The sequence below is a fragment of the Myripristis murdjan genome, chromosome 6, assembly GCF_902150065.1.
Source record: "Myripristis murdjan chromosome 6, fMyrMur1.1, whole genome shotgun sequence".
In the NCBI taxonomy this organism is placed as follows: Eukaryota; Metazoa; Chordata; class Actinopteri; order Holocentriformes; family Holocentridae; genus Myripristis; species Myripristis murdjan.
Window position 1 is genome coordinate 14,060,237 of NC_043985.1, and position 277,537 is coordinate 14,337,773.

At 41.7% G+C, this 277,537-nt stretch overlaps 9 protein-coding genes across 14 annotated transcripts; 3 read left to right on the plus strand and 6 right to left on the minus strand.

Annotated features, from left to right (window-relative positions):
- Positions 1–14,817: 14,817 nt before the first annotated feature.
- irak4 (interleukin-1 receptor-associated kinase 4) lies at positions 14,818–22,158 on the plus strand. Of its 3 annotated transcripts, none has more exons than XM_030054738.1 (11): positions 14,818–15,302; positions 15,407–15,552; positions 16,246–16,449; positions 17,113–17,273; positions 17,366–17,430; positions 17,914–18,028; positions 18,577–18,686; positions 18,791–18,977; positions 19,534–19,596; positions 21,145–21,336; positions 21,375–21,742. In XM_030054738.1, the coding sequence occupies exons 1-10, from the start codon at positions 15,142–15,144 to the stop codon at positions 21,316–21,318; spliced, it is 1,386 nt and encodes a 461-aa protein (XP_029910598.1). In that variant the 5' UTR covers positions 14,818–15,141; the 3' UTR covers positions 21,319–21,336; positions 21,375–21,742. The 3 variants fall into 3 exon arrangements, with proteins under 3 accessions (XP_029910598.1, XP_029910596.1, XP_029910597.1); XM_030054736.1 differs by lacking the exon at positions 21,375–21,742 and adding an exon at positions 21,963–22,158 and having other exon boundaries at positions 14,819–15,302; positions 21,145–21,309; XM_030054737.1 differs by lacking the exon at positions 21,375–21,742 and adding an exon at positions 21,963–22,158 and having other exon boundaries at positions 14,821–15,302; positions 16,246–16,416; positions 21,145–21,309.
- Positions 22,159–22,423: 265 nt separating this feature from the next.
- On the minus strand, positions 22,424–33,313 carry twf1a (twinfilin actin-binding protein 1a). The gene is made up of 9 exons (XM_030054142.1): positions 33,181–33,313; positions 31,033–31,113; positions 30,686–30,864; positions 29,569–29,664; positions 29,300–29,404; positions 27,158–27,283; positions 26,480–26,630; positions 26,222–26,343; positions 22,424–23,656 (listed from the first exon to the last, which is right to left on the minus strand). Exons 1-9 carry the CDS (start codon positions 33,203–33,205, stop codon positions 23,489–23,491), a joined length of 1,053 nt encoding a protein of 350 aa, XP_029910002.1. The 5' UTR covers positions 33,206–33,313; the 3' UTR covers positions 22,424–23,488.
- A 1,437-nt stretch (positions 33,314–34,750) lies between these two features.
- On the plus strand, positions 34,751–79,852 carry tmem117 (transmembrane protein 117). The gene is made up of 8 exons (XM_030054186.1): positions 34,751–35,035; positions 36,450–36,756; positions 52,727–52,859; positions 61,723–61,822; positions 65,181–65,278; positions 67,927–68,086; positions 73,808–73,937; positions 75,602–79,852. The coding sequence occupies exons 2-8, from the start codon at positions 36,477–36,479 to the stop codon at positions 76,273–76,275; spliced, it is 1,575 nt and encodes a 524-aa protein (XP_029910046.1). The 5' UTR covers positions 34,751–35,035; positions 36,450–36,476; the 3' UTR covers positions 76,276–79,852.
- Positions 79,853–83,845: 3,993 nt separating this feature from the next.
- Positions 83,846–155,396, minus strand: nell2a (neural EGFL like 2a). The gene is made up of 20 exons (XM_030054184.1): positions 155,078–155,396; positions 154,644–154,772; positions 144,426–144,576; positions 142,602–142,775; positions 140,222–140,318; positions 137,427–137,499; positions 134,669–134,751; positions 134,142–134,270; positions 132,654–132,756; positions 130,288–130,379; positions 128,508–128,613; positions 127,601–127,729; positions 115,533–115,658; positions 104,862–104,984; positions 104,135–104,230; positions 92,991–93,131; positions 91,393–91,586; positions 89,618–89,794; positions 86,207–86,431; positions 83,846–84,585 (listed from the first exon to the last, which is right to left on the minus strand). The coding sequence occupies exons 1-20, from the start codon at positions 155,127–155,129 to the stop codon at positions 84,544–84,546; spliced, it is 2,442 nt and encodes an 813-aa protein (XP_029910044.1). The 5' UTR covers positions 155,130–155,396; the 3' UTR covers positions 83,846–84,543.
- A 12,559-nt stretch (positions 155,397–167,955) lies between these two features.
- LOC115360488 (prolactin-like) lies at positions 167,956–169,358 on the minus strand. The gene is made up of 5 exons (XM_030053419.1): positions 169,355–169,358; positions 169,089–169,264; positions 168,884–168,985; positions 168,512–168,697; positions 167,956–168,168 (listed from the first exon to the last, which is right to left on the minus strand). The coding sequence occupies exons 1-5, from the start codon at positions 169,356–169,358 to the stop codon at positions 167,956–167,958; spliced, it is 681 nt and encodes a 226-aa protein (XP_029909279.1).
- Positions 169,359–170,796: 1,438 nt separating this feature from the next.
- szl (sizzled) lies at positions 170,797–172,415 on the minus strand. Its single transcript, XM_030054172.1, has 4 exons — positions 172,135–172,415; positions 171,800–171,966; positions 171,563–171,655; positions 170,797–171,440 (listed from the first exon to the last, which is right to left on the minus strand). The coding sequence occupies exons 1-4, from the start codon at positions 172,413–172,415 to the stop codon at positions 171,130–171,132; spliced, it is 852 nt and encodes a 283-aa protein (XP_029910032.1). The 3' UTR covers positions 170,797–171,129.
- A 3,751-nt stretch (positions 172,416–176,166) lies between these two features.
- On the minus strand, positions 176,167–194,133 carry mov10l1 (Mov10 like RNA helicase 1). Of its 4 annotated transcripts, none has more exons than XM_030052741.1 (26): positions 194,031–194,133; positions 193,543–193,669; positions 193,267–193,454; positions 191,937–192,096; positions 191,640–191,752; positions 190,538–190,725; positions 190,264–190,404; positions 189,696–190,001; positions 189,196–189,402; positions 188,847–188,961; positions 188,120–188,297; positions 187,944–188,014; positions 187,760–187,851; positions 187,567–187,622; positions 186,859–186,950; positions 186,701–186,776; positions 186,409–186,590; positions 184,935–185,081; positions 182,569–182,690; positions 182,370–182,469; positions 181,953–182,099; positions 181,033–181,206; positions 179,456–179,605; positions 178,175–178,282; positions 176,936–177,052; positions 176,167–176,837 (listed from the first exon to the last, which is right to left on the minus strand). In XM_030052741.1, exons 2-26 carry the CDS (start codon positions 193,637–193,639, stop codon positions 176,712–176,714), a joined length of 3,453 nt encoding a protein of 1,150 aa, XP_029908601.1. In that variant the 5' UTR covers positions 193,640–193,669; positions 194,031–194,133; the 3' UTR covers positions 176,167–176,711. The 4 variants fall into 4 exon arrangements, with proteins under 4 accessions (XP_029908601.1, XP_029908597.1, XP_029908599.1 ...); XM_030052737.1 differs by having other exon boundaries at positions 176,936–177,076; XM_030052739.1 differs by having other exon boundaries at positions 176,936–177,072; positions 178,171–178,282.
- A 6,417-nt stretch (positions 194,134–200,550) lies between these two features.
- nuak1b (NUAK family, SNF1-like kinase, 1b) lies at positions 200,551–217,062 on the plus strand. Its single transcript, XM_030054160.1, has 7 exons — positions 200,551–201,799; positions 206,924–207,044; positions 210,662–210,813; positions 211,998–212,063; positions 212,183–212,302; positions 213,985–214,117; positions 214,249–217,062. Exons 1-7 carry the CDS (start codon positions 201,512–201,514, stop codon positions 215,340–215,342), a joined length of 1,974 nt encoding a protein of 657 aa, XP_029910020.1. The 5' UTR covers positions 200,551–201,511; the 3' UTR covers positions 215,343–217,062.
- A 49,032-nt stretch (positions 217,063–266,094) lies between these two features.
- Positions 266,095–275,836, minus strand: c25h12orf75 (chromosome 25 C12orf75 homolog). The gene is made up of 6 exons (XM_030054062.1): positions 275,604–275,836; positions 272,434–272,458; positions 270,168–270,203; positions 269,278–269,357; positions 268,247–268,279; positions 266,095–267,646 (listed from the first exon to the last, which is right to left on the minus strand). The coding sequence occupies exons 1-5, from the start codon at positions 275,644–275,646 to the stop codon at positions 268,275–268,277; spliced, it is 189 nt and encodes a 62-aa protein (XP_029909922.1). The 5' UTR covers positions 275,647–275,836; the 3' UTR covers positions 266,095–267,646; positions 268,247–268,274.
- Positions 275,837–277,537: the final 1,701 nt, after the last annotated feature.

The following is a 277,537-nucleotide window of genomic DNA, read 5'->3' on the forward strand; positions in this document are numbered from 1 at the left end:
AATTCATGTCTTAAATATTGCTATTTTAGCTGACCTTGATTATTTTCATGTCACACACCCTCAATCAAAGTGGAGAGGGATAAGCTGCATTAGTGTTCTATGGAAAAGATTTGGGGAAGGAAAAGTCTCTCCTTTCACAGGATGTGGACAGACCAAGGGTGAAAAGGGTGACCGAGATCTTATCAGAAATAACCAACAGGAAGGAACAAAGCCTTGTCGACAAACATTTGCCATTAGATTGAACACATGCAGTCACAGTCATACAGTACGTGCACTCAAAAACACACATAAACACACCCTGTATAGTGCATGTACATATCACACAGACAGATTAACACTCTTATGCAGTGTGAAAACGGGACATCCAAGTTGCAGCAGGAAAGATATCGCATAACAACTGAGACGTGTCAGCATTACTTTTTTCAACCTCTGAGTCAGCGAGTGAGTGTGAATTTAAGTTCTTTTGGTATCTTTAAACTTAAGGGAAACTATATGCCCAGCACAGCAGGAATATCTTGTTCTAAAACAGTCTGTCTCACTCCAGGAGAGACTCTCAACACGGTCCCCCTCCCTACTCCTTGAGTTTGACGGGGCCCAGGGAAGGAGCCCCCAGAATGCTGATAAGTCCCCCCACCATTCACCGGCACTCTGGTTCATATTTTTGTGGAGGTCCATTGACTTTCTCCTTTTCAGGCTCCCTTTAATCCCTGGGTCTGTGTCCTCGGTGGCTCTCCACAGAAGGGCTATTATTCAGGGCCTTATTACTGCGCCCCTCGCGGCTTATCTCCTTCCTGGTGACAGTCTTTTCAAGCCTCTCCCTAATGACCTGGGGAAGCTCACATGCTCAACTTCCCAGGGCTGCAGGGCCCCGCTGATGTCAGAGGGGGCGGCCCCCATGCAGGGGCTCCTGGTCCAGCTGAAGAAAGGAGAGAGGCATGAAAAGGTCCTCCTGTGGCCACCAACACATCACACATTCACACTTTCCACGCAACCTCTTCCTCTGTCTCCTCCTCGTGCAGGTATAGAAAACTGAGACTAGATGCAGCATGCAGGACAACACCAGGTGACTAGGGCTCCAGGAAACTCAGCCCACTCTGATTCAAATGAGCTCAGAGGGTCCTCTCGTCAAAAGTGATGACTGAGATGTCATAGAATGGATGGGAGGTATCTTTGTGATTTTGTTTGTCACTTCAAGTTGAAGGATAGAGAAATCCTTGGAAAGTTTGCTGACTGTAAAACAGTCCCTGCAGTGTCTTTGCACAATTCAGACACAAGTCAAATGGTGCACTTTCATTAGTTAAAAGTTCCAGATCTCTTATTGATAGTCAGAAGTGCTTTGCTGGCCCGCGACATGATACATTCTGTATTCCTAAGCCTTGATTGAAAGTGGCTTGATTAAAAGTCCTCTATAGCCAACCATTCATCTTTGTCAAGGAGAGTAAGGGGATTGGATTGCATTTATATGAGTGAATGCTTTCCATTCTACTTACATGGAATTCCTTGTAAATCAAAAGAATGGATCCCCAGACAGGACCTCTTCCTGCTATTCAATACATAGAGCATACTAGATTACCTCCACAGGGTACAAAACCTTGCATAACAATATACAGCAAATATCATGCTTGGAGTTTATTGAAACACAGACACCTCAAGCTGCTTGTAGCCTGGCCTGTCCATTCAGATGCGATTTCAAATCACATGGATGGTACAGGAATGGGTGAGGGGGAATGAAAACTCTTTTTTGTGACTCTGAGTGAACACGGGCTCCTACTGGTGCACCTTCTAATTGTCATCAAGTCTTCCTGCTTAACCCCACACGGGCCTTCAGGAGGTTCAAACAGGACATGGCTGTCCATTATGTGTTCACTCTGGAGAACCAATATTTAATCAACATAAGAGACATGCCACTATCTCTCTTATACAGAGATCATGGGAAATGTGACACAGGTGTCTCCCTACTTCCTCACATGGCATGCAGACCTTTGGCCCTTAGGGCGAGGGGAAACAGCAGTTCTTAGTGTTTGTGTCTCTGAATCGTAAACTACTTAAGACCTTGGGAAAACATCTTGGATTGGTCCAGTTAAGAAACTAATGACTTTAGTGAAGCTATTTACAGCACAAAAGGCTGGAGACATGCAAGGCAAGCCCTGAAGGAGGTAAGGTAGGCTTCTGCTGAGAGCTGCCTGCATCCTCCTCCTAATTCTTATCCGCCCATCTGGTTCATCTTTAGAACTGTGAGAAAAATTGCATTGCCCTACTGTAGTGTTTTGTGAGTGCTCTATAAAACATGGGGAGGGTTAATGAAAGATTATAATTATCTCTGAAAACAAGTAAATAAAATGTGGAAATAACCAACAACAGCTCCTTCAGAGAAATGGTTTGCGTGAATTGAAAGAAAGTAATTTGGAAATGAGTCGATGAAAATGCATAGCTTCATCTGAAATTTAGTGAGGGTTATGTGCATTGTTTGACCAGTTTTTTCGGTTTATCCCAAACCACAGAATGACCACCATCGCCACTATACTTTTACCTATCATTTCAGCCACTGAAAGTTTCCTGTCAGCAGAACTTGTGGAATTTGTAAAGCCTTTTGGAGTGGACCCACCGATGGCCTTTAACCCTTCGCTTTGAGTTGTCGTTGGTGCTTTTAGCCATGCCTAAACCCGCTTTTAATTGCCTCAAAACACTTCCCCCCTTCCTCCATCAACAAGGTTGCTGAGGGGACAAAAGAATGCACAAGCACAAAAGTGAGGTAACACAGCAAATGCACCAAAATCGGCTCAGTGAAAGAACAGCCCATCGCCTGAAACCCAATCAACGGCAGCTCAAACCACACACCCAAAACTTCAACAAAGGATCTCAGCATTGGTTAAAAGAGAGGGATTATGCTCAAAGTACTAAACGGGCTGACAAATTTGGTGCCAATGCATTAACTGATGGGAATCATTGTAGCCTTATACAAACGAAGCATCTTCCGTTTAGACTAAGTGCCACATTTGTAAGTGCTATTAGTTCAGTTATATGCATCAGTGGTTGCATTTACAAGATGCACAAGACAGTAAAAAGCTTTAATGCTGAATGACACCTCCAATGCCTAAAGGTATTTTCCACCACAATGGTAGTTACATAAATACACAGTAAATAATGCTGTGTTATTATTACAGTAAGAGTGTTAAAAACTATAATCCCTTGAGGAAGACATACATAGATTAATACACCACATAGAATGCATATTAATTGACATAAACTTTGTGTTTTTTAAGTTCCTTAAAGTGGTTTTCAGTTTCTAAATTTATTCTTAATGTATACTACCACAAAAAAAAACATCCTCATCATCTTGTCTTTCATTTATTTTTAATTCATTTTCATGGCATGAAAAGGCCAATGTGGTGTACAAGTGTGGTTTGTTTTCTGTAAACAAATGCACCCTGAAGAAAATTATTACGAATGAAACTTGCATATTGTGTTACCTTAATCTTGCCAAGTCAGCAGTATATGCTGAGATCACAGACACATTCAGTATGTCCCCTGGGATGGACTTAACTGTTGTGGTTATGAATCCTGACATGTTAGGCTGAGCTAACAAAGACCTAGAGACTGTCCCTGCACTGTAACAACCGGCATCAAAGACAAGGGGGAAAAGGGGTGTTGAGAATAATGGAAAGTGTTTTGACATCCAGGTTTAAGTAATTATTGGATTTAGATAAGAGGGGAATTCCATCCAATGTGAGGTAAAACAAACAAAACAGGAGATTGCATTTTATTCCTCCGACAGCAGAAGTCCCCCTCTAGCCAGGGGTGGGTGTTGCTGCTCGCATTACATCATGGATGTAATCACACAGGGAATAATGGAAAAAATGCACGTTGGTACAGTGCTGGAGAACCTTACAGCCTTCCTGTAAGGTCAGCATCAGGGCACAAGCCCTTCACTGCAGAATAAAAAGGTACCATTCAAAAAAATGGTTAAATTTTAGGAAAATCTAATGGTGCAAATCTAGACTGAAACAGTAATTTTTAATAAAACTAGAGCAGAGTAAAGCAGAGTAAATAGCAGAGTAAATAGACCAGTGTATTGTAAGCGAATGAATGTGAAGCCACAGAATGCTCTTTTCCTGACACCAAACCAACTGTGACTCAACTTGTTCCATATCCTCTGTGTCTGAGTGTGCTCTAATTACAAATCTTAAGACAATATGTACCATGTAATCATGGCCTGGGAGACACTGGTCTATTTTTTCCAGAGGCAGGTGGAAACAAATACAAATGCTGGTTGGTTTGAGCATGCAGATGTGCAAACTGCATGCATACAAATTATCAGACATGAATGTTGTACGGTGTGAATTATTTAGTAATGTCTAACAGCGTGGACATTTGTGTTTGGCTTCATGTTTGACACTCGTTCAGCTCGTTTTGCCAGACAGAAAGATGTGGGATACATGCCTTGGTTGGAACAAGCCAAACATGGATCAACAAGTAAAGACACTCAAATGGAAACAAGAAAGCAGAATAAAATGTACCCAAGTGGTTATGACATTTGTGTACATGACATTTCAAACTCTATGTTCTGTCCTTGGAAAAAGGGTAAGAGCTGAATTTCTTGGACAAGCATAGCAAACACTTCTACCTCCGCTCTCTCTTTAACACTGTGTTGTCTTCCTCTGTTTAAACGGTCCAAACAATGTCTATCCTCCTCCAGTCGCCCAACTGTCTTTCTTCTCTTCTAGCAATACATCAGTCTATATCTCCAGTCTGGAGCAGATGGAGACAACAAAGTGTACTCTGTGCCCTTTGACCCTCTCCTTACCGTCTGAGAGGACATCAGAGGTAATGGCCTAATAGCACCTCTCCAGACATCACAAGAAATCACTGCTCTGTTACCCACAGACATTTTCCCTCACATACCAAGCAACCCTCAAACTCTTTCCCCCTCCATCCCACCTACAAAAACACAAGCCAACGTGCAAACCCCCGCTTTCCATCACACTCAAAATATATGACCCATAAATGCTCTGGTGAGTATCTCTCTCCTCATCGGTTAACTCAGCATTGATGGCATCTGTCTGAAACACCTCAATTTGTCTTCCTTAGCCCTGAGGACTTGTGTTATGGTTATGTGTTAATGGACAGAATATAGTTTTACAACTGCCTATGAGCGTCCCCTGGATTATTTATGTCACCTCTTGTCCTTTTGCATGTCAATCCATTGCCATGATTTACTGCGTGACTCTGTTGCACCAGTATCCTAGGATAGCTCCTAATTTTGATGGTACACACGCTCCACAGTGGCGTCAGATGTTTCTTTTTACATGTGTCAGCGGTCCAGAAGGTCTGGTTGAAACACTGTGTTATCTGGGGCCCAGATCTGTCTCTTATTCCCTCCCTCCCTCTCTCCCTCTTCTTTTGGCTGACTGGCTATAATGGTCTCAGAGAAAAGAAGGTGTTCAGTGCACAACAGACAGCAAACACAGTCTTATCCAGTCGCCTGCAGACCTGGAGGCATGTATCCCCCTGATAGCATCTGTACATTATCAATGACAGACGGGGTGTGGCAAATCCAGGGGTTTGGGATGTGTGTGTGTCTGTGTGTGTGTGTGTGTGCATGTGTGTGTGTGTCTGTGTGTGTGTGTGCTTGCCTGCATGTGTGTTTATATATGGGTGGGTGTCTTGGGGGGATAGGGGACTGCTGGACACTCAAGGTGATCTGTCAGGAATGCGATGGAAATGGCTGTTCATAACCTCAGTTCACCTACACCTTGGAATTTTTGTGAATGGAACCAGTGACGCTTCCTGGGAGAGCATGTTGAAACATCTGCCAACGCCTGTAGCATTGCTTTTAGAATGTTATCACTGCCTTAGAGGTGATTTAGGGATATTTATACATTGTAACTTCTCAATACCTCTCAAATAGTCCTAATATTTGATTAGTTTATTTGATCTTAGCAATGAGCCTGAAAAAGACTTTGGCTGAGACGTTTGTGCTTTGTAGCCTGTGCTGTAATTGAAGAAGCAGAAGAATATGCTTAAAAAAAGTGTGTGAGGTCCTTTTTCTTTCCACTGGATCATTTTAGTTTATCATTTTAGTTTGGTCTGGGTTCAAACTGTGTAATGTACACATAGTGTGGCTAAAGTTTAAAGTTTCAAACACACCTTGTAATAGCAACAAACTGCATCTTATTTGACATTATTTGACAAGCATCACTAAATCCATAATGTTCCACAGCATTGTGAAACATTGTGGATTTAGTGATGCTTGTCAAATAGTTTGGTAGGCTTAGCATCTCCATTGATAGGCTGTCTGAACGGTAAGAAAATAGTGTGGGTACATTTTTTCTTCCAGATCAGAGCACAGTGCTCTCTATGTTACTTATCTTTCTCTATTTTTTATTGTTTGCAAGTGGCCATTGCATTATTATATTATAAACAACATGAAATATAGTAACATTAATTTCAGCTGTCAACAATGAAATTATGAAAAAAAAAAAATTACATAATGCAAATGTAATGTATCTCACCAGACTGAGATTATTATGGACTCCAAGCTGTGCATATTGTTAAACTCATCTGTAGATCAGTCCACTCAGAGCAGGATTTGCTTCTCATCCAGTGACTATATAATGATAATCCCAGGCCTATAATCTGGAGGGCTCTGTTTCCCAACAGTGCCACGGTCTGTACTTGCAGCTCTGTCTGTGGACTGGGCCTGACACTTCTGCTGCAAGCACTTCTGCCTCAGCTTTTGATCTACTCTTCAATTACACCATGTAGCAATCACCTCCACATCCCAAAAGATGGTGATTGAAGTTAAAAGGACTCACACTGATAATTTAGCAACATGCTTGACTATCTTAGAGAGCTACGCTTAAGGGCATTAACTTTTGAGGGAATTTACATGTGTTATTTCTTGATTCTTTTATGTAATCTATCATTTTAGACCTTTAATTCTTCCTGTTACTTTCCCCTGCCAATAAACTCGAGCTACGTTGAGCTTCATACAAAGTAACATGCAATCACATTATGCCTTGTAACAGATGGGGCTACAGCTGAACAGTGTGTGCGTTGCTTTATGATGACACCCGTGGATTTACATGACAGCTAAGTATTGGAAAATGGGGCCCCTGTTCTGAACATCCACAAGCCTCCCTTTATGTGCTAGCTTTTCCAGAGGTGCAAAGGTGAAGCATGAGTGACTTAAAGCCTATTGAAAGACTCATATTTTTTTTTCTTGAGGGAAACCTTACATTGGTTTAACATACAGACATAGAAAACGTGACTGGGTTAGCACATTTCTGAGTATTGCATAAGAATGATGAAATATGTCAACTTGTCAGGGATCCTCATGTTCAGTTTCACAACATATTTAAATGTGATGTTGGACTGTCACGTTACACTGGTTGTGCTGTTTTGATCCAACAGGAAGAATAGACTCCCCATATGGGCACACTGGGGTGTCAAAAGCAACCTATTTAATGCCATGCTGCTTACACATGAACACACATAACCACCCTGTTGACCATTGTTGGGCTGTTTAATCCATAGACTTGGTCTGTGGTGGATATGCTCAATCCTCCATATCATCCACAGCCACCATTATTATCAGCTGTTCTTATTTATAGTCCACTACACATTGCCACCAGCACAGTTTTCTCTGTGGATAAAGGATAAATCTGTGGGATTAAGATGACTCTCCATTTGAGGTGTGCTTATGAGAGCTTTGTGGGCGTTAACCCCAAGTGCTAATAATACACAAGAAAAGGCTTTGCTGTTGGGGATTGGGAAGGATGAATCGCGTGATAAACACTCACAGTCCTCTCCGTGGTGAATAGAAACTCAATGTGTGTGCGTGTGAGGATCAATTATATGAGTTCTAACTTGCATGGCCAGCAGAGAAAACACACTCCTACTTTGTTGGGGAGCTGCAGCCTGTTTTTAAGATTATTTTTTGGGCATTTCTGCTTTACTTGACAGTCACAGTAGAGAGACAGGAAAGGTAGGGGAGAGAGAGAGAGAGAGAGAGAGGGGGGATGACATGCAGCAAATGGCCTGGGGTTGGATTCAAACTCAGGAGGCTGCGATCAGGACTCAGCCTTAACAACTGATATGCACTCTTATCCGGTGAGCCACTAGCCTGCAGCCCAATACTAATATAACCTGTACATTTATTCTTTAATTCAAGGTAATGTTTTAGTCATGGCCATAAATCTACAACTACTGAGAGTACTATGGATAAATCTGAATTAAAGGGATTTTTTTCACCACAGGAAGTATTTGTTCATACAGATGTTTCTGTATCTGTAATATTTCTGGATCATGTCATGATCACTACATTTATTTTACTGTAGCAGACAGACATAGGCAGATAGGCCGCATGCAGTTAAAATCAATCAGTATCATCAAAGAAATACATATATCACCGTATTCTACTGTATGTGCTGTGGAAATTCATTGCATATAATTTCAGCCACCCCAAGGCATATAGGCAAACCATAGCCAAAAAGTAACAGTGTACGTCATTGTGTCAAGGCCTTTAGTAATCTCCTTTACCCTTCCTTTGTTTAGGCCTAAACCTAATCCATCAACATGCTCTTGCAGGTCCTCAAGAAAAAGGGAGGAACAAATAAGGTGGAGCATTGTTTTATAGTTTGAAGAATAAAGCACCTGTGGGTGTCTTTTGTCATTTGTGAGCCAAGCATATTCTCAAGCCCTCAGAGCTGGCTTCTTAGATCTGCTTTGAAGTTTGAGAGAAGCTTATTATGAATGATTGGAGTAACCACTCCAATTCACCTTGGGTTATTTATCCAGCCAAAGACAGGCATCTTTTCAGAGTATTATAAGATGACAATGTAAGGTACAGGGAAAGGGAAAAAACTAGAAAAGAGAAAGATGATAAAGCCTCGAATCAATTAGACATCTGTGAACCCTTAAGACAAAAACAACTTTTTTGTGTGTCTACTTTGTATTGGTACTGCATTTATAATTCCAGCAGCTTAGAAGTCTTGCCCACCTGGGTTTGAAACCTCCTCTACATCCTGAAATGTAACAGCAAAAGTTCCTCTCAAATATCTTGCTTTTTCTGAGACCTCATGGAAACTTTCATTCCACAACCAGTAAGAATGAAAGGGAGAGACCAACTCAAATGTCAGTGACTTGACCCTTGACCTTTTACTTGCCATGGACAGCCAATCAGAGTCTAGCATTGCCATTGAGGAAAACTAAAACTATTCTTCTCAAACTGTCAAATGAAAAGATGAATTAACTAACAAACCTGCTTGCAGTGTCCCCTACATTGTGTCTTGAGGCGTTTGTTGAGGTACCCATGCGCTTGTTAATGTCAAGGGAATGTTAGTGATTGCAGCACATGTGTTGCTGGTCTTTTTGGTGGTTGTGAAGCCGTGGATTAGCACTGACGAGCGTTGGATTACAGGGTCCCTGCTGGGATGTCAAAGGGCCACACTGGCTCCTTTCACCTCCACCCTCAGTGGACCAAAGCATCAGTGGCAGGGGTTACCTACCATCAATGATTTGCTTAAAGAAGATCAGAAGGCTTTTCAACATTCAAGGGTCATGATTGACCTGCACCACCCCCCTATCCCCATGAATTACACCCCAGTTTTAATATCTCGGCGAACCCACCGAAAAGAGCCCCCATAGAAACCTCACACCAAACAGGTTACAGACTCAACAAGAGCAACAATGCATCTCTCTAGAGCTCTGACCCTTAGGAAGTGAGGCATTATGCACATACAGAAGAAAGTGGCAACTCCCATTATAAAACACATGCATGTTTGCACCAGTGAGACAAAAATGAGGCCACACTGACTTTAAAATAAATCCACCAAACAGGGTTACTTTGGACTAGTGTGTGGTGCATCCTGCCATTCAGGTGTTTCCTCACATTTCTGATCTCCTGGCTCCTGGATATCCAAGAGTACACCAGGGTAACAAGTTGTGTTGGAGATAGCTGGGAGGGTGTGCTTTTTTTCATGTTGGTGCGCTTGGCTGGACGGATAATTTGGGATTGTGGCCAGAGATTTCTGAGGAAATATGAGAGGGCAACCTCCTGCAATCAGGCAGTGTCGGTGACCACTCGAGTGCAACGCAACAGCGAGCTGCCACTCAAGATGCTGCCAGATTATTCCTTGGAGGAGGACTCCTGATGAGCTGTGTGTGTGTGTGTGTGTGTGTGTGTGTGTTTGAGAGTGTATAAGTGTTGCATATGCAGAGGAGAGAAGCCCATGTACCAAAACAGCTGCTCCAGATGTTTTCCCAGACTTGCTACAATCTACAAAAGAGGAAAGGGGAGCTAGTTATTCTTCACTGTTCAAAACCTGCTCCAGTTAGCATTTTGCAACACACACGTAAACCTAATTTCTGGTTGTGTTGAGTTGTAACGCCTCACCCTACATGGACTGCAAGGCATGCACAACCTTGCATATGTTTTCAAGAAATGTTTATCACCATTTCACATGTTTGTTTGTTGTTGTTATTTTCTTTGTGTTGTAAGCTACTTTCATCATTAACCCATATCCAGTTTTCATCATGTTAAAGCATAGGCGCTAATCTTGACCACTCTGCTGAATGAGAATTGTTGCAGACTACTACTGCCCTCTATGTGTACCACTGGCAACTACACTTCACTGATGCAGTTTCAGTTGAACAAGATGTGCATTACTAAAGCTTGGTACAGTGTGGCAGGCTTCTTAAAAGTGTGAAAAAAAAAAAAAAAATCATTCTGAGATCATACCAATAAACACATTCCAAAAAAACAAAACAAATAAAAATCAGTATAATCACCATGTCTGGGTCTGTACACTCCCAGGGTTTTGATGTTGGAGTTTTTTCCATGAAGAAACTACATTCTCGTAGCCAAACAGTGTTCTAGTTTGAGTGGAGAACCCCTGCAGCGCCAGTGAACTCTCAATGTCCATCAGTGCCACACTGCCAAGGGCCTTGTATGGACAGACAGTGGGCATACAGGCTTACACTGAAGCTCCTCTTTTAGAGCCCGATGCTGTGCCCTTACCCCCTGTGGCTCCTCTCTCTAACCCGAGCGGGTCCTCTCATTCATTTGGCTCATTTGAATTCCAACATTGGAGACCTCTGACGAGCCAGGCGAACTGTTACACTACATGACAAGACTTCTAATTAATCACAAGAACTGTACACTAATGGCTCCTTGGGGTTGACTCTTGAATATTAAAAAAGTGAAGCGGACGCACCTGTACAAGGCCAGTTGCCCCTCAAAGTGCTGCATTATGGGATGTTCCTCTTTATTATTTTTTGGTGCATACTTACATCCCCGCGGCAAAGTTATATCATCAGGAAACAGAGGAAAACAGTGACATATTCTGTATTATGTCATGGCTGTTTTGACATTTGCAGATGTTTTATCTCACCAGTGTGGCGAGTACCGCCTCTCATCTGTCCCTCTTGTTTACCACAGCGGTGCCCTGAACATCACATGACTCCCTCTGATCATTTCCTCCACCTGCAGAGCTCCTCCCTGGTGATTTAAGCCACTCTGGCACTTCTCCCCCTCCCACCCTTGTTCCCAAACGGCAGGGGATCTTCCATTCTGCTCTGTCTCACTGCCGTCCTCCCTCCTTCGCCGCTTTCCTCCCTCCTGGAACCTCTTGCCCTCCCTGTTCCTTCTCACTCATGTTTACTGTGTGTGTCCTTGTTTTAATTCCTCCAATTTGGCGCCCGCCTCTCCTGCCTTGCTCCCTCATTTTCTTACTCTCCCCACCTGTCTGGCTGCATCAATCCAGCTCTCTGTCTCTCCTTTGCCCACGTCCACATCAGTGTACGCCAACTCTCTGTGTGCACCGCACTGAACCCAGAGCTGGCCTTGCTCCCTGTCTCTGCATGTGAACAGTGTGTGTGATGATCGGATCCTTCCATTAAGGTTAGGGGAGGCATGCAGGAGATGATTAGGTACTTCAAAGAGCCCCCTGTGTGCAGGTGTGAGGGCTGTCCCACGTTGGTGCGTGCAATGAAACACACACACAAACACACACACACACACACACACACACACACACACACACACACACACACACACACACACTCAGACTCAAACACATGCACAACTAGGCAGCTTCTCAGCTGTATTCCCCTGTCAAAATGTGGAGCTCCTTTGAAGGTCTCTTAGGCACCATGCAATATCTTTACATGACAAACATCACACCAAGCTGCACACACACCTCAGGCTTGTGCTGACACACAGACAAAGCACACACACACACACACACACACACACACACACACACATACACAAAGGGCAGGCGCATACAAAAATAGAAATGCAGACACTCTTTGCTGCTTAGCAAGCACACAAAGTCACTTTCAGAAACTAACATAGATGCTCACAGTGTGTGTTTATGTGTGTATGTGTGTTTATCATTGAACACACAGAGATGCCCTTTTTCATGAGAAACCCCTGGTGAGCGCTTAGCAAGCTCATAAATTCAGCGTGTGTGTTTGTGAAAGCCTGCATCAAACATCATGAATAAAGGGGATACACACTTTTGGTCACCGCAACCACACTAATGGCTCTAATTATACAGTTCCATGCGAAATGACTTAATTGCAGTTTGTTTACACATGTGGAGAAGCCTCCTTTTCATGTGATTTGGACCATGTGTACACACTGTTAGAAGACATAAAAAGTCCATTAGGGAAAAATGCAGGCACTCTTGGTTTATGACTCACTAAGGCTTTACAAATGTGTGTGTATTATGAGGAGTGTCGTGCCTCGTGTCATCCACCTTGCCTAGAAACATAACAAACAGGCTGTGTGTGACACTTGACTCTCTTGGGTTAGATCAGCCGTCCTACGCCCTTTGCATCAGCACGAATTAAAGAGACATTCAGCTGTCAAAAATCATAAAAAATGTTGTGTTATTACCAGGACTTTAATGATTTTCATTAAATCTAAACTGAAAAAAAAAAAAAAGAAAGAAAAAAAAAAAGATTGTTTTGGTGTGTGTGTCATGGGTGTGTTTTGTTTCTGAACGGCCATGTGTATGCAGCGATTTCACACTTCAGTCTGCTGGCCATAATTTCCCATATTCACACACACACACACACACACATACACACATACACACACACACACACACACACACACAGATCAATCCCATCACTTTTCATATTTATCAAATCAGTTACTTTAACAATAACATTTGCCATGTTTAGTTTGGTCTTCATTTTAATAAAAGTACAACTTTAGTTTTGATTTAATTTTCATATAATTATTATTGTTTTATTGTTTTTAATTTGACCTCACAGGTATAGTTTGTCAATGGTCACGGCTATATTGACTGTGGCAGCTGTTTGTGTGCACTGGACACAGACAGAGGACTGTCTTTGGAGCTGCACTGTAGGCATCATTGTGTTGATAACATATTGATCATCGATCAGGTCCTGTTCATGATGACAAGGTTTCTTCTCCATTTGACTCCCAGTGAGGTGACGGCAAAGCTAACGTGACTAAATCTCAGAAGAAATGTATTGTTTTTTATTGTATTTCAGTTGATTCTGCAGCCAGACTTTTTAGTTTCTGTTAGCTTCAGGTTTTTATGTAAATCAGGTGCATTTATTTATGAGTTCACATAAATGTTTTTCATGCCTAGCAGTTTCAGCTAACAACAACAGAGGTGTTGCATGCGCACACACTCACACACCCATCCAACTAGACAGCCAGGCCAACCAAGCCACATGGAACTGATTACATTCCCACTAACACATCATAAACAGATCAAATATTGCTAATAAAGACAAAAAGTTTATACTCCGAGCCGCTTCAAAGTAATGCTTACACCCATTTGCCAGTGACACAGGCATGATTTGATGAGATTATTTGTTCCATTAAGGGAGAGAACCACAGGCTGACCTGGCTCTCCAGAGACTAAAGACTGTGCACCCACTGCACCCAGCAGCAGGTGAAGACCAAGCTGCACTTTCTAACCACCTGCCAGCTGTACCAGGACATCAGAGATATACCCACAGATCACAGCCACCATGAAAGACTTTTGAAAACATGGCTAATAACAAGAAGCTGCCATATCTGCTGGGTAAAATACAACAATGTGTAAACACAGCAGCTGGAAAAGTGACCGGAAAAGGATGTCCAAAGGAAGATAACCACCATGAAGACCATCAGTCACCTGTGTATTATACCTGCGCTGACCATTTGCAATGATCTCTGTATATAGACACATTTATCGCACATACATACAGAACAAATATCTTTAAACACATTCATTTAAAAAAAAAAAAAAAAGGTTGCAGTGTTTGCATAGGTCCCACTTATGTATATTAATATACATTTTTATTCATTATTTAAATTGTGAGAGCAAATTTTTACATTTCCTTTTATTTATTTATTTATTTATTTTACTTCTCTGTCTATATCTGCATCTGTATATAGAATTCTAATGGCATTTCCAGTGTTTAATGTACACAACACACTTGCTTTGGCAATCTAAACATTGTTTCTCATGCCAGTAGCCTAAAGCTCCTTGAGAGAGAGAGAGAGAGAGAGAGAGAGAGAGAGAGAGAGAGAGAGAGAGAGAGAGAGAGAGAGACTTGTTTAAGGCTCTGTAGATCCTCTGTAGTTTCATTTTGGCTACAAAATTAAAATTGTAGATATCCCTTCCCTATCCCTTTTGTGTCCACTAGAGGGCATTGCAACGCTATATAAGCAAAGGCAGAAGGATCTCTCTCTCTCTCTCTCTCTCTCTCTCTCTCTCTCTCTCTCTCTCTCTCTCTCTCTCTCTCTCTCTCTCTCTCTCTCTCTCTCTCTCGCTTCAAACTAGGGCACAACACCACATCTTTTGTATTCTTGCTTGTACTTTAATTCACTGGACTGGGGTGCACCCTGTACAGGTTCAGTGGAGTTTATTTCCGCATTGTAGGTGGGCAGGTCAGTGGGACGTCAGTAGGATGCAGTGTTACGTTTGGGGAAGTTGCTCAATATCGGAAAAAAACATATTGCAAGAGACTTCTCTGCAAATGCCGGGCTTTTAAACTACATGTTACACCCAGGAGATGGTAAAAACACGACTGACGGCGCAGTTATAGTCATAGTATAATGTCTACATAGCTGTCTGAGGTTTTGTCAGTATTTCTGATATTAAAAAAATGAATAATGCGGTAACTTCCGCTACTTACATTCGCAATCTTAATTGTAGTACACGTCGCAAGTTAGCGGACTTTTTGGACCCTCAAGACAGGTGGAAAGATGTTATTGTGTCGATATACAAGGCTAGTGGGGAGCCACGGTACTCCCAGCATCATGTGAGGTAGGTGTTAAAATGGTGCCTGGCTGCTTGCATGTTTTCACTGATCAGTATAATGAAAATCATTCAATGCAATTGTGCCCCCCTCTCTGATGACCCCCACCCAGGAGATTTGAAGCCCTTGTTGCACAGGGAAGAAGTCCCACAGTTGAGTTGTTGAATGACTGGGGGACAACCAACAGCACTGTGGGTGAACTAGTGGACATTTTGAAGAGCCAAAAGTTACTGGCTGCTGCTCATGTGCTGTTACCTGGTATGTTCCAAACTCACATTTAAAGTAGTGATCGGTGGCATTTTGTTATTGGTAAACAGCTGTTTTGCTGGTTGATGAAGTATAGTGATTTGATCTGCACCCAGTTTCTGTAATCATCACATTTACATTGCTATTCCAAGCCAAAGCATTTGGTTGTCTTCTTTGAATAAATCATCTGCACACGGGAAGTAATTTGATTTATGTTTCTGGCAGCAGCAGCAACAATAGTTTTTTTTTTTTTTTTTTTTTTTTTAAAGAAAAAGAAGAATAACTGTGTTTTTAACATTGGCACGCACAAACTGCATCACTCAACAGACAAAAAGAAGGCCAGCACCTACAGGAGCTCAAACTCCATCAGTGCAAAAAATCCAAGGAAATAAACATCACAGTAGGCCTCTGGCTTCACTGATTGGCTAGGGAGTGATTGCTTGGAGGTGCAATACAAAAACACCTCACCACTCTACATAGCACCAAAGATAAATAAAAAATAAATTGCAGCAAAGAAAACAAAATAGAAATCCAAGCAATCAGCACCTCAAGAATTCAGATCAGCCTGTTTATGTGTATTTTTATTATGCCATGGCTTGTGACCTCTGGGTTCATGACTGTGCCATGAAAATATTATTGTGAAATGTTTTGGTTATTTCAATCGCATGTTGTTTTTTCTTTTCTTCTTCTTTTTTTCAAATCCAGACATAGAGAAAGAACCCATCCCTGCAAAGCTACAGCAGGCCTCTCCGGTAGTGGAAGTAGATGGGACAAGCCCGACCAGGGTGCTGGGAGAGACAGAGGCACAGCCAACACCAGTCAGCCCTATTCTGCAACCACAGCTTCCTTCGGAAGAGAGTGAACCAGACAGTACAGGTGGCTGCACTCTTACTGAGGGATCTAGCGGAGGTTAAACTCATCCTCACTCATTTTACACACCATTTAATCCATTTTGTGAAATGGGTTTTAGGCACATTTTAATCTGATCTTTATGATATGCATTACTGTATAAAGTCATAATGAGTAGTAGCCATACATGAATATACATGAACATCAGTGTAACATGAACTGAATGAAAAGGGTGTATTTTCAAGATAGATATCTAGGTTGATAGATAGACAGATAGATTAATCTTCCAAATATTATTTTTGATCATCATGCACATTTTCATACTTAATCCACCTTTGTGCATCTTTTAAAGCTTTGTTAGTGCTCTTTTCTTTTAGTCCTAATTCATAATGTTCTGTGCATGAAGGGGTTCAAAAAATATAGTGTGACAGAAAATCTCAATTTATACAATGGAAAAGTAATGCACACCAAAGGTAATTTTAAGGTGTTGATCACCAGAAATAGACTTGAAAATAACAAAGGGGAAAAAAGTTGCACACTCCTGGTCCATATGTATTACTCTTTATAGTGTCTGACAAACAGTAATACTCGTGGAGCAGGGGAAAATCTCAATTGACGCTGTCTTCAAACTTGTATTAGGCACTTGTGTGGCCAGTAGGTGGCAGCATTGGGGTCATGGAATTAACCCTGTATGTCACTTTATCCTTTGTCCATGGTGATTAGGTTTTTCTAGTTTCTTTTACCATGAGCTGATGAAGATCACAGGCAACTTTGATGATCGTCCCATGTCCGATGGTGGGAGCAGACTGGGAGAGGGAGGCTTTGGGACCGTATACAAAGGTCTCATCAATGAAAAACCTGTTGCGGTGAAAAGGCTCAATCCAGTGAGAGAAAATCTTCTTTTTTTTGTCATGTAGGATACATCTCAGAAAGAATAAATCCATTGTAATCTGACCAAACAATATTCTCCTTTTAGATGGAGGACATCCCGCTGGAGGAGCTGCGAGTTCAGTTCAACCAAGAGATCCAAACTCTGCTGGTGTAAGTTTCTTTCCTGTCTGCCACCTGTCCTGCAGGTTGTCCTCTCTGCCCTCTGGATTTCATAACCATTACACATCTATTTCATTTGCCAGGGCGCAGGTCCGTGAGTCTCTTCCTAAGCAGGCATCTAAATCAAAGTAATGGAAATGTAGAGACTGATAACAGCAACTGATTCTGGGAGGAGTACCTCAATGAAAAAAGCACTGACCGATACCTCTCTGCATTTTGAGTAGGAATGTTTGATACAGACTTTAGCCAAACCTTATACGTAAATCTCATGGTTTCATTTTGCTTATTTATATGTGACATGGCTGTGGGCTTCACAGGGAAGCACTGAACATGGGAGTCAAATTAGCATTTGAACTGCCTTCATGTCGTAAACCCTGTCAATCTGGTACTCTAAGCAGGCTGAAAAAGTGCTAGGAATTATTCGCAAATGCTAATTAACACAGGCGTGGTTTGAGAACATGATTTCCTCTGCAGGCTGAAACATGAGAACTTGGTGGACATGGTTGGATTTTCCTGTGATGGACAGCATCCCTGTCTGGTATACGCCTATATGGCTAATGGGTCCTTGTTAGACCGACTGGCTTGTTTGGTAAGCACTATTTATACTTCTCTGTCTTCTGGTAGCTGCATTCTTATGCAAACATGTAAGTAACTAAGGCACACTTACTCAGCTACAATTTTGATGCACTGGCACTTTACATAAGTATTTCCATTTTGTGAGATGTTATACTTTAACTGCACTACATTCATGAGATGCCTGTATGATGACTAAATCCTTAACATGAAGATGTAATTTATGATGCCTTGTTATAGTGAAACTTGCCAGAAGTATATAAAGCAATTAAACCTACAATATTAAAATACTTTTTACAGGTTAATGCATCCATAATTTAACACTCTTAAAGCAACCTCACAGTGACCTCTTTTACTAATCATACTTAATGGCACGCTGTAAAATTGCCAAGGTTTGATTTAAGTGAGGACCCTTTTAATTCAGCAGGCAAAAAACATGTAATAAGCATGTCATGTGGAGTCTAAGTGATGAGAGCCACATACACTTACAGACGATCAAATTATGTGCTCCATGTTTTTATTGTACCATGTATTTCAGTTCTAAGTGTTTCCTTGTCCTCATAGGATGAAAGCCCCCCACTGTCTTGGAAACGGAGATGTCTGATAGCTGTTGGGACCGCAAGAGGCTTGGAATATCTGCACAACAACCATCATGTGCACAGAGATGTTAAAAGGTATATCATGTGCTTCCAGATTGCTGTGTTTATTTCCTTTACCACAAACAGAGAGAATCCGATATGCCAGTCAGATCACACATGGCGATTTTCTTTTCCGCCAGTGCAAATATTCTGTTAGATGAAGCGTTCGTGCCAAAGATCTCAGACTTCGGGCTGACGAGGGCTTCGGCCAAGCGGTCATCAACAACTATGATGACAGAGAGGATTGTGGGTACTCGTGCATACATGGCACCTGAGGCGCTACGGGGCGAGATCACACCAAGATCTGACATCTTCAGCTTTGGAGTGGTAGGCTGATCTGCAGACATACTCACACCCGCATGCCCACACACAGATGGGAATACAGTGGTCTATTTAAAGGGCTGAGAAACTGCAACTGCAATATAAAACACAGAGCACAACTCAGCAATTTACTTCTGTGCAGGACTCTCCTGAAACTACTGACACATACATAATTACACGACACACAACAAAATATACACCTCTGCGAAAATAGAGGTCTTTTTTGAGTATCGTCTTTCGTTATTTCCCTTTAAAATTTCAGAATTGAATATCAGTTTATGGTAGCAGCTTTACTCTGCTGAAAAGCTGAGTGTTATAATCCAAATCAAAGATGTCATCGCTGTATGACACCAGTCCAATATAATGATATGAGATCAGCTCCTTATATTAAACTGGCTGACCCCATATACGGTACAGCACAGCTAGTATGTCTTATGGTTCTTGTTATGACAGCTGTGGGAACACTACAGTTTCTGTGAAGCCGGTCGGTGCGTGGTGGTGTAATAATGGTTTGCTGTTGTCCAGAGCCATGTGATTAACCCCGTCTCTCTGTCATGTACAGGTGTTGTTAGAAATATTATCTGGACTCGCGCCAGCTGATGAAAACCGCGAGCAGCAGTTCCTGGTAAGCAGCACAATAGGGGCTTTCACTGTACATCTACAGTTTACCATTCTAGCATAGAAATTAGACACTGCTTTTTATTTGGTGTTTTACAAAATAATCACCAGTGGTGTAAAAAGTAAAAAGTAGCAATGCCATACTTGAAAAATATTTCATCCAATCAAAATTGTACACAAGCAAAAACATCGAAATGTTAGCAGTAAGAAAATATACATAGGTATGAAAAGTAAAAGCAGTCATTTTGAAGAACAGCTCCTTTCAGATTGTAATATCATTTAGATGATAACCTAGGAGAAGCATTTTTATTTGAATTTCTTTGTTCAGCATTTTGTGTATAATAAGCAAAATATCATATCATGTCTATATCATTTGAAACGGGTGCCCAGGTCTTTCTGAATTGTATTGCACAGCTGTTTAGAGAGAATCTGCTCTTTTCAAGTTTTAAACATTGCAAAGCCTCCCCAGTCCATCTGGAGCAAGTAGGAGGAGAAGCCTGCTTCCATTTGAGAAGAATAAGATGCCAAACTACAGTGTGGTGAGGGCAGTCACTCTCTGTATAGTAGTGGAAACAGACCTCAGTGAGAGTTTGACAAAAAATGGGAGCATCCCATCATTATAAAGATTGTGCATGAACCAGACACAAAGGAGGAGGAGCCAAGTGAGATGGTTCAAACCAGGATGAATGGTCTATGTATGCCAAAGTGCTTTTTAAATTGGGTCCATATTTTGATGGAATGGGTAACCACTGGATTTGCGCTGGTATTTGTGGTGGTGAGGAGCATGACAGGGAGCGCATGGCAAGATGACCCCTCACCCACCCAATTAAAAGGATGCGGATTATTACAAGCCCAGTGGCACTGGATAAAGTTGGGTGCTAGGCCACCTCTGTTCTTGGAAAGCTGGAGAACTGTGCTGTTAATGCAGGCTGCTTTGATAACTCCATAAAAAATGAGGACATCATTTACCTAATTTTAGTGCAAAAGCTTTTCCTTATCAACACTGGAGATGTTGAAAAGGGTACAAGAATTTAGGTAACAACCGTCTTGATTAAGGTGGGCGAGGTGGTGCTGGTTTAACTACTCCATATACTGTTGGGTCATTTAAACTCTAACAGTGCATACTAACTACATTTTACATACTAAAAATGTTAGTATGCAAAACCTTATTCTGCCAAGACACAGTCATCAGATAAATGTAATGGAATAAAATTCTAAAGTTTCAGCAAATGGAAATTCTCAAGTGAAGCACCTGTAAACTCTACTTAAATACAGTACTTAAGTAAATGGCCTTACTTACTGTCCACCTTGGGTTATGACCAAATGATGATCAAAAAGCAAATGATTTCAACTTCTTAATATATATTTTTAAATATATTTAATATGTTTAAATCAACAGTTGTTTGGATGGGGTTACTCCAAGTAATATTTTTGAATATTAGGGATGCAAAGGAGATGCACTTTCCAAAAAATGACTCTTGCCCACCATGGTGGCATAAAAAGCTGTTCATCGTTGCCTACGGTCACCTGTGGTGTGATTTTTGGCTCCTCCCAGATGGAGCTGAGGTACGACATTGACGATGAGGATGACGACCTGACCCTTGAGGATTTCCTGGACACAAAGATGAGGGACTGGGAGCTGGCCCAGGTGGAGAGTGTCTACTCCTTGGCCTGCAGTTGTCTCAATGAGAGGAAGATCAGACGGCCTGCTATCAAACAGGTACAGTAAGGACTTTGGAAATTATAGGTAGAAAATAGGGTGTTCATTTTTTTGTACAGCATGAGACATGCTTTATGCTGAGAGAGAAAAATGTATTTTTAGGGGTAGCAGTGTAGTGTATTGAGTGGAGAGAGTGTCTTTTTACTGGAGCGGTGTGTCATACAGCATCTGCCTTACTCAAGGGGACTTCTTCAAGAAAGGATTCTTTTGCTGACACTTGGAAATGGAATTTCCGTGTGAGGATCAATAAAGTCAAATGATTGCTATCATTAATCTTTAAGTTGTCAAGCACAGAGGCCTATGCACATTCAACAGGACTAAAATCACAAAGGAAATGCCTGTAAAAAAGACTTGTGTGCTCTTTTTGACCCTTCAGCTCAAAGGCGGGGCCATATAGATAGTGAGAGCAAAGGAAAGTAAACACCCTAGCTTTGATGTGGAGCAAACAGACAGAGAAATAAACCCTAAAGCAATGAAGTCAAACTCTGAATAAAATGTGGGCTTTCCTGTAGCTTTGATCAGCTTCCTGTATTTCCAGTGTCTGAACCTTCTTTTTTGCATGCAAGAAATCTCATCTGTATGCAAAAGATGAGATAAAAAGGCTCACATGGTGTCAATGGTAGTCTCTCTGTTTCATTTATCTGTTTTCACAGGTCCTGTCGGAACTTGAAGAAGTTGTCAAAAGCATTTCACTCAAGGCACAGGTACAGCAGTGATGGACAGCATAAGAAGACAGGATTTCTGGGCCTGTCCTGATATAGCACTGCGCCTTCAACCAAAGTTTCCTTCACAACAAGGCTTTTGATAAAACAATTTGTTTGTAAACTGTGACCAGTACAAAAAAAGTATTTTTTCTGCATTTTTGTAATAATAAATATATATATATATTTATCATCTTTGTTTGAGTATTACATGGAAGAAGCACCCTTCTCCCCACTGTTGTAATAAAAAAAACCTATATTGAAATAGAACTGAACATTTTAATAGTGTAACATTTTAAAAGGGCTACAACAGTTAATATACACATGTTGCAGAAAGTATGCTTTTGAAGCCATAGTCAGAATGTGGCTTTCATGTGGTAAGACAGTTATGGAAAAAAGAAAACCAGGGCAGATGCATGATTTAAATATTTTATTTTTCTTCTTTAAAAAGAAAGATTTATAAGAAAACAATTAAGACCAAACACCACTTTTTTCTTTTACAATGACACTATGAATGTAAAGGGATTTTCCCTTTGAAAATGAGGTGAGCTAAGTAGTTTGCCTAATATTCATCAGTAGACAAGTGGATGTGGCATACATTTTGATCAGGGTACTAATATTCCCTTTCCTATCCAGTTGCCAGGACTTCCACCTTGAATGGAAGCCAGCACAATAACAGTAGCTTCCTCTTATTGAAATCTGAGATGTATTGATGTAATATTTCTGGAAGCCCCTGTTCTTTCAACTGACAGTGAAGATCACCAGAACAGAAAAAAAACCTTTTTAAATCACAGAGCATCACACAGCTACAGTATGTACATATACAGCACTTGCATAGAAAAATAAGTTTCTCAGCAGATGTTTTCATTTTCATGTAAACCACAGTTATATCAAAAAAGAAGTCAATTTTCCAATATAAAATGCACTGTTAAAATAAGTGAGTGATGAGTGGGATAATTTTAAATCATTTCTGATTTGGAGCACCTCAGTCGTGCACACAACAGTTGGAGACAAACGTCTTGATACAGACATGGAAACATAAATCGACACTGATTTAAGGAATGCAAGTTAAGAATTCAAGCATGTGAACTCATGATGTTTTTGTTTAAATCACATTGGCACAAATTCATATTAGTCGCACTAATGTTTCTTTTTTAATCTTGGAGTCGGCAACAACGATGTAAAAGCCTCTTTTTGCGTTTATTTGAGCCTCTTTGAATTATCATAAGATAGCTTGTGAATGCAGTTACATACATATACTCATACATCTTCCATTTGGCAAGCTACAAATGGAAATTTTAAAGTGTGTGTCATTGCTCAGTTGTCCTTGGTGTGCATAGTTCGGTCTTGGAGTGAACTTAGTGGGAAATTGAGGATGTTGTCTTATTCTTCTAAACAAAGGTGTCAAATATGATTTGCCCCATCACTCGGAATGTTCCACTGTGGAACGGATGTGGGAGGGGGTTGCTGAGGTCTGTTTAGTCTTCCTCTTCGCCTTCTGCAGGTGGTCTGGTGATGCGGCGGCCACCCCTCTTCCCAGCAGGGCCTTTGGGTTTGGCAAAGGCCTGTTTGTGTGCATGCTGCTTGGGATGGACCTCCTCATACAGGAAGTCACTGGTCAGTTCATCCCCGTTGTCAATCTCCAACTGGAAAAATAAAGGGAAAAAAAATTAGATGAAATGCAGCACTGAAGCAACTTTACAAAAGCCTGAAGGTACATTGCAAATTTTGGGACAAATTTGCTTCACTCAGAAACAGACAAGAAGATAAACCAGCAGTTTCATTCTTGTCTGTCAGTACAAATGTTGCACTCATGAGAAGTAGGAACTGGGAAGTTTCCAACTTTCGACTTCCTCCTTCCCACCTCAGAGCATTCAAGTGGTTGAGGTTGAAACAAAATGGATACTGGAAGTAAAGCTGGGTTTGTTTAGCTGCTTTCACAATAGCAGGAGCTTTGGAATACAGTGAACACACAAAAAACCCAGGTAGAAGAGAATATATAAAGGTTATTATTTGTTACTTTATTATGTATATAGGCTGTTTCTCTACCTGTGTACTCCTCTGGCTGTGTATACACCATTGTAATTCATGTAACTGTCCTACAAACATCGCCATGTAGTAATATGATGTCTCAAAACTACATTTTGGATAAATGGGAGCACTGACAAAGCCCCAGGTTTCTGACTAGGAAGTCTAGTTTGAGATCTGCTCATATGGATTTTTCCTATTTGGAAATTGGATACGTCCCAGTTCCCACTTCTCAGGAATGCAGCAAAAGATAGCGATGGGCTGCATGCTGAGTTCGCTAAATGCATGACTGCAGGGGGAAGCCACTGGTTTAGTAACGGAGAAGTGAGGAAAGACACCTTTCAAAATCTCCAAGGCTGAGATATTTATAGCACCGTTATTTAAGCGATACATCTTATGTCTTTCTGGCAAATATAACAAAAAGAGACAAGATCTACCTTTGACAAAGAGCCATTTATCTGTCCACTGGGTGCAGTGATTATTAGTTCAAGTGTGAGTTGGTGTTTGCCATGTGTGAACTTCACAAACACATGCAGGAACATTACCATTGACAAAACCCAGCTGACTGAAGCCGTGTTGTTTACACTGTTGGCGACGGCCCAATCTCAGTGTTGACAGGATGGCCAAGGCACTGAACGCTCACAGACTTGTCACCTGCATGCTCAACATGAACGTGTGACTTACAGAGGATGCAAGGACTTGAAAAAATGTAAATGTGAGGAATAGGACAACACTGCTGTAGCTGGTTATAAAATAGGAGCCTTATGTTCACCAGAGCCTGATCTATACCCATCTGATGACAATATATTGGCCACATCATGTACATCCCTTTGTAGGAAGGAATCCACACAGTTGCTAATCAAACAGTTGTAATAATGATATGCACTAGAAACTTAATATCTTACAACTGAACAATAAACTTCTTAAATTCTTAACACAATCCACACCACAATCTGCTCAGCTGTGATACATTGTTCTCTGCCTACTCAGTTATTATGCAAAGTAACATAAACAATGGAATCAGTTGAGTTAACTATTTTATTACACTAAACTGTCTTAAGTGCTTTTTACTGCAATATGCATTGTCTTTAATTGCATTTACGTATACAGCAATACTGATGTATCTGTGATTAGCCAATATCAATAATAATATCACCAGCCAATATCGGTTGGGGTTCTCTGAATCACATCAACTGAAAACAGATTGGAAACCAACAGTGGCAAAAAATGAAAAACTATTGTACAAACAAGTGCCAGCTATAAATCACAACTAGTGAGCTACATGTTTATAATGACTTAGTTATGTTTGTTTTTCAAATCACAAGCACCATAAACTGTGGGTAATTCCCTCAGGCAAAATCTACACAAAAGGCTTCAAAGTCCAGCCTCCATACACTTGCTGATTTTACAGTGGGAGCCCTTGTAGAGCTATCAGGAACGTGCCTCAAACTCCATAGAGCTGTGCGTGCTGTTATGGCAATGGGGCTGAACTAGCTGTCACTGACTGTGAGCTTGACTTACCAGGTAGAAATAGTTTCCACCAAATCCGAGACCACTGTACATATAGAAAACACCACAGCAGCCATTGCCCTCCTCCTTACCTGGCAAGCTTCCAGCACCACCAACACATTGATGTGTGTATGCACAACTGCACTGCAGCTAATAATCACTGACAGTCCCAAATGTAGTTGCATTTGAAACAACTAAGATCTGATTTTTGTTTTTATTTTTACCTGTCATGAAGACACAAGGTGTTTAGCTTAAATATCTTGGCTTTAGGGATGCTGGAAGGTATTTCCTTCACTTCACAGGAGGTAAAACCAGTGGCTTCCCCCCCTGCAGACATGTATTGAGCTAACTCAGATGGCAAGCAGCCCACTGCTATCTTTTCTCTGGATGTAACAGGGTGAAACTAGTATTGATCTTGTCTGACTCTAGGTAAAAGACAAAAAGCAAATTTCCCCAAAACTTAGCATGTTCTTCTAAAGGAACAAGCCTACTCTTTGTACAACCTGATGTTATGCAATAAGAAATAGCAGTTTTGACTCTGTTTCCGGAACATTAATTTGATCAATCTGATTTTTTGTTAAACAACAAGTGTATTGCTTCAAGGTTGCAGAGAAACACACCACAGTTTGTTTGCCACTAGCCACAATCTGTCAGTGTGACAGACTGCTCCTTACCTTTTTCTCGATCTCAATCTGGAGCTTACTTTCCACCATGTCGACCAAGGGATTTTTGCAGCTGGAGTAGAGCATCCTCTCTCGGATGCTGCACTTGTACCCAGGCATGGAATAAATGAAGACTGCAATGGAAAGAGGAAGGCCATGACAAGACCAGACACAAAGATTTATTTAGAACAACACACACACTGAGCACCAGGTGTCCAAAAAGAATTGCATGCATCAATAGGCCATCAAGGCGAGTGTGGATTTATTCACCTGTGGACTCCAAGTAGTCGCCTTCGTGGGAATGTTTGTAGAGGAAGAAGTGGTAACGTGCAGCGTCCTTGGGGATTCTCATGGGCAGGTCTTTCACCTCTGTTGCTTCAGAGTTACACAACCTGATCACCTCCTTTTCAAAGTCTATTTCCTGTCAATAAAGGAAGTGAAAAGTTATCCTCAAGGTTGGAGAAGTGTGCTTGTGACTGAATACCAAACCAACTAGGAAAATCTGACTTGGCACAGTAAATAAGAAACAATCTCAGCTTCCTGGCTGCGGTGACTCAGCATTTAACCTTCCCTAGATAAATAAAAGAAATATTTATTTTTTGTGCCATTTAATGAATAGCTCTCACATGACTGAACAATTAGGGCTGTTTAAAAGGGTACAAAGACAAAGCTGCATCAGACCCAAGTGCCACAATTATTCCTTTGTACTAAAATCTGATCTTGTGACATGAACCCTTTGAATTTCAATGAGCAGAAATAACACAATGGCACTTTGGACAGAAAGAGTAATTCATTGTGTCAGTTTGTAAACAAGTCCTGACCAAAAAACCCCTTTATCTCCCCAAACTCTACCTGATGAAAGACAGAATTGATTTGCTTACTCATATTATTGACCGAGTAAAGGTTAGCACCCAATGATGCACTCAAGATTTGCACCTAAGGACTCACAAGTTGAACATAGTTGAGTTTCTTGTCCCTAAAACGTTCGAGTGCGTTGACTGCGTCTCCATGCAAGGGGAAGGCCACTCCCGCCAGAGTCTGCTGCTTGGTGTCCACACTGATGTCCGTCTGCACCTGAACACACACACATACACACACACAAAAAAACAGACACTTGAGCCGCCAAATATCTTGCCCTAATCACCATGATGCATGCGTTCTTTAGTAAAAATTTCTATGTCAGTACAAACAATATATCTGTTATTTTCATGAATGCCGTTAATAAAAATATAAAGGAATAAGGAGTGATAGTTTAAAAAAAAAAAAAAAATGCAAATTAATGCATTATGGGTACACCAAAATGTAATCAGATCATCTACTTTATAGGGCTAAGCTGTGGTGTAAATTCAAGTTCTAGCATGCATTGTTCTTGATTTATTTTTCATTTACACTCAAGTGTGTATACACAGATGCCAGCATGATGACATAACTGTTCCCAATACCGTGATCCCTGGTAGCAGGGAATTAAAAGTCGCGGACCAACCACGTGTTCAACATCTTTCTACTGAACTGTTTTTTTACTGTTGAATATTCCATCCAATGACTGCCCGTAGTGATCCTACTATTCAAATGACTCCTGGAGAATCAAAGTACAATATATGACCTATATAACCATGTTAGTGATACTATCAAAAAGGTTTACAACTGCTGCAGACAGCTTGAATGCTGGAGCACGATGATGACAGATTAGGTGCTTGTATCTGAAGTGACAAGGCGCCTCCACAAAATCACATAGAAAACTGGAAATGCTGGGGGGATTACACTGATGGATTGCATCTATTTTTAGAGCCCTGTTCCCACAAAATGCCGTGCAAACATGATTGAGCCTCTGATGTAGCTACCTCGCATACCAAAAAGGATTGTGGGTCTTTTATCCATCTGCTTAGTAAAAGGCAGCAGTCTCCAAGGCATGGCAATGATAAATATTTCAGAAGCCTCTTTTTCATCCAAGCAGTACAGATTAATGGTATATTATCTTCCTTCAACAGCTGGTCAAGTGGGAGGAACGCAACCCTGACTTCCCGTTTTGGCTGCTGCCTTTAATTGACTATAGTTTGGACAGGGACGCTACTCCTCAAAGCACTTCCTTATATGGTATGGAAGACAGTTCTTGTTTATGTGGCAGGCTGGGAGAGCAGCAATTGGAGTAGGTTGGTTCTTGAATAGAAGAGTTTGTTAGGGTTAGTTTATAGGGATGGCCTCTCAGAATCTCAAGAGTGAAACACCAAAAGCTATTTTCTCAACTTCTTATCTCATAGGCTGCATATCGCCCCAAGCGAAACACCCATCACTTTCACAGTACAGCATTTCCTATACTTACCACTGAAATTAAGCACAGACAAAACACAATTATTCAGTGCTTTGCACAGATTCTGCAAACAGTGCAAAGTACAGGCCAATTATTGAGCATCAGCTTTTACATTTGGAGGAGCTAGCTCACTGTACTCCTTAAAAGCACTTCTTTGAACCTCCTTGGTGCTTGGGTTGAATGGGATTTTAGATTGTAAACCACTTTCATAAAGCTATGGGTGAAGGCTGTACAAGCCTAATAGATTCATCTCTGCCAACATCCTGCTGTTCTAGTACATCAGCATCTTTGAGCTGTGTTATTAGTGCCGGACAAGCATATGCACTCTTGCACTGCTGCTGACCTTGTGCTGCTTGAGAGGATGCATCACTGGCCTTCATTGATACACAACACTGTTTCTGTGGGATTTTACAACACGTACACAGGAGATGCAGTTAGAATGAATTTGGCTGTGAGCTGATGTAAGCTACTTTTTTCACCTACTTAAACTTGGATTGTCAGGGCAATTCGTCTGTGTGCCTTTTCAGAGCAACCCTAATCTCCACCCATTGAAACACACCTAATGTTTAAACCTGCCTGAGAGACAAAACACAAAGAAACTGTGCCACTTCCAAATAGTACTATTTATAAGACATCTTATCAACAGGGAGTGGCACCTGTGTGCATGAGTATCCTACAACGCATTATTTCCTGTAATTTGAGCACGAATGGAAATGATGTTTAGAGGAGGAAACTTAAGCGACTGTCTGTGTGTGTGTGTGTGTGTGTGTGTGTGAATATACCTCACTAAGTTTAATCTGTCTCAGTTCCTCCTCTGCAGCGGTGAGAGGCAGGGGAGCAGCCTGAGAGGTCAGATATTTCTTATAGCCACTGAGACTCAAATCATCCTGGGGCAAGAAAACAACAGAAACATGCATAGCAGATGAGTCATGCAGTAACATAACACAGCTCCAGTCATATCAGTTGTCATAAACTTGTATCACATAAACTTAAGTCTGTTTCTTGAGGGTATAACCCATGCATTGACTGTTGTCTCGTCAATCTGACCAACCTTTACGGTGCCGAAAATCTCATCCTTGATGTGCCCACCTCCAAACTCTTTCTTCAGCGTGGCTCTGGTAGCAGCATATAACATTTTGTGTCGCACCTGTCGGAAAATGTTGGAGAATAAATCAATCAATTAGATGCTTCAGGGACTTTTATGGTACAGATATAACAGCTTTATATTATTTCATCACTAATATGTTGAATAATTCTACAATTGAGTATTTCCTTGCACGCTTCATTTAATGTTTATCCAAAAGTGAGACCAGATGAGCGAGTACAACAGAAAAATACACAAGCCCAATCTGATGTGCAATAGCTTTCAAGCCTCTGCAACTTCCAGACAAGCCTGAACCTGAAGCACTCTGCTTTCAGCGGCAGACAGGAATGTTGAGCTGAGCCATGTGTTGTGTGAAAGCATTTTGCACTCAATTCCAATATGGATTAGACTGTTAGATTGCAACATTCCTTGTTCCACAGTCACAGGAGCAAAGCTTCTCCAGCTATCTGTCACACCAATTGTGAATCGCCATGACAAATCCTAGTACAAGTGGTTCATCAAGTTTCTGTGATGATTGAGTCCCTTATGTGACACTGAATGACATACCATAATGCCAAAACAAAGGGACATCTGCCAACTAAGAAACAATTCAGTGAGGTGTGCCTACTTCAATGAAACACACCCAGGGGGGGGATTTGCATACAGAGATGAGACATGTTGGCTAAGTGTTAAGTTATTGGGAAAGCATGGTCCTTTGCCCAACAATCTCTATAGTTCCCTATTTTTCAAGCAATGTTTTCTTTGAGCATGGCTAGACCATACCTGTGTAAATATGTATTTGGTCTGTTTACCCTACTTAGGTGTCAGATTCCTGTTTCAGACATGAGACAATATGAGGGCATGTTCAGACACGTAAAAGAAAACTAGTTTACAGTCCATTTCAACTATTTTTCGGGACTGGCTGCTTCTATAACACCACCTGAAACTGCTGTTCTCCTTAACCAGAAAAAAACAAGCTCCTGTAGTCTCACTGTTATAAACTCTGTTGTATCCAGGTGAGGTTTTGGTCCTCCGCAATTGTCAAGCATGTTAAACTACCCCAGTCTGGGTATGAGTTTCTTACAGCAGAGTGGTCAGGTGACCAGGCCAAGAAGATCCACTCATAGCCCTGGTTGTTAGAGGTGTCAAGCCGGTACAGAATGTAGCAAGGCAGGTCATCCTCCAGGAGCGGCAGCACTAGGGAGTCATACTCTTGGTCCCACTTCTTTGATGCTTGCCTGGTGCCACCCAGTGTCAACTGCTCTGGAAAGCAGGTGTGTCAAGGACAAACATGTCAGAGGTGCACCGTGTTCAATATGGATCTGTTACTCAAGGTGACACTCTAAGCTCAGCCTTAGCAGATTTAAGAGGTTGGTTGGCAGAGGAGCTATAACTGTAAACATATTCAATGACCTCTGGGGTAGTACTTACCATCCTCAATCACTATCTTTAAAAGTCGATATTGGTCTCCACTCTTGGCGTTGGCAAAGACGTCCTTCACATCGTTACCCGCTGAGCAAAGACACAGAGTGGGTCACCCTCTTATGGTTCATAAGCAGACTTAACACAGCACAGACTTAGAAACGTGATCAGTCAAGCCAAGGATTTTAAGTTTCAACCTAAATGCTTTCATGAGTCATAACAGGCCTTTTAAAAATCACATAAACTAACATGGAACCTACAATTATATTCTCATATTCAACACACACACACACACACACACACACATATATATATATATATATAATATCCGTCACTGCTGCATTTGGGTTGATACTGATTGAAGCGGACTGTTTGGGAAGCTCATCCAGTATGTTACTTTTATTTACACAGCTGCCTAGATTTTTCTATGAAGGACAGCAGCACAGGCTAATGAAATCATTGTTATAGAGCTGGTTGATTGCCATATCTTTGACTGAATACCTTGATATCAATATTGTGACAATATTGTAGAGACGATTACTGGCACTTACAATATTTACACACAATAGATTTTTGATAAACAGTTGCTAGTAATGTGGATATGATGACCAAGCAAATCAAAACATATAATAAATCAGTTAGAGCTGTGTGAAAAATTCAGAAAACTGCATCCCTTTACTGTGATGCAGCCTTCAAAAGCGGGAAGAGACGGCACTTATGCCATATCTACAATATCTACCAGTACATAATATCAGTATAATATTGATGTATCACCCAGGCCTCCAAATGTGATACAGCAGCAGTTGCAAATGGGCATCTGTAGAGGTCATAGTGTTGTGTTCAAGAACACCTAAGCTGGGCAGGTGCTTCCTCACACAGTTTGAGCCTGGGTGATGGTTGCTCTCTCCTCTTTTCTTTAAATTCTATTTTTTTTTTTTATATATATAAACACACACACACACACACACACACACACACACACACACACATATATATATATATATATATATATATATATATATATATATATATATAAGGTGGTTACAGACTGGGTGTTGACACAAGAACACAGATGTAACAACAAAAACAACAACAAAGACTGATGGATGGTAAGAGTGGTGTGTGGTGCGTGGGGTTATGGGAATTGGGTAAGAAAGTAGTGAGGTAATGTATACAGGCATAATCGTGGCTATATTTAAGTTAGTAAATGATAATAGATAAATAAATGAATAAACAATTAAACAAAATAAAGGCTGGACCTCCCACAGCCCCAAGAAGCTAGATCCCTCGGGAGGAGGCAGAGAATAGGTTCGCTCTCTCCTACACCAACCACAACACTGGCGCCCTAACACAGGTCTCCTCTGAGCCAGATTTGAGCCAGCGACCTAAAGCTTTCAGATGTGCCAGCTCTCCACAGTCCTCCGCTCTAATTTACCACCACCCAGGGACACCACCCTATCATTTCGAAATTCCATGCCACAAGATGAGCCATAAACGCCACACACTCGGCTACAATCTCGCAGACTTCTCACAGCTTAACTTAGCTAGCTATTACTACAGTGTTGTTACCATAAATGGTGTCGGTTTCACATCTGGGGTAGCTGCATTAAGAGTAACATTACACACTGGGAACAATTGAGCGGTCGGTGATGCTAAAAAGTAACGTTAGGCCATAACATTACGTCCTTCTCAAGTCCATTTCTGTGAGAAGATAGTCCCCTGTAGGTAGTGCTAAGGTTCATGGTGAATTATTACACCGGTTAACAATTTTACCAGCCCAGCGGTTTGTTTAAATGAAGGCGTTGCCCAACCATTCAGAAGGCTCACCCCAAAGTGCGGGCTAAAACGCTTTTGAAACACCGTAAAAATCAAAAGTATAGCCAAAGCTACGGCGTCTCGTAAGCCGGATAACGATGCAATGGATAATGTCACACGGCCAAATCAAACACAGCCACAGTCGAGACAGGCTATCGCTGACCACACAGATCACGTTAGCTCAAGCTAGCTAGGAGTGGCTAGCTAACTTAACGAAAACCGATAGCTTTTCGGTGCAGTGAATTGCTGCACGTCTTTAAAAGTTGGCCGGGAATCACACACCCGCACAGACAAAGCAACGCAGAAAAGCGACAATGAAGAAAAGGCGAGAAATGCATCTACCTTGAATGCCCGTTTGATGTGACATTATGCCTTTTGTAGGATGAGGGACTGCTGTAGCTGATCAAGCAAACCAGGGCGAAGAAGCAGGAAGTGGACTACAGTAACATGATCCGCCCCAAACGTGTCGTCATCAACATCTCCATCACATGCTCAAACATAAGAATCGCAAGAAATAACCATGAGTCATTCATTAAAAAATCTTAGCCATACACAGTCGAAAGTACAATTTACTCGATTGGCTGCGCAATGTTTAATTCTCACGCCAAATTCGCAGTCAGTGTAATCAGATAATCTGTGACTTCCAGTCGGCGATCATGAAGCATCAGTATCATCAGTATCAACAAACATCTATCTCCATATAACCTGCATCAGTTGGCACTACTTTTGCATACAGTGAATGTAAGTCATGTGGATTTATGGCAGCCAGGAAGTCTGTGTGCAAAACTCTGTGTGCAAAATATGGCTGTTTTTTGGCTTTCCATGGGCCTAGTTCTCGGACAGCTGCTAAGGATTAATTTTAACTTGGTCAGTATAGTGATGGATTTGATTACAACAATAACATATTTTTGCTGCTTTGTTGTATGGCATTTAAACTGGATTCTACCTTTTGGGAACACCGAGATGTCAGTACTACTCAATACTTTACTTTAATAATAGTAACGATATATCTAAGGCATTGTTATAGTCATCCTATAATAAAAATGTGCTGTAAATGAATATAGTTCTTTCTTTGTCACATGTGAATTGTCTTTGTGGCTATGTCACCCGATTAGACCAAGGCCCTAGATGTAGGCATAATGTGATTTGGAGATATTTCGCTTTTCCTATTTGGCGTGAAATCCTGCAACATCTGGAGGCCACCGGGTTTAATTTTTCTCTAATGCCTCCTCTCTGCTGTCTGGCCCTGCTCTCCTCAAAATAAATAAATAACTGAAAAGATTTTGTAGCAGCACAATCATCCTGCATTCAATTGGGAACCTCGGATCGGCATCAAGTCAGCCACAGATAACTAGAATCACACCGGAAGCGAGGGGGTTTTGCCTTCAGAATAAAAGTGTAAAAATAAATAAATAAAAGGAGACTAGAAAGAACTGTAACTGGAGCTCCGCCTCGCTAAATGGGGATTTCAAAGTAAGCATCCTTCAAAGTTGTCTGGTATAGACTGGCAATATATTTTGTGACTGCTGGCAGCCCGTATGACATCTACTTGTCTCATGAAATGTGAAATGTCGAAAATGAAAACTTTATTTATTATTATTACTATTTTAATTTCAGATTGAAGGTCGTATTAGTAAATATGTCCACATGCATGGTTTAAAGATAGATAGATAGATAGATAGATAGATAGATAGATAGATAGATGTTTTTGTTTTTTTTTAATCAACGAGGGCTTTGCTTTGAATGACATAACCGGAAGTTCATTTTGAAAAGTCGGTCCGACTTGACAATGGTGAGGCTCAGTGTGTTGGATACATTGCAGAGCACTGATGGTATGCGTGCTGTGGGGATCCGGCGCTCTCCATCATCAGCCCAGCGCATCTTCAGTAGGAGCAACAGCAGCATCCCAGAACCTGCTCAGGCCAGGGGGATCCCGCTGACGAAGCAGCGCCTGGCTGACCTATAGCCCGCCGGTGCCTGGCCACCCAGCACAATGGCAGAGGATTTGGGGGTGCCTCTGTCGTATAGCAACAACAGGTCGCATGGATAATCCCTCCACAGCCCTCCCATATCATCTCGTCTTTGGGATGATTAGAGCGCCACCGTCGGCTTGATGTGGCAGGAGAGCCGTGCGGGAGCGGGGCTTCTCGTCCTGGCTGTCGATTGAGAGGGAAAACGCAAAAACGGCGTGGAGCAGGTGCGTGTGTTTGCAGCCAAAATACAGCGGCGAGGTATTTGCATGAAAACCCCGCATGCCAGATCCCACTGATTGTGCACAAGTTGTGTAATCAGATAATTCCAGTGAAGCTTGTGTTATTTCCGAGATACAGTGTATGGGCTGGATTTGCTGTGACATTTGGAGGCATCGCTGAGGTGACATTTGAGGGATGCGCGTGTTCACTTATGTTCTTATAAGCTGGCTGATTCAGAAATTGCCAGAACTGACACGGACAGGGGAGACTTGAAAATTGACAGTGCCTGCTCAGAGTATTTCCTGTAGTAGTTTGACACCCGTCTTTCTTATTGGCCACTGCATGACCAAATATATTTTTTAAGGTGGTCCAGGGAAAAACAAGGGGGCTAAGAGGAACCTGAAAACAAAAGGTGATTATTACAAGCATGATGCGTTCATGGCTACATGTGCATGTACTTTTCCTCCCTCTAAATGCATTTCTTCATCCCAGAGTCACTTCACACAGGTATTGACATACTACACTATGCCATATCAACAGCGCCCAGGGTGGCATATAATGACAAGACAAAACATGATGCCTGCGAAATCTAATAGCCACATGGAGGTTCCAGCTTGGCAAATCTATTTCTGTGGCCATTACACCATTCACAATTCCCACTGTGGGGTATTTTAGGAACTGGTGGTGTCAGCTGCAGGGGGCTGGTTTGGGAGGTCCTGCACAGGGAAGTCAGCCCAGTCATGGGGGAGGAGTGAGGGAACAAGGAGTTCATGGGTGAATAACAGCTGCTGGGGTTTAAAAATACAGCGGGCTGACTGCTGGTAAGTGACCCAAACACTGCCTTGCAGGAATTCCCTACCAAAGCAACAACCTAACACTGCCAGAGTTTTGAGGGGAACATAGAGCAGGCAGGCTGAGTGCATAAGCCTTTTCAAAGATGCTGCTTTATAGTTAAGTGCGTCAAGATTCTACCTGATCCAGGTATGGCATTTTACTTGTTCTTCTGACTGATGAAATGGTTTGGCGTTGAGGAACATTTGCTTCAGTCCTTACCTTTGAAGAACGGTCGCTTGTTAAAATACGATGTTAAACCATCAGAAACGTCATATGATCTTTTAACCAGTTCAACAACAAACATGTTTTCATGCTGCTGCTGCTTTGCTATGCTGGCACAATAACTAACTGGTAGGATCAGGAACTCTCTCTCTCATGTTTGGGTGATAATCCAAGCAATGATAAACAACCTGTCCCAGTGTTAAGAAAGTGTAGCATAATCAGAATCTGGGCCAAGCCATGGTGATATTCCCACCAGTAATCTCCCTCTGAGGGATGTTTTCACTCTAATCTGCCCTGTAGATTTGAGTGTAATGTAATCTGACTGAAAGAAACCCTCTCTCTCTCTGTCTCTCTCACTCTCAGGTGTTCTGTGGCCAGGGGCTCAGCAGGATGGAAATAGATGCCTGTTTTCGCTACTATTTCCAACACCCGTGGTCGCGTTTGATTGTGGCTTACCTAGTCACCTTCTTTAATTTCCTCATTTTTGCTGAGGACCCTGTCTCTCACAGTCAGACGGAGGCTCATATGATTGTGGTGGGTAACTGCTTCTCCTTCCTGTTCAACAAGTACCCCGGCGGAGGATGGAACGTCCTGAAAGTAATGTGCTGGATACTGGCCATTATCACAGGCCTGTTAGCTGGGAAGTTTATATTCCACCGCCGGCTCTTTGGTAAGTCATGCGCAGAATAATGCTGTGGAATGTGCAGAGTAATGGTTCTACTGAGGGGACTTTCCTTGTGAGTTGTTTTGGTTGTGGCTGTGCATCAGTACAAAGCACCTTACGCTCATGCTCTCCTCATTTAACTCTTTTTGTGTGTGAGGCTGTACTTCAGTATCATTATTATTTGTCCACACACTTATTTCTTCCATCTCACACTTTTTCTACCTGTTTTCCTCATGTGTCACCAGTTCAAAGTCAAATATTTGCAATACATTTTTAGCATGTGTTGACAAATGAAAGCAGGGAGTTTTATACAAAAGACAGTGCGCATGCACTATGCATAAGGCATCTATAACCTGCTGTGTGGTACATATTTGAAAGTCATATACATTCTTTTAATTAACAACAAGCAGACAATCTACTCTGCATTCCAAAAAGGTTAAAATAAACGCTGACAAGTTTTGCAGATGCTATTTGAATCAAGTCAGCTTGACGCTCCCATGCCACTTTGGTCCCTCCCCTCCCCTCCATGCTGCATTTCCACTTGCTTGCCATCTTTCTCATCTCTTCCTGCCACCTCATCTCTTCTCCTTTGTCACTCTCTTGCCAGCTCACTTAGCTCATCTCACCCTCCTCTCACAAGGCTGTGGCTCCAATCTCATGAGCCCTTCATTTGTTTAAATTGTGCAAGAGTTCAGAGTGCTTCCTTTGCAACTCAGACATTTCATTTCCTACTCACTTCCCGACTCACTTAGGGCCAGATATTATTGGCCACCCTGGCTTATCTTTCTGGGATGAGGCATTAATGACCGTAATTAGTATGTGTGTGCATGTGTGTGCGTGCATGTGTGTGTGTGTGTGTGTGTGTGTGTGTGTAGGGAGGAGTCATTGTGTGAAAGATCTTTTTGCAGTCTCTTGAGTGGCGCACTGTTTCCTCTAAGCATAAATAGAAGGCAAAGAGAGTGCATGATGACATGATACTTTTAATATGCTCTTTGCAAATACAGAATCCTCATTCAGAAAGGAAATGGAAAATGGCTTTTAGGACCATGCTTTTTCTGTCCAGAGTGGCCAGTTAGCGGATCTAATTCCAGCTGCTCTTCTCAAGTTGCAATCTTATGATTCGATTAAGTGTTTCCTTATTTAGGATCTGTAATATCAATACACACAATCTGTCTTTTTATGGTATTTAATCACTGAAAAAAGCTGTATTGTGGCTAGAGCTCATTCATGTCACAGTCAGCAAAACATAGCATTTGTAAATATTGCACAACCTTCAAAAAACTCAATGTCTATGAGTTCACCGGCATTTTCCTTTTGCTCAGGAGCGGAGTTGCACACCTTCTGTAATAGTAAGGTAGGTGCTTTATCATTATGAGCCTCAGTCAGTTCCCAGTGAGGCTTTACTCTAAGAGCCAGTGAATCCAGGTCAGGGCTCTACAGTGGCAAAGGCCTGAGGGCAGAGAGAGAGAGAGAGGGAGAGGGAGACAGAAAGAGAGAGAGCACAGAGAGAGCAGCATGCAGCTCATCCTGGAGCCAGGTAGGACTAATGCAATGCACTTCAGCAAACCTCACAGATGGTGTGTGTGGGTGTGTGTGTGTGTGTGGGAGGGGGCGTGTGAGGTTGTGAGAGAGATGTGTGCATGCGTGTTTTTCTGTGAAGTATATGTGCATAAGTACATGTGTGAGTGGACAGGTCTATGTGAGTGTGCTTTAACAATTGAGCGTGCAAGAAAGGCCAGATGAACAGAAAACAGCGAGAGAGAGAGAGAGAGAGAGAGGGGGAGCAAGGGCTGGATGTTGAGATTCGAGAGGGGATATGTGTTCTGCAAAACATTTTACTGAAGCTGTTATGCAATCGTAAAGTCAGGCAGTGCATAAGAGCTGCACCATGGAACCAACCAGGCCTGCTGTAAGATCTATCATGCATTATAAATCTTCCACATAGGAAGAGGCCCATATGGACAACCTAAAACACAACACGGAGCCTGTAGGACATCACTGCCGAGCGCTCTCCACTGTCTTAACTGTACTTAACTTTCTGGCATGTAAACAGGCAGCTGGAACACATCAGTATAGCATAGCAAGAGAACGTATGTTTCCATAGGTGCAGAGCTGAAAAAATGAAAAAAGTACTTCGGAAATTACTATCGTTTTTAAAAATGCTCTCTGCAGTCATTGCCATGCAGAGCCAAGTGCTTTTCGAATTCCATTTTATAAATGTAATACCTTGCCTAACATGGTGGTGCAGTCATGCAGTTGTACAAGTTCCTGCTATTTGCAATCATGCTCAACTTCTTATCAATTTGTCACAAAATTGGAACCAGACTTTTTTTTTTTTTTTTTTTTAAAGCTGACACATTCCCTTCATCATTTATCATTTATGATGACCTAGAAAATCTGAACATTTTTTTTTTTACAGTGAATTACACCTCCACCTCCCTCTGGCAGTGTAGTTCTTTTCTTTTTTCACTTCATGCAATATTTGGTTTACCCCCACATTAGCACACTTAAACATAAGTCTGTTTGCAACAAAGTAGTTTGTTTGCAGTCCATGTATTCCATTTTTAAAATTAAGACTTAAATTCAAAGGTGCTTTGTTGGCATGAAAAGAAAAAAAAAAGTTAATTGCTTTTTGCCCAGGTAAAGTCACCAATTTCAAATGATGGTAGGACCAAACGATATGGTTAAAAAAAAAAAAAAAAAAAAAAAAAAAAAAAAAACAATCATCTTATGATTGGTCTTACAGATATTGCAATTGCAATGTAATTTTTACTGGAAAAGCTATGAAATGATCATGGTGTGAGTTTTGCTGGAGTCTGTGCCAAGTCTGAGTTTGTTCATACATTTGGAAAGCACAATTTGTAGGCCAGGGCACCTCTGTCCCACAGTAATACTGTGTTTATGCCAGTGTTTTTTTTACACATTTTACCCTTATCAAACAAACAAACAAACAAACAAACAAACAAAACCTGCAGCTCTTGCGATTTGGATATTGCATTTGGTCATACTGCGATTTTGATAATATTTTGAATAATAGTCCAGCCCTAAATGAGTTGATAGTTGATATGTTTGCACATTAGATAATCAACGTCATACCGTCTTCACCTAAATACACACATTTATCACCCTAAAATGGTGTTGCACGTCTTTCTCTTTTGTGCGTTGTTATGGTTCTCTGGGCTGAAACTATGCCATGCCAGGGCACACTCCTGTTTTTCATGTTTTGAATCAAGCCGCTATCCAGGGCAACGGGCAGAGGTACCCTGTATTGTTGTGCATTTGCTTCGGTGATGGCATAACGGGTAGAACAAAGTCAAGATGATGAATGGCTTCTGACAGATTATGTGGTTTAAGACTATGTTGGAGGTTCAAGGAACAACCTATGTTGTCCCGTTCAGCCACTCAAGGCTATGTGTGCTCTCTAATCGAGTGGGCGGTAGCCAGTGACTTCTGGTCATTCAGTGGGAGCCTGGCTGTCATTATGCATTTGTATTAAAACTTAGGTCACGCAGGGTTTGTGAGCTGTCTATTTTAGTTTCCATGTGGTTTGTTTGCATTTACCCATGGATCAGATTAAGGCACCTTTTCAGTTTTTGTTACAACAATCTAGGATAATCTTCAGATAATCTTCAGGCCAAATGGAGAATTCACTGTAGAATATTGATATTTTTCCGTTACCATTTGGGCATCATTTTCAGTTTTACTTTGTGTTTTTCACTCCGTTGCCATGTAAATGCAAAGCCTTGGGTTCCTTTAGAAATAAAGATTAGCAGACATTGTGGTTATGACTCCAGGTCTTTCTAGGCCACCCAGCAATTCCAGAGATGTTGCCAAATCACACTTAATAACACAGGTAGGGCCTACAGCTTAACATAATAAAGGAGAGTTTATCAAATCAAGTTTTTTCTTTTTCCAAAATTTTCTTTCACAACAACCAAGTGCTGTACAGAAGTTAAAAAAGCACTGCAGTCTGCAGACCAGCGACTCAAAACAGAAAAAAACTGAAATCACGTCCACATCCATGTCCATAAACAGATGGGTTTTGAGACAGTTTAAATTAGTCAACGGAATTGTTTTGTTTTTGTTTGTTTGTTTGTTTTTATCTTATCTTGGCAACATCTTTGGTCATTAGTAGTTATTGGTGCTCAGAGATCACTTGGCAATCAGTGTGGCCAGTACTTTGTCATGCTTTATCTCAGATTTTGTTATAATGGAGTTTTCTTTAGGCCAATCTGTTTTCTTTGTCTGTTCAGCCATGGTGGCTCTTCCCAGTTCTCCCTCTGTTTATCCAAAACAACATATCACTTCCTGTGCACCTGACCATTTTGCACAGGAAAAACCTGTTCAGTACCAGGTGCTTAGAACAGCAAAACTTTGAAGAGATGACCACAGGTTGAATCAATATTGTGTCGTATCAGCCGATGATGCAGATTAGCAATATAAGCATTTATTCATATAAAAATGCAGATTATTATTTTAAAACCTTGATTCTAAATCATTCTGCAAACCAGTTAGGAGAAGCCAGTGAAAGGGTGATGTGTTTCATCTTGATGCCAGTTTCAGGCCTGACAGCAGTGATCTGAGCTATTTGCAGGCAGAACATGGACGACTGGCACATATTTATGTTACAGTAATTCTTATGGGAGCAGATAAAGTCATAACAGAGTTTTGGAGAAAGTTCTAATCAGAAAAAAGCTGGCTTCCACTTCTGAACTGAATAGATAATCAAAATTAAGTGCCACATCTAAGCTCACACCAGGATGTCTGGCATAACTTTCTACACAAGTGGGTAAGTGGCCCAAGCTAATTTTGATGCAATCAAGCGGTCCAAATGAAACAGCTTAACATTTACTCTCAGTGGGCTGTAGAAGTCTTTAGCTCTAATGTAAAACATCCACTTTCTTTTAGCCTTTTCCCCTCTTCAGTGATACAGCACCACAACAAAAGCCTACCTTCATTGTAAATGACTGATTCTTTTGTGCCGATTCAGTACCTAGATTAATGTAATACACCAACCCATCTCTGTCCAAGGCTGTGTGAATTTTAAAAAGGTAAATGGATGGATAATTTTGACTTGCGGAAGGCAATCCAAACAAGATTACTGATTACTTTCATTGAGGCAAACACTGAAGCAAACATCCAATTTTACTTTATTCAACAGAGGCTGCAAAATAATGTGAACAGCACAAGAGAAGATGACTGTAACGTGAGATCCTGTTTGCTTTGATCACAGAGATGAGACGTTAACATCAGCAGCCCTCCTGCTGAGCTCTGTGTGTGTGCATGTCATGTGTATGTGTGCGTGTGTGTGTGTGTGAGGGAGAGAGTGTGAGTTGTCAGACGTGTCTTTGGTTGTCCTGTTGTTGGAGTGCCTCTCTTTGCTTTTCCCTGATCCTGATGATTGTAGCCTGGAGGTTGCCATCTGGGTTCTGTCATATGTTGTTACTGTGCTGCATGAAGGCTGGAATGCCTTATATATGGCACAGTGTGGCTGTGGGTTAAAGTTGACTGAGTGTGTGTGTGTGTGTGTGTGTGTGTGTGCGCGTGTGTGTGTGTGTGTGGGTGGGTGGGTGGATTTGGAGGCTGTCTGCATGTGTGTTTCTGCTTGTATGTGTGTGGGTGGCTCTGGCTCTGTGTTTCTGTTATGTGTGTGTGAGACAGAGAGAATACGCAGCGTTTAACAGTGTGATAACCACTGTGCATCCTTACGTCGGTGTGTATGGTCCTTGGCTTTTTTCTGTGTGTGTGTGTGTGTGTGTGTGTGTGTGTGTGTGCGTGTTTGCGTGCGTGTGTGTCTGTGTGTGTTTTGTATGATGATAAAACAGTTTGAGAGGGAGGCACAAATATCTCATGACTCAGTAATACGTAAGTCAGACACCACATGTTTTTGAAACAGTTTCACAAGTAAAAGCAGAGGTTTTTCCATCTGTTATCTTTGGAAATAAATGTTAAGTGAATGAAAAATATCTTCCAGTATTTGTGAATTTTTTTTTTCTTTAACTATATATGTACAATGGGCAAATACATTTTGAATGATTTGTATCTATAAAAAATGACTTGTAAATATGTAAAAACACTTAAGAATGAATGTTTTTCAGTTGTCAGTTATGTATCATGATTTGGACATAAACAGTTAAATTTTTAAATATGTATTTTAGCATTTTCACACAAACATGTACATTTCCAAATAGCTATATTCACAGCCCTAAAACACATTTGTGAATTGGCAAATTTGCATTTTGGAGTCAAATATATTTTTCGTTCCCTGTGTATTTGTGTGGGTACCGTTCTTGCACTATTACGGTATGTCATGAGTCGACAAACGCCAGCTTCAGTTGGGCTGATCTCCAAGTATCTGCATAGTCATCTGCCTCATGCACTGGATGAGGTTCAGCCGTCTACAACATATGGCACCCCGCAGAGTAGTATGTTCTCTGCTGTCGAACAGGTTAGACCTCTCCCCAGTAGTTGGCCTCAGAAGTTGCCCCCTGCTCCATAAATAACAGATGATTGGTCCAATGCCAGAGCACAGTTTCGCCCCCGACAGTGCTGTCTCACTACATGAAGCTGCTGTATCGTGGATGCTGATATTTTTAATACAGTGTTAATGTGTGTTTATGCATGCAGTTCTGTTGCTGTTCAAGAATCCATGCCACTATCCAGCACTCATCCCACGTGTGCAAAATGCTGTTGTGAGTGGGTGTGTATTTTGCTGTTAAATGGTTTTGCCCCAACAGCAGTTTAGTTCAAGAGAACTGAAACTGCAGATTTGTGAGTGCCGTTGTCCTCTGCAGTCTCCACTTCAACACCTTTCCTTACAGAGATCCAAGCATTACTCTGGCTTGACCAAATTAATAACATTCATAATTTCAACTAAAAACGTGTATTCATTAGTATTCATAGTGTATTCATTTTAAAAAAAAAAAAAAAAAAAAAAAAAACCTCACTATGGGTTATCTCTTCCTTCATTTGTCTCAACGTCATGAGATGTCATTTTGTTCTCATTGAATGAACTCATTGCCCTGTCTGTCTGCTTGCAATAAGAGATAAAACACGCACAGCACACATAGAGCAGAGAGGGAGACAAAGACACAGAGCAATAAATATGAGGGTTGGCAAACAGAGGAAAACAACCAAAAGGAAATTGCTTATTTATTCAAAATGCGTGACTCCAAAACCAAGGCACAAATAACAAAAGGAAGTAATTCAACAAGCCGCTGCCAGGTACAGTGGTTTGGTCCAGCAGCCAGCTCTCTGTGTCTGAGCTTTAAGTAATGCAGTCTCCCTGTGGAGGGAGAGCTGTTGTCCCTCCCCGCCTCTGATTTATTATCCAGACACCGAGTTATGGGGGCTGCAGCTCTGGGGACCTTAGTGATGGTCGTCAAGGCTATTCCCAAGCCCACAGTGACACTGTAACCCGGCAACACGGCCGGGTCTGTGATGGATGGGGTTGCGCATGTGTAAATGTTAAGTTTCAGCCTAAGCCATAGCTCAGGCTCAGGCACTGGGCTTTGTTTTCTAAGAACTTTCATTAGGATCCTGACAGAGCGCAGGAGTTTTGTTCTTACACTGAAAATCAAAACAGGATACAGTAGACCTTCATATTGGACCCTAAAATAGATGCTGTAATACAAGAGGGATTGACTGGGATCAAAAGACCATGTCATCTGTGGTTCAAGAATCAATACAGATATTATGATCAAACATGAGCCATGTTTTGTTTTTCACAGCCCAGTGTTTACTTCTGTTATTGTGACTGATTCATTTTGGTCACCTTTTCCATGTTCAGTATCCGGTTCGCTGCAGCACAGGCAAAATATTTGATCAGGGGGTGTTTGTAGGGTATTTGCAGGCTGCAGTGATAAGACTGTATCAGGTATTTTATCCCAGTGCATTTAAAAATGAATAAAAGGACATTTTTGTGTTTCACCTGTTTTTTCTCTTATACTGTTGGAGAGATCATATTAAAAGTCAAATGTATGTGCAGAGACCATGAGAAATAAGTACACCCAGTGACTTATACTCTCCATCCCTCTTCATCCTGATATACATATACAGAAATTTATCTCCATCAGAAGATTTTACTGTTTGCAGCTGTGAAAGCAGGAAAGTCGATGAGATCATTGCACATTTGTACCACTGTGGCTTTAGTGATTACTAAGTGCTAAGTTAAGAATATCTAAACATTTTTTTTTTTTACACACACACACACACACACACACACACACAGATATATATATATATATATATATAGAGAGAGAGAGAGAGAGAGAGAGAGAGAGAGAGAGAGAGAGAGATTTTTTTTTTTTCTTACAGTAATACTAATTGCAAGTGTCTTTTTGGTTAAAATAACATATGACACTAACATTTTACACTGGCCAATGCATAGCAATGACACAGTTAACAACTGAAACTTTGTTTCAGTGAAGCTTGAAGTCACAAAAAAAGTTAAAATCTAAGTTTATAACTTCACAACATAACATTTAATCATTCCTAAAACCAGCCAGAAACCGTTTTATAAAGGCATTCAGTAATAAAACGGTTCCAATGATAAATACATACATGAGCTAAAATACAATAAAAAGAAATTGAATTAAAAAATTTAAAATATATGTTACATAAAAACAGAAACAATATGGGTAAAATAAATTATTGCACAGTAAGTAAAAAAAAAAAAAAAAAAAAACTCCCTCATGTGCACAATAATGTACTTTAAGAGAGTTGAGGAATCTAATGGCTGAGGGTTAAGTGCTGTGATGATGATGTTTCTCATTTCATGCTTTGCAGCCTTTTTCCTGAAAGGAGCAGTTTAAATAGAGACTGTGCTGGGTGAGAACTATCTTTGTAGGTTTTCTTTGCCTTCATAGAGGCAGTAGATGAATGTTCACAGCCAGTAATTTTGGATGCAGTACACAAGTTTCTCATGTGCTGCTGTGTTTCCACCACACAGTTATGGAAAAGGTCAACACAGCTCTGTAGAACTGTAACACAGCCTCCCTAGTCTCAACACACTTCCATAACTGTCTTACAAAGAAAAGCTTATGGTTAGCTTTCCTCAATATAATTCTGGTGTTGTCCATCCGCTTACAAGAATTGTTAATGGTTTTCTGTAAAACTTAAAAGAGTCAATGCTCTAAGGTAGCACTGATTGAAAATCATGCATCAGGTCTACTGAATCACCTAATTACTCCTACCCTGTTGCTAGCTCTACAGCACAGTCTCCTGTATTGGTCTCTTCTCAAGGCCAGCAATCTCCTTTGAAACTTCTCACTGGCCAGAATATATAACAGTGGGTCCAGGCAGCTGCTCACGCTGCACATCGCCTCAAAGAACTCATAAGAGGCGTAGAGGACGCTGGTGTTAGCTGGGGTGACCTGGTTGCGAATCCTCATGAACACCAGGGTGATGACCATGACGTGGTAGGGCACAAAGGAGACCACGAAGACAAGCAGGGCGGCAGTGATGAGCCGCATAGGCTTCCCTCCCACCCGCTGATCTCTTCTGAGCCTTCGACTCCGCGGGAGACGCCTTAACACACGCACCGTCATCACGTAAAAACCCAGCATGATGCTGAAGGGCAGAACAAAACCCACTAACGTTCTAATAATGGTGATTGTCTTGACGTAGATGAAGGGGCCCTGGATGTGGTCCATGCACACAGTGGCATTTCCCGGGCGCCGGATGGCGAAGGTTACAAAGAAGTCCGGAATGGAGCCCAGAGCCAGGATGACCCATGCACAGGCTGAGCATAACTTGGCTTTACTCACGTCCCACCACTGGAGAGAGGTGATAGGGTGAACCGTCCCAGCGTACCGGTCAAAACTGATGAGAGTGAGAAAGAGGATGCTGCCATATATGTTGATGTTAAAGAAGATCTTCTTGAACTGGCAGAAGATCTGGATGTCTTTGAGGTAGGGCCTCTGGAGGCTGAAGTAGATGGTGAAGGGGAGGGTGAGAATCCAGGCTGAGTCGCACAAGGCCAAGTTCAGCAGGAAAACATTGCTGGTGCTCGCAGTTTTCCTGAAGCAAATGTAGTTGATTAGTGCTGCGATGTTTCCCAGGATGCCCACAGGCACAGCAAAGGTGAAGAGCACCAGCAGGATATAGCAGTACCACTGGCCATTCTTAAACTGGCTGCAGAATGCTGTTGACTGGTTCAGGTACTCTAGAAATGGCTCTGTGGTTTAGAAGAAATGAGACAGAACCAATTATGCCATTACTCTCGTTAAGAGGTTTTGAGAGCTGAAAATCTAGTCTGTTTGACAGTTGCCATCCAAATCTGCATCAGATATCACTTGCTAATAGCTCTTAGTGTTTGTTTTATTTTGCCAGTGCCAGTTGGTGTTTTACAGTACAACATGTTAGGTAATTTGTATGTCAGAGAACACTGCAATAAATTGACTTTCAAACATTTTTCCTGAGTTTTTGAACCTTCTGGCATTTAGTAGAGTGTCCTATGTGGCAGGAATAGAAAAATTTTGAAATAGGGTTGGGCAACCATATATCCATATCCAATACCATATATCCATATTATATCAATATCATAACATGAAAGTAGTTGTATATGGCATAACAAGTGTTGACTTTTCCTGGTTTTAAAGGCTGAACCTATTAGACTTTTCTCTGTCTCCTCAGTAATCACATCCACATTACTAATGACTGTCAAAAATCTCTTGTGTGTCAAAATGAAAACACCAACACCCATTCCTAAAATATTTGTCATAATATCAATATTGTGGTTTTTGGTTGACGATATGAGGATATTTGTTTTTGTCCATATCACTCAGCCCTGTTTTCAAATACTTTGTGTCCCAGTTTTCTTACCATCAGCAGACTGATGTCCTGCGTGATGGATTGAAGTAAATGATCATCACAATAAGCACACTAATTCTAAGCAGCTTGTGCACACTATTAGGCTTTTACAGTGTTATACCTACACCCTGTGATTTTTTTGATTCAAACACTTTGGATCTTTGGTATTATATTTAACATAAAAGATACACTATCTATAATAAACTTGTGGTTTCCAGTATTTAAATAACTTGATTAGAATGAATGATTTGTAGGCTTTTTTTTTGAGTCTGCCAGGAAGCCTTGCTTTCATGACGAGTAATCTGAGTTCTGTTCGCCCACTCTTTTTCCCAGAGCCGTCTATATTGACAATACACCCTGAGCCAAGCTGTCTCCGTAGTCTCCAAGCATCACCGGTGTTTCCAGGAAATGAATGCTTGAATGTCTGCTGCGAACAATGAGAGCTGGGACTGTTGATCTATTGCCTTCAATAAGGAAGCCTCTGTTTGCACTTAATCAGAGAAGGTACATTCATTTTGCCCAGCTGTGCCGAGGGTAACATTTACTTTGATCACATTTCGACATACACCGTCTGTCTTTCTGTCTCCCCGCCTGCCTGCCTGCCTGTCTGCCTTTTTGCCTCTTTCACCAGTAAAAGAGAGAAAAAATGGGAAAATTTGTGATCACAGCATTTATTCTGTGTGAATTAACGTTATGTTGGATCAATATGCAACATCTTAGAAATGTGAAAGGCTTTCTTAATTTTAACATACTCAAGAATGTTCTTGGTACAGCTATACTGTAAGTAATCATAGTAGACAGTGAGGACAGTATTTTACTTTGGTGTGATATTGATGCTGCAGTTTGATGTTATACAGTAGTCACACAACATAATTTCCAAACAATTTTAGTTTTTATGCATTTTTATAAATATTTGATGAATCATACCCTGTTTAGAGTATTGTTATTATATGATCCCTTTATGTTAAATTAGAGCAAGATAAACTCTACTTACCGTCGTTGGTCATGTCAGAGAAGTTGAGGTGGTGTATCATGACAAGTGAGACAGCGACCACGTCTCAGGCCTCCTTCACTCCACCTCCACCAGCCGTGTGCTTCTCATCTGTGTAGAGCTGCCGGTGCACTGCCTTAACTGTGACTGACATGTGTGTGAGTGTGTGAGTGTGTGTGTGTGTGTGCGCACGCCTATGAATGTGCACAATACACTAAACAGACAGTAAGGCAAAACTAGTGTCGCAACATGTCCATGTGCCTGTGTTTGTATTCTATTCCTGTCTGTGTCTGGGTCCCTCTGAATGTTTGACCAATGGCCTGTGCTAGTTTTTACCAAGGTGTGTTTGTATTTCAGCTGTCTGACACCAAGGCTCCCGTGTGTCAGTGGAGTGGATTACTGCTATAAATCTGCAAGATACCGCAGTGACTTTATAGTGTCAGAGTTCCCAGAATCTTATTATCTCATTATTGGTCAGAGAGGCACTTTGAATCCCTGGATCTCCTGGGAAAAAATGGGTCGAAGAGGGAATTTGAAGATAAACTCATTGCCATTTGTTTTCTTACTTTTAGAATTCTTTTATTGCTTTACGTTATTCGCATGGTTTTAAAGATGCATTTTTTAAGAAAATGGTTATAATTATGGCTATGGCTAATATTTCCAAACTGCATGCCCTCTCACAGAACAATGCACTATTCAACCATTTGAATTTTTTGTTTTGATCACCATTTATCATATCATTGGGTTCATCGTATTCATGGAATTCATTGATTAATGTAGGATGGTTTTGAAGACATTGTGAATTGGGAATTAAGTAAAGGCTATAATCATGCAATGCAAGATGAATTTCAGTTCTTCTGACAATGAACTATAATTGAATCTATTATCTATAGACTAAACTACATTCACAGCCATAGAAATGTGTTTTTCCAGACATGAAAATATCAGTGATGAATTGTGCTAAATGCATGCAAATATGTGACACGGCAGTGAGGGCTGGGCAATACAAACAAAAGCAAATATCTTGGACTGAATACCTCGATGTTGATGTTGTGACGATACTGTGGGGATGACTCTTGGTGCTGTCATGAGATATTTACGCATTAGAGAGTTTTGATTGATTGATATATTCAGTAGTAATATAGAAATGATGACAAGGCAGATAGAGGCAAATAACAGAACATCTAGAACAGTTTAATAAGCTCAGATAATTGCATCCCTTTACTGTGATTTAAAACCAGGAAAAGACAACACTTATGTCATGTCACGATGTCCTAATTCCCAGAGGATATCTAGTCTCATATGACAATATTAAGATAATATCAGAATATTCTCCAAAGGTTCACATTACATAGGAAAACACAGAGAGATGAACAGGACGGCACACAAAGGTCACAGGACAAGACAGTAGCCATTTAATACAAAACCCGCATTATACAGGGCAAGACAGTGCACATAAGAGAACACAGCATTATTTAACACTCCCTTAAAGAACAGGCTTGGGTTGGACAGTTCCCAGGTGTGAATGTGTACAGCTGTTGGAATCTGAAGCAGGGTGGTGCAGAAAAGGAGCATGTTTGCTGAGCAGAACCTTTCCCTGGATAAAAACACCTTATACGAAAACTTCAATTCAGGGGGTGTTTTATCAGTTTGCAGAAGCTGTAATGCAAAGGCCACAGTGTATTGGCAGTAAAGGCTAAAGTGCTTATCGATGAAACTACATCATGCTCCGTGTGTTTGCTTCTGCTGCATTTCCTGCTGGTCAAGCCCTGTAGTCGATGTCATTGTACCACCACTAGATGGAGACAAGGTTACATGTTTGAGTTGTCAGTCAGAAAAGCGTGTAGGAAAGTGGATGGTTTGAGGGCAGAACAGAAAATGAGAGAAGATCAATTTTGGAAGAACAATTATTGTCAACATTAAAATCTCAAATAAACGTGTGTTCATCTGCGGAATACGCATACACTGCTTTGTGAATGTGCGCGGGTGAATGTGGTGGGCTGGTGAGTGAAAGTAAGAGAGACAGAGATGTACAGAAGGGAGTCTGTGTGCCTGCATGACTAGTGTATAGGCTATTCTGTCGTGTATGTGTGTGACTGTGTGTGTTTGTGGTTGCCTGTGTGTATTGTTGTCCTCTGCTGGGCCGAGCCTCGAAATAGAGAGTGCTCATGAATCACTCCTTATCGGGGTGCTCTACAGTGGGGAGGTGCAATGACTCAAATGGCTTGGCTGAATAGTCTTGAATCACCCCCTAGTTAAATCCTACCCATATGGGCTGTGAGAGGGCTGCCGTGCTCACTGGCGCAGCTAGCCGCTTTAAAAGTCAGATCTGCCGATACACACTCTGCACCTATACCCAAGCTGGGGCTCATTGGCACTGGAGGCAATTAAGTTCACCCATGCAAGTCAATTCAATTATGCAGCCGTGATGAGCCCTGAAATACCACAGAGCAAGACGTATGGTATGGCCTCACACTAGGCATGCATACTTGGTGTTGCTACAACCTCAAAAACACTGGGGTTGAATAGTGTTACTGAGGACATATTCAAGTGTATTTGCTGCACAGTGAAGTTCTCAGCAAATAAATGACTGTAGTTCAAACATCTTTGGCATATCTGTTGGTTTCTACTGTGTTAAAGATGCTATATATATGATACAGTGTGTAGCCATGCTTGAACAGGAGGGTGGTAGTCATTATGATGGCAAATTAACACACCAAAGCACTTCGTCTCCATAGGAATCTCAACATCTCTGCTTTTATATGCACAGCAGAAAGACTAAAGTGAGCAAGCTGAGACTGAACAGCATGTAAAGCTATTGGAGAGTAAACCGGCTAGGCTGTAATGGGAAAATAAATGGAGCATTCTGCTTTGCTGTCTCTCTGGCTGTGTGGATGTGGACACAAACACAAAGCGCTCTCCCAGGGACTGTAACTCAAAGGGAGGCTGACTGAGCTGGAGGAGAGGAAAAACAAAGACTTGTTCCTAGGAAGATGTTCGCTTCTGGCGCTGGATCAGGGCTCGCAGAGTTGAAACAGAGGGAGAGCCTTGAAGTATATCATCTGTGCACAACGTATAACGTAGTGGAAGCGGGAGTGTAGTCGTAGCTGACCTTGGTCAAAGAGGATTTCTTGACATCTGGAACACCAAGAAGGCTAGGACGGATATCAAAAAAGTATTTGCAAATTCTAGTTGACCCAGGTTGACCCTGAATAATGATGGTATTACTCTGGGTGCAGACAGGAGATTTGCAAAGAGGTCCAGCATCATTTGGTAGATTGTTTCTGTTACAAAAGCAGTGTGGGAGGTAGCTCAAGGACTCTGGCAGCTGTTATGTAATTACATTATGCATACCTAATTGGATCACACATGTTATTTTTCACATCTGTCAGTGATTTATACTCCTGTAATGCCTTTTCATCTCATTTTGAATGCATCATAAAAGGTGCAAAGCCTTGAGTTACAGGTATGAAGTTTTTCTGCTTGTCACTATGAACAGCCAAATCAAATTTACAGCGAGCCACTGAAGACTCATTCACCTACTGCAGTGTTTCCAAGGTCTAAACAGCTGACAACTGTATCATAGAACTAGTTGTCTGCTGAATGGCGCCACCAGAGGACAAGTTTGTATGATTATGCATTCTGTGCAGAAGGCCAGGTATCTGAATCAATCTCATGCTCTGCCAGAGAGATATTTCCCCATAATTTGATTCTGAGCTAGGAGAGTATAAAAAAACACCACAGGTCACAAATGTTTGAATAATCGCTCTAATCATGCTCAACTCACCTCATGAAACACAAGCAAGCGTCATTGCAGGGACGGCGCTTCCACGACATCCTTGGAAATAAGCATGTCTGGAATATTCTCTTTTGGGATTCAAGACTTAAGGGCATTAAAATAGCGGCTGTTAGTATATCAAGCAAAGGCCCTATGGAAATTGGTCAGGAAAAGAAAATTACCTCAGGGTAGGGAAGTGACACTTCAAAATGGTCTTTAATCATCATTTCATTGCCTGAAGGGTACATGTCTGACAGAATAGGACATTTTTAATGTGTGTGACTAAGTCATAGCCTTTTATCTTCATTTTGTGGCCATACGTATTGGAAGGTGGACTCTGCACATGCTTTTTGAACAGTCACTCAGCAGGTTTGTCCTTGTCATTTTCCCTACAGGTCGATACCTGCGCCTGAAAATGTTCCGCGAGGATCACGGCTCCTGGATGACCATGTTCTTCAGCACTATCCTCTTCCTCTTCCTCTTCTCACACATTTACAACCTGTTCCTGCTGATGGCTGGGAGCATGGGGTAAGCCACTCAATCTCTTCTTTTCCCTTTTCCTCATTCTCTGCTTCCGCTTACCAGAGCCACTGCACACTCCCATTTGGCTGGCATGATTGATCCAAACGTCTCGCCTGAGTAGGGACTCAATACCTGTCTGATCAGTCAACCCAGACTTTAAATTACAGGCAGGGCAGGCCAGGGGAGGGTGGTTAATCCTGAAGGATCACCTTCACCACCTGCACTTACTCTCCCATGATCTTGATTTTTTTTTTTTTTTTTTTTTTTTTTTTTGACAGCTCATGCCAACAATCAAGATGGTTTGCTATGTCTCTCTGTTTTTGTCCTCCCTTTCCTCCCTGTTGCCCTGGCCTACCTACAGAGAAACAACTGTGCAGAGCAGAGCGTGACACCCACACATCAAGCCAGTGACAGGAATCCGTTTACACATTTGCAATGTGTCCATCTGGGGGAAAGAAAACATGCCCTTGATTCAACCAGCCAGCTAGCAGGTCGCCAGGGGGTGATTTACCGTTTTGTTTGTTTGGGCTGTAAAAAAAACCAATGTGGCAGGTGTCTGTTTGAGTGAAAGCTGTCAAAAAGGAGACCAGGGTTGTGATGGGTTCTATCCATGTAATTTTTTTTTCTTCCATATTAACGTTGAGCTTCCACTATCCATAAGGTGGAGGCAGATGAAGGCTATTAGCTAGCAGGCAAGGTGTTGTGTTTTTCTACGGCCAGAGGGATGAGTTTGTATAATCAGCCCATCCGTCACTCTGGCCAGCACTGTGACACTGGCATCCATCTTGTCTGCAGTCGCTGTTTGGCCGAGAAAGGGAAGCGCATGGCTGAGCAGAGGGGCAGGTCCGCCGAGACGATAAATGTTGCTCACTCAGGAAAAAGTTGCATTTGCAGTCCCACTGAGTGTGTCTGTCACACGGAGGATTCCTTTTTACTGCCTCTCATTTCAGCCTTGAAATGTCAAGAAAGGGGCCCTTTTTATATCTCTCACTGCATTTTTAAACTGTCAAGAATATGCCACCATATGACATCCAGATATTATTAAGAAGAAAATAATGAGTTATTCTGTCACTTTGAGGGATGCACCATATAATTTATATGCTTCTAAAATGCATGAGTCATGCATTCGCTATTCATATTAGCTGCTTCAGTTGTCCAGATATAACAAGTCACATCCATAACAACCTATTAAACAATCAACTAGGCTGACATAACAATAAACCCCATCCATGAAAATTTGCTCTCTATGTGTGATGTGCAATGACATCAGTTATTTGACACTGTAAAGCTCTTCTTGCAAAGACAGATGGTGCTGTTGTAAAGCGAGTGAACCCACCTGCCAAGAGACCTGGTAGTTGTTCCACACTCATTGCCCCTCTTTTCCCCCATCCCTATTCCCCCTTGTTTTCTTTCTGCTCCAGTAGTGTGTCTGCTGAGGACCTGGGCCCTGCCAAAAACCATTAGTGTTCACATCTCTGTTGAAGGCCGACATGTAAAAGCAATGTTCACACTCTGCCAGGACGGCCCCAAGAAGATGGGCTCCAGGCTGGAATAGCATGAATGCAGCAGAGTTAGCAAAAAGGTGACAGAGGGGGAGAGAGAAGGGGAGAGAAAGGGGTTGGGAGAGAGTTAGGATTGAGAATGGAAGTGCTCCATCTCTGATGATGCAGTGAAACTTAAGTCTTTTGATCTGTGTCCAAGCCCTTTTTGCATCCCCCCTTCTCTCTTGCCCATTCCTTCACCCCACTGTGAGCGTGTTGTACTTTTCTTTGTGCCACAGCACAAAGAAAAGTACAATATCCCTTTGTGGCAGGAGCTGCCCCTCTGTGGGAATGAATGGTATTTTTTCCTTTTCATCTGCACTGAAAGGACAAGCCATTGTGAGGTGTTATTAGTGCCAATGCTTTTTAAAGGGTAGGTATTTTGGCATGGGTTGGCTGAATTTGACATCAAGCCGTGATGGTGCACTGCAGGGGAGACCGTTCTGGTGGCTGGTGTGGGTGTCCCAAACACACAACCGCATATTGTTCATGTCTCACACCCATCTCAAGTTAGATGTGCGGACATTTATGGGTGTGTGTTTGCGTGGGAGACGAGATTGTGTGGGGCTTTTGTGTCTGTGAGTGGGAGAGAGAGTGTATGTGAGGGTGTGAGTTGGAGAGAAAAAGTGTGTGTGATTGAGAGAGAGTTATTGTGTGGGTGGGTGTGGCAGAGGTGGGGGGCTATTGGGCTGTGGCATCTGTCTCCCTGCTGTCTCCCTGACCTGATGCTGTATGCTGCCTGTGCCCTTTGCTCATTAATATGCTTTCATTTTCTCTGACCTTTCAGTTGGTACTGCACTTGATTTAATTAAAGCTAGCAATATATCTGCAAGCAGAGAAGATAAACTACGCCATTCATTATCTAGTCATGACAGTATTGTGGTAAACGATCATTGATAAGAGATTCAACATGTGCAGCTTTTTTCATGACATATTTATAAATGATTTCTCATAGAAAATGTGTTCTTTAATGCCGTTATCTCTCAGCTGAAATAGACTATGTACCCGGACTATGTAATCTTACACATGTCCACGATGCATAAACTAATATTTAAACAGGTGCTTCTAGGTCAACAGCTATCAACTCATTCGCTACCTAGCTTATGTCATATCATGGAAAAAACCTGTCCATTGTGGCTCCCCAGGGGCGGTAATCCACACTTGTTACTGAGCCTTCACATCTGGGCTATTTGCATTTTAATGTAACTGTCAGATTAGGGGGCTGTTTGTGTGAAACCAGGGGAGTGTGACCGCCCAGGGAGTTTGACGGCCCTCTCCGACATTCTGTCATGCCATGCAATCCCATTCCAACGTCTTACAGCACCATTACCTGCAGAAATCAGCACCTAATTACATGGTGTTATTTAATTAAGATGGCCCGATGTGAGGTGTACCCATTAATCATGCCTAATTTAGAGAAAGGGGGTGGCAGAGTATGTGAAGTTGGGTGGAAGGGGAGCGGTTACTGGACAGGTATCTCTGAGCTTTGAGGAGAGGGATGGGTGGATGTAGCAGTTGACTTCAGAGATACCCCCAAGCAGGATTAGAGCACATCTAAGCGAATTGTCTTTGTTTACCATGTTCCCTCTGTGCCGTGTGCATACTAGTCCCCCTTGTCTGTCTGTTTGCATGTCTGGCATTGAGCTGGGGTAACACCATGGACAAGTGGATTTAAAAGGCTGAATAAATAGCCTGTTGTGGTATTTAAATTCCTCCTGTTGCATGGATTCAGAGATGGGACACCCTGCTGCTTTGAGCTGCATATTTCTAACCATGACCAGCGAGGTCAAGGATCTGCCACTGCATAGTATTGACAGCCTAATATATTACGCTGCTCTTTAGTGGATGTTGTGATCATGTTATGCACTTTGATGAGATGGTTCATTCAATATGATTTATTTTTCCATATAATTTTGAGGGCAGAGGATATGTAGGATAATAGGATAATGTTAGGGATTTGCTTTGTTTGAATCCGCTGATATGCCCCTAATTTTTCAGCCCAGGTATTCATTACAACAACTTAACTGTCAACAGCTTTATACTTAAGAAAAAACATGAAAACTGTTGCATTTGGAAAACTGCAGTATATATGATGTCATTGCAGTGTTGATCTGGATTAATTGATCTATCTCTGTCTCTCTTTGTCTGCATCTCTCTCACACACACACACCCACAGACATTTTCTAAGCATATCTCCTTGTCCTTCACACTCCTACACACACACAAACATTCACACACATTCAGTTGTAATTTCAAAAATGACTCATAATTGATGATTGTAAGTGTGAAGTTAGAGTTAAGCTTACTCTCTTAACTCGTTTTTGCCACCCAGAAGTCTCCAGAAACAGTCACTGTGTGCTGTCAGAGTCAGTGAGGTCAGTCAGTTTCTCTTAGATCACCTTGTCCTGCTGTTTTCTGGGACAGGGGGTAGTGGTCCCGCCCCTCCTCATGCTGTAGGTCATCTTTACATAGACATAGGCAATTGCAAACAGCAAACATCATAACCTTGACAGCTGCATGAGTCCACTGGGAATCATGTATATAAATAAATATTGCATGTGTATAAAGATGGGTTTCAAAGAAGGTGGATTGCGATCGTGTGTGTGCAGCAGCTGACATGGATACCTTGTGAATATACAGTGTGTGAGTGTGCATGTTTTTGTGAACCTTTTCACACTCATTTCATTCAATCTTGCCAGCTCTTCATTATGTTTCACATCAGCCATTACTCTGTTTGATAACATTTTAATACCATTGTTTAAAAGCCAAGTGTTGTGCATGTCGCCTTGCCTTGCTGCATAAACTCTGAGTGCTGTTCTGCAGCCAATTTTCCATTAAAACTGATTCATAAAACTTGTTCTGACATTTCTAAATACCACATGCAGTGCAGAACAAATTTTATTTCCAGCCCCCTCTCAAAAAAAGCAGTGTTTGTGTGTCAGTGTGTGTGCATATGTGTGTAAATGAAAATGGATAAGCAAATTTATGAGGTTGTTGGATTAGGAGACTTCATTTTGGACCTTGGTGTTTTAATGGACAGCTGATAGACGGGATAGGGGGCCTGATACTGTGTTGTCCAGGATGCTGCCTGATGGTTATTCACTCCCACTCGTGAGCCCGAGGAATGATAAGGGCTAAAGGACTCAATCTCCAGCCGGTTTAATACAATATGTGGGATGATTCAGTTGCGAGTGATGAATTGAGATTGAGGTTCTAAGTTGCCTTGGGAGATGGTATAGCGATAGTGAAGAGGGTCTGTATTGACAGCTTTATGCTCTCTGGTAACTGCTGCTGCTCAGTGCTGTATACTGTAAATACGTTATTAGGCACTGTAGTGCACAGGGAAGAGACAGCTGATGCATTTCAATGTGGAGGCAGCCAAGGACCCAATATAATGTTCTGAACGCATTCAGCCTTCCTTTATGGGGCAGGAGAGGTCACCCAATAGCCACTGTCACTAAATCACTGGCCGTCTGACAGAGAAAACAAGCTTATAAAACCCAGTATGGAGGCATATACTTCCAAGTGGACAGTGGAAACATGAGAAGGAATGAGGGTTAGAGGTATTTGATGACTAAGGAGTGAAAACTCTCTCAGCTTGCTGTTTTAAAACCCTAATTATAAGGGCTCACAAGGGCTTTGGAAATCCTTGAAAGTTGCAGCTTTGTTTTAAAAATAAATAAATAAATAAATAAAAAAAACTGAGCCACAAAAGTTTTAAAAATTGATCAAAGTATGGAGGTGTAGAGAGCGCATGGCTTATGGCAAAGAATGATATTGCAAAAAGTGTTAATAGGCACTCTGTTGCAGTGTGCATTATTGATGAAGTTGGAGGCTCAAAACTTCAGGGGGGGGAAGATGGTTTTTACACGTGCTTCAGTAAATGTAGGAAGCTTCCTGACAGTCCCATCCATGCAGTCTTAGCCCATTCCAGCACTATACAGTACTGAGAGCCCTCTTGCATTGCACAGCTTTATTTTGATTTAGCATCAGTGGCTTAACATTTAAATAATCAGACTTGGCAGAGATGTGCATAACGCCGTTATACCATGGCCACTTGCCAACATTTAAAAAAAAAAAAGTGTTAAAATTAATTACATTAACAAGTGATATGTTCTGAAAATAAAAGCTTTTTCTATCCACAATATGGGTCAGGTTAATATCTGGAGCAGCCTAACAATAGAAACGCTACCAGCTGATTTGGCTACTCAGCTTGAGGCATTGCATCGTAGATATCTAGGATTTACCAAAATGAATCAAGTATGGCACATATGTACACAAATGTCTTGGTCAATGTTGATATCAAATGTTGCAGCAATGTGTATGACATTAATCACAGTAGTTAAGGGAAGCACAATAGTTTTGAAGCAATTAAGAGTTTGTAAACAAGGCAGAATGTGGTAGTTAGCTTATCATAACCCAGCTATTTAGTGTAGCTGTTTATTTATATTTTATTATTGTTATGGTTAGTTACAGTAAGTTTAATTTCAGTTGAATGAATTAGTGAACATTAATATAGAACAGTGGATGAAACTGTTAAACTGTTGTTTTCACTGACACCCTCTGGCTACTCACATTCAAGTATTCATGGTTCAGTATTCATAATGCCAATTAATACAAGACAATAGTGATTCTATCTATCAATCATAAACGCTTTTAGATTTGCTGTTCTAAACACCAGACATTGGTCAGGTCTTCCCAGCAAAAAAATTATCAAGTGAAGTTTACACTACTGGAACCAGCAACAATGGATTATGTGGAATAAATAAGAGGTCAGTGTAGTCAGCATTAGCAGAGAAAGCCACCATGGCTGAACAGAGAAAGAAAAGGCCACCAACAGAAAGCCAGACTTCATCGACAGAAACACCAAAAAAAATAAATAAATAAATAAATAAATAGACATCATAGGACCAGATTCAAAGTTTTATTACAAAGTGATCTCTGGAAAATGCAGTGAAACAAACACCACAGCAATGACTTTGCATCACTGTCATAAAACCAAGGATTTTTCTGATTACCGCTTTAATGCAACACTTAAAATGACCTTTATATATTGGTTTATGTTATTCAACGTAGCATCTGAATTTCAAAACTCCAAATTGTTGTTTAAATTGACAGAATAAGACTTTGAAGGGCATTGTAATGTCCTTGAATATTCTGACTGAACGAGTGTGGGAAACCTGATAACATTCCACAGAGGGTCAAAGCTGGCTGAGCTGCCACTTCTGGCATTGACACTGTGACTGGCTCTATGCTTGAGCCACAGGAGCCATTTTGGGGCTGATTATTCATGGTGCTACTGTACTGATGTTCCACTGCACTGAAACCTCTCATTAGGTCATCCGGCTCTAAAGGCCATTAAATTTTCAGTCAGCATGAATAAGTCAGAGAGTGCTGCCTCTGATCATGCAGTGCAAAGAGTCCCCAAACTCATCATAGGTGCTCTGTGGAAAGAAAAAAAAAATACAAAAGCCCTCCCTCTTAGTACAGGGGTAGCATTTGCTCAATTAAATATGTGAGGAGAGCCGGTGTTGGCGGCAGTTTTTTTTTTTTTTTTCCTTCAGATTTAAAGCCTTGCATGTGGTGCCAGACAGCATTTCCAGAAGTATCGATTAGAATTTCGCTGCGGGTAAACGACTCCCGATGGGATCTCCTTGGTAACTGGAGCAGTGCCAAGCCTCTGAATGCCTAACTGACTTAATGTAGATATAAATCGCCATTCCAATCAAGGCCATTTTATTTGCGGGCTTGAGCGAGGCAATACGTCACCTGTGGTACTGCACGTTTTCATCAATAAAGTCCCGTCAAAGCCGTTAAATACATGCTGCATTGATGAAATATGATTTATTGTCTTCCCTTCTGGGGAAGGGTATTTCGCTCAAGTATTTCTCTCACATTACAGTACACAGGCACTTGAAGACTGTGGCATTTTGGGTCACTGACTTGCCACAGCCGATTGTGCTTTTTCCTGGACTGCCTATGAACATGTTTTATGCTTTTCTATTCTGAACTAAATGAAGTTAATGTGAAAAAGGAGGAGCAATTAGTATTAATTAAAGATGAATACCTATTAAAGCTGCCTAAGTTATTTAATAGTATAATAGGATTATCCTCTACTGGTTTTCAGCAGATTGTTTCATCTTGTCTGACAAAGTCTCATTTCCAAAGTGAGCAGCCCACAGAATTGAACTCTTAATGCATACCACTATCAGCTAAAAGATAAAATAAAAACCTTCCAGGGGAAATATAGAAAATAAACTATACATCGATAAGGTTGAAGGTGTGATTTTCCAGGGCCCTCTGTGCAATAGAAAACATTTTTATTGGCGTTTGCTGGCGGCCAGAAAATGACCGGGGAAAACAAAGACGAATGGAGCCATTGACTTCAAATACGACCCCTTGAAAGCCCAGCCAGAGCCCTATCCATCGCCATCTATTATATTCATGAGTGTGACCTGTGGGGGGTAAAGGGGGAGGGTTGGTGCAGGGAGGTGATGGGTGCCCACCTGCTCCACTCAGCCTCTAAGATGTTGGCTGCCAGGAGATCAAACAGGCCTTCTCTCTCCCCTTTCTCCTCCTCCTCTCTCCCCGGCACTAGTCCCATATAGGAGGCGACTGACCCACTTTTCCTCCCTCCCTGTGCTATTACCTGGAGAAAATGGAGTGATGTGGTGTGTGTGAGTGTGTGTGTTTGGGGGGCGTGGACGCTGAACAAAAGCCTCTCATCTTCACCCACTCTAAAGAGACCAGCGCATAACTAGGACTCCAAAGAAAGCATGTCATTTTTTATCAAATACTACTGCATGCGAGATTGCTTCACTAATGGCGTGTCTTTGTCTGGTCTAGGTTTTGCTTGACACAGCTGCGGTTTTGCTAAGTGAGCTCACCCAGGCCTACTGCATTAAAGGGAGACGTATTGTTATTGTGGTAATGCTGATTTGAAATCACCTTGACATGAGACAAATTTGGCAAACAAATGAGAAATTTGCCAAACATTAGGGAGACAAATAAGGGCTGAACAAGAACAACGTTGTTGTGTAAATTCTATGGCATTGGTGTAAATTGTTTACAATTCTCAGGGCTTTATGGCAGGTAGAGCCATTGCACACTGTTTTCACAGGATCAGATTGATATTGATTGACTCTGACAGCTAGCATCATGACACTTAGCAGCGGTGACCGTTTTCTCTTTCGCCCTCCACTGACTCTCTCCCTCTGTTGACTCTTTCTGTCAGTCTTCTTGCCTTCTTGCTTTTCTACTGTCCACTGCACTCATAACACAGATGCACTCCGTGTCCTTTCCTCCCTCACTCTCGCTCTCTCTTGCAGGCCTCACATGGTGACAGAGTACATGGGCATCAGGAATGAGAGTTTTATGAAGATTGCTGCAGTGGGGACATGGATGGGAGACTTTGTCACTGCTTGGATGGTGAGAGTCCAGCTGTTTTGTCTGTCCCCTCAATTGCTTTTTTTGATGCGTCCATTGATATAAATAGGCACTGGATTACTGTCACATACTGCATGTTATCAAGAAGGCAGACTCTGTTTTACATCGCTGAACTCAAAAATCTGAATTCATATCCTGCATTAAGTCCCAATGAGTATTTACCTCAATCTATCTCTAATTCAGTTCATTTTGATTGCATAGTGTAATGCAGAAAAATGAGATGATCGTGGTGAAAATGGGTTTATTTTAAGGGTTGGTTTCTCTGTTTATTCTGTCTCCTGGGTGCAGGCCTCAGCAAAAAGAGGAAGAGGGCTGCGTCATTCTTGTTGTTTTGGTACAGACAAGTACAGATGCACAGCTGTCCAGTTCTATGGCATGTAGTGGCTATTAGAGCTGCACAATATATCGTTTCAGCATCGGCATTGCGATGTGCGCATGTGCAATAGTCACATTGCAGGACAAGAGGTGTCACGTAAGGCAAATTAACTCAAACACGTCATGCTACAACTTTTTTGCTGTTTGATACAAATGGAAAACTTGCAAGGTTCTCATTTTCCATGACTAATCAACAAAAAAGTGTGTCTGATCATAACATAATTTGGTCCAATTTATGGGTTCTTCTTGGATACTTCTTAGATAGTTTGTTGCTACACTGGCTCTGCATACACAGCGATCAGTTCACTATGTGCTCTGGTGAAGGGGAGGGCGCTTGATCAGTTCATTAAACAACCAAAGGCCCACTACTCACCAACCACAACCTGGAGCTGAGCGCTGCCTATTTTGGTTGTTTGATAAACTGATCAAGTCTATCTGATTACTTCTGGCAGGACGTCTAGCAGCTATGCCAGGTAAGTTATATTACATCAGATGTTTTCTATACAAGAATGAAATAGACTCACAGGTATCAGCATGAGCAGAGCTATAACGGTCAGCTGGACCACACACACCATTTTAAGCCAATTCCATCAGCCCCCAACATCATGAAGCAGTCTTTCAAAATTTCCAGCAGTGCAGTCTCTTGTTACAGTCAATACAGTCTCACTTGCAGTCTCTCACAGAAAGCTTTTTTTTTCTCAGTTGATTCAATTGACTGGATTTCTCTGAAATTATCATGACATGAGGAACATGTCATAAGCAATCTTCTCAAAAAGCTGTTTTTGCAGTCTTCCAAGACATTGCTTACACTGACTGCCATTCAAACAAAAGATCCTGTGGTCTCCCTGCTCGCACCGTACAGCGTTTTGTGTTTTAGAGCACTGATTGTTGTCTCCCCTTGGGATAAGCTCTCTGGTTACGATACGACCAGAGAGAAGTTTTTGTCGTGCCGCACAGTCTTATAGAATATTTGTCGCAGCTTAACGAACCACTTGATTTTACCGTTTGCTAAATCGAGGAACCTAACTAGGATTTTTCCCCCCTGGTGTAATGAGATAGTCCTGGGCCACTGTATTTCCTAAAACTGTACCTAACTGTGGAGGCTTCCTTCTAAATGAGGCAGAGTCCAAATCTGTTAGCAAAGTTTTTTTTATTTTTATTTATTTATTTATTTATTTATTTATTTATTGTTATAAACAGTATTAGTGCCTATTAGTGGATGAGCAAGCATCACTCAATATGGGGTGAGGAAGCAGTTTGACTGACTGACTGAATTTAGCTCCTGCTAAACATGTCTTCTGCTGTGGGAGAATCATCTCACCTCTTCACACAACTTCATTCCACTGCCATCATTTAGTTGTCATTAAAACTTATTTCACATTCTCGCCTGTATACATATTCCTTTTAAGGAAAAGTTAAAATATCACCACAAAGAGAAAAGTTAAAATATCACCACAAAGGGACTCACAATGTCACCAAAGTCATCAAGTTTCAAGTTTTACTAGTAATAGTGTTAAAACCACATGAAAATAAGCAAATGAAGAATTTCTTTTCAGACCTCAAGTCTTCATTTTAATTGGAATGACAAAATGACCTATCCCAGATGGATTTGTGGAGCTCCTGTGCACCCTGATCATTATCTGATTTTGCCTGATTTTCTTCTATCATGGCAAGGCAAAGAGAAATAGCCATGTTGCTACCAAATCCTTTGGATAACACATACAGTGGTGAGCTAAAGGGGGTCATAGGAAACAATGGATTTACAGTGAGGTTTGGTGGAGGTAGATTGGATGGGAAACCTAGCTCCTCTCCTGCCCATGCTTGTTCATTTGTCAACATAGAGGAGGAGAGCTCCAGTGGGAGTGGACTACCACTGGTGGGAGGGTTTGGGCTTTGACACCAGCATGCACACAGCGGAGACAACCTGACAAGATCCCTCACCATTCACATTAGTATTCTACTGTACATACTGCAGAGAAAAGGTGGGAGGGAAGAAAGGAGAGGGGAGGAGAGAGGTAACGAGTAAGAAACAGAGGTGAAGGGGAAAGGGAAATGTAAAGGTGTGAGGGAGAGAAGGGAGAGGGGAAAGGGGGAGAGCGAGAAGGTGATTCAGGGAGACAGAGATGGAGAGAGAGGGAGAGTTAGGCCAGGCAAGCCAAAGTGCTGATTCCAGAAATTACTCACAGCATTTTTTACATTCGATTAATTCAACAAGGCACTTTGAAGACGACCTCTGTGTCTCCTCTGCATAGCAGATTTGCAATGTGTCTTCGGAAGATGAGCGGACAGGAAGTGTCTGTTTTTGCAAAACTGCAATGCCAGAAAAAATTTCACCAATTGCCTGATTCAAATCCTTTATCCAACATGAGCCACAGTATCTGCAGCGAGGCATCTTATTGATGAATTGACCTTGCCTCTGAGGCGGATCCTCTCCAATAGGCAAGGAGTTTCAGAGCCATGAGTTTAATTCCCCTGTGTTACAGGTCAGTGTCCATCAAAGAAAATCTACTCTTGATTATTTTAATGATCAGCAGAATCCTGCAAGGTCAACAACATGAAAGAATTATCAACAACTGATTCTGCCATTCAGTTACTTTTAGCCATAGGCAATGACCAGACAGGTGCTGTTGCAACATCAATAATAACACACAAGCCAATATTTCTGGAGGGTAATCACAGACTGATTTCTGTTTAATCACTGATGATGCATATTCTAACATTCAACATTGAATCATGTCGTGCCATCATCATCATTATCACATCATCATCATAAAAATATTTTTTCTTTAAACATCCTATTTTCACATAGATTATCAGTCTGATACTATCAACTGTAATGTATAGTATGAATTAATATCATGAGGAGTTACTGTATATCAGTTTAAAAAGGGGTGCAAACTTTTTAGGGTTTATTTTCCATCATGTCCTCTTGTGTGTCATATGTGTTGACCTGTGTCTCCTGCAGGTGACAGACATGATGCTCCAGGATCAGCACTACCCATACTGGGGCAAAGCTGCCAGAAGGTTCTGGAAACAAGGCAACAACAGGATCGTCCTCTTCTGGTATGCTGTCTTAACCATTGCAGCTTATTGTGAGATAAATAAACTGCGACAGTGAATGTATATATGAAAGTAACATTTCAATCTCTGCATCGGTGTATCAATTACAAATTCTGACGATTCAACTGTTTCAGTCTGCTAAAACAAATGAATCACTCTCACTTTGGCTTGAAATAATATGAAATGTTTTGTATTGATTTATATACAATTCTTAAAAAAACTAGCATTGTGATCTAACAGAATACTATAAAGTACAACTTTTTCTTGTAAATAGTGTTTTTTTTTTTTTAGAATAAATAATGTTTAAGTCATTCTTTTGTCTGTTTTTTGTTTCACGTTTTATAAGAACAATTTTTACATTATTGCATACGTTCCTGGGCACTCACACAGATATCATGTGGGTTGATTAAACTTATACTCATGCTCTGTTCATGTGGTGTTGGTTTTATCATACGAATATATGATAAAAAAAATTTCCAGCAGGTCGAGCACACAACACACCATTCCAAGTCAGACAATCAAGTCACATAAATTCAGGATTCTAGGTGTAACACGATTAAATTGTGCCAGATGATTTTCAAAGTGGCTGCCCACAGCCCAGAGTTTTCTGTCAATGAAAACAAATTTGATCTGAAGATACGTCAGTCAGCAGAAATTTTGAAATGTAAAATTATGTTTGATACATGTAGCTGCTTCCTGCTTGCTTTCCTCTGTTTTTGTAAGACAGTGCCTTAACAGGTGCAACAAAACTGTGATAGGTGAGCCACTGAAATGTCAATGCAGTTGCAGTCCTGAGCAGAGCCAACATAACTGAAAACACCTGTGTGGGTATCCAGGGACTTTTGGATTTAAATTTTGACTAAAAGTACTGAAACAAATTATGTTTTACAAACTCAAATCCAATTGAATCTTTTGAGGAAAAAAAAAAAAAGAAAGAAAGAAAAATAGTTCCTAAAGCGTATTGCCAACTCGTGAATTTTGAATTCAAGTCAGTTGCTGTTAGCCAAAAATTGAATGTGTCTGCTTTTGCGTGTATATTTAGCTGTACACAGATATGTGTGTGTGTGTGTGTGTCAGCATGTATATTTGCATCTGTCTGAGATTTCAGTGCAACTACTTGAAGTCCCAGCTTGCGGTATTATATATTATGATATATTCCTACAAGGAATATGTGTGTGTGCATGTGTGTGGGTTATGTGTTCTCTCCAGCCCTTTGCAGGGTTACACACAGTCAATAGCTGTGTTAATCTTCCCTCACTCAGTGTCAGCACCTTTAATTAGGAGAACAGGGGGGAGAAATCAATAGACACAGCAAGGTCGCGGGGCTTGCCATAGTGCTGCCTTCTGCTTCACATATCACACGCCATGACCCTAAAATAACTGCTAAACAAATGCTGAAGCAAACAATGTCTGATACGCCCATTATTAAACAGACATGTAGAAGTGTTGCTTGTTGAGATGTAATGCACGACTAATGCGTGGTCCCTGCGGTGTACCGTCACTGAAGTGGTTCAGTGCCTCTCCAGTGGTTCATTTTAGGGTCACAGTGGAATGTGAAGGACATGTGATGCAGTGGATGTGGTTGAACAGTTTGACATCTGTTTGATATGTACACATCTCCAACTTCAAAGAGTTTGGCCTTTGTGTTTAGCGTTTCCTTTCACAGAATTGATCCACCTTCTATTAGAATGCATGCAGAGGAGTGGCACTGTGACTTTTTCTGCAATCCTTTGTCTTATTGATGGATGCCCCAGCACACACTGTCACAATCAATGTTGGGTTTTGACGAGCCATCATCTGAAATTCAGCGGCTGAAATGTGATTGATGAATACGTTGTTGGATATATCTTGTCAATATGCGCCAAAGAGTCCCGGCATATTGCGAGCGACAGTGCCAAAAGTCAGCCATGTTGAGGAAAAGAATCCCAGGGTGGAATATTAAAAACGCTCAAAACTTATCTCCTAACAGTTGAAATGGGATATGAGTTGGCATTTGCTATCTGCAATGCAGCCAGCCGTTGTGGGGTGTGAGAAAGCACACAACAGCACAGTAATCAGTGGGTGACATTGACACAAATACACAGCGGAGAAAAATACTAGCCTTTGTCATTGCGCTTCTCTTCAGATGGCAGAGGAATTTTCCAGTAAACAGAGTGAAGGCGGAATTACAGCATTGTGAGATGAACAAAATGCGAAGATAACGTGAGAGAATGGAGAAAAATTACTGCAATCATTGCATGCAGGAAAATCGAGTTATTTGGTTCAACTTACATAGCTTATATATATAAACACATGAAAATAGGTATGTAGCAGGGTTTGTCATCATATTTTGTCCATATACATTCACAGCTCCACAGTTTTCTTCAGTGCACATTCATCTTCCGGAGAGCCATTTAAATTGCCATTTTTCAAGCCCAGGTAAAATTGTTGTTCAATACATTATTGAGTCAGCTACTTGAAAGAATTTGTACAAAGCTTGAAATGGGGCTGTTTGTCTTCCAAGGCAAATTAAGTGGACCTCCGCTAGCTAGATTTGAAATTATATTCAAATCTGTTTTTCCCCTGTTATTTTGAGGAAACCCTAATATGTGTCATTCACAGTTGTCACTTCCTGTTCACTCCTCTCCCTCCTCTCCTCTCTTCCCCTGTAGGACAGTGCTGATCTCTCTGACGTCGGTGGTGGTTCTGGTCATCAGCACTGACTGGATCAGCTGGGACAACCTAAACCGAGGCTTCTTGCCTAGCGACGAGGTCTCCAGAGCCTTCCTGGCCTCCTTCATCTTGGTCTTCGACCTTCTCATTGTCATGCAGGTAGCCCGCTCCCCCGTGGCCAATTAAAAAAGGGAGCTGGGACGTCTCTTGGCGTACTTTACTACCCAGCTTGCCAGTTCCCTCCCTCCCTCTTCATCAATGGGCCACTGCGGCACAGAGCAGAGAGAGTGTGTTTGATCACTCTCAGTTGGCATGGACCCACACACGCATACAAGCACATATACACACATGCAAACTGTTGTTTACTGTTTTACATCTCCTATCCTTCTATCCTTCCGTGCCTTCACCTCAGCCATCAGCTCACCCTCTCCTCCTACTCCCCTGCAAACCTAGTTTATTTTATTTATTTTTTTTAATGATGACTCATAAGATTGGAGTTTTTCTCACTTTCTCTTTCCCCCTTTTTTCCCACCCAATGTCCTCCCTCCCACAGGAGGCTATACATCAATAAAGCCTGTTTCAGTGGCTCATGAATATGTAAATGTGTTAGTCTGGGCAAAAAACACATAACTGTGTATCAAGGAGAGAGGGGGGGGGGAGTTAATAGGGAAATGGGGTGAAAAAGAGGGAGGGAGAGTCTTTCAAGCCTCTAGCCAGGAGCCAGAACCGCAGGCCAATCACGAATGTGGTTTGAATGTGAGCCTAATTCAACACAGCTCCTCCAAATGCTTAATGAACATATTTCATTAGGCCTTGTTGGTGGGTATTAGAGGACACGTTGCAAGGCTAATATTTAGTATCCCCTAAATTTACGTTTCTACTCTGTTGATTATGCTAATTACTCAGAATCTGCTATTGCGTGGAAGCGCAGCTTCTAGTGTAACAAATGCACCACTCCACAGAGGCCTGGCAAGGACACCCTTATAAGTCCCGTGGTAATATGTCGTGATAGAACAACTGTGCTGCTAAAATAGATTTCTGGACTTATTTATTGAAACAATTCATTATTTTAGGGAAGTTCTCTGTGGCTGCTCCAGCCAGTAATTACTTCACATTAAGGCATTTCTCCCATTCATTCACCCAGTAATTGTGATTATTCAGATATACGCAGAAAGAGCTCAGCCTATTTTAAGCTTTTTCTCAGAGAAATCCCAGTGACTGGCTGAGACTGGCTCATTCAGTTTCCTGTCTGCATCACCTCCCATCTGCAGCCACAGAGCTGATGTGACATGAAGTGCACGCTCCATATTTTGACATCTCCGTTTGACTTCCTGGGCCAGTCTGGACCCACGACTCGCTCTCTCTTTAGCTCAGCGATATATATATATATATATATATACAGTACAGGCCAAAAGTTTGGACACACCTTCTCATTCAATGCGTTTTCTTTATTTTCATGACTATTTACATTGTAGATTCTCACTGAAGGAATCAAAACTATGAATGAACACATGTGGAGTTATGTACTTAACAAAAAAAGGTGAAATAACTGAAAACATGTTTTATATTCTAGTTTCTTCAAAATAGCCACCCTTTGCTCTGATTACTGCTTTGCACACTCTTGGCATTCTCTCGATGAGCTTCAAGAGGTAGTCACCTGAAATGGTTTTCACTTCACAGGTGTGCCTTATCAGGGTTAATTAGTGGAATTTCTTGCTTTATCAATGGGGTTGGGACCATCAGTTGTGTTGTGCAGAAGTCAGGTTACTTCACAGCCGACAGCCCTATTGGACAACTGTTAAAATTCATATTATGGCAAGAACCAATCAGCTAACTAAAGAAAAACGAGTGGCCATCATTACTTTAAGAAATGAAGGTCAGTCAGTCCAGAAAATTGCAAAAACTTTAAATGTGGAGTCGCAAAAACCATCAAGCGCTACAACGAAACTGGCACACAAGAGGACCGACCCAGGAAAGGAAGACCAAGGGTCACCTCTGCTTCTGAGGACAAGTTCATCCGAGTCACCAGCCTCAGAAATCGCAAGTTAACAGCAGCTCAGATCAGAGACCAGATAAATGCCACACAGAGTTCTAGCAGCAGACCCATCTCTAGAACAACTGTTAAGAGGAGACTGCGCCAATCAGGCCTTCATGGTCAAATAGCTGCTAGGAAACCACTGCTAAGGAGAGGCAACAAGCAGAAGAGATTTGTTTGGGCCAAGAAACACAAGGAATGGACATTAGACCAGTGGAAATCTGTGCTTTGGTCTGATGAGTCCAAATTTGAGATCTTTGGTTCCAATCGCCGTGTCTTTGTGAGACGCAGAAAAGGTGAACGGATGGATTCCACATGCCTGGTTCCCACTGTGAAGCATGGAGGAGGAGGTGTGATGGTGTGGGGGTGTTTTGCTGGTGACACTGTTGGGGATTTATTCAAAATTGAAGGCACACTGAACCAGCATGGCTACCACAGCATCCTGCAGCGACATGCCTTCCCATCCGGTTTGCGTTTAGTTGGACGATCATTTATTTTTCAACAGGACAATGACCCCAAACACACCTCCAGGCTGTGTAAGGGCTATTTGACCAAGAAGGAGAGTGATGGAGTGCCGCGGCAGATGACCTGGCCTCCACAGTCACCGGACCTGAACCCAATCGAGATGGTTTGGGGTGAGCTGGACCGCAGAGTGAAGGCAAAGGGGCCAACAAGTGCTAAACACCTCTGGGAACTCCTTCAAGACTGTTGGAAAACCATTTCAGGTGACTACCTCTTGAAGCTCATCGAGAGAATGCCAAGAGTGTGCAAAGCAGTAATCAGAGCAAAGGGTGGCTATTTTGAAGAAACTAGAATATAAAACATGTTTTCAGTTATTTCACCTTTTTTTGTTAAGTACATAACTCCACATGTGTTTATTCCTTCAGTTAGAATCCACAATGTAAATAGTCATGAAAATAAAGAAAACGCATTGAATGAGAAGGTGTGTCCAAACTTTTGGCCTGTACTGTATGTATGTGTATATATATATATATATATATTTATATATATATATATATATATATATATGCATCTACATTCAGAAAGTATTCAGACCCCCTTCACTTTTTTTATTTTTGTTATGTTGCAGTTCATTTTTTCTGTCATTAATCTGCACTCAGTACCCCATAATGTCAAAGTGAAAATAGAATTTTAGAAATTTTTGCAAATTTATTAAAAAGGAAAAACTGAAATACACATAAGTATTCAGACCCTTTGCAACAACACTTTAAATTTAGCTCAATTGCCTCCCATTTCTCTTGATTGTTACTGAGATGTTTCTACACCTTGAGTCCACCTGTGGTAAATTAAATTGATTGGACATAATTTGCACATGCCTCTCTATAGAAGGTCTCACAGCTGGCAATGCATATCAGAGCAAAAACCAAGCCATGAGGTCAAAGGAACTGCCTGCAGAGCTCAGAGACAGGATTGCTGCAAGGCATGGATCTGGGGAAGGCTCCAAAATAAATAAATAAAGAAAGAAAATAAATAAATATCAGTTCCCACTCACATGGATTTCTTTACGATGGGCTCTTCTCATTTTCTACGCAGTGTACAGCAAGCATGTTTACTACTGTTATTTATGAGATGAGTTAGGCTGTGCCGTTCTGGCGCCCGTGCAGTGGCGGCCGTCAAAACACTCCACCAGAGTAAGTCAATAAAAAGTCTGCGACAGCTTTCCGAACAGCTTCATTCACCTCCACCTATAGGAGCTCTGGGTGCCACTGTTAATCTCTTACCTCCATGAGAAAAGACGGGTGTTTTTGTTCTCAAACTAATTAATGCCCCAATTAGTGACCTGGCTGGATTTACCTCCCAGCTGTAGAGTTTTTTTCATAGTTTTGTGCATTAGTGTGCTTTATCTCAGCATTTGCCAAAGAGATTTTCATTATAAGCTCAATTTAATTCCAGATTTCTAGGTCCCGTGTGAATCCCTGTGTGTCTGAGTTTGTGCTTTCACATTTAAATATGTGGACGGTACACTTGTATGGACATATATGCATATCCCTACTGTTTACTATCCATATATGTTGTGGAGACTCATTATTTTGTAGAGGGTTGCACATGGTGTAAATGTCAGGCCTGTTAGTGCTATAGTAACAGACTACTGCGGAGGAGTGGAGGACTTAATTAATATCAAGGGGGCGATCCCCTTTCTGTAATGCAGTCCGTGGATACTGACATAGGAAGTTTTGTATCACATGAGGATATATTGAATTCAGACATATGGTAATTTCATGCAGTAATGGTGGTGGTGTGCAAATAACAGGAACCAAGGGGAATCCTAGCTTAACTGAAAAAGCAGAAATTATGTGTATCTGGGTTATCTTAAGTAATATAGAGGGCCAAAGCCAATTTGCAAGATGATTAAGTCCGCTCAGTATAAAAAAACACTTTTTGTGAATGCTTGAGTAGATTTTTTTTAGTTGTGCTTGAGTACTTAAAAAATAGGACTTTTACTTCTAAGTAAGTGAGGAGAATTATATCTTTAAATCCAACACGTAGACTAAAATATATTAATCCTTGTGTTTATCGCCAGTGAAAGACATTATGGAAATGCCCTTAACTATGCCCACTCATAACCCATTGCATTATTTGCATGGCACATGTGAAAAGACAAACTACAATAAGTCAGATAATATTCGGGTGGTGCAATTTTAGAAAATGCACAGTGTTCTTCACTATCACACACTTGAAATGAAGTACCAGTATCTATAAATATACAGTATCAGTATTTTTGTCACCACTATGTATCTTTATCTTGTTGTTGCTGTTTTTCTGATTGTGGATCTCAGGAAGAGTAGTGGCTGCTTTTTGCAGAAGTCAGTAGGCACCAGATATAACAACATGCTGGCAAAAAGATAAAAGTCACACCATGGGCAGCTTCTAAATGTCAGTTTGGGGTGCCTGTTGATGTGTTTTGACGCGTTGAAATCCCAGTGTGCACTACTACATTCCACAAGCCTGTAAACATACTCTGTACCGTGGCCACAGCTCCTAACACCTCGTTTGACCTCCAGATAGTCTATGAGAACTCCATAGAGACAAAATATGGGTTTATATGCGAAAGCTCTGTCTTTACACCACTGTACTCAGCATCCAGCTGAGCATGTGGCCGTGATTCAGCGCGTTTATTTTAATGCATTTAATTTTGCATATGTATGTGCATGGAGTGTTTCTTGTTTCTTTATTATGCAATCAAACAGAACAGATTTGCAGTCAAAAAATGCATCTGAGAGCAAAACTATCGACACTGCAATCAAAAAGTGCTTTACTGCAAGCTTTATTATAAAATAAATTTGTGAGTAAAATGCAAATCTAAAGGTTTTGCTTGCTGTTGAGTTGAATCTTATGGGCGGAACCCATGCTGAAAGATGCACGTCTCTATTATCCAGTCTTGACTGGAGTGACAGCTCAGCAACACCCACAGTTATAAAGTAAATAGTATTACTGCCACCCTGTATGGAAGTGTACAGTAGATCAGAGCGGCTTCTATATTATTACACTATAACTCTAGGCCTATAGAGATGTCTGACATCTTTCAGCGTAGGTCCCACCCATGAGATTCAGCTCCACAGCAAGCAAAACCTTTAGATTCACCAACAAAACTTTGTGGATTTGCGAAGAAAATTTTGGATTTGCATGTTAATCCCAAATTTATTTTAATTACAATAAAACAGTTTAATTTGCAGTGTTGATAGTTTTGTTCTCATATCTATTTTTTGATTCCAAACCTAGTCTGTTTGAGTGCGTAATAAAGAAACAAAAAATACTTCATATATGTGGTGGTGGTGTGTGTGTGTGTGTGTGTGTGTGTGTGTGTGTGTGTGGCTGCTTTTCAGGACTGGGAGTTCCCTCACTTCATGGGAGACCTGGATATGAACCTGCCAGGACTGTCAACCACACACGTGAAGGTCAAGCTTCCTGTCTGCAAGCGCATCTTTAAAGAGGAATACCACATTCACATTACAGGTATGGGAAGATCCAAGCACAGCTGCTGCATACCAAGTGTAGGGTCATTTCACTGCTGCAGAGGTTCACCTGGTCCATAGCAGCAGCTCCTCAGACTTTAATTTTTGCTCTTTAACAGAGTAAACTAAACACTAAAACATAACCTGATCAATCAAGTAACAGAGAGAAATGAGAATACCCTTGATGGCAGCATAACTTGGGTCTACATCTGACTGTATTCTGAAAATCTGGTATGCCACAGATATACCCTGGTTTCCCTATTTTCTGTCTATGTTTATTTGGGGAGTTTGATGGATGCACCACAGCAAGCATGTATAATATATTTGTAGCAGATGGGGCACACACGGGTCTTCACTGCTGTGACTGTTCTTCCAGTTCCTCATATTCTCCAAGCACCTCTGTTGTGCGAGACACATCTCCACGTCTCGGTGTCTATAAACATATTCTCAGCGAGAGTCTATTTCCCATTTAAAACCATCCTCCTGGTTTCTCCATTTCGTTCTGCAGCATGCACACAGCCAGTCACAACCATCAAGGGGAAGCGGGGAAAAAAAAAAAAAAAAAAACTAATGTTCCTGTGCTAAATGTTAAGCTGTTCAAACGTTCACTGATTCGCACAAGGTTGTTAACCCTAATGCATTGCATATCCATTAAGCATTATGGAAATGGCTCCAGCGCAACGTGATTGGTTTAACTAAAAGCTTATTAACAGCATATCGCAGGGAGAGGATGGGAGCAGTGTCACATATACCCAGGAAGCCATCTGCCCTGCTATCAGTCAACCTGGGGAGATGGCTGTCTCACAGTAATGTAGTGATCTTGTTAGGAGATACTGTGGAGGAACTAGCACCTGCAAATCAGTCTCACTACATGACCCATACAGAGACTGAGAGGAATGCCTGCTGAATTAATGTGACTGAATATTTATCCAGCTGCCCTCTTGAGTTTTGGATTGTGCCTTGTAGGCTTGGAATTTGTACCTAGCCAAGTGGCCAATTGAGTTGTGTACTTCCGGAAACTAGCCAAAATGTATAAGTAGGTGTGAAGTGTTCATAGGTTTTGTCAGCAGATGTCAGGACACACTTGGCTAAAGGAGGATGTTTCCAGTGGCAGCAGTCACTGGTGTTTATGATATTAGAGGGACCAAAAGTGGATACTTAAATTACTAAATACTAAATTAAATATCAATTAGCATTTAACAATCCAAACATCAACTTACAGAGGCGGCCAAAGTCATAAGCAAATCAGGGTCTAAGTAAATAAGATAAAATAATAATTAAATAATAATTAGATCACACTAACCTAAATTATGTTGGTCATACTGCCCAATAATACGGGCTACAGAAACCTATTATAACCTTTCTTGCCCATCATCTTAATTGCCACACTGTCCTTTCTGCATAAAAACTCCACTCTGCCACACAAGTAGTAGGGTAAGGTTTCATTAAGTGTTGATTAAGTGTACCTGCATTTGGGCATGTCCAGACATGGGGCAGTCTTCCGCACTTACTGTATTCAGTGTCATGTGGATGCACACTCAGGACCACAAATGTGGGTACTGGGACAAAGCCATTGTCTTCCATTGTCTTTTCCTTGTCTGCTAATCTATCATGGACAGTCTACTTTGATCTGTAATCTAATGGCTGTCATGCATCTCCATATAGGTAAGTGGTTCAACTACGGTATCATCTTCCTGGTGCTGATATTGGACCTGAACATGTGGAAGAACCAGATCTTCTACAAACCCTACGAGTATGGTCAGTATGTGGGGCCTGGCGAGAAGATTTACACAGTGGAGGAGCCAGACACGCTCAGGGACTTCAACCGCAGCACCCTCACCTATGAGTGGCGCTCCACCAACATAGATCCCAGCAGCAACCTGACTTACGTGGAACGGGACATGTTCTTACACAGCCGCTACATAGGAGCCAGCCTGGATGTCAAGTGCCTGGCTTTCATCCCGAGCTTGGCGGCATTCGTTTTGTTTGGGTTCTTTATCTGGTTGTTTGGGCGTTTCCAGGATAGTGAGACCTTCCCGGAAAGTCAAGACAAGACCTACGAGAGGATCAAAAGGAAGTCACCATCGGAGTACAGCAAAGAGATGGGTGTGACACCAGAAGACATGCATGCATGTATAACTATGAGTGATACTCTGAAAAGATCAGGCACGCCCATGCTCCTCTCAGTAGACGGACCACACTTTGGAACAACACCCTCTACTAACTCAACCTCACCTGTGTCCACAGGAACCCAAGAGACACATCCCAGTATTGTGATTGACAATGCAGCACAGGGGGAACCAGCAGTCTCTTTTGATGTCCACAAACCATCTCCGTGACCTTACAACCCTGGAGGCTATGAACTATATGACTGTGGAAAGGTTGAAAATGAGGCTGTATCATGTAAGGGCCTTGGAGGGCTCATCTTTTACAGATATCAAGGCAGTATGTTATGCGCATTAAGATATTGAATTATTGTTTTCTACTGAAAAGGTAGCGATGGTGGGTCATGCTGTGATGCTAGTGCCCTCAGCCCTCTAGACAGGACAGATGCTGAACTGGTTTGGGGTTTCAAGAGAATATCATGAACAAAGAAATGGGAAATTATCACCCATGATGACCACCAAGGAAGTCTTGATGGCTTGTATTCATTTGCAGTTTTTGAAGTATATTTTTGTAAAACAGTCTTTTTCAAGGTCTCTAAAATTGCACCAGTTCCAAAAAGCAGATCTTTTAAAACAGAATGCAAACTCAGACAGCAACGTAACTGACATGGTGCTCGCTAGATTTTGTGTTTTCATAATTCAATTTTCTTGTACTAAAGTATTTTGGTGCCTATATGAGAGGAGTATTTCTACAGTTGTGGGTTTTATTGTATTACAACAGTATTACACCTGCAGTAGTGCCTTGATATTTCATACGTTCAGATATGGACAAACATTTCCAGCAGCCTATACTACTAAAGGCAGCAAACTGGAAGATATCCCAGTTTGTTCTGCTTTAATTACATGTTATATATGCTTTTGTATCACATGGACAGTTGTTACTTTGTCAGATCCTCAGTCTTATTTTCTCAGTTTAATTTATTCTCTTGTGATGTCTCCCCTACTTTTTTCATGTGCATCATTCTTGTTTAAATGACATGATTATGAACATCAATGAATGTTGATGACCTATTCATTTCCCCACTCATATTATTCGTTTGAAAGATAATAAATGTAATCAGCCGAGAACAAATAGCAAACCAACAAGTCACCTCATGATTGCTTATGTGGCTGGTGACACTGGATTGAATACCAATGAGATCAGAAAGGTAGTTTTGCCCTTGGCATAAAGTTGTCATTGATGTACAGGGGAGAGTTGTGCAGCCAAGCCCGGGGCTTCTGTATGCTCAGAAAACCTAAGAAGTAGTTTTTAACTTATGGTAAACACAAAGATGATACTCTCCTGGAACATTCTCCTGCTGTACCAATTATGTCTCCAAATTATTCAAAGTCTGTTTAAACATCTTTGTGTGGCTCTAAATAACATTCACTTTCTTTTTCTTTTTGTGCCACAAAATTTGTTCAAAAAACATATTTGGGATTTTTGGTCGAAAATCTGTTTCTTCGATAGTTATGTTAGAGAAGAGAAATGCACTGGCAGTGTACCCTCTTTCTATAAGAAAATATATAATTGGAATCAAATGCCACCCATAAGACACCAGTCCTCACCTCTGTGCTCCAGTGCTCTGGAGTAGAAAACACCCAACATGTTCAAATTTCATCAAAAAGTGTTTAAAGGACTTGGGATGACGCTTGTTGCAAGAACAGTTAACACCAAAGGAATTTTGAAAAGAGGATATATATTCAGAAAGCTTTTCTTGTGACTAAAAATGAATAATGAATAATGCATTTTATAAAATGTTTTGCCACCGAGACAATGTAGAACAAGTGAATAAATGGTTGAATATTAACTAAATTTATAAAGTAAAGTCTCTTGAATTTTCGCTCTAATGGAAAGAGTATTTTACATAGATTTTAGCCCAAAAATTGCAAATGTTATTCTGAACTGATTGTGTAGGAGAATAAAATGTGTTAAAAAAAAAAAAAAAAAAGAGTCAAAGGAGTTGAATACTTAATAGCCACAGTGTGATGGAGTGAGCTGCCACATCACTGCCTTCCACGTTTTTTCTCGATTCAGCAAATTTCTCTGAACGTGCTCTCAAAACAGTCCCCATAACCCTCGAAACCATCGACCGTCATTATAAAAAAAAGGCCAAGTCCATCTCAAAATGAAGTGCAAATGTCTCTTCAAATTATATTTCAATAGAAACCAAATCAAAAACATCAAAGCTAGACATAACATCTATTGACTAGATGCTATATTCAGCTCTATCCGCACAGAAATACCAAAAATATTGTTTCTCAAAAGCTACCACAATCCTTTATAATTTGGTGATGAAATGTATTCTTTCACATTTTGGGGTTTTTTTCCTCAAAATTTGGAAATAGTACAATATTTCAGTTTAACAGTACACAATAGATGATCAGTTTTGGTAATGCTTTGTTTGGGCATTATACAGAGAGGCTGTATCGATCAACATGTAAAATTTACAATTTGCTTTTCACATATTAGCCTTGTAAACAATGATTTCCTCATCATTTCTTTAATTAACATCAGGCCAGAGTATTCAGAGAAAATATAGTTTTATGATTTGCGTGATTACAGTGAAAAGACATTAACAGACTATGGGTTTTAGGTAGTATTGCTTTTAAAATGATAAAGAGTTTAGACTGCTGTGCAAAGTATTTTTTACAGGCTCTTATATGTGTATAGCATGGTATGTGTAGTTCAGTACTTGGCAATGAAAATGACTGGTTTTGTGAAATTATAAGGGTTTTAGATTGCTATGTTATGATGGCTATGGCTGTTTTGAGAGCATGAAATATGTCAGAACAACTCAGAAAAACTAATACAGGTATTGTCTGAGAAAATGATTTCCCTAAAACAATGGGAATATTGAAAAAAAAAAAAAAAGCAACTTGTTAGCCATTCCCCTGAAGCCTGACACACATGCAATATCAGGGTCACCGTTTGAGGAGGCAAAATGGAGAATAAGGGACTATTTGCATGAAACTGACAAGTAAAATACTAGAGAGTGGGAGTTTTGTATTTTGTTCAACATATTGTGACATTTGCTTTCAACCGAAACTGTGCTATGTCATTGTAATTTTTTCCAATAACAGAGTCTGCGGTGGTCACCCAACTGTGCAGGATTTCCTTGTGTGTTTGTGTGTTTGTGTGTGCGCTTCTGACTGGGGGTGTGCTTGTGAGTGTTTGCACGCATGTTGTGTGTTAGATATGACTGTGTGAGAGTGTGTGTGTGTGTGTGTGTGTGTGTTTCAAAGGATGTTTTATACTGTATAGTGCATGTTTGCGCGTGTGCACATGCTTTTACTCATGCACACACAGATGCACGTGTGCGTATGTCTGTTTATGTGCATTTGAACCTTGTTTTGTGTGTAGATCCTCACAGCTTCATTTGGTTTGCATAAGTGGTTTGCAACTATTGGTTCTGTAATCACCTTTTTATACATTACAGCTCTGAGAAGTCATTTCCGCTCAACTTTTTGTCAGTTTTTGGAGATATTGGCTGAGCTAAACCTGCAGTTGTTTCACCAAAGGGCATAACCTCTCTGGACTGAAGGAGCTCTAACAACATCTTTTCAATGTATCATTTGCAGGTCAAAAATAAATGTTTATCTTTATGCTGTTTATGTTGTTTTACACTGTATCTTGTTGCATTACTGACAGACTTTTGTCAGTTTGTGTGTTTGTGTTTCTTTCAAATCAATGGTTAAGTCCTTCCAATGTTTGCTCAATACTCTGTTGAATCTTGTTACCAGTGAATTAATACATTTGTTATATGCAAAACTGTTTTGTTTTGACTACTTTGTGCAACTGAATGCCATTAAGATAGTTTAAAAGGAGGTTGCTGATCTCCTTATATAATTCCCAGTGAGAAAAGTTCTAGTTTACATTTTTCTATATGCTAGGCACATGGTTGCCAAGCAACAGCACAGGTCAAAATCTTGCAGCTGCTGACCCAATTAATATGGGCAATATGAGAGATAATGATACTGTCTTCACAAGGACACTTGAATATGTTGCCTGCATACACATGACGCCAGGCTCAGATTAGAATGCCTGTTTGATTTATGCCAGTAAGAAACAATTTCAACCATTTTTTTTCTCTACAGGCAGCCTTTGTTTACTGAACATGTACACAGGCGAATGGGTTACAGATTGGATGAAAAATATGTAATGGCTGAAAAGTGGACAGTTTTAACGGCAGAGCTAGCTTGCAGAAAATGTGCACACATGAGTGAGCTGAGACAGAAGGGGTCCAGTGGGTGGCAGGATGCAGACTGTCCTGTAACCACAATACCGCTGGTTTGATCCCTGCAATAGTCTGGTGTCCATCAGCAGCCCAATCTTCAGTGTCATTCACTGCAAATCACCCGTAATGAGAGCTCCAACTAAATGTCTTACTCTATATGTAAAGCTAAGATCTGGAATATCTGCTGTTTGAAAGCTGAGCAGCTATGTGAACGCCTGGGTTTGTATTGTGGCACGTTGCTTGTATGGGAAAATATATCTCATCGCCAGAGAGTATTAGGTGTTCGACTGAGGCCTCTTCCAGGCCTGCCATTGGGCTGAGAAATGAGATATTGATTTTTGGAGGACCATGCAGTAATTGGGGGAGCACATCAAAGCCTGAGTTTCAATAATGTTTGGGGTGTTGGAGCCTGGCGCCCACGTTGTGTTACCAGCGTATTGACTACTTCCTAAATGCAATGGGAGCATTTGTGTTGGTAGCATTTGTGGTCAATTATATTCTGCTTTAAATCAAAATTTTAAACCCTTCTTTTTTCATGCCATTGGAATCAAGCTTTCCAAAGGTATTTTGAAATATTTCACATTATCCACATTTCATTATATTTATAAAAGATCTGCTGCCACCAAAATCAGAAATGACATCAGACTGATTGAAATAAATAAAGTCAAATATCACTGCTAGGGTTGTGGTTAAATATAAACCAGAAAACTCCCCCAAAGGAGGCAAGCCACTTGTCCACTGTCTTTGAGCTATCTTCCAATTAGATCAGCGTATCATGTCCTGGCATGGCCCATCATTCTGTGCTGACAGCTCTGTGACCCTGGGAGACCCTGTGAAATTTATCAGTGCAGTCTGTCCTAGCCAGCTAGCAGGTCTCCCTCAGTCCCCAGACTGAACCAGAGATGGTTTCTATCCCCAGCAGCCACATGGGAATCAGGATTCATCTTTAATTCCTGCTGAATGTTTCTGATACCTTACAGAGGAGAAGGTGAGTAGGACAAATCCCTCAGCACATCCCAACAACTCACTTGGAAGACCAGCTCCCCAGACAAGGGTTTTTAATAATTACTTGCTTTCCTGTTCCTCTATAGGGGAAGGGCATCCATTTATTCTAACTGGTCATCACAAGTGAAGGAGTACTAAGTAGTGTAGTGGTGAATATCTATGATTAATGGCATTGTTGAGGTGCTTTGCAGCAGCGTTACGCACCGCTGGCACCTTCTATGGTCTGCCAGTGGTAGGTGCTTCTAACTTAACAGCCAGTGACCCGTTGCATGACACCTGCTGGGGGAGAATCCAATAGCAGTGAATACAGCGTGAGTGGCTTCATCAAAAAAAAAAAAAAAAAAAAAAAAAAAAAAAACACCTGCCCATCAAGGGGTTCCTTAAACTACACATGTACACGCTATTCTCCTGAATATATGGTAGTTGGAGGATTTACCTTATATTACCTAATCAGCATTCTAGTAGATTTACATATAAACAGTTTACTTTATTCATGAATACTTCATGAATAAGTAAAAGCTCCAGCCGCTGCTATGCAGCCTCTGCTGTCTTTGACGTCGAGAAAATATTAACCACAGAGATCCTTTTAATATCAGAGAAACTTTCTGCAGACCATTTAGAGCCTTTTGAAAAAACTGAAGATCACCGAAAGCCCAAGAACATGTTATAAAACAAACGCATTGCATGCCAAGGCAATTGATCAGTGTAAGATCTCTAAAGTAAAACTGATTCAAGTCTGCTGCCTCAGACTCACAATGATATGTGTGGCCATTAACAATGAATATAGGACAGGCAGTAAAGTGGACTCCCTGTGGGTCCAGGCATCTGTTGCCGAGGGTTCAGCACTGCCATGGAAAATTGGACATTTAGGAGCCAGCTGGAGGACCACTCTGCCCCGCTGTGCCACCACTACTCAGGTGCCCACTGGCTCCGCGCCACCACCGGCTAGAATCTAGTGGACCAAGGCAGTCCAGATGGTGCCCTTGCCAACCCACCAGCAGCCACTGCGGACTGCCCACTCCGTCACGTCCCTGCTCTCTCATTCAAGTCAGGCATGAGTTTAGAGTCATGATAACCTGAGGTAAAGTTTTTAGCCAGATAGATGCAGAAAAAACTCAAGCGAGAGAGAGAGTGTGTTGGAATATAAATGGGGCCGATTACGTTATGTGTTTGTTAATGTAAGCAGCTGCGAGGTAGAGCCAGGGAATAAGTTGGTAGGAGTGAGACTGCTCCACAGGGAAATAAAGCCATCTCCAGGCTTAACTCATTTCTCTGTTGCTGTGAACTGGTAGTGAGTATGATAATTATATTAGGAGCTCTAAATGCTCTACTATGATCCAAGTATTACTACTACCTCTAGAGAGGCTTAGGACAAAATAGGAAGGAATGGAATCTGGGCATCCCAACTGGGACAGCCTTTATTTTGCATCTAAGCATGCAAATGTTGAGATGTAGGCCTGGTTTCAAATCCAAATGATAATATTTGCTATTAGAATCAGAATCTGTGAAAACCACGCATTTTAATGATCTAAATCTCAGCATCAGCTAATTAGAGCAGTTATTATCTGACAGCTTGGTGGGAGACAGAACCTTTAATCTGTAATAGGTGTCTACAAATATGCATAATCCTCATAATAAATTGCACATTTGAACTAGAAACAAACTATTATATACAGATTAAATCATAAACTGTGACCTATTAAGCTATTCAGCAAAATGATCAATCCATGCATCATAAACAAAAACTTCCTGACTTCATTCATGTCTGTGTATCTACTGACCAGTTCACTGAGCACATTTAATCACATACACACTGAAAGCCCAGTGGGGCTAAAAAGGCTGTAGCCTCCAGTCCTGGTCATCGACTCTTTCTCTGACCAGACAGATACATCAGTTTAATCCCTTTGGTTTTAGCATCATTTACCCAAGGTACTCAGCATACACACACACATACACACACACCCTGCCTGTAGGAGTAACACGAGAGGTCAGATGTAATGAGTATGATGAGTGGACTGCTAATAGGCTGTGAGTGTTGGAACTGATCTCAATGTGCTATCACATCTCTGTCGTTACATGACCTTACTATCACCTCCTTCCTCACTTACACAGACTGGTGTGACAAAAAAAAAAAAAAAAAAAATGAAGAAAGAAGATTGAAATAACATATATCCATTAGTTAACAAAGCTGACACATGTTGCCACTAAAGTAAAAGAACAGTAAAAGAAAATGTCATTTTCTTAAAGAATACTTAGCCCTTGGTTGTGATAAGCTGGATACTTTATATTTCAGGGATAATGAAAAAACACATTTTCTCCTTTATGTAAGCATTTTGGGAATTTATTCTCTACATGCACAGAGATGAATGAAGGGGTTTTGATAATATGTGAATGGTTCATTTTATAGGTCTGGGATTTTTAAACCAAATATTCAGATAATGACATAATTGTCTACAGGCATAATGAATATGGGTAAATAATACTGGAGCACCAAACCCAAAGACAGACTACAACATGTATTTAATGTAAATGGAAATACTTTATTTCACCATTACACAATAACAAGCTTGGAAATAAATTACAGAAAAGAGAATTGGAACAAAATGCTACAAAGCACCACATAATATAGACGACTCTTGTAAATGTGGCAACGGAAACTTATGCTAACGGCCTTACTCTATCTAGGGTATCATCATTAAGAGATTAGAAATCAGCAAAAATGTTTGGACATCAAGCACAGTCATGCCAGTAATAGTAATATCTTACAGATTCATGTAGCAATGATTTGGAGTGGGGAACGGTGATCCTTAAAGGTTCACTCTGATTGGTGAAGCTGAACAAAGAGTGGGTTTGTGGAAACTGTAGTCCATGGTCTGTTTGGTATATGTTCGCATTTGGTATAAAGAGGAGTTGAGGAGGCAGACATGAGTCACAGTATTTGCAAATAACTCTTAGTGCTTGTTTTAGCCTGCTTGGGGTAACAGATGGGTGGGGTTGACCACACAGGACACACGATTTTTCTGTGATTGACAATGTGACACTGTTTGAATTATCCTGATGAGTAATCCCCATCCATCTGGTACTCATAGCAGACTATAACAAATGCTAAAAATGCTAATACTATTTGACCCCAGTCTGTGAGGAGGACAGTGAAAAGACGTAGAGTGGTGTTATTTTTTACATGGAGAACACTGTACAGGTGCCTTCAGATCTGCCGGGACTAAAGGCACATGGGGTCCACTGAGCAACAGATGTGTCCATTCTGGAATTGAGAGGGAAGAAAAAAAAAAAAAAAACAGAAAAAAGTATGAATGGATCGTTGTCACATTTCAACCTCAGGCAAACTTTTTGAGGCTCTTCAGATGTTAGTTAAATGTTTTGGTGCAGTGTAGCACAGACTCAGTTTGACATTTAGAATCACATCAGGCATCATTTTGGTACCAACTGATCCAAGACCATAATCTACTGAGAATACAAATTGTAATGTCTGCAGCGTAACTTTGGTTTCAGACTTGACGGGCGGATAAACATGCCCAGATTCACTAAAGACTTGCAGGGGAAGAGCAGGTCTTAGATCATCAGAATGACCAAATCACAACACCATGCTTTTCACTGACTGTGTGGTGAGTGGTGAGTGAGCATGTCTAATAGCGCTGGTCCAAAGACAAAGGTTCTTTTGTCATGTTCATGAATATGTAAATGACATGTAGGTGTGGCAATACAAAGATTCAGAGTGGCTCATTTCTTAAAGCTCTGGACATTATTGTCAAGTGAGGCATGAAAGGGAGAGGTCTGAGTTTCCTCCTAGAAAGTCAGACCAGATCAAAGAATGATCCAATTATAAAGGGCACTTTAGGGTGCAAGGGTGATTAGTCCTAAAGCTGAAGTATGCAATTTACACTTGCAATTGGTAATGAAGGGGCTATTTGCTTGCTCACTGTCCTTTTCAAGGGATTCCTTTGTGCCACAACTTCTTATAAATTTCTTAGTGAATAAGATGAAAACTCTTTTGCACTCCTAAATGTTTAATAAATACAGTCTTAAAAGGCGTGCTATTTACTACCATGTGCACAAAATTAGGGAGTGCAGCTTTCTCCAGTGTAGTGCCTGATTTATTAACCCACTTATGCAAACTAAGTTAGTTGCAATTTTCCACTTAGAACACCTGAGGCACAACATAAGCACTTACTGTGCATATTATCTACAGTACCAGGTGGAACACGAATGGCAAGTCATTCTAATAACGTGCTGGGAAAGAGCAGACTGTGATATCTTCACTGTAGCAGAGCCAAGGGCCAAAAGAATAGCATGACTCCTCAAAGCCAAGGTTACACTTCATTTTTTTTTAGTTTATTACAGTGTTAAAATGATTATTTCTAATAAAAAATGAATATGACATGGCAATCAATAACAGTCTTTTTTTCACTTTCATTCTTTCTCTTATGTACTATTCTCTCTCTGCCTGTGGTGCCTTGGAACAAAAAACACAGAAGTTATGGCTTTCTCAGGGTGAGAACTTAGGATGCGCTTCCTCTAGGCTTTTAATACTGTGTTGGTTCCAGCAAATCAATGGGAGTGATACTAATTTGGTTAAACACAGTTAATGTCTCCTGCCAGGTGTCTACCCCATTTCCCCTTGTGCACACAAGTTAGTTGATCTGAATCAGCACTTTTAGGCTTCCAACTGCAATAAAGCCACTGCAAACACTTAGGAAATATGGTCCTGAGGCATGACAAATGTGACAATAGCCCTTGCAAAGCACTCTGGACCTCAGTGTACTGTCTATGACTTACTAAAGCACAAAGCACTCAATGTTCAACCACTTTTTTCAAGAGAATTAGAACTTGGTGCTCCTATGATGCCGGCAGGGTCGATGCCTTACCTTGCACTGGCACAGGGTGCACTCGGTGCCATGTTTAACCCAGGAGGAGCCGCTAAAGCGGGGGATGCTGTGCTCGTCCGTGCACGTCTTGGTGATATCGTTGCGGATGGTGTCAGCTTGGCAGGGGTCAGTGACACAGTGGGCACAGCACTCGCCCTCCGGCACCACCGTAAACTCACAGTCCACAGGCGGGCAGGACAGAGGCCAGCAGTCCACCTGCCCTTGCTGCATGGAGAGAGGGAGAGAGAGAGAGAGAGACAGAGAGACAGAGAGAGAGAGAGAGAGGAAGGAGAATAGATAGACAGACATATAGATAGATAGATAGATAGATAGATAGATAGATAGATAGATAGACAAAGAAAGAAAATGTCACCTTCAAAACAATAACCTGGCATCCCTGCAAATGCACAGTTGCATTTTCCATTCTTTAGTTATTCAGGCAAAAACACATATTTCTCTTGACGCTGTGAATTTGCATGCTAGAGGGATTGTCTCATCACCACTTGATGAAAAAAAAGGTACCTAGGAAATATAGATGAGCAGAGCATTCTTGCACCTCAGTCAGCATTTTTTTTCCAGTTGTAGAGGTAAATGTTCCAGCTTCTTAATTGACTTGTTCTAGTCTCCCTCTCTCATTGTTGTTCCCATATTAATCTCACAGCAAAACTTTCAGCAGAGAAAGCCCTATTGGATTTCTCCTGCTGCCATTTTCAATTGGCTTGAGAAAACGGGTCATATATTTTGGCCAACTTTATAGATCCTGGCTGGGCTGTGCCATTCTGCCTGACCCATTTCTGCTTACATTTTCACCCCTCAGCTTCTCTGCTTTGGACCCTCTTTGGAAATGAAATGTGAGCTTGTGCATACACACATACTACATGTGGACACTCACAAGCAGATACACACACGCACACACACACGCACACACACACAAACATACAAAACCTTGCAAGAATACGGCTTGATGCAAGTCTCCCACTGGGAATATTCAATATCACTGAAAATTGTCTGGCTCAGCATTTCTGAAAAGTTGTAGTAAATTAGGCAGGCTATAAAATACAGGCTCATGCCGTGCTAATGCCCACTCCCTGCCTTTGCGTAGTGTGTAAACATTTGAAGTGGGAAATCCCCAGAGTGGCACTCTTTGCCCATAGCCAGAGGGAGGGATTGAATGTAGCCTCGGGTATCTGTACCATACAGCAATAAGGCACGCTGTCATCTTTGACACCCTATGCAGATGTGGGTTATGATCACAAAAGAGAATGTGGTTTACAACAATCTTTGACTTCCAGTCTACACAGAAAAGTGTGGTACTGAAACTTGATCAAACTTCTAAAATCGCCGCTCTTTCATTTCTTTGTATCTGGCTTTGCATCCAGTTTTCAATGTCTCTGAGCGATGTTTAATCTCTCTGCTACTGCATATCAGGCTGAGGCTTGTGTAAGGCATCTGTGTATTAGTTTCAAAATGCCCACAAGGGATTAAAACGAGCGATATTCATTCACCTCATCTTTGCTGGAAAATTAGCCTGTGACATAGCCAGCCTCCAGTTCAAACAGCCATGTTCCTTATTCTAAACTGTATACCAAGACTTAAAGAAAAGCCTGAGGCTAAGGAAGGCACCGCTCCTTTGATCCAATGGAGATTTAACAAGATGTCATATCACAAGTGGCCCATGTGTGCAAATTCTGCAAAGGCCAGATTCTTGATTTCAAATGATTGCATCTGCAGCTGAGAATGATTCCCATCTCGGTCCTGAGAGAGCGTTTTGCCCCTTCGTCGCCTGTCACTGTGTATTTTAAGGCCCCCACTGAGCCTGTACAGCCGTGGCTCTGCTAAGTGTAGAAGCATTCAAGGTTCATTTCACGTCCCTGTCACGCTACCGGAGCCCCTGTACGGTATCGCACAGCACCATTCTCCCCCGCCCTTTCAAGCGCTGCTCTTTGTACTGTTTGGCTGTTGGCCGTTTGCGAGTGTGTATGTGTGTGTTCATCTTAGTGCGCTCATGTGTGTGGATGTAAAAATGATACTACAATGAAAGGGGAGCTTACATTCTCAAACTCTGAGTACATACACACATAATGCACATGTGCCTACATGTGTATGCATATACGCGAATGTGTGTGCGCCTGCGTGCATGCCTTGCTGCTGTGACAAGCATGTCTTTCTTCTCCAATGTGTTTGTGTCAACGTAGACTGTATAAGTGCTTACAGGGAGTACAGCCTCAGCAAGAGTGAAGCAGAGCAAGGCCATTTTCAGTCAACTGCGCTTCCCTGCTGCCTCTCAGCCAAACAGTGATTTTCCAGCCGTCCTGTAATGGCCTGCTGTAAGAATCCAAAAAACAGCCCTCAGGTTCAGGCTTCAGGGCGCATAATACTAGTGGGGTGGGGGATGGCCTTGCTCCTGCTTCTCAGACCGTGGATCTGTGAGATGGAAGCCAACTTATATTGGCTACAAGTATGCCTGTTGTACATGAAAAAAATGTACTACCCCTCCACCCAAGAGAAAGGACATGCCTGTGTGAGACCCACTCTGAAGATGATTTGTGAGTCACTGAACAGAAAGGAGTGACGCCGGTGTTGCTAAATGTTGCATCTAAATATGAGTGACACCATGGGGGAGAATGTAAAGCATGACATTTGCATTTTGTAAACATGCGGCTATGTGGTGAGCGGTGTCTGAGAAGCAGTTTGCAGGTATAACAACGCATTGTTTGTGTCAGATTTAGTAGGAGACGCTCATGAAATGCCTTCCTGCTGTTGAACAGCAGGGGTGCGGAAACCTTGGAAAAGGTCAACGCAGCACATGACGTGAAAGCAAAGAAAACAATGCATATATCTCACTGCGGAAGACTCGGGAGGCCTGACAACAATATCATTGTTTTTGTATGAGAAGCAGGATTTGTTTGCTTGCATGTAAGTCTCAATCAGAAACACACACACACACACACACACACACCTTTCTACACAAATATAAACTATTCACTTCGTTCTAAGATCACACGTACATGCACACACAGATGCACCAAACACACGTCTTTACCTGCTTTCTTCTTAACCTTGAACTTATCCTTCAATAATACCTATAATTCCATCACAACACATTTCACAGAGCAGACAACAGCGCCGTGGGTTCTCTGAATTTTTAAAATCTCACCAATCACTTCCCTTTCTCCTGCCATGAATCAAAAACTGAACTCCACGTTCTCCTCTCTGCAACCTTCCTCTTCAGCTCTTAATCATTCCCCTCTCTTCCCTACTTTCCGCCAAAAACTTTCTTTCCCGAGGACATCTCCGTCATTTATGGGCATTTATATGGAGACAAGAATATTTGTATTTTGGCACAGGAATGCACACAAATTTGGCTTTTTTTTTAATCTCTGATTCAACTGAAACCTCCTCTATACTCACCAGACACTGGCACTGCTGGCAGTTCTCCACCCAGGTGTCCCCGCTGCCATAGGTGAACAGGCCGTTCTGGTGGAGACACTGGCTGCTCAGCCGAGGGTCGCATTCGGGACAGCAGAACAGGTCGGCGTTGGGGTTGTCGCAATCACACACCATTCTACGACACATCACTTGGCCAGCCTGAGCACACAGCACAAACACATACATGAGCATGAATATTTTTTTTGCAATCAGTCTGATGTGATTGTGTCCAATTTTTATGGTTTTATGATCCAGTGTTGAGAAAACACTCCAAAAGAGATATACTATATTAACACACACACATTTTTATTAATTTAGGTCCATCACTATAGCATTAAACGACTTCTACCGGGCAATTCTGGTGGCACAGTGAGTAACAGGAAACTTCCAGCCTAAAACACATTTATGTTCTTTTAAAACAGGAATTAGTGGCTTAGAATTGTGTTGCTAGCGCTGTTACATTGTTTTATGGTGTAATTCTGTTTTCCTGCTGATCAACTGGCCAAACATGATGCATACACGGAGCAGCTGCAGCTACAGAGCAGCTTAATGTGAGAAAGAAGTGTTTAAGATTGAGTAGACCTTTTTTTCCAAGTAAATACCATTGTCAGTGGCTGCAGAAATATGAACCAGTTAGCAGCAAAATAACAAAAGTAAAACAAAACAGCACCAGAAACACAGATTTTTAAAGAGTGTTCAAATGTTTTAGGCTGGAATTTTCCTTTAAGGTGCATTCCACGTACTTTGAATCCGTTTCATGACTTTCACAACTGAAGTCTCTCACCCATACAGGGTGTTACCACTTTAAATTGAGGAAAAAAGATTAACAATTTATTCCCCCAAAAGATGGTGCATCCTACTGTACATACAGATTAAGCAGAGCAAATATTTCCTAGGCAAATATTTGATATTTTGACAATCACAGATGTATTTGACATTTAACTTAATAAACATTTTTTATATTGGCAGCCCTGCCTGAGTTGAGTTGATGACACAGTAAACCCCACCTATTTGGTGATCCAAACCAAACACAATGGCCTGTTTGCACACAGTACAGTGCTGGTCTGCACACAGCCCAGTTGCTGCTTCTCTGACGCTTGACCTTGGCTTCTCCTGTCACTTAGTAACGGCTCTCGCCATAATATCCAGCTGCACATGCCCCCATCCAAAACAATAACATGTTTACTCCTCTGCTCCCTCAACCGCTCAATGCAACTAATTTTGACAGGCAGCTCTTCAATCTCTAAAATCAATTAAAATGACTCATTTAATTAGGGCGCAATTTCTACCCTGGTCTTTTGTAATCAAATGAATAATTTACTGCTTGATCATTCACTACCGACACTAATCCACTATAATCACCTTCCACCAGTGCCAGACACTTGGCATTAGGTTGAGTGAAATGCTGAATTACAAAGCATGACTGGTCCGTGACCTGATCATCATGGCGAGAAAATGTGTTTGTTTGGGGTGACGGAATGAGTTTTCTACACCAACTGTTTCCAGGTGTCTTGTCACTCAAAAATAGGGATGTAATATGTGTGAATTATTGTAAATTGGCTAAAACATGCAAAAACAGCGGTATGGTCCTTTAACTAGTCAGCTATCTCTGGGCACATTTGCTTTAGCTGTCTTTCTGTGTCATCCTATTCATCTCTTTCTCTCTCTCTCTCTCTCTCTCTCTCTCTCTCTCTCTTTCTCTCTCTCTCTCTCCCTCTCTCTCTCTCTCCCTCTGTCTGTCTCCCTGTGTCTCTCACCTGGCAGGAGCAGACGGAGCACCTATCGCTGTCCAGCACCCAGATCTGCCCACTGTGCTTGACCTTGTTGTCATGGATACAGTCACCGGTGCAGTTGCGCCCATGGGGGCACCGGCAGTCATAGCCCCCCTCCAGGTTGAAGCACACTGTGTCGTTGGCACAGGTGTTCCTCCCCGTCTTGCATTCATTAATATCTGCGGTGAGCAAAAAGAGATGACATCACACATATGCTCGACACAGGTCACATGGTTTATGCTTGGCTCGCGGCAGGGTGGATTAGTGTGTTCCTAAAATGAAAACAAAGCATGATGGATACTATCTGCTTTGGTAACAGGATGTCGTAATGGTTGCACCAGTGATCGTCATCCCCTCCCAGAAGTGTCAAATTTTTCCCCAATCAATGATCCCATTTTTTTTCTGTACAAGTTGCAGGTAAATATTTATGATGTTAACAGTAAATTCCACTCAAGTGCTACCACACGTACAGTTAGACTCAGCTTCCAGGAACAGCACTTTCTCATAAAAAAAGGCATTTTTATACTTAATTGAAACCGATACAATGAAAAACAATTTCATTTTGTCTTTAAGGTTTATATCTTTCAGTAAAATCGAATGGATAGGCAGGAAATTTAAAGTCTTTGTCACCCAGAGAATCATTGAAAACTTTTATTTATTTATTTATTTATTTATTATTTATATTTATATATATTTATTTATTTTAAATCTCATGTTCCAGGTCAGAAATCTATTAGTAAATGATGGTGAAAGGTTGGACGTTCAATCTCATGAACAGCTGCGTGTCCTTGAGCAAGACTCCAACCTGCTACCTGCTCACTCATTGTACGTCGCTCCACATGAGAGCATCAGTAAAATCCAAATATGCAACTGTAAGCCACCTCTTCAACATTTATCAAATTCTGAGGGCGCCATACAGTATGATGTACAATTCAAATGTAACCCAGAAACCTACTTTTGGTCAAATTATAACTTTGCTTGGTGAAACGCCGACAGGTTTTTCTGAGAGTGCCTTTAATGTGCTTTTTTCTGCCTCTCACTACTCCAGCTGACAGCCAAGATGGGGTCGGCGAGCAGAGCAGAGCTAGCACTATTGTTACAGGCAAGGCTTCGCTGCTACAGTAGATTGAGGGTTTCCATTTTGACAGGTGACACTTCTCCTGACAGGCTATATCAGAGAGAATGTTCCAGAAACTGAACAGGCTGCAAAAAGCAAACTGACATTTTGAGAGGAAAACACACCAGTAATGACATATCCAATCATACCATTACTTACACAAGCATGAAAAACATCTTATGAAACAAAAGTTGCAGAATTTCCAATAGGGGAAGACTTGCATATTTCAACAATGTTTGGGCTAATCAAAAGATGATGTATTCACCACATGCTTGTGTCTATTGAGTCTATATCATATATGAATGCACAGCTGGAGATAAATATATACATGCAGTGGCCAATTACACAATATGTTGACTACATGCTTACTCCCCCTTAGTAACAAAATCATAAAATCTCAGAGGTATTTTTTTTTTCTTTATTATGCTTTTAATAGCACTGTAGAGAGACAGACAGGCCTACTCACCTACACATGACTCCCCATTGGCTGAGAACAAGCCATTGTCATGGTAGCCATCACGACACTCGCAGTGGTACCAGCCAGGCAGGTTGACACAAGTGGATTTGCTGTCACATTCAACAAAGCCATCTGAACACTCATCAATATCTAGAGACAGGGGTGGGGGTGGGGTGAGAGTGGGGCATAGAAAAAAGGAAGAGAAGAGAAGAGAAGAGAAGAGAAGAGAAGAGAAGAGAAGAGAAGAGAAGAGAAGAGAAGAGAAGAGGACATTCATATGCATCTGTATCAATTACACATGTCGGTTTCAGAATGTGCACTACACAGTGACTGGGCTATTGAACTTCTTGCCTGGTAGCATTGACTGATTCATAATTGATATTACAACGTGTCCAGCATTTGAGGGGATCTCGTCCATAGGGTTTATTGATCAAACACACTTGCATAGCCAGAGAAGGATGTATTTACCAAAAAAAAAAAGAAAAAGAAAAAAAAAGTCATGAAAGGGCACGAGTAAATGTTATCTATTTTAACAAGCATTCTTACAAGCCAGGAACATACCTGTTGTGTAATTTGAAATGACAGTGAAATCCTCTAACCCTGCAACACACATGCAGGTACACACATACAATGCATGCTTATGTGCACACACAAACGAGCACACATACGCTCTTATTTGTGTCACTGTATTTGTTGTATTTGTATTTGTTGTGGTTTCCCATGAGCCAAAGTGCAAAGCTCATCAAAAGGCAGTGAGCACGCTTTACAACACAGCCTGTGGGTGGCTGTCAATAGATGGAGCTAATGTTTGTTTGCACAAAAACCCATTTTGCAGTGGCCCAGCCATAATATCCTTGACTCTGCTTCCTCATTCAGCTCCTGTTTTTAATACAGAATTCAGGCTGTATACCTCTGATTTTTTTGCTTCTACTAATATCAATCTCATCTTTTTTTTCTCTTATCTTCCTTTCTCTATCTTCCTTTCTCTTATCTCGCTCTCTTCACAGTATGCCAACTTTCAACCCATTCATTTCAACAATCATCCCTGTCTCCATCCCTGTTTCCTACGGAAATTCACCTAGAACAAATCCAGTATCATAATCAGCGACAGCACTTAAACACATGGAGAAAACAGAACATTCTGAGATTTTCAACAACCATTTAATTATACCAGGGACCAGGGCCACACAAGAGAGGAGCTAAAGCTTGTGATTACACAGTAGGGCAAAACATACCCAGACATTTGGCGTGATTAAATGCATCTGCATAGCCGGTGATGGCCTCTTTATGATTGTGCGTGATGCATGATGCCACGCTCTCATTATGAAAATGGCGGTGTGCCTCGTCTGACCTTCTCCATGACTGCCTGCAATAGGATCCCCCATAGAGCGACAGCCAGACTGGCTCATGGTCTCCAACCGCCTAGGCAGTAATAGGATTAAGATCTATTGGCTAATGAGCCCTCAGCCTTTTAATAGAATTTCACCAGCAGATTAACCATTGATCAAATGTCCCGCAGATTAGGGCCTTATCTATTTAAGAATTACCCGTATTTGTCTGAGTCACCCGCAGGTTTACGTAGGAATAAGTGAGGAGAAGCTATCTCTCTTCCTTTTCACATTTTCCACACAGGCTATCACCACGATACTTTCTGTTAATGTTGCAGTGTGGTTTTCAGTGGGAGACTTTAAAGCGACAACTCAAATTTCACTAATTACACGAGTTGGGCGAGAGCAGAGCACCTCATTTTCTCTCCTTAGGATGGCAATACTGCGTGAAAAGGACACTTGTTTAAAAAGCATGAGGTTACAGCAAATAGTATGACTAGCTCATCTTTGAAAATTAACATAAATTCTCCCCACTTGTGAAGAGAAATATCCAATGCTCTTTGTTGCCTGTGAATTTCAGTGTGATAAAAGCACACAGGTCTTTGAAAGAGAAACGCTGCATGCAGTCCACTGCCAGTAAAAAAAAAAAAAAAAAAAAAAAAAATCAAGCTGAATTTGTTTAAATCATCGGCTTCTCTCCAGAAAGGCTGTCGGAAATTCTTCAAAGTACAAGTGAGCAGTCAGTTACTATTTATAACAAATGCCAGCAGTGAAAGAGGCCTGAAAATATACAAATGAGCTATTTTTAGCCTGTTTTATTCAAATGTTTCATAAGCTTGACCATCTGGCTATAGCAACATAGGGCTGCAACTCTAACAAAACACTTATCTTTATTTTTTTCTTTTATCTGAGCTGAACCTGTCAGCTACAATTATTGCACAAAGCTGCTGAGCTTTTGTCAAATCATCTCTGAAAGCACTGGAGTCTCTAAGGGCAATCTATTGAAGCTCATTATTGTCACACCTTGGACTTTGACTTGACTTGAATGAATGTATGATGCACAGGAAGGATAAAATGCAACTTGCAAAGTGTTTGCCTCTTCTTTTATCATCCTGTGCAAAACATAATGGGCAATCATTTCAATTAAACAGTCAATGACAAAGACTAAAGATAGAGCTGCTGCCTGGGAGCTTCTGTCCTGTTGCATCATGAAGCTTTTTTCTTTTGTTGAAGCTTAGTTCTGCACGGCACACAATCCTCACTTGCTATCACATTTTTCTCTCTCTCTTCTCGGAAAATAAACAACACGATGAGCAAAATGAAAACTGGCTTTCTGTCTCTATCTCTTATAGAGGTCAAAGCCATTGAAGAGCGCTGTTATTCTGGAGTTACCTTGCCAACTGAAAGACATGGAGTCTGACAGAGAAACACACCCAGTGAAAGAGAGGGACGACGAGGAGGGTGGGGTGTATGAGGAGGAAAAAGACGGGGTGCAACAGAGCACAGAGGCAGAGGAAGAGGAGGAGCATGAAGGAGGAGGAGGTAAAGGAAAGGGAGGGGTTTTGATGGGACAAACCGCAGTTATCCCACTCATTATCCTGAGTGACAAGCTGGAAACAAGGGCTCTATTAAGGCAGCTCCCCAGGGATGGAGCGAGGAACAGGCGGATGGTCTTCTTCCTGCACCCCTCTGGGCTGATGCTGGTCTGCGCTCAACACACACTCTGCCTTTCTCCTCTTTTGTTTCACCTCTCCATGTCTTGCTTTTTTTTTTTTTTTTTTTTTTTGCTCAGCCTGTCTATCTGCCTGTCTCTGAGCCGAGGCAAAAACAGGGATGCCCTTGTGCCCTCACCTTTCCTCATCCCTCCAGCTCGCTCTGTCTCTCTTTGAGCTGAAACAGACGCAGTTCAGAGTTTAGTCTATCATTCCCTCTTTGCTGTACTCCCACCCTCCCTTCCACCCTCATCCTCACTTCTCCCTCACTGTCTGACAGTTCCTTGCACCCTTCCCTCCTTCCTTTCTTCCTTCCTTCCTTCCTTCCATGCTTACTTTGACGGACAGTGAGCCCTGAAGGCTGGCATGAAGTCTGCTGCCTTACTTTACTCAGTACTGAACTAGTAACTGCTGCCGCATGTATGTGTTCCATACAATAGCCTAATTCAAGCTGATTTCCATTTCTGTAGACAACTACAAGATAATCCTTGATAGGCTCCAGGGGGAGTTATTCAGAGACACCTCTTAATCCCATTCCCAATATGACTTTTCCTCCTGCTTGTCTACCTCAGTTGCCATTTTGCATCAAGCGGATTTTAACATGTATCGTTCTTGGCAATGTCAGATCACATTTACAACCGGGGTGTGGAAAGGCGGCGCTACCTTGAAGTCAGCTGGGTGTACAAACCTTTTATTGGCATGTACAAGACGTGGTGATAAGGTATGGAATGGATTGTGGATCCCTGCTGTTGAGATGTAAAGTAAAGTGTAATGGAGTGACTGTCAATGAGCCTCAGTCCTCAGTGAGACAGAGCGCACTGAACTGATCGATCAGTCATTATGAACCCCAGGGCAAACTGGGTTGCAAATTAGGTTTCTGAAGATGAAACAGACACAATGAAACACAAATCCATATCTCTGAGCCCTGGCCTTTTAAAATTCTAAGTGGGGAGAGTGGATGAGTAATAACAGCAAATTGGATACAAGCCTTGTTCACGACACGCATACGATGGGTAGCTGCAAGCTCATACAGTTTGCGTCGAGTGTGTCTCAGCTTACCTGTATAATTCCTCCCACTGTTGTAGCTTTACAGTTGTCCAGTGCTCAGGCGAGTTCAGTGCTCTGCAGCAGCTACTGTAGTTTGCAATCCCTGGGAGATGTGTCATTTAGCCAGAAGCAGCAGGTTGCGCTCAGCTAAACGACAGCACTGGCCATTACCAAGGCCTAATTAAGACACACTAATTACGGGTGATGGAGTGAGTGCTTTGTAAGGCCGTCTCTAAATAAATAATGAATACATAATCATTGTGCTTAAACAAGCCGCTTGAGCTTAAACAGTCACAGGCCCCCGGGCCTTGTGGGTAATCGTGGAGTAAAAGAGACAGACAGGAGAGAGAGGGGAGAGCGAGAGAGAGATAGAGAGAGGGTGAAGGAGAGGGAGAGGGAGAGGGAGAGGGTGAAGGAGAGGGAGAGGGAGAGAGAGAGTTGGAGTGATGCATCATGGGAGCTGTCAAGGGGCAAAAAATTATGATGGTTTTAAATATTCAATACCTGTGTCTGAGTGCAGGGTGGGAGGTGCTCAAGGGAGATTTCAACTGTGATGAGGCTGTGATGTTTTTTCTTGCCTGCCATTATATAACCACTATGTTTCATACCACGGCATTCACTATTTACAATGCATACAGAATACACATATTTCTCATGAAACATAATTAGAATTTGCCACATTTTCATATATGGGCATATGTCTATCATATATTACATGTGTCTTCCCTGTTGTTTTCATACATGCACATATATAAGTGACACACAAAGTTCAACCTACACAATATGGGCTATACATATATCACCATACCGACAGATACCCACATATTTGTTTGGTTCATGTATGCCTATAGATGTAACATATATGACAATATTTCTTTTTTATGGGGCACATACTGTATGTTCTTATGACAGATTTCCATATAGGAAGTGCAGCGCAGCACAGCATCAACATGTATTAACATATATTAATTATTTTTTATTCAGTGCAATAGCGCCCAAATTGGATGTTTTTCCTCTTTGTCTACATACATAAGTGACTCCGTCCATCCTGTTTGACTGGGCATACTTAGCCTGTCTGTCTCTTTCCACCTGTATCTGTTTGGTTGACTGTTAGAATATTTGCCTGACCTTCTGTATGCCGTCCTGTCTGATATTTGTCTTCTTCCTGTCTGTCTGTCCTGTCTGTCTGTCCGTTTGTTAGCTGCGACCACCAGCTCACTTTGTCACTCAGTCAGTTGGTCAGTTCACAACATTTTCTCCACCCTTTAAGCGGCCACATTTTTCGCCCTCGGAGGGTGAAATATGCCACAGGGGTCAAGTGTTTGTGAAGTTGTGTGTGTGTGTGTGTGTGTGTGTGTGTGTGTGAAAGAATGCACACGTGGATGCATGTGCATAAGTGGTCACAGTTACTGCGAATTTGCGCTTGTCAGTCTGTCTGTCTGTCTGTCAAGCTACCTAAAGCATGGCCTCGATGTAAATTAGGTCTGAGGGAACAAATTGTTTGTCTGGCCCCATTCTGCTCTCTGTCGTAGTCGATATGCCAGCATGACCTCGGGGCTCCACACTCCTCTCACAGCCTTCAAAGTACCTCATAAAATCACTGGCCATCCTCTCCTCCCCCTCTCCCTCATTCCCTTCCCTTCCTGTCTCTTGCGTTCTCTACTTCTTATTCCTCCTCCCCTCTCTTTAGGTTCCCTATCTTTCTCTCTCCCACTTCTTCTTCTCTCACTTCTAATGTGCTATCATCCAGTTATTAAATATCCTGTCCTTTCTTCTTTCGTCTTTCTCATTCCTTTCCCCCTCTCCTCCCCTCACTTTTCCTCTTCGTTCTTTTTTCTCCTCCGATTAACGTTACATTAGCCTCAAAAAGTCGCGGAACTACAAAGAAACATTTCTGCACCAGAGAAGTAGAAATTTAAACTTACAGTAAAAAGGCTGTGAAAGCCCATTCAGCATTTCATTGAGGGGGAAAAAAAAATATGATTGATGAAAAGGCACAATTTCACTAAACAGTATGCGCCCCTTCTTTTAGATCACTCTGCTTTATGAGAGGAACACTTCTGAAGAAGAAGAGAGCTGGTAAATGATCATGACTTGAGAAAATGAGAGTTTTCCTTGCAATAAAACATCAATTTACAGTGTAGGTGTAATGCACCGGAGCTCTCTGATGGTTCTCGTCAACATATCCCTCCAGGATATTTTGCAGAGTGTGTAGGAGTCACAAATCTAAATTGCATCATTAACGCCGACCATAAAAATCTTTATCTCTTTCTCCTTGTCCTTAAAGAACACCATCGATACAATACGTCCGTCTGTGTGATTCAGTGTGGTTGATTAAAAGTGCTTGTGAAGAAGACATGAATCAGAGAGAGATGTAGACTGCAGATGAAGTGAGAGATAAAAGAGGGAGATGTCCATCTGAAGCACTGGATCAAATGCTCTCCTCCCTTGAAGTGCCTTGTGCCCACACTGTCCTTTAAGAAGCTACCAAGAGGGCAGCTGAAGACAGCACGGATGGCCATTAGTCACAGAACTGACAGCACAGTGACAGGACGCATTAACTGGTAGGCAAGCATCCTAATAAGCTTGGAAGGGCTTTACAACCATGAAAGGAGACAATAATGAGCTGAAAATAACAGAAATTCGAGGGCTACCTCACCATTCATCTCATAGGAACAGCTCAGCAATTTAGTCAATAAACTCGCCATCAAGGGTCAAAAAAGAGAAGGGAATGTTTACAGAGGATATCACCAATTATTTCATGCAGGGACTACAGGCTGGCAAAAATCTTTAAAGCCAAGTGCATTACAGTCCAATTAATTTTGACTAATAAGCCAACTTGATCCTCCATAGTTTACCAAAAGCTTAAAACTGAAGCAAAGGCACACACTCGGAAATCACTCGCAGCATGAACCCAAACTAAATGGAAAATAATACATACATGTGGGCAGATTAATGCCAGTAGGGTTTGTTTCAGTGGTTTTTAATCATGGCAGATCACTTCAGATGTTACCAGGTCAAACAAACTTTCACTTTTAAATGTTTTACACTGACCTTTTGTTTTTCTGAGCTTTGTAGGAGACTCCATATATCTGGCCCTAAGTATTAAGGCTGAATAATATGGTAAATAAAAATAAAATAAAAAAAAATAAAAAAAAATCTTGCAAAAATATTGCAGTTTTTTTTTTTTTTTTTACAGATAATGCCAGTTTTTAATTTTAACAAAAAAAAAGAAAGAAAGAAAGAAAGAAAGAAAATAAAATGGTGATTTTGGTGAGGTCTGTACCAAACCATGTTTTCTTAGGTCTTAAGAGTATGATTTGTAGGTCAGGGCATCTCTATAGCACCACAATACTTTGATTAATAATGATATGTTGCCACTAATTATTCCTTTATGAAAATCAGCTGCTCCTGCAATTTAGATGCTGCACTTGGTCAAATTATGATAATGTTTAGATTAATTGTTCAGCCTTAGTAAGTGCTGTAGACTAAATTAAACCATGATATGCACTTGCAAATTTTTTTTTGACCTATGTCTGAAACAGCCTAATAGCTAGCACATTTTTATGCTGAATTCCTCCAACCCTGAGAATGAAATGAACAACCATTTTACTGAAAAATAAACATAATGTGCCAGCATTTCTCACCCAAGCCATACAAGGAATGGTGGTATCCCGGGGCTACCATGTCGACTGTGCAGCGTGTTTGGGGCGCATATTACATGGCTGGCCCCGAGTCCATTTATATCCATGACTGAAGTGTATGTGCCTCTCCGCAGCTGTATGCTGCATAATTCATTGTTGTGTCAGAGTTCTCCACTAGCTGTTGTCTGTCTGTCAGCGCTGTGTGTCCCCTGTCCCTCCCCATCCATTCCTCCTGAATGATAATGACAAGCATACACACACACACACACACACACAGAAGGAGTCACACACACAGCCCTCGTCACAAACTCACTGTACACAAAGGCAGTCACAGACACAAATAGAAACAGGCATCATATACATACGCGCACATACACACACACACATCCATACATACTCATATGCATACAAACAGTGAGGCACAAACACAAAGGAAAATGTATATTCACTCACAAAGACAAAAACGCAACAGCATGACCCAAAATTGGGCAGCAGGCTGACAATCCGCAAACTGTTAGCACCCTCTCATACGTGCATGCTTATACTTTATGTGTGTGTGTGTGTGTGTGTGTGTGTGTGTGTATCTACACTGCCTTAAAGAACCCTCTCTCCCTCTCCCATGACAGGCCGTCAGTCTGCCTCTGCGGCAATAGAAGTGCTTGAGTCCCTGGGGAGGCCTCTAAAAGCTCACAGGGTTCTGGGGGTGGGGAGCCCAGTCTTAGTGAAAGCTTTTCCATGTTCATCCACCCAGCCTCGCTTCTCCTCCTCCCCCTACTCCTCCTCCCTCTCCTCCTGCACCAGCTCCACCAGCCTCATTCCTCATCCAAATGCAGAGCAAACTCACTAACCCCAACCCTGCATCCATCCATCTCTCTTCGCATCTCCCATTCTTTCAATGCATCTGCCGGTTTTTCCCAACATCTCTGCATCTTCCCCTCCCCCCCTTTTTCCTCTTCACCTCTGTTCCCCTTCTCTCCTTAAATTCTGCCACTCTCCCCGTACATCTCCATCCCTTTTCCCCAAACTACTGCTCTCTCTGTCTCTGTTATTCCCTTTTATTCCCTTCATCCGTCACACCGGCCTGCCCTCCCCATCCTCCCTGAAAGTACCATATCCAGCAGTGCATTATCCTTCACACATCTCTGTGAGCCTCTCCGATAGACACTTGCTTCACTGGGATCTCCTGTCATGCTGTGAGGAGACACAAGAAGGACTTCCTATCACACTGAATGACATGGTGAGGTCTCTTCACAGTGCCACCGGCTTCAGCCCTGCAGCTTGGGGCCCTAATGGTGGTCTTGGACTGTAAAACCACAGTAAAAGGGATGCATGCTTGGGAGCTGTCACAGAGCTGACTGAGGCGAGAGAGGGATGGTGGTAGAGTGTGGGTGGAAGGAGATAGATAGAGATAGAGAGAGAGAGAGAGAGAGAGAGAGAGAGAGAGAGAGACATACACACAGCAACAGCAGCAGCAACTGTGGTGACAAATGTCTTGTCGCCTGAGGCATGAGGAGCGTGTGAGGGATTCTGCGTGCATTGTGCGCACTTGTTTACATGCGCGTCCTCGAACCTCAACGGTGTGAATTCTAATCAACCTTGGTGATGAGTGGAGAAGAGCCTGAAAATAGACTGAGCCCTGAGCCACCAATCACCACTGTTTCACCCCGTCTCATTGTGTGTGATTAAGAAATACATGGTTGCGCTTTAATGTGGAGATTGTTTGTTTGCAACCAATTGGGTTTCAGGCACTAAACAGTGGCGTCAAATGGGGGAAAAAAAAACATTTTACAGTTGAAGAGTTTCATTCCAAAATGAGATATACATTATTAAAAGAAGAAGAAGAGGAAAAAAGATAACAGCTACTCTGAGAATAGGATTGTTGGCATGAAAGTGGGAAAAAAAATATGAGCTACTGCAAAACAAAAAAAAAAAGTTTGCACTGCAAAATAGTAAAAATTCGCAGGATGCAATTATTTCTGTTTTTGAAATACTGAGTAAAGAAACTATAATGAATGAAAGCGCCTTGCAAGAAACGCATGATTTACTATTGTTAGATTTGCCCTTGGACTGCTTTTGAGGTGTGGAATACTCTCAAAAGAGAGAAAAGAGAGAGAATGTGTGTATGTGTGGGTGGTCTAAAACACTATAGAAGGTAATGAAATGTGTGATTGCCTGGACCATGCCATTACGAGGGGACAAAGTCCTCAGAACCATCTCTACTGCAAAATGGGTAGGAGGATAAGTCATTATGGTTAGGTGTGTTAACACATTCTCTCTCTCAGAATCAAACACACACACACACACAAACACACACACACACACACTCCTTCCTCAGCATCTCAGAGCGGCGCTATGAGGAAATTCATTTACTTTAAGACGGGCAGTAAAAAGGACGCCTCGTAAAAAAGGTCCTTTATGGGCAATCAATACCTGAACCAATGAGAAAGTAGACAGGCTGTGTTTCCTCGCCTCACACACTAGCACAGACGCTGGGAGACATGTGGGAACTGTCACAACTTGACGTTCTATTAGCTCGGTCACTTGTCTCCTGAAGGACAATCTCTGAAAGGCTGAAATGCATTATGAGCGAGGTGCAGCTGCTTTAGATTAGGCGTAAACTGTATCAACCATAACCTGTAGGATTATAGAGGTGTTCTACACCGCGGAGGAAAACACGCTGAATAGAATAATGAATAAAAATGACTCCACAGCCCTGACTCTTATCACAGCCGTGTGTTTGACATATTTCCATGCATGAGCGCAAGTTGTGATATGTGTTCTGCTGCGACACAAGCTGACAGATAGGCTTAATACTTGGTTAAGCTATCAGGGCCCTATCGTAAATTGTACATCAGGAGCTTATGCCGTTGTAATTTGGATGTGGGATAAAGCCTATAAGGAGGAATGCCATGCTGATTAATACAGGCTGTGATACGGGGTAATTCCCATACTGCTGCAACTGCAGTTCAAATCTTCCACTGGGCCACGGGAAGAGGTACAAGCTCATTACTCACCACGGAGCACAGACCCACACAGACAGACACGCACGCGCACACACGCACGCTGTATACAGCAGCTGGGGAGTGCTGCAAACATCTCAACAATTTTATGTCAGCTGTTTTGTCCAGGTCAGAGCAAAGACAGCTCCACAAAGTAAGAGTAATCACTGCATTTTCAACAAGAGCCCAGATATGCCGAGATAACTAAAACAACAACTTTGATCTAATGCACCTTCCGACAATAATCTCCCCTACGCTTTCCTTTTGTCCTTTTCCTGTTCAATCTGAGGAACGGGAAACACTTCACAAGGTGATACCTATCTTTCCTGCTCCTCATTGCAATGCATTGAGTCCAAAGTCTCCTTTGAGTTATTTTGAGGCGGTGAGGAGAGATGAAGGAGTGGAACTGAAGTGAACTCTTACCTGTCTCACATCTCCTCCCAGTGAATCCTTGTTGGCAAACACAGTTATTTGGTGAGACACAGGTTCCCCCGTTCTGGCATAATCCGTCACACATAGCTAGAGGTAGCCCAGGGAAAAAGAGCCATTACTCACCAAGATTAACGAGCATTAACTATGTAATTAGACCAGCAGCAGCATATGTATTTGCATACAGAATAAGAGCTAATTTGGTGATGTGATTCATTACAGCCTCTCACGACATTCCTTAGCATGATTAATGTATCTCACTGAGGTTAATTCAAAAATGTTCATTATTCGTGGATGGACTGTTAGTTAATGTATCCCCAAAATACAGAGAGGTCATGGGAGCTGGCAGAATGGAACAGAAATGAATGAAATTTCTGCACAAATTACTTTTTGTTAGCTCAATAGCAAGAATGGGAGTGGGAGAACTGAAAACAAAAAAAGCTCTGTCCTTTCCGCCTCTGTAACAGGAACAAAGATGATTCCTCACATCTTTTTGAATAAGTTTTAACTAAACAGGCTCATCACAAAGCGCTTTGAAAGGCAACAAAGCATATAAATACAGATTATAAAAACAAAAGCAAACACACAAAAGGCTTAGATGCCAGGGGAGGTGGGTTTTTTTCCCTTGAAATTGATTCAATATATTTTATTCTGTAATTAATACACCTAATAAATCCTAGTCACATTATTACCACAAAACTAAATATCTGGCAGTGCTTACCTTTGCAGACAGTCCCATTGCCTGTATAGCCGGGCTTACAGGAGCAGCTGTGGCCCCCGACCATGTTGAAACACAAGGCGTTCTCATCACAGTTGTGGAGTCCGCTGAGGCACTCGTCATGCTCTGAAAACAGGAGAGCACAACACCTCAGAACCACAAACCTGACGAGATGGATCCTGACAAGTTCTTCACTTTCATATACAGCATTTGTTTTATTAAAATGTGAAACAAAATTATGGACAAATTGCCAGTCCGTTAGATGAGATGATTCCTCTTGTTTCTACTTTCTAGTGCAGTTCCACCCAGGGACGTTTCATCCACTAGGGGTGTACCATTTTTTTCTTCTCACCATCAGTGATGCAAAGAAGAAAAAATAGAATTTACTTTTCTACCAAATAGATCAGTTCTGATTGAATCATTTGTGTGAAATTGGAGACACTTCTGGAATCAGTCTTACCTTAACCAACATGGCTAAGGTAACGCACCCTAACAGAGCTAAGGCTCAACTTCAAAGTCTTTCAGAGGAAGACTCTTTGCTGAAAAGTGAAATATTAAGATGATGGAGACTGAACATCAACACCAGCGTCACTGAGACATTTGAATTCTATAGGGAACAAGTGGAAAAACTAATGTAGGACAAAGGATTCAGTTGCTGTTTGTATCCCCAGATGGGTTTAATTATTTTAGCCCACAGCAGTAATTTTCACACATCAATAATTTGCACTTGGACTAGGTGGATTGTTTAGATTTACCAGCCTGGTTTATTGCTGTGCTTTGCTGTTTTTGCATTGGAGGAACAATAAGTCCTGTCATGGCCCATTTCTTGTTAATGTAGACTAGGTTGCAAGGCCTGACTGTTGGACCTTGTCGCTAAAAATGTGCAAAAAATCTGCAAAACATGTTTTTGAAATATTTTTTGGCATGGCATTGTGCTTGACTTCCATTATCCTATTTTGGAGATTTGATACATTCAACAGCACTGCTGCATTGACTGTGATTTTGAACAAGCTGGTTGTGTTCAGCGGTGTTAAGATAGCCTAAAATAACAGTACAAGAGTATGTAAACAAATTAGAAAATACACGCCTGATGTTGTGTTTATTTGCATATGAAAATATATATTATTTAACACACTCGTATGATGTTTAATCCATGTTGCTACAAGTTGCCATTATATCAAAGTGGCAGATGACAATACGCCATTGGTTTCTCCCACAGTTCAAATGTCATTATCTTCAGAAAGGTCACCCAACAAGTATCAATAAAACGACACACGACACTACTATGAAAATTATTTGAACATGATTATTTGCATGGTAAATAAGTGAGATGACCTTATCTCACGAGCAAATTTTTTCACTTGTAAGACTAAAGACTCAGTAGTAGATTGAATTGCTTGTTATCCATCCACATCTGAATAATAAAACACTGTTTCAAATGTTTCACTGTAATTTGTTGTGCTTCTCTGGCAAAATATGAAATATTGAACACTCAGTGATGAATTTTCCATTCATTAATCCCCGCTGCAGCTAAACTGCTTAATCTGCACATATAATGATGCAGCCGCTTGTGCTCACATTGTATTTTATTTTCATTTCATATATTTATGTGGTTTTATTTTAAATCCCAACAGCAAATCCTTTTTAATATGATTTGAAAATGCTAATTTGCTGCTGACGTAAGGCTTAAACTTCACAGAAGAATTCTTGGGCGTTCAGTCCTGTGTCTTCCCACACATCGGAACAGGCGCTTTAATGCACGACCTTCATCTGGCCTCTCAACACAAACACTGATCTTTATCCCTGTGAAAGACACAAAGAAGAATACTCCCTGGTCTATTTTGGAGCTCCACATAAATATTGCTTTCTGATAAGTACTTGCTTACCAAGCACTCCTTTGGCTGATATACAGGGAACTTTCTGGACTGTTTTAACCTTCTGAAATCTTCTGTGCCTTATTATTCATACGAGCCAAATTCCAGTTTTCAGTCACGACTCCAGTCACAAACCCATAAGAATGTAAAGCAGAAACCAAGAATAAAAGATCCACCTTCTGGCGAAAATGTTTCCTCACTATTTGTAAAACTCTGCTTTTAGTCATTTAACCAGACAAGTTTTCCCTTTTGTAGAGCGAAAAGAACTTGGCTGTGATTCCGGTATTCAGCGGGTGCTGAAAAGAACAAGTAGTTGACTAAATCCCTTAAAAGGTTAAGACTCTCAGAAAATGAAAACACTATGACTTCGCTGCTAATCTGGGGGCAGCAGTTTGGCCTGCTTCTTGTTGTTTTAGTGGATTTCTGGGCCACACTGCACCTAGCAGGTGACAGAAAAAAAAATACATTTTTCTCAGCTGCACATTTTATGCACACAGGATGCAGTTTTTAGGAGCCTTCCAACAAAAAAAGATTAAATATATTTGTGCATAATAAATACTAATTCATTCTCAACACATATGATTGTGCACGATGATGAAACTCGACACAAAGATGGCACCCAGAGTGGATCAGAAATCTGGATGCTTGTTGCAGAAGACCTGAGCTGCTTCATCCATCTCCCTGCCATCATCCAATCCATTATGTCTCCTGAACAGACCGTAGGCTCATCCAAATTGAAAGTGACATTGTGATGAGCTCCTCCATCGAGGATATGATGCGTGTGTCTGCACTGTGCGTGCGCGCGTGTGTCTGTGTGTGTGTGTGTGTGACAGACTGAAGGGCACTTAGGAGGGCCCACTGCTGCTCTTGTTGCTGCATCACATACACACACCTGCTGATAGGTGGAATTAAAGTCTGTTCATAGGCATATAAAACCTGTAACAGGAGTACAGGAGAGAGGAGAGAGAGAACGAGGTGGTTTGCACAAGGTCGTATCTGTATCTAGCTGCCAGAGCGCAGGGAACAGCCAGCTGTACCTCTGAATTGACAGGGTGGCAGTGCTGGCAGGGTGCTGTGTGTGTGTGTGTGTGTGTGTGTGTGTGTGTGTGTGTGTGTGTGCATGTATCTGAGTGATCACAGGACTTTGTCAAATCTCCGTAACATTGAAATCTTAAATGAAACATTATTCCATTTATGATATTCATATAACCTGATTTGTGCCTGTGCTGCAGGAAGGAGGTGTTGTAGCCTTCTGATTTTAAAACCTGCGTGTGTGTGCGTGTGTGTGTGTGTGTGTGTGTGTGTTTGTGTGGGCAAGGTATATCCTTGCTGCCTGCTGCTGCTCAGGCTGTAGACAGATAAACAATCAATTATGTACAGCCTGTCATCGGGGATCTCACTGTAGCTAGCCGTTTCTTCTCCTGCTTGACTCTCTACACCTTCTGGCAAAACAACATCAACCTCAGCCGGTCGGTCTGACCTCAGTCTGCCTTCCTGAAATCACTTTGGCTGCGGAACCAACTTGCGATTATAAGTGTGAGGAAGATGATCTCATGATATGTCAGGGAAATTCTTTCACTTTAATTCCTCAGGTGACTCTCCCTTTGTCTGCCAGGATGGCTTGGAGAAGAAACGGCAACAAAGAGCCAGTTGTACCACATTAGGTTAGATGAAGCTGATTACTTGGAAGCTACACAGGGATGCTGGCCTCTATTTAGTTAAACCTATAGTTTAAACCTACACCTGCTGTTTCAGAACCTAACAATACTGAAACTAATGTGTTCCTTGAGACATAATGCTATAAAAACCAGTGCCAACTTGCATGGAGGAGCTCTGTTACCATCTTCGGCCCATTTCTCTTCCTTACCAGTAGTTGAGCCAAAATCTGCACCAGACTCTGCTTCAAGGCACTGAAGGTGCTTTGTGAAGTATTTTAACATCAGTAAATTGCGACCATTTAAGCATTTGAAACATTTGCATTATTATTGCAAACAGGATCGGCAGCCTTAACCTGCTTCTGCGCTGCATTTGTGCAACTTGTGTGCCATCGGGTCATTTCGCACAGGAAGTGTTTGGATTGCTTTACAGCACATAAACAGCAAGACAGCTGCTGTTTTCCTAGATCTAAACAAAGTGAAAGTTTTTAGGATTTGTTGCAATGGCAGAAGAAGAAAAATCATTCATTCAACAACAACAAAAAATAATCTTTCAACATATTCATATTCTTCTGTAAGGTGAAAGTGAAAACTTTTGACCAAAGAAGGAAGAGAAGGCAAGAGCATGTGGTTTTCATTTTGAAAAGACACTATGCATTAATAATGAGATAGAGGCTACCAGTTCTCTTTCCACCATGGTCTTATAGTTTTTGATAACTTCACTTTACGTTATCACACTTACTTTGACTATAGCACTGGGCAATACACTGACGTAATGATATCATGATACGAGATTAGATATGATCTTGGATTTTTAATATTGTAATATTGTTATATTACACAAGAGATGTTTTCTTCCTGGTTTTAAAGGCTGCATCACAGTGAAGGAATGTAATTTTCTGTACTTATGAGACTGTTCCGGTGTAGCTGTTCTATTGTTTGGTTCTACCTGTTCTTTTGTGTGTAAATATCTTATGAAAGCACCAATAGTCATCCCTACAATTTTGTTTGAAGATTGGGTAACATTGGAATTTCATGGTAAGTAGGTGATAATTAGCAAGTACTGTGTTTGAAATTTCTTTGAAATTACTCCTAAATTACTTCACCCTTCACCTCAGAAAGTCCATGATGAGTGGCAACCCTGGTATCATATTTATGATTTAACCCTTTGGCGCATAGTGTTCACTACAGTGGACAGCTGTTTAAAAGTCATTTTCTCCTAAATGCAATGGTTTCTATGGTGGAATTGCGTATCAGCTGTTAGAATGCTCTCTGCTGCTCCCCTCCATCGAGGTTTATACAGAGACTGTCAGTTCTTGTTGCTGAAAACATATTAATACTAGTATCATCACATGGTAATACCAGTCCTGCATCCTTAAAGAAGTATGGAGACTCACAAATGTGTTCATGCCCTAAGAAGAGTAAAAACACTTAAGAAAAAAATCTTGACTCAGGTTTTCATAATTCATGCATCAAAGGGTTAATTGATTTGAAATATTCATCTAATGAGTTTGGCGGTACAGTAAAAGTAAAAGTTTCAGTTTTAGATATATATTTTAAGTAAATGTTGATGTAATTAGGCGGTACTTTCAAATACTTTTTAAATACTTTACTTGCTAATTGTCACCTACTTACCATGAAATACACAGCCCTGTGCACCCAATGTTGATACGGTATTTGGTCAAGCATATCATGATATTTTATTTTGTCCATGTAACTCAGGCCTGTTTGACAAGGATGATGTCACAATATTATGTTTAAAAATGCTACATGGAGCACCTTCAATATCCCCAGGAGCCCTAGTCCTACTGGTCATTTGATTCCATTATTCAAGAAGGATATTAAGGTATTGAGGAAAAGGAAGCAAAAACTGTTTGTCCAAATCCCCCGCAGCTGCCAGACCCTTTGACTTTACAGAGTGAAAGTCATCTTTTCTGATCTCTGCTGTTGCTGAACTCGGAGCTCCACCTCTGCTCCCCGTCCATCCCTTCCTCCCTCTATCCACCCAGCCCTCCTTCCGTTTCTCTGCCTCAGGGGCCCGGGTCTGGTTATCACAGGATTAGAACAAGAACACACACCCTGCATACACACCTCAGACTCACGCGCGCATGCCTCACAAACAGCTCACACACACACACGCACCTCAGGACAGCCTCCTTTAATAACATTCAAAGGGAGAGCACAGCCAATCCGCTACCTTTCATGGATTAGCTGCTAATCTCACAGAGAGAGGAGCACCTCGGGCACTTTGGGGAAAAGAAGAAGAGTGGAGGTAAAAAAGGGGGAGAGGAAACTTGACCTTCAAGATCAAGGATAAAGTGCTAGTCAAAGAGAGGGGCAAGAGAAAGTTGGGGATGTTTCTTTTTTAAAAGGTGCCATTGACTAAGAAGCCCGGGCAGTGTCAAGGCATTTGGTTGTACATATTTCATTTAAGCAAGTACATAAAGTCAGCGTGTTCCAGTCTGCCACCAGCTGGGATCTGAACCTGCGACCTTCCACACTGTGGGTGGTCTTGATGTAAAATACAGAGTTCTGTCGGAGCTTGCTGACCCCCTGACAAGCTGAGGAGAAATGTAACCAGGGCTCCATGCTGTTTCATCCAGCCTCAAATCTGTGGATCAGCCCTTTAATCCACAACTCTGCACACAGACATTGAGTCATGCAATAACCTACAGCCACTGTAATCTTCTTCACTAAGCAAGATTGGTACACATACAAAACTCTAACACATGAGGAAATAGGGCTATCAATACCTGCACATTGCTTCCGCTGAGTTTGCAAAGTGTTAATTGGTGAAAGCTATTGAGGATGATAAAGATGTCCATATATCATGAGAATGTACTATATCAATAGGCACTGAAGGGCCAGTTTAATATCTCCTTCCCTGGCTGTAATATTTCTTCTCTGAGATACTAGGAAGAATCAGCATTCCCCTTGGATTCTTTTTAAACAGAGGCAGATGTTCGATTGCTATTAATAAGGAGTGGGATCCTGCAGCTAGCTGCTACCTCTTATGTCTATTGTCGATGATAGCCACCAGGACCATGAGTGAGACTCTAGAAATCAACATGCCGCTGCAAAGATGAGCACCCTGGTGCGTGCTCTAGCATTATCCAACCTGATTTATTTATTTATTTCACTTAAGGGCCGTGAATGTTATTGCTAACATCTAATTTGACTTTAATTCATCTTTCTAATATTAGCTAAGAGGTGAGATGTGGCCATAGCAGTGACTGTGTTCAGTATCAAGCACTGGGAGCACTGATGGTGAGTGTGTGGGAGCTGATAGTCCAATAACTCAGTAGGGACATTACGACAAGTAATTTGACTGTAGCAGGGAAAAAGTCATTACATCAAGCCTCTGCAAAAGGCTTGGTTTAATCATACAAATTGACTTTTATAAGGAGATGCACTGCTGCGTATTCCACTGCTGTGACTTGAAGGCATTTTAATAGGAAACTACGTAAAATATAGTGACACAATTTAATCCACTGGGTTTGGGGGTATTAATCTTCATTGTAAATCTAGGGAATGAGCACACAGTGGAAGAAAGACAAATGAGTAAGACAATAAAACTTGCCCGCAGCTCAGAAGATTAGAGAAAATACAGTGAGTGAAATCACATAAGGTACAGTTGGTCTCTAAAGATAATATGGGAAAGGACTGAGTAAGCAAGGAGTTTTCCCTCACTGAATAAATCACAGGAGCAAAAGAAAAGCGATGAATGTGCATTCGTTACTCCTTAACAAAACCATTCCTCAATCTCAATTTGAACATGTTTACTCCTTTCACAAGACGGTTCTTAAAAGACACAAAGTCACAATTCCTTCACTTTGTTACACTATTTCCTGATTTCCATTGATGAGGGAAAAGAGTCTACAGAAGAAGTCCACAGGGGGCCCAGATGGAGCAGGAAATGGGAGTTTTCACTGGGTGTTCATTGTCTTGCTGAGTCTTGTGGCTTTAATTCAAACTCCAATGGCGTGGCGGGGAGGCTGTAGGCCTAAATCCTCTACTGTGCAGTGTGGCGGCAGCAGCCCCAGCTCTCGGCTGCCACTGAGTTAGTTTGCATTAGTGCAAATTGCTTTTTTAATTACAGATGGGGAGGAAATGCAGCACATTGCCTTCTCCTCTGAGATGATGCGCATAGGGAGCTACTTAGCTCCATGTTTCACAAGCTGCAAACAACTGGTGAGGAACGAAGCAGATCTTCCACTCATAAATGTGGAATGACATTGAGTTATTCCTGATCAAGGGCAGAGACATTACATTACAGAGAGATTAGTCCTACTGACTCAGACCTGAAGTATATGTGGCCCTAAAAGAGACAGAATCACACACTTTATTTGCATTGTCCAATGTTAATATTCAACTCAACTTTGTGTCAGTTGAGTTGAGATTTGAAATGATGCCTAACTTCATATCAACCTGTCCAATTCTCTTCTTACCAACTTTAAATCAGTTGTGTTATGGTTTTTGTTAGATACTAAATTCAAACTAAACTGAATATTAACATTGGAAACTCAAAATAAAGTGTGTTAGAGTCTAAGCTGATACTAAAGCCCTATTCAAATGGGATTAGTTTCCCAAATGATGTTTGAGTTTTAATTACTGAAATTAGTGTGTCTGTAATTTCATGTACCCATTCTGATGAAATAAGAATCTCTATAATATCTCCCCAATACTACAGAGATGGGTGTGGCTACCTGAAACTGTAGGCTACAGTCATCCATCTGTGCAACTTGCAAGATCGTCTCTCTTCACAGATTTTTCCACCACTTTTTTTTTTTTTTTTTTTTTTTTTTTTTCATATTTCACAACAGATTTCCAACAGGTGGTACAACTGGTAGGTGCTGTTAGGCTACTCATTCCAGTGATATTAGTGACAGACTGTTTTGATATGTCCACAACAACAGAGTCACAGTAGTATACAGCGGCATGTGTACATATATTCCTGTGAAAGGCACTTCAGTTGCACTCTAGGAGCACTAGACAATAATTTCATGCTCAAAGAGGGCCTACAGTGTACAATAGTCAAAATGTTTGTAAAAATGTACTTGAGTGTTAATTTCATCCATTTCCATTTAGACAGGATTACATTTATCAGAGGACCTCTGAGTTGAACGAACAACAGTAGGTAATTTGTTGTGTAATAATCATCATGGATGTCCATAAAAAAGAAAAGAAAAACAAAAAACAGACACGGTAGATTAGGATGGGACTAAAATCACTGACAATGCATGTGATACATTAAATTACCTGACATCCTTCTGTAAAACGAATCCTGTCGAAATTGGGCTTTAGTTTAATTGTTATTGATATTAATTGGAATCTGTGCTACAGGTAACATTACAATACAAAATGCAGATTTCCAAGCATATTAATTTGTTCAGTATATCCTGACAATTTATTTTTGATATAGATTTCACTGCTGGAATACTCTTTGTTTTCTGTGTTGTTCCTGGTTGGATCCATGCACAAAAGTTTGCTTCTGTTTATGTAGCTATGATATGTGAACTGGGGATGTATTGTTACACGTTTTTGTTAATTTGGTCAAACGTGTCCCTAAGTGACTGGATCTTTTATGTCTTTGATGCTTTTGCACCTGGATTATATATGCAAATTGAATCCAGGGGTACCAGGGGCTCTCTGTGTCTTGCATGTGGGAATATTTGTAGAAATCTACAATCTACTGCGACCTCAAATGGAAGAAGACAAAGGCTGATATAAACAAGCAGGGCTACTAGCAGAATAACTCACAACACAGAGAAAATAAATATTGTGAACCGTTCATTCAATCTTTTTAGATTGATTTAGTTTAAGCTTTGATCAAGAACAAAGGGGCCTTCCGCCTCCACTTGCAGTCTGTTTCTCAGGTTCTCAGTGACTTTCTTTCTCCTTATCACACACACAAAAACAGACACACACACACACAATGGCTGCGGACACTTTGACACTTCTCAAGAGGCTTGAAGTTAATCTATCTTCCACTTTTTTTTTTTTTTTTTTTTTTTTTTTTTTTCAATTTCAAGTTTTCAAAGGACAAAACTTTCACACAAACTCTGGGAACCCCTTTTAGTGAGCTCAGATTTGCAAATCTGTCAAATCACAAATAATAGTCGAGTCTCACAATATAAATAGAATTTAGAGATGCACAATTATACTTGCTTACAGAACCAACAAGCACAATTATGAAATTTCTCAAACATACAGCCAGGAGAAAGAGATTTGCTTGTAATCTACACAAAGCAACCTCTCTGAAAAACTGATTTGACACTTTATGCAAGTGTGCACTCTCTTTTTTTCTAATGCTATCTGGTGCTGAATCATAAAACAGCAAGACTGGTATTGATTTGTGTGGGGGGGCGTGTGTGCATGTGTGTATGTGTGTGTTTTATATTAATGTGGTGCTGGTAATCAGAGCAAAACCGATAGGGGCAAATCAAAGTCTGACATTCATCCCTTTGCATGTTAAATGAATGGACTGTGCATAATCGTAGGGTAGCAGTGACAGATTCACTGGTGAGTGTTTCCAGCAAGAGAAAAAGTGTGGCACATGAGGGGGAAAAAGGGGAAGGAGTTACAGCACATGGCCAAGGTTTACAGTGCATTTTACAGGTGTTGTAAAGCATTCATATGATAAGTATCTCTATCTGTCGGAACATGACATTCTATTACACAGCTGCCTTACACTGTCTCACTCTGCGCTGACACTGATAATTCACTGTTTGTCTGACTGTCCGCCTGCCTGCCATCCCCTCTCCCTCTCTCTCACTTTTTACATATGCCTATGTGTCTCTGCACCCAACAAATTTACCATCGGACAATCAAAAATCACCCTCTTGTGTAATTCTAACTGCCAATAACCTCTGTGCATAAAATGCTTTAGATGCACCAGTAGCAGAAAGCAGTCTGAGCAAAAAGGCATACCCTCATGAAGAATCTTTGTATGCCTGCATAACCCCACTCATCCCCCATGCCTATATAACAGCAAAAAAATACTCTCTTGTGTATGACTAAAGCTACAAAATCAATCGTCTCTTGATTTTAGAAGCCTCCATGTAAAGTGGCTTTGTGGCTGAAGCGCACAAAGCCGCAATCTAAACAATCTTTGTGTGTGTGAGAGGGCCGGCGGAGGAACTCACCTGTGCAGGAGTAGTCATCGATCCTGATGTATCCCGTGTGGCAGATGCACATGAAGGAGCCAGGGGTGTTAACGCACATGGTGTTCTCCCTGCAGTAGTGCTTCCCTTCAGCGCACTCATCAATATCTGGAGAGATGGGAAAGAGATAAAAAAAAACAGCTGGAAGTCACTTGGATAGCCCTGGAATTTCTCCAGCTGTGGTCATGTAGCAGGTCAAGTCAAATTTACTTGCAGGTTGCCGCAATAAAACAGGTCTATCACAATATGTGTACAGTGCAACAGAGGATAGGACAGAGTATATGTATACATATACTATATTGCCAAACATATTCACTCAGCTATCCAAATCATTGAATTCAGGTGTTCCAATCACTTCCTTGGCCACAGGTGTATAAAATCAAGCACCTAGGCGTGCAGTCCACTTCTACAAACATTTGTGAAAGGATTGGTCGCTTTCATGAGCTCAGTGAATTCCAGCGTGGTACCGTGATAGGATGCCACCTGTGCAATATGTCCAGTCGTGAAATTTCCTTGATACAAACTATTCCACAATCAACTGTTAGTGGTACTGTAACAAAGTGGAAGCGATTGGGAACGACAGCAACTCAGCCATGAAGTGGTAGGCCACGTAAAATCACGGATGCTGAGGCGCATAGTGTGCAGAGGTCGGCAACTTTCTGCAGAGTCAATAGTTTCAGACCTCCAAACGTCATGTGATCATCACCAAGCGCAATGCAAAGCGTCGGATGCAGTGGTGTAAAGCACGCCGCCACTGGACTCTAGAGCAATGGAGACGTGTTCTCTGGAGTGACCAATCACACTTCTCCATCTGACAATCTGATGGATGAGTCTCGGTTTGGTGGTTGCCAGGAGAACGGTACTTGTCTGACTGCACTGTGCCAAGAATCAAGACATTTTGTACAATTTCATGCTCCCAACTTTGTGGGAACAGTTTGGAGCGGGCCCCTTCCTGTTCAAACAGGACTGCACAAAGCAAGGTCCATAAAGACATGGATGAGCAAGTTTGGTGTGGAAGAACTTGACTGGCCTGCACAGAGTCCTGACCCCAACCCGATAGAACACCTTTGGGATGAATTAGAGCGGAGATTGCGAGCCAGGCCTTCTTGTCCAACATCAATGTCTGACCTCACAAATGCACTTCTGGAAGAATGGTCAAAAATTCCCATAAACACACTCCTAAACCTTGGGGAAAGCCTTCCTAGAAGAGTTGAAGTTATAGCTGCAAAGGGTGGGCTGACATCATATTAAAGGCTGAATTATGCTTCCGCGTAGGAAGAGCGTACGGAGGTTGTGCGGAGCTTACGGGGGTTGTGCGACCGCCGCAGAGCCTTGCCGCGCGCCTCCCAAAAATTGTAACTACGCGGACCCTCCGCAGCCCCACAAGAGCTGTGATTGGTCCGCCGAAGTACACTATTTCCGGCATTTCGATGCAACCGGCATCACATTCCTGTTGTTGTGCCGTCAGCGCCGTTTTTTTTTTTTTTTTTTTTTTTTTTTTAAACTGTTGTGTCTCGACTCGTCGGTTGTGTTTGAAAACTTTGGAGAGTGCCCGCACCTATACGACTCGTCCACTCGCCACAGAAGAGCAGCGACCATACGTCACAGGGTCTACTGGTGGGAGGAGAATTGCTCTGTGTGTTTGCAGAGGTATGTTGGACACACACGCGCTGCGTAGGAAATGCGTGCTTCGCACAACCCCCGTACGCTCTTCCAACGCTGAAGCATAATTCAGCCTTAAGTCCTATGGTTTAATAATGGGATGTCACTCACGTTCATATGCATGTGAAGGCAGAAGAGCGAATACTTTTGGCAATATAGTGTATATCCATATACATAATGGACTGGCAAAAGTGTATTAATCTATACATTCATGTATAAAAACACAAATCACACAAACATGACATTGCTCACACGATGGCCTGCAAAGCCTTTGATGCTCTTTCTTTCTCGGCCTGTGTATAACACACACTCTGGCACAGACACACATACACACACAGACAAGCGTAAGTGCCCGCGCATTCAAAACCCAAGAGTAGTTTGTCTTCATCAGTGGAAGACCCCGAGGAAATGCAGCGGGTGCATGTGAGGTGGGCTCCAAAGTACTTAAGGTTGCAACACTGGATCTTTGGATCAATTCAAAGCAGAGGACTGAATCGAAATGGGGACTCAGCTGCGACGCAGTTTCCTCCAGACCACTACTGGCCATTCTGCACAGCCCTGGGCTCCATGTGTACTTCAAATGTCACGCTAACCCTCGATATAGCCTCATTCACCACTTCACTGGATTAATATTTATTAGAACATCCTTTGTATTTCCCCTGATATATCCTCATAGTTCCTTATTTGGATCTATATTAGCCCGTTGCCTTAGTAACAGCTATTCCTGCATTCCAAACAAACTGCATGCCAAACCATCAAATGGAAGATACACACCACTGCCAGGGTAAACAAAATAATCTTGATAATGTGATGCAACCCAATGCAACTGGATGCAAACACAAGTCAAACGCGGCCTTGTAATATGCTCCGGGCCTTGTTTCTGGTGATAGTTACAGGTCAAATGTAGACAAATTTCAAGAGACAAGCTCTGACTAGTCCTTGACATCACCAATTTATTATTCATTCACCGTATTCAGTCTCTGTGTGAGCGCGAGAGGACGTTCACCCCTGAACATGTTCTGTGCCAGACGCATTTGCGGAGAACACTTGAAATGGAATTTCAATAGATTTGCATTGGCATTCACTCGGCTCGCATGTCCTTGGGTAAAGCATCACCCACCCCCCACCCACCCCACACAAACTCAGCACACGGCACCTGCCTACCACTGGCATTCACCCTTCCTTAGTTTTTCCTTTCACTGCTTCATCAATACTTGAACCTTTCATCTATTCAAACTTTTCGTGAGTATAAAGACAATCAAGAGACGCCTATGAAAGCTTGGGTGTCCTTCGTTAAATGAATGAGGGCTAATTAAACTGACTTTGAGAGAGAGAGTGAAAAGAAATAGAGAGAGGCTGGAAAGAGGGAGGTAGAGGGAAGGGCAGACAACAGGGCACACAAAGAAAAGGAGCGGATTAGAGACAGACAGAATGACGTAGAGCTACTGTAGAGCTGGAGAGAAAAGCAAGAGGGGAGATGAGGAGCCAGGGAGAGGGTGAATGACTGAGATTGTGAGTGAGAGACAGAGTGGAAGGACAGAGTGATGGGGAGAGAAAAGGCTAGGGGAAGAAGAGGATTAAAGACAGATAGATGTAGAATGAGGGCAAGATGGGGAGCTAAGTGTAGAGTATCACGAGATGGTGAGAGAAACGTCAGAAACTACAATAGCAAGTAAGACAGAGAGTTCGATAGAAGAGGAATGGAAAGATATTAACTGTCGGTGGAGAGACAAAAAAGTAAGAAAGCTGATTCATTCTCCATTCTCCATAACAAGCAACGGCAGCGGTAACCTTGAGCGGAGGTCTTAGGTGACACTTTTCCAGGATTCTGATTGGCTGGCCGTGGCGGCGGCTTTGATTTAGAGCCTATTAACTGTAAGACATCATCCATCTCGGCCCCGGTGACACCAGTTACGTTTGCTAAAACAATATGTTAGGAGGTGAGATGACGAGGGGTGCCAAGCGAGGCGTGGGGGGAGAGACAATCTCCATCTCCATTAACACACTCCATTTTCTTGATTGGCTTGTCACATGGACACACGTGATGCGCCCTCCTAAAGAGGCAGTGGCGGCTTTTATCGCTGGATGGAGCGCTCTGGGTCAAACCGTTGGCATGCAACGATGGATGGCGAGAAAATGACCGTTGTTTTTTTTCTTCCCTTTGCACATTCACACTGCATCAATCATAGTCATACCTCTGAAAGGTGGATAGCTTTGCATGATTAGGGACAACAGATTTCTAATCATTCATAAAGGAGGTCTGCTAGTGCCTGCTGCCAGCCCACATTCACAAGAGGCTATAAATATCTTAGATAGCCTATTATATTGAAGGTACCCAATGTAGATTTCCATGTAAACACACTCAGTTTTGTTTACATTCACCATTTCTCAGCAGAACACACTGAGTGCGTCCTTGAGGCCTAATAAATACACTGAATGCATTTTCTACCCCCAAATGCATTTGTAATGCCTTATTTTGGAATATTTTGTAAGTTGCATTGTTTACATCGGTGTGTTTAAACTCATGGGATTTTTTCATACACAAAAATATTCTGAGGGCAGAAAGGCATATGACTGGCTGAGTTAAACAACCGATGAAATCAGAGAAGAGGAGGAGGAGTTCAAGAGAAAAAAGCAATGTAAAAAATGAGGAAAAAAGCAGCATAAGCCAGCTTTAACACTCATGGTGTGCTCACTGAACATTTTGTGTAAAATTTAGGTGCACAGTTGCACCACTGGTGGTATCAAACTACACCGTCAACCTTTAACTAGCACTGGTAACTCTGACGTAGGCCTCATCTTTCTTGGCCATGCTCTATGATGAATCTTAACTGTCCAATCCCTAAGGCTGCTTAGTATATAAACCTATTCATTCCAATGTTATTCTCGCTACATGCTATAACCATGCCCACTTACGTCATTTTGAGGTCAGAACTATTCTGGTATTTTTCATATTCCTACTACTCCTGGTCAACCCACGATAATTTTAATAGGGAATAGTGGCTTAACCCTCTTGCCTTGCATAGTGTGTAGATTTTAATAGGGAGCGTCCTTGCTATCTCTGTTTCATACTGCAGAACACCAAGGTCTGGGAGTAGGGAGATAACACTGCCAATGCCTTTGGATGTCCCACAAAGACACCGAATTTGTGCCATTCTGCTAGCCATCTCTCTCTCTCTCTCTCTCTCTCTCTCTCTCTCTCTCTCTCTCTCTCTCTCTCTCTCTCTCTCTCTCTCTCTCTCCCCCTCTCTCTCTCTCTGTTTCTCATATGCCCCCCCGAGCTCACTTACTCAAGCAGATGATTTGGAATAACTGACAGAGAGATGAGGCTTGGCAAAACATTGTCTGATATTTCTCAGCAGCCAGTTCCCTCATGGCCAGATAGCAGTCAAAGGAAAGAGCGGAGAGAAAAGGAGAGGTCCCCACCGGCCAAACTCAGGAAACAACGATGATAATAATAATGATAATGATAGGTTCTTCATGGGTGTAGAGAGGTTTTAGAGGATGCCTGTTTGGTTTAGGGGGATTGCATTCAGACCTGGGTCAAACACTGTATGACTCTTATTGTTTGAAATGCAAGAAGAAGGCGGGATTTCACTCCCCCTGGTGTTAAAATCCTTTTGGGGCTGATTCTGTTTTAATTCAGTCAGTCAATTCAGTTATAAATGTGGTCAAAAGTTCATGGGATTCATTGCAAAATGATGACTAATTTATTGTTATTCAGCTTGTTAAGAATATTTTATGAGCAAAAAAATGTTTTAATATCAATAGCTCAGTAATTATAATAATATTTTTTTTAAGAGAATCCACTTCCTGTATAGGTTAATTGTTAGTACACTGAGCACAGCTCAGGTTAGACTACATTTTTTTTTCTTTTCATTTTATTTGCTAAAAGCTTTGGAATTGAGGGCTGTTAGCTTTGTATGTTTGGAAATTGGTGACATTGTGATGCTGCAATTTGTCATGCAGGGTGGATTCTGGGAAAGGCACTTCAACAAGTGAAATCAAATGCTCTACGCTTTCTTTCATTCAGTAGCAAATTGCTGTAAATGACAAAGGAGTGGGGTGTGTTTTTTTATCAGCTTGCTCCTTCACTGCTGCAATATTTAGGGCAAATGATTATTTTCATATCTGTTTTAGAGGAGATCAAAATGAGACAAAACTCAGACAAATACGTTTCTTTGTAAAGGAATAGAGTAGCTCATAGCCTCCTTTTTGGGCAATTACTTAAACATGAACTACCCTCTTTGTTGCTTGTGCTTTAATAGACAGGATCCCAGAGAAAAGTTTTTTTTTTCAGTATCTTTTCAACTTACTAAATTGGGCAATCTCTCCTAAATAAACAGGCTCAAAAAGACCCAAACAAATATGCAAAATGTCGCTGCCAATTTGCGCGAGAGCAGGAGCCAATTAAGATGACTGAGTGGAAAGAATCCCATTAGGAGGCAACAAGAGTGAAAATCTGCATTCTGAGAGCACAGTCATTGTCTAAATACCAGACACTCACAGTGTGATTAATCACTATAAACACTTAGAGGCCTGCTACCTGACTTAGAACAATGAACATCAAATAAGGAACAGGACTAGAGCAGTGCGTGTGTGTGTGCGTGTGCATGTGTCAGTATGTGTGTATGTGTTGGTTGGAGTATGTGTAGGAAAGTGTGTGTGCTGTTTTTTAATATGTGTTCACAATCCCTGCACATTCCACAAATTACAACATGTCAATTTCCTCATGGGGCTCGTTAAAGTCCCATCTAATTGAAAAACACTCATGGATCCTAATATGTAAACATCTACTTGCCCTTGCAGGTAACCTCTCATATCTAAATGAGTGTGCCAGTCTGGCACAACTTAGGCAAACCCCTGTTGCATCTCGCGGACTTAAACTGCCTTGTTTATGCCGTCAAGCACACAGTACAGTATGTCAAACGATCACACGCATTAGGCGGCAAGATTGAATGGGCTTTGCTCTCCATCATGACTCTCATTAATCTGGAGGAGATTTTCCGCCACGCGTGAATCGATGCAACATCATCATCAATCACCCATCACTCTGTGAGCGAGCCTAGCCTGTGGGCCAGAGGTCTAAACATCGAGTAACAGGGAACGGAAAGCGCTATCGAAGATGTAAGTGAGGCTGCTATGAGGATCACACTTGGCCTCTCCGTCGCTCCGAGCTGTGTGCCGAGCTCTACACAGAAGTTAGTGAAATAAAAACTGTAAGATGTGGTCATAGCTATTCTTTCATGTATTCATTCATTCAATTCACCTCCTTTACCTGCCTACTACTTTTCAGGATCACAGGAAGCTGGTTCTTTTCCCAGCATGCATTTGGTAGAAGGCAGGAAAACACCCAAGACAGTTTGTGAGTCCATCAAAAGGTCGATTGCAATACTGGAACATAGGATTTCACTGTATTACACTGTATAACTCATGATTCATTGATGAGATGATTTCATGATGAAAACACAGCACAGAGCTTGCTCAAAGACAATGCTTGTCTTTAGTTTATGCGGGCATTATCAATGCATAAGCATGACAATTCAACGCATGCAACACCTTGATCACAACATAATGCATCTACCACGGCGCCATGCAGAGGTAACGGATTCTTTTCATTCAGAATGAATACAATTCTACCTGAGCGTAACACATTTGATGCATTAAGTGTGATCACAGCCAGGAAAAGAAGCAGAAAGGAGGCTTGTCTCAGGTGGCATTTGAAGGATGCCGGTGGAGTTGCAGAGAGATACTGTTATTTACACGAGAAGGGATTGTCTGGATGATGGGGGAATTGTCTGTTTTGGGTGACATTTCAGCGGGGTCACAGAGGTAAGGTGTGAGTAAACACATGGCTGGTTAACGTGTTATGCGTTTGTGTGTGTTTCCTCTCTGTGTTGGCGGGTCAGAGCCCTAGCAGGTGGGGGAGCCCAGAGGCTCGGGGCTCATCCCGGCAGTGATTGGGTTTTGGATTGGGCCTTGGTCTTCAGTCAATGCCAATTAGCCTGCCACCACCTTGTGACATTCACAAGACAGCAGCGCCAATAGCATCACTGTGTGTTCACACAGGATACACTTACATGCAAGCACACAAACAAATGCACAAACATGCTGTCATGGCTTATAGCATAGGAAACATAAAACCCTATTCTGTGTACAAGCAGAGTAGACATATTTAAAATAAACAATTGGGTTACACAAGCAGAGTCTACATTAAAATGCCACAATCAGAAAATAGAACTATCTAGGATACCCTATCCATCAAAATAAAAATCCTGTTGTGTGCTTTTTCTCTTGCCATTGCCTCTATTCAGCAGATTATCATATTGTATTTCACATTTCTCACATAAAAATATAAAAGACACCCAAGAAGCCATTCTTTTTGAGCCATCCTGAAGGAAAATTCCTAAAGTAGGGCGTTTCAAAACAAGCCAACAATGGGAGATGTCTCTATGCCTCCAGTCCTCCACGATGCTGAGATGAATAATGGTATTATCTCAACACATTGAACTATACTGATTGTTCAATTTAGAGACAATCACACAGTCTGTCACTTCTCCGCCGCTCGGCCCTCTGTCTAATTCCGTCCTAAACACACGCATGGCACTGCATGTTGGAAAATCAGCCTTCAGTCTGACGGCGATATGAGGACAGGATGGAGGAGAAATTGGGCTGCTTTTCTTTTAAGAAAGCAGCACTCAGAGACATACACAGGCGTGCACCTGCGCACACACACATACACTTACACAAAGCCGGGGCTAGTATCCCCCTGAGTTTTCCCTACTGCTGCTTCTATGAAAAATTTACACAGAAGTGATCTCATCGGCTATTTTGAGCTCATCTCTGACCTAGGAGTGTTTTAAAGAGCTAGTATCTGTCTCTGCCTTTTATGATGTTTATCTTGATGTTTGACAGGGCCCTAAAAAATGGTGAGTGAGTGTGTGTGTGTGTGTGTGTGTGTGTGTGTGTGTGTGAGTGTGCGCACATGTAGCATACACAAGCGCTTCTGATTCTGTTCATCTCTCAACTATGTTCAATACATAAAAATTGCTTGTAAGTTGGATTTCTCACTTCATCTCTCTGGCACGACTGTATTGAAACCCCCCTAGAAACAAAAGTAGGCAATTTCAATCATCTTTCTGTATGCCACCTCTAAACTACAAAATGCTGTATCTATTACGTGCACGAAAACATTCTTTCTTCCTCCTCCAGGATCCTCACTGCAACTATTTCAGCAGGACAGTCCTTTTTTTTCCTCAAAGGACAAACAAACACTCAAAGAGTAAGAGATTTCCAGAGACACACAAAAAATCAATTGCCTTTGAGAGAACAACATCAGCAAATTGAGTCCATTTCAGGATCCCTGAGCAGTATCTGATGCAAACACACACACACACATACACATCCAATTTCATCACAAGAGCCAGGTCGCTGTTGAGATGAATAGTGTTGGTCTGGAGTGTCGATGTTTAAGCCACAAGTCTGTCTGCCTATTCTCAGTTTCACACTGGTAATGGGCTGGGTTACTCTGTCTCCTTCTTTATTTCTGCAACAATGAGCTACTGAAAATATCTGGTGAGCTCAGCTATTACAAACATGATCATCAAAACAAAATGCAACCAACCAGCAAAAACAGACATGACTGCTGTTCAGTATTTTTGGGATGTTTTCTCACATTACAGTGACAGAGTGTGAGTACTTGTACAACAGAAATTCAGCCTTGACAAATCCAGGAGCAAATAAGAGACAAATATTTCTCATCATGTTAAAGCTTACTGTTTTGCAAAAATGTTTTTTTTTTTTTTCTTAAAGGCAGTTACAAAGTTTTACCTACATGTCTCGGGACAAATTTCTGATCCTCTGGGAACTGAGTGTCAAAACGCATCTCAGTGATTTTTAAGGAGAGCCATGCATTACCACATCACACCCCATTATGGTGAGTGATGCCATCATTGCTATGGTAGCATAACCTACAGTCCAAAGCAGTATTCCCCATTAATATAAGACAATTAAAAAATCCTGATGGAATCTTCAATTACGTAGGTTGTCTAAGACAGGCTTATTAACTTTCCAAATGCTCATATTCTATATGTCAGTATGAGAACCGGAGAGGTCAGAAACTGCTGCTCTTTCATATGTGATTTCCTTCCCTGGTTACAGCAATAAAAAATTATGCACTGGACCTAGACGGGCACATTTACCCCATCTCGATGAAGGTGACTGAAAACAAATTAGAATGTTGGCATGGACAACAGATAAAAAAGGTACTTTCACATGCAAATGCATGCGCACAAACATGCACACACACAAAGAAAGTCCAAGGCAGCAGTTGTTGACGGCTTGTCGACAGTGTGGCTATCAAGGCCATCTGCTGAAATACCTATACACTGTGAAAAAAAAATCTGTCTTAACAAGTCTAATTTATTTTTAGTTAAATAACAATTAGTCTTGTATTCAGTGTCTTGTTTTTGTTTAAACAAGTGAAAAAGTCTGCCAGTGGGATATTCTCTCTTATTTCCAATGCTAATCAGTTTGCTTCCAGAATTTTCTTGAATCAAATGATTTTGCGTTGATACTAGTGGGCTGTTCTGCCTTATTCCGCCTTTCTCAGCATATTTATACTTGATCCCAGAAAAAAAAAAAAACTGAAACAAATTAAAATATGCTAGAAATAAGCAGGATTACTTCATCCAACTGGCAGATTTTCCCTGAAACAAAAATGATTTTAACACTGAACATAACATTAAATTATGTATTACTATAAGGAGATTGTTTTTACAGTGTAATAACTTTTACCTGGTCTCATGTTTGCTTAATAATTCCACAAATGAACTAGAATAGTGGCTTAATGTTTACTGCAAACATTACTGCACGAGAGCATTGCATATGATAATGTCATCTTCCCTTTGATTTTTCTCTGTTTTTTTTTTTTTTTTTTTTTTTTTTTCTTTTTTCCTTTAACGATGTGTTTAACTTAGCTTCGGGAAACATCAGGCAAGATGTCAGAGGAGGTATCCAGCTGAAGCACCATCAAATTAGCGTGTGAATGTTTGAACTCTGAACATGCAAGCACATTTCTGCATAGCACAGGCCACGTGAAATAATCTGCTCAACTAAGTAGAGTGCATGTATTTCATGCATCTAAAGTGGGTTGCCCAAACGGCAATCAAGCAAAGCATCATCTGTTTTTATAAAAGCACAGCGATGCAATGATCCATCACACTGTGTTTTACTGGAATTTGCAATATGGATGGAGACATCTGAGTCTTTCGTATACAATTAGTAATGAAAGCTCTGGCTGGTGATGGATGGCATGGTTTTAATCGCTCTCCACGTAGGAAATATCACTCATACTGTCCCAGCAGAGAGGCACTGAATACACGGAGACATAAAGACCTTCAGCATGTTTTCTATCATATCTGAATTAACCGACCATGAAGACAAATAACACAGTCTATGATGGGAAAAGGCCATGAATGCACATTCCGTGTTGTGGACATAAATGAAGCCGAGATTATGTTCTTCCATCACAAAAGGATTATGTGACAACAGCATGATATGGACACAGCATCTGGACACACAAGTTTTACTATGAGTTAAGTGTAAGTAAGTAACATAACTTAGGGTTAAAGCGGATTTAGGTTCTGCAACTAAAAACAAACAAACAAAAAAAAAATCCACTGTCAATGAGAGTTTAAAGCCCATTTGCTACTGTCTATATCTGCAATCACTTCACAGTGCATGCTCCAATTAATTCTTTTAACATCTACATCATTTTTGCCATCTCTAAAACTGTGTTAAACCTAATTTGAAATCAACTGCTCTCCTGGGTTAACAAAGACACCCAAAATAAGAAGACGTGGCCATGACAATATTGTGAGGAGATATATTTTGAGGGATCATTTCCTGGCGGAGGGCTACATTTCCTCCTGTGGGTGTCAGGTGAGTCACAGCAAGCAGAGCGTGACGTAACGTGCACTCTGATATGAAGGCGTTCGACTCGGGCACAATGAAATAACAGCAAAACAAGAGAAACTTTTACAAAAGTGTGATGGATTACCTATAGCTCAGGCAATTTCAATGTCTGTGGAATTTGTTTTCCACACTGTACAAGCATGAATTGCCACAAATGACTTGTTCTTAAGGTAGGAAAAGAAGCCCTGATTGAACAACATGACAGCACCAGCATGTTCGGCAGTGAAGCAAGAACACTGAATCAAATGAATCATGCCCTTAGAAAAGAGAGGGCACGGAGCATGCTTCTCCCATGACCTCTTCGATTCAACACAGCCATTTTCACTAGAGCCGACCAAACACTCAGCCACTCTTGGAGGGCAAAGAAACTTCAGCTTAAAAATCAGGGTTCACTCTTCAGAGCCTCGCTGTACCTTCACAGTAGGCGTTATCATCTCGCAGTGGGCGGAAGCCATCCTTACAGACACAGCAGTCTCCTGTCTCCAGGTTTACACAGTCAGAGTGCTCCATGCAGCTGTGGCCCTCCAGGCAGAAGTCATGACCTGCAGGAGGGACGGTGAGGAAAAGGTTGAGACCCAGAGGAGACAGACGAGGAGAGACAGAATGATGAATGGATAATTGAAAGAGGCAATTGAAAGGTTATGTTATTGTGAGACTCCCTTTTCACAAAGCATTCAGACGATCACCTCTTTCACAGGCGCACAATGTTAGGTGCACAATAAATTGGTCACTGTTACTGCTGATTTCAGATTCATCACACAAAAACAGAACACTCTCACTGGAAATGCATTTGCTCAGAGCTAAAAGTGCCAATGAGCATGACTGAGTAACATGAACAAATAAGATTTCGAGAATGAGTTACCATACACATCAGAAAAAAAGCTTACTTTGGCAAGGCTTTTTTGGCCTCTGCCAGCACAGCTCTCAACAAATTTTCTCAATAACGTCTTGTACTACTTTTGCTACATTTGTTTTTGCATATTCTAGAGCCTATATGTCTATATGCCTGTGCTCTGTGAATTGTCTGTGGCTTGTATTACGTTTAGCAGTCTACAGGCTATGAAAACAAATTTCTACTTGGATGTCACTAAGGCATCGATCTTATAAGCAATCAAGATTATTATTAACTTATTATAAGGTGAGAAAATTACAGGCTCACTTGATGTACCCAATTTCATTTGCAAACTATTTTTAGACTCCAGAGCTGCTCCAGCAACGTTGCTATATGAATTAGAATAAGATCTTAGATAACTTGCCTGAGTAAATAACAGCTGAGAGTAATCATGTCACTAGAATAAGACAACACATCGTCCTCCGTACCTCTGCAGACTTTGCAGCATCTGTCAATCAACGTGATCTGCTCTGACTCTGGACAGTTGAGTTCAGGACAAGGCTCACTGAGGGCCACTCGATGCATCGTCCTGTCCTGAAACGGTCAGAGACACAATCCCCATGAGCTGCATCCTAGGTCTGCTCTGCTCCCCGTCATTTGATAAGGCCTGGATGTAATTATGAAGGTAATTATCCATCTATTGTGTTCCTTCACTCACTCTCTTGCTCTCCTTCCTCCCTCTTTGTTCATTACAACCCAATTACTCTGACATAATCATTGGTCAATAGCAGCTGCGTCTGGACTTGGTACTACTTCTGGAAGAGTAAACCTTTCCTATTCTCTTATCGTATTATCTGAATGTTATAGACCATGATTCAGGATATATTTTTGTAATACAAACAGAGAATCCTTTGGAATCAATCTTCTGGATTATCCCTGCATGTGTGTTTAGTCAGAGTGTACAACCTGATTAGGGAGTTCCTTTTCCCAGCATGTCTTTGGCAGGTCTCTCTAATGATCTCATCCCTGTCTCTCTGACTGATGCTTACTCCAAGTCATTAACAGCAGACACAGTAAGACAAAGACAACAGGCCTTCTGAAGCTATTTATGACACACGCGCTGTTTTGTCAGCGGAAAGTTACCATGTGATGGCTTTTTATCATTTTACAATGCAAACAGGAGGCAATATGAAGCTAATCCTGCACCAATTTGTTTTTAAGATCGCTCTATGAGGTGTCACGGCTGCAGCTGAAACATATATGTTCACTATCATCCTTAATGCTATATACATCGACCTCAAGCATGTGTAACATTCTGAAAAAACACTTTCCCTAAAAGTTAACATACAACTTATCAAGCAAGTCTTACCATCTCCCCACTTTACCCATCTTCTCACCTCCCACCACCCAAAACCTGCACCCCCCTGCAGCCAATAGGCAGACAGGAGATCAGAGGCGTGACAAGCAGCTGTCAGGGGGAGCCTGCAGGAGTCTGCAGCAGTAGGCTGACTGACAGCGCTCCCCGTCCCAGTTCCTTTGATCTGCCTGGGACTGCCAGTCAGTTACCTGGGACTACAGATGGGCCAGGTGTGGGCAAACCAGCCAGACAGCTGTCCCAAACTCCAGTGTCTATTGCAGCTTTGCAGGATTCATGGGGGAGCCGGATTATATGATAGACCTGGGTGATTATAAACCTCATATCACTTTTCTGTGATTGATTGGGCTTGCCTGGCATGATGCGATCAAGTGAATTGCCCCCAAGAGTGAGAAACCCACCCATCTGCTGCTCCAAGGAGACAAAAGCAAATGCTCTGTATAATTAAGGGGGTTTGAAAAACAATTTGGAAGCACTGTGGGATCTGAGGATAGGTATTGAACAATGCCTGTGGTATCTCATGATTGATAGGTGTACTGCTCTGGCCCCCTACATGTTAAGTCAGTCAGGAGTGTTTGGCTCTTTTCTTTAACTCATGTAAAACAACCTAACAAGCTGGATCAATAAATTCTGCTCAGATGGACAGCCTAACACACTGGTTGATTAAGGCTCGATTTAGCCTCCTGGGATGGGCCAGCGCTGCTATGGAATGAGTATTTAGCAAGCCGTAATGCACCGCGACATGGAAATTAATGGAGCTGAAGTGCTTAGCTATACGAGTTATTGTTGCGTCTGCTTGTAAAGTGGAGTTTAAAATCATTAAAATAATTTGGAATTGGGAATGTAAGTGTTTTTCTCTGTGCTCTGTGTGTATGTGTGTTAACACGACTTACCCTGCATTCAAGCAGCAGACATCTGCCAGAGGAGTCACGCACAGCTCTCTGATCCCCCTCCACCAGCTCTCTCCCACCAAACAGGCAAACAGCTAGTAGCAGACACAGAGAAATCATCAGGAATCAGGATACACAAACACACACAGACAGACATGCAGGCATTAACGCAATGGAACACATGCATACACAGTACCAATCCATAACACGATTTTATTTACACATTATATGTTTGGTTTGTTAGTAAGTTAAATCCGCAGATGCATTAACAAAAATTCAGTGAACAGATGAACATTCGCATATGTCAGTCTAGAGGCTCCACTTAATTTGCATTTTTTAATTTCTTGTTTTTATTGCAAACAGTAGGGGAAAAGTTGCAAAAATTTAGATGGACACATCGCAGCTTTGCCGCAACTTAATAATCAACTTCTAATGTCCACAACCCAAATACATCAAACTGGTTTGCAATAAAAAAAAAAAAAAGTGAAATTTAGTGGACTGATATATGTGAATGCGGAACTGTTCACTGGACTTTGCTGATTGAATGCATCCGACGAGCATCAACAATAGCAAGGAGGAAGTTGAGTATGGCACATTTGTTCTGTCTCATCGTTGTCTCATTATCAGATTTGTCAAAACAAACCAAATCAAGCACTGCTACTGGAACTACAATGCAGCAGCTGCAACAACTGACATACACAGAGAGAAAACACACATCACTGCAATTGTACGATGAACCCACTGATATTCTAGGGGAGCGGTACAAGAATAATCAGTTGGGCAGAAAGTCTCTGTGTGATGAGCAGTGGGGGTCAGACAAAGTCAGACAGGTTTGAGGAAGAAAAATGATTGACACCTTAGGTCAGGCCCTATAACAAAGTGGCATATCATGAAAGGGAGGGACTTCTGAGAGAGCCATTTGACAGAGTACTTGACAGATCATCAAAAACAGACTCAGAACTCCTCCCCGCAAGGCCTTGCATGGTGAGATAAGGCTTTAATTTGGAGAGCAAGGCGTAGTGGGAAACAGGCGGTACTCATCTCTCCAAAGCCAGAGCATGCGTAATTAGCTGTGTGTTTGTCTACCTCGTTGAGATTGGTGAACACAGGGGTATTGAGTTAAAGGGGATTACTTGTTTATATTTATCTAACACAACAACAGATTAGGAGTCATACTTTAAACCATCCTGTTGCAGCCGTGACCCCTGGGTAAGTGAAAATGAAGCCAACACAACCTGATTACAGTCCTGAGCTACGGTTTCTTGTTGAGAAAGAGTTAATTCTGGTCTAGCTCTTGGAGGGAAGCACAAGGATCAGCAGCAGCAGCGGTGTGTGGGAGTGTGTAGTGAGCAAGTTCTAAAGTGAGTTCAATTTACAGAAGATACAGAGCAAGGTCTGTTAAAAATACTTTGTAGTATGCTACATGCTTGTACCACTCATATGGTATGTAGCTATCTTTGAACCCCAGGAAAAAGCATAAGTTATTAAGAGTATATCTTATTGGCACTGAATGGACCTTATAAAATCCTTCAGCTACATGCTAGATTTTCCATTTCCATGCTCCATAGGTTGACAGGAACAATGCAGCTCTTATTGCTTTTAAAGAGCAAATGCGTCACATCTCTGTGGGGTCATTTGGGTCAATATCAGAAGAATGTAGGGGTGAGTAAAGCTAATATCCTCTGAAATCCATTTCTACTGAAAGGGGAATAGAGAGAATATGAGATGCAGAGTCGTGCGGTGAAGAGGATAATAAGAGTTCAGCACTGAGCTCATAGTCTTATAGTCTGGAAAAACAGACCATCTATGTAGATATGTGATGAAACAGAATTATTTATCCAGCAAGACCATATCAACGTTCATAAGTTTAAAAAAAAACAAAACAAAGAAGAAAAAAAAAACAATGGTCATTTATCTAAATGTTTCATATTCTGCACAAAAAGAGGCTTTTTGCATCATTCCAAGCGTTTGAAACGCTTTCTTTCTTCTTCACTTTACTCACAATCTCACCCTGTTTTCCATAAATAGGAACTAGTTTACATCACATGCTGCGATCCCAGATTTATTGGCTCCTGTCTGTGTGACTGGTGGCCATCTGTGTTTTGAAGCCTGCTAGTGAATAATTGATTGGACTATGTATATGCAAAAGGATGGACCCATCTCAGGAGGCATGTTAGGAGGTAGCTTAGCAACACTGCAGAGCCCTGGTCAGTTGTCAGGCAGCCCTTGTGGAGGCGTGATGCATGCTCTAAATCTGGTGGTGGTGGAGATTGCTTTGGTGTTGTGCATGTGTGTGTGAGCTTGGGTGTGATTGTGTACATGATTGTAGGAGTGTAGGAGGGTGAGGAGGTTAAGGGTACTCCACTCACGCTGGCACTCCTTGCAGCAGGCACCCTTTACGTAGGCAGGCGCTGTGCCTGATGGGCACTGAGGGGGAGGGCAGGAGATGGCCTCACACTGCACCGTGCCATTCTGGTGGAGAAAGAGAAGCACAGCACTTCATTGTAAACGGCATCCGCAGTCAGACCCAACCCCTTTGCCACAGACTTAGTCATAAAGGAGATGTACACAGCAATGTCAAGAACACGGATAATTGTGTGTAATGTCTTTAAATGCTATCTCCTGCGTTCCCCAGCTGTGCTGATAATTAACACTGCTACCATGGATGAAAGCTCTGCAATATGGAACATCTATGAAACTGATCCACATAATTGATAACATCTTAATGCATGACCTTTGGATTTGAAAGGTCACAGCTAATTGCCACACATAAGGTAACGAACATATCCCATCTAATTCTTTAATTGCAGCCCAGAATCGGCAACACACGGTTCCACTGGATGAGTGGGCAGAGCAAATCCCTTATGATAATTATCATCTGTCACGAGCAATTACATGCGATGTACTGAGAGATATGTGATTTCTGCTGTTGCAAGTTGGGTAAAGGTGCACAACACATCTCACTGGCTAGGTGGCGGGGTTCAGTGGCTGCGGATGGGATTCGTGTTCCAAAGCCAGGGAGAGTGACAGAGGGTGAAATCTGTTTGCTGATGTGGCACGAGGCCAAATCTCCAATCGCTTCTAATTCTCTTTTTGCAATTATTCACACTTAGTGCAAAGCAAAGTAGACCCTTGAGAGAATCCAGCATTACTAAGTACTGTTGCTGACGTGTCTAATCCTGGGTACTGTGCATGTTTTCAATACAGTATCTTTTCTTGGGTAACTGGGGCAACCCTCCTCTAATCCAAGTAAATAATGAGAAAGTAAGCCGTCAACAATGGGGCTCCTGCACTCTGCCCCTCCTTATCCCCAACCCCCTCCGACCCTCCACCCCCCTCCACACACCCACCCACCACCACCCACCTCCCCGAGCCGACATCACCACGCACACACTTGATGAACAGGGGAGCAAAACAAAAGGCCAGACTCACAATGGGAGTGCTGGTTATGTGTGTAAATGCATATATGCACAGACAATTGTACACACATATACACACTCCCATGCACACAAGCAATTTACTTAATTCCCCAAACACATATTAACATATAAGCATGCAAACACACAGAAATGCACCAAACATTCATACATGCACACATGCATACACACACTCACATTGCACATACTTGCATGCACATGTAAACCCACCTGTAAACCCACTTTATTTATTTTATTGATAGCCTACATACATACACACACGCACACCCAACAGACCCTTGCACACACAAGCACACATACACACACAGAGCACTCGAGACACAATTAAATTTGAGTGTTCTCCCCTGATCCATCTCTCTCTCTCTATCTCTCTCTCTCACACACACATACACACACATGCAAACGTGTGTGAAGCCCCACCGTGCATGTGCAGTTCCTGCAGCCATCTGTCCAGCCCTCATCCTCCCTGTAGACGACCCCCTTGACGCTGCAGGTTCGCTCACAATAGCAGCCATCCAGCCCATTCATCTTCTCCTCCGCCCTGGACAGCTGCTCAAGCCACCCCGACCAAAAAAAAACACAAAGGCGAGAAGCAGGGAAGAAGAAGAAGAGACTGAGCCTCATCATCTGTCTATATTCACATGTAGTAAGAACTGCTTAAACAGCAACCCAAAAATGTTATCAGATGAAAAATGCAAAAATGTTCCATGGTTAGACACCATTAGTGGCTTCTACACACATGATCACTGTATCAATCTAACCGCCTGTTGCAGGGAAACTCAATGACAAAAACACATTTCATCGCAGCTCATGAGTATTTATAGCACAAACAGTAATGACAAAAAAATTAAAGCACACATTCTTGTTTTCATATGGGTAAACTTGGATTGAAAGACTAAAACTAACTAAATCCCAAATTTCCCATACTTTATTTCATATGGCATTACCTTGCTGGATGTTTTGGCAAGGATATCCTGCAGTTCCATGATCTTCTGCACCAATCCATGGAAATCATTGCAGGTTGGGCATGCTGGGATGTAAGAGACAGTTTGAGTACAATACACAAGATATGATGGAATGCACTGAGATGATGTTTATTTTCAGTTAGTACAAATAAGACTCAATAGATCTGCAATACTTGCATCACTGAGCAATGTTTTGATATAAATAAATGTCTGTTTTGCTACCTTCTATTGCCGACTGATACAACTCAATAGATTGAGATTATACAAACACAAGGCAGCTTGGAGGGTAACATGAGCTGCAATAGCTGCCATGTCTGAACAGACAAAGCATAGAGCGCCACCTACAGAAAATGACATTTTATAAGCAGAGCATTCAAGGAAAGTAAAGACTGATAAAAATGCTGATAAAAATAACAATAGCCCGACAGATTACCATGTTATTATCAGTGGATTATCAGTGGACTTAAGTAAGCGGTAGGTTGGGGGGTATTCTTCCAGTTACAATCATATTTTTAATGAGAGCTAACTTGAGACTTGAACCTTGATGTCAAGATTTATAAGACTGACAGGCTACTGATGTGCTTTGCCCTTTCACTGATGTGTTGAGTTGCAAAGCATCAAAGTCATGGCAGACAGACTTGCTGCACCTGCACAGGACAGACAGTTATTAAAATTTTGAAAAGGTTTAAACAGGTTTAAAAACTAAGTTATTAATGTTATTATGGACAAGTGCTATGGAAATTGAACTAGTGCACGCTTCAAGACAAAGCAGACTTATGGATCATATACTGTAAGACCACCAATTCAGAATTGGACTTTGATAGGAGTGACTGTGCCTTTTGTTAAAACCAGTTAATTTTGTAAAAAAAATTATGGTGTAACCTCTGGAGATATTAATGCTTTGAACACAAAGGAACTCTTAATTTCCTCCACAGGGAATAGCAAGGAAAAGGGCATCCATTTTCCTGAGCTGACACAGTAAACGCTGTGCTGGCGAAATTTTATAGGCTAGATGATACTCTGACGTCCCGTTCCTCTCAAGGCAGCATGGAGCTACAAACTCTCCAGCTACAGAAAGCTGACAGAAACGTTGAAGTAAAGAGAGCCGTTGCTATGGAAACGATATGCCGTCTCGTGTAGTCTCATTGGTTGAAAATGGCAGGTAGGCTAGCTGCAAGTTTCAACTGATCTCATCGTGAATCTATGGTGTGAACCGGTGATGCACTGAGCAGGTCATAGTGTTCATTGACGGGCTTTAATGTCTACATACTTGGGGCATATTTTATCCTTTGTATTGTTTCAGGTGTAAAGTTAATATAGTGTTACAAATTATGCTTACTTATTATAAAATATTAGTAAAGAGCAAAGACCGTAATGCAAGCAATGGGACTGGCCAGAACAATAAGCCAAAGCAGCTCAGAAATGCAACAGTAGTTTTAGCATAATGTCCTGTCATTTTAAAAAATTTACGAAAAGACTTTGAATACAATTATTTGAAGTGCTTCTGACTAATGTAAAATATTCATTCGTTCATTCACTTTCCAAACCACTTATCCTAGTAAGGGTTTTGGGGGGTTGCTGGAGCCGATCCCAGTGCTCACTGGGCAGAAGGCAAGCGGAGCACCCTAGACAGGTTGTCAGACCATCACAAGGCAGACAGACAAACAAGCACAGTCACACCTAGGGGCAATTTTAACATCTCCAATTCACCTAACTTGTATGTCCTTAGATTGTGGGAGGAAACCGGCGCTCCCAGCAGAAACTCACACAGACACGGGGAGAACATGTAAACACACAGAAAAGGACCCTGGCTGGCCAGCCGGGAATCAAACCCAGAACCTTCTTGCTGTGAGGCGACAGCACTGACCACTGCACTACCATGCTTTAAAATAAATAACTGTCAAAATTAAAATGATAAAACTATGGCCACAGAATAAGAAGAGGCCTGCAGTACTCAAAAGCCAGCAGGAAAGTCATATTGTTCAATACTGCTTTTCAGTCACAGGGCTAGGCTCTTGAAATTGCATTCTCACAAACGGTTCACTTCAGCCTGCAGTTCACTTGAAGTATTGTCCATCTTGTTATGAAGCTCACTTAACAATGAAGAAATGGTTAAATCAGTTTTGCCCAACACTCTGTTCAGAGTTTTTGATAGCCTGCATTAGCATAACCATGCCAAAATCCATTGACTGCTGCAGGTCTTTTTCAGGCAAGTCTGATGCTTCGTGGCCTGGTTTGACTGGTGGTTTCAGGGGATTTCTTTAAATATAACTAAAAGCAACAAGAGTGTTTAAAAAAAAAAAAAAACTAAAACTTCAAACATCTACTGTTTTAGATACTCATTACTAATGTTGGGTGTGAAATATTTAAGAAAGCTGTGAGCAAATAATCTTCTACTCATCAAACTCCTTGTCCTAGTCTCCTAGCTGTGCCTGAAACATTTACCTTGATGCACCAACACCCGTTTTCTCTATTCAACAGGTAAATCAAAGACACTCAGTCAACTTTCCAAAGTTAATATTAAAGTCTGTGACAGCCCTGTTTTTGAATTAACCTCTGTGACAACTCATTTCACTACAGTTTCAAAACACTTCACACTTTATACAGAATAGAATGGGTGTTATCTAAGAAAATAAAGACCACAGAGAGTCTGGTAGGATAAATTACATGCAATTTAGGGGTAAAGAAGGGTTCAAAGACACTATGATTGAAATGTTGCCTTAAAGTAAGAAGTACTCACTTCTGTTAAGATCTGGACACTGTGAGATGTAACCCTGTGGCATCACCAGGATCTCCACGTCCTGCATCACTCCCTGCAAAAGATTGCATCACAAAAAATACATTGTTATATCACTTCACATAATTATAAAGTGCCACATTTGATTAATGAGATGAAGCATGTAGTAAGTGGATGAGGATGCTGACAGGGTGGGATGTGGTCTCTATGAGTACATTTACCACATGAGCGAAAATGAAACACAACATGCAAACACAAACCAACAAAGTGATTTACAAGAGCCTTGGTTAAAATAAGGAACTATGCACAATGTAATATTGGTAAATTATCTGATAGTCAGTGGTAAATCATTTTGTCAATCTGCGATGAGAGAGAAAGTGGCAGGTTACTTCTGTTTCCTAGGCTGTCACTCTCACAAACCATCTCATAACTGGACACAAACAGGGTGCTAAGTGAACCAATGATGTGAGAGTCTTGCACGCAGAAGCAATTTTTATTTTTCCCCCAATCTCCCCTGATAAGCATAACCAGGAGATACAGATTCAATTTGATTCAAAGGTCCCATTTGATAGCCTTTCGTCCTGTGGCCGAACCCCAAACACACACACACACACACACACACACACACACACACACACACACACACACACACTCACATACACACACACACACACACACACACACACACACACACACACACACACATACACTCTGTCGCCATGGTAACCTGGCCCATTCCATTCCTTGAGTGCATTTATTTCCCATACAGAAGTGGAGCAGTGCAACTTAGGAGAAATTGTTTTAAAATTGTCTTGCCACTTCAATTTACCGGCCATAAATTTAAAATCCTGGGGAAATGATTTGCTGATTTTTCATGGCTGAAATGGAAGAAGATAGGAGTTGTGTCTATTAAAATAGTAATGAAACCAGAGACACTATACATACATTTGTAGCTATCATACACATTTCCCATCTTGGAGCTATTCTTATGCTGTGACTGTAAGTACCGCAGTGACTACTGTAGCCTATGCTGTTTTAAATCAAATGGTACTCTAACACAAAACTTATCCCTTTCAAACAACTGCTCACCAGACTATGACATGCACCATTCAGTAGATGAAAGGAGAGGACATTCTGAATTTTAGAAAAAATTCCCCTATATCAGTGTCGGGTATATGTAGTACAACAAGCATGCAGTAACACGTAAAATTTCAGTAGTGGCCCCATCTCCAATGGAAATGCGTATTTAGAGTCAATTCATTGCTCATCTGATGAATTCAAAAGCTGGATTTTCCACCAATTGCAAAGAATGAAAGATTTATGACACCTGGGAACTGATCCCACCTAAAAATAACAGAGAATAAAATCTCTATTATTTACACGTTTCAACAGTTTGGTCATTTGCAGATGCTTGTTACATTTGGAATCACTTATAATGTATAATCAGTTATAATGTATAATTAGGGCTCAGCATTTTATCAGTATCAATATCGTGATAAAAGCCTAGATATTGTCTCCGATTTATCATGATATGGCATCAGTGTTGTCTTTTCCTACGTTTAAAGGCCTTGTTACAGTAATGAGATGTGATTTTCTGAACTTATATTAGACTGTTGTAGCTATTTTATTATTTTCCTCTACCTCTTTGGTCATAATTTTGTCCATATCGCCCAGCTCTATGTATAACAATAAAAAACATCATGCACAAACATCAGTAACACAGCACTGATGAAATAGTGCAAAATAATTGGATCGCATATAATAGTTACCCATATTTAACCACAACCAATTTAACCATATTTATAAATTAAGCTGCAGAAAAGATGCTTATTGACCTGTTAAGTGGAGGAACAGATATGCTCATTCTGATAAAAGTATCCACTATCATTGTTAAGGATGTAATTGTCTTGTCTTCAACTGACACCCACATATAGACAAAGACTGAGTATGTGTGTAAGTGTGCGTGCACTAATGAAGCCGTGTGTTTTAAAAGGAAATGTGCCGTTCCTAGCCACTAATCAGGGCTTCAGAGAGAGAAGCAAGGAGAGACGTTGCTACGTGACAAGATTAGTGGGTGACCTCCAAGTCTTCTTTCATCTGCAAATTAACACGGAGGAAATTCAACAGCTAGGACAGATATGCAAAGCACACGGATGGTCAGATACACACATACACACAGGCATACACACCCTCTATACAAAACCTACCATAGATGTCACTATCTAATAGAAAGCTTGCCACCACCAGACTGATTAAAATAGTTACAGCTGTTGATAAACCAACATTGTGTGCAACATGCCTCCCCAGCTGGGACATTCTGAAGTGTAGGCCAGACTGGGGAGAGGCAATATATGTCTCCATGTCAGATAAACAATAGGCGATAGACTAAGCTTAATGAGCATAGTCCAGAGGCTATTTAATGATTTCTCCCAAATCAGTGAGGGTTGCTGGGATAATTACACTGGGCTTAGCAGCAGGCTAAGGGGAAGGAACAAACAATGATGAAAAAAAAATGTCAATTCCTAGGGTAGGCACAGCAACCCTAAAATTAAAATGGCAAGTCTTGAGAAATGTATGCAATTAAATCCAGCAGCCATAATAAATAAAACCAAACAAGCCAAACAAGGAGGTGGAGATGCAAATCAAGATTGATCATGGGATGAAAACATGGTGCTAGAACCAAGATGCAATATGTACTTTCAGCACTATGGATCATTCATCACTAAGTGATGTCACAAATTACAATGTGCAAAAAAGTTCAGGTATGCTGTTAGGGAAGTTTTTTAAACAAGGCTGACCTTGAAGAAGCCGTGAGCACTGTTCCTCTGTCCTAGCCATAGGGAAGCATCCTCAGGTATGTCCATGTAGGGGATCTCCACCACCCTCTCATAGATCCTTCAGAACAAATACATCAATTGGTCAACAGCTGCAGTCAGACTTACAATGGATGGTTTACAATTGAAGAGTTCATTTGCAAAAACAGATAAAAGCCATCCTTAAAATAAATACATCTTTTTCACTGATACAGCTTGGAGTACACACACCTTTATATACACACACAAACAAAGCATGATTTAGGATAATAAACATTATGCCAGGCTAAATAAACATATAAAAAATAGAAATAAATATAAAGTAAATTCAAAAAAATTTGAAAAGATTTAATAAATTCAAATGGAGATATCTGTTTTTGCAAATGAACTCTTCAATTACTGTAAATGTTAGGTCACATCGTGTTGGTGAATTTACAAGTAATTCCAAAAGCTTGCATTAAGTTTTAGCTTTTTCATGGCTGTAATTAGGCACACTTGTATTGTGCATGCATGCATGTATGGGTCTGATACATTTTGAACAATTTTGAAAATGTTTCTATGCTGTTGTTCCATAATAATAATACAACAGGAATGTTTAATTAAAGACCCTATATATAGCAGAATGGCATTCCCTGCTGGAACATCCTCACCACAACACTTCACTGATGTTTTGAACTTTTTAAACTTTTTACCCTGAAATTTACTGAATGGACTTTTGATACAAACTCAGATGTTATGTGACAGGTTGACATAGGTTTAGTTTGTTTCAGGTCTTTAAACAGACACACAGAGTTTGATCACCCCCGGCTGGGTTGCATCCAAGGTTCTGTCCAAGCAGCTTGCGTGTTCTGAGAATAGCCCCACTTAATCCACAGTGGAGCAGCCCCCTGAAGTCTAAACTAATCCGGGCTCAGGTGATGAGTCGTTCAAGGCCTTAGAGGATCCACTGGTGTAGTCGTCACCGTCAGGTTGTCCATGAAACCTCCGATAAGGGACCGTGGCACCCAGGACTTGTTCAGGGGTCCTCTGCACATTTCCAGCAGCAAGAGTGAATAAAATCACTGAAATAGTGCAAAAAGTGATAATGCCCTTCTCTGGCCAATGCCATGCTGATGTTGTTCCTTCCAGAGGTGACTCTCAGACTGAAGCAGCTGTAATAGTCCAAAAAAGGTCCCTGATCTTGCCTGGAACATGATGTTGATCCAGTGTTGTTTGCATCAACTTATATGGAATTGACCCATAAGCACTGGCGAGGTCCAACCACAGAACCACTGGGTCTCCTTTACCTTCCCACACCTCTAAGACCAGCTAGGTGACAACTCAGAAACTTCAGGAATCCCCTATTCTGCACTGGTGTGTCAATGTAGGAGTTCAACAGGAGGAATTCTGTCAGGTGTCCGGCAACACTACTGAAAAATACTTTGACTCCGACACTGAGGACTGAGATTGTTCTGCACTGTTCAATGTTACTCACGTTTTCCTCCTTTGGAATCCACACCCTCTGCAAATCTCCATTGCTGGGCCACCTTACCCCTTCTCCAGATCACCTTGATGATCCTCCATAATCAGTGCAAAAGCCTGGGACACTTATTGTAGACCATGTATGGCACTCCACTAGATCCAGGTGCTGAGGTAGTCCTGGCTGCTCTCACACCCCCCTGGAACTCCTTCAGTGTGGGCTCCTTGATGATAAGCTGGGAGTTGGGTTCTGGTGGTGTAATCAAGACCCTCAAGTGCCCCAAATCTGGCTCCCTTGCTCTGTCACCATGGGTGTAACTGAGATAGTGATCCATCTATTCTTTGAAGCACACATGGTGCCAAACCTTTCACAGGCAATGCTGATGATGATGGTACACATTGACCAGAGCCTCTGGTCTGCATCATCCCTAACAGTGGCTTCGAGGACCCCATCCACACCCTAATCAAACTGGAGTCATTCTCTCTTTCCTTGTTTGAAGCAGACCACTTGACTCGACAATGTTCTGCTTTGGGGTGCGGCTAGCAGTGCTTAGAGGCTCCAAGCCTCCAGGGTTAGAGGTTCTGTGGGTCACTTCTCCAGTGCATTTTCTGGATGTCAGCTGGCCAGGTTAGCCAGGTTGAACTAGTTTTAACACACACCGTGCAGTGCAGCTTGGACACATCTTTAGTGATATAACTAACATGTATTTTGATACCAGAAATTGTTTAATTAACTTTGTAGAATTTGACTTTTTGGAAACACTGGAGAAAAACCATAGTTGTATTTTCCAAGAGTTACAAAGGTATAGGAAAACTCCCCTCCAGTATTCACCCAAGCCACAGCATCTATGGTGTTAACTACATATTTCAATGTTACATGTGGCAGCACTTGCAAGCAGCAGCCTACCTGTTGCAGTCGACGTGTAGTATGACATGAGAAGCGCTGACGGCAACAGAGACCTTATGCCATTGGTCATCAGCCAGACTGTAAGGAAACACCTCAGTGTGGGCTTGCTGGCCTTTGGTACGATAGTGAAGACGCACCTCATTACGCTGGCCACTGCTCTCTAGCTCCAGGAACCTGGAGAAGAAAAGTACAAAAGTACAAGTACCAATGACAAATTAAAATCCATACAATGACAGCTTAACTGGTAGTTTGCATTCCATAAAATGAAAAGTATATCTTATATATTAAAGTAAATCTTAAAGTATCTCTGTGTATGTATTTGAGTTCACACAGAACTGCATGCATCACTTGAGTTTATAATAAAAGTGTCTCTAAAAGATAAAAGCATCACTCAACCCCAAGCAATGTGCTCACATCGCCATAGATTTGCAACACTGGTTAGAGTTTAATCACACTGATAGTCAACTATAATATAAGGCTGTTAAGTGCAACATCACCAACAGACAACAATGCAGAGGCTCAACTCATCACATTGGGACATTGGTATTCTAGCATAGTCCTCTTCTCAACACCACTGAGCTTCACCTACCATAGTGACACTAATGGAGAGAGCTACCGATACACAGCCAGCAGCCCTGCCTTTAAAGCCAGGGTTATTTAAACTAGAGTTGTTTGCTTGGAACATTATTCAAAAGAAAAATAGACACTCACATAAGTGTAGCAGTGGAACTGATTCATCTACAAACCACATCTGATGCTTTTACTCTCCCTCGGCCAGGCATACTCATTCATTGTGGTTCCACAAATGCCCTAGCTAACGCTTCTGTCAGACACTGAAGAAGTCCATGCGACATTTCCACATGAAACAGTGTAGCACTATTTTGTCGCATATGAACAACTGGGAGAGCTAATCAGCACTGGGGAAAGTCATTAACATCCCTGTGAGGTCTCATCTCAGGGCTGACTTCAATGTACAGCCAGTTCAATCAACACATTATGTGAAATTCAGATTGCCGTTCTGATCTTCCAACAGCTCAGCTACCACAAGCTAATGGAATACATTAGCATGCTAACTGCAGTTAGTGTCTCATCATCACTCTCCAATCCATGGTTACAGACTCAGTGTTTGCATCGTTGATGGACTGTGAATAATATGTTGGCATACAGGGTGATTTGCCATGTTTACTTGACTGGCGTGTAAAACATCCAAATGTTCATTGCATACATAATATTCAGGCCTCAATCAACATAATACAGACCCTGCTATAGATGATTTCCCTAAATTTAGAATGCAGGTTTAATTATGCTTACTCAGTGGTGCTTGTACAGCTTTACACATAATTTCACTGTTCTTCACATGATATTGTATGGGATCAAGCTGTGTGGTGGTACTGCAAAATAATCTCTCAAGTCTCAAATTTCAGAAAATATTTAGACATATGTTTACAAAAATCAGTCAAAAATCTATGTATGTGTTAGGGCTTGGCAGTACATCAATATTATATCAATATGATGATATAATGCTAGATAAGCATAATAGTAAAAAAAAATGCAATTTTCTGAACTTCTGACTATCTTATTAGATTAGCTGTTCTGATTTATTTTTCTCTACCTGCTTGCTCATCATATCCACATTACTTATGACTTATAAATCTTTTTGTGTAAATATCTTATGAAACCACCCATAGACATCCCTAAAATATCCCCACAACATCAAAATCAAGATATTTGGTCAAATATATGATGATATTTGATTTTACAGCCCTGTGCATGAATATAACATTCATTTGAAACATCTTTTGGACATGAGAAATCTGATCATACCTCAGTTCGGAGTGGTGGATAGAGAGGATGACCCCAGAGTTGAGGTGTTCCTGTTTGAGAGTCGCCAACACAGTAAACTCACTCTTGCCTCTCAACTTCTGGACCATCCGCTCTGACACCTCAGCAGGAGCCTTCACTTCCCTGGAGGAACCTAGGGGGACAGGAGCATCACATATATATTACACCACTGATTATTAAACCAGTTTCCCCAGGGAGCTCAATAGAGTTCATTTTTATCTGGCAAGGTAAAGATGAACATTATTTATTTAAAAAAAAAAAAAAAAAAAAAAAAAGCTAAATAAATAAATAAACAAATAAATAAACCCTAACAAAGGTCATTTACATTTATGTTGCATTAATCATATGAGGACCACCGATAACAGCACAAAATTACTTTTTTGTTTACATTTTCAAGCAGTTACTACATTGAACTGAAATCAAAAATCAGCACGTTTACTGGCAGATATGTGGTTATCTGTTTTACAATTCAACTATTACATATCGTTAAATAGAATATTGTCACTACAAAACATGACAAGGAACATGACAGATTCTCCCACTTTCAAATTGATGCGTAGCGTTCTTGATAACATGATTGACAGCATGTGACAAAATGAGTGTAAGTGGATTTCAAATCAATCAAATGTTTATTTTTTGAGAACACTGGGTAAAATAGACCTCAGTTACAGTGGGTTAAAACAATTCTGAGTTCATGTTTTCCATATATGAAGACAAATTCACAGTATCTGTTTGGGAGAATTGTGAAATAGTGAACCCGCCAGTTCCCATCAAAATCCCACCATAATCGTGTTCTTCCCTGCTGTACAGCTTCTTTTCCTGTCTGCTCTCCCTCAATTTCTTTCCCCCCTCAGTAATTTCAAAACCAGCAGACTTATTTTATTATTATTTGTCTTACCATTCCCTCAAGAGCTGCTCTGAATAGCTCAAACATTTACACACATTTACAAGGATGGAAATATTTCACATATTGAATTACAAACGTTAGGTTAGTATCTTATGTCCGAGGTAAAAACAATGTAGTTTTAAAATATGTAAGCGTGCATATAAAAATCACTTGTGGTATCAGTGCCTAGAGATAATTTAGCCCATTCATTTCTGGAATGAAGCTACAAACAGGATTATGGCGACCATCACAGCCACTGATATCAACTGATATTTAACTGAGTGATGATAAAACATGTTATAACTGAAATTAGTGTGTTTTTGAGGTTAAAAACAGATTTAGGGTTTCCCTCAAATTCTGAACGTGAAGTTGCAAATCATAAACCAACTTCAGTTGTGTCAGAGACGTCCACATGTCCCATTTGAGAGTGTGTGATGAGCCTCTGAACAGGAGGGAAGCTGTACATAAATCTTTGAACCATTCAGAGCAACTCTTGAAGGCTGGTAATAATTAAATAAGACTACTGGTCTTCAAATTATTGATGGAGACATGTTAGACAGCTGGACGACAACTGAAGTAAAGCAAATGGGAAAAGTTGCTATACAGTAGAGAACATGACTTTAATGTGATTTTAACAGCAATACATACATATACATATGTGTGTGTGTGTGTGTGTGTGTGTGTGTGTGTGTGTGTGTGTGTGTGTGTGTATTTGGTATATTTACATTCACTCCTGATGAATTCAACTTCATAAATGGAAAACAAACCCAATTTTAAAAACCACTGTGGCATATCTCAGTTAATGATGGAAATCAGTTTAAATGAACAATATTAAAATGATATTCTTCATAGCAAAAGTGAAAAAAATGTTTATTGACATGTTTTACAGGGTAAGACAGAGATTTGCTACCCTGCTGATCATTTAGAGCCTATTTTTCTAAGGTCAAATGTAACCTCAAGGCTTGTAATAATGAAGAGGACACCTGTCACTGGGGTTAGGGTTAGGGTTAGGCATTAAAAAAACAAGTCAGTCCCATTGTACCTTTTAAAACCTTAGTAATTCTGAAGACATGCTGTAGCTTGCAGACAATATAAAGGCACAGCTTGAAATTATCCACTTGCTAAAATAATCAGATCACAGCTTGATGCTGCCAATTGTACAGCATATCAGCGTAGTCCAAAAATCTTATCAATCTCTAACAGCTTTGCTTTGTGCACCTTCTCATTTTTTCATGTAGGAACTGAGATATGAGGCTGGGGATCTGGGGAGAATAAGTTAAAGGGTAAGGGCTCTGGCGTGGAGAGGAGGGCATTTTCTCTGCAGTTGCTAGCTAGCAAGCTTCTGCTCCCACCAGTGTGCCCCATTCCTCCTCCTCAACTCTACACAGACGTCTATGCTACTTTAATGGAAGCATCAATAAATGATGACGTTTCTCAGAAGCGATCACATCAAAGAGTTCACTTCCAGCTATGGGATGCATGCAAGATGCCCTGGCACACTTAAGCGCTCCAGGAAGCTAGCGTGGCGGCTTTTCCTCAGTGTATTAACATTACTTCCAGCTGGTGAGAGTAGCCAATTAACACAATGCAATATCTGAAACTGCAAACAAGGCCATGATGAAGCCTGGCATACCAGGAGCGCACAGTGTGCACAGTGGTTATATGGGATACAAAGGCAACCTGCTGAGATGAGCAGCCTTTTTCCACCTCTCTTCCTGAGAGGAAGGGGTTAGCATGTTAATGTTTAAGCATTTTTTTTGATCCAGACATGAGTCATTTGTCTCAATATTAATGTCGTCTTGAGTTTTAGCTCACCAGTGGAATATATACAGTAGTTTACATGACTTAATGCACTTTCGTCTGCCAGTTCTGAGGTGGGACAAATGGTTCAATGACAGTTAAAGTCCTCTGTCCAGCAATGACCTGCTGCCATCAACAGAAAATGACTTAATAATTAAATCTAAGTGAACACTTTCCGTGGCAATCCAGGACATTACTGGATATTATTCATGTCTTGATATGCATTTGGAGCAATTTTCGGTGAATAATAATTTTTTACTTTGAGTCATTTTGATAGTTATAAAAACGCTGTATGTGAGAGTGAAATACATTGATCATTTGCCACTTTTAATACAACGATGAGCTCAAGCCAAACCAGATTCGCAACGCAGATGGCAATATGCAATGGTCAGTCTATTGCCAGACCTCAGGGTGGATGTGTATGTTTATGACAGGCTGAAGATAAGGGACCACACTGACATCTCAATCATGGGCACAATGGGGGAGGTGGGAGGGAGCAGATGTAAGGGTGGGGTCCACAGTGAGAGCAGAAGGACGGGACAGCAGGAGGGTGCTCAGGACCAAGGGTCTCTAAACTGCTCCCACAGCTTGCAAAGCATGAGCCTTTGATCTAGGAGAGGTTGAGTCTGTTCTCCACCCTGTCCACCTTCAAGGGCATGGTGGAAAACTGGTGGTGTGGCGTATTAGAGGATGGAGGCACCTTCTCATTGGGAAAGCGATGGATTTGGCTTTCTATGGAGATATCTGTGTCAAAATCAGGATGATGTCAACAGTAGGATCCCTGCTCAGCCACTTGAATGAGGATTACAATGATTAAACCAATAACATCCCTGCCTTCCTAAAAACATACATGAAAGAGGAGTGGACGAGTCTGTGCTCTGATGAGAGGGCCAGCTTCCCCTTCTGCCAAATCAATGCACCCCTGCTGAGGGAGCCATTGGTCGATTATCTATTGGCAGGCGCCTGGATGGGGCAGCCACCTGCTCCTAACGACCACTCTGATGTGAGACACTGACACAAAATAGCTTGAAAATTGATCATCCACCACCTAAAATTCCCAATCAGCAAAATTTCAACGCGTGCCTCTTGTCATTTGAGATCATGGTGAGAAAATAGCATTTCTGAGGTGTACAGAGATGTATCAACTGACTGGAGATCTCCAAAAGCCTCGGGCTCAACAGCATCCCTGGGAAGCACAGCTCTGGGCTACAGCCTAATCTTATCTCTCGGATACATTGCGCTTTAATGGTTTCACTCCAGCCACAATTTCCATCCCTCAGCGTCATTTCTAATCTGAAACCGTCTAATGCAGTCTTATTTTGTCTGACCCCTAGTCCCTATACAACTGTAAATCCCCCCCACCCCTATCACTGCATTCTCATGGAAGTATATTGGCAGCACTGCACCAATCACTGGCTCACACGTTTAGCATTTAGAACAGGTGCCCTGCAGCACAGCTTGAGATCCCAGAAACACCCAGCTATGCCACAATCCTTTTCTCACACACTACCTGTATTTACAGAATGTGGGCGTCTGTACTGGAAGGGGAAGAGAGGTTTCCTTCGAATGGGAACAATTTCTCGAGGACGTGCCGATAATAGAAGTCCATGTATCTGTTCATTACGCGCATTTGGCTTCAATTTAATTATATCCCAGAGGAAACTGTGACTGAAAACAGTATTACTGATATCAGACAAGATCATAGTCACTTTTGTATGTGAATAATGAGGACTTTCATTGTTTGGTCTCTGGTGGATTGCCAGAACAAAATAACACCACCCACGCCTTTGCAACAACTCCTCTTCATCGACATTTTGCAAATACGCCATCTCTCAACCAGCGCAGAGCAAGCAAGCCATGAGATACACTAAACACACAGGGCCAAGAGGGGTCAGAACAACACAGTGAGCCAATAAACAGAGGGAGGAGCAGGAATAATATAAAATAAAAAAGCAGTTTTTTTCTTATTGCATAATGCTTCCTGTTTGACAAATGACAGAGCATATTTCCAACAACACATTTTATCTGCGGGTCTGAGCATGGAGAGGGATACGCGTGGGAGGGTAAGGCAGGAGAATATCTCTCCAGAGGGATTAGAGTAATGATAAACTCTCCACCAACAGCAAACTCCAAACCCTTCATTACTGTCACGGCGCACACATATGCACGCACAAAACACATACACAGACATACGCACGAATCAAGGTAGCACACACACACACACACACACACACACACAAACAGGAGAAGACATACACGCATACAGGAAGGCACAGGCAAAAACACTCATACACACACACACACACACACACACTTTGGCTAGCATACAACTCCTAACATGCATGTTGACTCACACAGAAGCAAAGGAAAGGACAGCCCCACGGATATGCAGACACACAGGCAAACACAAAGATGAACAAATCCGCACACACACATTGACACACACAGACACACACACACACACACACACACACCCACACACACTCACACACACCATTTAGGTAGTTGTTACAGCTCCTGAATATTATACTGCGCTCAGGCAATCTGCATTCGGAGGACCATCTCCCCCCACTGAGTGTCCGCTCTCCTGGAACAAATACTAAACCGAGCCAAGGGCACCTCCAGGACTGCTTTGGCCAGCAATTTCGCCCCAACTCACAGATCGCCTCCTCAGTGACCGCCTGTCTGACATTCACACACACTCAGAGCTGGTGTCAGCCTCCCAACCATTCAACTATACATTAGCCCGGGGAGGGGGGCCTTTCCATCCCTCTATCCCCATCAGTGGTTCTGAGCGAAACCTAGGATCGGCCTCGCCTGAATGGGCAACAAGCAAAACACTTTTTGGCCACAGGGACTTCTGGATAACGTCAGTCACTGTTTTTGAAAGGCTGTGCCACATTTTGGGGCAATACAGTAGAATAAAACATCTTACAACAGGAAATGCAGTGAGGCAATAGCGTAAGATAGAATATACAAATTGCCATGTGATCAGTATAAAGGTTTTTGAGACACCTCCTGGCTGTAAATATATGAACACAAATGTTAATCCAGCACTAAATATACCATTAGGTGGATGCTCTCACACAAAGCACCTTACAGCACAAAGTGCATAGACTGAGTTTTAGCTTGAGTGCCTCTAGATTCAATTTAACAGCAAATTCTGGGCGTGTCAGAGCCATCTATCCATTAAGTTATACATGACGAAGGCTATTGACTGTATGTCACTATTATACCAATATCATGATATGAGACTAGATATTGTCTGAGATTTTGATAACACTGAGATAAGGCTGTCTTTTTCACAATTTTAGGGAAAGACTGTACTGTAGAAAAGGGCCGCAATTCTCTGAACGTATCTGACTGTTTTAGCTGTTCCATTATTTCCCTCTATCTGTTTGGACATCATATCTAATTGATTGTTTATCAAAAATCTCTTGGGTGGAAATATTTTATGAAAACACCAATAATCACACCTAAAATATTGCCACAATATTGATATTGAAGTATTCAGTCAAAGAAACCGTGATATTTCAATTTGTCAGTACCATCCAGCCCTAAACAGGACCTCCTCACTCAATGTTAATAACAATAATAGTGTAGTATGTGCTTAATTTCATACATCTCTTCAGTTCAACTATAGAACACTCTCAAAACAGATGTGTTGAAAATAACAAATCGTGTTAATTTTTAACACACCTGCGTGTCTAGTTAAGGACAACACATTTTGTGTTGTTTTCAACACAATCAGTGTGTTAGCACATTTAACACGTTATGGTTGTGGATACTTACTGAAGGGTCTGGGAACACACCAGGTGATGCAGCAGTCTCCTTTGAGTGGCGCGGATGGCGAATAATGAAGAAAATGCGCCCCCTTCTCGCCATAAAATAACAGATTGTGTCCAACATATTAAGTGTGTTAATTTTTTTTTTTTTTTTTTTTTTTGCTTCTTTACACATTTTGTGTTGAAATCAACACAAAATGTGTTAAACGTGACAACACATTTTTTTGGGTTATTTTTCAATACATCCATTCTAAGAGTGAACAGAATCCCTACAATAGGTAAAGATTCAGTGTTGTGCTCAAGGGCACATAAACAGGGTGCATGCTCATCAACATTGGGGCTTGAACTTGGGTGTAGCATTATAGTATTACAGACTGTAGAGTTTATGAATGGGCTCTTTTAGCTGGTGTGTCTGGGAAGAGGTCAGCCCTCATATCAGAAAAACACTTTTGATTGACAGTCTTAAACACACATCTCTTACACACACACGCACACACACACACACATACACACATACTCCCTCTGTCTATCTACACACAAACACACAAAATACCCACACACACGCAGCACTACTGTATAATAAATGAGTCTCTTCCATCCCGTTGCACTTCAGTGTCACTGCAGTCAGGGACATAATCACCAGCACATACACAGAAACACCTCACTGGCACTGTTCAAACAGTCTGAGCAAGGACATGCTTCTGAGACAGACTGGATTCAAACACACACACACACACACACACACACACACACACACACACAAACACACACACACACACATACATACAAACACACACACATGCATACACACACACACACACACACACACACAATGAAAAAGTCCTGTGCTGCAGCTAAAAGGACGCTTCTAGCAACTGTGTTGTTTGCAGTTAGAATTCATTCGGGTCCAAATCGCCACTGCTGGGTGAAAACCTTCCAACTCCAGTTTTGACAATTTTCATGTTTTCACTTAAATTTTAAGGATTACATGCTCCTCTATGGGTTGAGAAAGTTCTGGGACTCATTGGCTTTCAGAAACAGTTTCAAACGCCATTGTATAATCACAAAAATGCATGGTGGTAAAGCTATAAACCAGGCTGTTTTTTTAGCTCTGTTTCTGAAAAATTGCCATTTTGGAAATATGTGTTTTTCACCCAACAATGAAATGCTTGGAACCAGAGAGGAGGGGGGTAATGGGTGGGGTCTTATCTCGCGGAGCTGCTGGGTGTGGTCCTCCCCCGTACTTGTTTCTACAGATCTAAAGATAACAAGCACTATCTATCTTAATATCAGTCACGCCACAAATTTAGGTACAACAGTGTGAGGGAAGCCTAATGATATGATGATTATCTGGCGCGGCAGAGTATCACCTGGCAATAATAAGGTGAGAGAAACACTAGCCCGGGGGCTTTTACCTTGGTCTATATGCCTGTCCCTGCGGTCCACCTCTCCTAATGCCATGCAATGTAGCGCTGACAGCTACCTTCAAAGGCATCAGCAGGGGGTGCGCTAAACAGCAATCCCCCACAGCTCACTGATCTGCTCTTTCTTCCTCAAAAAAAAAAAAAACATACTCCAGCATCTACACAGATGTGGATACAAAGATATACTTCCAGTATGTAGCCTGCACACTCCATTGTTTATCTACACATGTGCACACAGACACATTTCTATACTATGAATTGTTCTTTCCCTCCCACCACCCTCTCCATCCCCTCCTCCTGTTCTTTCAGCGTTCTCCCTATCTACCCCTCCTCCTCTCCACCAGCACCCACAGATAACAGCCATCCCTTTGGGCAGGCAGGCAGGCGGGCAGGCAGGCAGGCAGAGGAAGGGACAGCCTTGGATGTGTTCAGCCTGCTATCTAATGAGCGTCGGAATGTCACCGTGGGCCTGTCTGCTGGTCCCAGCCAGCCAAGCAGCCATACATGTGGGATCAGCAGTCTATCAAACAGCTGGCAGACAGCTCTCTGCTCCCTATCTCTCTCTCTTCCTGTTTCTTTCTCTTTCTCCCTCCATCCCTCCCTCTATCTATCTGTCATCCTCCCTCACTCTTTCTTCATCTCTCTCTACCTCATCGCTCTCTCTATTTCTGATCACAAACACACCGGGGCCCCGGTCTGCTTTGCCTGTACGCCTCTCCCTGCTTCCTCCCCCTCACCCACCATCATTGACTTAACATAGACATCCCAAACGAATGATGTAGGCGAGCTCTGCCATAAATAACACACAGCCTTCTCTGCCTGGGTAATTGAATGCACTTAAAGTCTGCTCAAAGGTAATGCAGAGAAATAAGGGGGCCGTATTGACAGAGAGGTGCCCGTCGCGGAACAGTCATGTTTTCCATTTCGTGACATCAGACAGTAAAAAAAAGCCACGGAGCTTCTTTCTTTAGCTCCCTTTCCCATTCTTTCTTTCTCTCTCTCTCTCTCCCTCTCCCTGGTAGTCTCTCTCTCCTTCTCGCTACCTGCCTGGGTAGAGCACTTCTGAGTATCATCTGCACAGAGGACATCAAATGGCCTGCCTTCACAGAGAGCTGCTGGAGTTGCTGCTCCGTGCAGAAGTGCTGCTGTCTCAGCTGCTGTGCAAGAGATTAGAAGATATCAGCAAGCTGGAGGAGAAGAGGAATGTAGACAAATGACTTTGTGGTGTTCCGGTGTCCCATAACAACACTGTCACTTTTGTGTAACATCTGATCCCTAATGAGATGTAAAATCCTTGTTGTGAGGATTTAGATGATGTCTCTGGTTTTGCCCCTGATCAGATTGCTAAAAGCAATTTCTTCTGCTGGTACTTTTGGCTGGGTCATGATAGCCATCTCCAGGCCTGTGATAGGGCTGTTAGCAGTCTGATCTGGTTGTAATCACTGTCTGTCATCGGTAGACTAATGCGTGCCTTCAACACAACAATGCATAAAACTCCAGTGCATGACAGCAGCTTGACAACTTCATTTCCTGCAGCGCCATTAACTGAACTAACAACTCACTAACATGTTTACACACTGACTTACAATTGACAAAATGGACATTTCAGCATTGGCTCGCTGCTCTACCCTTTCACGTCTCGGATACAGAGACTGGTTAGACAGACTCGGAAAGGTCACTGATAGGCAAGTGTAGCTGGGGCCCATTCATCATCCAGGCTCGCATCGTACAGCTCTGTGAACGCAGGGTTTTGTCCCTGACTAATCTGATTATGCTCACTCTTTCTATGAATCTTTGCATGTTTGTCCCATCTCACCCCTGCTCCCCCAGCTTTTTTTTTTTTTTTTTTTTTTTTTTTTCACATAAACCGAGACACTGGCTATTGTTTGGGCAGGTGGCAGTCTGAGGGGCCCCTGAGCGTGGCCCCATTCTAGCAGAAAACTGCAAATCCACTGCATGTCAGTGCTGAATCTCTTACAAAACTGTACTACGGACAAGAATATTAACTCAGACTTACATTAATATTATGATATCTCATCATCCCTACAAGCACTATTGGGACATCATCATGCAGAAATACAGTGATGACTAAATCACCGGACTTGCCTTTTGTCATCTATTGAGCTGTTCAAATAAAAACTACTGTTAGTATCAGTTTTTAAAGTTTGATCAACATTTTTTTCTCAAATCATCCTATCTCGTGAGACATTTTTTTTTTCCATCTTATATCACAAACTCACATACACACACACACACACACACACACACACACACACAAAGAAATACATAGAGTGTCTTACTGTACCTTGGAAGTGGAAAGCTCTAGACTCGCTGTGGAAACCCTGGACCTGAGTAACTCCATCAAAGCCGTCTTCAAGCGTTAGTTCATCAAATACGCTGATGCGCAGGGCAGGGTCAACCCCAAAACCTAAAACTAATTTGCAAAAACAAAAACGTCATTGTTAGTGTTAGATTACTAGTGGGTTGGGACACCTGTGATGCTAATAAATTCGAGTCCACTGGTGTCAGGGGAGGAGATGGGAGGTTAGGCTATAATTACAAGCTGCTTTATCAAGTCGGCAAATCATTTTTTTTTTTTTTTTTTTTTACAAAGAGAGCAATTATAAAAAATAAATAAATAAATAGATAATTAAATAATACATGCAAACACATGTATTTATTTTCATTATCAAGCAGCCTATTGCAAAATCCATAATCAATGACAGCGTTGGGTCCTACCTGAGAAGGCGCAAAATAAACCGAGGACCAGAAATAGCTGTAATAATCCCATGGTGAATTTTTTTAAAAATTAGTCCATGTTTTGTCCACTTCCAAGAGACAATATTGTTCAATCACATACGAATGATGTATCACCCCAGCTCAGAAGGCTATTACCAATCCCAAACACTGAAAGAAGGCATCATCACAACTCAGATGCCCAATGGTGAGAAAAAACACATCCGGGAAGGGAGAAAAAAGCACAAATTATCCCATTTAATGCGAGGTCTGCTCCGTCGGCAGCATCCGCGGCACAGGTGGGTAACAGAGGATGTAACAAAGCGAGATGCTGCTGCTGCTGCTGCTGCTGCTGCTGCTGCTGCTGCTTCGCCAGTGCAAGAGACGCTCCTCTACAGCAGTGTGAATGAGAGCTGCGGCCACTGGAGGAGGCGGAGGAGGAGGCAGAGGAGGAGGAGGAGGGGACAGGAGGAAACCCTGTCGAGGAGTGAGAGAGGAGGGAGGACCGATTAAGCCCCCTTGTGGCCTCGGCTGAGAGAATCCTTAGTAAATCCAAAATGCTCTTAAATGTCTTAAATGTCTTGCAAATAGGCCTGTTGACATGCTCCAAGCAGGCTATGTGTACAATACACCCATATCCCTAATGGGACAGAATTACAGTAATCCTATGATACAGGAAATTTGAGAAGCACAGGCAAACGCAAATGCTAAATAAAAAGTGGGGGAACCATGAACACCCGCACCAATCTAAACAAAAATCAAATATATTCTAAGAAAATCTTCCATGTATTTCTCTTCTTCTTCTTCTTTTTTCAGATCCTTTCCTCATACACATTACATCTGTTTGATACTACTGAGCCGGATCTATGCCATAATTTGACCTCGAAGTTTATTTCATCTTAAAAAGATGGGCAAACTCTATTCTAAGTTATTGCAGTGAAACATTGCAGTGGAAACTTAGTTGAGGGTGGTTTGCCCTGTTATATCTCTGAAAATACCACAGAAAAACTATACTAACCTATATGCAGTATGAATATTGTGATAACATAAGAGATTAAAAATAATACCATGAATCTAAAATTCACCACAGTCACAGTAATCCCACTAAGTACCCATAGGGCTATTACATTATGGTGACTTTGCATTAGGAGACTAGAGAGGAATTTATTTGTATAGTTGGAAGGTACCGGCCATCTGTTTAATGCAAAATACCACCTTAAGTAAGGTCATGCCCTTATAAAGAAGACTGTACTCAGTTTTAGATGCTTTATGTATACTTTGTAAATGAATAAAAATAAGATCCTGTATGAGTATTAAAGGAATACAACAGTGATTGGAGATAAACAGATAAATAAATAAATGAGCAAATAAATTTTAAGTAAAGTCACCATGCCACCTTGCCACCTACATATGACTATTCCCTAAGTATTATGATTTTATTTTAGAAGAATATTGGTGTTACATGTGCAAAGGGCAGAGGAGTGTCTTTAAACAAAAATAACATACTGTACCGTGTAATAATTTACCAGTTGTCTCAAAGCATAATGTTAAATTTACCATCATGTCACAAATATTCAAATTATCTTATGATAGGAGTTATGACCTCTTGTAAGCATAATGCCCCAAGCTGCTACAGCTTCATTTTGTATTAGTTAAGTCATCCAATAAAGTTGAAGTTTGGCTTCTCGGCAGGTGGTATGAAAATGAATCGAAATGGAATGCTTGGCTGGCTGTGTGACTCAGCCTTGTTAATTTGTTTTTATAGAGCACAGATGCTTTGTGCTCTGCATATTTGTTTACTCCTCTTGCATCTTCTTTATCCATGGGACCAATTACCATTTTGAAACATAACCAGTTTACCAGTATCAATGCCAGTGTAGATTTTTTCCCTTTTAAAAGCAAGATAAACAGTTACATTTTCCCAGAATCCTAATAAATTTTCTGCCAGATGGACATAAATTGAAGCCTCTTCATAGAGGTCTGTTCAGAGGCAATCCCAAGTCCGTAACAAACTGCGGCCAATCCCTGGATCCCAGGAAAAGTCTTGTGTTGGCTGCGCTCGTCTGTCAAACTGGGCTGACAAGTGGAGGATGGCTGTTATCAAAGAGCCAGCAGATACTATTCTGGGGACAGTTCCAGATCCTCTCTGGCACTCAGGCTCTTCCTATGGACCCCAGAGTGAAGGCAACATATTTGTCATATCAGTCTGCCTCTATTACAATGCAGTTCCATTATTGCCAGTAACATGTTGGGCTTTACTAATTCCCTGGCACAATTTTCCATATGCGTCTTCAAAACACATATGTTTTGATAAATATGCCTCTATCCACCTTCAATTCAGCTAGCTTGTTCATAGGTCTATGGTGTGCAGCTAATGGGCAGCTTTTGTCAATAAAACAAAGGCAGGCAATGCATCTTCAGCTGAGCTGAGCCAGAGTACCACATCTGCTGTGTGAGAGGGCCCCCGACTCTCTATTCATTATTAATAATACTGGATTTCTTCTGGGTCCAGACATAGGAAATGTAATTACATTGTATTGCCCACAAGTTGTCATTTCCTAAAGTGCCGTCAGGAAAAGAAAAGTCATTAAAGCATATGCCCTGCCAAGAATAAAAACTAATAAACACACACACAAACACAGGCAGATGCAAACACATGCAACACACAATTCACTGTCACACACAAAGACACACACACACACACACAAACACACACACGTACCCTCCACCCCCACACACAACCTCTGAGGGCAAGGACAGCAGAACTCTAGAAGTGATTTTGTGCTTCTGTAAAAGAAACAGATGGGTGATGCATTATAATACTCTTGGGGGCTCATTCACTTTGGCCATAATCTTACCATATAGGCATACTAATGCCATAGACAAAATGGATTCAGTTGTAGGAGCTGCATCAGGGCTGCCAGGATTTGAATGAGCAGCAGTGAAACTGGCCTTCTTGTTCTCAGAGGGCTCCCTTGGCAATCATTTGTTCCATGTCATACTGACCTTGCCTCTCTTTCAAAATTGACATTCATGAGCAACACTGGAAAAGCTATGCTCTTATGATTCATTACATCTGTCTGCTCAATAATATGCATTTCATTAATGTGTTTCATTAACATAGCTTTGCGTTTTTATTAATTTTGATCTGAAGATATGACATTGCTGAAGCTGATGAAACAAGGCTTATCAAAACAGATAAATTGAATACATTATGATTCAGTGATTTCAGTGATAAGCATGGGTTGTGCCATTACAAACCCATTGGGTATGTAGGAATATACCACATGGACAGATATACTGGTATTAATTTGTATTTTTAGTCATTTCATGCTCCTACTCTGATCAAGCAACTTGCAATAACCACAACAACAGCACAATAAAGCTTAAAATCCCAAACTGAAAAAAATTATAAGCAAACACCACACAAATATCCCCATACCTCTACAGAATTTATGCATTTAAGAGAATTTCCCGGTGAAGGAATAAAATCTGTTCCGGGAACCTACAGATCATGCCAGAAATATAAGATAATTCCAACTGGACTGACAGTAGAGAGGCAAGCAAGACTGTGGCTTTTCTAACATGCTCTGTGTGGAGGAGACACAGATGTATTTCATTCTCTCAGTGCCATCTAGTGCATGAGGCAGAGAATTACAAGGACTGGATCACTGGAGCAGTACTGGGGTACAACAGGCAGTGTCACCCTTGGTCCACTGCAGCGCTAATTGCCTGATGGCCTGAAACACAGATAATGTTGTGTTGTTACATTGGTTGGACAAAATAAAACACCTAATATATGAACACCAAGAACCTAATAATAGATAGGGCAACTTTTTGTCAATCCTTTGAAGGGAAAAGACGGTGGAAATCGGCTTCACACTCCGGAACTGCCAATTAGGGTTCAATGATGTTTGGATACGGTGATTAGGGGGGCCATGGAAGCATGTTTTACTTCAATCTGGTGTCCATGTAATCCCTGGGGAATTTCTTTAGCAATGTGTATGGGAGCATTACCATGTTCATACATGGGAGAAGGACAAGAAAATAGTGTCCACCACCAACAAGAAACTACAAGAAAGAAAGAGAGAAAGAAAGAAAGAAAGAAAGAAAGAAAGAAAGAAAGAAAGAAAGAAAGAAAGAAGCAAACAAACAAACAAACAAAAGGGTGACTCAACAGACAATTTTACCCCGTCCCATCGCTCAGAGGTCCAGGTTCTGTCCTCTATACATTATGTTATGTGTGTCTTTGTGTGTGGTGGAGTTGTAATCTTTGTCGAGCTCTATGATGTACAGTCTTCACCGAGACACGTGTGTGTCACAGAGGTATTGACACTGTAGATGTAAAATGTAAGTTCAGAAACTATCCTGTCAAGCATTTATCTTTGCGTCTCTGAGCCTGCACTTGGGACCACTTTGCCAGTGTAATTTTTTGCACATTGTCATATTTTTTTACACTGTTCCCTTGCAGCACTTGCAGGGTTTGTGAACAATGCTCCTGTAATTCATGCCCCAACTAACGGGCCTCTCTTGAACTCTGTTTGTTGCATCACGATTCTTTAAAAACTCACACATTCACTGCTGATTACAAAATGTTCAAAGAACCTCACTTTGACATATTTGTTTTCTTCATAGGCACATGATTATATTTTGATCTCTCTCTCCTGTGGATCTTTATCGACTGTCTAAGCAGTGCAGTGGCTCCATGCAGCCACTCCCACTCCTCCAGACCCCATTGTGAGTGTGTGCAGTGAGCTGGCTCATTGAGCCCTCACACTGAATGGGCCTTGGCCATTCATTCAGCATACAGAAGCTCATTAGAACTCTATAGACACACAATTGTGAGCCCCACATTAGAAACTTCCTCCACTGGGGCACAGACACCGCACACAAAGTGCCAGTTTGCTGCTAAGCTAAACGCATTGTCTTCCTGATTCATAGAGTCTGGCCCTCCATTCATGATATTAAGTTCGAGTGGTGGAATATCAATTGCATGTGCAATGGTCCGGTATCTTTTTAAGAGCTTTGGTGGGGGTAAAAAAGAGGGAGAAAGGGATCTCAGCTGGTCTGCAGAGTGCTAGTTTTCAACAGGGCCATTGTGAGGACTCTGAATGAAGGGACCCCTGTTTTTTCCCTCCATTTGTAAAAAGAGAGAGGGACATCAAATAAATTCACATGAACTTGCTTTCAGGGTGTTTCCAAGACTTACCTTTTGAGAATAGCCTAATTATACCTCCCTCTCCTGGAGAGCTCTATTGGAATCTCGCTAATTACAAAGTGGTGAATCTTAATGATGATATCCTCTTAGCTATGCTTTTAAAAACGTGCACAAAGTCTTGTTAGATCAAGAACCGTTTCCCTCCAAAATGAACATGATTTATGTTAACAAGAAAATATGAAGTTCTTTAGAGTGTCCCTCATTTTGAGGCGGCCACAGATTTTCCACAGAGTTTTGACATTCACTGCTGAAAGGCTGTGAGGGAAAAGACTAAATGAATACATGAATAAAATAAATGAATGGTCCTCAGTTATTACCTGAAAAAAAATATGAAGCCACATGCTCTGTGTATATCAGGATTATAAGCAAATATAGTGAATAATGGCACCACAGAGCAGACTGTGGCCCCCTCTGGATTTCTCTCTGTCATAAACAAATGACTCTCCCTCCACCAGACAAAAAGCCTTGGGGCACTGTCACAGCCACTGGGCTATGTAGAGCATGTAAGCACACATTCACTGCACAAAGGTAGATAGCACACACAGACTCGCTAACACTCATCATGCAACGCAGCGCCATGCCTTCTCCACCAGTCTGTGGAATAAAACCTCAAATTTGATTACAAGCAACCTTTGGCTCCCTGGCCATCACACAATAGGCCGAGCTGTCTGGGCCAATTTCCATGCTCAGCATGAGGTATCTACACCCCCAGTCCCCCCGACCAGTGTGGACATGCCTGTTTACTGTTCTTGAACTCCGGGTCTTTCCCCCCTCTCATTGGTCTTTCTATTATGATGTTGAGGATCATTAGCTGGAACAGTCATTGTGGTGTGAAAGGTTACACGAGCCTTTCATTGGACTTGTTTATCCCAAAACTTCACGTGCATAGGCCTGTCAGTGTGTGTGTATGTGAGTGTGTGTGTGTGCCTGTGTGTGAGAAATACTGTAATATTTTTCAAGTAACAACAGTCATAGTTATGCTTTGTCTGGCTGAGAAATATACAGTAATATCTTTTGGCTTTTAGATATAGCGAATGTTTTGACTGGATGCCTGGGTAACAAAACAGGGAAAGGGTTGCCAAATTGAACGAGCCAAAGGGCTATGACAAATGTCTTTTATGTTTATGGCTGTGCACGCATCTTGTCCGTGACGTGGTGATTCTGCATATACAATAATCCCATCATGCTGTATTAAGATCTGTTTTCTACAGACATGGTGTGACAAAATGTAGTCAGGACACATGCTGCATCTCACTTCTGCATTCACTCACCACAACGCTTGTTAAACCTGACAAGTCTGTGAGTGAATACTGAGGCACTGCTGCATCTAGAGATGAATTTATTGAAAGGTTTATTTAAATAAAATGTAAACGGTCTGAAAACTTTATGAAGTGTTTATATCAAATAGATTAAAAAATCCTAATTATATCAGAAAAATATGAGTTTTAAGGCATGTTGCAGGAGATTGTAGGTGTCTCATTTTTAAACAAAGATGAAAAGATCTTTGTTACTGGCTTTTTACATTTTGTACACAAAAAGCATCTTCTACATGCCCTGATTTGATTATCATATATATTTTCCAGCCTGTGTTCATTTACTCTCCAACTTGATTCCGTCTTGAATCATTTCACAATCAAAACAACCTTTACAGAGGGTTGACGTGTCTTAACTGAAAACAGAAATAAGCACAATGTAAATGAATTGCTAAGCATTTGATAGCCCGGGGTTTCTACAAGGCACAATGGAGCACTGACGGAGGCTGGAGAAAAGAGAAAACTATTTACTACTGGAGAAGACTGTTTGGTGCATGTTAAACTTTGGCCAGCAGTTCATTGTCTCTGGTGTCTATCATTTAATAGGCTAGTTGACATAATGAATGAGCCGGACCCACCTTCTGCCACTCCAGAAAGGACCCCGGCCTTATCTGAATTGAGAAACACATTAGAGCCTCTCAGCCAATCACGACACAGCCCTGTAGCAAAGTGCAGACCCAAAAGAGGAAGAGGAGAGCACTTTTGTTTTCTCCATACTTTAATGAAGTTGGCCTGGTCACTCAAGGAGGGATTAAGAGAGAATTTAGTGTCACTGAGCTGTGACTGCTGGAGAGGGAGTTGAAGTGTTTGGGTCAGTGTGTGAACAGGATGGTTTCAGTCCAGAGCTGCATGAAGAAGAGGAATATGGCTGGGTCTCCTCCTGCTTTACCGGGCTTCGGGAGCTCCGGGAAGAGTTTTCTTATTGATAATCTGCTGCAGTCACAGACATCTTCGGCCCTCGCAGAGGGCAGGGCAGGTGGACATGCGAGGCGAGCACCATGTGGACCCCCTAGGAGAACCTGGGGCCCACAGCATGGAGCCTATGAGAGCCAGAGCCAGGGTCAGGGTCCACACTCTCACCAGGTGAAAGACTTGGGTGGACCGCTTCCGCCACACACAGGTAAAACATTATGAAAAATGTGAATTTTTTTACACATACATCTAATATCAGCATCTTGTTGAGGGTTTTAGGTGTGTGAGCACATCCTTGAAGAACACTACGGACGTAGTGTTGAGAGTGAGGGTTGTTCTATGTTCTCTGAATAAATGTGACAGCTGATTTTTCTTTTTTTCAGCTGATTTGAAATAAACCACAATCTCATCACTGAGACAGGGAGGACTGTTGAAAGGGAGGATTGTTTTTTGTGTACAATCCATAAAATTACACCTGAACACAAGGACAAAAGTTTCTGTTAGGGCACATAACTGTTGAGTGAGCATTTATTATTGTCATTGCTATTGAGAGTAAAACAATTATTATTAAATTTATAGAGTAATTGTTGTGAGTTTTGCAAATATATATATATATATATATATATATATATATATATATATATATATATATATATATATATATATATATATATATTATTTATTTATTTATTTTTTAACTTCAACCTTTCAGTATTTCATATGGAAACTTATTAGTAGGTCCTTAAGCTTAATATGACAGATTCTGCTCATCTTTCTGTAGGGCTAGTATATAATAGCTAATAGCTAAGGCTGATCCAAGTAATGAACAAGAGTTATGATGAGTATTTTAACTTATATACTGACATTAATTCACAATGAAGACTAATAAACACTGGAATATTTTTTTAACTTTTAGCTTTGCCTTTGCAAATTCCAATTAATTGGAGTTTTAAATTCTGTTTTATTGAACAAAGCACAATATAACTGTCAATTCTGATTTTACAACAAAACAAACTATATATTTAAATAAAACAGTTAATTAAATTATGTTTTGTGCAACTTTAGTGTGCAAAACTTTGGTTCATCTATCCTGGTGTCTCAAAGAAAAAAACCTCTAACCTCCTGTAACAAATTATATTATTCAATCTACGAATACTATAAACACTTTTCAGTTTGTGATATATCATATTTGATAACAGCTTTGTAAATGCCAAATTTGGAACATGATTTACGCGCTGTTTTTGAGAAGAAAATACGACAGACTATTCCACGCTCTATAGATGAGATTTCTCGCACACTCATAATTAGTGACTCTTCAAGTCTCATTACGCCAAATATTCTCCAAGTGATTTAGTAAATTATTTGTTTCTCTTTGACAAGTAGTTAAGCCTGAAACATGGTGAAAATGATCATCAGAAATTTGCTTTGAAATCACTGCTTTATGCATCATCATTTAAAGCTTTCTACTGCTGTAAAAATATTTACATTACACTATATGTATACAAAAATTAATAATTAGTTAGACAACATAGCATTAAAAATGCCCTCAGAAGTTGGTAGTGATACAAATACAGGTCCCTGTGGATTACACCCACCACACCTGGCTATCGCATGATTATATTCAACAGTGTCTCTCCCTGTCTCTCTCTCTGCAGGTGTGTTCAGCAGTGTTTTCCTGCAGAGCCCTCAGTATCTGCTGGCATGCTGCGGTGGGTCCAGCCCCCCTCCTGTCTTCTCCAGTGAGTGTTTTATGCCTCATCAGCAATGCTTCAGCTACTCTCTAAGCATTAGCAGCAGGGTCTCCCATGCTCTCCACAGCTAATTACCAATGCTATGCCAAAGAGTTAATTCTCCGCTCAACTCTGCACAGCACTATTCATGACCACTCACGGCTGTTTAGGATGGGGAAGAGGGGTGGGTTGCAGGGCTTTTATGAGCCCCTGGGGCCCCCTATTTTGTACTTGCAGATACACACTTTCATTAGTGCAAATATGCAGAGCTAATAAACATCTTGTCTTCTGTCAGATTAAGATTATAATTAACAGGTGTAGATTCTTAGTGCTGAATAAGGCAGATTGTTTCAAAGCTCAGCATATTTAAAACAACAAAAAAGTTGGCTCTGAATCCCAATAGTTTTTAGTTTGAATTTCACAGTGGATGAAATCTGAAAACATAAATGTTAAGTCATTATAGGGCACTAAGTATCATTTTCATGTACATAATTTGGGCCTAACAGTCTGCAACTTTAAGACTATTGGACTGACATTCTATCAGAGCCACTGGAGGTAGTTAGTTGCTGCATCTGATGATGCCTGTCAAGTGTGGTGGAAAATAGCATGAATCAGAAAGCCCTCATCCCCTGGGTGCCTTGAGCCCTCTTAGTGGGTTGACACTTTCCCACAGTGCCCAGCAACACAACAATGCCATGCCTGGCCGTGACCAATCGGCACTTTCACTCCACCATCCACACGCGACCCTGCTGCAATTTTTCACTGCAGCAATGAACTCCATTGAACACAAAAAACCCACCCATTTCTCTGCAGAAGTGGGCTGGACCAGGAACAACCCCTTGGCTATTGTGTGGCTAAAGAGGTTGGTTCACCAACCCCCCTCCTTTCTCCTGTCCTTCAACTCTCATTCCTTCCCATTGGAGACCTCTTGACTGGGACATAAAGCATTCAATGAAAGTGACTTTTATAGACTTATTCGAGCTCATCTTCACATACAGACTGGCTTCATACCTGCAAGTGAAAAGATTTAGTGTTAGAGCACTGAGTCAGTGAGTAGTGGCATTTCCATTTAACAGCTCTATTGTTGGGGTTCCACAGGGTTCTATAGTCGGCCCACTAGGGCAGACACACACGTTGCCCGGGAGTGACCTGGTAATCGGCCGTTTAAGTGGAAGCCATTGACTTCCAATAGAGCAGTGAGGAGCATGTCCAAACCTGTTACGCGCTCCCTAGAGGTGGTCTATGTGCAGATTTGTCGTACAGATTAAAAAGGCAATGTTGAATGGACTGGATAAATTGTTCCACTTGACTTTTGTTGTGCATGCACCTGTGAGTGAGGCAGCGTGGGATTGCCCCTCACAGTTCACCAAATCCCTTTTTCCTCAGATGAAATGGCTTTCTATGCTCTCTTTAGTCACCCCCTGTTTGTTAAATTGGATAGAAAAAAAGCATAAGTGGAAAGTGAGTGATAAAGTGAGTGTGTCAAAAAAGCAATCTACAAATGAAAAGGTAAGAGATTTGGTACCTTTTTTTTTGCTCTCAGGTGAAAATGCCCTAGAAGAACCCTTTGAAAAATGATCCTCCCTCACAACATCTTAGCTATTAATCACGTTTTTCCATCTCAGTTCACTACATACCACCTCTGTACTCTACTGCTTACTTATTGCACCCTCTCATCCATTTTTAAATTGAGATAGTGTGCTGTTCCTGACTGTGACATTGTGCCTAAAGATGCACATTGGCCAGAAAAGCAACAGTGTGTCACTGACAATTAAAATCAGTGACCCATAAAACATTTCAGACTCACTGAAGATGTTCTCAAGGTGGCTACGTTACAAAGATTGACAAATGCCCCCCTCTCCCTCCTCCTCCAATCAATCAGATGGCGCAAATATTCCAATGTGGTCTGCAGATACAAGTCCTAAATCTCGCAGAGGCATCCTAAGGAGGGCAGTGTTCTCTGAGGAGCAACGCAAGGAGCTTGAGAGAACATTTCGGAGACAGAAGTACATCAGCAAAACAGACAGGAACAAACTGGCAGCTGATCTCAGTCTCAAGGAATCACAGGTAATCCAATGAGCATTAATGAGCACACTAGTTTTCTGCAAAATTGATCTCTGATCCAAAAACTAGGCATGAACAGGGTATCATCCTGTATTTATCACATGTGCACATGTGCTGCACTTGGCTGTTAGACATATTTGATTTCATAACCCAAAGGTTAGATAATCAGGTTTGTAATCAGAGTTGCAAATTTGAATGGTGGGACCAGCTGGGAAAACAGAAAAGTAATTGTATGACAAAAAAGCTGCCCTGCCTCAACAACTGCGGCCCTCAAAACAGGCACTTGACTTTATATTGCTTTAGTGGATCTGTTCAGTGACCAGCAGTTGAGGACTGTTGTTGCACTGCATGGGCAGCTTCCAGGCATGAATGTGTGTGACTATATGAATGTGAAGAGGCAGAAACATCTTGAATGCTCTTACCATTATCTGGATCATTATTAGTTGAAAAAAAAAAGAATTACACTGGCAAATATCACCCAATTTACTTTTAATGGCTATGCACTATCCGACTGCTAGGTGAAGATCTGGTTCCAAAACCGCAGAATGAAGTGGAGGAACTGCAAGGAGAAAGAGGTTCACAACAATCGCTCCCCAATGGACGAGCTCATGGCCCAGGGTCTCTCACAGGAAGAGGAAGGACCATCAACAAATCTCCCCAACGCAGAATCAGGCAGATCACCATCGCAGAAGAATGGCAGGGACACAGGAGGAGTTTTCAACAGTGGGAAGTCGTGAAGGAATTTCTCATATCTATCAAATCCCCTGTAAATCCCTAATCTGCCAAAAGACTGAGAGCAGGGTCAACAATGGGTAAATGGCATGCATGCCCTGTAAAGACTAACATTTATAATCATCACATTTTTCAGTGCATCACATTTTGTTGCATAATATCTGTAATTTGGTTGAACTGCTCAGCCAATTTGTTGCATATTATGTGTAATTTGGTTCAACTGCTCAGCCAATCATCTTATTTTGATTCACTTGCTTCACAAAGCAATTTCATCATTATTACACTGACACGACTTTCTAGGCAAGATTTCCACTCTTCTGTTGTAATTGGATTAAGCCAAAAGACAGAATATCACTTCATTTATTGTATCATCTTTTTTTCCCTCTAGCCTTTCAGGTTTTGCTAAGCTTTACACTATCACCACACCTATGATCCAAATGCTTTTTAAAGTCAAATTTCACTCAATGGGTTTTGTATATATTTTTTCCATCAACTGTAAATAAAATCTTTCAGTGAGCTTTGGTTTACATATTGCTTATTCTAAATATATCAGGGTCTTCCAAGCAAAACAACTTAGAAGTTAATGATGTATTAAACCCTGCCATCATTTTTACAAATGAAATTAATCTGGATATTTTACACTCGACTAAAAATTCTCTGAAACATTTTAATGAAGCTTTATTTAATTTTCTTTCTTTTTTAACCATCATATGCTCAAAAGAAAAACAGTTTAACAATGATATCACAACTGTGACATGCAATCCTCTATGTATGTCCAACAAGCCATGCATGAAATGCATAAGGGTAGGAACAGCACAAACAATTTAAGTGCAACTACAAGCAAATAATAAGACACAAAGCATTTTGTCTGGTTAGCCAGCACACTAAGATATATCTGCTAGAACTATGCCACTAACAGTCCAGTTCAGGAAGAGTGGTGCATTTGAGGATACGGAGGTAATTCTTGACTTTGTTGGAGTCTCTGCGGAAGCAGTAGAGCAGGTCATGGTGGTCAATAGAGTTGAAATCTCCTCTTTCATACGAGGAAGAAACAGAGGAGGGGGCTAGGCTCTCAGGGGAGGACATGTAACCCAGAGCGTTGCTAATGACTCCAAGTAGCTTCATCTGAGGTGGTGAATCAAAAGAATGAAAAGTATTATATTAATTCTTTAGTTCAAGAGAAAGGCAAACCATACTTGACATAGAAATAAAGACCTAAAATCACACACTATGAGAAGTTGCTGTAATTCTACTTTTTGTACTTCATAAACATATTTTATGCAAACACACACATATAAATGCACTAATAAACAAACACAACATATTCATTCAGTGTGATATATTGTGAATGGTCTAACATTCAATACATGGATATAACCAGTTAAATTAATTAACCTGAAATTGAAATGACAAATAGCAACACAAAATATGCACAAGATGAGCAGCCAGAGCTCATTTGGACCCTTACTTTCTCAGCCACCTTTGTCACTCCACTCCTCAGCTCGTGCACCATGTCGCTCATCTCTAGAGCCTTGTTAGAGCTGTAGTGGTTGAAGTCTTGGTTCTGATCCTGAGTCATGCTGCGGTGGAGCTGTGACAGAGGGTCACCCCAGGCCCCCAGCAGCCTCAGGATCACTTCTGTCAGCTCCTCTCTCTGGATATGCATGTGGAGGAATAGATTGAGCCATTTAAGTCCATAGCTGTAAAGTAACATTCAGTTCTGATTACCATGTGAAAAAAGACTTGCTATCATTTATGACAAAAGAAAAGCTGAACATGCAGTCATACCCCTACATGCCATGCCACAACTAGACACAACGTGAACTTAATTAATGCTCACTCCTAGTCTTTGTGCATTCTCTTTGTCAGCAGGCGTTAGTATGCTATAGGTGTGACACTTCCGTTTTCCTATGTGGTTCTTGCTGGGGAAGAAATATTGTTCCTGTGAATAAAATACATGTGAAATCAGAAGATACAGCAAGACCAGAGCTTCAAAATAGATAGCTAAATTCAGAGGTGCATGGATGATGGGAGTAGGGACTCACATAATCAGAGTGGAGCTCACTAGAGATGCCATGCACTCTTGAGGATTGTTGTATGACCCTGTCAAAGAGATCTGCCAAAGAGGGAGCATGGCATTCCTGTCCATGGGCACAGATTGCAGCTGTGCCAACCCTGATGGGAAAGTCCAGGTATACGAGGGCAAGAACAGCAACCCAAACTGTGGAATAAAACTTTCTTAGTCACCAAATATCATAGCATTAAATAAACTGTACATGAAATTTTGCAGTTTTTCATTTTGCTGCCTTACCCATTTTCATGTCTTCTTCCTCCCCTGGTGAATGTCAGATGTCTGGTAGAGCTCTTCTGCCATCAAAGCTATACGTTGCAAGACAGACCCGTAATATGATGACGTTACTAATTAAATTGGGTTGAGTAGAGAATTAAAAATGTGTACTTGTATGTCACATGTTTCCCTTACTTATGCAATTACCCCAAAGCAGACAAAAACAACCCAGGCGGAAAGGGTACACATAAGCTTGTTGCGTAGACTGGCCTGACCAATCTGCCTATTCAAGGCAATGCACATCAGTGTATAGCATGTAGTGCAAAGCAACACATGTTCATCAACTTCTGAATTTCTCTGTCAAGCAAAGAATGTCCAAATTAGCTTCCACCAAGTCTAACGAGAAAAAACAACTGACAGACTTTGAAAGGAAAGACTTGAAACAATTTGAAGGCACATGCTGAATTTACAATATTCATACAGCTTTAAGTCAACATGAATCATCAATCCTGATGATATTCCATCTGCATTCCTCATACTCTCTAATATTACCTCATGGATAACATTTTTTATGACTGAAGGCAAAGTCATGCAATGACCTCATCATTACTCAGGCCTCACCAAAGGAAAATTCACATACCATAAAACAACTTTTTTTTTTTTTTTGTACAGCAGATGGGAAATTCTTTGGGCTCTCTAAAATTAATCTTTTGAAAGCACTATGCAATTATTTGAAACTATATCTTCGTCTATCTGCTCTGTGGGCATTATGATATAAAAATAAATAAATAAAAACAAACCTCTGACAGAGTTCGCTGGGGAGCAAGCCTCCTTGTAAAGTCTGATCAGCCTGGTAGTGAAAACATGGGAATTCAAATGTAAAAGTGATGTTACCCTCTCATTAGCTTTACATACCACAAACTGTAAATATAGCTATGAGTCATTATGAACAATTTTGACAGCTTTTGCTTATTACCAATTTGTTAGAAGTCTGCAAAACCTTATCTTCAAGCAGTAAATTTTGAAGAAAATGAAGAAAAACTGATTGGTTTTCCCTTTTATGCGACTGTATTTTTTAATTCATGTTTAGTGATGTACAGTTGTTTTTTTTTTCTGAAACTTGTGGTGGCAGACAAGCAAAGGCAAAAAGACAAAAGAGCACAACATTAATGCAGAAAACCATCAGTCTGTTTCTCTGTTGGAATGCCCCCTTGTGATAAAATTAATGACAAACTGATGCAAGACCCTTGCCATTTGCTATGTAAAGGATGCCACTGCCTTTTTATGAATTGGAATGATTGCACAAGTCTTGGGCTCTTTAGTATGATAAACAAAATCTATTCAGTGTACCATTAAATTATCTTTTCAAGAACGGCACAGAGATTATTTCAGGTTAGTGGAAATATTTTATTGCCATCTTTTTCTGCTTCACATCCAAATCAAACAGATGACACTCATAAATATAGCTATATCATTATACAAAATAACACTTAAAATCAATTTACAATTATTATTACTATGTACAGATTTGAGTGCATTCTATTGCTGTGTGCTATCAGAGCAGAGATAAGATACAGCAAGTTAGCCACTGAGGGTACTGATTTGTGAGTCCAGCTCCAGTTATTATAGCTATCTTCCTTTTAGCTTTGGCATTTGATGAATTATCATTAACCCAAAGCCAAAATACTGTCTGATACCTCAAAGCCCTCACTTGATTTTGACTCAGTTTCCTTCTTGTGTGATTCTGCACTTCACACACAGATTCAGAGCTCCAGTTTTACATTTTGGCATTAGTCCATTCAACATCTATGGTGCTTCCACTTGCGAGTGGCCACTGCAATGTTTACATCTTTCTTGTGCCGAGGGAAGAGGCGGGTGAGAGCCAGGCTGCCATCATGCTGCACAGCACCAGTCAGCAGGTAAAGCTGCGCCCGACCGGGGCGCACAAGAGCATGGGCACAGCGGACATTGATGAGGAGCCACTGTTGGAGAAGGTGCTGGGTGTCATAGGGGAGCAGAGGCCCCTGGCGGATGAACTCCACTCGGCCCTCAATCTCAAATTCTGGCTCTCCCATGGGCAGGCGACGACGGGACAGCTTAGCAATCACAGCTGAGGAGAAGAGGAACAAAAAGTGAATCATATGGCTTGGACAAGTAAACATAATTCTGTCAAAAACAGTTCTATATTTCAGCACCCCATCATATCAGAGGTTTTATAGTCCTGGAGCTTACCAAAGTCATGCTGGCACAAGGCGTCCAGCACCGTTTTCATGGCAGGAGAGTCTTCCACAGAAGGGCAGTTCTGACAGGCAGGTTTGGGCAAGTCTGTAAAAGAAATTAAACATAAGTTATTGATGTAGAATAAATGATTGGACAACCTCAAAGGAAGACATGGTAATCTAATCTGTTGATGCTATGGCAGTTGATTTCAATTTTAAAAATATATCTCAGTCTGTGGTAAATGCATACCTTTGACAAAGTGGTTGAATTTTGGCTGAGGGGAAAGGCACATGTCTTCCTGAGCTGGAAAGCGGTCACAATCAAGGGCCTCAGGCCAGGCATGACCTTGGCAAGCAAGTACAGGGGCACAGCTGTCCCTCACTGCCACACACAGACTACGGCATGGCAGGATAAACCTGAAAGAAGACACATACAGTAAGACACTGAATGAGGCAGATACAAAGAGTCATGCAATAATTAAAGAAAAAAGGAGAATGTATTTAACTCAAATAGGTAGACAATGTTTAAGAAATGTGTGGAGAGGAAACAAGAAAAAGACAAGAAAAAATGCAAAATCTCTTTACGTGTCAAGGCAGACAGGAGCGATGAGGGAGCAGAGGAAGGCCTGGGCCTGGGGGTGGCACCCTGTCTGCAGTAGAGGCCTCCAGTCCTCAGAGCGTGGCACCACCTCGCTTTCGAGGCTGCTGTGACCCAAAAAGTTGGGCAGTCGCATTTCAGAGTAGCCCACATCTTGGCACACCTTCATCTGGTTTGGGATGGGCACGCAGCGGGTGGACTGTCCCAGGTCAAACGCCATTAATGGGCATGTCATAGCCAGGAGAGCCGCAGTGAAGAACACAGCCATTCTGAGGAGTCAAAATCTTGAGATTCCACGAAGAAGAAGGATGCAGGTCTGCTGAGGCTGTTGCCGTCAAGAGGGAAGATGCTTCTCTGCTGGCTGTCCTGCCCTTTATATACAGAAGCCAGCCAGCCCCATGAGCCTGTTAGTCTGTTATCAACTACCTATCAAAGACGCAGAGACGATGTGTTTGGAGACAACGGCTTGTTTTGTGATGACTGCAGACAGAGAGGGGGCAATAAGTAGATGAAGGGTGGGTGTGGGTGTGGGGGGTGGGGGAGTCAATGGGCAATCACAGCTTTCACTCAATTACAGTGTAGCCCAGTCATAGGAGTCTGAAGTGCTAAGCCATATGCCTTCATACTATTAGCTTCAAGAACAGTAATTGAAAAATAAAACATGTGTCTCACAGAAATGTCACCTGAAACAACCAATTTTGTGAGCTAAAGCAGAGGGGGCGGTAGTTTGCAAAATCCACCTTTCAAAGTTTACCATGAGCTTTGGAGAAAGCGTATTTCTGGGGTTTGTGTAGACAGACAGGCAGTCTCCTCCATTTTGCCAGTCTCTTTCATGTGTCCCTGCTTCCTAATTGGAGGGTTTCCTCAGAAGAGGCTCTAGCTCTCATTAGCAAAGCAGAGTGTCTTCTAGCTCACCTGGCTTTGATCTGCCAGTGACACAAACTCAGATCCACATGCTAAATACTATTAAGCCAGATCTATGGCTCGCCCCACTGACTAAGCAGCACAGAAAGTTCTGTATCAGCAGCCATATGGCCCATAGATAAAATAAAATTTGTCAATTCCAATATGGTTTGGATTTATGCAATTTCAGTGTGATGCCACAGAAATCCCAACTTTGCTTACAGTATACACACGAAGAAGATGTAGAAGATCTGTCCCTCACACTACTTAAAATATCTAAGAAGGTGGTAGTTTTTGTAATTAGTCAAGCTACATGTAAATTTGTTATGATAGATGCACAGGATGCCATCATCACATACTAGAGACCTGAGATCTTGTACTGAAATGCAGAGCAATGGTATAAACACAAATACTAATTATATGTCTCATTCTCCCTGTCTCTCGTGCACTTAGGCGTCTAAGTGCAACAATACCAGTGCAATAGAGTATAATCGTTGTATTTGTTTGGATGATGTCTGTCTCCCTTTAGATGTGTATCTGGTGTCTGAGCCTGAGGGCCTTTTCAGAGGGACGTTCCCTGAAACAGAGCTCCCCTATCGCAGCCAGCCTGGGATGGTCACTGTGGCTTCAGACGTGCCAAGCTAAAGCCCTGTCTCCAACAGGAGGCTACACTCGCACGGCCAGCCAGCCAGAGCCCTCCATCGGCCCCAGCCAAGTAAGCCTTTACAACCTGATCTGATGACTGGAGGCTGGGTCTGGCCAGGGTAGACAAGTACAGCCAGTGAGAGGGGGGACTAACTGGGCAATTAGAGACACAGACCAATTTGGGAGAACAATGGGACCCACACGTTAAACAAAGCTCCCCCTGCCGGTAGCTCAGCAGGGGGCAACTGTTAGGCCAACAGCTGCCCAGCCCTATAGACACCATGTTTGTCTTGGTAATGTGTTGCCTGCTTCTGGAGTGGAATGAGCTGGATGGCTGGGCACCTGTCTGTCAAACAAACCTGAGACAGTCAAGACAGTTTTGTCTGATTCCAGGTTTCAATAAAGCTTTTAAAAAACACCGTCCACCTACATAGAATATTGCCAGACCACTTTGTCTGAATTTTAAGCATATGGAAAAACTTAATTTTCCTGTGAGGAGCAAATCATGCACAGACAAGTCATCAACTTGTGTCTGGACGTATGTCACCAAGACATAATCCTCTATATTTATTGTGCTGACTAAGTGATTAAGAGTTATTTCAATTCACTATCTCATGAGGATCTAGCTCAGAAAATGTGGAGTGGAGCCTGTGCCGAAAGAGTGCAGAATACATCAAAGACAGATGTGTGTGTGGGTAGCAGAGGTGGGGACAGGATGTCTGATCTGGATCTTTTAGGGCTGCATGATATTGGAAAAAAATGACAGTCATTTTTTTCCCCTGCAATATATTTGTTGTGATATGAAACAATGCAGGAAATTTCACCAGATGCATGCAGTGCATTATTCATGTACAATTTAATCATAACATTCATGATTTGGGTACTTTTAAAAGTCTATCGTCTTCTACCAAAAACACCACTTCCTTCCTTTATCACACTTAGCTCAGCCCTCTGCCACCCCTCCTGAAATCTGCTTGAACTCCATTTCGGTTACACATACGACTCTGACACCGGCAGGACAAATGGAGAGAGAACAGGTGGAGAGGTATTTTGGAAAAACAAAATGTTTCTTAACAAACTCGACAAATGAATTTATGTGTTGCAGTTGTGTTATTTACATGGAATCTACCATTTGTTTTCAAATGTATGCTTAATCTGCGTGGTGGAAGATAAACAGGCGTCTGGTGCAGCAATGGACAGTGAAACTGTGTGTGTGTGTTTTGTCTTTTGTTACTTATGTGCAGTCCTGTGACAGTAAGATCATTAAATGATGAAAGTAATAAAATAGGATAAAGAAATAATAGGGGATAATAATAAAGAACACATGCATTTAAAAGCTGCCTTGTGTAATGGATTGCCTGCCTCTAGCATCCATGTGACATCTGCGTCAGTAGCTGTGTCTCATGCAGTTTACAGGCAGGTGACACACAAGCTCTGCATGCACAGTGGTCAGTTCACTATGTGCTGTGGCAAAGGGGTGCACTTGAGTTATCAAACAACTACAGCGCTCATATTCAGGTTGTGGTTGGTGAGTAGTGGGGCACTGGTTGTTTGATAAACTCATCAAGTGCACCCCTTCACCAGAGCACATAGTGAACTGATCGCTGTGCATGCAGAGCCTGTGGATCACTAGCAAACTGTGTATCCGAGAACCCTTAAAGTGGAAGAAATTATTTAATATCAGAAGATTTTTTCTTGTAGATTAATCATGGAAAATCAGAACCTTGTGAGTTTCCCTTTTGTTTCAAGCAGCAAAAGTATGACGTGCTTCAGTTAATTTGCCTTACTTGACATCATGTGTCCTGCAATGTGACAGTTGCACAAGCACACATCATGATGTCGATGCTGAAACGTCAGGCTGATGTAAGGGAGCCCTATGCTCAGATAAAAGCTGTCTCCTCCCTATGTGTCAGAGACCCATTGACTGAAGAGTTTTATCCCCCATTTGCCTCTTTTCTCTTGCTTCTATCCCTCCCCCTCTCTATCCTGCTGGGCTCCAGCAGGACTGAGTCCCTGTGCAGCCAGTAGCACTCAATTGTCACATCCAGTCTCCGGGCCTTGTAGGCAGACACTGCCACGCCGAGGTGTGCAGACAAGTTGCCCTGGCTCTCGCAGACATCTGTAGATCCAGTCACCATGTTAAAACATCAAAATAAAGCAAAACTCTTCTGTTAAAGCCAAATATTCTCATTCTCAGCAAAGTGCTGAATAAGAATCTTTCAAAATGTATTGCAGCTACCCTGGATGGTAAAGCACTGGCAGCTTGCCTCTCTGCAAGTATAAGGGACATGACTGTTCATTTTAGGCTAAATTACTTCATTAACATTACTGTACAGCCTCAGCAAATTAACATGGTGGAACTGCTATGACGTCAAACAGTAATTTTTTCCTAAATCTGGGACAGCATAATTTAAAATCACACGCATAGTCAAGCACATCAGCTTAATAACACAAAAAAATGAATAATTGTGCAGTGTGCATGAGCGTTATTTATTTCTTCTACCCAGTGGAACGGCATTTAGCACATACAGAAACTAGAAAGTTCTCTTTGTATATTACTTCAGTTAACACTGATTAGACAGTTGCGGCTCAATGTAGGAACAGTCAACAGAAAGCCAAGTCATGGAAATGTGAACAGTAGGACATAGCATAGAACACAAGACAACTGAGGTAGGGCAATTCTTTTGTTCAGATGCAGTTTTGAAAGAGCTGGAGTCAATGACCAAACTTGAGTCAAACATTGTTGTGGCAAATATTCTTAATATTATTTTTTTAGATGCTTGGAGTATCAGCCTTAAAAAAGGTACTAAAAGGCCAGGTCAGCCCTAGCTCAAGTCCTGGACGGTCATGAGGTTTTAGGTCAGTGTAAATGGGGCATAAATTGCCAGCCAGATAAAAGTATGCTCTAGCATTCATTGTACTGGCAGCTGTAGGAACCCTACCTATCTGGTACTTCCAAGTAGGAGAAAATATTTGTTTTATAGCCTATCATGACAATAACGGTGGTCATGGCTCTCTATAATGCAGACTCTACGATGTTTGAGCCTACATGTGAGGCAGCTCTCAGGGAAACTGGGGGATCGCAGCCCATGAACGCCCCATTGTCAAAACAGTACTGTAGAAGATTCCTGAAGCATGGATCCTGAAAAAAAGACCAAGATACTCTGAGTACATCTTACACTGGTATCAACACTTATATTTTCTAAAATTAAGTAACAAATGATCAGTTTTGTCACTAACCTTAATGAGAACGTGGGGGTTTCCAACGATTATCAGCAGGGCTTTGGGCCGAGTGATAGCCACATTGAAGCGTTTGGGATTGGACAGGAAGCCAAGCACACTCTGCATATCGTCACTCTGCAACATTTCGTTAGACCGCACCTACATTTGCAAAGAGTAACTCTTTAATGCAAATTGCAATGCAAAGGGGTACACAGAGAGAAAAATCTAAACATCCTTTTAAACAACACTTCAAAATATTTTACCGAGCCAAGTACCAAAACCTAAACCTACAGGTGTGGACCGCTAAACTATATCAGCCATCCTTTCAGAGGCCTCTTCTATTCTACAACACATTACTGTGTTAAATAAAATAAAATACCAAATCTGCTATTTGTTTGTTTGTTTCTAGTGTGGTGAAAAGTGTGCTCTACTCAGGTTAAAATACCAGCTTTTTGTGTGTCTTTATTTATTTAGTCCACCAGGAGGAGCCATAGATGCCATAACAAAATGTAGACTTCTCACATGCAACTCATCACATCCTTCATTTGTTACCAAAAGTTTCAGTTCACTGTCGTTTCTACTGTGACTGATAATGATATTAGACCAAACACACAAGAATGCCACATACAAAAAGAAAGGTGTCACCTTTTGGTGGATGAGTATGCACACAGTTCACTAGCCCACTGTATTATTAGTCACTGACTACACTTCTCTACTGTATGCAATATTGCACACTGAACACACACAGCTGCACTACATCATTGTAAATTTAATAGTTCCACCAGTTGTGATGACTACCAAGAAACACTACAAGTTGTAAAATTAACTACACACCAATTCCACCAAAGACAAATTCATGTACAGCTGGGCTGTTAAAGATATTAGAGTTTAAACTGGGACTTAGAGAGTTATTGACCATCATTTTAAAAGTCCTGTATTTGTTGATTTTATGGATTTCATGATATATAACCCTCCTTCATACAATCGCTTCATGTTAGTAAGTCAAAACTGAGGAAATTCACTAATGTCAAATTTGTGACAGTTTACAGCCTTTTGGAATTAAAAAAAAAAAAAAAAAAAAAAAAAAAATTAATTAATTTCCAACAAAGCCTTTCTGTATTCTAGCTCTGAACTCGTACTCAAATCATACTAAGACACAGCTATACATAGGTGCCACTTTTTTCCCAAATGGTGGATATTTCATTTTGGAACAAAGTTCATTCAGACATTGCAAACTATTATTCTTGTTTCACTTACCGTGGATAAGATGATGACCAGGAACTCTTGTCCCTGGAACTCCTCCACAGAGCCCACCTTGATGTCCGACAGGCCCACCCTGCCCAGCAGGACACGGATTTTCTCTGACTGGAGCGAGCGAAAGGAATTCAAGGAGAGACTTAAGGGCTACATCTGAATCATTAAACCATTTGAACAGACTGACCATCTGTTAAGAGCCCATTTATTCCACCTTGGGGAGCAGTATAAGACTTAATGATGGTGATCTGCATATTTCCCACATTCTAAATTTACTTCCAAGAGAGATATCACTGCAGTGCTGGAAAGAATACTGGAGTGTCCTACTCAAGGAGTTTTGTTACTTTGCTTATACTTTACTTCACAACAAGCAGACACTAGTGCAAAAATCTACTTAACTGAAGCAAAAATTAATTTAAAATGTATTAAATGTATATACTTTTTACAAACAACAATATTGTTTGTTGTGATCTTTCCCATGTATTTCTAGGACAAGGAGAGATTTCAAACTATATTCTTCCAACTGGAAAATTTGGAAATTACAAAAAATTGCACGTACACCTTAAAGCAATATTAAAATTGTTGTCTTTGCTGACTGGCCTATCACTGTCAAAGGCTCCACAATTTGCCTGCCGAGCCATAAACTTGTACTCTGTGATGGATATGATTTAAAAATGTAGTGCATGTAAAGCATTTTTGAGAAACATATTTAGGTAAAAGTACTGAAATAAAAAATAAATAAATAAATAAAAAAACAAATAAAATTTTAAAAAATGCAAGTATCCAAAAAAATGTACTCAACTACAGTAATGAAATTATAGCCCCAAAATAAGTGTCCAGTACATTATCAATTCGTTTTGACAATCATGTCTGCCACATCCACCACCACAGATAGTTTTGTTTATTCTATTTATTTACCTAGAAACTTAAACAACACTACTGTACCGAATTTAGTTATAGAGCTAGTTGACAATTGTCATCTCAAGGCATAAAATGGAAATGCCACCTGAAATATTGATACTTGCTATGAATGCAATAACTGAAATATGATGTGCACATTCAGAATCCCTAGGGAAGAAACCTACTGATGTCCTTCCCTCTAGTGCCACCATCAGGCCAAATTCAAATCGTTTCAGGGATATACCCAACAGCACATGTCTAACTAAATTTGTTACTTCCAAAGTTTTCCCACTGCAATGTAAAACATTTCCTCTATGGCTTTAATAAAAGGAAGAACTTCAAAAAGCACCATAGTGCTTCTGCAGAACAACTGTGCACTCTTACTTGCTTCCTGTAAGGGGCAATAATGCCAATGTCAGAGGCATCCACAGGGTTGTAGAGCTTCTTGGCCAGCTGACAGCAGTACAGCATGACCTGCACAGCCTCCCCAGAATTGAACCATGATGGGTTGTTACCCTCTCTCATTTCTGTGCCCTTGAGAGAGAGAAAAAATTTCATTATTTCTTTGAGGAGTAAAACACCCAAGTGACTGGAAGTAGGGGTTATTTCTAGAGGCCATAATTAAATAGGAGGGACCACAGTGGGAACTGAAAGAAAGTAAGTAGTAGATAGGAACAGGAGAGAGCAAACATAAGGAGACAAAGAGCATATGAATGCCCATTCAACAATTTTCACAGATCAATTAATAGTATTAATCCATCCCAACAGCCTAGTTTTTTTCTATTTTTATATCTATTGCATACACTACACATAGTTTATCAGGTCTGTAAATCGAAGCACAGATTGCTGCGCAGCGAGGGGGGGAAGAGATGGAGCACATTTCTGGCGTGGCAACAATGCAAAGTCAACAACTCCAATAAGACTTAAATTAAGAAGCCTCTGGTATCCAACTGTGGGATTGTGGGTTAAGACTAAAATTTCCATTCTGGTAAAATGGTTGTGGGAGTATGAATGGAGCTGTTGATCATGTCTATTCCTAATAAGGAAGAAACACAGGAGAAAGGATCAGAGCAGAAGTGAGAAAAATTACTTCACCCTCACACAGCCCTGAAGACAGCTGGACAATGCACACCTGCTAACAATGTGACACTTTAATTTATTTACCCTTTTTTTTCTCATTAGTATACCTATTTTTACCCATTTATTTGGAGGTCTGTTCCTATACCCGAGATTTGTATTGGTATAGAGCAGGGGTATTCAATTAAAATTCAAAGAGGTCCAGTTACTAAAATTTCCTCCCAGCAAAGGTCCGAATCTTACAATGTCTAAAATTTAGACATTATTGATTATTTATTATTGATTCACATCATATGAGACACAATGGTTTAGAACTGGATACAGGCAGAATGAACATGTATTGGTCTGTCCATTCATCTTTAAAAGTTCGGTTTTCACTATCTACTTTTCTCATTTTGGAGCAAGCCATTTTCTCGTCTCATCGCCTCTCTTCCGCTATTCTCTGGTGCTGAACGGTAAACAATTGATTTGACTGGCTTGGCTATTGATGAGGCTCCTGTTGTATTAAGGGGCTTTCACATAGTGGGCAGTTTGGGCTGCGCTCTGCGCTGGGTACGGCGCAGATGGGCGCAGAGCAACGCACACGCACGTGATAAATGTATGACTATACTGTATTGTCTTTGCAAGAGTAGTGCATATCTCATGATGTCAGTCATCTAGATTTCTAAATACGTACGCCTCCTGTCAGTGCAGTAAAATGTAAAGACCTGTGTTTCATTTGATTGTACAAAATGTACTATATAAATAGTTTAATTTGTTTTGTAACACAGATATACAGATACACACGTGTACCTTGTACAGAATAGGTCTTTAATGTGTGGTCCTGCCTTTCCAACTGTGATGGAGAATATAATGCCTAAGGGTAAAGTTTTAAGACTGCTTACCCTGACTCCATGGAAGAGCAGTGGGAAGCCCTTTTTGGGAAGGTGTTTCCAGCTGCAGAGGGAGTCCACTACAGCCTTTGGGGCTCTAACACATAACTCCCCTTGATAGAAGAGCTTGGAGGGCAGCCTGAGCAAGGCCTCATGGGAGCGGTAGTTGTACATCAGTTTTGTTACCTGTGGTGAAAGACATGAGATTTGTAGTGAATCGAGGAACACCAATGTGTATCACCCTCCATAAAAATCAATCTGTCTAACTCCAATAAAACACCTCCATTTCAATCCACCTTAATTTTGAGACATTGATTCCAAAAAGGCCATCAGCAAAAAATACTGGCAGCCTCTACCAGCTTCCATATTGAATTTTACACTGGTGTGACAAAAGGCACTACCAATAACACAGATGGGTCTACTGTAGATACAACATGGTCTCATATACTAAAATTAGCAATCAATCTTTATTTATACAGCACATTTCATAAAGGGCTTGTGACCCAATGTGCTGCGCATGACCAAAAAACAATACAAAAATGACAAAAATGAAAGCAAACAGATGGTGTGTCAACGTACAAAAAGCAAAACAACCAATAAGAGGAATGAAACAACAATGGATGAGTATAACAACAAATGACTAGGCACCCTTTGTTAAAGGCCTTGCTAAAAAGATGTGTTTTTCTTTGAAAAATGTCCACAGAGATGGAGCCCCTCAGTTCCTTAGGCAGACTGTTCAAGAGACTTGGGCCACAATAACTAAAAGCTGTCTCCCCACACGTTTTTGTTGATTTTACACTAATGTATCACAATCAATATGAAATGTTAGGGTAGCACTTTTGCTACTCTAACTTAGGACAGTTATTGCAGTTATGGCACTTATCTGTGCAATAACTGAAAAAACAATAGACTTTGGTATATAGTGTACCAACCAGTTTAGGGTTATATCCCCACTCCTTCCTGGAGTAAAGAGGGCCAGCCATCAGCCTCTCCAATAATGACAGCCCCAGGCCAAAGGCAGAGGCCAGCTTGGACTTCACCACTGGCCCCAGCTGACAGGGATCTCCAGCCAAAACTATCTAAGTAGGGATGGAGAAACAACATGTCATTATAAATCATTCAATTAGAGCATGATGTGCCAACAAGCCCTTCCTGCAGAAGAAAACATTTATAGTGTACTCTAGCAAAATGACATTGGTAGCACTGATATCATGGCCAAACTCGACAATGGGATCTAGGCTTGTGTTAGAGATAAGACCTACATTTATATTAGGGCATGGGATAAATTAGGCATGCCGTGGTGTGAGTTAAAGTTTGAGCATAGTCAGTCAGTGTGTGTTTGTTCCAACCTGTCCATCTCTCTCGGACACGAGGCTCAGGGGGATCAGGGCCTCAGGCTCTGTGGCCTGGCCTGCTTCATCCAGGAACACGTGAGTGAAATGGCCCACTCTGAAGAAAAACAGAACAAAAAGTCTGAAATAGGGCAAAGCTGGGAGAGAAAGCTGCTGATTTAACTTTTAACCCCTGCCGCTATGACCCGGGCCTTACTGCAGTGATATATTATAGAACATGCCGGCACTGGAACAGGTGCTGACCACAATCCTGTGGAAGGAGGCATGTCGGATGTCTTCTCCTGCCCTCGAGTACTGTTTCAGCACTTCAGGAATGAACTGAGAAAATGAACAACAAATCTCAATATGGGGGGGGGGGGGGGGGGGGGGGGGGGGGGGGGGGGTTCCTGCCAATAATGTAATAAAATCAAGTGTAATAAAATCCAATAATGTAATAAAAATCTGCTCGCGTAACAAAATCTTAAACCAAAAATGTAATAACAGTTTTGCCAATAATTTAATAATTTATTTCATTACTGTTCAGTTATTACATTATTGGCTTGGTAATTTATTTTCCCGCATAATGTAATAAACTAAACAAATAATATAAAAAAAAGTGTATTCCATTTTTTGCACTTCATCTTTACTACATCTTTATTATGTATCTATAATATACAAATGTGGCAGGTCCTGAACTCTAGAAGAGTATTTCAACGTCGAGTAAATAGAATACGACAAACTCTTGTCATAAGAAAAAAGTGCATTACTCCATCTTGTCCAAATGCTGGACCCAAAGCGAAATACTTAAAATGTGAATGTAAAAATAACTTAGCAACTATATTACATATAAATTTACTGTTTGCAGAGTTTAGTGGATCTAACAAAACATAACAAAAATCCCAAACATGTCTTTTTCCCCCCAAAATTTCCATGATTTTATACTGTACATAGGCAATATGTTGGAGCACTAACCAAACCCTCATCCAGTTATTATTATGACCAACAGTTCTTTGACCCCGAATGCCAAACCACGTGCTGAGCAGCCTTATGCAATTTCATTAGACTGATAGCGCATTCATAACCTGTCATATCAGATCAATCATAATTCAAACATGCAGTTCTTCTGAGACAGTGATTGTACCATGCTGGCATGATACCATATTATGTACAGTACAAATGTATGCCACTGAAACATGAGCAAATGATGCTTTTATTCTGTATGTATTTATGTGAACAATATTATGTGATTTCTACTGTAGTTGCTCAGAAATTTTCCATGATACGCCAACACTTACAACAGAAATGAATGAGTATTTAATAACAAGCACATGCCCATATTTTCCCTAGATAGGACAGGAACAAAAATTACTTCCCCTCAGTTGAGGACAACGCTTTTCCACTTCACATTAAGAAATTAGTTAGTAACAGAGTATAATTAAATAAATAAATATTAGTTTAGCCACACACACCAAATTTTTCCACTTCTGTAATTTCATATCTCATCTTTCTTTTGCACTTTACAGTTTAAGACCTCATTATTTTCATCGGTTTATCCAGATGTTGAGGACATACTCACGGTAGTTTTGTCTGTGGCTGAAACTTCATATGTCCACTGTAGTAGACATCATGCACCAATGAGTACATTTTGCCGATTTGGTTTTTATATGCATTCAGCCATTGGTGTATTACTTATGTAATGAATGAGGCTTCTATAAAATAACAATATCATTTTCGCTTGGATATATTATTTATAGTCATTTTGATGCATAGTATAGTGCATAGTATTTTAGTGATAGTGAATACCGCTTTACAAGTTAAAATAAAAAATGCTTGATGATTTAATAACTCATGAATAAAGCATTGAAGCATTTTCCTTCATTTCCAGCATATGGACAAGACAAGTAATGTAGTTTTTTAGATGACAAGAGTTTCGAGTGCTGTATTTACTCAAAATACCCTACTGAAGTTCAAGACCATCCCTATGTGTATATTATGGATGCAAAATTATGATGTGAAAAAACAGAGATTCGAGAGAAAAGTGTTTTTATGTTATTGGTTTAATTAATTCCATTAATCAGGAAAACAAGAATTACCAAGCCATTTATTGCATTGCTAGCCATATATTAACTGGCTAGCAATGCAATGAATTATTCCATATTTGACAAAATATTTATTTTTACATTATTGGTTTAAGTTTTTATTACATTATCAGGTTTATCACATTCAATTTTGCTGTTATGTTTTTGGCAGATATTATATTACTGGTACCTGGAGATCAGGACAACTTTTAGCAAATAGTTTTGTACAGCTCAGTGGACAGGGCATGTCATGAAAATTGTCCTGTGCATCAAGGGAGTGAGCATGGCACTAACACAGCAAAGGTATGTAGTTCAATTAGAAATGGGGCCAGCCACCTTTGCAAATGTTGTATTCATAAATGCCATTATGAATTAGTACACATAAAAGCATCAAAATAGCGGTGTTAGCAAAAATTCGTGATTTGCCCTTTGACTAAAATAAGTTAGAGCTCTGTAACCAAAGTCACCGTGCAGTAAATTGCATTTCTCTGAGGCTTTGCAATACCTCTTCTTGCCTGCAGGAGGCATTGACGCGGGCCAGACTGGCAGCATGGAGGAAACCACTGTCATGTAGACGAATGCAGATGAGATCAGCAGCACTGTTGGAGGGAGTGCACACCAGTACTCGGCTACTGGGAAGAAAGTGGTACACCTTGGAGGTGGAAAGACATTATGCAGTCAATCAAGCAAAAAAAAAAAAAAAAAAAAAAAATACTATGTGGGTTAGTTTCATGTTTATAAGAGGAAACACTGACAGTGCAGGTAAAAATAAAATCCAAACTGTGAGTGGCCAGCACTGGGAGTAATGCATTACAAAGTCACATTAGTGTAATTACTCGTCCCAATACCCCAAAGATTTTAATTACCCTTGAAATTTCAGTGATCAGATTACAGTCACTTTTCTGATGAAAATCGCATTACTTCAGTTACTTGAGCAAGGGACTAAGGTGGAGTTATGGCAAATTTAACACTTCAAAAATGGCTCAGTAAACTGCTGAGGAGAGAGAGGCGACAGTGGTGGACAGACTGTCAGTGAGATCATTTATGATCATTCAGAAACCAGGAAATCCCCTGGCCTTGTCCCAATCATATTTTTGAAAGATAGAGATCCTTAACAGGGTCTAATATGAGATGAGGTGAGACTGCCTCCTGTCTCCTCCTGCCTGAAGGTAATGAGCAGTTTCATTTTTAACAGCCTGTAATCAATATAATAAAACACTGAAACAATGCCCACGACCTTGGATCATGTAACTTCATTAAGTGAAGACACTTAGGCGCACCTGACAAACCTGTGACTGTAACTAAGAACAACCCTTTTTAATCACTTATGATATTCAACCAGAAAACCATAGGTTAATGAAGAGAAATCACACACACACACACACACACACACACACACACACACACACACACACACACACACACACACACACAGGGAACAATGAGAAAGTTACGGAGTGCTACAGGTTGAATGAGTAGCTGTGAGCCTGATCTGCGTTTTAGAAAGTAACGCAAAAGTAAAGTAATTAGTGATCTAATTACTCTTTAGAGAGAGGGTAATTAGTAACAATGGTTATAATAAGGAGAAAGTAATGAGTAACTTTACTTAATTACTTTTTTTGCAATAACTTACAATAGACCTGTTAGAGCTGCATAAAATGGTAAAAAACAGACTGCAATTATTTTGACAGATATTGCAATTGGGATAATATAATACAATTGCAAGTAATTGTAATCGTTTTTACATCAGAATTTTTATTTTAACTGGAAAAAAACTCCAGAAATCCTGTTTTGCTGGGGTCACACTGAACCTTTATCAAAAAACTGCATTGCTGCAATTTGGATATTGCACTTACCCTAACTATACCACCTACCCAAACGACTGACTGTTTGGCCCTCATGTATGTGTACTGAAGAATTTAATAGCTGAGACCGATCAGTTTGTGTATTTTATAGTGTGTGTGTGTGTGTGTGTGTACCTGCAGTATGGCCTCTATAAGGGTGACTGTCTTGCCAGTGCCTGGTGGTCCAAAGAGCACATAGGGAAGGGGCCGGCACTCTCCTGACAGGATCCTCTTCACTGCCTCCCTCTGAGGTGGGTTAAGGTCGGGGTTGAAGAAGTGCCCTTCACAGGGAATGGGTTTGGATGGTAGTTTGCCGTCTATGAGGAAAAAAACAAACCTTATTTATCACTGATACTAAAAAAAAAAAAAAAAAAACATTATTTAGCAGATAGAACTTGATATTTGTATTAAACCTATAATCAAAGACCTTTAGTCTGTGTGGCCTTGGACTTCATGTCGATGGAAATGCTTGACACTTTCTCCCCATTTTCCATGGCTGGCACCTGGTGTTCAGATACAATTATACTGTCAAAAATGATGTTTAATGGTGTAAATAAGTTCATGTCTTTTTATTTTGGTCTTCACCTCGTTGTCTTCCATTTTGTCTTGGTCTGGCTCTTCTACCCACTCTCCTCTCCACTGGGGGGCCTGGAGAGTCAGTTTAGTGGGGAACAGAACTAGACACCAGAGTGAAAATGACAAATATAATTCAAGGTCTGGACAGATGCCTTCTGACAGTTACTATCATCAACGATAGTGTGAATAAGAATATTAATAATGTGCACTTAGCATGAGGCTCTGCAGTATAAAAAAGTAACATGAGCACAATGTGTTTAATGAAATGTAGACAAAAAAATGTGGACAGTTACAGCACTATCACTATTACTATTAATTTACCACTCGGCAATATGTGCCAAAACATCAGTGTTATCTAAAGAATAAATGATTTTGCATTAAAAATAAGACTGTGTGACTTCCCTCTCCTCCATCTTGTAAATATCCAGTAAGCCAGCACCTCACCAAATTAGGTGTGCATTTCTCCTCTCTTCTACAGTAAATATTTAATTAATACTTTTTGTTAAATGGCTCTAGTGTGACCACAACAAACACAAATGGTGTTGTCATTAACTTCATATTTGGCAAACAATATGAAAAAGATTTTTATGACTTCATTGTTGGTATGACAGAATGTCCAACATGCCTTACTAATCATCTCCAAGATGTGTTCAGATACATGCAGGAAACACACTGACTCTCACTGTGCACAGCATCCCAAATGAAACCTCCACTTACTCTCCCCAAACTGCTTTGCCTGGTCAAGTGCATAGTGACATCTCCTCATGGTCAACCTGATGATGCAAACACAGTAAATATACTCACATTACTAGAAAAGGTAATTTGCCTCCAATCAACTAAGGTACATTTGATTAGGGTGTAGTAAATGCAATCAAAAGATGATACTAAGCCTAACTTTCCCCTTTTTCACCTGTTGTAAGTGAATTCAACATCAAGAGGCTCTCCAAGGTAACTCTGCTGAAACTCTGAGTTGACTCTCAGACTCACTTGCTCATCGTGGATCTGGAGGCCATAACAGAGCGTTAGATGAAATCAAGACTGAAAAACAATTATGCTTGTTTATGTGAGATGCTTCAGAGTATCAAAATTTGTACCTCTGTGACATAGCCAATGTACTCCATTACCACTCCACCACTCTGTGGCTTCTTCAGTGTAATTCTGTCACCTGGACCAAATATTTCAGTAATCTCTTATTGCACTGCACAAAAAGCTAGCAACAAAAACATCAGCACTTTGGCCATGGGTTGACAATCACCCAGGGCCTCCTTACCTATATTGAGGCTGGGTCTGCCCTCAGTCAGGCCATGGACTTCTAAGTACAGGCAGGAGGATCCTTTGCTGAGTGGAGCACCTGTGATGGTGAACTCCCTCAGTTCTTTTTCTGCTTGCAGCTCCTCAAGCCACAGTAGGGAAGAGAAACGTGAACGCATGTTGGTTGGTGACAGGACCTGAGCATAAAGAAAGAGCAAGAAAATAATGATACTTTACTGATGCCTGTGAAAAAATAAAATATATACCTTTGATAGGCCCAGTGGTATACGATTAGACAAGAGAGAGAAAGTAGCAATGGTCGCGCAAGCTAGACAGTGAATGAAGAGCATGGATGTAGCAACGTTTTTCAGGTTATGAATTATGACAACCATGAGGGTTTCTTCATTGTACAGTCATAACTGTGAACAAAAAATGTAGGTAGGCCAAGTACTACATAGGATTAGCTACTGGCAGACAACCAAATCATCCTCCTCTCCAGGCTACAACCTGGTGGAGATAATAATCAAAAGATTAACTGACAATGAAAACAACTGTTAGCTGCAGCACTAAAATCCATACATTTATTGTATATGTGGCCTCCAACCCCTGACTCTGACCATTATGATTACAATATCCTACCTACTGATCAAAGTTTGCACATCTTTGTTTCTCTTAGTTTACTTTAACTGGCAGGAACGGTGGAATTTTTATCTGCTGTCCCTTGTAATCTTTGTAGGTTATCTAACCTCTCCCAAGCAGGGCTCAACCACCAGCACATCACCTCGAGCCTCCACACAGTCTCTCAGAGCCTGTGGTACTGGGTAGTTACCCAGGAAGTTTGGCAGCCGCCGCTTAGTGAGCCTGGGAGGGAGAAAGTGAATCTCAAACAGAGTAGAGTCAGAGAAATTACTCATTTAACATAAATAGTGATCTTTGCTCCAGAGACACAGAAAGTCCTCACAGGAGAAGATCAAACTATATCGACATTAAAGCAGCTTAGTTCACTGCAATTTACTGTATGTATAACAACAAAGATCAGATTAACAATTATACTGATTTTTGATATTGTAATTGGACTGGCATTTGTCATGATACCTAGGAGTGGCAGCTGGAGCTGAGACAGTGATCACATGGGCAGGTGTTGTGGGGCCCGTGTGAGTATCCTGGGCGGTGTAGGGCGTGTAGGGTGTAGGTGGCTGCAGCAGGCTCTCCTCTTTACTGCCCACTGTGACCTCCAAGCGCCTCCCAATGGTGAAAGAGGAAAAGTGCAGCAATAGCAGCTCAGCACAGCTCCCCAGGTTCCTGAGCCAAATGGAAAGTCCCGAATATTTGTCCAGACAACATACTAGTAAGATCCTCAGAGATTTGATGCCTCAATATCAAATCTCATTTTATATTCATTTTATATGGTAAGGCAACAGGCCCACATAGAGTTGCATCCAAAGGGCTTAAGTGCTGTGCTGATCCAACAAGTTTCACTTCTAAATCTTTTCAGTTTGTTACTCCTACAACTGCTACTATATATGTCCAACTATTGCCACTAGAAAATAAATGTTCAAAAAAAAAAACAAAACAAAAACAAAAACACAACTTACTTTGCTTGGCAGCCCACTACAACAGACAGCTTGTCCCCTGGTGCAATATCTGCCTCTCTTTGTTCTGTCCTTACAGCAGGGAAATGTTTAGTCTCCTGCTGAGCCTCACCATTTTCTGTGTCTACTTCTTTTGCATCATGAATGTTTTCTTCTGAAGGCCCAAAAGCACACTCTGACATTGAGTCACTCTGTTCTTCTTGTCTCAGTGTAGTATGCTCTTTGGCTACACCCAGGGTGAACTGTTCTTCTGAGTCCCAGCCGGCAAACTCACAGCACTTCAGCCTGTGGGTTTCTGAACCGTTATTCCTGTTTGAGAGAGAGAGAGACAGAGAGAGAGACACACACATAGAGAAGGGAATCATATACTGTAATTTGTTTATATATGTTTATAGTTCTGTTTCTTTGATGCACCAGATTGCAGCAGGCTTCACGGTTCTTCATAGTTCAGACTGCAACACTAAAACAATTTTGTGCAATTGTAACCATTACTTTCTTGCAACAGCATATATTTCTGGTGCTTTAATATTACTTCTAGAAATGGTGGAGATATTCTTCAAGGATCACTCACTGTATCCAGAACACCAGCTTTCGTCTCTCCTTTAACAGCAAAGACCCAAAATGACCATAATCTGAGACAACTAGCCCCCCTTTGTCCTCCAGGAGGCTCTGGATCTCAGTCTCTGGGAGTGGGGCTGCAGCAACATTCGCACTTCAAAGAGAACAACACAAAGCAATGATAGGTTAATGATCTGGGTCAGGTCACCAATATTAAAACATGGTCCCATGAACAGACTCATGCCCTTCTGACTATGAGAAAGTTAGTTCAAGGCTGTGGTAATTACCTCTGTAGACAGGGTGCCATGCAGAGGGCTCTCCAGCAGTAAAAGGACTGGCTGCTCTCCACCATTACCACATTGACCAAATCCCCTGGTGAAGGATGGTAGTTAGCAGGCAACAGCAGAGAGTCCAGGCTGAAGAACACACTGTCCTCCACCACTCCATTTTGACCATACACACTAGACACACGCACCTGGAGATGGAGGAGTGTGCAGAAAAAATGAACGTAATAAATGTTAAAAAAAACAAAAAACATTGCTAACAAAACAGCAAAAAAGTAGGCTTATTTATAGGTGATTTTACACCCAAATTATTCCACCCAATAAAGTATTTCCTGAGATTGCTTTTCAAGGAACTAAACGGTTTCTTCAGCCTGTTGCTGTTTGCGTTTGTAAATTAGTGAAACAGTGACACCTGTTTTAACCACCATTTTTTACAGTAGTGAAGCATCAGACTATTTAACCTATTTTAACCCCCTTGTTGGGAGATTACTGACACTTTTTACAGGACTGTTTTGTCTTGCCTCCTTATCCTGGGAGAAAAGCCACTTCCTCCAGCTGTGTGCGAGTGTGCATGAGCGAGAGGGAGTGAATGAGGGGAAAGAGAGGAGGAAAATGAAACTAAGAGCATCCGTCGCCACAGTAAATCATCTGCTGAGTGTTTCATGGCCATTTGTTTGTGCTTTAGAATGCAACACTGAAACAATGAGAAAGTAACATTTAATTTCTCTCATTCACTGGCTTTCTCATGCACAGCACCAACACACTGTCTTTCGTTCTGTCACCCGCCCATGCTCTAAGCTCCATTGTGCTCTCTCTCCCTTTTTCTTTTGAAGCCGACAGCAAAATTTTGATTTAAGAATGAAGGGGTACAGAAGTTGAAGCAGTCACACTATGCGCTTTTCTTCTCCATTGGAAAGTAACCCCTTTCCACACGCAGGGACTTTTTCTGGCTTAAAAAAAAAAAAATGTCCCCAGAACTAAATATTTACCCTGGTCCCTGCAGTCAAAACTTCCTCATAAGGCTCCTAGTCCCTGGGGAAAGTGCCTGCAGTCGAAAAGAGGCTTATAATGAGCGTATGCTCTAACCATCAAATGAGGCTATTACCTTGTCAAAGCGGCAATATCGCAAGGGGGCCACAGAATGAGCCTGGGTTGTCCACTGGGTGGGAGTGACAAAATATTTGGCTTGGACCCAGTCTCCCTTCATTGGCACATAACCTAAGAGATAGCAGAAAAAAATATAAAATATGTGCCAACAAACAGGAAAGTTGAAACAAACACTCCACACACTGCCGGTAAAATTTTGTCTACAGTAAAGTAAATGCAAAGCTCCTGTATGCTAAGCAACATGAATTCAAATGGCTTCAACTTTTCGCTTGTGACGAAGCCTGAGAACCAGTACCTTCCCAAAGACTGTGGAGTGTAAAGGAAGTGGTTTGGTTGATGAGGCCGCTCTCTCCATCAAATGATGTGACTGTGCCAATGAGAGGGCGCAGCTGCATACGGTATTCTTCAAGAGAGGTGGTTCCTCCATCCTCCCAAGCATTCATGCTCTTCTCTACCTAAAAGACAGCATTGAATGCTCCATGTGTGGCATTATGTGTACAGTTAAAGTGCTTTTAATAAATCACGGTATGTACATGGGCGATTAGTATGAAGTCAAATAAATGGTTCAATCTCCTCTGAAAAAATCCAGATAAATTCTGGACCTGACATAAGAGCTGGTATAACATATGTTTTCTCATTTATCAGTTTACATAGCGCACTGCCTTTATTCTATCTCTAATTATCTGTTTCATGTGGCCATTTTTATGTGCGAAAGCTTCCTCTGGGTGCTCTGGTGTCCTCCCAATATCCAAAGACCTGCAGGTCAGGATAACTTATGAATGTACACGCGAGCATCTGTGTGTTTGTTTATGTATAAGACCTGTGATCATATTTCTTCACATATTATTGAGGCGCAAAAGTTCTTACATTATAACCTTCAATTATAATCCTGCTTTATGTAAGTTTTTGGACTTTTGGCATTTTTTTCATCAGTAATGCAAACCGGGCCCAAGTCTGTACATTGTACAAACTAGTGGAAGGCCCAATGTCTGTCTCACTTAAAATGTCATATCAAAGCCTACAAAAACGTCTGGCAGTTTAACTTTCGTGATCCACAAATATGTACACCCTGTAAGAAAGCACTCAAACGTTATCAAAATGTTCGAGTCCACTGACAAATACAGCTGATCCACAAATGCAGCACATATCTCAAAAAAAAAAAAAAAAAAAAAATCAACTTTTACCATTGGCTTGCCTCCAAATGCTCTAGAAGATACACTCGTGGGTCTGACAATGAGCAATGCAAATAAATTTTACTCAGTTGCCATTTTATTAAAATTTCTGAAGCTTGGCAGGTTGACTGTATGACTAATTTATCAGCGCACCACAAGATATATGCTTGTCAATATGCAAGCATCTGACATAACTCACAACTAATTTTAAAGTGACGCTCTCTTCAATATGGAGGACGATATATCAGGTTTTGTGTGTGTGTGTGTAGTTGCTGAGGGAATGCATCAATAACTGTGTGCTTCACAGTGAGGGTGAAGGCAGATACTTACTGAATTATCAATATGCCATGTTTTAACACACCCGGCAAACATAATGTCATTGAAGATATGATAAATCTACCCTATAACTCGTTTGCAAGTGTATGCAAAGACCGCCAGGTACAAGTTTCTCACCCTAAGTGCCTTCCAGCCTCCTTGATCACCACCTTGTATAGCTGTGCAGTTGACTGTGTCCCCTACTCGGAGCGGCAACCCACCCAACACCTCTGCACTGGTGAAGTAGACAGTATCATCTATCATCCCATAGTCGAGGCACAGCTGGGTTACCACACTGCCCCGCAGGTGGCGAATCTTCTCCCTGTCTGACAGACAAAGAAATACGGACCAGACATGTGGGCAGGTCATATCAAACAATAAAATATTCTGCTGGCAGAGGGATGTCGCATTTACCTGCAGCACAGGACCACATGACGTCTTCATCTACTTGCACAGTGCTCCACAATGGACTTAACAGCTTGGACAACACACACCGCACAGTAGTGAGCATATCTGCAAACTGTGGTGGTCTCACTATCCGCTGGGAGAGAGGGACAGAGAAGGACAAACTCACACAGTGCATGGGGCTACCATCTACTTAAAAGTAACGTTGGAGGCATAAAACAGAAAATAATTAACTTGCTGCTCGACATACATGGTAAATAAACTAAAGCTGTTGCCAAAACAGCTTTTTTTTTTTTTTTCTTATTTTACATAGCGCTAATGTTAACCCAGCCGGCTAGCTAATGTCAGTAACGTTAAGCTAAAGCAAATAAAAAGTGCGAGGTCGCACATCCCCAACTTCAGAATTAGCAAGCCAGCTGCTAGCAGACGCTCGCAGGTATTGTTTTCACTAATGATCAGCACAAGAGGATAATTTTGATATACGAGGTATACATTACCGTTTCTTGCAAAAATCTGGACAAGTTCACGTGCAAAGAACAAGAGTTGTGACAGGTGCAAGTTACTACACACGCTCACGTGCGTAAATGGGACGAGAGGCGGTGCCATTGATAACCCCTCCTCGTTTGAGTGGCTTCTCTTAACACCAATAATCTGACCACATTCATTTTGACACTAAAATATTTACCAGAAGAAATTATCAACGACACTGGTGGCCTAGGCTAATTTCTACTCCTAATGTTATAGTAACATTTTCAGAGAATGTGATAAGATGAACACAGTGCTTTAGACAACAAAGGGAGATTTCTATGGCAGTGGTTTTCATGGTGGGGTCTAAGGACCCCCAGGGGTCCTTAAGGGACTTGTAGAGAGTCCTCAGCAAAAAGAGAAATAGTTAATTTGCTTTAGTAAAAGTTGTTGTGATTAATATATATATATATATAGATAGATAGATAGATAGATAGATAGATAGATAGATAGATAGATAGATAGATAGATTATTTTAAGATTATGTTTTGATCTTGTTACATTGAATCTATTGGTCAGTGTCCAAGTATGAAATGTACACAATTAAATATCTGATACACAAATCAAAACATCTTTTCATATAAGGGTTCCGGTAGGACAAAATTAGTTGAAATATGCGCCTGCAGCTTAATGAAAGTCAGCTTGGCGGTCCAAGTTTGAAAGCTGCTGCTCTGCAGCACAGACATAGCTAATCATAGAACAAGTGCCCTATGGACAAACCACTTCCAACATTTTTGTTGTCTTGAGTAAAGCCAGAGAAACCAAATGCATGAATGTGAATTCCCACAGTTCCAGAGAGCAGTACAAGATCAAGGAGCAACATCCTCTTTGCCAGAGGATGTAATGGATTTAGGGGGAAAGTCCTCTTAAATTTGAGTGACACTAGTGCCAGGACATAACACATGCATGAGAGAGGATACCAGCCTTCTTTGCCGTTAGCTCGGCAATAATGCTACTCATAACTTAAGTAACTCATGTACAGTAGGATGTAAGGACATTGAGGGAGTCATCTGAAAGACATTGTTAGATGTGAAGTTTGGCTAGTGGAACTTTTCAGAAACTCATCTGGAAGAGAGTGTGTGCAGAGCCTTGTGTATGTTACGCTGCTTGATTTTGCTCAGCTGGTAGCAATTATATTGAGTGTCTCTGAATTTTGTTTTTATTTGACTGCTGTCATTACTGTAAAGTTTGGACACACTTATCTTTCTGATGTTTAGTTTTTTAGGGTGGTGTTAGTCATGATGCCAGCACTCATCTGACAACGTTATGGGTTGAAACGCTCAGGCCTGACCTAAAAGTGACCTTGGTGTGACCTATGACCCCACATCCTCTACTGCCCTGTATGAACATAATAGAGAGCCACCTCAGGCTCAACACAGTTGAAGGTTGCACAAACCTGAGAAAGCAATGGGCAAAACGCATTGTTCACTCCCAATAAAGTTACTGTAAAGTCATTTCAGTGAGCAGTGGTTAATTTTTGTCTTCTCTGAGATGTTCCTGCGACTGACCAGCACCTGACTGCAAATATTGGCTATGAACAGGGAGTCCTGTTAACAGCTGTCTGCAGGTCCTGAAAAACTTTGAAATAAATCATAATCATGATGTAATATTAAAAGGTCTTGAATAATTGTGACATATTAAGCTTAAATTAGCCCACACCCACACAGAAGCTTTATTAACCTAACAGCTGTTTTCATTCTAGCTTTTTTGTTTGCAAATGTGATCCCACGTTTCATGCTAGGGTGGCACTGAAAAAGGTCTTAAAGGGTAATTTTAACTTGGTAAAACTTGCAGACGCTCTGGTATGCAGAAAACCTTTTTAAAACCCAAGCCAGGCTTTATTCAAGTTAGTTAATGCAAACAAAGTAAATTTAGATTGCAGTGACTTTCTTATGTAACTAACATTTTAAGCCAGTACTTTATGGTCCCCTGTAAAATTACAATAACACTTATAAATTCACTGCAGGCGACAACAATTTTCATCAGTGTCTGTGTCATCAGTCTACAATGTCAGTGTGACTTAGTCTTAATCAGAGTAACATGTGCATTAAGAATACTGGTGCTGGCATTCATCTCTGCATAACTGAATTTGTGAATTTACCGTATCAAAACAAGTAGTACTGACGCACGATCTGCTTAGCCAACTCGCCTCTCCTCTTGCACGCCCCCCTTTTTTAGCAGTCAGTGTATCTTTCCATGTCAGAAAACAGGTGGAACCCTCACTGCTTTTTGCGTGTCTGATTGATTGTTTGTTTTGTTTTTGCACCTTGATTCCTAGAGAAAATGAACTATGCTCCTTTTCAGCAACGCCCTGCTCCACACTCTCAGTTACCCAGCTGCATACATTCACCCCTGGGAGTTGTCTCATAAATACAGTGTCTACTGTTGCTCTCCTGAATTTAAGACAAATTGCTTTGGCGAGTCATCAGTCTGCTAATGATCGGATGACAGAGTGTGAAATGTTCCCTTTCATCACACCTCTCTACTTAGTATACACTGTCAAACTCAACAACACATAATTTGGCTCTTACTGTCACTGTATCATTCTCTTGTTGTTTCAGTGTAAAATCAGGACATGTCTTGTGGTCACATGGACCTTTCTAGTGTGATAGTGTTGTTGCCTGGTTTGCTCCATATACCTCACCCTCTCTTACATCACTATAACAACATATTAGATTTTGGATGCCCACCATATTCCCAGGAGGGTTGTTGTTCCCGTAGGTGGTTCCTGCAGTTGTGAATAACTCTTACCTGCGACTTTGGAGATTTTTTTTCCAAGCAGTGGTGCCAACAGTGCAATATAAGATGATCAATAATGAAATTTAATGTTTAATTTTTAAATGCCCCTTTCAGTTTCTTTACACTGCTGCTGCCCAGAATCACAGTTTTGTGCACAATTTTGACAGTCTTATGTGTAGTCCTGAATTATGAATGACAGCAGCTGACACAGCAGATTATGCAGCAGATTATAAATCAACCCAGTGGTTGATCCTATTATGTTTTATAAAAGCTTGTTATGTTTGCGTATAAGCTGCCTCAAAACTAAACCCTTTGGTTGTGTACTTTTCCTGGTTTAATTGAATTAATGATGACATGAAGAAAAAGTCCACATATTATGTTTGTTAATCCCAAAGTGGATTTATTGCCACCATAAGTGATGTGATATTTCGAGCCTGAGCTCTTCATCAGACACATTACTTTGATATTACACCTTTCCCCACAAGGGGGTAGCGATGGTACTATTTTGAGACAGGACAGCTAGAAGACTTGCAATGGAGTGCAAACAAGGCCAAGTCAGGGATAAGATCAGATACTCATCTCAGAGACTGTGTTGCTATAACTGGATACTCTACTGACCCTTCTCGATGAAAACAAGTGCCACGAATGGTCAGAATTTATGCCAGCTATTGTAGGGACCATAGGGAAAAACAGACCCCATCCTAAATCAGATAATGTTTGACATGGGCCTAAACTTCCCCTCTGTAATTAGTGGGTAAAGTACACACACACACACACACACACACACACACACACACACACACAAAAAAAAAAAAAAAAAAAAAAAAACAAGTCATGACAATCTCACTGTGGGACTGGAATGGGCCATATAGGTCATCTCCTCAGGATGCCTGGAAGAAAATGGAAGAAAATGTATTTCCAACATCAAAAATAGACTTGAATGAATGTCACCTACATGTTCATTTTTTTTTTAAGTTATATTTTGAAAGATAAGTATAAATGTACTCTGATGTAATTCTTGCAAAAAGAAATGGAATAATCATATATTTTACAGTGCACAGCAAAACAGTATTCTGTGAGTCATTATGGCAAAATCATACTTACACCATAGATGATAAAATGCTATAAAGTACCAACAGACCACTGCAAATTCATGGAATTTACCGAGATGTGCCGTGTAGTCTGTTTCACAGGTTCTGAAAGCATTTCCATGGGCACAGGTTAAGTTCCTGGAACCTAATTTAGTCCCTGCTAAGTTCCAGGAACTTTTAGGAGGAGCTAGCAAGGCTGTTGTCTTGATAGAGACATAAGTTAAAAAAAAAAAAAAAAAAAAAAGCATAAGTAAATGCACTATCAGAGGACTACAGCTCAAAGCAGCCAGCGAAAAACACCCTGCAAAACAAATAGCAAAACAATGCAAACTGCAAATTGTACTAAGGGGTGCATGTCCTGATGATTTGGGGAGAAAAAAGTATCCAACCTGAATGCCTCATGTGCACATATTAATAAACAACATACCGGTATCATCAGAGTAACATTACTGTCCTGGGGCAGCATGCAGGACGTGACAGGAAAACAGTCTCGTCACAGTGGCTATACCAACACAGCGATGGATGGAGGAGGGAGAGCTGTCCACTGCTAGCAGGAGAAAAATGCTGTAAAAATTGTTAGAGACTGATAAAATATCTCAACAGGTGGGGGTTAAAATAGGTTAGATAAATATCATGAAAGATAATGGTTTTGTCGTGACTGACTAGGCTTTTAATTGATGTTTTACAGGACTCAGCAGGGTCTTGACTCAGCTGTTAGAAACACTAATCTATATATGTTTTCAAAATTATAAATCTATGATAAAATAGTCTAGATCAGTGCTTAGAAATGAAAAAAATAGGCTATTTAAAAAAAAATCACTGCCTGTAGGAGAGCAGGGCATCAAGTGAACAGCGAAACAGTGGAGAAAAATAAAGTAAGACTAAAAAAGATCAAGCCTGGAGGACCTCCTACTGGTTGTCCCTGCAGTGGAGAAGGAAACAAAAGGAAACCACCTGAACGTCATGGGTTCTGGCAAGTCCCAGGTTGAGCAAAGTTCCAGGTTCACCTTTGATAATCGAAAAGGGCATATAGGTTTCTTTACTGTAACAATATGGAGAGAGATCCATTTTTGACATAGCATTGATTTAACTGGAATCTGGAATCTTTTCTTTGGTTCATGACCTAAATGGGGGGGGGGGGGGGGGATTGCCTCCTTGGAATCAAAAAGGACTTGACTGTGGAAAGAGTCATTCCACCTAAGCAGTGTAAACTACAGAGGTGTAATATGAGACATTTGCTCCTGGTGACCAGTAGTGTACACTGCACCTTACAGAAAAAATGGGATTAATTGGATAATCCCTTCTGAGATTCCTCTACATTCCTTTTCATTATGGGAACCAGATGCAAATATGAATTCATTTGGCATGATGAATGTATATGAAACACCGAGGATACCCAGGGGAAGTCTAGAAACACTGCAGTGGTAAGCAGAGACAATATTTTTTGGGTGAACTGGTGTCTGTTATCCATTGGATGTTTTTCTTTCAGATTTGCAAAGTTCCTCACATGGCTTTTCTCTCATTCCTTAATATCACATATTGAGCAATTTCTTCTGTCTCCAGACACAATTGTGCAACTCAGCTATCGGGCATGAGGAAATGATTCATTTTGGCTCAGACCTATACATAACAACGCTTTGCTTATTTTAAGGGCAACAGGAAGTTTCTGTACACTGAATACTAGTGCATATATTATGAGTCATATTATGTTATATGGAGAAAAACTGGCCAATGACTAGAGTTTGTCAGTGTTGTTCATGAGGCTAATACAGTTCTAAGTAGTTGCAACCTGCACTAACAGTGAGGAGAAAGGGAGCCAAAAAACTATAACACTCCTATTGGTTTCATGTCAGTGGTACTTAGTAGTTGATTTTTAGTGCGCTTGCTGTACATAATGGTATTTTTGTATGCCTTGTATCACCACAGTATATTATTATGACATTTTCAGTGTTCACGTTAAAGATGTATAAAGGAATCAATACAAATCTTTTTCAAGATGTGAGGATTGAGCAGTCATACTGGGTCCTAAGCTGCTTGGGTGCCATAGTAGGTGTACTGACTCCAGGGGCTACCCAAGATGAGGAACAGCCTCTACAAAATTCTGAACCTAAATGCCTTTTGCAGTCCTTAAGTGTATGATATGATACTCATATTGCATACTGCTGTAGTTTTGAGGCAGGATTAGTTGAAATCTACAAAACTGCAAATAAATGAATCATTTTTTCTTCCTTTCTTTATATGGTAGACCTCTAAAAAGACATTGCACTGCATTACCTGAATATGCAGGAATTTTTTTTTATGTGTAGACAACAATAATATTTCCTTCATTAGACAGATTTTGAACAGGGCACTCCTTGTGAAAGAATGACAGCGAAATGTGCTATCAGGACAGCATCCATAATAATAATAATAATAATAAATCAGTAAACATGTTTGAATGTGTGGGAGCTGTGAATAGACATTGGTCTGTCATAAATAATGCTGATTTGGGAATGAGAAGACAATAGAGGGGGCCCTGGGTCATCGCCTAGGTACGGATCCCATAATTTCTAGCTGCGCCCCTGCCGAGCAGTTCATAGTAACGGAGGGATGAGAGGGAGGAGTGCACAAAGGCAGAGGGGAAGAGAGAGACAGGGAAGGAGGAGGACTGTGTAACTCCGCCTCCGGACTCGGATCATCTCACATTCCTTACGGTGGAGGATAGAGAGAAGGGGTAGAAACAAGACGGGTACTAGAAGAAGAAGAAAAAGAAGAGGGGGAGCAGCAAAACGACCATGGCAATATTCAAGACGTCTCAGCTTGAGATAGTGTCCGATCAGAGCGCACCTCTACTACCGTCGACCGAGGCTCGGGGCCAATCGCACAATAGACAGAGTCCAGATGAATGAGGAGACACCTGGGCCGTGGACAAAATGAGGGTCATCTTCATCCAAAACGCCGGTTTCGTTGCTGCTTTCTCGCCTTTTAGCTGTGAGTCAGTGATGTTGGCAGCATTTAGGACGACAGATAATGTGAACGACCTAGAATCAACCACAGACTAGCCTACGCCAGATCATGCCAGTCCACTAAGGAGTGAGAAGATAAGTCCGATCCGTTTCTTAGGCTTTATTATATTTTATTTTGTCGGGACAGAGCTCGCAGATAGCCTATTGCCATTAGGCCTATATCCTCTCCAAATCGAAAGTGGATTCAGCTTCCGACATGCAGCCTGCTGTCGAAATCTGAATACATATTGGGCTACATTATTATGGCCCTAGAATGAATAGATATGCAATAATATTGGACTATATATCTATCTCTGGTAAGCCGACAATGGCATTTTGATATTTGCGTTTAATCTGGCAACAGACTATAGTTAGACTACACAGCGATAATAACATGAATAGGTAGGAGGAGGGATCTCTGGTCACTTAAGCATGATCAAAGCCAAGTGATCAACCAAGACAATCTGGAAATGTAAGTTTCCACATGTAATAATATAACTAGTACGCGTAATTTCTTGTAATTTATTTATTTATTAATACTATTACTAGGCCTATAAGTATTATATTATCGATTTGTTATAAGTAGCTTGTTAGGAATATTTAACAGTGGGGAGTTAGTTTGAATACTTCCCTAGTGAGATGGAAACCGCTTGTCTGTCACCCCACCGGGGGGCATCCCGTCCCGAGGCCCAACAGGGCCAAACCTCAGCGGGCAAACCGACTCGGGGTGACCTCTCCCCTCCACCTCTACCTGCCGGCAATCCACCGGCAGAGACTCAGGCAAGCAGTGATGGAAGGAGAAACTCGGGCGTGAAAAAACACCACCACAAACATAACCTGAAACACCGCTATGAACTGCTGGAGACGCTCGGAAGAGGGACCTATGGTAAAGTCAAGAAGGCCATTGAGCGGCACTCTGGCAGAGAGGTGAGCCACTTGAGAACCGCTCTAAGCGATTGTAAACATCTGTCGAGGTCCTCTTTAGTGGGTCCATGCGCCTATAATTTAGGGGCACTATTGTAACGCCCCTGCCCGAGTCACTTCAAACAACACTGGTCCAAAATAAGTGCTTTGTTGCGCTCAGAGGCGCGTGCGTGTATTCCCCCGCGGGGAATTCCCCCAATGCTCAGCGCCCCCGAGGGGCCCCGGGAGCCGGTCGCAAACGCCTTGTCCTGTGCAGGGCTCGCGACCGGATGTTGCAGTGCAGATGTTTAAATCCGGCTACTGACTGACTGATGCGACTTCAGTGACCCCAATGATATGCATCACTGAAGCAGAGATAGGGCCTGCTCATAGGGGGCAACGCAATACAGCAATATCAATTGCCTTAAGTTATCGCTATTCGTCATTATTAATTAAGATAGTTGTGTTCTTTTTTTAAATTAACATCTCTTTTTTCCATTTTTTTATTTGTATTTTTTTTTTATTTATTTATTTATTTTTTTTACAGTTTGAGTAATGCTTCACTTCTCCATAGAATTCCAAAGTGTTGTAGATAGATCAAGTCCTTGTGGTTTTATTCATGTTTTGTGTGTGCATGTGTCTTACTGTAATGTACAAGACAGTCTATCACTTTCTGTTTTTGCATGAGCAACTTGTTGGCTCTGTGACCAACACCATCTGCTGTTTTGCACCTTACTTATGAGCTGTCCTTGCAGGCGTGCACACCTCCCCAAATTTCCATGTGTGTCAAAATTTGACCCCTGTGCCCATTCTGGCAGTACAGGAAGAACTTTCCATGCGTTCAGAATGCCGGGGGGGGTGGGGGGGCCACTCAGTATGGGTCAACAATGACCCCCTCCCCCTCCCCCCAGCCCCATTTCATAGCTCCTGGCGACTGCATGCTAGATGGGGGCACCATAAACCCTCTGGTAGAGCTCCAGACTGCACTGATTGGTTCTTTGCCTTGCTTCAACATGTTTTCCAGTTCATTGTTCTGTGGCACAAGGTCTAATGTGAAGCATTCTCTTTTCACAAGTGTAAGTAAAATTGCATAATGCATACTTGCAGGAATGAATATCGTGTGTTGACATCAGTGAGCTTTGGGACTTCTGTCTGCTTCTGGGATTTCTACTTCTTTCTCAAGACATCAGTATTAGTTAATTCTCCCTCCCTGCTCAGGCCATTTTATATTCAAAGCCCCAATCCACAACTGCTGGCTTTGCTTAGATGTTTCCCAGTGATTTATTGGATTGAAGATAATTTATTCACACTGGAATTTATTTTCTGAAGTAGTAATAGTATTTGGCAGCCAACCATGAGGCTTATATATAAGGTTTGTTTACATTTGTAATGCTCATCAACAGTGTATAGGCAGAGGGTTCATTTTGTAAGTTTATTTTTCACATGTATATGTCAGCTTATTACAGAATATGTGTGAATATACCCAAAATATAGATATTCAAATAACGTTTTGGAGGTTCACATTCACCGGGCTAATACCTATATTCATCCTCTTATCTGTAGCAGTGTCCCAAGCACAGCACTCTGAGTTTCTTGTCTGAATGCTTGAGACAAAAATGGATGCTGGAAAAACATATAGGTCTTTTTTTGCATCAGTTTGTTTCAGGTGGTAGATTATTTCTCCCAGGGAAGCCCTTAGAGAATCAGTGCCTTGGTACATGGTGTACCAGCAGAATCCAGGAAGACAGAATGAGGGCGCTGGCATCCTCACGGGGCCATGCATGTCCGGCACGGTGTTGGTAGTGTTTGCTTGACCTCAGACCCAGAAGTTGTCCCTGGTGTCCAATGGGCCGATACAGCAGTGCAGGGAGATTGTTACGCAATGATTTTGACTTGCTGTAGCTTTCCCTGGCTCGTTCCACAAAGCAAATGAGAAGAGCAGAGAGAGCAGAAAGGACTGAAGAGATAAACTGAAGAGGTTTCATGTGTGTGCTCTGTTTGTGTGCATGCATGGGCTTATGTGCATGTGTGGAATTGATTTAAGTGTCTTGAGAAAGACTGATTAGATGTGGGCACATTCAGTGTGTCAGCAAAAGTGGGACCAAGGCAATGGCTGCTTTAATCTGCACAGCCATATGTTGTGTTGCATGGCAGCCTGGCCTGGAAATCCAATGTTATATGGAATGCAATTGGTTATAGGTTAGAGGTCACTGTGGGGATATCTATGTATATACGACATGTGCAATGCTCATGTGTTGTCCATGCCGCTTAAAGAGTTGCTCCTGTGTGTGTGTCTGAGAGATAGAGGGAGTGAGTGTGTGTATTCTCTAAGCCATGTTGATGACTTTAGTGAAAAGGTTGTGGTGACAGCAGGGCCTAGAATGGGCAGTGACACATGAAAAGCCATCCCTCGCAGGAAATGAGATTGGAGAGGAAAGTTAATATCCTGTATGGGGGGGTCCATCAAAGAGGGGGGCACACTGTCAGCATAGAGACACAGGGAACCCCACCATAACAGGACAGCATCAGTCCAGGGGTTGACAGAATCACGTTAATATGAGCTTAAAGCACTAGATTACATCACTCCCTAACAATGGATTCACTGGGGAGGGACATGGAGAAGGGAAAGCACGGACATTCCTCCGCTCTGTGTGGTGTAGTTGAAGAGGTATTACAATTTCTGGCCCTGTTTGAGAAGATAGTTGTCTGGAAGTTTTAAGGCTATCCCCCAACCCCTTAATCTCTGTCTTTCGTATCCTGCCTCTGACTCACACAGACACACACATACATACACACGCACATACACAGACACACACTCGTCACAACACATGGTCATGATCTTTGAAAACGCAGGGAGGGGTGAGCTTGTGATGGATACCTCATCTATTTTAATGGCCTGAGAAAGAGCTGGACGATGTCAAGCTCTAGTGAAGCGAAACATGGACTTTCACTTCAAACAAACGCTATTGCAAGCATGGGGAGGGGGGCAGTGCTGCACTAGGCCACGCTGAGCCCATACCTGGCAGAAGCGAACATGGGTAGAAAAACAGCAGCTGTTTACTGTGAGTGACAGTAATAGGGATCCACTTAAGGACAGACGTAGCTGTGTTGGCCAGGCCAGCCAGCTGGCGAGTGGCTGATCTGCAGTCCTGTTTAATGATCCACAAAGGGGTCAGGGCAGGGAAACATGAAGAGATACACAAGGGATGCCTGGCTTTTTCACAAGCCAATTGTGGGAATGCTGGCTCATTCAATGAGTGTGTATACAGTGTGGGATTAAGATCATGTTGGTTAAAGATTGATTACTAGCTATTTAGAAGAAAAGGCATTTTGCTCTAGCTTTCAGATTACCCTTCTCAGATTGAGTGTAAAATTGCTCTTCATAGAATTTGAATGGATGGTATTTGGGGAAGTACAAAGGTGGCAGCTCCTGGACACAATATCCCTGGACAGTTTGGCACTCTCCCATCTCATTTCTAAATTAAAACAAGGAAGCTGACTTGGACTCTGCTACACACCAATAGTTTGAGTCAAAAAAAAAAAAAAAAATCTAACAAAGGTCAAACATTGAACGAACAAAATGCTGATTCCGATGAGGTAAAGGAAAACAACAGTGTTAAAGACACAAACAACTTTTACCAATTAGGAACACAGCATGTGGACACCCCGGACCCCCTCTTGTTTATTATAGAATTATTTCTTAAATTCTGTGTAATCAAGACACGCTCTGGATAGGAGCTATTCCGGTTTGGGGTTATTTTTATTGATGTACACAGTAATTAGCTTGGCACCCGCTACTGCCTGTGGTTTCTGCTGCATGGAATAAAGCCGGGCTCCTCAGAGTACAACCGCTTTGCTCGGGGAGGACAAAAGTTTAAACTAACAGAATTCAGAGTGAATAGACCCTATACAGGCCTGATCAAAGGAAGCCAAGGACTCAATCCAGAATGTTTAGGCTACAATTATAGGGACATGTGCGAGACTGTGTACTTTCGATTGATTTATTTGGAGTAGGCTGCTAACCTCTCATTTTAGGAATGCGTGGCCTAAACGTTGGAGGTTTGAATGCATCCAGTTGCGGTCAGCGCTTAGGCCGGTGGCGTTTGTATGACAATGGAATATCATCTAATCAAGCGTAATTGTTGACTGTTGACTGAATTTCCTGCAGCAGCCCCGTCAGTTGGGATAGAAAACTGAATCCTTGATTTAGGTCCTATTTCTTCACCAACTCTCATTCATTACAGTGAGCAGATGCTCTTAGTCAGAACGACCTACATGAGTGAGTGGGCAGGAATTCAGTGTCTTGCTCAAGAAAAATTTGGCAGTAGAGGAAACATGAATGTGGGGAGGACTGAATTTGTCAAATTTGATTTCAGGGAGGTCACTCCACCCAAGCTCCAGGCCACCCTACCCAAACAAATCATGGACATTTCCACCCCACTCACTCTCTATTTTACAGTATTTCAGGTCCATAGGAAAAATACTTTATTATTTATTTATTTATTTATTTTTTGAAGTGAGAGAGTTGCCATGGAAACCCAAGTGCAGAACCTTGTGAGTGTGCCACTTGATCTCTCCATTAGAGCGGGGTTAGGGGCCCAGATCATCAGCGTAGCCCAAACACTGACTAACGCCAGGCTAAGTGCAGGCTCGGGCCCTGAAAAGTACAAAAAAGCTTCCATTACAGCACCACGTGCCAGGTTGTTTTTCTCAAAGAGTGCACCTTCATCACCTTCAGCACCCTGGAGGCTGCGCGAATTACACCGTGTGAGAGTAGGATAACGCCTCCCCGTCTTTGCCTCATCTAGGACTCATGTCTGTGAGCACTTATTAATGAGAGGTCAAAGGTAGTTATATGGGCCCTGTATGACCCAAGGGAGGGGGTTACATGAAGTTGACAAAGCCCATACAGTTTATTAGAGAGGGGGAAATGGAACAATAGTCACTGGGTAGTTTTTGCATGTTTTTGCTGACAAAATAATGGATTGGATTCTCAGGACCCTTTTTTCACAAGGTGTTTTACAGAGCTAACAAAAAAGACACTCATTGTCAACCCTGGTCATTCATTGTACAGTATAACTGTGAAATCTTATTTCGGTGTAAGATTAACAATAAGCCATCTGATTAGAGTGTATTCTTTGTCTCCAGGTGGCTATCAAGTCCATTCGGAAGGAGAAGATCAAGGATGAGCAGGACATGGTTCACATCCGCCGAGAGATCGAGATCATGTCGTCACTCCGCCACCCACACATCATCTCTATATATGAAGGTGAGGGTCTGCCTTTTGTCTAGTAACACACACATGCACGTACACACACACACACACACACAAATACAATTTGCCCTTCTCTCCACTCAGGCTGCTGGATTGTCGTGTTATGACATACAGATGTCATAATAAGATGTGGACTACAGCTCTGGGATGTTATTCATCTTCTTTGCTCTGTCTGGCTGCCTGGGCCAGTAAAAGTCTAGATGACTGTGTGTGTGTGTGTGTGTGTGTGTGTGTGTGTGTGTGTGTGTGTGTGTATGTGTGTGTGTGCATGCGCGCGGGCGTATGTGTGTGCACGCGGGCATATGTGTGTGTCTGTGTGTTCAAAGAAAGGAGGGGGTTCAGTGGGGGGTTGTCTCTCCCACATCTAAGAGGTCTCATCCCTAGTCTTCCCTGGTCTTGATCTCAAGACCAGACATCTGTTGATATTTAGAGACAGCTGCAGATGGGAATGAGTGTGTGCGTCTGTGTGTGTATTGTCTGAGTGTCTGTGTGTCTGTATCCGTGTGCGTGCATACATGTGTGTATGAATGTAGCTATGGAGACACAAGGTTAACCTCAGTCACCTTGGCCTGCACCCTGGCTGACTCCATTCCAGGGCAATGTGGAGGAGGAAAGGCCCTAAGCTCCCCCTGCAGCAATCTTCACATATATCTAACCCAGGAAGCAACTCTATAAATATCAAAGTCTTCAAGTAAGGCACGGGATATTTACTCTTTGGGTGAACCTCCTTTCCTTTTGATATGAGTCCTATTGAAAGACCTTAACTTCACTGGTTAAAAAAAACAAAAAGATGAACTATGGGTGGAATTAATGGCGAGTATGAAGGCTTAACAATTCCCATTGAATTCTTTAGGCGTATTGCTTGCAATTCATCATCTTATATAATGTAACCTAGGCCTATGTGAAGGCAATTAAAGTCACAAAACACTACTGTGTATGAGTTGGCATCATGTGATTTGTGACTCGTGACTATTTTTATGCTTATGCCAACAAAGCCAGAGTTTCTACGCCCAGTCAGGGTGGCAGTCCTTCCCCACTGGTGGTTGGTTGTGTGCTACTGCCCAGTCTGGCTCACCCACCGTTTTTTGTTTGGTTTCAAAGTCCTCCGATCGTTATCAGCGCCATGTGTATGCGACAAACAGCGCTATTTGTCATGGGAACGTGCCAGAAGTCAGCTGTAGGCCTGCGGTTTAACCTAGTTTGTGTGTTGTCTCGGAGATTGATTAAAAGAACACCCAGCTTTTATAAACTTCGAGGGGCCTGTATGGTGTTCTTATGCCTACAGCCCTCCTCTGTGAACAGCCTACTCCACCAATCTCTTTTATGTAGTGCTTTGCTCTCCTTTCTGGTGTTTCTCCTTAAACCCAGCGTTTACTGTTGTGGCCTGGCCCCCACCCAGCCCTTCTTTGGAGATGTATAGAAAGCCCCCAGATTTGTGTATCCGGCAACACCCTCTTCAACAGCGCTTGCTAACTGCCGTGTGTGAAGCAAAGCTGAACCAGATGTGTGTGTGAAGATGGATTTTTACCACTCCTTCTCTCTCCTCACATTCTGCATCCATCAGCATGCTGTGCAGGGTATTTAAAAGTGTATTTTGCTCCTCGCTCCTTCAGCATAACTCATACTCCAGAAATCTGCTTTTAAAGTAACCCCAGCAACCCCAAAAGATGTTGTAAATGCCTCAGATCAGTTCATCAAACCAACATGTTAGTAATGTGTAGATGTGTGAATAGAGATGGACCATGACGAGGACTTCTGCCTTATGTTAAAGTTAAAGCTTAGAATAGACAAAAACAATTAACCATACACTCACCATAACTGATTCCAGAATCAAACAGTATCCAGATTTCAGTTCTTATTGGATTCACAGTACATTGCCACTCCCTGCCTATGTACACTTGCTATACAGGTCTATCATTAGCATGTGGCGATAGGACAATAAGTTCTAATTAGTGGGATGGGAGGGCCTGACTTGTGAACAAAGCCCAGTGAGTGACAGCAATGTAGTGATGGCTGTGGCACCCGTTGGGCTGTAACTGCTAAAGTTTTGTAAGCCAGGTAATTACCTCACCACCGGGGGTCAAAGGTAAATGAGAGCGCACACTGGGAGCTGGCTCCACGGATCACTGCAAATGTCACTCTGGGTCACCACTCGGTCTACCAATCAGAAAGCTTGGATCCACTCTTGGGCGGATAGCTTGCATCCCATTTGTTACTGCCCCGATTAGCCAGATGCTCACAATTGGGGAGCATTACCATCATTCAGCAACTGTGTGTTTTTTGCACAGGATTATGTCTTTAAAGGGAGCCTGGGAGGGGGGTTGAGGAGTGTAGTGTGACAGCCTATGAAGGTGCTCACTCATGGGTGCAGAAAGCAGAGGCCTTCACCCCCGGTGACCCTGCTGTGTGGGAAAATCAGTGCACAATAAGGAGCAACACGGTCGACTGTGTTGTTGTCGTCTCCTTGGTGTCCCTCTCCCTCTCTCTCTTTCTCTCTCTCTCTGTTTCTTTGCCTGACTAACCATTTTCATTCCCTACATGCCAAATAGCTGGGAGAGAAGTAGGTTGCCAAGTTGAAATTATATACCAGAGGGCTAAATATTGACTCAGGATGATATGTTTGGTGAGCTGGAGCTGGATAGTAACAAGTTGCAGTAATGTTACAGTAATAGCCTTGCTTTTTCCAGTGACCAGTAGTGTAACCCAGATTGAAGCTGAAGATAGTTAACTTAGCCAATTCCCTCTTTCAGTTGTAAGACCAACCTTTATGAGCTTGCCTAAATGAACACAAAAGTAAAGTTTACTTCCTCCCGGTGAAGTTTTCTCTCTGTGATTTTGTTGCACAAAAGGACAAGAAGAGTGGACATGAACATTGTTTTGATTCTCTGATCATTCACACAGAAACACACATGCAATGTAGTTGATTTATCCTCATTTCAGAAGGAAAGAGGAGATGCAATTCGCAATTTGGGGGGCATAATGGACTTTGAAATGAGTAATGAGTAGTACAGGCAAACAGAGTTGGTGAGAGAATTCTTTAGTGTGATGTGTTCCTATCTGTTGCAACAGATGGACACTCAGTGTGGTAACAAGGAATGTGGGAGTAGGTTGTGAGATGTGATGACATGATGAGAAGTCGATAAGTTACTGTCAAGGACATTGCACTATAGTGGACCCTCTGTCCATGTAATTCATTCTGACTCTCCTCGATTTGTCTCCTCCATTCTCTCCCTCTTCACTTCTTTGTACTTCCTTCAGTCTCTTAGGGGTGGGCTTAATTGAATTAACAGCCCCTCCCTGCAGTGCCGTTAAAGGTTGCAGCCAGATTCATGAGGTGGGGTTTGGGTGATGTAACCCTGGGAGAAGTACAGAGATGTAATGTGCCTCTCCAGGAATTTGGACTCCTGCTCTAAAGGCAGGAGGAAAGTGAACTCATTTAGTTTGCATTTTACATAACAAGGGCCATTTGTGATTTTAAAAAGATAGACTGAAACTTAGATGAATGTATGAAGAGTCCTCCCACCTCTTTGGTCGTTAATCTAGTTATTATTGTGGCGAAGGTAGATAGCAGTGAACTGTGGCCAATTTTTCTATCTCTTATCTTTTCCCAGTGTTTGAGAACAAAGACAAGATTGTGATTGTGATGGAGTATGCCAGCAAGGGTGAGCTGTATGACTACATCAGTGAGCGCCGGCGCCTGAGTGAGCGAGAGACGCGACGCTTCTTCAGACAGATTGTGTCTGCCGTGCACCACTGTCACAAGGTGAGATAACACACCCATGGCCTACATATGGCAAGAAAGCTGCACATTGATTTTCTTAACTACTCCAATTGATGATATAGCTCTCTCTCTCTCTGCCACACATGCATCCATACTTTGTAATACCAGCCCAAGGAGAGCTAAATGTAACATTAACCATGCATCTCCATAGTCAACCACATAGCCAGTCAGTCTGCTGTGCTGTATGCAGCCTGCTTTTCTTGGCATGTTGGTGTTAGGGAGTCATCTGTTTCTGAGTGGAGATGGAACACAGGCCAGTTGAATTCAGGCTCACACTCTGATTACAGTGCACCAAACAACCCCTGCTTTAACTCCATCCTCATCATTTAACACACTGATGGAAGTCACTGGATTTCCCCCGAACTGTCCTCAAGGATTTAGCTCGGGCCACGCCCCTGTCAACCCTTGTTCCACACCTCGCTAACTGCTGTCTACCCCCAAGGGCCAAGGACTTGTTTGGATGGGCTCCCCTGTCATCATCTTCCTACCAGCTGGAGATAGAGATGATGTCATGGTCCTTAGATAGATAGGAGAGTCCCAGACAGGCAGGGGTGTTGAGTCATCACCACCAAGCACAACCTCCCACCGGGTGGGGTGGTGTGGTTGACTGACACAACAAGCTGTGACCATACCTACCTTGTCTCCACCAATCAGAAGTATGTGAACATTAGCTGCATGTCAGGGAATAACCAATGGGAAATGCCATTCAGAGCACAACCCAGCTACAGCTGGATACTGGTGAAGTCATTGCCTCTCCTCCACATCTGAAATGGTTTCCATCCCCCTGTGTACCACATGTTAATTCCTGGGCTATTCAAAACCAGGCATTAACAACATAGTTGTTTTTTAATCCCAAAATGTTGTGAGAACATCATTCATACAGGGTGGTAATTACAGGCTCATGTTTATGTGACACATGTGAGTTGGTTTTAAAATTTGAATCACAGCAGATGTCAGCACAAAGACCCCAAAGGGGACAGGACCAATTAAACAGTACTAGACCGACAGGCCGCCTTGATTTCCCCTGAGAGCCACAAGCTAGTTTTATCTGAGTAAATCATCTCATAATACAATGGACTGTTTATTACTTGGATTCAGTTGTCATGAATAATACATTAATAGATGTATCGGTGATCATTTTCTTTTTTTCTTGTTGCTCCTTACAGAATGGAGTGGTACACAGGGATCTGAAACTGGAAAATGTGCTACTGGATGAAAACTGTAATATTAAGGTAAATTTCCGCCTTCATCGATGATGTGTTACCCACAATATTGTTGATAGTGTTACAGCACCTCACATCAGATTATTATTTGTCCAGTTTAAACATCTCACACTTCCCCGTTTCCACAGATTGCTGACTTTGGGCTGTCCAACCTCTACCATAAGGACAAGCTGTTGCAAACCTTCTGTGGCAGCCCACTCTACGCCTCTCCTGAGATTGTCAACGGGAGACCTTACCGTGGCCCAGAGGTAAGCTTTCATGAGACTTCATGTGTAACCTTCATCATCACTGCCATTCCTGTCTATTGTTATCAGAGTTTGTGAGCCTTCAGGAGCTCATTTTAACTTGCAAAGCTTTCATCGTGATTACAGTAGTAGTAACTGTTCACTGTGATCATCACATATACAGAGTGGTGGGTAGGCTCTACTTGGTGGTTCTTTGATGAGATTAGTATTAGTCCTCAGCTGTAGGGAGAGCTCTCTCACAACTACACTGTGGGGGAGCCCAGATACTGTCAGTGTCCCTCCCCTCCTCTATCCTGCTCCTCCTAATGTGCCTGGGTCCTTTGAAGTGAAGGAACTGTGGGATAATTTCTGCTCACTCTCTCCATCTTGAAAGGCTTGGGATGAACTGCATGACCATGAAGAAAGCTCATGGTCATTGTCAGAGTCTTGCTAAATTTATTTGGTGAGACAAAGACTGAAAAATGTCTCCCCAAAACAACTTATCTAGCAATTTTGAAGTCATTCCAAAAGGCGTTGTCTCTAAATCGGATCGGTTACACAAAACAAAGCAAAAGGGAAAAAAACTTGCATTTTTAGATATCCAAGTCCAACCGTTCAATTTAGCGTAATTCACTGTAATTTACTCAAGAGTGCTAAAAACAACAGCAGGCCAATTGCAATCAAAATGACAGAACCCTATTTTGGGTGAAACCACAAATTACAGCAAACATAGGGAACTAAAAAAGAACAATAGTACGTGCCCTGTCTCGCCCTCGGGAGTGGACCAGTGGCAGTGTATCCATCAGGACAAGAGGGTAAAACATTCTTGGTGTGGCTCTGCGGCCCTTAGAGGAAGTTCACTTGCTCTTTAGCTGGCCCTATCTAATTTCCTCTTCCCAGACAATGTCTCAAAGCTTCAGCAACAGCCATCAGGAGACACATTCCCCCAGATCTCATCCACCCCTAACCACACTCTCACACATATACACGCACACATCACATTTTTCTCTGTCTCTCTCTCTTACTCTCTCTCTCACACACACATAAACACACACACACTGAGCCAGACGTCTGCTGATCTGCAAGTGGCAGTATGTCTCCAGCGAGCTGTCAGGGTCCAGGATATCGCGGCTCTGCCATCTCTGCTGGACTCATTACGCCATCCACCCCCACCTCCTCCCCATGGCTCTGCACCTCCTCATGCCCCAGACACAAAGTCTTATGTAACCACTTACTCACAAAGCCACATTGCATTAGGTTGGTGGTCAAAAAGTGCTTGCTTCTGCCTGACAGAGCTGTGGAAAAGACAGGATTTATCTGCATGGAAACCAGCAGTTTCCCGCCAGAGTCTCACAGTGTTTCTACAAAACAGGGGCTACAGAAGTAGTGCTCTATAGCAGAGACACTCTTGAAGTCGGTGTGGATATGCGTGATTAGTGTACTTGTAAATGTCAAAGTTATCTCTCAAGCATGACTCAAAAAGGTCTTTCATGAGCAGCTGAGCTTGTTCCACAGCACTAATTTTAATGCTATGATTCACTAATCAATACAAAACTGAGGAACCTGTTTCCATTGCATAATACCAGATCTGACATGCGTCTTTTGTACAGTGACTGTGTGCTGCAATAAATGTTTCATAACACAGACTGTATTCATTAGACTGAATGGACTAGTTTATGACCAGTGTTTTGTGTGTTTTCCTACAGGTGGACAGCTGGGCTCTGGGGGTGCTGCTGTATACCCTGGTCTACGGGACCATGCCATTTGATGGAGGGGACCACAAGAACCTCATTCGCCAGATTAGCAATGGGGAGTACCGAGAACCCACTCAATCCTCAGGTATGGCAGTGTCCTCTGCCCTGTTTTGCAAAACAGTCTTCATGTTCTTATGGTACTACTTGCACACACACATACACACTAGGTATAAGTCTGTCAGCATTAGAAATCTTATTTGTATCATTCCCTGCTAGATGCCCGTGGTCTGATCCGCTGGATGCTGATGGTGAACCCTGAGCGCCGGGCCACAGTGGAAGACATCGCCAATCACTGGTGGGTGAACTGGGGCTGGAAGAACAGTGTGTGTGACTGCGAGACCCAACATGACCATGGAGGCTCGCCCATGCTGGCCCGCTTCATCGACTGGCAAAACCGCACTGAGCCACGTGGCTCTGGAGGCAAGCCTGCAGCCTTGCCCCAGCTGCACCGCCAGAGGCCCAAAAAGTCCAAGAAGGAAAACAGTGAGGCAGGAGCACCACACTGTGGAGTGGAGGACAAGCCAGGTCTGAAGAGACCCAAGGGTATCCTGAAGACCAGGGTAACAGAGGAGCAGCGCTCTCCCAGTCTGGAAGACGTGGAACTGGGCCAGGCTGGACTGCTGCAGCCAGCTGAAGGGGGAGAGACAACTCCAAGCCCAGATTGTGAAGAGGAGGAACTCACCCTGACTGAGGGCTCACCAGCTAAGATGGTGCCCTCACTGCCCAAGAAAGGCATCCTGAAGAACAATCAACAGCGGGAATCAGGGTACTACTCCTCCCCAGAGCGCAGCGAGTCCTCCGAGCTGCTAGGGGGTGCCACCATGTCTCTGCTTGCCACTTCTCCACCCAAGAGAGTAATGGGGAGGAAGGGCATCCTGAAGCGTAATGGCAAGTACTCCACCTACAGTGGGCCTCCTTCAGCAGGAGCAGTGGCTGGAGTTCTCGGGGAGACTGCTCCCTCAGCTGACTCAGGTCTGTCCCGCAGTCAGAGTCGGCCCTCCAGCATGGTAGGGGAGGACAGTTCTGTCCTGTCCATGTCTCCCAGCTCCCTCAGCGGTGCTGAGTGGCCTCCCTCCACCCCCAGCCTGCGCCCTAACATCAGGGCCTGTGTCTCGGCTGAAAACCTGCTACAGCTTGCCAACTTCAAGGGCTTCCAGGCAGCGCCGCCGCTCCAGGGACCCAAGTTCAGCCGTGGCCCCAGAACAAAGGGCTCCCCGGGGGACAACGGCAGCTTTTCCTTGCTGGGGGACCTGGAGGACATGACTCAGGTGTACCAGCAAGCCCTGGACATCAGCAGCAACCTCACTTAACAGATGGCTGGCAAAGGGAAAGAGGAGGCAGAGGGAATCTAACATAACTGTGTGTATGTGTGAGTGTGTAAAGATGCACACGGATGGCATTAACGACCAGTGTGTTGCTGGGATACACCTTTGGGATGTTGTGGTTTCCCAAATAGGGTTGAAATCTTGATGGAAGTGTTATGTTCACACACACACACACACACACACACACACACACACACACACACACATACACACACACACACACACACACACTGAGATGTGCGCACTTCTTTGGCCAGATGAAATCCAGCTATGGTTTTAGAAAGTGAGCAGGAAGCAGAGAAGTAGCTGGCATGTGTGAATGCCACCCAGTCTGCCCTCTTGGCCCGCCCATAGACTTTGCTGTGTTCAAAATGTTTACATGTTCAGCAAGAAGGCAAGTTAGAATCACAAACGCAGCAACCAGATACTGGTTGGCTCTCTAAGCAAGCCACCCACTTCGAGTTTGAGTTTACAAAAGCACCTTAAAACTCACACAGAGCACATGCTTTTGTGATCTTTACTTCCTGAATTTAAAAAAAGATTAACAAACCAGGGTCTTGCTCCAAAAATAACTGACATTGTTGATTATTTATTAATGTTTTGCGTAGCTTTTAGTTTTGAATACCAAACTGGTGGGTGCTGGCTGTTACTGGAAGAGTCCAAAGCTCATTGTCTCCAACTCTTTGTGTGGAACTGACATATATAATTATGTTACTCAATGATGAGAAACATATACTCAGCATATATAACTATGGCTGCGCATGTAAAACACGCAGACAAGTATATCTTCATAAAAGCGTATGTCCTATATATGTGTATGATACCAGGGAATATGTAGGAAGTGCCTTTTTTGATTCATAATGAAATTATGTATGTCATTTCCTTAAAGTGGAGAGAAAAGCCAGGCCAACCTGTCACCAGTTGTGCTGTTTTGATGTTTTGTGAATGTGGAGAGACCCAGGGCCTTGAACACACAGCAGACTAGCCTTACTTGTTCAAAGGAGTTCAAAGGTCAGTCCAGAACTTTTACAGTTGAGCTCAGTCTCATCTCCTTCCCATGTCTACCACGAGTAGAAATACGCACATATGGATATGCCGGGAACGACAGGCAGTCTCGGAAAGATGACAGAGTCTTGAACTGTGTGTTCTTTGTCGTGTTTTTATCCCATACTTTGATTTGTCAGCAGTTTGGGTGGCTTGGCAGAACACAGACTTGTTGCCAGCAGGAGAGGTCTGGAGGGGCTCACCTAGTGGGACATTTAGTGAAGGTACATGACTCAGACACACTCTCACAGTCCTGGAATGTGCCTGGCAAATAAAAACAATCGTGGTTTTCTTGACTGTAGTTATTTCACATTTTCGAGGCCACTTTAGTATCGATTAAGTACCGTAACATGCCCAAGGACAGATAAAAAGTACAATAGCTGCCAACAACAGGTAAGGTGATTTCCACTGTTGACTGAGTTAATATTTTACCCAAAGCCCTTTTAAAAGAGCTAAGTAAGTCGGTTTGTTGTAGCCTGCTGATGACACAGCACATTCCTCAGACAAAGGCTGGAGACGTGTTGGTGCTAGAGATCTCTATCATCCCCAGCCCGACTCAGCACAGGTGGGATCTGCGGTCGGCGCTCAGCCCTCCAGCTGTGTATACTAGTCCATTATGTCAACCAAGCACAATTAGCCAGCTATTGTTTTCTTTCGAGAGCAAGAGAGAGGTAGAGCGTAGTGATTTGTAGCTAGAGGGGAAGAGTGTGAAAGAGTGATGCCTTGAACGGTGTTGAGATCAGAGAGGCCTTTCCCGTAAAACACAGGAAAGGTTGAGGAGTTGGATTGTTGAAGGATTTGTAATGTAGAATAGTGAAAGTAAAGAAAGTGAGTAGGAAGAAAGTAGATGGAACGTTGTTTTAAACCAAAGATGTGATGAAGCTTTGAAATATTTCAGGGGATTAAGCCGGTCAAGGACTAAACACAGTCCTTTGAATTTTTCTGCGAGTTGGGAATCCCCATTGGTGAATGAAATCATCCCTACATTGGCTTTAGCTCACATTTGTTTTATTATTCCTTCTTTTTTGGTGGCTATAAGTGTTTTTATATGAGATGCCGGAGGCTGTTGATACAGCTTGTCTTCAGGGTCAGTATGTGACTCGTTTGTTCTGTATGGCCTCAGAAAATGTGTTACACTTTTCAACAGCAGCGAGGAGAGGGAGAATGATGACTGACATCATCCAAACTATCAAATGATGTGGACGGAAAACCATGCAGTGGACAACCCCCAAGGAAATAGATCATATGTTGAATGTTTTCAGTGGTCTGCCTGTGTGAAGAAAAGGTCCTGGGTATTGATTCAAATGAAAGACCTGTTGCGTATTATATTGCATTTTATTGCCTTTTGTATTGCATTTTATTTTCAACTGGATTCACAGTGATAAAATTATACTATGTTAGTATTTTGTTTTATTACGCTTCTGTTTTTGATTCTCCAAAATATAAGAAACTTTATATTGCTTTATGTTATGGCAGATAATACTTCTTTCCCTGAAGTATTAGATTTCTCTCCAAAAGCAGAGAAGTCTGATCTGAAATCAGTGTAGTTTCAGTTTTCCCCTATTTTGGTACACCTCTGGGTCAGAGTAGCTGGTCTGACATTATGTGTACCATTTTTTAAGTCAAGCTCCTCCAAAGGGGGAAAAAAAAACCTTTGTAAAACAAATAGTTCTTACAAATTAGGATCAAAATTCTATCAACTGGAAAAACGCAAAAACAAAACTATATTTCCCTGCAATCTCTCATGAATATACAGTAAATATGTACTATTACATTAAAAGTCGACCCCAAAGAAGCGTTCAACCTCTACCAAAGCAGGGGAGGTCTAAAAATGCTGCAACAACATGAAGAGAAAAGAATATAAAGCAATGGAAAGACTCTGATGATGAAACTTCCACTCTGCCAAACTGGAAATAACTGGTGCATATCCGTTAGTTAGCAGAAAGTCTAATCATAGGAAAACTTGACTGGATATTGTTATGACAATAATAATAAATTAGTATTATTATGTTATTTAAGTATTATTTTTGTTACATCTCATTGCTTTTGTTGGCCAATGCCACAATTTTGATTTATTTTTATTTCTTTTTTTGTTTGTTTGTTTGTTTGTTTTTGTTCTGGTGTCTTTTGATGATCCTGGACTGCCAAGGTGGATTAAGTTGAGTGCCTTTGCTATCGTTTATGAACCTTTTTTTTTTTTTTTTTATGAAAATTATTACCAATGTGTTCCTTTTTTTTTTTTTTTTTTTTTTGATATGTGTATTTATTGGTGATCAAGCCATTTCATTTGATGTCAAATTACTCCATGTTCATGCTTTGGCCTGCTTTGGACTCGTGTGTGTGTGCTGGTGACGTACTGTACACCAAAACATTGTTTGGGATTCAACATAGATTGATATCATGTCTCTGTGAGGGCCGTGGTCAAATGTGTAATTTGAGAGTAGGCTAACAAAAAATAAGATCTCACCAAATCCTGTAAGATGTCTTAATTCATCCACTTGGGTGTATCTCACCCCAACACCATGCCTCTGTAGTACTGTATCAACTCAAATAAATGGATCATGAGAAAGATACATGTTTTTGTGTCTGTGCTGTGTCCTTTCTGTGTACGTGTCACCATACAGGTACTACTCTTTCACAGAAGCAAAAATATACAAGCCAATTAAAAGTTTTAAAAAGTTTATAGTATACCTGAACGCTGAAAGGAGCACACATGCCTGTGCAGTCTCAAGCCAAAAGTTTCAATATTACATCTTCCATGAGTAGTTTATTTTTTGGACCCAACACACCTGCAGGTAATTACGAAAAGGTCTTTTCTCAGGAGAAAAGCATTTTTTCCCTGTCATTAGAAAACTGACAGAATCAAACAAACAGCGGTAGACAACATGGAGCAGAGAACACACAGTTCATGTCTGGCTCGGGGAAGAATTGAGTGTCTGTTTTTAGGACTTGGAGAGTCAATTGGTTGTCGAGGGAGAACATTGCTGCTGCCGGGTTAATTTGATCCACATTTTGTAAAGGGGGAGTGGGTGGATGGATGGATGGCTGGCTGGATGGCTGCAGCTCCGCAGTCTTTTGGGGCTTTGGTTCAGATGAGTGGAACAGCACCCCTGGCTCGTGCTGGCCAGATGCAGGCTGCAGGTCTTACAAGAGGAGAACATCAAATAACCAACAGTACAGTACAGAGCAGGATCTAAAGTCTAAAAATGTCCTTAGTAAGCTAGCCCGCAATATAAAGCAACCTCTTAACATTCCACTTGTATATCCCACTTACATCAGTATAATTTTTTAGCAGTGACTACAACACAAAAAAAACCTAAAAATTATATCAGGAGTCATTGTTTGACCTGGGATGTTTTCTCAAGAGGAGTAACCAACTGGAGCACCTACAGGTCACTTTTTGTTCCAATGGAAATACCAGTCGGCCACGTCAATGGCAGAAATGAACAAAACTAGGAAGTACGGTAATACTACAAGCACTGAGAAGACCAAGAATAATCGAGCAATTATGTAACAACTTGGTTGCATAAAGTGCAATTAATTGTCCGCTGTGTGGAGAGGCCACTGCAGACAATGTTAATATGGAGCAAAAGTGAAAAGTTCTTTCAGGATCTCAACTACTGCACTCCTGACACTGATATGACCTGAGTTTCAAAGGGATTTTTTAATGTCTGCAGAACAATTTCTGGTTCACTTTTTGACCCTCAAATAAAGTGCAGCTGCTAGCCCCTGTGAACTAGCCCTTCCTCCACCCGCCTCCTCTCATCTATAAAGGTGAGCTTGTTTGCCCCAGAAAGGTTGGAGGGTGGCACCACCCATGTTCCGACGCCCCCTCCACCACTACATGCCTTGCAGATATGGAAGTCTGCATAATGGTGGAGGATAGGTTATTCTCTACTTTTTGCTAGGAGCGCAGACTTAAAAGAGGCCCCTCCTTTTCCCCAGTCTCTCTGAGCTGCAATGGATAAAAGCCATCACACGCAGAGGGATTTGGGACATGAAAGCTGAAGAATTTACATGCGCCTCAAATCAGTTTACAAGTCTTTTGTCTCCAGAAAATGGCTTCATATGAAGAAAGTGGGGGGATATTCTGCAAATGGAGCAAAAAGCAGCAGAGGATTTGGCGAGGTCAATGCTGCCTTGGCGCATCTGGCTGCTGTTGCAGGCAGGATGTTCCACAGTGAGGGTTTAGGGTGGCTGTTGTAAACTGAGCTGCCCATTCGTTGCAGGAAAAATAAACAGAGGGCTGGGCCCGAAGAAAGTCCTGAGTACAGTGGAGTGTGTGTTCCCTCAGTTAGCTGACACAGATTGTTTTAGAAATAGGAGTTTGAGAGCTCCACTTTCCATGGTCTACACATGCATATACAAAAGCGGGCATGCACGTGCACACCCACCCATGCATACATGCAGTTTTATAAGCCCTCTTTCATTCCTTCCCTGTCTGTCTCTCTGACACAGGCACACAGGTCCCTAACTCACATCTCCACAGGACTGTTTCCTCTGTGCCACTGTGATAACATTGTGAATGGATATGGAATGGAATAAACCACCCTCCTCTCCTTTTCAGCTTCCTCTCCTCTATCATTTCCCCTTCAGCTCTCCATCTCTCTCCTGTCCAGAGGACTATTTTTAGCGGCAGCGCTGCTATTCTGGAATTTGTTGCTGACTGGCTGCTGCTGGGTGTCTGGGCGGCGATCTCTTCTGGAATGTCTGGCCTGCTCTCAAACCACTCCAGAGCCCCAGCGCAGGGCGGACGGCCCGGGGCTCTGATTACAGCCTTAAGCTCACTGTACTGTAGCTGTAGATGTGTAGCTCACCCTCCCAATACCAGAAATATAAAGCCAGAGCATGAGGAGAAAGTGCAGATGTGCCTCTGTCCCACACCACTAATGCACATTTATAAATGAATGACCTTCCTTCATCTGTGTACATGTATAGCCTACATGTGAATTTGTGTGTGTGTGTGTGTGTGTGTGTGTGTGTGTGTGTGTGTGTGTGCTTGTGTTCATGGGCAGTCTTGCATGTGCGCATATTTGTGTGTGTGTGTGTGTGTGTGTGTGTGCATCTTCTTGTGTGTGTGGTCCACGAAAAGAAAATAAGCAGCATTAATGGGAAGCTTTTCCTGTCTTGGATCAGGCTTTTGGGTTTCAAAGCAAATTGTTTGCAGTGGAGGAAACGGCGTCCAAGCCCACCTGTTGCTCATGATTGCAGAGATCCGTTCGAGCCAGGCCTTGTCGAGAGACATAACGCAGGATGCCACTCAGTGACATCAATGGACCAGACCTGTTCATTCCACAAGCTTACCCAAGCAAGGAAGATACGCTGTAATGCAAAGGCCTTTGTACAACGTATAGTCACAGACATGCCTGAACTGCTGAGTGACTCGACTCCTTATCTATCACCTAATCATTTATAAATGACAGATCTATCAAGAATAGTACTGCTGCTTGTCATTCCACTAAATCATTGCTCTGCAGAGGATCTCCCTCAGGCCAACATCCGAAGACACAGGGTATATTTTACATACATCTCCATCGTATTTAACGACATAAACCCAGCCCTACCAAATGGCATCCAGAGTTCATCCGCTGGGGGAGTGGTTTCCCTGAGGCCAAGTGATTAAGGTACAAACAGGAGGGTGTCAAAATAACATGATGGGACAGAGCCAAGCTTTTGAAAACACTTGTACCCTTTGCCTCCTCAGAAGCCAGCAGGAGGAAATGCTTCCATAGCAATGTAACCCTTTCATTGTAAGTCAGTGAACTCTGCATCCTATGGATTCTCAAAGCTTCTGATGAGATTTCCCATTGTAAAACATCTTGTTCTTGTTAGCATTAGTATGTACACAAGCAAGTATGAAAAGTGAATAGTCAGCGGTGTTAGCATGCATGCAGCTAATTGGCCTTGGCTCCCAGCGAGAGGATGTGGGTTTAGCTTCAGTATGATGGGGCCGGGTCTAGGCCATGGCGAGGGAAGAGTGGAGACTAGGAGGAAGCCTGTCAGACGCTGTGGCTCAGTTGTCCAGCTAGCTGGCCAGTCAGGTAATTAAGCAGCCCTCAGCATGCTGTATGAGAGCTGTCTCCCCCCAGAGTGTGAAAGGCTGAGGGGAGGGCTGAGAAGCAGAGAAATTTTTGGCCAAGGCTCAGAGATGTGCGGCCTGGCTGCTCTGGGACCCGGTCCCACGGCCGCAGAGTTTTAGCGCTGCTGGTTTTAGCTCATCCTTCAATTTGGTTTTTGTTTCGGAGATTTTTTTCTCCCCCGCCCCCCCTCCCAGCTCACCCTTAGCTTAAGTAGAAATACAGCAGAAAGAGCTGGATGGATGGATGTATCCCCCAGCTGGCTTGCATTCCTCTGGTTTCCACTTGTGTCTGCCTCTCCTTTTTTCTGGGTCAGTGTTTCTGTGATTAAACTGTCTTTTTTTCTTTTTTCCTCCCTCTGCTTTTCCTCTCTCTTTCCATTCACAGCCATTTTCCTCTTTGCTTCTCTGCCTGTCTATTTTTCATATAAAGTTAAACAGTTCCAAAATTGGTCAGGGAAACTCCCGACCAGCTCTGCTTTGAGTCCAAAAAAGAAAAAAAAAGGGGGAAAAAAAGAGAAAAGAAAGCAGAGTATAAACCTGCTAGTTCCTTTCTGTGAATACATTAATTTGTAAGACTGGTATAGTAATTATCATAGCTTTGCAGATGTTTTGAAATAAACCGCAGTAAATTCTATGATTTCTGTGCTCAGTTTTTGTGCTGTGGCACCAACACACATCAAAATGTTGCAACATGATTATCACACTTTCCCATGCTAACACCACCTTTGAACAATGATTTTTTTTTTTTTTTCACGTGGCCTTATCATCCATGCCAACTGACTGGCCATCCTCAAACTGACATTACAGTGATTGATATGAGCATGGGTGTGGACTCCTTGTCCTGCTTCCTCTTCCTCTTCCCCCCTGAGGTGGCTGTTTCACACGGAGGGGGGGGATGATGAGACTGAAAGTGCAAGGCCAGTGATCTTGGTAGGTTACAACAATAGAAACTGGAAAGTACCACGCAGTATTCAGGTGAGTTCTTTGGCACACCTGATGAATCAGATGCTATTGTCGACAAGTACAGCCTGTTCCTTTGTTACAGTCTAACAGGACTTGGGTCTGTGGTCAGCCCAAACCACCTCTTCTGGGAATGCAGTGTTCTAGTGATGATGTGTTTTTGTAGGCCAACCCAAAGTTACTTCCACCATGGGTTCCTCTGGCAGATCTCCAATGGATTTTTTTCCCATAGGGTTTTTGGAGATTTAAGAAAAATGGGTGTGTCTCAAACAAAGGCTTATGATACTTACATGTTATCTTCAACACAAAACAATACATTTCCAATTTTTCTACCACACCAGACACGATACACAGCTCATGTAGATGAGCATGAATGTGAGTTAACATGTTTAATGTTTGGCTAATTATTCCAACAGCTGTAGTTTCAGTATGGCAACTTATTAGCAGGTTACTTTTAAAAATCACATAAAATCTCAAAGTTTTGTAGTTGAGATTTTAATGAGTGTAATTTGTGTCGCAGAACAAAATGCCAAACTCATATGTTAAACAACAAACTAATTTTCTGCATAATTTTGAAAACCTTATATAACAAAAATAAAGCATCAGAAATCTGGCCAGGGAACCAATGGCTCAAAAATGCTACCGAATTTCAGGTTTCAAGTCTGTGTATATCTCTATATTTTTATACCTGTCTATCTATCTATCTCAAACCCACCCACTCTTGTGTTATGGCAATCCGTTGACAGTTTTGACATGATCACAATCCACTAGGACAGTGGTTCTCAAACTTTTTTCAGTGATGTACCCCCTATGAAATATTTTTTCAGTGAAGTACCCCTTAACCAGCACAAAGCATTTTTAGAGGGGGGTTTTCAGGATGATGAAATTGAATACTGAATATAAAATTTAGTTTATGAACTTCCATTTATATTTTAATGAATATATATTAGCCTAAATAATGATTTTTAAGGAACCTTGCATGGATGCTATTATATATATATATATATATATATATATATATATATATATATATATAATTTTTTTTTTTTTTTTTTTTTAAATCTCACATACCCTCTGGAGTTCCTCCACATACCCCCAAGGGTATGCGTACCCCCACTTGAGAAACAGTGCACAAGGATAATGAGCTGACTGAAATTAAGGTACATATGACCTCATACTGCCAGATACAGTTTGTTTACCTGACTTCTCTGAACCTTCACCACACTCAGATAAGTTGGTAGTAAAAGTCAGTGACGGCCATCTACAAGAAGCCTTGTCAGGGTGGTCCGTCTACTGTTGTCTCTCTTTAAAAAAGAAAAGGAAAAAAAATCCCAGGGGTTTGTGTGGCCTGACATTCACTATCCCATTACAGCCCACCTAAGACACAGCGGTACACATTAAAAAAAACGTAAGCCACACACGATAATGAAGTGCTAACCACTGAGGTAATCTCACTTGAAGCGGCGACCTTTACCCTCCTCATTGCCCCCCCTCAGTTCTTCCCCTCCCTTCCTCCTCCGCTCAGAGTTCATGCCTTCGTGCTTTTACAATAGTATGTCACTGACAAGAGAGTCCTCCAGATAAATGAAAATGTGCTTTTGTCCCAAGCAGACTTGTGGGAATGGAGACATCTATGAGGGGGTTTTGTGGTTCCTCTGATGATGAGGGGATTAAAAGCAGCCTCGGGGGGATGAATACATGCTCCTTGGATTGATTTAAGCAAAGGGGGAACATCCTAGACAGATATCAAGCTCTCTAACGCTTGCCAAGACGAGGGGTGGGGAAGTCTTTTTGGAAGGGTTGAGTTTCAAACAAAAGGAACCACTCCGCAGCTACAGGTGAGACCCGTTTGATGCTCACTTAGGGTGACATTTGGATGGGAGCGCTGTGCTTTTTCTCCCAGGCACAGATGCAGATACAGATCTCCGCTTGGCAGCTGTGGTTTTTGGATTGGGGTGGGGTGGGGGTGGGGGTGTATTTGGAGGTTGGGATGTCTTGTCTTAACATGGTAGATGGGTTGGTGAGCTGTTCCTGAAAGATTCCCTTTATGAGTGATAGCCATCTGGGCCATTTCTCGGTATAGATGTGCACGTGTGTGTGTACGTTTTTCCTCTTCTTTTTTTCCCTGCTCATCCTTTTTTTCCTCCTAAATAGCAGTGAAATGTTGAAGGAAAACAAATGAAAAGATAGTGCTTTGAAAACGGATCTGCCCCAGCAGCCCTCCATCCCCTCCTCTGCTGCTGCCCATGCCTCCATTCCCTCCACCCATCTCTTCTCCCCTCCTCCTCCTGCCCCTCATTTCTTCATTTCTGTAACCCCCCCGACCCTCCACTCCCTCCTTTCACTTGTGTAGGCTTGACAGAAGACTATACTTCTCCTCGTCGCACGCAACGAGTGGCGGGGGTTGAGTGAAATTAAAAGGAAAACTTTGTGAGGGAGGGGGATGGGATGATGGAGAGAAGAGAGGAGGAGAGTGATGGTTAGAGGAACATCTATTTGAGGAGACTGATGGTAAAAAAAAAATGCTGAGTAGCTGCACAGGAGAAAGAGAGAGAAAAAGAATGGATTGAGAAAAATGAAAGGGGGGGATAGGGGACATATGTAGGAGAGGAAGGGAGGGATGCAGGGACAGGGCTCTCTGTTCAGGACAGCTGAAGGATATTAGAAAGTTCAAACAGTTTGAGTACCAGGGTCAATGGGTGGAGGAGAACTGAAGGGTGTGGAGCTCACGAGATGCCTGTCACTGTGATTTCCCAGAATGAAAAGAGGAAAGAAAGGGCGGAGTGTCAAAAACAAAAACCAAAAGAAAAGATGAAGGCCTTTCTTTCTACAGTTAGATATCCACCATCTCAAATAAGCAGCTTACTCTCATAAAAACATTTGATAGAACAAACATATAAATAAATAAGTTATGGTCTTTGCGTCAGGATTTCCTGACTTAAGTGTGTGGCTGACAAAATGATGAGTTTTACAGATTTGCTGCTGTTTCAGCTACTTAATGAACTATGGCTCTTTGTTTTTTCAAAGACTAATGAAGGATTTTTTTTTTCAAATGAAAAGTTCCGATAGAGGACAGAAGATTTGCATTCTTCAGAGAGAGCAATTCCCGTCAATTTAATGCAAACATGTTTTTCACAGGCCTTTCTTTCATGAGCCACTCAGTTCAGAATCCAGTCTTTATCATCTCTAGCAAAGCAATTATTGTGTGATTAGTGGGGAGCTGCCATATCTTGTTCCTCTGACCACCGTAACAATTTATACTGAGGTATTCAGGACCTGACAACATCAAAGACTGTAACACACACCTCCCACACGCTTTCTTCTCAAAACACAAATCTTTCATACGCTAATGATACACTGGTGGTGAACTATGCGCTGAGCAGGGTGGGAAAGATTAGTGCATTGACAGACATTCCTAGCAGCTGATGTCAGTGCACTATCACACAATATACTCAATATGGTGTTTCGAACCAAAATATGAACTCCTTGAATAATGTGAGAGCTGATATGTTTGGACGACAGTGGCCTCCGACTGGTTGACCCGAGGGTCAAAAACATAACTCCTGAGGTAGAAATTCCTCAAACCTGGCCCAAAAAGAAAGCCACAGAGGTGAGGGGAGGGCTTTGTTGCCAAGCTCTGGAAGTAATACTAGCCAAATGGCTGGCTTACTGGCGTACTGGCCCACTGGCCAAAAGGGCACATTCCAGACATTCTGCCCCCAGTTACTGTGGTCCCAGCGAGCTTACTGTGGACAGATGTCCCCCTCACACCGTGTGAGTCAGGTTGGATATCAGAGACTCAGCAGGGGAACAATTGTCTGTCTGTAGTACAGCCTACTGCAGTGCTCAGGAATGGGATTTTGTGATCATTGCGCATTCCCATTTTTAGTCTGGTGTTTTAGCCCGATGTGAACTGGTGAATCACACTATGAAGCTCTTTAATCCATTGGGACTGAAGCCAGACCTTTAATCAGACCTTATACTCTGATCAGGAAGAAAAAAAATTAGGCCATGTCCCACAGTACTTGAATTTGAGTAAAACAGGCTATTCCATTCAAATCACCATAGCAGGATAGTTGGAGTGGTGGCGGCCAGTTATATGTGCGTCATTGTCATCTCAAAGAACTGTCACCATTGTACCTGGTTCATCTCTGTATAAACCCACGTGCAGCAAGCTGCTGACTTGCTGAGGTGAGAGGTTTTGCAGCAACGACCAAAAAAGCAGTGGAGTGGCCCAGACTGATGTGTTTTGTGGCAGCTAACCACAATCGGCATTTTATTCTTTACAAGCCAAATGGACCGCAGGAAACAGTTCCATGAGTGTTCAACTACATTCAAGTTCTGTGCCACACTAAATCCAGTGAATAAGAAAACAAATCTTTTGTTCTTCTGTCCACTCTAGGCTGGCACACCCGTGAAACTGTCACATGATCCAAGCAGAAATTGCATAGGCTTCCAGATGTTCAAAAGTGAATTTTGATGTAGGGAAAAGTAAGATAGTGAGTGTTATATTGGAGTTCAGTTTGTAAGACAAAGAAAAATTACTGATGAAGATGGTCTTTGGATAAGGGTTAACAATATACACTCAAAAAAGGAGGGCCTAAGACAGCCCTCAAAAGTCTAGTTAAAAATGTTCATGTTCAGTGTTAAAGAGTATTTCAGTGTGAATCAACATTTGGAAAATGTTTGAGGAAGCTAGTGCGGTGAAGTGCGGATGGAACACCAAAAACAGCACTTTCAAATTTACCCATCTTAGTGTAGACATGGCCTTAGACTCTGTAGATGTAGCTAGCAGTTTCATGGTAAGGTCAGCTGAGGACCCAAAGCTTTCTGAGCCAGCAAGCATCTGCCCTACTGTAGTGTCCTTGAGGAACAGTGATCAGACTGAGAGATACTGCATTAGTACTCTGGAGATGTTTTGCAGATGATTTCTTTGTAGGGCAATTAAGAAAAAAGAATTTCCCTTTTAGGAGCAATACATTATTTTAATAATTTGTATCATTATAATTAATAAGAGTAGTAATAATATTAGTAGTGGCAGCAATAATAGGAGTATATGTTTGTCAGGATGCATCATTATAAATTTGCCATGTAAATTACCCCTCTCCTCCATCTTAAATCTGTCCCAGAGGATCAGGACACACAAAACTTTGATTAAATTACACCAGGTGCAGATACAGTATTTAGACTGCCGATTTTCCTCCCCATAATTCAAAGGCTGGAATGTCTGTTTTATCTGGGGTTTGCTACGAATAAAGCAGCTGCATAAACAGGAAAAGCAATTTGCGTGCATGTGATGCTAAACGCCAAGGCTTCCCCCTGTAACATGTAGCTCTCAGCAAAATGTCACTGACAATTTAGAGCTCGATTCCAGTTTCCCTCCCGCAGAGAGAAGAGTTTCATTACGAGGCTTGCTATAGAAAGATGATCTCACTCTCATTAACCTCTGCCTTGTGTGTTTGGAGATAAGCTTTGTGCAGCGTGCGTGACGAAACGCAAGCCTCATATCCCCAATGTAAACATGGCAATTATTGGTAGGCTTTTTGCACAAGGGCCTCTGCATTGACGCTCTACAAAGGGCTTTGTCTCCTGTATTGGCAGTGTGTTTGACTTCCTTTCCCGCACACATGACTTGTCTTTTAGTCAGGCACAACCAGGGGTGGAGCAGCCACTTCCTGCAGGCTGGAAAGACTGAAAGGGTTAAAAGGGATCCCACTGACCCATATAAACAAGCACTCTCATTCATGGCCTCCCATACTCCCTCATTGCTGAGACTTGACTCACAAATGTTCAAACACCAGTGAAATGACCCAACTAGCCAGCCCCACTCCCAACCCCATCATCACCACCAACCTCTTCTCCCACACAATTCACCCACTGTAGCAAAGCTCTCTCTAGTATCCTCTCCTCCTTTGGAAAATGTCCTATCAGCCTCCTAACCTTATTCATTCAGACACAGAGTCATATATACATGCTTACACATGCACACACACACACACACACACACACACACACACACACACACACACACACACGCACACACTCTGTGTTTCCCTCACACAAAACACCCTGGGAGAGGGAGAGGTCAACATAACTCTTCTCTCAAGAATGCAGAAGAAGTTTATGTTGCCATTGGAAGGGGAGAGAGGCATCTTGGGTGAGCTCAGATGAGCAATTATCCTTTTCAGCACACAAAAAAGGGCCCTGTTTCTGGGAACGTGCCTCCCACCGATGTTTCTCCAAGCAGCCGCAGGAGTACAGCTACATTTGCACTAAATGGGCAATCGCCGATCTGTCAGACTGTCACGCAGCAGGAATGTTATTTTTACCACGACTATTTTTACCTCCACTCATTTCCATGGCACCAAGTAATAACATTTTGTTTGGAAGAATAAAAGTGTGGCCCAAAAAAGTTTTTAGGTATCAGTTTTCAAATGTTATTACACTTGCTGGCTTGCACAGAATTTAAGTTACTTTAAGTATATGGGTGGTAGATTGCCTTTTGAATTATGACTAGTGGAGTTCATTTGGTTTATGGTTGCAGCTTACTAAGATGTGGTGACATAACAATGTCATGGCATTATAAACACATAGTAAATTAGATGGTGCAGGCTGTTGTGATGGAAAAAGTGTAGGTAACCCTGGCAACTCCTACAAGCGTCTGTGTGTATAAAATGATGATATGAGCTATCTTTATATGAAGGAGTGCTTACAGTCATCTTTATGGCTGTGGGTTTGGGGGTTGTGTTAAGCAAGTTTCTGTGCTGCAACCAATAATACTTTAAACCATTTTTATATGGAGCAGATCCAAAAAAAGCATGGGCTCTAATCTTAAATGGGTCCAACCCTCTATAGTCCGCACCCATATACTGTATACACACCCAAACACAAGCATGTGCATGGACATTTCCAAATGTTACACACACAAACACTCACATGCACCACCAACCCACCCTCCCTCTCTTTCTGCTGATAGGCCGTGTTTACAGCCGGATTCGATCCGTGATGGCTTTCCCGCCCGTGTTTTTGTGGCCGGTATGTTTATTTGGCCCTGCTCTGTGGCAGGGTGACTTCCATGGCAGCGTTGGCACATTTTCCATCACACTGCCAGCTGGGTCAGTGTTTACATCTCCCAACTTATCTTATCTCACTTACTCTCTATCCCTTGCTCTCTCTCCCTCTCTATCTGTTTATCCTGTCCTCTGCACACTCTTCCTGCTCTCTGCCAAAGATTAATTGAATTGTTTTCTGGCATCCCCGCTCTCGATATGAAGAAATGAGAGGCATGCAAGTGTTTACAGTTCATTTCTCCTGTTGGCAATTCAAACAGACTTTGTGTTTTGCTTTTCCTCTCCTATCCCTGGTAAGAAAACAAAGGAGCAGACTTTACTTGCTAGGAAAGGGCTCCTCCATAACAAATAAATCACTCCAGAAAGCCTTTCCTCTCACTGTGGAGTGGGCTGTGCTTTTGCAAACTTGTGGTATTGGTGGTAGTCACATGTGTTGTCTGTGAATGTGTGAAAATCATGTGAAAATCTACAAGCACTTCCTTCAGGAGTAGAGGCTTTTAAAAGAATACTTGAATGAAGTCGAGTATGAGGAATTCAGAAAAGTAGTTTGAATGAAAATGTCTATTTAGTTGGTGCATGCACGGGCATATAAGGTTAGGGTTGCTCGTGTTGTAATGACACAGAGGAATCTGTAGCCATCTACATGAAACTTGCTTGCGTGCAGATTTTGTGCTTACTGCCAAATCCAAGCCAAGTTGTGATTTATAAGGAAAAAAATGGTGTTAATCTTAAAATTGGTTTACACTGTATCTAGCCAATTTTCTGCTAAGTATGTGAAGCTAAAAGCAGTTTCTAACAACATCTAAAGTAGTAATGCTTCATCATAAATGTTAGTGTTAATAATATTATCTTTCCAGTGACAGGAATTAAGTTCATATGTGTTGAAAGCAGAGTTTTTCATTCCCTCATAGAACTGATGTGACACTGAAAGTGTTAAATTAACTGTGATGAATGTGGACTTATATAAACACTGACAGGGTGTTGTATTTACATTCAGAGTGAAAGTTACAGTGTCGCTTTTGCTGCGTATAAATATCAATACAATAAATCTCACACATAGGCGTATGTTCTAAAATTGAAATCTTGGAACAAGTCAAACAACATTCTTATAAACGAGGCCCCTGACCCTGATGACCGATAATTAGTTTCTATTTGGTTTGTGGGAGATGCATTGCCTTTTTTTCCTCCTTCCATCTGGCTAACCATTTTTTAAGGGTGTTTGGCAGACAGCGCTTGGTGCAGAAGGAGACAAAACCTCTCTAGACGGGATGGGAGCCCTTATTTACTTTGCTGATAAGGATTGTGGGTAGTGGAGAAAGCGAGGCGTGCTGGCATGCTGGCCTGTTTTCGGGAAGCCTCTGGGATGTCTGATTGTGATAAGAACACAATGTGGGAGGAGGAGACCTGTCTCCAAACAATTAAGGCAAGCTTCAAAATCAAGTATGGCATAGTATCAACACTATAGTTCTAATGGTGACTATACAGCTGTACATCTTATTGTGAAAAGATAAGATACTGGCATGTGAATTTCACAGTGGAGCACACATTGAAAAAAAAAAAAAAAAAAGGTTCTCTAGTCTCTCCAGAGAGCAGGAATGTGTATTTATTGGCGTGGCGTGTCTATGCCAGCCAAGCCAGGCTCAGCTGAGTTAAGTGTGTCAGGTGAGAATTACAGTAGTGTGTCATCAGCATGATTACAGAGCCAGGCGTAGTTCGCGTTCTATTCATCATCACTCCGAGGTGCTTCATATCACTCACACACTGACTGATTTGACTCTGATGGGTGTGTGTGTGTGTTTGCGTGTGTCAGAGAGGTTGGGTTTGGCTGGGAGAGGGTCCACTCGGGGTGAGCTTCTTATTCACTTTCTGTTTTTTCAGTGCTGAGTATCACAGTCGCACAGTGTGATTGTGTATGTGCATGCAGACCCTAAAGCAGAAGAAAGTTTTTGGATGATTATAAATAGCAAGTTATAGTTCAGTGTCATCCAAAACAGCTGAGACAAATGTGTGTAAAATGCTGATGTTTCTTACATGTTTAACATGGATAAAACAGCCCGAGGTCAAACTGACCCCAAAGAAACACTGATGTGTACAAAATGTGTGCAGGACATTGAAAACATCTCATCGTGTTAATTTTATGTTTACCCATATGTCCTCATTAAGTTAGTAAAAGTTATAAAAAAAAAAAAAATGCAAAAAAAAAAAAAAAAAAAATGTTAATCATGTGTTAGTGATGTTAAACATTGAATGGGGTCGAATTGACCCTAAAGATGATAGGAGGGTTGAAGAAAAAACATATTTCCTCATAATGAATCTCAACAATATCTCACACATCTCTTTATTTTGCATTTGCAATGTTCACTTTGTTCATCTTCTTTATTCAATTATTCATAAAAGATTCTGTGTATCGGAACAAAATATCAGCTGATGGCAGCCTCAGTTAAAAAAATATCACAATCAGTATTGGTCTTAAAACAAAACAAAACAAAACAAAACAAAACAAAAGATACACCCACATATCAGACCCTTGTAAGTGCATATGTTTGTGAACATGTGTGCTTACTCAAGAGTGTGCGTGGTGTGACAGGCCGTCAAGCTCAAAATCACAGCCCTGTAATGATGTGGAAGCAACTGACCTGGGAATCACGAGTGTGAAAACACACATGATGTGTTTGAGGTCCTCAAATGAGCCATCATCTCTGCCTCTCCAGCACCATCTCTACTCTAGATCAGATCACTCGTGCCAACTATCTGCTCCCTGTGAATCCACAACATGACTGACTTACATGGTGTATTTTTCCAGTCGGTGTCTCCACCCATTCCCATCATTCCCACTTATCCTCGCTTTTCCCGCTTCAGTTGCTGTTGGCATACATTGCAGGCATATCCATCACCGAAATGCATGCATGGCCGGGACAGAGTGATGGGATTAGGATGAAAACAAGGCCTTCCAGCGTTCCCAAACATCCTGCTTAGCTCCACTCCAATGGAAGCTCATTCCCCAATCAGTGATTCATCTGTGTGTTGACAGACATGATGGGAGAGAGCTGAGGACACCTGTGATGGGAGGAGTTGTTCGCATCTTTGACATAGCTATCTGTACCACAGATTGGTTATCATGGCTGAAATCTTGGTCCATTTCCACCGGATCAAAATTAGCTCTTTTCTGGTGAATAAGAACCTCTGAGCTCATAGTCATTGTATAGATAGACAGATAGATAAAGATGTCAATTTGTAAGGAAATATTTATGACTGAAAAAAATATATTTTTAATATGAAAATGATAGATTATGTTTTACCTCATGTGTTGCTGAAGTCATATGCTATAAACAACAAATTTAGATATACTAATGTGTTTGCTGAAAGATTAACTACCCTGCATGAGTTCATGCAGCTGAAAATTCTCTGTCTCCACAATTATCATGTGCTCAAATGAAGTCAGTTCATTATAGAAGTCAGATGTTCATTTAGCTGACACTGCTAATTGCCAGTCTCCTGTGTGTGTGTGTGTGTGTATGTGTGTGATTGTGTGTGTGTGTGTGTGTGTGTGTGTGTGTGTGTGTGTGTGTGTGTGTGTGTGTGTGTGTGTGTGTGTGCGTGCATGTGTTTTTATGCATGTGTGAGTGTATGCATGTCTGTGAGTGTGCACGTGCTCAGCATGCAAAACCCCAAAGAAGCCAGCACTGATCAAATCTGACTCGAGGCCATCTGTCTCTGCCAGAAGAAATGATAGAGTGAGCAGTGATAAATTATTTCTCTGCTTGTGATCTTCAGGGCAACATTCTTCCCTTTCCACAAGCATATGTGACCCATGTCTTCATTTTTTTTTTTTTTTTTTTTACTGCTGCCTTCCTCTGGATGCACATTTCATCTCCTTCCAAAAGTACCAGTTCGCTTCCCTTGTTCTCCACGGCCCACTCTGCCTGTCGAGTCGTGTGGCCCTCGTTCAGATGCCTCCCCAAGGCCCCCATAAGCAGCATATGGATATGACGGGGTACATGAGCCTTTTAAGCTACATAATTAAGGTCTTGTGACGATGTGACACCCAACAGACACCACAAGGAAACACTGATCTCATCCATTTTCCATAGTCACCGCCCTTGTTTAGGCTGTGTACGTCTGAAAAAAACAGATGCTGAAGTAATTTAATGTGGAGTTTGTGGAGTATTAGGGGTGGGAATTTCTCTGTGGTGGCTGTATCCACACTTGAGCAGACAAAGTCCCACACGTCTACCGGCTGTCATTTCACCACTGCCTTAACTACAAGGACTTCTAGTTAGGGCAAGCTAGACTATCCATAACTCACAAATATTGTAACTGGTGAAATTTTGATTTCAGTGGGTTGGTGGTGTTGTTTTCAAAACAGCTTTGTTGTTTTATGTGGTAAAGCAAGAACAATTTGTCAGTGAACACACACGACAACCGAGGACTACTTATTCATACTGTGTAGCAAAAGAAAGATGCAGGTACAAGTCAAAGGTTCATTTTTTTGATCAGTCTTTCTTTCTTAAGTCTTAAAACTTGATTTCCATCGGAAAACTATAAATTAATTATAATCATCTGCTACCTCCCTCTCTGTTGTACGGATAGAGACTTTTGAGTAAATAATGTCATTTTTTGTTGTTCCTTTAAAAGTCAGGTAGTAAGATCCTGAGTGGCACTTTTGAAAAAAGCCATAAAGAAAACATTTTTGATTGTCTGATTGGCTGTTGAATGTGTCTGCTATTGATGAGAATACCAGAGAGCATGTTGTGATTAAATTAAACTTAAATACCAATTGGTTCACCAGCTGCAACTTGAAGGAATTATTTCCAAGTCATAAAAAGCCAGTTTTCAAAATTTCATCAAATCTCCACCCTTTGAAATCTTTACCATCTGCCTGTGGGAAAACCCACAGTACCAAATAGTAGAGATCTGCATGGAACAACCTTTAATATCATATTGTGTTGTATTGTGGTGCAGTGTAAATTATAGTTGTGAAATTATTGAAAATATTATATTTGGTTAAACATAGTTAAAATGTTGTTTAGTGTTGCATCCTTAAGAGACCAATAGTTTAACTATTATGTCATGATGAACTGTTAAACAAGTTATCTCACTCTTGAATACTCTTGGTGGGTAAATATTACTTCAGTGGCTGCTGAGGTCACCCAGATAATTAGATCAGATCTAAATTAGATCTGAAAAGTATAGTGTAACACAAATGAATGAAGAGAAGAATGGAAGAACCTTGCAAAAAATCAAATATTTATTTTGCTCCATTAACACATGCATGGATGCTGCCTAAGGACGATCACTGACTCAAAACATGTTACATAAGCCGATGCCTGCAAATATGTTTAGTGAGCCTCCTACTCACTGTTGTTGACATGGATCCACAGTATAATACAAGACAAGTAATTACCAGTGCATCCCTTGCTCCTTCTAGATGCTGACAGAAGAACAAATTTCAAGTTTCTGGGAAAATTCAACAATAGCAAAAATAATTTTACAAAACTGGTACATCTATGATGGCTTCTTATGCATTATAATCTTATTTTCCAACTTCCTCCAGCTTTCCCACTCCCTGTGTCCTTGACGCCCCAGCCCAGCTTCCTCTCCCTGACTTGGCTGCTATCCTAGTACCCCACATGAGGTCAATCAACCTTTGAAGTGAAGCTGTTTGTCATTGTCTCACGTGAGCAGGAGCCGTCCGCTGCCTTTGATCACAGCCTGGGCCCAGTTTTCTCAACACAACTGATGGAGCAGGGTTTATGTGGTAGCTGTCTGCCGTTATCCGCCTCTAACTCCCTCACAGCTGGTGCTCCGCTCCCCCTCGCAGCCGCCTGCTTAACTCTGACACCTGTGTTTGGCTCAGCAGCCCCACTCTGACAGGTAAATCACCAGGATGACCTTGCATTGCAGAGCCATGCAATCTACTGTACCCTGCTTAGCCCACATACCCTCAATCTGTCTGTCGCCACCCATCTATGATGGCCATACCCAACGATCCTCCCAGTGATGAAATGGTCTGCCTCTGCTTGGAGGCAGCTTGACTGAGAGAATTAATTCAGGAAAAATATGGGTGCAAGGAGGGGGAGGTTAGGGTTAAACATGACTCTCTTCTAGACAAGTTGTGTTTACATAGGGGGACATAAAAACATACGTGTTCATTGACAAGTGGGTCTTTTATGTGTCCTAATGTTGTGTTAATGAGCTTAACAAGTGGCTTGGCCTATGGGATACATGAAAAAGTTCCACCACCCCAAGCTGAGCACCTGACATTCAGCAGTTGATTTTTAAAACATACATCCACATGCATGCATACATACATCAGTACATACTATACTTCAACATATGCATGGACACACACATGCACCATATGCATGCACAAGCAGCCATACATAGGCAGGATACAGTGCTGTAGGCTCACAGGTCACTCACATAGCACACATGTTGACACATATTCCAGTTACAAAGTCAGACCTTCAGTGAGGCTGGAAAGGTCAAGTGCACACCTGCATCATGGGACCTGGACTTTCCACTTCATCATCTCCACTGGTCACCTCCTCTTTCCATTAACCATGGCTGTTAGACACGCACAAAATGCCTATCTAAGGAGATGTACACAGTGAGGAGGTACACAAGCCTGTGTCCTCCACTGAAGATGTGATCCAAGAGGCTGTGTGCGTGCAAAGACCCCATTCATCATTGTCAGTGGGCTTGTGTTGTCTGGCCACCCCCCAAAAAGCTTGGGGATGAACCACTGACTCCTGTAAAAGGGGTTTCCACTTAGCCGTGGCTCAATAAAAAGGGCCAGCGCACTCAGTGTGTTGTTAATTACCCCACTTCAAGTGAAGTGAAACCCCTGTTAACTTAACATAATGGACTCTGTCACCGCTTCCTCCTGATAAATGATGGGGTTGTTGTCGACGCGTGAGGTTTAAATACATATCTGAAGATTACTTAGTGGTGTGTCTCATAACAACAGCATGAGAACAAACCCAAATCCTTTTATTAATTATCCTCTTCCATGTATTGAAAAAAAAATGGATTGGGCTCAACAAAACAAACTTGAAAGAAAATGTGTCTTTCAGTGTGTTAATGTTCGCTTCTGCAGTCTAAAAACACCCAGACCCATCTCTGTCTCTGAGATGGGACACTCAAACACAAAGTGGCCAAAGGAGTAAAGGGGTCGGGCTGAGAATATCTGGCCTAGTTCTGAATCAGGCCACTCTAAACTAGTATGAACCTCTTTAAAGGGCCGCCAGCCACAATGTTTATTGCCCTCCAAAGAAAGAGGATACATGTATGTGAGGGTGTGCATGTAGTATATATGTGTATGTATCTGTGTGTGCATGACTGTGTTTTTGCACGTGCTTCTGGAACAGATATTTATTGGTCTAATGAGGAAAAAGGCAGTCGAAGAGCTTAGCTTATTCTCAGGTTAAATGTACAGTGAATGATGTAGCGGCTAGCAGGCAAATACTGGAGAAAAATGCTGGAGTCAAATTCAATTACCTTAAGTGGACCAGACTCAAAATGAGTGGGTCTGTTTCAAATTGGGCCCAATTTCAACTCGCAAAAACACCCGTATTACCAAACTAAATGTAATATGAGCTCAGTGGCACTGCCGCTGAGATTAAGTCAAACAAAAGACAGACAGACAAAAGGAGCTATCAACATCTAATGTTTATAACTCAACACAGCAGTGTTATAGAAGATGATAAATTATCACCAATTGTCAGCGCACTGCTGTCTTGAGGTCAGTGTCTCCGGGGGTTGCTGTCTTATATTACCTGTATCAGGCAGACTTTGTCGCTGTATAACTTTTTATCTTCTCCTTGACTATGGTTTTAGTTACTGAGGTCTGTGGAACCTTTCCTTTTTGGCCCCAGCAAGACCTTTCAATAGTCATTACAGTCACATATTACCTGCAGGAGGCAAGGGAAGCCCAGACAGCCATGTGTCAAAGAGCCCGGTCCGAGGTAATATCCGCTCACCATCCATCTGCCCCCTTCAACAGAGGAGCATCAGGCAGCAACACATTTTTTGTATATTGTCTCACATTAGGCTATTTTTCTAATTGCACATCTTTATGTTGGTGTCTGTGACAATGAAGATCTTACCTTTATGAGAGCTAGAGTGAAGAAGAGGTAAATTACATAATGAGATCAAGGGCCAGCGTGTTTGTGTGACCCAGTTTGAGAAGCAGTAAGCAGACACGGTCTGAGAGCCATTATGTACTTTGACAGGTCCAAATGAATGGGCCATTTCTCTAATGTGGAACAGGGAAGGGGGCCTCGGATACTTCAAATGTTTCAAATTCAGCAAAACAGTGACCTCCCTTAGGAGGGATGCGAAAATAAATCCCCAGTCACACACTCCGACCACAGGAAAAGAGAAAAATGGGCCCTGTCTACGCAGCCCACTCTTTTACTTTCTCACCGGCACGTGAGACACAGAGAAGTGAAAAAGTATGCAGCACTCTGGTGGGATTATATTGCATGTTTTCTGGATCCTTTTCAATATGTATGTCTCTGTGTGTGTGTGTGTGTGTGTGTGTGTGTGTGTGTGTGTGTCAAATACATTGTGCGCTCGTGTGTGTTTCATTGTGTATGCGAGTCTAGGGTATACTCCTGTGTGTGTGTCTCTGAATGACAGAGATTGTACTGTTGCACGTTGTGTGTGTACATATGTATGTACATGCATCAGTTTATGTGAGTATGTGTTTGAAAATGGATCCACTCAAAGACTGATTGTAATATCCATGTGTGTATGTGTGTGCATTATTCTAGAGAACGTCTGTTTTCTCCATTTTCCCATTCTATGTCCCCCATGCCTCTTGTTCTTCATATTGTCTCCCTCTGTCTGTCTGCCCACTAGGCCAGCGTCTCTGGACCGCAGCCACAAAGAGGCCAGTTTCTGGCTCTGGCAGTGTGTGCTGAAAAATCCCTACTTGAACTCACCAGACCCTCCAAGTTCATAAGAAGTGAGCTTGTGACTAGAGGATTTAAATTCGCTTGCAGGCTGGGAACATCAGGATATAGGCTCGTGTCATCTGTTGAGGTGAGCAAAACAAATAAAGGTTAAAGACAAAGTTCTCCAAGAGCAAACTCAGTAACTCTCCTCATAATCCAAATTTCTCTGTGTATGTGTCAAGGAAGCCATAAAACCACAAGTTCTTGTTTTGCCCTCCTTCTGACACATTTTCTTTCAATTGGAGTTTTTTAGTATGTGGAGAAGGCAGCAGTGGCAGGAGGAGGTTGATGGAGGAGGCCACCTGAACAAACCTGCGTGGACCCAGGCAGCCATGACAACCAGCCCTAGCCAGATTTATTGATTCCCACTCCGTCTACCTTCACCCATTGCTGGAGGGGCCCATCCCTGGAGCTTCTGGAAATAGGGCACTCTGTCAGTCACTTTCTGTCACTATCACTCTATCTACGTCTCAACTGCCCCCCCTCTCTATTTTTCTTATCCACTTATCCCCTATTTCCCTCTTCTCTCCCTCTCTTTCTCCCCCCTTTTCTCTCAGACATCCTGGCCAGCTGTTCATCCAGACAGGGTGTCTACAACTGTCTGTACGAAGCTGAGTTGTAGCTCCAGAGGTTGGTTGTATAGCCCTGGGCGCAGAGCTTCTTTCCCAACACCCCCTCCTGTCTCCTCTCGCCACAGCATCCGTGACCTGTGCACGACCTCAACACCACAACTACGTGTTTTCTACATACCACCCACACACTACAGGGAGTGGAGTTTGCACTACAGAAAACTGCCAGGAAACAGCACTGGGCTGACATGGAGGAAAAGATATAAAGAGATATATATGCATCCTGTAAAATGAATCATGGCTTTGACATTGTAACATTTACAGTACAGTAAACACTCAGTTTATTGAAAAATAAGTGTTTTCACTCTTTCTCTGTCATTTTTTTCTTTTGTTCATTCTCTCCTCCTTACATGCGCACAGAAAAAGAAGAATTCTCCACCCAGCAACAGTGAAATCTTGGCAAAGGTTACACTTTGCCCCAAGTAAAAGTCAAACCACTGACTACAGACATTAATTAAATGGGCAAAAATTTCCCTAGACAAGGGTTAAACTCCGTTAAAACACCCCATGAGACAGGGGCTAGTAAAACCAAATGAAGTGTGCGGCAAATTTGTCCTGCTTTGCTGCAGATATTGCAATAATTAATCCAACCCTTGCACGCTTTTCTGCTATGGTATTCTACTTTGGTGTCCAAGTCAATCTCAGATGAGGGATTTGAAGAACTCTCGGTTCACTCCATTACCAGACTTGAAGAGTGTGTTAAGATACAGGCTACCACAGCATGTATTAGCTGTGGGAACCAGGTCACTAAGTTAGTTGCCGTTACACTGGGAAGAGTTGTCTCCTTAAAAGTTTGGATAACTGTGTTCCCTTTGTTTTCCTTTGAGTTCTGGACTGATTTTCAAGACAAATCAAAAACAACATTCCTTTCTGCTTTAAGAATTGAATATTTGGATTTGTGATGTCAACATATTCAAACCCATGAGGCGAGGTTAAACTAAACAAGCTCACAACATAGACTCTGCGTTGCCACATAGCACTGACTAAACATTACGAGTCTGCCTGACCTTGGGGTTAGCAGTTACTTGTGATTGAATGGGAGGCCTGGCCAGTACAGTAAACTCTGTTGCCATCCATGTTGGTGGAGACTTGAGACCTTGGATATGGACATGTTTACTCTACAGCTAATCACCATGTCTGATGCGGCTTCTCTGGACGTGTGAGGGGGGGAAATGCTGGCTAAATGCAGTCACCACGACCTAATGAGGTGGTTTAGCTGCAGCAGCTTTCCTTTAGCCCTAGCCTGTAATTCCGAGATACCGACTCCCCAGCTCTCCCGGCCAGCCTACGTCACAAGTGCGTTCATCGTTACTTGCCATGTTGCCCACAACCCTGCGAAACATGTTGAACGGCTGCCGTAAGAGACTGGGGTCCAGCCGACTGTCAGTCAAAGTGATGTGTGTGGTTTGCAAATGGGTAGAATGGGGAGAGGGCGGAATTGTAAAAATGAGGAAGGCATTGCATTTTGACCAATTTTTCAAAGGGCAAACCGAACCTCCTGTATGAGAGCAAAATGAGAGTAAAATGTCTCCTTTCTCATTTTGTGTATTCTTACAAACATGTACATATCCTCTCTCACACTGTCTCTCTCTGTCACACACACACACACACACACACATACAAGACATTCTGCAAAATGTCTCTCTGTCCTCGTGGCAGCACAGTGCTGTTCTTGGCAGTGCCCAGCGCTTATAGCTCCACTCCTTGCTAATGGTTAAACAGCATGCCCATGCCATGCTTCCTAATGACAGGCTAGGCATATTCCACTGAAGTGGCGCTTTTCGGAGTCAACAGCGCACAAAGGGAAGATTGAGCACCTCCCAAAGCATCGAGGTGCTGTGAGGACACTGTCTACACGCACAGGAATGCACACATGCGTGAGCAAACACACATGCAGACACACACTCAGATGTGCACAAAGACGGCTATGAAAAACAAAGTGTCTGCTTCCGCACACATTATCTGTAGTGACTAATACAGACAGAAAAACACAAATGCATGCGCGTGCACACACACACACACACACACACACACACACACACACACACACACAAAGTCATGGTACATTAAACCCCAGATTTTTGTTTACAGCACCTTGATTCCAACAGTTCCTTGAAGATCTCTCCATCTGATACCACTGTGAGGAGGTATCACTTTTCAGCTTGGAATCTGCCCCTGTTTTACACCGGATCACAATGATTAACAGAAACATTTCTCCAGAACTGAACACAATCACAGTGCCACAATAATCTCCAGCCCTTTCCACAGCCTTCACATGTTTGCTCCTTCTCATTTTGTGAGCATAGCACTGTTTTGCTTTAAACAATTCAAATCAGTAATCAGCCGTACATCCTGAGCATCTTTGTTTTTTTACGGTGAGGTCTCAGAATCCATGAATGAGCCCTCTCCCAAACCAATATGTTTCACTGAGAGCTGTGTTTGCACATGAGAAACAGTCAGAATTAGATGTGGTCCATGGTCCACTCCGGTGCTGAATTTCACGTTGTCGTAGTCTGGTCTTGGTCTCCTACATCTGTCACTCAACAGAAGAGAGCAAGTGTGTGTCTTTGAAAACAGAAGGGTAGCCAGAGTGCTTTGTTTGACTTGGCATTTGTTTAGCCTTGTTATTGGGACAGTAAACTTCCGAGCTGCATCGGTATGCACACCACATGTTGGGACTTCATTTTTTTTTTTTTTTTTTTTTTTTTTTTTGACATTTCCCATGGGACAGCTAAAATGTAAGAGGACCTCCACCCTCTTCCACTGTGTGGTGATGTAGGGGAGGTGAAGGAGCATTTCATGCACATCATCCATCATTTTAGCAAGCAAAGTGTGGATATATGTGTGTGTGTGTGTGTAGGTGCATGTATAGGTATGTGTTCATTCTCACTCAAATTCGTTCCCATGGGGGTTTCTCACTCTCAGATCCTGACACACTTTCCCAGCGTCCGCAGGCTGGATCCGGTTCTGCCCCACGGCAGGCCTACTTCCACACGCCTCTGCAGAAAGGTGGGAGCAAGAAGAATGTGCCTTTTCATTGAGACTGGCGCTGCATGAATATTTCAAACGGGCAACAAGATTCCACCGTGCCACTCGACACAAAGGAGAGGTATTTGGGTGAGGAGGACGGAAAGCAAGGGGGGGAGGGTTTGGAAAGCAGAGCTGAGGTCTCAGATTGGAGCTTTTTAGCCTCTGGGCACCACCTGCCAGTAGTGACAGACAGGCAGGCAGGGTCCTGTAGCTGGTGCCATGACTGAGGTTTGGTAAAACCCTATCTGACCATGTCTGCCTGAACTGGTGCCAGGCCTGCCACTGGAACTCGCTTTCCTTTGGAAATATGAAAAGCCAAAAGTGCAGGCTCAGGCGTGTGTTCACATTGTAGATTGTGTGTGCGTGTGTGTGTGTGTGTGTGTGTGTGTGTGTGTGTGTGAATAGAGTGGATGGGTGTGCCTATGAACATACCGCGCATTCCAGGTCTGCAATAAAGCCAAATTGAAGGTGGGGGATAAAGTCAGAATGTGTTGACTGATACCTGGGCAGCTGGGATTGAGGAGGTGGGACAGAGAGGTTTAGGCTGGTTTTAGCTGTTGAGAGGTGCTGACACTGTGCTAGGTGACGAGTAGGGAAAGATTAAGCCGGAGTGTGGACTTTACCCCAGTTTGCGGTCGGGCCCACATAAAGTAGGTTATGCTCCAATTTCGCCTGAAAAATGGACATTTATGCCCCCAGAGCTACAGGATATTACACAGTCTGTGCCCCAATTCTTTGCTCTACCACAGCACTCAAGCTGTTGAATTGGTATAATAGAGCTTGATTGGTTCTCCTAAATATTGCGTTGACTGAACTTACACCAAACACTTTCCTTCAAATGGTACTGATTCCTGTGCTGTATTACTGCCAACACACTGTCATATTGTTATTGTACATGTTCATGGTGGCGACCCTGGATGTCACATTGGTATGATATCTCCACATTTGTTTGGGTTTAGAAACGTTTCCAGTGTGCTGGTTAAGGCATTGGCCAAACACAGGCTTTATAGATCCAAAGCAGATAGCAGATCCATGGTTAAAAAAAAAAAAACACACATACTTTTCAAACATGGGGAACAAAATGTTCTTTCAAACATAATTCAATCAAGGCAGTGCTCTTTTGTCCACAACAATTATATGTCATTTTTGCAACACATTTAGTACATTAAAATGCAGACCACTCTGATTGTTCAAGTTTATGGGTGTTTTATTATTATTATTATTATTATTATTATTATTATTATTATTATTATTATTTATTTATTTAAATTTACATTTTTTAAAAAACAATGTCTAACCATAAAACCATAAAAGAAAATGTTAGACCCAGGTGATAGCCATAAAGACTGTGAATCCCTTTCAAATCATTCCACAGATGCTCAACACATTAAGTAAATTTGTGAAATGTTACCAGTCGTTGTGGAACATGATCTCATCTGCTGAGGAACAAATCGATTCACACCTCTGATGCACAAATCACTGGACAACTTCAGCTCCCGTCTGTCCAGTTTTCTCAATTGAACTATGTGAAATGTTGATTTGGATCCAGATCTTTCTGTTGGCGAGCGACAGAGCGGAGCCCAGGGCACGGCTCATTGAGCCCCAACACTGAGGCAATTAAAACCAATTAAAAGCCCATTAGGAAACCCAGTAGACTCCCTAGAGGGGCAGCTCTTGTAACGTGATACTGGCAAAGAATGCAGGAGACAAGAGGTACGCACCATGGACACAATGCTGCCATCTCAGCTCACAGGAGGACAATGTTACACAATATTCAAACAGAGCTGCATTGTCTTGAATGGAAATGATTACTTGTAACACCCCATTACACTGACCTGAAATCCCCCTACCACCTGGGACTTGAGTACAGTGTAAATGGGTTAGCTGGGTATTTCAGTGCTGAATCCTGCAGGTTGTGGGTAATTATTAGCTTCAGCTCTGATCGTCAGAGGTATAAACAGGTCACCTAATTTGTGACCCACATTTGCGTGACGATAGAGACATGCTCTACATTTTAGATAGGCAGAATCATGTTGACTAAAACTTTAAGTACAAAGATGGTAATAAGTTGAGTGCATTCCCCTGTCAACACTATGCAATTCTTAAGATATGCCATTTCCAATCTCTCATAGTTGATCAAATAAAACTTTTGTCAGTTCTTACCCTGAATGCTCTCATCGAAGGTGATGTTTTTTTATTTGATGAATTCAAAAATTCTGGTTACTTGAGTATTTCTGTTGCTGAACTTAAGCACCTTTTGTGATAGGCCACATCCGCCACCACAATCTCTTTTGGTCAATTGGCGTGAAAGGTTAATTAGCTCTTCCTTGCCCCATGACCAAGCTTTCCGCAAAGTTTTGCCAAAATATGTGAACCCGTACAGACGTTATGCTTACTTTTTGTGTTCTGCTATGCTCACCACCACGCCCACTGGAAGTGAAAAATACCATCAGGGACTTCTGTTACTGAGAGCAGTGTCATCCACTAGGCTATTTTAGCAGGTAGTCTGGGATAAAAGAAAAAAAAAGTGCTGTAAAAATTAAATGACAATGAGCAGATTTGTCTCTTAAAATGTTTGATATGCTCAGGCATAATCTTTTGCTGACATGTTTCACCTGTTTGGATATTGATCCCATGATCTCAATCAATCACCGGTCTTTGAATTAGCATTGGCAGAAAAATCGGGCAGTCTCCATTATTCCTTTGATGTACAATGAAGTCCCCCACTCTCACGCACACTCGGCTCTGTTGTGGCCAAGACATGGGTATTCGCCAAAGCCAAAAATCAGCCCGCAGTTTTAATAACGGAACTATTTCCAAAGTGGTGTAATAACAATTTAATGCCCGCAGTCAATGGCAGCCACTCCTTGACATCTGGACGCTCTAGAGAACATGATGCGGTCGTGTCAAAATGGGCCTGCATTTCAAAAGACAACACAGGCGGCTTTTGTCTTAAAGTCTAAACTGACTTCCAGGCAACATGTGGAAGGGGCGGTCATTTTATTCCAGAGGTATGTCCTTCTGCACAGCTCAATTCGGGGCTCTTTACTCCTGGACAGCCTAATGTGAGCCAGATTGTTGGTGCTTTGGGGAAAATATAGATCTCATAATTACCAACAATTGACCAATTCATTTGAGACCCCCTTTGACATTGCGTCTGTGCAGCTGCATTCAAGATTGTGGTTTGTGTGTGTGTGTGTGTGTGTGTGTTGGTGGGTGGGTGGGTGTTTGAATGTGTGTATTTACGCTCGATCACTCCCAGAATAATAAATCAAAAGAGGCTGGTAGCCTTTAGATCATGTCCCCATGTTTTGGAGAATGAATTGGCACACAGCATGAGCGCTGATTGAGCCACTGCAAGGGTGTTTGGATTAGAATGAACATTTACATTGCACAGATAGGGATCAGACCGTAATGTGGCAGCAGTAAGCATATTGTTAAAGGCAGCTTTGGAGATACTTACTAGCCTCACTGGACACAGCCAAACAGCGTGGGCCGACAAACACGTGCAAACAGTGGAATTAAAAGCAAGAGAGGTCGTGTGATGAATGGTTAAAGGGCCAGGCTCAGCTGTGATCACTAGCCTTTAGAGCTGGAAGTTTTTAGCCAAGATAGCTTTGGACAGACTGCCATAAAATCTGCTTGGAAGGCAAAAGGCGGGGATAGGGCAGCATTACTGGCTGGAGATGAAGTGCTCATGTACAAAGGGATTCCAGAAATGCCAGGGGAGATGGAGACTGCCCATGGCCAGGTAGCTCTCTGAAATATTCTCCCTCTTTATCATGGAGCCTTGCACAGCTGGCATACAGCTGCTTCTTTGCACTGCTCTCCCTCTTAAAGCACTGGCACCGGTATTTATGTACAGTCCAATATAAAATCTATGAGTGGAGGAGCACTGCAGATAAAAATGAAGATAATCTGAAAAGGCTTTTTATTTGCTTCTTTCCTTTTATCTTATAGATGTATTTTATCATCCATCATCAACTGGGGCTGTCTCCCCAATCTACAAAGACTTCCACAATGACTGCAGAAAATGGCTGAGTAAATAACTTTCCTTGAAGCACAAGTACTTCTGTCTTTAATGTAGGAGTTTGGACTTTCAAACCAGCCCCAATGAATCTGCATTCTTTGGTTAGGCAAAACTAAAATGATGGCCAATGTCGTAAGGCAGATAGTGTATCACAGATAACATGATGCTGTTATGAGCCTTTTCTGCAAAATCCCATCATTATCACAGGGAGATTGTGGCCGCATTGAGTAAAAATTAGATTAAAAATTTAAAGTGTGTTGGTAATTCATGATAATGGTAATTCATGAAAGAACATTTTGGCTGCCAACTTATATATGTTAAATTTTATAATCAGTGTAGGTCATAAAGAGAAAAATGAGGTAGGCTACATATCGCTGCACCACATGAAAAACCAAGTGTCTACTGTTTCAAGCAAAGATTGCTCCTTTGAGTAAAATTGATGGCAACTGGTTTTACTATCATGTAAAATGATAGTAAAAGGATGGAAGCATTCATTACAGAACAACAAATTTGTCTTACATCAGAATCAGACTCAGTTAAACTCCTAAGTATAATTAAATACTAGGATTGTTCTGGGATAGGCAAATGTTGGCAGATATTGATTGAACAATAAAATTATTAAAAATAGCATCACAGTGAGAGTTATATGTGAATATATACATTTAAACATACACAGTACATGGAATTAGAGTGTCAATTGGCCTGCCTTGTGACCCAGTCTTAGTTACGTGGTAGCATTCATTTTGGAGTACTGTTTCCCTTCCAAATGCAGAAAGGAAATTTATCACTGGACCATCTTTCTAATCCAAGGGGAGTTAGCTGATTTCCATTCCTTCAAGATACATTTTGGCTTAACACATACCAGTCATAAGAGCTTGTACAATATCCAAAAACAGGAAACAACACAAAAGACACAAAAACATTTTAGCAGAATATTTCTCAGTGATTGAGGAGGAAAGAATTGAAAAAAAAAAAAAGGTTTCACAACAAATAACAGGTGGAATTTATTGTATTTATCAGTCTTCAAACAACTCCAGACCTAAGTCAAACAACATTCCAGCGGCATCAGAAATGTTTACTACCATATTACCTCTTAGAGGATCTGAACCAAATGGCTGTTGTTCCACTGCCTGTTAGCGTGTGATACCTTGATCCTTCAGTAACATGAAGCCAGTGTAGCAAGGCAGACCGCATGGGGAGTGCGATGTTGTGAGGTGAGGTATTTTTCGACTGTGAGACGGATTTGTAATGCATTCCAGACACTTGGGCCGCACACGGCTTTCTCCCCTGCTACCTATAGGCATCAATCCTCTCCCGTTTCGCTGGAACAATAAACGTACTGCCACTCAGGAAGGACTCATTTCAGACCGAAAAACACAACTACCTCTTCGGCCACTTCCTGGGGCCTGCGGAGACAGAGCCCACCCAGAGCACAGGCATGGACAGTAGACACTAACCACTCTCTTTGACCCATGAACATCAACCCTTGACCTCAAACTCTACATCCGTGACGGTACCTTCCAGACCTTGGACTCTTCACTGTTGACCTTCAACTCACTCACAGTGCCAACCGGGACCCTACAAGCTGTAACCTACAGCACAGACACTAAATCTTTCACCCAGCCCATGCTGCTCTTTCATCAGGGTTGCCAGTGATAGGTGTGCCTAATAGATGTTGATTTTCCTACATGGAGGTCTAAGGTGGTTTAACTGGGTTGCATAACTGGGATGATACTCAGGTTTCTCTGTCCAATGAGGCCCAGATGGAGGATGATGTGTGCTTTTTATGAACAAAACCCAATGGGATTTGCGTGCCTTCCCCCCTCATTCCCTGACATCCTACCCTCTCACCTCATCCGTTCCTCATCTCCTCCACACCACACTAGGGAGCACCAATCAGGTGTGGGCCTAGAACAACAAAGATGGCCTCTGTAAAAGTACGTCTTTCCACTATGTCAACACTCGCAGAGTGGAGTGCAAAGATGTGTGAAAAACAAATTGAATATTGAGATAATTAATGTCCTGGGAGAATAAAAACTCAACATTTGAAGTTTTATTGCTGACTTGCATGTCCCTTCCTCCCACGCAAAGTTGCTTCCTGTCCGTGTCTTTTTCCCATTTTCTGTTTCACACTCTCTCTCCCTCGTTTTTTTCTTCCGTTGAGGCCATGTCAGTGAATGTTATTGTATGACAGCTGATTCACCATACAGAGCCAGAAGGGAGTGGGTGGTGTTTATTTTTTAATTTTTTTTTTTTTAATAGAAGCAGACCCATCTACTCACGCGTAACTTCAAGGTGATTGACAGCTCTCCCCGTTTGAGATGAACACTCCTGCTTGCCTTCATTTAATAGGAATGCATGCGTGCAAGCAAGCGTGCATGCATGTGTGAGTTTGAGTATGTATGTGTGTGCGGGTGTGTCTGCGTGTACACGGTATGTGTGCATGTGCCCAGCGCAGCACTTCCCTCTCACTGCCTCCCCATGTCTTTCCAATGTTCTCTACTCTTTCATCCCTCCATTTTTGTTTTAATTCCTCTCTTCCAAGGCATCTGATCCTGTGGACCTTCAGACATGTGAGAGCGGATGGTGCATTCCACCCTCCCAGGCTCGAGAGCTTTGAACTCAGCTCCTCCACTCTGCATGAAACACAATCGATGAGACCAAACTGAGCTTGACTGGGCTGGATTAGAGCAGACTTGGTTGTCAGAGTTGGATGGGCTGGGCTTCATCATGCTGAAATTAATCTGCTTTTGCTTGAATACTAGATCAGTCTGGAGTGGACTTGACAATTATAGTCTTGGCCACAGTTCACAAAAAGATGCACTATTCTGGTTAATGGGTAGGTCATGCGCAAAGCATGGCACCATTACTGCCCCAGTTTGGTCCATGATTCCCATGAGGACCAGTCAAGTTAAAATTATATGCTGTCTAGAGCTTGAGATGGCTGCCCAAACTCAACGAGATACAACTGCTCCTATCGGGTCAGGTCAGGCTCAGAGAGGAGAGAAATTTTGAGTCTGCTGGCTGGGCTGAGTGGGTTTTGTAGCCTTGGGTTTCAGATTTGACATTGTTTCCCTTTTTGTTTTAACTTTTAATGGATATTGAATATTTGATGTGGACCACCATGCATGCTGGTCCACACTGTGCTGTGTGAAATTACTTTGCTGCAAAAGTGGGCTGTTCGATGTCACATGTCAGTGCAAGGCATCAAGCTGACCAAAATGTTGTTGTAAGGTATGAGTTGATGCAATACTTTGCTCAAGTTAATTTTGGATTGGGTTTTTGGATGGATTTGACTGATACAGAATAATATTATATTAGATTTCCCTTCTGAAGACATTGCGTTAACAGGCTGTAAGACTACAGTTGATGAGCAGACTAAAGATAAATGTCCACAGGATGGGTTTTATTGAGAATCTGGCTGGTGGTAGTCAGGCTCTGGTTGCTTTCAGACAGAATTTTCCCAGGATTTTAATACAGTAGAGTTTGTTCTGGTTGGTGGGTTGACAAAATGTTCTCAGCCACGGTCATGATGGGTTCAAAATATCAAGTCTGATTCAAGTTCTAATGTAGTCATAATATTGTAAGAAACTTTGAGTTAAGGGGTGCACCAAATGGAACATGTTTTGTCACCGTTTCATGCAGAGAATAACCGAAAATCATTTATGCCAGACTAGGTCAGACCATCCTCACTGGCCCATTACACACTCTACTACCTCTGAGAGCTTTTCCTCTTTTCGTGCTTGAGAACTACAGTCCAAACTCTCTTTTATTGACCTACTTTTGAGGTGGTGCACAGATGATATATGAAGCAGGCCTTTTGGAGAGCAGAGCTAACTGAGTGGCGGGGGCTGTTGGGGGGCTGCATACCTCTGTGTATGTACACGGAGTAGCCTTTCACCTCCTGGGCTCTGTGCTGCCTTTGTCTTTGCAGAGGGGGACATAAATCACTAGAAGTCCAGCACAAGGATCAACACGCACCCCCCCAGACCCCAAAAAGAGGAAGGGGAGAGGAGGGGTGAGGTGAGCAGTAAAGGAAGTAAAGGTGCTCCAAAGGCCTTTTGTTCAGTTGCTCAATGGAGAGATCCATTTTTGAGGATGGGAGCAGGCCAAAAAGTCACCAATTCCACCCCCTTCTCTGTGTGTGTGTGTGTGTGTGTGTGTGTGTGTGTGTGTGTGTGTGTGTGTGTGTGCATGCGTGCGTGTGTGTGTGTGCGTGCGTGCGTGCGTGCGTGCGTACGTGCGTGCGTGTGTGCGTGCGTGCGTGCGTGTGTGTGTGTGTGTGTGTGCAGAAACAGAATTTATGTTGTAGCTACGCCATGTTCAAGTCATGAGTCTGGCAGGCAGCTACGGTGGGGTGGGGGTGCAGGAAGAGTAAGTGAGAAAGAGACAGAGAAAAAGCAAGAGAGAAAGGGTGTGATCAACTCAGCCCCCCTCTCGGGCTTAACTCTTTAGTCAGGCCAGCCTAAGGAAAACACAGACAGGGAGAAGAATGTGTGAGAGTCCATTACGGCAGCCTTTTAAAGACTGGCCTCCATGATCATCTGCTGCTTTGTCACACAGAGGTGATGCATTAAGGAGTTTTCAAACCGAGCTCTGTTCTGTCTTGACCTCTCACCTTTCTCACCAGTGTGCTAAAAACTTACTGCCATGCACTTCTCTTTATTGTCAACGCCCCAGACAGGGAAGTGTTGTCTTTTTGACTTCCACAGACTGACTTGTGTTAACTGATATTGCCTTCAGGCAGTAAAGATCAGACAACGCGTCCAGTTTAGTCAAAAGGCTGAATGTGCACTTTGGCCATTTCTATTGAAAAATGTAAAACGAATCGTTGGAACACTCTCACCCCATTTCACCCTTTTAAATTTGGACGTCTGGTTGTTTGAGTAACATGATGCCTCCTTAAGATGGTTTCCATTGGTCTTGGTTTACTTCATACAACACTTCAACCTAACAATAACAATAACTACAGTTGCCCGGCTTTTATATTCTCCCCATCTTACATCAGAAGACAAAGGAACATTTCAGTTCCTGACCAGCCAAGTGAACTTCCTCAACTGCTTTACACTGACATTTCCAATAGTCCTCAATCGCTCCCAGACCTTATCACTCCCTTATCTCCACATTATATAACTGCATGCACTCAACAGCCTTTTTTTTTTTTTTTTTTTAACTTGGTCTAGTCTTTGAATCAGGATAATAGAGGAGGGTATGGGTGCTGAAACTGTATTCTATATTACATTTGAAAGGTGCCTCAAAGCCTTTTCACATTTTCATGTGTAAACTAATCCTACCCTTTATATTAAGTAGTATAAATAACAGCTGTGACAGTACGGTCTAGAAAATAAAAATAAATAAATTATTGATATTGTGACTAAGGGCATACAGATTCATTCACTGCATTGATACATCAATTATAAATTCTGCTGAATAAACTGCATCAATCTGCTAAAATAAATTAAATACAAACCTGACTTCAGCTTTAATGTGTATGAAATGGTTTCAATCGAGTCATTAACAATTATCGAAAAAAAGGGTGAACGGTGTGTTCATCAAAACAATTTTGTTGTCTGAGTTTTACACATTTCACAAGAAGAAGTATGGTCGTAAATTATTGCACGTATTTATGTAATGGATATAAAGGATAGGCTAAAAGTGAATCAACTGGATCTATTTTATTTTAAAAATCCTGAAGCACATCATTGACTGGGATGATTGAGCTGTTCCAAAAAACAAAATTGCCACTACACCCCAGGTGTAAATGCACCTCGCTGAGGCTCCATGTGTGTCCTGTATATTGTGTATGTGATGCAGAGAAGAAAAGAAGCCATGTAAAGTAACACTCTGCAAACGTTAGAGGCATGTTAGCATGTAATCGCTCATCCTCAACCACTGCCGTCACACTTAGAGCTGCGGATTAGGAGTGGTGATTGTTGTCAGCCACCACATACACACTCACAGAAACACACACACACACACGCAAACACACACTGAACCCCTCCAGCTACGTGTCCAAACAAGCACAGATCTTGTATGCCTGTGTGCTGGGTGGTATTACATGCTGTCACTATGCCATTACATAAGAGTTTTCAGACTTCTGCAAAGCATTCTTACAAGCTGATTCACATGTGTAAAAACATTATAAAACATGGAAATGAGTGGTCTGTTGAACACAGCTTGGACAGGGGAGCGAATCAGGAGCCCTTAAATCAGTTTAAGACTTGAGCAGGGCTGGGACAGGTGTGAGCTGCTACCCAGGTGCACCTCCAGAGGCCATGAAGCAGCAGTAATCAGCAGTCAAGGGCAGTAATGACAGGGTGCTCCTCTTAGAGGGATAAATCCATGCACACACACACACACACACACACACACACACACACACACACACACACACGCACAGTGTAAATACAGCCATAACTTTAGGAGACACTTTAACTGGCACGCACATACATATTAAAGCTTAGCCTGCTCTTTTTTTTTTTATCCAGAGAGGGGTATCCATTGAATTATGTTCGTCAACAGTCAGTTATCACAGCAGGAATATTTTTCTTTCTGAATTCTCTCTCTCTCTCTCTCTCTCTCTCTCTCTCTCTCTCTCCCTCTCTCTCTCTCTTTCTGTCTCTCCCTTTCTCTCTCTCTCATACACACTCTCGCTCTCTGCCATACAGACATTTTCACACCTCCTCTAACCCTCTGTGCCTCCTTTGAGCTACCAATCTCCGAGGTCACATCAGTAATAAACTCAAACAACAGCTGTGCAGTTACATAAGCAGCTCCCAACCTGTCTGCAAACCTGTTGACCTTCAGCCATCAAGGGTCAGATCAAAGGTCATCCCAAACCTTCTCCTTTGTCTCGACAATGGCTAACACTTCACAAGCAAAGGAAGAAAGTATGTTAGTTTTGATTGTCTGGGAAATCAGGGCAGTATATTATAATTTGTGTTGTCAAAGGAACATCATTAACTGTATCGACACATGCTGTGCTCCACCCCATTTAATCTCATAGTCAGTCTTAAAATCAATTTATTGTTAAAAAAAAAAAAAAAAAAAATGATGACAGTGGCATGAGATAATTCCACACATACCCAATGCAGATTCACTTGTTTAAGGATTTTTTTTTCTGGGAGACAAGGCAGAATGAGGCATATCATCCCACTAGTATCAAGAAAATGATGCTGGAGTGAAGAAAATTCTGGAAACAGGTTGATAGTTTTTTTGTTTTTGTTTTTTTTCCAGTGTTAAGATACGCGAGATAAATGTGTGAGAGGCAATTTGAATCAAAGGTATCCCGAAAACAACTTTAGGCCTATTGACAGATGAATCGGACATTTGCCACCTGTGTGCTGTCATCTTGAGCTGCTGCTAATCTGAGAGGGGGGGCATCCTGTCTGCCAGGGACAACAGGTATGTGAGCACATGCAGCTGTTGCCTTTCCCTTGCTTTCTCTCAGCGGGGTGTGGTCCAGTACCAGTGTTGGCACATTGTGTCCCGGGTAGCAGCTATCCAGAAAAAAAAAAAGAATGCAAATGGTATATTGAAAACCGCCCTGTACTTAGTGCCAGTGCTGAATACCTTGCAACTAGTGGTGCACGTTTTTCCCCTCCAAATTTCCCTTGTGGCGATGTCAGATGTGTAGTGAAGCGAGCAGTGAGCGGATCTGGCCTCTGGTCTGCCCAGGATGTCATTATGAGATACCAGCGTCACCGCATGCTATTTTTAACCCCGTCCCTTCCCAATTCAACCACAGTCACAACCAGCAAGCCAGGCTTTTGTGTGTGTGTGTGTGTGTGTGTGTGTCTGTGTGTGTTTCTGTGTGTGTCTGTGTGACCCTAAAAGTCTGTTTGCTCACATTTGGGGAGGGCAACTGTCTAGCGACTTGTCTCAGACACATCTCATATATGTGGACTGATTACAGGCCTTGCCAGAATCCATTCAGCAGTGGCACAGTGCAGGGCCTTTGTCCGTGAGGTGCTGTGAGCTTATGTAGCTGTAGATGTGGAAGGGAATCGCGACTCTGGTGACCATCTTCTGTGACCCTGCAGACTTTACACATCAGGCCTAATCTTCTGGGCCTCCTTAAGCTCCAAAGCAAACAGGACCTCTGACCCAGGAGCTGTGCTGACGAAATAATGAGTTGACCATACTGGACATGCTAAGTAAGTGTCAAAAATACCTAGGACACTAGGTTGAGTTGCATAACAGGGGGATGTCCAATAAATTTCACTTTAGAAAATTAAAGACTGAATGGTTAAAGGAATAGTTCACTCAAAATACAATAAAATGTATTTCCCCACTTAGAATATCCACCCAGATATTTTCCGTGTGATTTGGCGAGGTTTCCAGTCTGCCATTATATCCCCAGCTGTTTCCCAGCACCCGTCAAAAACATACATGTGCAAAACTCATTAGCAAAAGCTCTTTCCAAAGACCAAAGATCCAAAGATCCAAAGATCTACTACTCATTTCTACTGGTTGGGGGCAGATAGATAGAGGTTGCTGGTGTTCTTCAGCAGGATGTAGCTCCCAACAAAACTCCTCATGCCCAAGGGTTGTGGATAACACTGGGTACCTGTGTCATTGTTTTTGGAAAGTGCTTTTGCTGTTGAGTTTTTCACACACTGGCTTTTGACAGTCTGAGTTCCACAAACAATTTATACTTTTTTTTTTTTTTTTTTTTTTTTTTGTATTTTGGATGAACATGTGTAAGGCATCTAAGGTAAGGTGTGTAGTTGGCATCTAGACACACAATGTGCCTTTTTTTTTTTTTTTTATTCCATCCATGCTGACAGGCCATCAGTTCACTCCTTAACACAGATTGGCATCTTTGATCTTACATAACCTCCCAAATTTCTCCAGCCACCACCTCTGTAGCAGAGCGCACCGGAGGAAAGCTTTTGTTCACTAACAAAGCCAATGCAGTGCATCTGTTGGCGACACTCATTTTGTTTTGAATTCCTCTTTCTTATCCTTTTCCTGTGATACCAAGCGTGGCCCACGCAGGCTTAATGACCTGCAGCACAGTGCTCGGTGCTTGGTTGCCAGGCAGTTGTGTTTGTAAAGACTGTGGGTTCTGCTGAAGGGAAGATATGGGCGGGGAGGGGGTTGGGGTGAAGGTGGGGGGTTAGGTGAGAGGATGTGGGGAGGACAGTTGTGGCTTGGCACTGGCCCCTGTGGGTGAGCAATGTTCCTTGTTGGCTGGCTGATGGAGAACATGCTATATAACTGTTTTTTATAGAGTGAGAGTGAACGAGAGAGAGTGATCATTATGGCTCTTAGAATAGCATAATTAGAGAGAGAGGCCTCAGTGTCTCTCTCTCTCTCTCTCTCTTTCTGTGTGTGTGTGTGTGTGTGTGTGTGTGTGTGTGTGTGTGTGTGGGAGTGTTGTTTTCCTCTTCCTCTCTGGGGTAAAGCATAGTATAGCGTCTCAGGTACATTTATGTAACACTGTTTTACAGCCACTTTTCCTGTTTGTTCATGGATGGTACATTTTTAAGAAATGGGTGGCCAAAAAAAAAAAAAAAAAAAGTATGCCAACACCTAGATGGTGAAAGTGAGATAAATCTGCTTCACATTACACATAAGCTTGCTTGCGCTCTCCTACTGCATCAAAGGTCCATGTGTCTCAGTTCCTCACATTTATTTTGCCTGACTCAAAGGAGTTCGAAAACTTACATGGGTTAGAAACCATGGATGTTGAAGTACTGTTTTAAAAGCCATTACCAGCTGAAAAAAAAAAAAACACCAATGATCTGTATGTCTTCTGGGTGCTGTGAGACCTGCCCTACATTTGTGTTTTTTCCACAAAAACAGAGGAAACATTCTATCAACACATCTCAAAGAAAAATCCGATGGGGGCTGATTGAAATTGGTACATTAAGTAAATGTCAAACTGATGGAGGGGCCTAATCATCTATATCTCAACAAGAAAATGTGGATGTGATAGCGGTTAAACACATCAAGGCTGCTTTCAGGAAATGGGAAGTGAACACCGAGGGAGGCCATCTTGAGCGTTTATAAAGGGAAAACTGATTTTCTCCTCAGAACAATAGCGTAATCACACCATTTCCAAATTTTGTGCTACTCCGTTTCCCTAAAAAAATAAAGAACAGAGGAAGAAGTGATTAAATGTCGACAACTGAACGCACATACGCTCCTGTGCATGAACACATACACACACATTAAACGCTAATAGCTAATTGGACGCATGTGTGCGCGCACATACACACACAGACACATGTACACACACATTCCCTCCCAGGAGCTTGTCTTGATTAGCTGCTGCGGTGTGTGCAAACGCTCTGCTGATGAAAGACGGGGAGCTGGATCTGTCACTGCGGCGCGGGCATTACAAGTGGGACAGTTTACACAACAATGGAGCACTGAATTTGGCCTTCATTAGAGGGATTAGAAGCCTAATCTTAAACACTGCTCAGGTCTCTCATCCCAAACTGTAAACACCCTCTCCAGAGGGGCCCTTCTCTCCTACACCAACCATAACATCCCAGACTTCAAACGCACCGGGGTTGCTACATCTGTAACCCCAACCTCTGGGTGCAATCCCCTCTCTCATCGACCCCTGTCCCGCCGAGAGGGACCAGACCCCATGTGACAGTGCAGCTGTGGGGTGATTTATTGGTGGGTTAATTGTTCAGCGGGAGGGAATTGTACCCAGAGGCTGCTAGCACTGCTCTGATTATGGGTTCACCTGCTATCAGATTCTAGCATACGGTTCATTAGCTCCTTAATGTGACTCCCCTTCTCTCTCCCCCTCTTTCAACCGAGGGCCATGGAGGGGAAAGTTAGAGACGGGGGCATGGAGGGTGCACCAAGCCATTGCAATAATTAGGGATCATTCAAAAAAATTTTAGGACTTCCTGTGCTGAGGGCTTACACTGACCAGCTGCATGGTGTCTGTGCACTGTGAGGCTGTTACCTTTGTGGTCCATATTGTCGTGTAAAATGAAATCTGCATTAAATCTTTCCCCTATCTTCAAGCAAAGACAATCCAAACACTGGAAATGCTTTCTGATGTGTGTGACCTATGACTGTCGGGCCACTGCATCTCTGACACAGAGCGGTTTGACACAAAATAAACAGAACAAGAGAACAGCGGCCCAAATGCAGAGAGAGGGAGGTAGAGCAGTGATGGGCCGGGTGGGTATGTAGGGTAGAGTGGAGGGGTTGAAAAGAGAGAGGTACAGAGAGTTGGTACAATCAGTCCTGAGACATAAGCCTAATGGTCTGCAATCTTCTGTTTCCTGATATTAACTACAATCAGCAATCAAGCTGCACTGCAATTCAGGAGCTTGTAAAAACACATTTCAAAATAGTACCTCTAATGATGTTTCTATTTTTTTGAGTCCTAGCCCATTTTAAAATGAAATAAAAAAAAAAAAAAAAAAAACATCTAAAAAAAAAAAAAAAACCTAAAAAAAAGGGAAAAAAAGGGATTCCTGATTTGTGGAGCCAAAAAAAGATTAGTAAAAAAAAAAAAAAAAAAAAAAAAGCAGCTCTGCCTTATTTTAAGAAGGAAACGAGAACATTCCTCATGCTCATTAGCTTAAAATGAAAATGGGCTGCAGAAGAAATTAATGTTAACTTTAATTTCTGGTTTTACATAAATATGAAAAAACCTGGACCAGATCATGGAATCTAAGAGCGGGCGGTGGAGATGGAGGTGATCGTAGCACATACCTTATGAGACTGATGGAAACTAGGCTGCCACATTTTTAACAGTGTGATTGGGTTGGTTTTGGCACGGCTCTCCTGAAGCCCCTGCGGACTCTATACCTTTAGTATTATTTACCCCAAATGTGGGTACTGGTGGAAGCATACGGAATAAGTTAGGCCTCTCCAACAGTGTTAGCAGTGCAGTAATCACCAACCCAGGCCCTTGTTAGCTCTGAGTCCCGTTGACACTCAGTGGGCATTGGCCCATGCTAAAAATACATCTACTTTTCTTTCATCTCCCCTTCCTTTCATTCTGCACGTGAGAGCTTTACTGGGTGCTGCTGGTCGATGGCCTAGCTGAGGCCTAAAGCCCCTCCTGTAAAGTGGTGGGACGCTGAACATCCACTGATTTACGGCTTGGAACACACGCTATGCCTCTGCTCCTATGAGCTATAAAAGGCAAATGAGAGCGAGATGTCCAGATCCCGCGTGCTATATTAACTTACATTCTTTCCAATAGAGTAGAATGGCTACATGAACTGACTATAACCACATGCTGAAAAGAGGCAAGCCTTCCAGGCCCCGACCACAGGCTCACGTGAAGGGCAGAGGGTTGGGTCAGTGGTCTGATAACATCGGCTGCTGAGCCTCTGTTCCTGCTGTCGCCTATATAGAACAGTCAATAACATTCCTTTTGTGCCCCACAATCCTGACTCCACAACCTTGTCTGGCCTCAAATCAAATTAAATATTTCCTCAGATGTTTAGAGCAGGAACACCTGGGGACCTGGGAGACGGGAGGTCAGAGTGGGAAAGGCCAGTGGAATCCATGTCCAGACAGAACCACAACACACAACTTCAGAGGAAAATGTGGGGATTGGGGAAAACAATAACAATCTAAAATGACACTGAGGGAGAAAGAGAGAGCAGGGTGTTGCTCTCAGGTCCTGGTAACGCTTTGAAGTTTTGCACAGGGAATGATGGCAGGCCCCTGAAAAAGATGCCGAGAGGACTCTCGACTGCCTTTCCCCCACTCATTCCTCTCAGGATTAGCTTTGCTATGATTTAGCGCCATTTTTCACTGGCCTCTGGAATGCGACCGATGACGGATCTATTTTCCTACATTGTTTCACCTGCTCTAAACGGAACCACATGCTGCACAAGACCGCCTCTCCTTTGTCTGTAATTGGAAGCACATGCACAGTGAAGCCAAGACTAAAGCAGAACTGCTACAACTGACACCAAACCCCCAACCCCCCGCCAAATCTGGGGTGCCACATTTTGGCCAAGTGAGAGGCCAGAGCACCCCCGAAGCATTTATTGATCGAACTGACCTGGCATTACCTGTCAAATTCAGTTTAGTGGGACGGCTGCACTGTGTGTCCTCCAACTTCTCTGAGCCCTCAGACTTAATTTGAATGACAGCAGGGAGTCTGCAGAGGAAGGAGGCCTTGACATTCAGTCTGACATGCTGTGAGAACACAAGCAGTGCTGTACTGTGATATCTGGACAGGACAGGCCTTGGATGCGAGGCAAAGGGATCACACACGCTTACATCACCGCTCCTCCACTGCTTTGCACCAGGGGAAGATTGCATAAGGGAAGAATGTATGATATTTATTAACCTCATTAGTCATGTTAATTTAGCCTGTCCCTCACGGATGCGGGGGAGGCCTAATTTTTTTGAGATCCAGAAGGGGAGGTACAAAGTTTTGAACTCAACAGTGTGAACATTGCAGGGCAGCAGGATCGCACCTAGTTATGAAATGGCATATGGAGTGTTGGATCATGCATAGGTCATCAGGATTTTCTGCCCTTGGCCATGAGAAGTTAATGCACAAAAGCACATTTCAAATAGAAATAACTCAATCAAGTGAAGTAAATTGGAAGTAAATGTACTCATGGTTGTCAATCAAAGCCCTTCCTTTGCCTTTTGTCTCAGCACAAGGTTAATGCTCAGATAAGTCACTACCAGTAACCCGTGCAAACATTCATTTCCAGGTGTCAGTCCCATTACAGTGAAAACCATAGAATGGTGTCCTTGATTAGGCTTGACACTGGCTGTAAACTCATCAGGATAAGCTCTCTTTGCATGAGGGTCTGTAAGTGGCCTGATTGCCATGGAAAGCTGGCGAGATTTTTCCACCCAAACAGTGATTAGCACCCTGTTAGAGTCACTGGGCTAGATTAGCAATTCTGGCGCCAAAGATTAGTGCTACCCTTGGTTTCAGTAGACAAGCGAAAGAGGACAGAGAGCTGCCGGCTTGCTTTTACCATTTTATCATAGGCTTACAGACCTCGACACAAAGGCCTTGGGGGTAGGAGAAGGCCATGCTTCTCACTTTTCATGGATAATAGGGACGGAATGTAGACATCAACCAAATATGTGGGTTTTTTTGTGTCTTGCAACCTTCCTGGTGGCTCTTGGATTGTACTGCAGTGACATCTATTGGTAATGACTGGAGTTACAAGTTAGTGTGGGAGGCTCATCCTTTATACAAGCTGTGCTCAGGTCTAATGGACCTACAATTATGTGATTGTCTTTATTGTTTCTGACAGCATGCGGTTTGGGCCAACTAATGTTTTTTGTTTTTGTGCTTCATTTGGAGAGGTGGTAGCCTGACGGTTATTGAAGTAATACTTTCTCATCCCTGAATAACTTTTGTCAAAGTACTCTTTAGCATGGCAGTAAACCACCATCTGGTCAGTGGCCAGATGCAGCCAGATGCAGCAGCCTCCATGTACCATTGCCATAGCTAAGAATGTAAAGATTGAGAATTTCCTATTGAGAAATCCCTCTTTTGCTTCTATCGTCAACCAGGATAGGATCATTTTGAGTGAACTCTGTTTCAGGTGTGGCTGAGATGGCAGCGCAGAGTGGAGCAGAGCAAAGGAAACAACACTGCTGACTGGAGATTTCAGCTGGAGAAAGAGCAGCTGGGATGCGGTGGAGGGCCAGATGCTCAGATGATGTGATTAAGGACGTGTCCTCCATCACGTAGCCCTCACAGCACATACACACACAGATCTTTATCAGTGCCCAATCCAAAAAGCACCATTCATTCTCTCTCTACTGGTGCGTGAGTCCCTGCTTTATGGAAACTTGTTTTGTTTATTTTAAGATACAGTAGATAACATTTCCCTAAGCAATGTATACTGAGTGAACATTGGCAATGCGACTGGTTAGGATATTTCATACTGCAAATTTGAAAAGTATAATAAAGGCAAGAGCATTTGACTTTAGAAGCTAAACAAAGTGGACATATAGTATGTTGGAAAAATGGAACGGCAGAAATGAGAATGTGCCTCCTTTAGATGGATAGTGTGCCTCTGTGTGTGTCCCACCATAAGGAAACCTCCATACATATAAGAATTAACCGTAATAGTGCGAATGACAACAGATCCCACATGGATTAATGCGGGATCACCATCCAGCCCCCATCCTGATATGTGTGTGACTCTCTGCAGCCAATACCCTGCTGTGTCCCTTGGTGACTTATTAAGAATGTTCTCTCACAGTTCATTCCATCTTGCTTCCTGTGACATGAATGGTTTATTTATTTATTTTTATTTTTTTCAGTGTTCTTAGCTAGGGCTGCTGCATAACTGCATGATGGGGGATCTCTGGAGTGACTCACTCTACAGTAACTGATGCTGCTGCGAGAGGACAGAAAGGACAGAGTTAATTCTGTGTCTCCCCACCTCCTCCTTCTATCCTCCTCCGTGCACTCCGCGCACAGTCAATTACCGAGACGGACCGTGATTGATCATGTTGCAGGCTAACTGCACAAGGGCCCTGGTTCAATAATGACAAATGTTCTTTTCAGCAATCCTTGCTCGATTTTGTCAGACAGTCTGTCTGTAATACCGCTAAGAACACATGTAATCCCCCAAGTCACAGCCTATTGATTCCACAAGGCAGATACATTTCACAAAAGACCACAATCAATAACCACAGCGGTGCATGGACAATATAAAAGTCTTTAATCATAAATAGTTGAGTTAGTTGACCATGGATGAATAGCACAGAGGCAGTCAAGTGTTTTTTCCTCATGTTAGCATCACTGATGACTTGGATTATTTTGACTGGGTGTTTGGACAGTGAATGCGTGGACATTTATGCACAGGTAATGTCATTGTGTATTTTTAAGAAAAAAGATAGCAAATGTGAAAGGCAGACAGACAGCAGGAAAAGGGAGAGAGCCTGTAAAAAGTGATTTTTCGGAACAACCCAATCACCTCAGTCTATACCTCTTTAATCATAACATTATATGGGCAATCATGCACAGAGATCAACAGCTATAAGACATCTGTGGTATATCAAATGAACACTCCTGTCCTTTTCCAGTGTGTAAATAGGCATGTTTCAAAAATAATAATAATTTTCACTCGTGCTTCTAACTCAAGCGATTCAGGTCAAACAATCATCACTCTCAGTGCCAATGTGCCACAAAACCTGAGGTCTCACACTGTATATTCTAACATTAATAGGACGTAGTCTATTCTCCAAGTACAACCCACCACCAACTGCATTCAGACATCAGCTTGAAAACTATCTCATGATGTGCTACAGTAGCATTTTATCTTCACTTCTGACCATATTGTTCATCCACAAAGCGTCCCCCTCTCCCAGTTAGACTAATTGAATAGGGCAAAGGCAATGACATTCATCATATACAGGAAGAACAAGCATAAAGGGCAAAGCAGAGCTGATAAAAGAGGGAGAGACAGGGGCACGACACGCTGTAAAAGCCAAAGGCCTCTAGTAGTAGCGACTGACGCAGTGAAACTGAAGCAGCAGAGAAGAGGAAATGTAGACATCAAGGAATATGACACAAAAAAATATATTGTCTCAGGCTAGGGTCTGATAAAATCTGGGCTGTGACACTGGGCACACTGCAGTTCTTTTTACAATATGTTGTAAAATACTCATTACATAAAGTAGCTTTTTTTCCCCCAGCAATCTTAATCTGCAGTTTATACTACCTCTACCACAGGTAAATACTGTAAATGCTGCAACAATGTGAACTGACGAATGGCTTGCAAATTAAGACACTACATGAACTCCCTCAGTAACAATGTGACTGACAGCCAGCAAAAGTTACCAGTGCCATACTGAGCTGCACCCACAGAGAACAGGCATGAACAGCAGACAGTATAGGCTTGCATTTAGTATTAAGTATGGAGAAAATCCCCATTTTATATGATGGGTCAGTCTGGGGAGCAGCGCAGGGTGCACACCGCTGTATAAAGCATTTTGTATAGCACAGAAAGAACATCTCTTGAATCTCAAGTGTGGTAGGTTGGCCTACTTCCACCTTCCTCTGGGGTTCCGGTGAGTGGAGGATGCTGTACATTCATTAGAGGAGAAAACTGTCAGGAGCCTGGCTGACAAATGACCTTGGCCCATAATGCCCGCCTAGCTGTATTCTGTGTTTTCTATGGTAGAGGAGAGTGCTGTTAAGGTTTACATACAATAGAATCACATTCACAATCAAGTGTATTCTGTGACATATAATGTATAAAATAGAATGTAATAAAATCAGTGCAGGTAAGATAACCCAGCCGTTACGAAGCAGTGTAATAAACTCTAGGAGGGAAAACCATTGAACCCTTTCTTCCTCTCCAGTGTTGCAACAAGATAGATTTTCAATTTTCTAAATTGTTTTTGCCTCACATAAGATCATATTTTCCCTGTGTTTGAAATAGCGTATCTTGTGGGTATATGTCATGAACTTGACTTGCATTTTAATCAGAGCCGGCCCAAGGCATTAGTGAACTAGGCGCCTGCCTAAGGCCCCTTGGCCACTAGGGGCCCCCAAAGGCGTTTGAAATGTTGATACAATACGATATATATTATACTGATAATCACAAAATTTAATGTTAAAGCAATGCTATGTAACAATTTTACCTTAAAATAACAGCTTCAACATCAGTTTAATGCTATACTGTCAGGTACTACATAGAGTGGTGCCTCTGAGCCTGTTCCTGCACTCTGGAAGTTTCGTGGAGCGGGTCACAGACGGGCGAAAGGATTTACGGCACTAGATCACCACATCACCAGCAGCAACTGTCTTCAGCTAGCTCCCTAGTTGTTCTCAGTACAGAGCCCAAGAAACACAAAGAAGACGTAGACGGGGGAAGCAAGGAAGATATTAAAAAAAAAAAAAAACAGTGACCGAGCACGAAGCAAGACTGGAGTAAATATTGGACCGGCTTTTGGTTGTTGGCGAAAGCTTCGACAAGTCAAGAAAATAAAATCATGTCTGAGCATGAAGCATGTATTGTCACTTCAAAACATATGACGTAAGACAAAAACTTATGACGCTGCCAATGTTTGTTTGAAGTTAGCACATACATAACAGCAGACAAGATTGTTTCAGAAACCTGGGATTCCAGGTTTTTCCAGGTTCTAGTTTCAGCCTCACGTTGCTGTTGTAGACTACATGTCATGCTTTGTACAGCTGTAGCTACAAACATACTGACTTGGCCCTTTTCTGCATTTCCTCTCCAGGTGTAGACGGTGCAGACTTGCAGAAGGCCACATACAAGGCTGATGTGGCTGGAATGAAAGAATATAACCTTATGAAACCGTTACTTTTATATATTATGTAATCACAAGTTAACCAGCCTATATTTTTTTTGTTTGACTTTTGAAACACTTTTGCATATTTTGACCAAATTATACATGTAAATATTAGTTTTGTCTAGTTGGATTTGTGTGTCAGTAATGTCGAGTCTGGATTTCTTCTCAGCCAAATATCAGTTATGTGGTTATTTTTTAATCCATGTGATGAAACTGTCTGTCAGGATTCAGGGATGGTTTATAGATACAATATGCAAGAAAAAAGGAATGACACCGCACTTCTGTGGTTTCAGATTGTTACATCTAACATGGCTTGCTTTTGCTTTGTGTGTGTGTGTGTGTGTGTGTGTGTGTGTGTGTGTGTGTGTTCTCATGTAAAGTCCGTCCTGTGCACGCGAGCAGCATTTTCCAGCCCCTGCATCCACTGATCCTCCTGTCTCTTCTGTGTCTGTTTCAGCCTCAGCTGATGCAGCTGGTAATGGCCTTTTTTCTGAACCTTTCACACATCTGTACATAGTTTTCAGAAATAATTATTCAGCTTTACATTTTATTCTTGAACTGTTATTGTTATCTTATTGCAACTTCCTCTGCTCATTTTATGTCATTATTTAGTTATTTACTTAATATTGTCTTTTTACATTTGCGTTTATTTATTTACATTTAAGAATGACACTTTACTGAGGGAGGAACTGTTTAAGTCATTTGATTGTAATAGTTTATTGTTTCTCTGCTCTGTTCCACTTTGTAAATCTTGTAAACCAAAATAAATTAAAGTGGTTAACTTGTTTACAGTAAATGCATCATCTGCTAGTTTATTTTGTTACTTTTCAATATACCAGATTCAGTATGCCACTTACTGTAGAGCTTTGAATATTATAATGCAAATTAACACCAAACCACTCTTGTGAGTTTGCTACCTTTTAAGATTAAAAACCATCAAGGAGTAAAAACATGCCAGGTGGCAAGCAACACAGGTACAACTAATAAAATTGATAATGGCTGTGTTAGATTTACAGTAGGTGTGTGAATGATAAAGCATTAAAAATAGTCAGTAGTATTGGTGGCACCGAGGGGACCCCAAATCAAATTCTGCTGAGGGCCCCATGAAGGCTTGGGCCGGCTCTGATTTGAATCCTTTGTCAAAAGGAGGAAAAAATATTCTGGAAATTCGAATTCTGAAAGCCTTGGAAAAAATACTAGAAAGCCAGTGTGGATTACCCAGATGCACTGCTGTCATTCTGGAGTACACGACGTGATTGCTAAACGTAAGGTTTTTTAGAATCAGAGCTCTTCATGGGAAAGAGCCAGTTAGAGAAAGAGAGTGAGCGGGGGGAGAGAGACAGACAGATCCTCTGGTGTTATGAGTCATATGCTGATGTTATGTAATCAGTCTGGGGCAGAAGTTAAGTGACAACACCTCTCTCTCCCACCAGGCACAACCTGGCGGATGAACACAGATTGTTTTGGGATGCCAATCAAGACCCCCTTGGCTTTACACATCACTACTAGCAGCATAAGACCCATCATTAAAATCAGTGTCATTTTCAAATTGTTGCTATGTAGCACCAAGTCCCTGATATAAATCAATTCTTTTTTTCAGAATCAGCAGGATATACAACAGAAGAAAAACAAAGGAATGTATTGGTTATACTGCCTTGTATTGAGTGGTTGGTGAAATTTTGATTTCTTTCTGTCCCTCTCTCTCTCTCTTTCTCCCTCTCTGTCACCCAACCAGCACACGATGAATCACTGATGCTGTTTTAGAGAAATAGCTGAACAGTTGAGCGGTGATTATTATTGCAGAGGGCTGTCGGGAATGTGTGCGAGTCCCAGACGGTAGCTGGCTGGGCCCCCGGTCTCCTCCTGAGAAAGAGAAAAGCTCTGGTACTTTGACCTAGAAGCCAAGATGGCTGTAACAATGCCCACTGCTGCTGCCCACAGCTGCTGGTCCCAAGGTGGGCGCTTGTCTGCTTCAATGCCCATCTCTTTGCAAAGTGAAGGGTGATGATGGATGTCATATGCGGACCTCCACTGTGTGTCCCTACGTCCCTGTGCCACCCATGCCACCCTGAGGCGGTGTCCTCAGAGCCCCAGCAAGCTGTCCACATCTTTGTTCAGTAAGAGTGTTGAAGCCTGAGACGGTATCCAGTGTACGGTGAGCCAGAATTGGAGCACATAGCTTACTCTAGGCTCAGAATATGAGTGCCTCAAGGTGAATGAATATGCAGAAACCTGACGGGACAAAGAAAATACAGTACAGACATCATTGGTTCTCATCTAAGTTTTAGTTACTTCTTTCATTCATTGCAGGAATGCACCACATTTTTGGCATCCAGCTAGATAGATTGCCCTGTGCCACAGAAAAACTCCGTCCTCCCCTTGCCACTGTCAGTTATTTAAATTCAGCAAATGACGTTGGCAAATCACTAAGTATTACCAGAACAAGTATTGTGGCTCTTTGATAGTTCAATGTTAAATTAATAAGGATCCATTGGGGAGGAGTCATTGGCTGGCAGGTGGGCAATCCTCTGCCCGACACTGGATCCAGCCCTTAAGATCTATATGGAACCAGACTGACATCCTGGATTCTCAAAGTAAAGTAGGTAAATAGGTAGAATGATTTGACTAAATGTCACTGAAATAAGTATGTTAACTGTTATTTCAAGTAAAAATCCCACTTGTAAAAGAAAAAAAAAGTAAAGTAAGCAGCTCTTTAACCTTAAAATACTGCCACATGGAAATTTTCTTTAAATTGTTTCTTCCATTACACTATTTTTATGTCAATCTGTATAAGGGCCATAAAAGCATGACGGGGACTTGTTTTTAGAGTACCTGTGTGAAGTGTTCCCTTCAGCAACTGTTAGTCTGCAAAAAGGGGAAAAAGTAATCAGTCAGTAGCATACTCAGATATTTATTTGACAATAATTTATCAAAAATTATGAGTTATTGTATTCCTGTCTGAAAATCAGGACTGTGCTCCAAAACACCCACACACTTCCACCCTGTGATATGCGAACAAATAACAAAAGACAGACACAAAATGTGACCTATCTGTCACTCAATAGTTGCTGTGCCAAAGGATAATAAAAATAACCAATTCACTGTTATGACACTTTTTTTTTCTTAACAGTTTAATTTTTTCTCTTTTTTCAACGCCTGTTGTGATCTCAGCACAATTGATGACTAACCTTGATGAGCACAATGAGTGACTAGAGGGAAGTCTTCAGACTTTAACAGCAACAGCAACATGGTGGTTTGTGAAACCCAAAGTACTGGCCACATTTTATCATCAATACCCTAGGGTACAGTTTATATTAGTTTGTTGGTTTCACCTCTCTGGAAAGGCAATTGCATCAAATATTGCCACTGGACATTGTATTTGCACACAATTAAGGGATGAGAAGGAATCAATAAGGCTATTCTGTGTATTAATCAACATGCAACAGTTTCAGAATGGATTACTATGACATGATTAGAAAAAAGGGGGAAGTAGAAATTCCTTGCTATAGTCAGAATAATGTCACAGAGCAAATTTTGTCTGTGTCTAGGAAGTCACTGCCAACAGTAACAATCAGAGTAAAAGGAATGTTTCTCTTTAAGATTTCCAAACTCAGATAAAGGTCAAATAAAATAAAAGATGCTGCAGGCTACGTGCAGTTTTGTCGGATGGTGGCACGGCCACTCTACAGGAAGAATAATAATTTCTCTCTGTGTCCTAACCTTCAGCTGCTCAACTACAAAATGATCTGCAATGTCAGAGGCGCCACCATGTCCAAGCCTACAGTTTGTCATGCTGCCGCTGTCCTTCTTTGTCATTTTACTGACATTTAGCATCCAAAGTGATGTATGTTGCAGGTGTTTACCTTTACGTGTGGACTTGGACTGACTCGCAGCCACAGTGGTCAGATCTGCTGGCAAACCCACATATACGCCACCATAATTCCTTAGGATAGAATAGAATAGAAAAGAAGAGAGATATATTATATAACACAATATACAATATTTATCCAGTGCTCTACAGTAGTAAACTCAAGGTGTAAACTTAAGACTTTGCTCAAACAGATGTGAATTTTCAAAATTACACATTAACCCATAATTTCCCTTTTACATTGAATACAGTTTCTCTCTTTTGCAAAGCAGCAGCTCCCTGTATATGTGATTTTTTAGCATTTGGACTTTTGTTGGAAAGGGGTAGGGTTAGGGGTTCAATTATTTGGCCTGGAAATCTTGGAATTTTGCACATTGTGAAAATGAGCCATAAAAAAAAAAAGTTTAGGAACCAGTGGTGTAATGCAATCTCTGTGGATGAAGGAGGGTTTTGGCTCCAGGCTGCCACAGATAGCAATAGGAATTAAACTGGCTTAGTAGATGACAAATTTAAAATCATGAGACACTGTTCATCTTACACTTCTTCTGTGCAAATTGTTTTTCAGACTTGCAGAAACATAGTTAAGAGTAACAGTCTGCCACATTTATACTGGACATAGCCTTAACTTCAGCATTGTACACCAACTAATTACCATACATGCAAACATACATCTATATATTCAATAATACTGGTTTAAGGCTTAAGTTGTCAGTTAGGATTTTTTAATTAGCTACACAAGTATTGCTGCTGATACTGATCTATCAGTGTTTAACTGATTTCCCATTTTGATAAAAAAAAAAAAAAAAAAAAAAAAGAAAACATTGTCAGAAAACAAAATGTAAATTATAAATACAGAAATTTATGGAGAATACATTCATAATATACCTTCTTTTCTCATCGTCTGGTGAAGGATCTTCTGTCCTGATTGAGAGAAGAAGCACAGGTCAGGTCAGCTCTTAGAAACATACTGTAACATTCATGAAAACTCACCTCTCGAACACACCAATGGACATGAACAGCTAATTACTGCATGGTTTGGAAACTTTTTTTTAATTGAAACCTGAAAAAACAATCTGCCACAGGGGTGTGATAATTTCCCTCGTTTTCAGTGTAAGTCATCTTGTCTCAAGAGTGTTTCACTTGTCAGATTAAAGGAGTTGTTTAACTGGCCATGAGTGCGTGTGTGTGTGTGTGTGTGTGTGTGTGTGTGTGTGTGTGTGTGCGTGTGTGTGTGTGTGTGCGTGTGTGTGTGTGTGTGTGTGTGTGTGTGTGCACGTGCGCGCATGCTGTTTTGCTGCATAGTACAATCCTAGGAAGTAGTGATTAACTTTGGTGAGCCAGTGCACTGCTGTCAGCTCTCATGGGTGCTACTCTTAACACTAAGGCTGCTCAGATGATTATCAAGAAGTATACACACACAGAGACACACATACACATACACATGCATGCACACTTAAATTCATACTGATTCCAGGAAATGCTTAGGAAATGCTGCCCCTCCCAATGCTTTGATAAGCGCACAGCGTGAATAACATAGGACAGCCTGTCCTCTGTGTGTCACTTGTGACAGCAGATGGGAATGTTTGTATTATCACTTTTAACAAAGTAAATATAATCTAAAGTCAAATATAATTTGGCAAATGATTGGTTTGACAAAAGGGAAACGTGAGCAAAGACTCTTGTCTCGTTCCTTTTTACTGGAATTTTGGTTTTGGATTGGTGCCAGACCCTGATTGGACAGCTGAGGGGGCAACAACATTAGGCCAAGTTATAATTTCTTCTGTGTACACACCCACACACACAAACACACCCACACACATTAATTTGCGCTATGTATCACAATTACATGTATGTTCACACAAAACAAATTTTTTTCTGTCATGATCATTATTTCTCATCACAGTGTGAGGCACAACAGTGTAATTCAGTCACAAGTAAATACATTTTCTAGTGGAATTTAGTGCAGGGAAGGCCAATACAAAATGCACAATACATTATTAAAAGGCACCAAAGTGTAGCGTCACTCATACGATATCATCCTTATCACTGTTACGTAAAAGTAAATGACTGAAGAATGGGGTGACAGAGTTGAATTGGTCCATTCATGAAAATCCAGGTAGAGTTTGAGGCAACTATATTTGACAGCTGACTGGGCAAACAAGAGGAAAGTTGTAATTTCATCCAGTTTATTTTTTGTTTTGTGTATATATGGATGTGTAAGGATTATGGATAATATAATTGAATAATTATAATTTACAGTTAATTCAGCAGCAGTATCTATTGCAATTGTATTATGGTTTACTATCTTGAGCTATGGATGTTTACTGGTATTAAGGCCGGAAGTTGGAATAGCTGCATTCCTGGGAGCTGGGAGCATCTTCCCCTGGCTCCCAAGAGCAGACCGAACATAAATGCTACTGATGGGCTCTATACTCTCTTGCAAGAAAGTGACTGAACCGCACAGAAAGCTGCAGTAGTGGTCCAGCTTCATCTAGGCCCAATTGCATTGTCTTGAAAAATTCACAGGAAACACATACAGCAAGGTGTAACACTCAATTACTTCTACTCTATGCATCTAATATGCTTCCATAACACTGTCTTCTGGCTAAGAATCTATTTCATTTGCACTTATATAATATCATTTAAGTGTGTTCAAATCACAGGCATTTTGAGTAAAAATTAAGGTAAACTTACATTTTAATGGATTCTTGCTAAAGTTATACAGTAGTCTATCAGCAAATTTTGTTAGTAACTCAAAACACCTTAATCATCGCTAAACTTTCAGGGTAGAAATGAATGGTTGGCTTTAGTGTTGTTTGGAAACTATGAATGGATGTTTGTCCCTTACAAAATCCATAAACCATGCCCGAGAATGCATGAAAAATGCATTACTTTGTGTAACAGGAATAATCCATGAAATATCCCTTAAACATCCATGAAAATACAATGTAAAAAAGGGATTTGATTTCATAGGAAGTCTCAGAATAAGTACTTTGTCATGACTGATTTGTGGTATGTTGCAAACGTATATCTGAGCAGATGAATAGCGGTGCTATTTTTCTATGGCACATTGTGATTTCACTGTGTGAGGCCTGAAGGCTACAAAGGATGTGCCTCTTACAAACGTTGACTATTTAGAAAATGTACTTACACATCTTTGGAGGCCTCTGCTGGTCCTGAAAAGAAATGATGAACAGTTAACAAGACATTCATATTTCTCTCCAGAAGGAGCACCTCTTGATATCATTATGAAATGACAGAGGTTACAGCATGTGAAAGATGTGTGTCACAGTCACTAACAATTTATCCAGTTTGTTTTATAAGACTTTCAACCAATAGCTTACAACAGTCATTATTCAACAGCCTTGAGAAGTATGACCCCATGACCCCACATACACACAAATACCAGACCTCACAATGAAAGAAGGAACTTAAAAGAACCCACTAATCACAGTCTACCTTATGAGAAGGTCTGTCAAAAACACTGTTAAATACAACACGCTACAGTATAACTCTTCAGCTTTACTAACAGCTCTCATTTTTTGTGGCATGTCATGGAAATCAGTGTGATGAATGCAACTTAATGGGTGGCACTTAAAATGCCACTTTAAACACTCCTTTAATTGCCCTGAGGGATGAAAAGGAGGCCGTGGGCTCTTGGCCGGCAGTGATGTGCTGAGGGGCGAGTGGACAGCCTTGGAGGACACTCCATGGTCCACCTGGGAGATTTGAATGGTCCTCTCCCAGGCCTAATCACAGCTTTAGCAGTGTGCAGAAAGGTCCTGACACAGTCATGTGGTCCATATAACATAGTGAATGATTCACCTGCCAGATGTATTCAGTTCATTCAGTGTTTTGCATGCAATAAAGCTGCAGTAAGGCAAGAATTACAGTACACACTGTAGCTTACTCCGGTATCACACTGTGTAGAATATGAGTCATTGTATGCAGCTGCTAGACATGATGTATAAAGCCATAGTGCAACTGCACCTTCTCAAAACAAACATCAACTACATCTTAGCCATTCTTCCAACCCTCTTATAAAGAGTACCAGAGAGTTTGCTATGTAGCCTGTAACATTAAAGCATACACGGAGTGAAATGTTACAGCTCTAAGTCATACACATTGTGTTCATCCGGTACCATGAGATTCACTTTTGGCCGGAGCACAAACAGCCTACTTCATTTGGAAGTTCATTTGAATTAAAATGCAATCATGATAGATACAAAGCAAGATTGTCTGACTTCCTCTACCTCCATGACGATGGTGTGTGTGTTGTTTTTATGCTTCACCCCACTGTATCCGTAAAAATAAAGACAGGTGTGTGTCTACAGGAAATTCTTAGAATAATAGGTAAGAATGGAAAAAACTGGAGAATAGTGCATTGTAAGAAAACACAGCCTTGTAAAAGGACTGAAAGCTTCCACACAGTAAATAGTTAAGGCTGCTGAGATGACACAGGGGCCTATTCAGTGGCCTGACAAAAGCTCATTCATATCCAAGAGTGCACATCTGGGTGCACAAGACTAGAGATGAGCAGTCTGATATTGAGTGCACCAAAGCAGTCATTTGAGTTTGTAAGACGACAGCGGGAAATTGAAAAAACCTCTGATGTGACACAACTATGTGGTTCACTAAATGGCTTTAGTTGTGGCGACGAGTTGGTGAGGTGCTCAGTTCAGTTCTCAGAGAATACATATTACTTCAATTAAAAATAGACACTTAAACACCAAAAAGTGGCCTACACATGTGCAGTGACATGATATTTTACCTCTGTTCGAAGGGATAAATCAAATTTCAGGAGGTGCTGAAATCAATTTTCAGTTAAAAGAAGTGTGAGGACAGGGGTGTCCCTTGGCTTGGGCCTGGTGTCAGGTAGCATGAACAAATGAGTGCAGCCACTACACCACATTTATCAAAATGACAGGGTGTCACACGTTCTTACCACTGAGCTGAATACTGACCTCTAAGAGGGAGCAGAAAAATGGAGCATAAGGTCCACTGCACAGAAATAAACTCAGATGTAGACATACAACACAAACTAAAACAACATCTGAGGTGGTGTTGTAGTTTGTCACGGGCGATGTGACTACAAACTAGAGTGAATATGGTGCGAAAACAATACTGGGTTGCTTTGGCTCTGTTAAACAAGGAATACGCCTGGCTGATACTGATTAGCCACATGCAAGCACACACACACTCATTTACTCTCACTCTCTCTCTCTCTCTCTCTCTCTCTCTCTCTCTCTCTCTCTCTCTCTCACGCACACACACACACACACACACACACACACACACACACACAAAATTGCTTTAATGGGTAGTGGTGATGAGGTAATCCTGCAGATACTTCAATCTAATTATTATCTTCATTTTACTGAGGTACCCAGAGATTTGCAAGGTGTAATTTAAAAAAGGTATTGTATCAGTCCAAGGCAATAGAGAAAGATGCTGTTTGAAGACCATAATTAGTGATTAATTATGGTATTAAGTCATAAACACTGAGTACACATAAGTAAGACCTTGCAATACTGTATTTTCTCCACTGAAATGCATCCTCCAGGCTTTATGAATGAAACCTGGCCATTGACGTGGGATTTCAAAGCAGCCTAGTTACGGGTACCACCAGCATCAATCAAGTGGGGAGACAAAGACGAGTGAATGTCACTGAAACTCCTGCCTGTCTTTCATCCACAAAATCCATGGAAACCACAGCAAACCTGCTAAAATGTAGACACACAAATGGATAAACGAGGGCTTTTGTATCTTTGCAGACATAGCACACATTTTATTGTTGAAGGTTTGAGGAAGAACATTCCTGTGGTCACTGTGTTTTCTCCCAGCTACTAACGGTCAAAACATAATCCAGGAGAACCTTTATTAACCAACCAGCCATCTCTTCTGATGATCATGGCACACATGCACATATGTGTATGTATACACACTCACACACACACACACACACACACACACACACACGCACACACTCACGCACTCACAACAGAGTGGAGACCAATATGCAGCAAAATGCTGAGCATAGGAAAAGGAGAAATCCCACTTACAGAAATATACATGCTGTTCATGTGTATATGAATGAGATCAAGCAACTGAGAATGCACACACACACACACACACACACGCACATAAATATTGCACATAAACATGAGCCAAACATACACTGAAAGAAAGCATAACCCTACACATCATTTACATTCAAAACACCTTCTCTCCTTGATGCATACAGTGACCACTCTCTCACACACACACTTCACACATCACAGACACACACACAACGCATACAGATGCTCTGAAAACACTCACCTCCTCCTGAGGTGCTGGTGGCTGAGGAATTGCCACAACCCATTTTGCATCGATGCAGCCACCGTCCAGGTCGAATAGAGACGCTTAACAGGAGGAGGAAGGAAAGGGGGGATGCCTAAATGACATGGGGAGAAGAGGGGAGAGAGCTAACAGAGAGATGACAGAGAGGGAGACAAGATCAGAGAAATGTCTCTCTCTGTCTCTTTCTGTGTTACACTGGGATCTGCTTTTATTTGTCCCCCCCCACCCTCAGTCTTGTGTTTATCCTCTCTTTCTGCAATGGAGAGCTGAGTGAAGTGAAAGCATGGAGAGAAAGGCTGTTATATACACACACTGAGAAAGACAGAGAGATGGGGGGGGGAGAGAGAGAGAGAGAGAGAGAGAGAGAGAGAGAGAGAGAGAGAGAGAGAGATGCTGTGCCCTCACATGATTTGCTCTTTTCCTCCACCCTGACATGGTTGCCCGGGAAACCGGGGGAAAGGAGGAGGAGGGTGGGGTGGAACTCAACCAATGGGGAGCCTCCACTTTATATAAACGTGGAAAAAAAAACACAAAAAAGAAATGCATTTAAGTGACATCAATATATCAGCTTGTATGTGTGACACCAAAAAAAATCTCTAAATTGCCTTTGCAAGCTAAGACAGAGGAGACCCTGTTTCATTTCTATAGACAACAGCGCACGCACACACACTCACACACAACTCTTGACAGTCTCTACAATTAGAGGGAGCTGGAAAAGCTGTGAACAACCAATCTTTTCATGAGACCTTTGGGGTCACATTTAAGTCAGCGTATAGACCCTCTAATATAACTCAGTGTGTCTCTTTTCTCTCTTCTGCCTTCCGTTTCGCTAGATTTGTGCAGTCATATGACTGGAGTTTAGATGGCAGGGTGCATTTCATTAACCCTCACCACTTAAACAAATTATCACATTCAATCAGTGGTATCTGTCACACTTCCACTTAAAACTGTTAAAATTCTAATGAGAATTTTTCCACCAGTGACAAATGTTCCATCTCCAACAAAACCTACGAGCAAAAATGGCATCAGATTTTCTCCTCCCCAGTCATTTTTGTGCTAGACAGGCTAATTATGGTTTCTAAGGCTCCTACACAGGCTCTCACTGTAAATGACACAAGGGATAGTTACATCAGGTCTTGTTTATTGGTGAAAACAAATTTTTACAATTGCTCAACGGTGTAAAATCTTGTAAGATGCTTGAGCCTTTGTTGAGCTGATTTATTGCTTTGAAGTTTTCCTTGTTTAATTAACCTTTTTCTTTCCAGGTTAGCTCCGCTGACTTTAAGGATTTCTCTTACAAGCGACACCTGGCCAAGAGTGCAGCCTCAGTTAATTATCGAAGTCAAAACCAAGTTGTCCCGCTTGATTGAGAACCACAGCATACCAATTAAACATCAGGCCACAGGGGAGAAATACTGTGCTCTTGCTTCTGCTATAACTACCTACTGTAGAAGACTGAGGGAGCACCGGTGTCGTCTATCGAACTGGTGTGACAAAAATATTAACCTCATCAAGTAAATTAGTGTATAATAAGTTTTACATTGTTATTGTTTTTTAGATCAAGTGAATGAATCTGCCAATGGGGTGAGATTACTGCTTTCAAATCTTGTGTAAAGAATTTCCTTTACTTATGAGACAGACATCTTAATACTGTTGGTCATCTGCCTTATATCAAGGCATTATCACTGTTTAATGAAAATTCTCAAAACACTTGTTTCTCATATGTTTTGATAAAATTTTAGACTACACAGCTTCTTAAGATGGACATTTTGGCAGTGTGTAAGCTATTTTTATTCTTCAAAGATGTGATCTTTTGGTCATGGGCCAGGCCCTCTAACCTGTAGGTCACCCAGAATTATCTACTGCTTGCCTTTAGATTTACATTTGTCCTGTTAAGGACAGCCAAATAGATG

Bases quoted from the DNA above. Each gene is read 5' to 3' on its own strand.
- irak4 (XM_030054736.1), top strand. From the start codon at position 15,142: ATGAATAATGCGGTAACTTCCGCTACTTACATTCGCAATCTTAATTGT. The intron at 16,450-17,112 runs GTTAAACTCATC...CATGGTGATTAG, and splicing joins TACTGAGGGATCTAGCGGAG to GTTTTTCTAGTTTCTTTTAC. The intron at 18,029-18,576 runs GTAAGCACTATT...TTGTCCTCATAG, and splicing joins TAGACCGACTGGCTTGTTTG to GATGAAAGCCCCCCACTGTC.
- twf1a (XM_030054142.1), bottom strand. From the start codon at position 33,205: ATGTCACATCAAACGGGCATTCAAG. The intron at 29,405-29,568 runs GTTGGTCAGATT...TTCTTGCCCCAG, and splicing joins AGATTTTCGGCACCGTAAAG to GATGATTTGAGTCTCAGTGG. The intron at 26,344-26,479 runs GTGAATAAATCC...TTTCCATTGCAG, and splicing joins CGACTACTTGGAGTCCACAG to TCTTCATTTATTCCATGCCT.
- tmem117 (XM_030054186.1), top strand. From the start codon at position 36,477: ATGGAAATAGATGCCTGTTTTCGCTACTATTTCCAACACCCGTGGTCG. The intron at 52,860-61,722 runs GTAAGCCACTCA...TCTCTCTTGCAG, and splicing joins CTGATGGCTGGGAGCATGGG to GCCTCACATGGTGACAGAGT. The intron at 65,279-67,926 runs GTATGCTGTCTT...CTTCCCCTGTAG, and splicing joins AACAGGATCGTCCTCTTCTG to GACAGTGCTGATCTCTCTGA.
- nell2a (XM_030054184.1), bottom strand. From the start codon at position 155,129: ATGGGATTATTACAGCTATTTCTGGTCCTCGGTTTATTTTGCGCCTTC. The intron at 137,500-140,221 runs GTCAGCCTTGTT...AATCTTTTGCAG, and splicing joins GTGCTCACGGCTTCTTCAAG to GGAGTGATGCAGGACGTGGA. The intron at 127,730-128,507 runs GTACGGAGGACG...TCCCTCCTGCAG, and splicing joins ATGCTGCAAAGTCTGCAGAG to GTCATGACTTCTGCCTGGAG.
- LOC115360488 (XM_030053419.1), bottom strand. The intron at 168,986-169,088 runs GTGAGTCCCTAC...TTTTATTCACAG, and splicing joins GTGAGCTCCACTCTGATTAT to GAACAATATTTCTTCCCCAG. The intron at 168,698-168,883 runs GTGAGCATTAAT...ATGCATATCCAG, and splicing joins AGAATGCACAAAGACTAGGA to AGAGAGGAGCTGACAGAAGT.
- szl (XM_030054172.1), bottom strand. From the start codon at position 172,415: ATGGCTGTGTTCTTCACTGCGGCTCTCCTGGCTATGACATGCCCATTA. The intron at 171,967-172,134 runs GTAAAGAGATTT...GTCTTCTTTCAG, and splicing joins GCTCCTGTCTGCCTTGACAC to GTTTATCCTGCCATGCCGTA. The intron at 171,656-171,799 runs GTATGCATTTAC...TTTCTTTTACAG, and splicing joins ATTCAACCACTTTGTCAAAG to ACTTGCCCAAACCTGCCTGT.
- mov10l1 (XM_030052737.1), bottom strand. From the start codon at position 193,639: ATGCTCACTACTGTGCGGTGTGTGTTGTCCAAGCTGTTAAGTCCATTG. The intron at 190,726-191,639 runs GTAATAGCCTCA...CTCCATCTCCAG, and splicing joins GATATTGCCGCTTTGACAAG to GTGCGTGTGTCTAGTGTGTA. The intron at 185,082-186,408 runs GTACACACACAC...TCCACCTCCAAG, and splicing joins TTATAGAGGCCATACTGCAG to GTGTACCACTTTCTTCCCAG.
- nuak1b (XM_030054160.1), top strand. From the start codon at position 201,512: ATGGAAACCGCTTGTCTGTCACCCCACCGGGGGGCATCCCGTCCCGAG. The intron at 210,814-211,997 runs GTGAGATAACAC...TGCTCCTTACAG, and splicing joins CCGTGCACCACTGTCACAAG to AATGGAGTGGTACACAGGGA. The intron at 212,064-212,182 runs GTAAATTTCCGC...CCGTTTCCACAG, and splicing joins ATGAAAACTGTAATATTAAG to ATTGCTGACTTTGGGCTGTC.
- c25h12orf75 (XM_030054062.1), bottom strand. From the start codon at position 275,646: ATGGGTTGTGGCAATTCCTCAGCCACCAGCACCTCAGGAGGAG. The intron at 272,459-275,603 runs GTGAGTGTTTTC...ATTTCTTTTCAG, and splicing joins CACCAGCACCTCAGGAGGAG to GACCAGCAGAGGCCTCCAAA. The intron at 270,204-272,433 runs GTAAGTACATTT...TCTCTCAATCAG, and splicing joins GCAGAGGCCTCCAAAGATGT to GACAGAAGATCCTTCACCAG.